We start from the raw sequence: 225,254 nt of genomic DNA on the forward strand, positions 1-225,254 counted from the left end.
TCCTTAATTGTATCACCATTTGTACAAGAAATCTTGGTTTATTAGAACTTTCTTTTAGTAAATGTTCTTTAAGATAACCCTTCTTCCAGCATGTTATCAATCTTTGTACAAAGTTCAAACACACTTGTTACTTACACGTGAATCGATACACATATATATTCTATCTACATATTAACCATCACTTGTCACAGACACTTTCCTGATATAGGGAAACTAATAGCAGGATTATTTTAGTAATTGTAACTTTTTTGTTCATAATATGTGGGAATTAAGGAAGACAGCATGTCTTAGGATAGGATGAGCATGGTAGAAGTAGATCTCGAATTGACACGATATATGGGCGGATATGACCTCACAAAGGGCAGAGTGAGGGCACTTAAGGACAACCTTCTTTTGTTCTAGGAGCCATTTTTTTTTTTTTTTAGGGCATTTCAGCTTAGCTACACTAAGTTATAGCCTAATAAAATAAATCAGAGAAGCAACATTCTGTTAGGCAAAATGAAATACTAAACTATGGACAGACTTGACGGATTAAATAAGACAAATGAAAACATTATACATTTAACAGCCCGTGAAGCTTTGAAATAACATGGTACAAAAATAAACTCACGGGATGCAACTAACCTCCCCCATCATTCACCAGCTATTAATCACCCAACACGTCCAAATACATATACAACGCCACGGAACCTGCTGGCGTCCCACAAATGGCAACAACAACAACAACACACAAACCCTAGAAACCACCTATACGACACATCACTCCTATGTAAGTAGCAAAATACACAATTAGAATATTTTCTAGCAAAAATTCCATTGCTAAGTCTTATCAGCAGTTTCTGAATAACTCTACGGAAGAGACAAATCTGAATTTGCAAGCACGCAACCCCCCCTCCCTCCTCCCCGCGTCTCACAGAAGGCAAGAGAGAGAGAGGCGGGGGGGAAGGCGGGGGAAGTGGGAGAGAGATCGCAAGCAGAATCTCTTTAACCATGTCAATGCTGTACAGTAACAAGACAGAAGGATAGCCACGTTACAGTTATTGCAAAAGCAAAGAGACACAAAAACACAACATTTAGTAATACTCTCAGTGAAACTCAATACAAAACCCCCACCCTCTAACAGGGTACTGGCTAACACAAAATACAAAAACAATTATTATGATATACATACATTCTTAACCCTTTGTGATCTAGTTCTTCCTCAACCCAACCTTCCTGCTGAATAGCCTTCGCTACTCTGTACCATGCTTCAGCAGTCCGCAATAGCAATCTTTATCTGCAAGCTTGCCCTCTTCCCTGTCAGCAATCCACGCCAGCTTTCTGGCTGCAATCTACCACATGAAGGCACAGCAATTTTACACACTTTTGCAATCTTTTCAACACCTTTAACCATCTCCTCGCCCTCTCTGTCTTCAACTAAATCACATGCGAGCCAGCCCCTACTTGGCTTACTCAATTCCTGTCCCATATCCCCCCTATACAGGCGTCCCAGATATAGGGAAAGAAAAATGAAACAGAACGTCTACAATGCTCGACTGCCACTCAAGAAGGGTGGGTCCCCCTTAAGTGCGTCTTCCCAAAACGTAGACCAGTCACTAAATCCGCCTACCCGAGGTGGTAGTCACGGATTGGAGCGGGGTGAGAAGTGTGTGACCAATCACTTCTCTATCAAGAGAAATAGGAGTGGATAGAGTAATAATACAGGAAGTATAGGAAAAGTACAAAGAAAGGTGAAATTTTAGAGACAGACACAGGAGTTTGAATGACCTCTAATTAAACAAAAAACACAACAATTCAATTGAAATACAGTGCATGCATCACAGTTCAAATAAAATCAACAGTATCCCTTTCCTTTACTCGTGTGACCAAAGTCACCTCCCTCAACCTCGTAGTGTCCCCGCTCGGAGAATGACTTCCTCAAGTCTCACTACCAGCGGCCACGGAAAACAACTGACACCGGTCCGAGATCCGTAAGCCTCCCTCGTTACAGCAGTCCACTAAGTGTGGCCACCTCTATCCTCACCCTCGTAGTGCCCCTATGAACCCACTCATAAGTCTCACTACCCCGTGGTGATGGAGACAGCAATGCCTGCCCGAATCCACACACCACAAATAACTATTGGAATGACTCCAGCTCAGCGCTCAAAGCTGGAGGGTACCACCTCTCTGCAAGCAGAGCTATGTGCACAATGAGGCTAGCTAGGCTATCAAAGTGACACCAGAAGGATCCCCAGGAAACTATGAGTCTACACAATCTCCACAGATCCAACACCCCTCTTTTTCCTTACAGCCACAGCCACGAGGCTCCTAAAAGAGGTAAACAGGCAAAGAAGACCCCCAGGAAAACTTCCACAGGTCCACCCCCCTTTTTCCCTACAGCCACAGCCACGTGGCTCCTAAAAGGAGTAAACAGGCAACAGAGGATCCCAGCCAAACCCCCCGGGTCCACCCCCCTTTATCCCAAAAGGGGTAAACAGACAAACAGACAAACAGAGGACCCCAGGCAAAACCCCCACAGGTCCACCCCCCTTTATCCCAAAAGGGGTAAACAAACAAACACTCTACCCGGGCACTTAAGCTAAAATAGGCCAATACAAACACACCCAGGCAACAGATAGACTAAATGCAGGTAAACAAGTGAGTAACAAGACACCGGGCAAGATATTACCTGTCTTTGATGTCCTCCCGGGAAGCAGTCACAGACACGTGGACGGGTCAATCAAAGGGGCCGGAACATACCGGTGGCTCTGCAGAAGTCTCTACCGTGTAATCGGAGGTGATCAGTCTCCCTTTCCTTCCCCCCGGATTCCCCCGTCCAACAGCGTCTTCCTTAGGACGGCTTACCGGCCAGAGGCCATAGCCCGATGCCCCACGTTCTGGGCGCCAAATTGATGTAGATTAATTTAGAAATAAACAAATATGTTTAAATGTCTATCTGTTCCTGTCCAAATCTGAGATGATTAAATTGCGTATACGCAGAAGTAAGTTCACACTGACACATGGAGTTCAGGTTAAAAGCACTTCAGAAAATTTAATGGCATCTGGTTAGAAAACGGGTATGCAGACCCTTTTAAAGGCAAAATGACATCATCATTGAATATCAGATAATAACAAATAAACATAATTAATTGGATTAAATGTTAAGTGGCTTATGTCAGTGTCCACCCATCAATATTATTAATTGGCTCAGGGATTTGAGTGACTAGTGGGGCACCCTCCCATCATGGGATGTCGTCTTTACTCGATGGGAGGGGGAATCTGGCGGCTAGCCATTTTGGGTAGTTAGTGATGTCAGACTCGTGATCAGGCTCAGGGTTCTTTTATGAATAGCACATTTCATTCGGCCTGCTTCTCATGGCCTTGGCTCTGGCCTTGGTTATACTTTGTTGCATGTTACAGGAGATTCAATAATTCCGGAGTCAGCTATGTCTTTATAGAAAATACAGTCTCTGTTCATTGGACTAAATGTTGCTGGGAAATTCTGTCATGTAATGTAGACAAAATGGAGGGTCTGTCATAATGTGAGGTTATGTGAGATTAAAATGGAGTTAGTACAATAATTCAATACAGGTGCAATAAAGATTTTTAAATAATTCTACATCAACTACACCTATATGGATTATACTGTATGCTGATTGGTGCTACTGTTACCAGGCTATTGTTATGGTTTTCTTTTTTCTATGATTCTCTCATACTTCCCTTTTCTTGCTGCTGAGAGTATAATAAAGAAAGAGAATGCATAATAGGAGCCTCCATGTCTTTAATAAAATTAGATCTATCCTAACAGGAAGTGTGTATGGAGGCTGTGTGAGTGTCAGGAAGAGAAGGTGTGGCTAGGTGTATAGACAAACTGATTCAACTCAACTAAATCGAAGAGAATTTAGCAGGGAAATCATGTATACACTAAAAAAAACTGCTTCATTAAGTGCAAAGTTATTTTGGTGCTTAGAGTGCACCTTTAAGTGTTAGTAAAAGAGCACTGGCATTATTGGCATAAAATGAACCCAGTCTATAGTATGTTGTTCTGATGTGTAGTTAGCTCTAACAAAATAATCATGTTTATTCAGTTTTACTAAATTCCATTGCATAATCAGAAAATAGGACTGTTGCACTGAAAGAAAAAATAGATTATATTTTGGTCGATTACTAACCAACAATACAAAGATCTAATGCGTGATGTGATTGTGATTATTTAATTTAAAACTATTTGAAATTAAACTAGCATTGCATTGGAGACAAGGAAGTCCTAGGAGACAGTCGACAAAAGCATCTTGGGATTCTGTGCAAAAATTTCAGAATGAAGGAGCAGCTCAGGAACATGTGTGAAAAAATTATCAAGCGTTGAGTTACATTTGGCCCAGGATCTGATACAGTATAAAGCGAATAATGATAAAGATAATCAGGATTATTTTTTGAGAGAGCAACCAGTAGGCATGCAGTTAAATATGGTTTTGTAAATTGGATGAATGACTTACCTCTTACCTCTTGCAACTGAAAATTACAAATGTTCTAGATGATCAACTTTGTTTCATTCTTCTATTTCCTGTGTGCCCTTTTTCTTTTTCCCTATGCTGACTGTTAGATGCAAAAAAACAGAGTTTACAACAATGATTAACTGAGGGTTAAAGGGACACTACAGTCACCAAAACAAATTTAGCTTAATAAAGCAGTTTTTGTGTATACATCTTACCGATGAAGTCTCGTTGCTCAATTCTCTGCCACTTACTTAGTTAAATTACTTTTGTTTCTGTTTATACAGCCCTAGCCACACCTCCTCTGCCTTTGATTGACACAGCCTGTATTAAAAAAAGCATTTAATTTTCAATGAGATGTTACTTACTTTAAAAGTTTTTATCTCGTGCTCTGTAAATTGAAATTTAATCACACACACGTAAGACTTTTGCAGGGTCTGGGAATCTATTAACAGAGCAAGATATATATATATATATATATATATATATATATATTAGTTTTTTTATTAACCCCTTAAGGACACATGACATGTGTGACATGTCATGATTCCCTTTTATTCCAGAAGTTTGGTCCTTAAGGGGTTAAACTGAATTTGCAACATAGGAAGTGTAAACAGTAGATGACTCTTTACAGGAAGTGTTTAGGCAAACTGTGTAGATCACATGCAGGGGAGTGTGACTAGGGCTCCATATTAACTCCTAAATGGCAGTGAATTGAGCAGTAAGACTGCAGGGGAATGATCTATTCACCAACTCTGCTTCATTAAGCTAAGTTTGTTTTAGTGACTATAGTGTCCCTTTTTAAGAATTAGAGTTGTGGAGTTCTAGACTTAATTTAATTTTTTACACCTTCAAAGTATATATTTGTTAAATACAGGGATAAGTAAACATAATAGTATAGGATAAAATCTGCGAAGTGATAGTGCCCCTTTAAAGGACCACTCAACTCCCCAAAAGATTGCTTAAGTGCTTTATAGGTGAGGAATATCCCAGTTTATAAAAGTGCAGATTTATATGTGAAATCTGCACTTTTATAAATTAACTATGGAACATCCCCCAGCTGTCAGTCAAACAGCCAGGGAAGTTTACAGCCATCAGCTCCACTTTGCTAACAAAAGTGGACGGCACACTCTACCCAGGGCCGGCCTTAGGGGTGTGCGAGCTGTGCGGCCGCACAGGGCGCCATGGCAACAGGGGCGCCGGGCGGCCGACACAGCTCACACTCAGTCACTCACAGGCCGGCCTAAGTCATGTGCAGAGCAAGTCAAGTGCGTTGTGCTGTGCACTTGACTTGCAAATTATGAAGAGAGCAGCGGCTGGGAGAGAGAGGAGGTCAGGAGCACAGAGGAAGAGCATGCTCAGCCTCCACAGTCATTCGCGGAAGGATCCGCACAGTGAGTGTGAGGGAGGAGGTCAGTGCTGGTATCAAGGTCGGCAGACTGGGACACTGTCAGGAGGGTCCAGGGAGCAGCAAGATTTAATGTGAGTCTGCTTATTCTTGTTGTAACTATTGTTTTTTTTATTAAATAGATTGTTGTTTTTGTGTGTGGGGGGTTTGCAGAACGGGAGCAGAGGTTTTCTGGCTGGGATTTTGGGGAAGGGGTTTTGTAGAAGGGGAGGGGTTTTGGTTTAGGGAGGAGCAGAGGTTTTATCGAAGGGGTTAGGGTTTTGGTGTAGGGAAGGGGTTTTGTAGAAGAGGGGGCAGGCATTTCTGGTGAAGTGGCAGGGGAAAGGATTTTGTGGAGGGGGCATGGGTTTTGTTGAGGGGGGAGTAGGGGGTTTGTAGAGGGAACAGGGGCTTAGTATAAGGGGGCAGGAGTTTAGTATAAGGGGGCAGGGGTTTAGTATAAGGGGGGCAGGAGTTTAGTATAAGGGGGCAGGGGTTTAGTATAAGGGGGGCAGGAGTTTAGTATAAGGGGGCAGGGGTTTAGTATAAGGGGGGCAGGGGTTTAGTATAAGGTGGGCAGGGGTTTAGTATAAGGGGGAAGGGGTTTAGTATAAGGGGGCAGGGGTTTAGTATAAGGTGGGCAGGGGTTTAGTATAAGGGGGGCAGGAGTTTAGTATAAGGGGGCAGGGGTTTAGTATAAGGGGGGCAGGGGTTTAGTATAAGGTGGGCAGGGGTTTAGTATAAGGGGGAAGGGGTTTAGTATAAGGGGGCAGGGGTTTAGTATAAGGTGGGCAGGGGTTTAGTATAAGGGGGGCAGGAGTTTAGTAGAAGGGGAGCAGGGGTTTAGTAGAAGGGGAGCAGAGGTTTATGTAGAATGAGTACAGGGCTTTTGTAGAGGGTGGCAGTGGTTTTGGTGGAGGGGGAAGGTTTTAGTGATATTATGTGTACATTGCTGTATAGTTGATATTTATAATGATGGCATGTGTTTTGTTAAAGGGGAGAAAAAACTTTGTAGAAGGGTGGGCAGGGGTTGTATTAAAGGGAGAGCAGGGGTTTTATAGACGGGGCAGGTGTTTTGTAAAAAGGAGGGCAGGGTTTTTGTAGAAAGGGAGGCGGGGGTTTTGTAGTAGGCGGAACAGGGCTATTGTAGAAGGGGCAGGGGTTTTGCTGAAGAGGGGCGCCATATGTTGGGCTCGCACAGGGCGTCTGATCACCTAAGGCCGGCCCTGACTCTACCTGCCTCCTTCCACACAAACCCCAGGCCAGGCTGCATTTCATAAGATCTAGACCCTAATGAACACATGCATGAAAAAATAATGCATGTATTAATTAGGGGTATGTCAACTAAACAGTTATTTTCTATTTATTTTAATTTTTTTGCACATTTGGGCAGTGGAGTGTTCCTTTACGTGACCCTGCTTTTGAGGCTACAACCCCTATTCTAACAACAACAATCTTAAATGAATCAATATGTTCACAGTCACTGACTATATGAAAATGGATATGAATTATGAATGATTAATTATTGATGCATCCTAAAGTTAATTATGTATTCCAATCGACTAATCTAGCAGTAAAATAGTATTAAAACATGTAGTATCATGGATGGCCACTAGATGTCAGAATAGTCCTTTAGTAACAGGGATTATTCTGTAGAAAAAGAAAATGGTGAAAAACTAGTATCTCAATACTATAGGTAGCCCCTACTAATTATTAAAACTTTACTTTCCCTAGCAATACAAAGGCTCTCTAATAACAATCCTAGTGGTATTCAAAACAAGACTTTATGGACTACAGATCTTAAACATAGAAACCTAGAAACATAGATTGTGATGGCAGATAAGAACCATTCGGACCATCTAGTCTGCCCAATTGTCTAAATACTTTCATTAGTCCCTGGCCTTATCTTATAGTTAGGATAGCCTTATGCCTATCCCATGCATGCTTAAACTCCTTTACTGTGTTAACCTCTACCACTTCAACTGGAAGGCTATTCCATGCATCCACTACCCTCTCAGTAAAGTAATACTTCCGGATATTATTTTTAAACCTTTGACCCTCTAATTTAAGACTGTCCTCTTGTGGTAGTTTTTCTTCTTTTAAATATAGTCTCCTCCTTTACTGTGTTGATTCCCTTTATGTATTTAAATGTTTCTTTCATATCCCCCCTGTCTCGTCTTTCCTCCAAGCTATACATGTTAAGATCCTTTAACCTTTCCTGGTAAGTTTTATCCTGCAATCTATGAACCAGTTTAGTAGCCCTTCTCTGAACTCTCTCTAAAGTATCAATATCCTTCTGTAGATACAGTCTCCAGCAGTGGCGTACATACCGGGGTCGCAGGGGGCCCCGCCGCCCCTGCGACTCGGTATGTAGCCACTGGGCCAGCCTCTTCTCCTGGGGGGCCCAAGAGTCGGCCACCTCAGGGCCCCCCGTGGCTGGCCCTGCTGTCACCCGGCTGGCCGGTCCTGCGGGCGCGCGAGGGAGCACTCTCCCCTGGGTGCTCCCTCTTCAGCTCCCTCGCGCACCGCACTGATACCGGAGCCGGAAGATGACGTCATCTTCCGGCTCCGGTATCAGTACGCGGCGCGCGAGGGAGCTGAAGAGGGAGCACCCAGGGGAGAGTGCTCCCTCGCGCGCCCGCAGGACCGGCCAGCCGGGTGACACCACTGGACCCCAGGGAGTCCCCTCAGCTCTCCCACAGGTAAGGAGGCTGGGGGGATTAAATAAATAAATAAAAAACGTGTGTGTGTGTATGTTAGTGAGTGTGAGTGTGTGTTAGTGTGAGTGTGTGTTAGTGTGAGTGTGTGTTAGTGTGAGTGTGTGTGTGTGTGTGTTAGAGTGTGTGTTAGTGTTAGAGTGTGTGTGTGTTAGTATTAGAGTGTGTGCGTGTTAGTGTTAGAGTGTGTGTCTGTGTGCGTCTGTTAGTGAGTGTGTGTCTGTCAGTTAATGTGTGTGTCTTAAGCACTTACCTTTCTCCAGCGCCGGACTCCCTTGGCGCTGGGGATCTCTCCGCCCCAATCCGCCTCTCAGCTCCGAATGTGCATGCGTGGCAAGAGCCACGCACGCATTCAAACCGCCCATAGGAAAGCATTACTCAATGCTTTCCTATGGACGTTCAGCGTCTTCTCACTGTGATTTTCACAGTGAGAATCGCAGAAAATCCTCTAGCAGCTGTCAATGAGACAGCCACTAGAGGCTGGATTAACCCTCAGTGAAACATAGCAGTTTCTCTGAAACTGCTATGTTTTCAGCTGCAGGGTTAAAACTAGAGAGACCTGGCACCCAGACCACTTCATTGAGCTGATGTGATCTGGGTGTCTGTAGTGGTCCTTTAAGTGTATGTGTTTATGCATGCACTGGCGTACATAACGTGGTCGCAGGGGTCGCAGCCCTGCGACCAGGTGCCCGCCGCATGTGTTGCGGCCCCGCCCGCGCAGAGTAAGCGCGCGCGCGGGGGGGGGGCCACGGATCAGTTTTCGCACCGGGGCCCCATGGGTTGTGTGTACGCCACTGGTCTCCAGTACTGCGTACAATACTCCAAGTGAGGTCTCACCAGTGTTCCATACAATGGCATGAGCACTTCCCTCTCTCTACTGCTAATACCTCTCCTTATTTAACTAAGCATTCTGATAGCATTTCCTGCTGCTCTAGTACATTGTCTGCCTACCTTTAAGTCGTCAGAAATAATTACCCCTAAATCCCTTTCTTTAGATGTTGAGGTTAGGACTCTATCAAATATTCTGTACTCTGCCCTTGGGTTTTTTTACGTCCAAGATGCATTTAATTGCACTTATCCATATTAAATGTCAGTTGCCACAAAGCTGACCACTTTTCTAGTTTACCTAAATCATTTGCCATTTGGCTTATCCCTCCTGGAACATCAACCCTGTTACATATCTTAGTATCATCAGCAAAAAGACACACGTTACCATCAAGACCTTCTGCAATATCACTAATAAAAATATTAAAGAGAATGGGTCCAAGTACAAATCCCTAAAGTACCCCACTGGTGACAAGCCCATGCTTTGAATATACTCCATTGACTACAACCCTCAGTTGCCTATCACTCAGCCACTGCCTAACCCATTCAACAATATTGGAATCCAAACTTAAAGATTACAGTTTATTGATAAGCCTTCTATGTGCAACAGTGTCAAAAGCCTTACTGAAATCTAGGTAAGCAATTTCTATTGCAAACCCTGATCTATTATTTTAGTTACCCAATCAAAAAAAACAATAATAATTAGTTTGGCATGAACTCCCTGAAGTAAACCTGCGTTGTCTCTGATCTTGAAATCCATGTGATTGTTCAACAATCGTATTCTTAACCATGGTTTCCATTACTTTCCCCACTACTGAAGTAAGGCTTACTGGCCTATAGTTGCCCGACTCCTCCCGACTATCTTTCTTTTGAATGGGTACAACATTCGCTAATTTCCAATCTTCAAGGGACTACTCCTGTTAACAATGATTGATTAAATAAATATGTTAATGGTTTTGCTAGTACACCACTAAGCTCTTTTAATAACTTTGGGTGTATTCCATCAGGTCCCATTGACTTATTTGTCTTTACTTTTGACAGTCGAAATATATTCTCTTCCTTTGTAAACACACATGTAACAAATGACTAATTTGTCCTTTTTCTTAACTGAGGCCCCTTTCCTTAATTTTCATCTGTAAATGCTGAACAAAAATATTAATTGAGGCAGTCAACTAGACCTTTATCCTCGTCTACATACCTTCCTTCTTTTGTTTTTAATCTAACTAATCCTTGTTTTACTTTCCTTTTCTCATTTATGTATCTAAAAATGTTTTGTTCCCCTTTTTTACTGACTGGGCAACTTTCTCTTCTGTGTGTGATTTGGAAGCTCCTGTAACTTGTAGCGGATTGCATTGGGCTGGCTGCTAAAATTGTGTGTTAAAATGTGCTTTCGTTAATTTCCTGCTATGTGTATTCATATTGTATGCAGCATTCGTCTGATTGTTCGGTAAAATCACTCCGTTCATCATACGAATGAAACTACCGAACAATCAGACCACCCTAGGGATAAGTGTGCCTCTCGTTTACCCCCTTGATTCATTGTAACTACCAGCTAACTGGCAATTGAGTAACCCTCCGTGTGGGCTTGCGGGGTGGCCGCTGTTCGGCAGCCATCTTACATACGAACGCTCAGCGGTGTTTGGTCATCGAGTGTCTGGAACCCAAATCAGACACTCGATTACCCAAACACCGCTAAGACCTCCAGAGCTCCAGAATTACCGAATGGAACCACGAATCAGGCCATCATTCGTTTAAATGAATCTCCCGAACAAGGGGATTCATCCGAACCCCAACTCAGCTCTGGATGGCAGGGATTTTTGTGCTTTTTATGTCCCGAACAAAGACTAACCGCAAGGCCAAAACACATGGAAGTGTTTTCGGCTACTGCCTCGGCTTCTTCCACCTAACTCCCGAACCCCTGGTTCGATTTGGGTGATTTTTGAATATGTTGCTCACCCAGATCAGGGCTACCAGCGGATATAAAATGTAACATTGTATCTAATATATTTGGGGTACATCTGAAAACTGGGTAAAACCATATACTGTATAAGTGGATTATGTGTCATGCTGAGGGGAGGAGGTGTATGTGAGGTAACAAGTAAAGGATTGGCTACTGTACTAATTATTGTGGGGGGTCTCTCTTGCATGGGAGAAATGCTTAAAAGGAAGGGTGCATGGAATAAAAGTTAGTTCTGCTCCTGGTGCTGTGTGTCGTCCAGTCATTGGGAAACGCGATGGGATACTTTAGAATTATTTTACTAACCGTGGATATTATACTTGTGGGTTTTACCTGAGCCTCTCTTGGATTACCAGCGGAGATAGTCTGTGAGAGACCAGCTCTCCGCTACATAACTTGCTTAGCCTCTTTATGCTTAATCTTATAGATCTGTCTATCTTCCTCACTTTATAATTACTAAATGCTAAGTTTTTGTTTTTTACTATTTTGGCCACATCTGCGGAATACCACAGTGGTTTCTTTAATTTTTGCTTTTACTGACAAGCCTAATGCAATTTTCTGTTGCCTTCAGCAGTGCAAATTTTAAATAATCCCATTTCTCTTGGATTCCATTTAAATTGCTCCAGTCTGATAATGACTCCTTTACACATACTTTAATTTTAGAAAAGTCTGTTTTTCTAAAGTCTAAAATTGTGTTTGTGTGGTGTAACTCAGTCATTGTTCTTATATTAAACCACACTGACTGGTGATCACTGGATCCTAAACGTTCACCTACAGTAATATCTGATACCAAATCTCCATTTGTTAACACTAAATCTAGTATGGCCTCTTTACAAGTTGGCTCCTCAACAACTTGTTTTAGAGACAACCCCAGTAGGGAGTTTAGAATATGTTTGCTCCTGGCACAAGCAGCTATTTTTGGATTTCCAGTTCACATCAGGAATATTAAAGTCACCCATAATGATAACTTCCTCCTTCATTGTCATTTTAGCTATTTCCTCAACTAGTATATTATCTAACTCTTCTATTTGTCCTGTGGGCCTATAAATCACGCCTTCACAAGTTACTGTGTGATTACCAAATTCTAACTAACCCAAAAAGACTCTATGTACGCCTCACTAACTTTTATTAGGCTAGATTTTATGCTATCCTTCACATACAAGGCCACCCCTCCCCCATTCTTGCCTTCCCTGTCTTTTCTATATAAAGAGTACCCTGGTACTGCTATGTCCCAGTCATTTTTCTCATTATACTATGTCTCAGTAACAGCGACTAAATCTATATTATTAGTTGCCATTATTGCCACAAGTTCATGGATCTTATTCCCTAAACTGCAAGCATTTGTAGACATGACTCTAAGCTTATCATTTTTAACACACTTGCTTCAGGCACCTTCTGTTCTTGTTTTGGGGGACAATCGGATGGATGTTTTATCATCCTTTTGCCCCCTCCTAGTTTAAATACATCCTAGCAAAACCTCTGAACTGCTCACTGAGAACATTTGTTCCCTTTTGAGAAAGATGCAAACTATCTTTTTTGTACAGTTTATTTCCATTTCAAACAGAGCTACCATGAGAAATGAAGCCAAATTCTTGCTCCCAACACCATTCACCAAGCCACAAGTTAAAGTCCCTAATACGCATCCGCCTGTTGTTCTGAGTGTTTTGCACAGGTAGAACATCAGAGAATGACAGTGGTGAAGCAACCTGCCGTATATCATTGGCAAAAACACAAAAAACTTCCTTTACCTCTGAAACCTCATTGCAAGCCAAGTCATTAGTCCCTAGATGGACAAGTACATCCAAAACCCCTTCCTACTTTGTTCGCTTAACAATATTACAGATACGTCTCCTGTCTCTGTGAGCAGTAGCTCTGGGAAGACATCTCACAAGACCACTATTTTCCAGCTCCACATCTCTTATGATAGAACCCCCCCAACAACAACTGCTTTCTATTAAGCCTCACCATAGTCTCCAAGCCTGTCTCCATAATACCACTACACTCGGTGCCTGAGAATGTCTCCACAACACCACTACACTCAGTGGGTGAGCCTGTTTCCACAACGCCACTACCCTCAGTGCCTGAGCCTGTCTCCACAACACGACTACACTCAGTGCCAGAGCCTGTCTTAACAAGACCACTACACACGGTGCCTGAGCCTGTCTCCATAACTCCACACACTTGGTCACTGAGCCTGTCTTAACAACACCACTACACATGGTGCCTGAGCCTGTCTCCATAACTCCACCACACTTGGTCACTGAGCCTGTCTCCATAACACTATCACACTCTAAAAGTGCTGAAAATGAATTATGTAGGGCAACAGACTGTGCAATATGCCTTTTATCCACAACTGTAAGTCTACCAGATCCTACAATAATCCATCTGCCATTACTATTACGTCTCTGCGGCAGTGTCTTTGCAACAGTTCCAGTCTGAGTTTGTTTACCAGATAATTTACAAATCTCAGACTTCAAAAATACAATCTCCTGCCGCAATATAGAAAACTGTCTACAGATTAGACAGCATGCAAATCTCCAAAAAGTGGAGCATGAAAAAAAATGCATAACAACTATTACACTGAACTAGGTCTGCCATTTTAATGAGGTGAATAATTTAAATCAACCAAATCTTATTTTTTTTTTATTTTTTTTTGCATCCTGTATACCTCAGATAATAGTATCTCCAGAATATCTCCAATCACACAATTTGAAGCAGCACTCTGAAGAATATCTCTAAGCACACACTTTGAAGCAGCACTCTCCAGAATATCTCCAATCCCACACTTTGAAGCAGCACTCTCTAGAATATCCCCAATCACACACTTTGAAGCAGCACTCTCCAGAATATCTCCAATCACACACTATGAAGCAGCACTCTCCAGAATATCTCCAATCACACACTTTGAAGCAGCACTTAGAAGTAGCAAACAAGCTATATTAGACAAGCTAATGACAACAACCTTTATATAACTCCTAAAAGCACAACCCACTAGGACTGTTTAACACCTGGGTAGGCCTATGCTTATTTGCAAACAATAGATAATTAACCAACAATCAATAGCAAACACCTAGCTAATCAAATGCCTTACCAATTACCAACAGGAAATCAAACCTTGTGCAATCAGTAATCTTTTCCTATAAATGACTCTTACCTGTAACAGTAAAAAGAAAAATCTTAGAAAAAAATCTTAGTTGACGATTCAGTAAAACTCTCCAGAATATCTCCAATCACACACTTTGAAGCAGCGCTTAGAAGTAGCAACCAAGCTATATCTTCAAAGGACTAATCCTCCATATGCTAAATATGCTAATAATCTTGATCAGAGAGTCCCTGGACCGGAGAACAAATAAGAGTGTACTACTATACAACACATATCTAAGTATAACACGGTGATTCACAAAAGTGAGAATTCAAAGTGAATTCAAAGTGATTTCCAAATTTAAGATCAAAATCAATGAACTGGAAAAATGCTCTAAGTAAGCTATGCTTCCAGTAGGGCTATTTTGGAGTAAAATTTGAAATTCACTTTGAAACCAGTTTATAACTTACCTATACGTCTTACACACTGTTCTAAACATTCAATGTGTGTTTTCTCAAACAATTCTGGTACGTACTCACCACTGCATACCGGGAACACTCTACCAGCCTTGTTATTTTGGAGATGCTATGACCCAGTTGTCTAGCCATTACTATTTGTCCCTTTGTCAAAGTCATGTTTTTGTATGGAGTATGTGTGAGTGAATGTATGGGTGTGTTTGCATGTATTGGCATTTGAATGTAGGTGTGCATTTTTCTGTAGTGTGGTTTTTGAATATGGTGGTGTGTTTTTATGTAGTGTTGACATTTGGATGCAGGGTTATATTTGTGTGTAGTGTAGGGTAGTGTGGTGTATGCTGAGATGTATGCTAAAATGTATGCTCATATACACACATATACTCACATATACACACACTGGCAAACATACACAGACACATAGGTACACACATGCAGTTACAAAGAAACACAGTCATACACACATATACACTGACACCCATACAGATAGACACAAAGATACAAACACACATATAGATACAAACACACACATACAGACACATAGAGAGATACACAGGAACAGACACACATACAGATAGAGTCACACACGGAGAGATACACAGTGGATACAGTGGATTGTATAAAAATAAAGGAATTTATTACAGAGTATATTAAAACAGTATAAAAATATTTTCTAGAAAATAAGAAACAAATAAGAACAGAATATTGCAAGTATTAGTGGTTTGATAAAAAATAATGAGTCCACTTTAAAGTGGACTCATTATTTATTATTATTTTTTATTATTTTTTATTTATTATTTATTATTATTTTTTATTTTTTATCAAACCACTAATACTTGCAATATTCTGTTCTTATTTGTTTTTTATTTTCTAGAAAATATTTTTATACTGTTTTAATATACTCTGTAATAAATTCCTTTATTTTTATACAATCCACTGTATCCAGCACCAGTGATTCCAGGGAAGGGGCAGTGTCACCCCACAAATCGACACTAGGCCTGCATACTTAGAGCCAGTTACCAAAAGGCTCTAAACAAGGTGAGCACTTTAACTCATTATTGAAATATACAAAAGTATCACTAAGGATGCTACACTTAGTTCGATAATTCTGTGTCTTTTATATACGCTGAGGAGAGGAAAACACACTCGACCTGGAGAGAGGGGTCATGTGATCTACCTTTAAAGACACAGACGTGCAGAAGTTTAGAGCCTAATTTACTTGAAAAGGCTCTAAAAAATGTGAGTGTAGATATATCTGTTACTCACAAAGTCTTCACTACAGTTTCCAACATACTGCACAATTATCTGTATATATTTTTGTTTTCTTTTGTATGTACACTGCACTGGAGAATACAAAGGATAATTGTCTCTGAATCACAGGTAATTCACTGTGCTTTCACATACAATACAGCGCTGCACTCTTAAAGATAGAAGACCCAAGGGGTGGTAACACCCATTGGGCCTGAAGTCTTTTCTGCATCTCAGTGTTTTTTTTGTATGGTGGGTTTTGAGGAGTACCCATAGAGTGTATACAGCAGCTACAACTTATTGTTCACATTCATTATTCAGCGCCATATATTCCACACCTATTGTAAATATATTCAATTTTATTTATTTTCTACCACATTTTGTACAAGGAATATTTTATTTAAAATTTGTGATGTGAAAGAATATATGACATTGAAAAGCTGTTTATTTTATTTTGCAGAATTTAACCTTCTTCAGACAGAGTCAAAATGTCTATATTAACGTTATTTTATAGAATACTTATAATATAGATCATTTATAACGAATTTTGACAAATTAAATTTCAAATTCGAAATTGAAAATTCCAAAAAGTGATAAAAAAAAATGTTAAACCTTGCTTACCCAACAAAATGTACTTTATAAATGTGTTTTACATTTAAAAAGGATGCAATATGAAAGTTAACTTATAACATCCTCTTTGCTACAAAACAGGTTTATTTTTATCTTGCACAGAAACACATTTATCTGCTGAGGGATTGTAATAATGTTCCTCATCTCGTACCGCTACAGTAAATCTTTGTAGGCTAAACTTCATTCTTCCTTACATGCTAATATATTAGACACTGCCTGGATAAGTATACCATATTATAATTTTTAAAAAAATAATAATAGGAGAAGTTGCTGCCTATTTTGTTAAATCTATTAATATATTTCTAAATTTCCAAATCTTGATGATTACAAATTTTACGGCTGTATCTAGGGAAATAAATCTATTGAAGGTGTGATAGGCTGAAGAAACCTAATTATGGTGCCTGCTTCTAATGAGCATTCTTAATGGTCTTCTATAACAAGCAGATTAACACCGGTACAAAACAAAGAACATACTTGTCAGAGCTTGCATTATGCAGAGAGGTGCTTGAACCTATTAATGCTTGTTAACCCCTTTTTTAGAATTTTGTACTCTTCTGGTTTTGTGTTTTTGTATTTTATTTGTAGAAAAATTGCATCCTTTCATAATAAAGTGTCTTCACTGTTTCTGTTTTAAATGTAACATAAATTAACTGTCTCAGCAATAGGTATTGCTTCTTAAGATTGGTTACTAATGTTTGTAATGGAAGAATGTTTGTCTTAGCTTTGTAGTGCTATGTGAAGGGCAAGGGGGATGGTGTCTAGGGATCTGGCCCCACAATGGAAGCGGAGTGCCCTAGTGAGTGTTCCTATGCCTTGCTTAGCAGTTATCCAGTTCCCTTAATAGGTCATGTGCATTCCATCAGAGAAGGCCTCAGCTTAATTAGTAGGGCTACGGAGGCTACCAATACGTCACTATATTCCCGCAAGCCAGTGAGGGGAAACAAAGAATAGGATAACAGGAGAAAGTAACACAAAACTCGGCTGCTTTAAACGTGTGCTTAGGGATGCTGTGGTGGAATCTCGGTAAAAATAAATTTAGTAGGCCGAGATTACCACGTGGCATGTGTACGTGCATATGCTGACGTATCGATCAGTTGGTTGCACGAGGCAAGATACGATCAGTAGTGTACGGAGCATGTGCAAGAATACAGGATGTAGTATTCCCCCTCCTCCATTGTGCTGGACAAGCCATGCGGTCAAACAGGAAGTTAATTCTTATTTGTGTTGATTGGTTAAGAGAATGTGCGGGTGGAGCTTAATATGGGAGGAGTTATGTGCCTATATAAGGAACCTGCACTATTGTCCGGGGCTCAGAACTTGCTGTATTTTGGTGACGTTAGTCCCTCTGAGTCCCGATCGGTGATCCAATAAAGAATCTCTTCCTTCCTGAAGAAACCTGTGTCCATCTCTCTGTGCTTGGCTTCCGTCAGTTTCTCCGGTATCATTTGGTGCATTGGCCGGGAAGCTCATCGTTCAACGGTAGCTGAGAGGCAGAGGCGTGAGACGGTCTATCTTTGCCCACGTTCTCTACGGCTGCACCCCTGAACTTCTGCGTGGACCTCCCTTCGTCTCGGCGCCACTGGTCTGTTGTCCAGGAGATCATCGGCCTCTACGTGAGAAGTGCTGGGGTGTCCCCGTCGATGAGTGTGAACTCAGGTTCAGGAACGAGGAGGTAAGACAACTGCTGTTTTAGACGGCAGGACCCACTAGGGGTATACCGATTGTGCGGTAGGCCCAAAGGGGTTTTGAATCTGTGTATCTGCCCCCTCTGTCGGAGGGAAGGAGCGAAGGCGCACCGCTCGCTCGAACGCTCTTTAGTCAGACCGTTTGATTTTGTTAGTCAGGCGGGGTCCTGGTGTAAATAGCCCTAGCCGGACACCGGTGTCTTGTCTAGACTAGCGTTCTAGGGTGTATATTACGTTCGCTAGGTCGGAGGGACCGGGAGACTAAGCGGCGCCTGTGTAAATTCGGTTCGCTAGCTCTCAACCTATCTGGGCTAAGTGGGAAGGCGTGTAAATTTGGAACCCACTAGACTTTTGATAGTGCGACTAAGAGGCGCCTGTGTAAATTCGGTTCTCTAGCTCGCTATATGTGGTGATTGGGCAGTGTGGCTAACCAAAACGGGTGTATATAGTTTTAGGTAGTCCATCAAGGTACTGGCCAATAGTTTAGTTGGGAATTGTAAATGTGTTAACGATTGTTTAGTAAAGTGTATATCTTGTTAGATAGCGCGAGCTCAGCCGTCTAGCGAGAGTGTTAATAGTGTGTTGCTGTATTATAGTGCACGGTACCATAACCCTGTATATTTACTGACACTGTATATAAGTACTAATCACTGTCGTCCATTGCATGTTTAACACCATAACCACTAATAATTGTATTGTGACCTTAACTTGTGCTTTGACCTATGCTAACCGTACTGTAACCGCTATTTGTAAAAGACGATGTTACTGGGGTGTGTTATAGACGGGTAATTCGTATATAGAGAATTATAGCGTGGGTGACTGTATAGTTACGCCAAAGGGCATAATATTGATTATATAGTGACTGGTGTAACAGCTGTGTGTGTACGGGAATTCCCTGAGTGTTTATTGTTATTGTGTACGTTTCACTTGGTAACCGTACCACGTGGTGCTGTTGCCAGAGGAAACGGGTGTGACTGTTGAATAGTACGCGTGTATAGTATTCGTTGTTGACGACGTTCCATTGTTAAGTATGGGTGCGTCGCAGTCAACGATTCCGGATCCCTTAGGTTGTATGGTGAAGAATTTTAAAAAGGGATTTAAAACTTGTGATTTTGGGGTTAAAATGTCTCCTGCACGTTTGGTCACTTTGTGTACTAGGGAGTGGCCTACTTTGGTTGCGGCATGGCCGCCACGTGGCAGTTTGGATCCAACTCTGGTACAGCGCTTACACGTGGCTGTATCAGGTAGGCCTGAACTTTACGGCCAGTTTCCTTATGTTGATTGTTGGAGACAGGCCGTAAATGACTCGCCAAAATGGCTCCGGACATGCCACGAGGAGCAATGTCGCCTCATGGTAGCTAGGACTTGTTCGTCCACTAGGACTGGTGTTAGGCCCATTTTGGACACGCCCCCTGAGTCCGAGATCCCTTTGCCGCCCCCTTACTTTCCGTTAAGAGGAAGTGACGCAAACGCAGGAAGTCCTGCAACCCTCCCCTCATTACCCCCATCCACTTCCGCTTCCTCCTCCAGTACAGGATCCACCCCCCCTCGTACTAAATCTCCCCTTCCGGAATCAGAACCAACCCCCATTAAAAACGAATATCCTGATTTGGCGCCACTTCAGACTTCCGGTCAAGCTTCATCTAGCTCGACTCGAAGTGTTCTATTTACAACCTTTTCCCAAAACCAAGCTCCCACATCCCCATACCCTATTTCTCCCCGACTGGAACCTATGACTGACGTCCCTCCACGTAGCCCCATACAGACCCGACAGTTGACCGGTGCTCAACAATTAAGACACTATCAGATGCCTCTTCGTCTGAATCCTGGGCCAGCCTATATCGATGCCGCAGGCCAAATGGCACATGCTGTCCCAGTCTTTGTATATGTCCCATTCACGACAACCGATCTTTTAAATTGGAAGACCCACAATTCCTCGTATACTGAGAAACCACAAGCTATGACTGATCTGTTCACCTCAATAGTACAGACACATAACCCGACATGGGCTGATTGCCAGCAGTTATTAATGACTTTATTTAACAATGAGGAAAGGACAAGAATAAATCAAGCAGCCATTAAAGCACTAGAGGATAAAGCCCGTACTTTAAACCAAGCCAATCCATCAGCATGGGCCGCAACACATTATCCCAACACCGATCCCGATTGGAACGTAAATGGTGCTGATATGGCTCAACTCAGAGCCTATAGAGACGCTATAATTGCTGGCATGAAAGCCGGAGGAAAGAAAGCTATTAACATGTCGAAGACAGTTGAGGTGATTCAGAAAAGCGATGAAGCGCCCAGTGTCTTTTATGACCGATTATTGGAGGCATACCGCTTGTATACCCCCTTTAATCCGGAAGACGCAGATAATTCCCGAATGGTGAACTCCGCCTTTGTCAGCCAAGCTTACGGAGATATTAAGCGCAAGCTACAAAAGTTAGAAGGGTTTGCAGGTATGTCAATCACCCAACTAATGGAGGTAGCGAATAAGGTTTATATGAATAGGGAAACAGAAAGCAAGAAGGAGGAAGAGCGCAAGATGCGTAAAAAGGCTGATATGCTAGCGGTAGCGATCGCAGGCGTAGATAGACGGGGCCCAGATAGAGGCGATAGTAGATGGAGTAGGGAGCCTTTGAGTAGGAATCAGTGCGCGTATTGCAAGGAAGAAGGGCATTGGAGGAACGAATGTCCGCAAAGAGAGCAGTACGAGAGAGACCTACCCAGGGCAGGCTACGGAAACTTTAGAGGCAGAGCGAGAGGTAGAGGAGGCCCCGGAGGGAGTAATGGCTATAGAGGGAGTAATGGGAACAGAGGAAGTGTTAGGGAAGACAGGTATATTCCAGCAGCGCAAAGGTCCCGCGATAGAGAAGGTAGGGACTTCGTAGGATTGGCTGACACGGTCATGGAGGACTATTGATACCGACCGGGCTCCATCCCCCTTGGTCGAGCGGAGCCTATGGTCGATGTATCAATAGGGGGGAAAAGGAGTGCGTTCATGATCGACACTGGTGCTGAACATTCAGTGGTGACTAATCTAGTTGCTCCTCCATCTGGAAGGACTATTACTGTGATAGGAGCAACTGGAAGAAGTGCTGAAAAACCGGTTCTTAAAAGTCGACTCTGTACATTGGGAGGCCACGTAATAAAACATCAATTCCTTTATATGCCTGAATGTCCAGTCCAATTGCTGGGACGTGATATGCTATCAAAATTACAAGCGCAGATTACGTTCCTACCAAATGGAACAACATCTTTAAAGTTTAATGGACCTTCAGGTATCATGACATTATCCGTACCAAAGGAAGAAGAGTGGCGACTTTATACAGCGTTGACTAGCCAAAACCCTAGGAGTGATGAGACATTATTTAACATACCAGGAGTTTGGGCAGAGAACAACCCACCAGGACTGGCCCGCAATATTCCACCTATAAAAATTGAACTAAAACTTGGGGTTTATCCAGTGAGCCTAAGACAATACCACATCCCGCAGAAGGCTAAGAAGAACATCCAATCCTATCTGGATAAGTTCATACGGTATGGTATCCTAAAATTCTGTACTTCCCCCTGGAACACCCCATTGCTGCCTGTTCAAAAGCCCGGTACAGATGAGTATCGACCTGTACAGGACTTGAGAGCAGTCAATGATGCGGTTGTTAGTATACATCCAGTTGTACCCAATCCATATAACCTGCTTGCTTTAATTCCGGGTGGGGCTACTTACTTCACAGTCTTAGATCTCAAAGATGCCTTCTTTTGCCTCCGAATTGCCGCAGAAAGTCAATGTATTTTCGCTTTCCAATGGGAGAACGCTGTAACAGGCTCAAAACGCCAGATGACTTGGACAAGACTGCCCCAAGGGTTTAAAAATTCACCTACCCTATTTGGTTCAGCCCTAAGTCAAGATCTACTGGATTTCGAGTCCATCCCAGGAGAGTGTGTATTGTTACAATATGTAGATGACTTGTTGATAGCAGCAGTTACAAAAGAAATCTGTCAGCAAGCAACGCACAATCTACTGCACATTCTCTGGAAGGCAGGATACAAGGTGTCTAGAAAGAAGGCTCAGTTGTGTTTGCCAACTGTCAAATATCTGGGATTCCATATCTCTGAAGGTCAAAGAATTATGGGGCCAGAGAGAAAAGAAGCTGTCTGCCAAATACCAATACCCAAGAATAGAAGACAAGTGCGAGAATTCTTGGGGGCAGCAGGCTTCTGTAGGATATGGATTCCCAGCTATGCGATACTGGCAAAACCTCTGTACGCAGCTATCAAAGGTACAGAGCACGACCCCTTCTTATGGACCCAAGAACAGCAAACGGCATTTGAAGATGTGAAGAAGGCTTTGATGAGTGCCCCAGCATTAGGTCTACCTGATCACACACGACCATTCTACTTATATGTACACGAGCAAAGAAGAATGGCTGTGGGAGTATTGACACAGTACTTGGGATCATGGCAAAGACCTGTTGCCTACATGTCTAAGCAATTGGATGCAGTGGCCAGCAGACTTCCACCTTGTCTAAGAGCCGTAGCTGCAGCCGCCCTGCTAGTAGCTGAAGCCGATAAACTCACTCTGGGTCAAGAACTTTATGTACGAGTCCCACATGCAGTACAGACGTTGTTGGATTACAAAGGAAATCATTGGTTTAGTAACAGCCGCATGACCAAGTATCAAGCAATGTTGTGTGAAAACCCAAGTGTGCATTTAGAGACTGTAAACACCTTAAATCCAGCTACCCTTTTGCCACAACCTACTGAAAGTCAACATGATTGTTTGGAAGTAATGGATGAAGTATTCTCAAGTAGACCAGATCTTCGTGATTTTCCCATCCAGAACCCCGATGTTCAATATTATACCGACGGCAGTAGTTATGTGAAAGAAGGGATCCGCTATGCAGGATATGCAGTAACAACAATAGACAAGGTGATAGAAGCTCGGCCACTGGCGAAAGGAACATCAGCACAAAAGGCAGAATTAATAGCACTAACACGAGCGTTACAATTGGCTGAAGGTTTAAGAGTGAATATCTATACGGACTCCAAGTATGCGTTTTTAACCACTCATGCCCACGGAGCTTTGTATAAAGAAAGAGGACTACTGAATTCAGAAGGAAAAGAAATCAAGTACGCAGCTGAAATCCTACAACTATTGGAAGCAGTGTGGGAGCCGAAAGAAGTCGGTATCATACATTGTCGAGCGCATCTGAGAGGAGATGGTGATGTAACCAAGGGAAATCGGATGGCAGATAGTGCAGCTAAGCGTGCTGCTGAATCAGGAAGACAGGAGTATGTGGGGCATATAGCTGCTCTTATACCAACTCCACTGTCCCAATGGACTCCAGTTTATACAGCTCAAGAAGAGGAGTGGTTAAAGACTGAACCAGGAAAGTATTTGGAGAACAAGTGGTATCAGCTAGAAGATGGAAGAATAGTCATACCAGCATCACTAGCGGTAGAAATTGTCCAAAATTATCACAACGGGACACATTCTGGGAGAGACAGTACTGAAGAATCTCTCAGAAAACATTTCTACATACCAAGATTGTCCAACTTGACTCAGGCCATTGTACGAAGATGTGTAACGTGTGCTAAAAATAATGCAAGACAAGGACCAGTAAAGCCACCAGGAGTCCAGTTTATGGGGGGACTCCCCATGTCCGATCTACAAATAGACTTTACAGTGATGCCTAAATCGGGTGGACATCGTTACCTGCTGGTAATTGTGTGCACCTACTCAGGCTGGGTAGAAGCATGTCCTACTCGTACAGAGAAAGCAGGAGAAGTTGTAAGATTCCTGCTACGAGAAATAATACCCCGATATGGACTACCCTGTTCTATAGGATCGGACAATGGTCCAGCTTTTGTTCATCAGTGCCTACAACAACTGACTCATATGCTTGGTATAAAGTGGAGGCTTCATACTGCATATAGACCCCAGAGTTCTGGTAAGGTAGAGAGAATGAATAGAACTATTAAGAACCAGTTGGCTAAAATGTGTCAGGAAACCCAACTTAAGTGGAACGTTCTCTTACCCATAGCTCTATTGCGAATCCGCAGTACCCCTACCAGAAGGATGGGCCTCTCTCCTTTTGAAATTATGTATGGGCGACCACCTCCCGTACTTGGTAACTTAAGGGGGGATTTGAGTCAGTTGGGAGAAGGAATTACCCGGCAGCAGGTTGTAGAGTTGGGTAAGACTATGGAGGAGGTACAGAAATGGGTACAAGATAGATTACCTGTGAATATTTATCCCCCTGTTCATAGTTATCATCCAGGAGATCAAGTGTGGATTAAAGAGTGGAATAATGTACCGTTAGGGCCCAAGTGGAGAGGTCCTTATGTTGTTCTTTTGTCTACCCCTACAGCGATAAAAGTAGCCGAAGTGACTCCGTGGATACATCACTCCAGGGTTAAACCAGCAGCAGTCGATTCTTGGCAAGTTACAGCAGATCCAGAGAATCCCTGCAAGATCCGGTTAAAACGCACTACTCAGTCGGAGTAACGAGGAACTATTGTGGATTACAAATTTTATTATTTTTGGGATTTGGTGCGTGAGTGAGAAGGCCATAATAAAGCCTGTCCGCTTACCAACACATAGTATATAAGCCAGGAAAGTCTCGAAGGGACACCTGTGAAGACGAGCAGAACTCCATTCCCTGCAGCCCTCACATCCTGGAAGCTGAGGCGCCTTCGCACGGACGAAGACTGAGGATGACGGCGAAAGATGTGCTTTTGATAGTGTTTATTTATATGTGTTTTTATATTCAGGAAGGTAGAGGTACCGACACTCCTAGCTGTGAGGTATGCATTAAGACTACGAGAACAGGTAACCATATTTCCCAAACCCTAATTTGGCATTCACAATACGAGTGTAAAGGAGATGTATCGAGATGTAGATACTTAAATATAGACTATAGTGTGTGCCATTTAGGAGTAGGAGAACCTAAGTGCTTCAGTCCGGAGTATCAACCTCGTACAATTTGGTTGACTCTCAGGAATGGAGATCCTCAGGGGACCCTAATTAATAAGACGGTGTTAGAATCCGTACATTCTTCGGGTGTTCTGCTATTTGATGCGTGTAAAGCGATATCGAGTGGTAGAAAGCCGTGGAATGTATGTGGGGATCTTAGATGGGAGAGGACGTATGGGTCTAATGATAAATATATTTGTCCCAGTAGTAAAAATAAATATGTGAGTCCTAGATGCCCAAATAAAGACTATAACTTTTGCCCATATTGGTCTTGTGTGGGGTGGGCGACTTGGGGACAGACAGTAGATAAAGACATGATAGTGACTAAGTTGCCGACTAGCCCATATTGTAGGTCTATGGAATGTAATCCCATCCATATACTTATAAATAACCCCGATAAGTTCTTAGACAAATATGGCAATTTATTTGGGTTTCAGATATACGGGACGGGTTTAGATCCTGGGACATTATTGTTTATAGGGATAGAGACTGATACGGTATCCTCCCAAACTCATCAAGTATACCATTCCTTTTATGAAGAGATGAGTATAGATAATAAGATCCCCCATAATGCTAAAAACCTGTTCATCGATTTAGCTGAAAGTATTGCCGGTAGTCTTAATGTTACCAACTGCTATGTGTGTGGAGGTACTAACATGGGAGACCAATGGCCTTGGGAAGCAAAGGAGGTAATGTCCGGTTCTGAGGCAGTTGACCAATTAATATCTACACAAGCCGATTATCATATGAGTGTTAGAGGTAAATCTGAGTGGAGATTAAAGACCTCCATCATAGGTTATGTTTGCATAGCAAGGAAAGGAATAATGTATAACACTTCTGTAGGAGAATTAACTTGTCTAGGGCAAAAAGCTTATGATGATGATACAAAGAATACAACTTGGTGGTCGGCTTCAAATGTCTCAGAACCATCTAACCCGTTTGCTAGATACGCCAATTTAAAGGATGTGTGGTTTGATTTATCCATCACATCTACCTGGAGAGCCCCAGCAAATTTGTACTGGATCTGTGGTAAGAAAGCCTATTCGGAGTTGCCACAGGACTGGGAAGGGGCATGTGTGTTGGGTATGCTCAAACCATCCTTCTTCTTGTTACCGATTGAAACAGGTGAGACTTTAGGTGTTAAAGTGTATGATGTGAATCATAGGAAGAAAAGGGGACCCATAGAGATAGGCACCTGGGAAGATAATGAATGGCCTCCCCAGCGTATTATAGATTATTATGGGCCAGCCACGTGGGCTGAGGATGGTACCTTTGGTTACAGAACCCCTATTTATATGCTCAACCGTATTATAAGATTACAGGCGGTGGTTGAGATTATCACTAACGAAACATCACAAGCGCTCAATCTTCTAGCGAAGCATAACACCAGGATGAGGACAGCAGTCTACCAAAATAGATTAGCCTTGGATTACCTTTTGGCAGTAGAGGGAGGTGTATGTGGGAAGTTTAACCTGAGCAATTGCTGTCTTCAAATAGATGACGAAGGGCAAGCAATAGCTGAGCTTACTAGCCATATGGTTAAACTAGCGCATGTGCCTACTCAGGTATGGAAAGGGTATAATCCAAGTAGTTGGTTTGGTAGCTGGTATGAGTGGTTTGGAGGGCTTAAGGCAGTGGTAGGTGGAGTCCTACTGATTTTAATGTTGTGTCTACTCCTGCCGTGTCTTATACCCCTAGTAGTCAGGTCTGTGCAAAGCCTGATAGGAAATATAGCAGAGAGGAAGGCTGCTGCACAGATAATGGTGATTTATAAGTATAAGGCTTTAGATCAGGGAGAACCAATGCAGGAAGATGAGTGTTAAAAGATTCACATCATAAGATAAGTCTGGTCTGGTTCAAGGTAACTTGCGGTGTAAGCAAACCAAGGTTAAGTGATGCCTCAAGTAATTGTAAAATATCAAGAGGCATCAAAGGGGGGAATGTGGTGGAATCTCGGTAAAAATAAATTTAGTAGGCCGAGATTACCACGTGGCATGTGTACGTGCATATGCTGACGTATCGATCAGTTGGTTGCACGAGGCAAGATACGATCAGTAGTGTACGGAGCATGTGCAAGAATACAGGATGTAGTATTCCCCCTCCTCCATTGTGCTGGACAAGCCATGCGGTCAAACAGGAAGTTAATTCTTATTTGTGTTGATTGGTTAAGAGAATGTGCGGGTGGAGCTTAATATGGGAGGAGTTATGTGCCTATATAAGGAACCTGCACTATTGTCCGGGGCTCAGAACTTGCTGTATTTTGGTGACGTTAGTCCCTCTGAGTCCCGATCGGTGATCCAATAAAGAATCTCTTCCTTCCTGAAGAAACCTGTGTCCATCTCTCTGTGCTTGGCTTCCGTCAGTTTCTCCGGTATCAATGCGGTCGGTCATGTTCGTTAAGTGCACATTTAGTACAAGCGGATTGCATTGATGTGTTAAAGGGGCTCACTATAGCAATGTTGTGTTGCCAGCAGTTGGCTATGCTAATTGCGCTGGGTTATTACCGCACATGTGCTTATAGGTCTTAACTGATGTGTGAACATAAGGAAAACTTTAAAGGAAAAATTGAGGAAGAATAGAGTATAGGCCTGTCGATGAGTTTGAAGGCAAGCTCCAGTACTATGGATGATCCCTTGTAACTGAGAGGGTTGGAGCTAATCTCACCATGCTGATTATACATCTGTCTCGGAATGCGCCTGATTTACCCTGTGGCGTTGAGGGGGGGTGAAGGGCATCAGATAATCGGACATTGTCATGGTGTGTTATGTCATTAAATTGGGAGAAGAAGCTACCAAACAGATAACGATAAAACCTGTCTCTGGGTAACATTCAGGTAAGTCCAACAGAGCTTCAAGTCGTGGCCATGGCATTAGAGTCTGAGGTGGTTGGTCTGGGCACAAATTCACAGGTGGCCGCAGGGTTGCAGCTATTCAAGCACCTGATCTTAACCTGGTCGAGCATGCATTTCACTTTCTGAAGACAAAACCTAAGGCAGAAAGACCAACGAACAAACAAACAACTGAAGACAGCTGCAGTTAAGGCCTGGCAAAGCATCACAAAGGAGGAAAACAGCATTTGGTGATGCCCATGCGGTACAGGCTTGAAGCAGTCATTGCCTGCAAAGGATTCTCAACAAAGTATTAAAAATTAACATTTTATTTATGATTGTGTTAATTTGTCCAATTTAATTTGAGCCTGTGAAATGAGGGGACTGTAAATGAAAATGGCAATTCCTATACGTGTCATACAATATTTTTGTTTAGCCCCTTGACTTAAAGCTGAAAGTCTGCACTTTAATTGCATCTCAGTTATTTCATTTTAAATCCATTGTGGTGGTGTAAAGCGCCAAAATTATATTGTGAAAATTGTGTTAGTGTCCAAATAGTTTTAGACCTAACAGTATATAATATTATGAATTATGGTTGTGTACAACTGCAGTTGCACATATCTTCTAATTATGACTCCTAACTTTTAACCCCTCTCTCTTAGAGCTTTTACATATAAAAGATCTGTGATTAGGTCAATGGTTAATGATGTAAAGTACACCTCTGAGAGGGGCTGCATTACCGGTATATATAGGTTCACTTCAGTAGTGATGAAGTTGTTGATAAAGAGTCTGTTTGAACTGTGTCCAGATTGTGTAGATAACATTTTTCTTTCAGCCGTTCACCCTTCATATGTAGTTGGTATTTATATATATTTTTATATTACAGACTTGCCATGCATATTTTTAACATTCCGATATAACTATGGATCAATTAATAAATAGATGTTTTAACCGCAACTCCTCTTACTGCTTTAACCTTTGGCGTGCTGAGTTTTGAAACCATGTTTTTAATTGTTGTTACCTGAGCTAGAACACAAACATCTACTCAGTCTTAAATGTCTTGAAAGGTTTTACTTTCAAATTACTCTGGATTTGGTTCCATCTATCTTGGCCTGTGAATATCACTCATTCTTTTTTATCTCACTATTGTGTATGCATTCGGGTTATTTTATTTGTATTTTTTTGCTTTTAAGGAAGCTTGTGTAAGTTATTTCCATCTACGTGTTAACAATATTTATACTTTAGTTTAACTTTTTATATTTTTGTGGATATCAGTAAAGCGCTGCGGAATTTGATGGCGCTATATAAATAACATAATAATAATAAAAATAATAATAATAATAATAATATTATTAATTGATGCACCACTATAGCTTTGCTCTTAAGATCTATTGTATTTTATTTTGATAAATTATGTTAATGAACTCTTAATAAAGGTGTGTACAATGATAAACTTGCATATTACCAGTAAAGATTTATGATTGTCAATCGGACATGCCATTCGGGCTCCCTACTGGGTATGACCAGAAGAGGTTCATAGATACATGATTGACAAAAAGCGTATGCTCTATTCAAAGTACTAGAGGTCTTGCACTGGTTAGCAATGAAGCATCAGCTAACCACCCCTCAAGGTTCCAATGATAGGATGGACAAATGAATAGCAGATTTCAAGATTCATTCTATGAATAAAACACCAGCATAGCATGATGTAAATAAGACCAATGGTTGTCACATACATAGTACAAATTAAAAACGTTTTATTTTGGTCTGAAATTATTTTTATTTTACAGAACCCTCTACAAGTAACCTGAATTGTGTATCACTGTTGACCCTCAGTTTTGTGTTCTCCCATTGAATATATTCACTTTATTGTGCTTTTTTGCTGTACCCCATTGTACTTTGTTTACATTCTTCCTTAGCTTAAGAAAACACAATGGGGAGCTTCATGTATATTGATATTATCATGCATGGCTCTTCCCACCATGCTTCCTGTTGATTTCAGTGTTATAGCTTGGTGTATGGTATTTGCAGGTACAACCTAACGGTGGTGATGAAGCAGTGATGATTAAAATACCAATGTAAGACACACAGCTATCAGCGATCCACTCTCACATACACAGCAATTTGAAAAGTCTGTTTATCTGCCACAAAATCAAAAATATTTTTTCTATAAGCTACAGAATTTTAAATACAAGCATTGGGGAAAACACAGACACCTATACGACAGCTTGGCACGCAGACTTAGGTCATACATTTGATAAAAGTCAATGGACCAAAGAGATTTTTGGCACACATATGTAGAACGAGGTGCTCATCAAATTTAGAACTTATGTGCAATATACAGTACCGATGGTACATGGTGCCTGATACACTGGCAAAAATCTATGCTGGAGGTGCTTTGCTGACAGAGGAATGATGCACCCTATCCCTATATGGTGGACGTATGCAAAATGTATACAATTTTGAATGATGCTAGAGCTAGTAAATATCTGGAGCCTTACATCTTATCGTTAACCTAACACAAGAATTAAAAGGAAACTATAGTGACAGGAAAACAAACTTGATTTCCTGGCACTATAGCTACCCCTTTGTCATGGCCCACCCCCATGGTGCAGAAGGGGATAATAACCCCTTCTGTTACTTACTTAGGTCCAGCGCCAATGTCCCTCAGTGCTGGCTCCACCCACTCTCCACCCACAGCAATGGCCACACTCGCATTAGGATTTCTCCATAGGAAAATATTGTACAGAGCATGAGGATGTCTAGCGTGATTTAGTAGACCAAAAATCGCCTTCAAACCCAGAAGTCCCTCTGGTGGCTGTCATCTGGGTTCCACTCTATAGAGGTTGCTGCACTGATCAGCACCACTTCCCGACCTGACCCCTGACAGGAGGCAGCCAAGTATTACGTACCAGTGCAAAGGAGAAAATATAAATGTAAAGAAGTTCGAGACAGGGTACGGTAACCTTGGTTTCCAAGAAGACTTACTGTTAGTCATCTCTAAATAATACAATGTGTCTACACATTAATTAGAGTCAATTATCATTAAGAACATAACAAGTTACAGTACAATCACCTGTCATCTTAGCATTCCTGTTTCTGAACGTTTGCAATTATACTAGTGACACTACATGCAAGCCGTATAAAATAAAATGAAGGAAAGGCAAGTCATGTTTAGATAATAAAAACATATAGATAAATAAATAATGAATGTACAGCTATGGGAGAGGAATCAAAGGATAGTTTATTTTTGATAAACAGGATGATGAAGCATAGCAGGCCACAATCATAAATGGGTAAATACAGGGCTGCCATCAGAAATTGTGGGGCCCCTAACAAAGCTCAAGGTCTGGGCCCCCGGTGCCTGCCTCCAAGCCCCGCCTCCAAATCCCGCCCACAGGAATACACACACACACAGACACAAAAGGACACAGACACACACACAGAAAGATACACAAATACTGAAACAGACATACACACGTTTAGACACATACACAGATACACACACATACTGACATAGACATACATACATACATACTGAAAAACAGATATACATACAAACTGACATACAAACATACATATATACATACAAAAACGTGCATACATATTGACATACATACATATTGACATACATACATACATATTGACATACATACATATTGACATACATACATATTGACATACATACATACTGATATACATACATACATACACACACAGATAGATATATACATACACAGATACATACAGACATACTGACATACACACACACAGACATGCATGCGTACTGACATTCATGCTAATAGATAGATATATACATAGATACTGACATACACACACACAGACATACATACATACAGACATATATACATACTGACATACACACACACATACAGACATACTGACATACACACACACACACACAGACATATATACATACTTACATACACGCACACATACAGATACACACACACACAGACATACACACAGACATACATACAGACATACATACACATACATCACACAGACATACATACAGACATGCATCACACAGACACACATACAGACATACATCACACAGACACACATACAGACATATATACATACTGACATACACACACAGACATACATGCATACTGACATACACACACAGACAAACATACATACTGACAAACAGACATACATTTAGACATATATATATACATACTGGATATATAATCCTGATATTTACAGAGTGAGTGTAGCAGGAAGTGGAAAAGAGGGAATAAGACAGAGGGACAGTATTTAAGCTCTAAAACTGGAAGAATAAGAGTTCACCAAATCCTATAAAAACTTGCAAACAGTACATAGTAAATGTGGGTATCCGGGAGCTTAAAAAGTTAAATAACAATGAATAAAAATAAATATAAATATAAAGTGCCGATATGAATTATACTTTTCCTATACCCAAGTATGCAAATCGTTAAAGACATATAGGGAACAGCAGATACATTGCTTCTCAGTCTCTCAAACCATATAAATATAAAAGTCCATAAGATAATCACTTGAGTAAATATTTCAGTCCCAACAGTGTTAAGAGTCTCTTATTATGTATCATGAACAACCTATGTCCTGCTTGCATAAACAATACAGGATTAGTTAGGTCCTTATATACAGACTGACATATACACACACAGACATACATACTGGCATACATACATACATACATGCAGACACATACATATACATATACACACACAGACATACATACATACTGACATACATACATACATGCAGACACTTACATATACATACACACATACAGACACATACATATACATACACACAGACATACATACTGACATACATACATGCAGACACATACATATACATATACACACACAGACATACATACTGACATACATACATACATGCAGACACATACATATACATATACACACACAGACATACATACTGACATACATACATACATACATGCAGACACATAGATATACATACACACAGACATACATACTGACATACATACATGCAGACACATACATATACATATACACACACCTCATTTACCAGCCACCCTCATCTTACCTTTAAGTTGCAGGAGGGTGGCTGGGGATGATGGGAGTGGATGCCTCTGGTGTCCTCTCATCTCATCTCATCTCAACTCCTCTCAACTCCTCTCCTCTCTTCTCCTCTCCTCTCTTCTCCTCTCCTCTCTTCTCCTCTGCTCTGCTCTGCCTCTCCCCCCGCGCGGAGTTAGCTGGGAGGAAGTGACCGGCCGTCACTTCCTCCCAGCAGCACTTGCGGTGTAGCCGCAAATTTTTTTAAAGGGGCCCGGTCGCGCAATTACCCGGCCGCAGCGCTGACCGGGCCCCTGAAGATATAGGGCCCATCGGGTGGCCCTAAATGCTTGGGCCACCTGATGGGCCCCAGTGCAAATGCACCTGCGGCAGTTTCGCCGCTCCACGTGGGGCCCGGGCGGCCGGGCCCCCCAGGGCCGCCGGGCCCGTGACAACTGTCACGGTTGTCACCCCCTGATGGCGGCCCTGGGTAAATACATGCCCAAGAGGTACATGCCCAATTTGGACATCTTTTATCTAGTACCTAAGTCCCCCTAGTTTTAATACTGCAGCTGAAAACATAGCAGTTTCAGAGAAACTGCAGGGTTAGTCCAGTCTCTAGTGGCTGTCTCCCTGACAGCCACTAGAGGCCGCTTTCGCTATTTACACGGAGTAAATCACACTTATTTGACGCCGGACGTCCTCACGGAGTCGAGTGTCAAAAAAGATCCCCATAAGAAAGCACTAAGTAATGTTTTCCTATGGGCAGGTTTGAATGCGCGCACGGCTCTGGCTGCGCCTGCGCATTCGGCTCCACTCGGGAGCTGACGTTGATGGAGGAGGAGAGGTCACCAATGCTGAGGGAGCCCGGCGCTGGTTTAAGGTAAGCAAATAAATGGTTAATTAACCATTTGTACACCGCAGAATGGGGCCCTAGTCACCATTTAGGTGACTAGGGCTCTATAGCGTTAGGAATACATATTTGTATTCCAAACGGTATAGTGCTCCTTTAAGCATAGGATAGAAACATAGAAACATAGAAACATAGAATGTGACGGCAGATAAGAACCATTCGGCCCATCTAGTCTGCCCAGTTTTCTAAATACTTTAATTAGTCCCTGGCCTTATCTTATAGTTAGGATAGCCTTATGCCTATCTCATGCATGCTTAAACTCCTTTACTGTGTTAACCTCTACCACTTCAGCTGGAAGGCTATTCCATGCATCCACTACCCTCTCAGTAAAGTAATACTTCCTGATATTATTTTTAAACCTTTGTCCTTCTAATTTAAGACTATGTCCTCTTGTTGTGGTAGTTTTTCTTCTTTTAAATATAGTCTCCTCCTTTACTGTGTTGATTCCCTTTATGTATTTAAATGTTTCTATCATATCCCCCCGTCTCGTCTTTCCTCCAAGCTATACATGTTAAGATCCTTTAACCTTTCCTGGTAAGTTTTATCCTGCAATCCATGAACCAGTTTAGTAGCCCTAAATAGGATAGCTACCAAATGTTCTAAATTAGTTTTAAAAAGCCAAGTAGGTCAGGATGACCATGTAGCCCAATAAAAAAGCAAGTAAAGTCTAATTAGTGCTAGATTTTATGGATTCTAGCCTAAAGATATGTTTAGGAAAGGCATTCACGTATGTGCCAGATGTCAGTATTAGAGACTTTTTATGGGCTTGTGAGGATGTATAATTAACAATGCCACCACATAACACAGACAGAGTTGTGGCCTGGCTTTGTGTTCGAAAACATTCTGAGTTGGGTGTGCCAATCAAGCTTGTCTTCTGTGCATATAGTAGAATATATCTGCCCTCACACTCTGTCACGACACTCCTTAGTCGACATGCCCTCGTGCAGTACTCGCACTCACCACCGTTTCTGTTTGGCACTGTTTCTCATTTCCTTTCGTTAGGCACTACACCTGGCCCTTGTTTAGCACCTATATATTCTGGTTTCTCCCCTCACTCCCTGTCAGATCATTATCCTCTATCCTTGACCCTGTACCTGCTGTTTCCTGTGATTCTGGCTCCGGTCTCCGGTCTCCTGTCTCCTGTCTCCTGTCTCCTGTCTCCTGTCTCCTGTCTCCTGTCTCCTGTCTCCTGTCTCCTGTCTCCTGTCTCCTGTCTCCTGTCTCCTGTCTCCTGTCTCCTGTCTCCTGTCTCCTGTCTCCTGTCTCCTGTCTCCTGTCTCCTGTCTCCTGAGTATCCTGAGTATCCTGAGTATCCTGAGTATCCTGAGTATCCTGAGTATCCTGAGTATCCTGAGTATCCTGAGTATCCTGAGTATCCTGAGTATCCTGAGTATCCTGAGTATCCTGAGTATCCTGAGTATCCTGAGTATCCTGAGTATCCTGATCTGGTGTTCCGATGTCCTTATGGTCCTGTGTCCTGTGCCTCCTGTTCCAGTGTTCGCCTGCAGTGTTCCTGTCTAGACTCCTTCTCCAGTGATTCTGACCTTGCTGCATTATTTCTGTGTGACCTGCTTAGGACTTTGCCCCTTGATGTTCATTTTGTACTTGGTGGCTGCACTAACCTGACTAAGCCTTTACCTTTGCCTAGGACTATCGTGGACTCTGCCTGCTCTATTGTATATATTGGGTTATTGTATATATTTGTGGCATTGTCATATTTTGTTTTGTATATATTATATATATCTATATCCTTTTGGTTTGCCTTAATACATTTTCTTTATTACTCCATTTATCGTGTCCTAGAATTATTTCTCTGCTAAGTTGGTTCCCACACTTAAAGGGACAGTGCTGTTGCAGGGCAGCACCCCTTCATGTCATGACAGAATGATCTGACCACTTGGAACCGGCAGAGTATAATGTCTAGGATCACAATGAAGAACCTTGTTGGTATTCACGCTGATTCACAGCAAGAGTGTGCTCTCATTGAGACTTGTTGTAATCAGTTAGGAAAAATTCAGCGGCAGATTGGAAAGGCCTCTAATTTATGCTTATCTATTATAGATGTCTCCTGTCAAATCCAGAAATCTGTATTATGTGGATTTATCTATGAACTTCAAACTTTTCACAAAAACATATGTGATTCGTTGCTTTTTCAGTTACCTAATTGCGATATATGGTTGAGAGAGCCTCCTGTGATAAGTAGGGTGTATACACTTATCCGTGTGTCTCTTAAAGAGATATCACATAAAAAATCTTTATCATATTTGCAGAGACAAGTGAGAGTAATGCACAATAATCTTGTTGCCTTGTTACCTGAAGTGCAATTTATTATTGATCTTGTACAAGAAAGAATGACTGTCTTTATGCCTGATAATAATGATGGCATTCCCTTTTCTGATGTACATAGCATAACAAATCCTCCTGACTCTGACTTGGGAAAATGGCTTGTTGGTCCGCCTGACTGCAAAACCGAAGTCCCTCTGGAAATTAAAGCTGAATGCCTTCCTGCCCAAACAAAAGACGAAGATGTTGAGGGGTTATACAGCACTGGCGATCCCCTCATGGACCAAGTCTTTGATGAACTGGGTGCTCGTTGCATAGCAGCTTTAGAGGACGAGCAGTCTGAATGGGAAGGTAGTACCAGTACGCAGTTTCCTAATGTTGTCTCAGTACCAGAGACCCATAGTACCCATATATTACCGTCTCTTTTCTGCAAGATCCACTCGCCTATTCCCAAGGTGAAGCTACCGGCTACCAAGATGAACGATCTCAACACCGTTCAAGAGGGTACAAGTCTGGTCAGAGAAAGTCTCAAGCAAACTCTGCCCAACCACGAAGCAGAAACAGACTCCCCTGAGTCTGCAACTAGAGATACGAATTCCTACCTCACCGTGCCAATTGAGGAGACCTTAACCAGGTAACGGGATCTGATCTGAAGGCCTGTCCCACAAAGGACAATGCATCCGAACTAGAAGAATCACCTATAAAATGTGCTCCGGGTGATGCAAGTGACGACAAGGTTGGACCATTGAAATTGGGGACCAATCTCGTTGAAGGTGAATCTCCTGTCAAAAAGTCACCACGTAGGAGACGTGGTAAACGACCTACTTCTTTCAAGACACTGGCTGAGAAGGCTGAAGAACCAAAGGTGAAAACTTCAGAACAACCAGTGGAAGAAGAGGCTATTGTGCCAAAAGCAGCTCATGATTTTGATGTGGGGAGGCTTGATGATTCCAATTTTAACCCTTCTACCTCTGGGGGTTTGAAGATTGGCACCCCTCTCACAACCGCAACTGTGGAAAATGAGTTGTCGCCAAGTAAAAAAGACTGTTATCTTCAAATAGAAGACAAAGACTCAGACTGGGTGCAACGTGACAAACCCGTGATGGATCAAGCCCAAGAGAAGAATCTAAATGAGACCAGGCTTGTTCTAATCCCACAGCCTGAAGAAGACTCTACAGTTCTTCAAGTTACATGCTCTGGTAGAACAATTTCTCTGCTGCAAGAGGAAACCCCAACTACCAAGCTTGTACCTGAACCAAGCGCCGAAGATTATTCTAATCAGCCGCTTAACCAAACGCCAAAAGAAGGGAGTGAAACCGAACAAGGAGGTACCTGTTCCCATGATGAAGGAAGCTCCTTCTATGACATTTCAGTTACCATGATGTCTATCACTCCACCTAAACTCCAGCAAGTATTAAATGAAGACTTGCCTTCAGTTGAAAGTCTATCTACGACAAATAAATAACTACCTCAAGCTGAGTTCACAAGGGAAGAAGAGAATGATTTCATTAACCAGGTATCTCTAGCCGCTACAGAAAAATGTCAATTTGAGAGAGAGTCGTCTCTGCTTCGGTTAGCCCCGTGCTCGGAGAAATTTGGGGAACCGTTCCTTGATGCATATCTGCGGTCTGTGGAGGAAGGCTCGCAGAATGTTCTTGATCCTGTACCTATTAATTTAGGGGATTCTCCTTGTTTGGTTCCAGTGGTACCTACCCAAGATTACGCAGAGACTGTTCTCCCTTCGACTGAAGTTGCATCGCAGTCTTTGTTCCGAGGATCCCACAAGCCAGAAACCAAGTCAGACCCAGGACTTCTGAGTGATGAACCTGTTACTAGCAATAGTCCCAGATCTAGTGGGTTAACACATTTGTCAGTCACTGGTATGGAGTGTTTCTTATCTTATGTGCCTTTACCTTCTGTTTCTGTGTCTGCCCTTCTATTGCTAAATGTCACTCTACAGTCCTTGCTTTTGTATGTTTCTATTCTGCCTCATTGGTTTCTCCCATGGGATTATCCACCTCTCATTCCTCCTAAGCCTCCTCCTTGTTTTCCTCTACCGGTTGGGTGGCCCTGATTTTCTTCTGTCACCCGTGGGGGATCTTTGGGTTTTGGAGCGCCGGGAGTCGCTCCTTAAGGGGGGGGTACTGTCACGACACTCCTTAGTCGACATGCCCTCGTGCAGTACTCGCACTCACCACCGTTTCTGTTTGGCACTGTTTCTCATTTCCTTTCGTTAGGCACTACACCTGGCCCTTGTTTAGCACCTATATATTCTGGTTTCTCCCCTCACTCCCTGTCAGATCATTATCCTCTATCCTTGACCCTGTACCTGCTGTTTCCTGGCTCCCGTGATTCTGGCTCCTGTCTCCTGTGTCTTGTATCCTGAGTATCTTGTGTTTCCTGATCTGGTGTTCCGATGTCCTTATGGTCCTGTGTCCTGTGCCTCCTGTTCCAGTGTTCGCCTGCAGTGTTCCTGTCTAGACTCCTTCTCCAGTGATTCTGACCTTGCTGCATTATTTCTGTGTGACCTGCTTAGGACTTTGCCCCTTGATGTTCATTTTGTACTTGGTGGCTGCACTAACCTGACTAAGCCTTTACCTTTGCCTAGGACTATCGTGGACTCTGCCTGCTCTATTGTCTATATTGGGTTATTGTATATATTTGTGGCATTGTCATATTTTGTTTTGTATATATTATATTATATATATCTATATCCTTTTGGTTTGCCTTAATACATTTTTCTTTATTACTCCATTTATCGTGTCCTAGAATTATTTCTCTGCTAAGTTGGTTCCCACACTTAAAGGGACAGTGCTGTTGCAGGGCAGCACCCCTTCATGTCATGACACACTCAGCCTTGTTATTTCACCCAAATCAGCTAACACAATCCCAGTTTGGGATTGATACAACCCTTTTGCATGCAATCTCCGCCCACTTGTTTGATTGCAATGCCATGTTATCTTATAATGCCAAATAAGTCTAGGATTTTTGGAAGTTATAGAACAATTGGTCTCGGCTGATGTTTGAGAACACAAGAGCTATATCACACTTTCACTCTGGGACTAGGGAGACTCTTCAGCGGATATACTCAGTCGGAATATAGGGGATCCGTTACACATGCCCGTTGCAAAAGAAGACAACTTGGACTATTTAATATGGGGCACGAGTTTTAGCATCAATTTCAGCTGTACTTTAGGGTAAATATTATTCTTTCTTTTTTTTTTTTTTAGATGCAAATAAATTGTACTGTACAAATCAGTGCTTTGTGCATCAAACTAGACCATAGATTAGCATTTTGCTTCATCTCCTGTGTACAGCAATAGCCTACTCAGGAGATGAAACAAAATTCAAGCTATACCTCTCTCAAATATGTTGGGAACTTATAGCTGACATTTCAAAATTTTGACAAGCCAATTTTCATGAGTTTCAGAAAACATATCTGTGTCACCTTACTGAGCAGTGTCAAACTCTAATACAACCTCTGCCTAACCCTATCCCAACCTAACCCCAACTAACTGTACCCCTATCTATTGTTAGCCCATCTTAAAAGGACACTGTAGACACTAAACCATTTCATTGAATTGAATTGGTTATAGGAGGTATATCCAGAAAGTATCCAGCCAAGTAATATCAAAAATTGAGACATTTATTGAAGAAGATAAAAGAAACATTGTACACAAGACAGTGACACCTCACTCCCCTACAATGTAGGCACCTTCGGACCTCAAACAGTTCTCTCAGCACCTCTTCCACTGTTCAAAACACTCTGCAAAATCCTATGTTGGAATCACTATCAGCTGCCTTGTTGTATTAAGAGCATAGGTCCATTGTGACTGGCTGTCTGGTGACAAGCCATATGGGCTATTACTGGACAGCCTCAGTGATGAGGCTTCCAACAATAGCATTGTACATTTCACAATCATGGGAATTGAACTTTGTACTGCCTTAAATGTAGAGCCCCAACTGGCTGCCAGTTGTAGCTATATGTCCGCTTTGGGCTTGCTGTCCTAGTAAACGCTTGCTGGGGGAGTATCCAAAGGACTATTTATGTGATTTCTAATTAATGAAGCTTTCAGAAATAGGCAGGCCTCGCGTCTCACTGGAACTTTTTTAATGTAATTTTTATCGGCGTTGTACCCTGTACAATACATCATTGGTCATTAAGTCCCAAAGTACATAAGTCTTTCTTAACTTTTTTTCCCCCTACTAAATACTTCTTTAAAAAAAAAAAAAAAAAAATACATGTTGCACTGGTGCACCCATAACATTGCAAGACCCAACTTACACCAGGCTGGGTGTCTACCTCTATCTCTATACCCATCAGTGGACAAGGGCAGGACAGTGACTGCAAACCCTGGGATGCCAGGTCCTGTTCTCTGATTGTCAGCACACTGGTATCAAATTGTCTAAGAGCCCCTTCCCTTCCAAACAAAGTTTTAAATTCCAATAAACTGTTATTTCCTTAGCACTGCAGTACTACAGAGATTAACTGCTGGCAACACTAGCTGTTTCTAGAAATAATCACAGAGATATGGGATATACAACACACTTTTGTTTCCTAAAGTCAATAATCTCAGCAGTCAGAGAAGTTTTGATGACAATACCTACTGTTGGCAGTAGATGGCGCTCAAGCACACACACTGTCCCTGGCCAATCTCTATGGTGCGCCTTAACTCCCACAGGGCGGCATTAGAGACCGTCTCTTAGCAACGCGTTACCCTTGGCAACGAGACGCGGCCTGGCTGCTCCCCATAGGCTCCGACTGTCCGCTTAGCAAGGTTATAACGCTGGGGAAATACCGGGACCATGTCGGAGATCATCTGCCAGTGGCTGAACGTAGAGCTTGGTCTCTCCAAGCGAGTCGGTGAGTGAAGAGCATTCATGGCAGCAGGGGGTCACAGTCCAGATGGTACAGCCGGGGCTGCTATAGAACTACAACTCCCATGATGCTCAGCGAAACATCTTGAGAGTTTTAGCTCTACAACATCTGGAAGGGAGCTTTCTATCCTTTGGGCTTCCCATCTCTGCCCCCCATAATGTAAGGGGGATTATTTTTTAACTGCTGGAACACTCAGGGTTAAAGAGGCACTCCAGACACCATAACAACTTCATGCAGATGAAGTTGTTATGGTGCCTTCAGCAGCCTAACCTATCCCTTTAAATTTGCCACCTGCATCCCCTGTGCATGTTTCATCCATAAAACTGTTACTTATCTGATCAGGTTTTTTTTTTTGTTTTTTTATTTATTCTTATTATGTGCATGGATCATATTTGAAGATCTCTTACTCACCAATTTGCTGTAGGCTGGCTGGCTGGCTGATTGTATTTGGAATGGTAGTCTTCAAAAATTGTGTCAGAGGATTTTTTTTTTTTTTTTTAGTCTTCAGAATAATAGAAGTAATAGCTGTCTACTAAAACAGGTACAAATTGAAATATGAATAATAAAAGTGAGGCAGTAATTCTGATGTGAAATAATAAATACTCCAACTCAGCTCTAGTCAAAGCTTGGCTATTGTAGCCTCAGTTTTATTTGCTATTTGTAGTTTAATATGCTACAGTTTTGAGTTTAGCAAACAAGCCCCTCAGGAATAAACACTAAACTAAAAACAGTAGCAATTTATAATCCACATGGCAAAAATTTAGGGTACATTTGCTCATTTGGAAAAAAAATATCCAACTACTCTATAGTCACAATTTAGTTATTTGAATATCATTTTTGCTTTACTTTGAAGTTAAAGGGACACTATAGTCTCCAAAATAACTTTAGCGTAACGAAGTATAGATTATGCCCCTGCAGTCTCAGTGCTAAATTCCGTGCAGTTTAGGAGTTACATCAGCCCTAGTCACGTAAGTGCACAGGGTTCCTAAATACTTCCTGTAACGTGAGAGCTAATGTATACACTTCATTTATTGTCCATTCTGTTTAGTTTGGAATGTCTTATCCCTTGCTCTGTTAATAGCTTGCTAGACCTTGCAGGAGCATCCTGTATGTGACTAAAATCCAATTTACAGAATGGGAGATAAAAACTTCTAAAGTAAGTTAACATCTGAAATTGAACCCATTTTGGTTTAATGCATTCTGTGTTAGTCACAGCCAGGGGAGGTGTGGTGGGCTGCACAGGCAGAAACAAAAGTGATTTAACTCCTTACTGGCAGACAATTTAGCAGTGAGACTTCAGAGGAATGATCTATAACAAAAATGGCTTAATTTAGGTGACTATAGTGTCCCTTTAACAGAATAAACCTGCCAAGTGTGAACTGATTTGCCAGAATAGCCAAACTAAAAACATAACTGATTTGGAGATTTTATTTATAACTATGTTTACCTAAAACCTATTTTGAATTCCCATCAAATCACATTTTAATGAAAAAGCCTGATAACTGTCTTTTGCCAAGCTGTCAAATAGCGTCTGCCAGGCTTCTGGTTTATACAAATATGCTAAGATCCAAGATAATTATGGTTTATATACAATGGCTTACATAATAAATTAAAAAAATAAACAATTTACAATAAATAATATATATATTTATTATTATTATTATTTATGTTATTATTTATAAATTCTTCAGCGCTGTACAATAGGTGGACTAACAAACAAGTAATTGCAACAATAGCAAGACTTACAGGGACAGATGATGCTGAGGGCCCAGATCAAACTGGCTTACATTCTAATTATGTTTTTCTTTTTATGAAACCCATTTTGTATTTACAGTAATTTAAATATATATAAAAGAAAAATAGATCCTTTATACCGTTATTGTTATATTTAAAGGATCTCAGTTTTTAACAAAAAATAGATAACAGCCAGCTGCAAGATCACAGATCGTGCACAGTTTGGGAATCTGTGATTTGAGTAAGCCCTCTTCATGAAGGTCATCAATAAATGACAGCTCCAAGGAGGTTGTGCAACAAGATGGAAATGGTATTAAACACCCACAGCGCCCCTATTCATTTGCGAAATCACTACATAAGGTTTAGAAGTTAGTCACATTGCAAAGTGCACCAAACAAACTCTATGTTTAGGTGATGTGCCCGACCTCCTAAACACACAAGTGCGAGTGCAGCACTATTTAAATGTTACTTAGCCCTTTTTAGCTTGTATGGGGTATATAGACATATGTAAATGAAGAATTTGGTGCAATATGTTTTAACAATATCCAAAGGAGTTCAAAAATATATATATAACCTCACTCACATGTTATAGAGCCTTTTGGATATAGGCTCTGAAATCTGAGCATGTGGGGCCCTTTAAGGTGGCTTCCAAACCTTCTTCTATAGTATTTTTCTTTCCTCAGGATTTTATGAAATACATAAATAATACAACCATCTAGGTACTAGTAGTTCTACTTAAATAGCACAATTGAAATGAAGAATTGCAAGAAAATGTGCTCACTTTTTTAGGAGCCTGTTTAATATAACTGGCTCCTAACTTTCAGCATGGTGTCAATTTTCGGGGTGACATTCCCCTATTGGAACCGTGAAAACTTGATGTAAACGAATGGAGATAAAATAAATCAATTGTAAGGAATTTATTTACCAATTAAAATGAAAACAGAGTATTAAAACTCCACAAATAAAACAAAGCAGTAATGCAGGTAAAAAGTCCTTGTAGCAGGGTTTCACCAAGACGCGTTTCGCCGTGCAGGCTTTTTCAACCGGTGTGTTTTCCATTCTTCCCTGTTCCATTTTAAACGTCTTGTGGCTCCTCCTCCTTCTTACATATTTCCTGTATTTCCGTTTTGATGCATGTGTTCTGAGTTGGACTGTTTCCGAGATAGTAGTCTCTTGTTGTAAGTCCTATACGAACTACATTACCCTCAATACCTCTCAAAACACATCCAGTTTCTCTGAGTGATGTGTTTTGAGTTGTGGGAGTATACACGTGTATAACGGCATAGAATGAAAGAAAGGATACATTGAAACAGTTAGTAAGATGGTGTTATCAAGATAAGGACATTACAATTAAAGGGACACTATAGTCACCAGAACAACTACAGCTTATTGAATTTGCTCTTGTGAGTAGAATCATTACCTTCAGGCTTTTTGTTGTAAACCCTTTTTTTCAGAGAAAATGCAGTGTTTACATTACAGCCTAGTGATAACTTCACTGGCCACTCCTTAGATGGCTGTTAGAGATCCTTCCTGGGTCATGGCTGCCTAAAATGCATCCAAACATTCAATGTCTCCTCCCTCTGCATGCAGACACTGAACTTTCCTCAAAGAGATTCATTGATTCAATTCATCTCTATGAAGAGATGCTGACTGGCCAGGGCTGTGTTTGAATCATGCTGGCTCTGCCCCTGATCTGCCTCTTTGTCAGTCTCAGCCAATCCTATGGGGAAGCACTATGATTGGATCAGGCCACCACTTCTGATGATGTCAGCAGACTGCTTGTTTTTTTTTTTTAGGCAAACTGCATGCAGATCTACAGCTTCTGGCTTGAATACAGTAAGATGTTGCTATATTTATGGAGGCATGAGGGGCCCAGGGGGCTAGATGGTGGTTTTAACACTATAGGGTCAGGAATACATGTTTGTGTTCCTGACCCTATAGTGATCCTTTAATCTACTTGATATAAAACATTAAAACTAATAATACAAAATAATAAAAATAACTAAAAGTAATAATACAAAATAATGAAAATAACAAGAGTACAATATGTATTATAATTCTTAAAAATGCAGAATTTAAATGATTGCTATAAGGCTATTGAGAACATTAATTTTACATTTTAAAACATATATTCTTAAAACATTTATTTTTAAAACTCTCTATAAGAAATGACACCATTCAAATCCTCATTTAAGCCCTGCAGGCTTAAAGTGTTCAGTTGAAAAATCCATTTCATCTCACATTTCCCTAGTGTTTTAATATTATCATCCCCTCGCCAATTATATTTTGCTTTTTGAATGTCCATAAATAGTGTTGTCGCGAACCCGAAATTTTCGGTTCGCGAACGGCGAACTTCCGCAAATGTTCGCGAACCGGCGAACCGCCATTGACTTCAATGGGCAGGCGAATTTTAAAACCAACAGGGACTCTTTCTGGCCACAATAGTGATGGAAAAGTTGTTTCAAGGGGACTAACACCTGGACTGTGGCATGCCAGAGGGGGATCCATGGCAAAACTCCCATGGAAAATTGCACAGTTGATGCAGAGTCTGCTTTTAATCCATAAAGGGCAGAAATCACCTAACATTGACACCTGTCCTCAAAGCCCAGCCCTGATACACACTGACACAGAGCAGAATAGAGACTGTTCCCCCTACATAGGGTCACTTGGCAGATATGGATTGACACCTATCCTAATGATCCCTGATACACACTGACACAGAGCAGAATAGGGACTGTTCCCCCTACATAGGGTCACTTGGCAGATATGGATTGACACCTGTCCTCAAAACCCCTGATACACACTGACACAGAGCAGAATAGGGACTGTTCCCCCTACATAGGGTCACTTGGCAGATATGGATTGACACCTATCCTAATGATCCCTGATACACACTGACACAGAGCAGAATAGGGACTGTTCCCCCTACATAGGGTCACTTGGCAGATATGGATTGACACCTATCCTAATGATCCCTGATACACACTGACACAGAGCAGAATAGGGACTGTTCCTCCTACATAGGGTCACTTGGCAGATATGGATTGACACCTGTCCTCAAAACCCCTGATACACACTGACACAGAGCAGAATAGGGACTGTTCCCCCTACATAGGGTCACTTGGCAGATATGGATTGACACCTATCCTAATGATCCCTGATACACACTGACACAGAGCAGAATAGAGACTGTTCCCTGTCCACAGAGACCATGATACACACTGACACAGAGCAGAATAGGGACTGTTCCCCCTACATAGGGTCACTTGGCAGATATGGATTGACACCTGTCCTCAAAACCCCTGATACACACTGACACAGAGCAGAATAGAGACTGTTCCCTGTCCACAGAGACCATGATACACACTGACACAGAGCAGAATAGAGACTGTTCACCGTCCACAGAGACCATGATACACACTGACACAGAGCAGAATAGAGACTGTTCCCTGTCCACAGACACCATGATACACACTGACACAGAGTGTCCGATAAATAGGGCCGTGAGTAATGACGTCACGGGTAGCCTGCCCATAGTATCGCATAGGGTGGAAGAGCTGATAGGACATCTGAAACGTATTGGGATGGAAATGCTTAATTGTTCTCCAAAATGCTTGACACCACCCCATAGTGAATCTCTGCAAACTTTAATACCATCAGAGGAGGAAGAATGTGGCAGCCCACTGGGATTATTCGAAAAATTTCAAATTGATGATTTTCCAGACCCTGGGGTTGACATTAGTCCAGATTTACATCTTGTGACCCATGAGGATGTTCCAGGCACTACTTGTGAAATAAAGACAGATAATAAAGTGAATGATCCTTCTCCTTGGGACTTGCACCCTGTCGTTGAAGGTGGAGTAGGCAATGGCAAGAGCATGCTGTGGGTAGTCAGTGCAAACACTCTCTTCCCGGTGAATAATGAGGAGACTAACTATGATGACGTTATTTGCGTTGAAAGTAATGATGCCAGAGATCTTTTGAAACCATATGGAAGGAACGAATTGGTTAAAAGAAAGGCAAGAGACCACCTGCATATAGACTAGAATACGCATAAGAGAAAGAAGAGAACAGGTGAAAGAGAAGCTGCAGACTGCCTATCTGCAAATAGTTGAGTTATGTCCTGAAGATGTCCGTGTTACCACAGTGCAGACTCTGTTTGATACACTACTGAGGAGAGTCAGAGAAACCCCAGATCTTCACGTATTGGATGAGTCGGTGCGTGGAGTTGCAGAGAACGTAGAACAAGAAATATTTAAACTTTTCCTGTGTACTGACAGCAGATATACATAGGGTCACTTGGCAGATATGGATTGACACCTGTCCTCAAAACCCCTGATACACACTGACACAGAGCAGAATAGAGACTGTTCACCGTCCACAGAGACCATGATACACACTGACACAGAGCAGAATAGAGACTGTTACCCCTACATAGGGTCACTTGGCAGATATGGATTGACAAATCCCTGACAAACAGCTACCACATGCAAGGAAGGCAGCAGGGGCGCAAATGACCCACTCCTGACGCGGGAAGGTAGTGACGACAAATAACAATACAGGACTCTTTAGAGGCCCTGTAATTGTAATCAGTCCACTTGAAATCCTTTAACTTTGATCAATTGGAGGGAAGTCTGGTGCAGAGCCACTGACCCATGCGCAGGGCCAGCCTTAGGCCTTTGGGCGCCCTGTGCAAGAAATCTTCACCCTGTCACACCCATGTGCAAGAAATCTTCACCCTGTCACACACACACAGGCAGACAGCCATACACACGCACACACACAACTGCGACTGACTAGGTTTGTCACCTCCTCAAAAGGACGCATGAGCCTACAGGCATTGCGCATGAGCGTCCAGTAACGTGGCAAAAAAATTCCCAGCTCCCCAGAGGCTGTCCTAGCACCCCGGTCATACAAATATTCATTAACAGCTTTTTCTTGTTGGAGCAGGCGGTCGAACATTAGGAGTGTTAAATTCCAACGTGTAGGGCTGTCGCAAATCAAGCGCCTCACTGGCATGTTGTTTCGCCGCTGGATATCGGCAAAGTGAGCCATGGCCGTGTAGGAACGCCTGAAATGGACACACACCTTCCTGGCCTGCTTCAGGACGTCCTGTAAGCCTGTGTACTTATGCACAAAGCGTTGTACGATCAGATTACACACATGTGCCATGCACGGCACATGTGTCAACTTGCCCAACTTCAATGCCGCTATCAAATTTTTTCCGTTGTCACACACCACTTTGCCGATATCCAGTTGCTGCGGAGTCAGCCACTTTTCCACCTGTGCGTTCAGGGCGGACAGGAGTGCTTGTCCGGTGTGACTCTCTGCTTTCAAGCAAGTCAAACCCAAGACGGCGTGACACTGCCATATCCGGGATGTGGAATAGTACCTGGGGAGCTGGGGGGGTGCCGTTGATGTGGAGCAAGAAGCAGCGGCACAAGAGGACTCAGCCGAGGAGGTTATGGAAGAGGATGGAGTAGGAGGAGTAGAGGAGGTGGCAGCAGGACTGCCTGCAATTCGTGGCGGTGTCACCAACTCCTCTGCAATGCCACGCATTCCTTGCTTGTCAGCCGTCAGCAGGTTTACCCAATGCGCAGTGTAGGTGATATACCTGCCCTGACCATGCTTTGCAGACCAGGTATCAGTGGTCAGATGGACCCTTGCCCCAACACTGTGTGCCAGACATGCCATGACTTCCTTTTGCACAATCGAGTACAAGTTGGGGATTGCCTTTTGTGAAAAGAAATTCCGGCCGGGTACCTTCCACTGCGGTGTCCCAATAGCTACAAATTTTTTGAATGCCTCAGACTCAACCAGATTGTATGGTAAAAGCTGGCGGGCTAATAGTTCGGACAAGCCAGCTGTCAGACGCTGGGCAAGGGGGTGACTTGGTGACATTGGCTTCTTACGCTCAAACATGTCCTTGACAGAAACACATGACTGTGGGCAGATGAGCGGGAACTGCTCAAGGCGGGAGACAGAGTGGCGGATGGTTGAGAGGGGGCAAGAAGGACAGCAGTGGTTGACGTGGCTGAAGATGCTGGACCAGGAGGAGGATGGCGGCTTAGAGTAGGCGTGCTGCTTGTACTCATGTGTTGATCCCATAGGCGTTTGTGATGTGAGATCATGTGCCTACGCAAAGCAGTTGTACCTAGGTGGGTGTTGGACCTCCCACGACTCAGTTTCCTTTGGCACAGGTTGCAAATGGCATCGCTGTTGTCCGAGACAGACACACAAAAAAAATGCCACACTGCTGAGCTCTGCAATGACGGCATTCTGGTGGTGGACACAGCATGCGTTGATTGGCGTGCTGTCGGGCTGACCCCGGGTGCCGATGCATGCTGTCTGACTGTGCCACTAGCTCCTTGCGACGACCCCCCCCTGCTTCAAACTCGTCTCCTCCTCCTCCTCTCTGTCTCCCCATCTGAACTTTCGCCCTGTTTTTCTTCTTGCCGAGCGGGCACCCACGTGACATCCATGGACGCATCGTCATCATCAACCGCTTCGCTTGTATCTGACAACTCAGAAAAGGAAGCAGCAGCGGGTACAACATCATCATCATCACACCGTACCTCCATGTGTTTAATGCTGCCTGCCTGAGACATATCCCTGTTATCTACATCCTCTAGCAATAATGGTTGCGCATCACTCATTTCTTCAAACGGGTGTGTGAATAACTTCTCTGATATACCAAGTAAAGCGGCTGTGGTGCTAGTTTTGGTGGTGGCGGCAGGCGGGTGAGTGCTATCTTGAGAGGTGCCTGAAGCTAAGCTGGAGGAGGATGGTGCGTCAAGGTTCCGAGCGGAGGCTGTACAAGATTGGGTGTCCTGTGTTAGCCAGTCAACTAAGTCCTCAGAACTTTTCAAGTTCAGGGTACATGGCTTCTGAAAACTGGGCATTATTCTAGGGCAAAAGGGAATCACAGCACCACGACCACGACGGCCCCTGCGGGGTGGCCTGCCTCTGCCTGTCATTTTTTGGGGGATTAGTGGTACTATGCGTGCAAGCTACTGTGAGACCAGATATGATTGGCAATGTGAACTGTAACAGTTCTGCAGAGCACACACTGTAGGCCTGAGACACCTGCTTGAAGACAAGTAACTGCTATTCAATCTATAACAGTGAAAAACAAATTTTGGTTTTAAAAGCACGCTATAGAGACACCAGATATGATTGGCAATGTGCACTGGAACAGTTCTGCAGAGCACACACTGTAGGCCTGAGACACCCGCTTGAAGACAAGTAACTGCTATTCAATCTATAACAGTGAAAAACAAATTTTGGTTTTAAAAGCACGCTATAGAGACACCAAATATGATTGGCAACTGTCAAAGCACGCTGGAACAGGTCTACAGAGCACACGCTGAAGTAGGCCAGACGCTTGCAGACAACTAACTGATCTTCTATTACAGTGAAAAAATATTTATTTTAAATCTAAAGCTTAACCAATTGTTAAAACAGATATGAGTGGTGGCACTGGGCAAACAGGCACAGTATCCAATGTGAACCTCACACAGAAGATGGCAGGCAGGCAACTGCTCTTCTATTACAGTGAAAAAAAAATATTTATTTTAAATGTAAAGCTTAACCTATTGTTAAAACAGATATGAGTGGTGGCACTGGGCAAATAGGCACAGTATCCAATGTGAACCTCACACAGAAGCTGGCAGGCAGGCAACTGCTCTTCTATTACAGTGAAAAAAAATATTTATTTTAAATGTAAAGCTTAACCTATTGTTAAAACAGATATGAGTGGTGGCACTGGGCAAATAGGCACAGTATCCAATGTGAACCTCACACAGAAGCTGGCAGGCAGGCAACTGCTCTTCTATTACAGTGGAAACAAAATTTTGGTTGTAAAAGCACGCTATAGAGACACAAGATATGAGTGGCAACTGTCAAAGCACGCTGGCACAGGTCTGCAGAGCACACGCTGAAGTAGGCCTGAAACACAGACGCTTGTAGACAACTAACTGCTCTTCTATTACAGTGAAAAAAAATATTTATTTTAAATCTAAAGCTTAACCAATTGTTAAAACAGATATGAGTGGTGGCACTGAGCTAGTGGGCACAGTATCCAATGTGAACCTCACACAGAAGCTGGCAGGCAGGCAACTGCTCTTCTATTACAGTGGAAACAAAATTTTGGTTGTAAAAGCACGCTATAGAGACACAAGATATGAGTGGCAACTGTCAAAGCACGCTGGCAGGGTTGTGCAGGGCACACGCTGAAGGAAGGCCTGACAGAGCCGCTTGAAGGACACTGACTGTCTGCTATTAGCTTACACTGGAAACCTTTTTTCTTTGTAAAAGCACGCTAAAGAGACACCAGATATGAGTGGCAACTGTCAAAGCACGCTGGCACAGGTCTGCAGAGCACACGCTGAAGTAGGCCTGACACCCAGACGCTTGCAGACAACTAACTGATCTTCTATTACAGTGAAAAAAAATTATTTATTTTAAATCTAAAGCTTAACCAATTGTTAAAACAGAAATGAGTGGTGGCACTGACTGTGCAAATGGGCAAGGCATCCAACCTCACACAGAAGCTGGCAGGCAGGCAACTGCTCTTCTATTACAGTGAAAAAAATGATTTATTTAAAATCTAAAGCTTAACCAATTGTTAAAACAGATATGAGTGGTGGCACTGACTGTGCAAATGGGCAAGGCATCCAACCTCACACAGAAGCTGGCAGGCAGGCAACTGCTCTTCTATTACAGTGAAAACAAATTATTTATTTTAAATCTATAGCTTAACCAATTGTTAAAACAGATATGAGTGGTGGCACTGACTGTGCAAATGGGCAAGGCATCCAACCTCACACAGAAGCTGGCAGGCAGGCAACTGCTCTTCTATTACAGTGAAAAAAAATTATTTCTTTTAAATCTAAAGCTTAACCAATTGTTAAAACAGATATGAGTGGTGGCACTGACTGTGCAAATGGGCAAGGCATCCAACCTCACACAGAAACTGGCAGGCAACTGCTCTTCTATTACAGTGAAAAAAAAATATTTATTTTAAATGTAAAGCTTAACCTATTGTTAAAACAGATATGAGTGGTGGCACTGGGCAAATAGGCACAGTATCCAATGTGAACCTCACACAGAAGCTGGCAGGCAGGCACCTGCAATTACATTACACAGGAAAAAAAAAAAAAAAAGCAGCCTGATGTTCTAGCCCTAAAAAGGGCTTTTTGGGATGCTGTCCTTACAGCAGAGATCAGATGAGTCCTTCAGGATTGTAGTGGACACTGAATACCCTAGCCTAGCTATCAATTTCCCTATCTAATCAGCAGCAGCTAAACTTTTCCTCCTCTCACTAAGCATGCATCTTCCGAATGAATCGAAAATGGATGCTGGGAGGGAGGTTGGAGGGTGTGGAAGGGAGGGAGTGCTGCTGATTGGCTGGAATGTGTCTGCTGACCGAGTGGCACAGGGTCAAAGTTTGCCCAATGATGACGAATAGGGGGCGGATCGAACTGCGCATGTGTCCGCCCGCCGTGGCGAACGCGAACACGCCAAGTTCGCCGGGAACTGTTCGCCGGCGGACAGTTCGGTACATCACTATCCATAAATTTTAAAAATTGTGGGTCACTATTATGTGTTTCTTTGAAATGTCTAAAAACACTATGTTTTTGATTATTGATTTATTTTTTTATGTTTCTTACATGTTTGTTCATTCTTACGTTCAAGGGGCGTTTTGTTCTTCCTACATAACATAAGTGACATGTGCAAGTTAAAAGGTATATAACATTTTTGGAGAAACATGTTATCATATCTTGAATTTTATATATTTTATTTTTATCATGTGGATCTTTAAATGTCTTTATGTGTATTTTTTCACTTTTAGTATTTCTGCACGCCAGGCAGAGACCACATTTAACGAAACCTTTTTTTCCCCAGACATTTTTCAAAGAATTCGATTTTATATGATTTTTTTTTTACTAATATTTGTTTCATGCTTTTTTCTCCTCTAAATATAATTTGTTTTTTCTTGGAGGATGTTATATAGCATGGGATCTTTCCTTAATATTGGCCAAAATGTATTCATGGTTCTTTTTATTTGTTTTTCATGTTTGTTATAATTGCATATGAAGGGGACTAAACATCTACAGTGCCCCTACTAATTTGAGAAATTACCCCATAAGGGTTAGAAGTTAGTCATATTGCAAAGTGCATTTTATGTGATTAGGCCGTCAAAGTGGTTAAAAGGACAGGATCGGCAACCAGACACTTCATCTCAGTGGACTGAGAACATGCAACTGTAAACATTGCTGTTTCGCAAGAACGCCAATGTTTTCATTTCACGGTTAACATGCAATCAGTGTGATAGCCACTAGATAGCCACCTTAATTAAAGTTAAACTCAGCTATTTCAATTAGATGGTCTCACAGAGTCCATTTGATTGGCACAGCACAGCGTTTTGCCGCACATGCCGCTAGCCTTCCATTGTTTGAATGTGGGGATTGGCTGAAAACATCTACACTGATGTCATCCAAAGAGGCGGAGCACGATTATGGGAGCCGGCATGTTGAGGGCTAAAAGATAAGTAATATTCACCTTTTAAAACCTCACATAGTAGGGGGGCACCCCAACAGGTAGAAGGACACTAGCCGTTAGGAATACATGTTTAGAATCCTAACACTGTAATGTTCCTTTAAGGGTTTTGGAAAATTGTCCAGTGTTCACAGGCTGCCCAGTCTCTGGACAAAATAAAAGGGGAGGAGATTTTAGGAATTATTGATTTTTTCCACTGATGCTAAGCATACAAGGGTTTCTAGAAGCAGAGTCGGCTCTCTAATTAGGCCATTTAGGCGGCTGCCTAAGGCCACGCGCTGGCTGGGGCTTCGCGGCTGCCTAAATCGTCTTAGGGCAGAGTGACTCTCGATCCTACCTGAGTCATGGCTGCCTAAATCCATCCAAACATTCAGTATCTCCTTCCTCTGAATGCAGACACTGAACTTTCCTCATAGAGATTCATTGATTCAATTCATCTCTATGAGGAGATGCCGATTGGCCAGGGATGTGCTTGAATTGTGCTGGCTCTGCCCCTGATCTGCCTCCTTGTCAGTCTCAGCCAATCCTATGGGGAAGCATTGTGATTGGATCAGGCTACCACTTCTGATGATGTCAGCAGGCAGTGGGCAGGTCTAAAGGAAACAGTGACAAACCCAGCAGCATCAGGCTTGAATACAAGTAAGATTTTACTATTTTTAGGGTGGCATGAGGGGCTCAGGGGGCTAGATGGTGGTTTTAACCCTATTTATTTATTTATAAAATATTTTACCAGGAAGGATACATTGAGATTTCTCTCGTTTTCAAGTATGTCCTGGGTCCACAAGTCATTGCATTGTTACAGTTAGGGAGGATGTACATGTATAGGGTCAGGAATACATGTTTGTGTTCTTGAACCTCTGTCACATCTATTCAATTGGGTTGAGGTCTCTACTTTGACTGGTCCATTGCAACACCTTGATTCTTTTCTATGTTAGCCATTCTGTTGTAGATTTGCTGGTGTGCTTGGGATCAATTTGATCCAACTTCGACCAAGCTTGAATTGTTAGACAGATGGCCTCACATTTGACATGCTTTGGTATACAGAGGAGTTGTATATTTTTATCAATTAAATCATGACACAGTGTAATATGTCATATGTGTTGTTGTACATCTGAAGTTGAATTTACTTAATTTAAAGACCAGCTAAAGAAAAGATAATTATAATCATGTCCTGATTTATAAAACCATAGAATTCAAAGAGGGTGTACTTTCTTTTTTCCCATGACTGTATTTAAAAATCCATGCTAAGCTGAATTACATAGATCAAATGTAGTTATAGTTACTAAGGATATAAAAGTTATGTAAAAGATGGGTTGGGGTATAAATGCAAACTACTCTTTCCTATTTATTTGCATTGCCCCCCCCCCCCGTGCTAAAAGTTGCCAGCCCACTACTAATCAACTACGACCAAGTAGGGTTTATACCTGAGAGGTCTCCTATTAATAATCTTAGAAAAATAATTAACATACTAGAAGAAACAGAAAAAAATAAAAATGCCCTTAATTTTAATATCGATAGACGCAGAGAAAGCGTTTGATAGGGTAGGGCTGGACTTAATGTTGGCGACTTTAAAACAATTTGGAATCACTGGTGCTATGTTACAAGCAATTTCAGCCCTCTGTACGGAGCCATCAGCAAAAGTCATAGGGTCGGGATTTACTTAAAAAAACGTCAACATAAGAAATGGGACAAGACAAGGATGTCCGCTGTCTCCATTATTGTATATAATGGTTTTAGAACCTCTGGCAATCGCAGTCAGACAAAACAAGAGAATAAAGGGATTTACTAACAAGGCTGGACAATCAAAGCTCAATATATATGCAGATGAAATCTTACTTACATTAGAAGATCCAGAAACTTTGGTTCCAGAGTTATTGGAGGAAATAACAATATACTCCAAAGTTTCAGGCTATAAGATGAATTTAGAGAAATCAAATTATATGGCAAAAAATGTGGAAAGAAGAGTAATTAATTTTCTTGTACAAAACCTTGGCCTCCCAGAGAATAAAGACAAACTATGTTATCTGGGCGTAATGATAATGCCAAATTTAAGAGATTTAATTGAAGCGAATTTCCTACCATTACAAACACTGGTCTGGCAGAATTAATATCTTAAAAACATACATCCTACCAAAATGGTTATATATATATATATAGAGAGAGAGATTCTGACTCTATATGGAGAATGATACAGTTGAACTTTCCAGAAAATTGGTTGGCATTATTACATTCATCGTTTTGCAAATTTGTGTGGGGAGGAAAAAAAGCCAGGGTAAAAATTAAAAATGTAGCTAGGTTAAAACAAAATGGAGGTCTGGGGTGTCCAGAGATAATGCAAAGCTACGCGGCAAGAAGACTCTTCCACATTGTGCTCACCCAGAATAAGATGGCCACCAAAGAAATCTGGTACAATATGGAAAAAATTAAAACAGGGGTAAGATATTTGTCATCACTATTCTGGATTTTAGACCTGAATAAAAAAGCAATCAAAGATGCACGGAGTAAATCACAGATACTCGCAGACCTAAAAAATTGGTGAGACAAAATTACATCTAACATAGGCTTGAGAAACAAAATTATAGAAGAGCTCCCAATTTCAGTGTTTCCAGATATGCTGGAAAATATAAAAATGTCTAAATGGGAAACCAGGGGGATCAAGGAAATTAAGAACATAATAGTGGAGAAAAAAATAAAACCCTTTAGGCAAATGCGAGAGGAATTCAACATCTCTGAAAATGAAAAATTCAACTACCAGAAAATTAAAGGTTTTATCTCCGAATACTTAGTTAAACACAAGGAGGAGGAAAACGTAAAACTTAGACATCTTCTGAACTTAAACAATCATACAAATTTAATGACAAAATTTGTTAAAGTTATATACGGATGGAGGCACGACAAACCAATAGGCCTGATCAAAAAATTGGAAGAAGAACTGCAAGTTCCTATAGAAGAAGAGGACTGGAAATAAAGTTTATAAATATATACATTGTTTAAATCTTACAGAAACACAATTTAAGCTAGCCAATAGATGGTATATGACAACTAAACGTCTAAACAGAATTTTTCCAGAGACATCCGATAGATGTTGGAAATGTAATGCTAACGAAGGTAATTTAATCCACATTTGGTGGAACTGTCCTCTGATAAAACAATTTTGGAAGAAAGTACTGAAGCTTATTGACCAAACAACTGGAAATAAAATTAATTTTAAACCGGAAGTATTCCTATTAAATTTAAGATGGCCCAGAATGCCAAAGAATGAACAAATGATGATTATACATATCATCACGGCCGCCAAACTCTTATTAGCACGTAATTGGAAAACACCGACAATTCCACATATCCAAGAATTATCATCCCAGGTGACTTGGCAAGTGAAAATGGAAGCGGGCATACTAACGAACCTGGGAAAAAGATATACCCAGATAGAAGACTGGGATATGTGGATTAATAAATTCGAATCTTTAACCCAAGAAGTGGTATAGTGAAGGATTTAAAGGGCCTCCGAAGATCCCAAGAAACGGGCAAATAATGTAAGAAAAAAAAAATAGGGGGTTCTCTCTCTCCAAATAGGAAGTTAAATAGACCAGCAAGGCAACAGCCATCATAGGAAGTCACAAGGGTGGGGTGGGAGGCAACAAATAGAGTTTTAGTACTTCTTTCCTCCAGTGTTTACTTTCTATCTTTTTACTTGATTCAATACTATAGTAATTAATTAGGAAAGGAATGAGATGGGGAGGAATATTAATGATGACAAGATACCGAGGCAAAAAGTAAGAAGCTTTACACGTTCCACATATGCCAGGTATATGTCTGAAATAAAAAGGAAAAAATAAAAAAAAGGCGCCAGCCCACCCCTGACCTTGACACTTGTAAAGATTTTTTGAAGCCGTGGGACTTGTAAATGATATACCCTACATTTAATAATACTCTTTAAGATACATTTCTGTTTTCTAAATAATTATCAAAACATTAGCCTTATAGTACCTTTTATATTCCCCAGAGTTTCTTCTCTGTTTATTTTACAGAGACTGTTGTGTTCACAAGTAAGAGCTACAGGTAGAATAATTCTCACAAGGATTCCAGAGAGACAGGGGTGAAAATATCTAATGAGTTTAAAGGACACTATTATTATTAATAAACTGTAAGACACTCTCCAAATATATATGTGTGTGTGTGTGTGTGTGTGTGTGTGTATTGATGTATAATAAAAAAAAAAAAAAAAAAGAATTTTAACAAAAAGTTAGTGCATTGAACTTGCCAGACGCGTCCTTGGGTAACACTGTGTTGATTAAAATTGTGGTTATTTTTAGTTAGAATAACGCACTATTGATTGACAATTGCATGGAGAATGAAACTATAACTAGTTAGAGGTGGATGATGTGTTATAATGGTATTGGAGCATTTTAAAATTCAAATTTCCATCTCTACATTTTATAAATACTTCTGATTTTTGACAAACCAGGTACGTTATATTTACTGTTTTAAAACTACAGCTTCCATGATGCTTTGCCATGCTAATTGCATGCAAAGCATCATGGGAGTTGTAGTTCTACAACATCTGGGGATCAACCTTTTGGGAACCCTTCCTTTAAGATGTTTGATTCTGTTGATTGATATATACGTTTTAACATGTTTGTCTTATCACCCTCTCGGATTTTATTTGAACCTGGCCATTTTCTTTAACAATTTCAAAGCAGCGATTGAACTAATGAACAGACAGCCCTGGTGATAGTTTTTAGGGTGGATTTTACATCACTTGTCTTTCAATACATGTCCATTAAATCCCTATACACCTGCCATTTATGTCCTGCTCAATAATCACATGCCAATGTCAACCTGCCAATTGACCCTCCTTTTATATATACAAATCTACTGTCCCTGAATATAGATTCCTTCATTTATTTTCAGTTAACGCCCCCTCCTAATATAAATCCCATCACTGCCCTTTAAATAACCCCTTCCTTATCTGTAATCTATATCTCTCCTTCAATGCTCCTTCAATGCTCCTTTAACACCAAAACAAAAAAAATCACACTTTAGTGATTAACCCCGAGCTGATTTGCAAAATTTCCCAACTTTAGCGTAAAATTTGAAATACACTTTGAATTGCAACTTTGATTACTGACAATTTAAGCTTTGTTGAAGAACCCTGTGTGCATTAAAATGTTAGCATAAACAAATCTAAGTTAAGCTAAGTTAAACTCTAGAGTCCCAGTCTTTGGCTGATGCCCAATGTATTGTTGTTACATTAGGGACAACCATGACTCAGTTTGTTGAGTGTTGTGTTCTTAGGTGAAAGATTTTGCGGCTGCGGGCTGTTTGTGTTGTAATAAACATTAAAACATTTATTCTATTCATCTATGTTAAATATGACTACATTGTATAGAATTAGTTATCCAAAGCATATCACTGTTTCTACATATTGCTTTCTGTGATGTATGGTATGGAATGGAAATTACTTTGCTGGCTGCTGATTTAATTGCTAATGACAAGGATTCAGTGTAAGCTATTATTTAAGAGTGGGTTTTGTACTGTGTGTGGGATTTCATATATCAAAACAAGTCATTTTCTTTAGAGTAAAGATTACATTTTTCTTGTTGGATTCTATGGCCTACCTTGCAAAGACTCAATTACGGCTTTGATCTCAATCCAATCTATGAACTTGGTTGCTGTAAACAAGGGGAAAAAAGGGTGCATTTTTTTTTATTCACTTGGACTTATTTACAAAATTAGAAGTGCAGCCTTGGGGAAAAAAAAATGATTTATTCACAACTCTTGCAAAAAAATTGGAAAAACAAACATGTTTTTGGAACAGATTCAATAAGCCAATTAGAACTAACAGGAGCTGTGAGGGAAAACAAACAATCTAATCCCTAAAGTATTCAACTTCAAATGTCTGCAGTAAATGTTCTGAGCGTTGGAATGGAAGATGTACCTCTGCATTCACGGGTTGGGCTGTCTCAGTTTCTGGGTAAAAAAAATACTATCTGTACTATCAATGATGCATTATTATTCTTGGCCGTACCATGCAGATTCAAGGTGAATTCAAAGTGAATTTTAAATTTAAATCCAAAATAGCTGAATGGAAAGCATAGCTGGCTTAGAGAATATTTCTAATTTGGCTACTTCGACCTTAAATTTGAGGTTCAGTTTGAATTCACATTGAATTCTCACTTTCCTGAATAACCCTGTTAATTTATTTTCTACCTGATTGTAAAATAAATAATAATAAAAAAAGTAATTTCACTAACTAATTCAAATGCTATATGAATATTTTTAATATGTATATTTTTAAATCTATTTATATATCTCTTAAATCTAAGCCTTTATAAATAAACTTACATACCCTATATTACCCCAAAATTAACATATTTTGAGTTATAATAATGTGCCATTTAAAAATATCCTAATTGGTTGAAGTTTTTTTTTTGGTCGTATTTTTTTGACTCTGTGGAAAATGGTTGTATATGATTTGCGACTCTTGCTGTGCTTGAGCTATTACTTGACCTCCCTGAAGACTTAGATGAATATAATAATTATAGGAATATAATTGTCTCATAAACAGCCTAGTTTTCATTTCCTCCTTCCTGTGTCTTTTGCCTGAGGTTCAGTATCAGCCAGCAGATTATGGCTCTCATGTATTCCGGTTCAGTAGAAAATGTCTTCTTCAGTAAAAACTGCCTGGAACCGAAATGTTGCCTCGGTTTCAACAAAAAAACAATGTGCCTCTGGATTTAAACCCTTGATTGCCTGGACAGCTTTCAATTCTATACACTCTATGTATGGGATATGTAGCCACCCAAGTCTGTGAGGCACCATTGGAATATCCCTCTGCTTAGTGTGTGCAGTCCCATTTGTTGGAAACAGTAGAAAATGTCATTGATTAGATCTATGCCTTTCCATCTGTCTGTAGATACCATATGTGATAGACCCTTGAATGCCCCTCTTATAACTTGGGAGATCCTATACAGTTGACTGTTATTGTATTTCATAAGGAGGAATAATATTAGAAGTCCAAGTACAGGGCGCTTAACAAGATTACAATACAGAGTGTATACCCCATTACCCTCATGACTGAACTTTTTGATAGATTTTCAATGGTTTTTCTTTAGCCAAACTAGATCGGCGTGCGGGGTGGGGAGGGGGGTCACTTTGGTTCATATTAAAGGACCACTATAGTGCCAGAAAAACAAACTCGTTTTCCTGGCACTATATGGTCTTTAGGTCCCCCCCACCCTCATGGCCCCCCTCCCGCCGGGTTCTAGGGGGAGGAAGGGGTTAAACGCTTACCTTTCTCCAGCGCCGGCTCCCTCGGCGCTGGGGACTCTCTTCCCTCTTCGACCGAATGTGCATGAGCGGCAAGAGCCGCGCGCGCATTCAGTCAGTCCATAGGAAAGCATTCAATGCTTTCCTATGGACGCTGGCGTATTTCACTGTGAAAATCACAGTGAGAAGCGCGGAAGCGCCTCTAGCGGCTGTCAATGAGACAGCCACTAGAAGCTGGATTAACCCATATGTTAACATAGCAGTTTCTCTGAAACTGCTATGTTTACAGCAGGCAGGGTTAACCCTAGATGGACCTGGCACCCAGACCACTTAATTGAGCTGAAGTGGTCTGAGTGCCTATAGTGGTCCTTTAAGGATGAGGACAGCATTAAATGCCTGAAGTGGAGATCATAAGTATACTGTCATCCTGGAGTTAAGCACCAAAATCCAAAAATCCTATGCTGATCGCCATCGGCCCTTACTTAACAAGTGGATCATAGAGTCTGTATTTCCTACTGTAACATCTCTGTGAATAAAGCCCCTAGATTCAATAGTCCTTATAGGGTCACCTGTAGAACCCCCCTTTCTTGTATGCATTGGAGTTGCCAAAAACTAACTTTCTATACCCAATGTTTTCCATACCTCCCATCTCAAGCCTTTTGGGATGTAAAAGATAAACTAAACCAGTTGTTGATTGTGCCTCGGTGCGGCTCCCGTGACATCAGACTGACACTGGTTTAAGGTAAGTAAACATAATTTTAAAACGCCATTTGATTCTTTTTTTGTAGTGGGGAACAATAGAATAATGCAAGTAGGGCATTATTTATCATCAGTTAATAAGGGTTGGAGAAACCTTTTAAAGGAACACTCCACTGCCCAAATACAAAATAAATTTTAAAAATCACTGTTTAGTAGATATACCCCAAATGAAAACTTGCATGCATTTAATTATGTATTTTTTTCATTGGGGATATATCTAAAATCAGATTGCAAAACCTGCAGTTCTCATGTCTGCTGCCTTTGCAAGCTCTACCATTCTAACCCCACCCAGACTTTCTGTGGCTGTCCAATCACAGACTTCCCAATGCAGCTCAATGAGAAGTCTTTGTAAGTCAGGTGCTCTAGGCAATTGCTTCCTCTTGAGGTCAGCTGCATTGAGCTAACGATACCAGGAAGTAACATTACCTGTTGTCTGCTTGAAAGCAAAGGGGGTGAAACCAGGTTAACTTATGAAAGTGTACATTTCTATTGAAATCTGCATTTTTTGCAAAATAAAAAAGAGGACACGTTCTTCACACAGTTGTTTAGGGGTCTGGAGTGACCCTTTAAGCGCAGCCACCCTTTTTAGTATAGGATACTCTAAGCTCTGGATTTGCGTGTTGGTGGTACATTTCAGCTTTTGCAAATCATAGCTGGTGTGCTACAGATTCCTAACAATTGTCTACACTATTTCAATTTGTTATCCACATTCACACCCAACATCATGTATATAGCATATGGACTCATTTTTGAAGAAAAGTAAGAATAATTTAGGCAATAAAGCTCCAAAATTGTATGTTTGCTTCCATGCTAATATTTCAGACACTGTATGACGATTAGTAAGATCGAGACAGCCATTTCACCTTTCCAAATTGTACCCTCCTTTCACTATTTCTGTAAGGGTGAACTTATAAATGAAAGTTAACATTTAAACATTTTTTTAGATAATCACTGTCATGAACGCATCCTACTTGAAGAGTGTGTGTGACGTAGTTGTGGTGGTGAAAGGGTTAAAGTTCACTATTTGTCTGCACTAGACTGGAAATAATTATAAAATCCCCCTTAACACCACCCACACCTAAGCATAATAATATAATTATTACAATTTTAACGCTGCCACCACCAAGACAATTTATAAATGGGGTGCCTTGGTCCCCCAGGTAACTTAATAATAAAAACCCACCAAGTACAACTTAGCACGATATTTAAGCAGTTGCAAAACACTAATTAGTCTCTTCAGGTAACCTGATTCTTTACCAGACAAAGGCAAATCTTAATAAAGGAACATTTATTATGAGCAAAAAATAGTCACAGTGCATACAAAAATATAGATGACATTCAAATTAGTTACACCAACAACAGATAAAACAAAAGGGATAAAATAACAGAAGTCCTAATGACTCACTTAGGTTTTCAAAGTAAAACTTCTGCTCAGGGGGTCTCTGGTAAGAAAGGTGGTGACTCACTTAGAATTAGATTTTGCCCCCAAGCAAGTGCAAAAACACATCTCAGTATCATTGGATATATACCCTGTGGATTACCAAGCCTCGCCCAGAGGTGGAGATATGGCGTACCTATAGTAACTATAAGTAGCCACACCCTTGTGCTCCAGACCAACATCAATCCAAATGGAAACATTTGGTTCTATCTCCTCTTATGTACTTGCCACAGAAATAATAATTGCATCTATAAATGTGTTACCATTTTTCTAATCCTAGATATGTCACACACCTTACTTGTGACCCAATATAGCAGACATCACAATCCCTTCCCCTATGGTTAAGCTACGCAAATCATGTTTGGCCTTGATTAGAAGATTGTGCTCATCCCATTCCAAATATAACAAAAATGAGGCTCAGTTATTATTCCGTGAGTAAGTATTTGTTTTTTTTGGATATGATACTGGAACACAAAGCGTATTTTTTTCTTTTCTTTCTTAAAGCTAATGATCATTGGCATATCAAATAAATCAACAAATCAATTAAAATGTACAGGCCATATGGCTGAAGCCAGCTAGTTTACAGTGGGACTAGACATCCAGGCATTGCAAGTGTAGAATCTCACACCCTGCTGAGCTTTTGATTAATCAAAGGATCAATCCATTTTGTAAACCATCCCCTTTCACATTCCTATGCAATTTACATTACCCCTTATTTCACCTAACCTTGCAACCAAGTGACCAAATCATATATGCACTACACAAATTACATTAAATGGCAAAATTCTATTGTGCAACAATGAAGTATGCGCCCTTGGCTTGACAATCACTAAAAATCAATCTATACAGACATGTTTCTATTTTACCCTGTGCTTATCTGCTAGCTATGCATACTACATTCCAAATAAATGTTAAAACATTTTTTAATAAAAACAAACAAACAAAAAACAGATTTTTTTTTACTAAATGGGTATAAGTCTGCAATACTGCAAATGTGATTATGGTTGGAATGCTCCTGGAGCAGCTGCTCTTTTTTAACAGAGATGCCAATAAGACAATGTGCTAATCAAATGTTAGTGTACATATTTTTGGTACTGTAATAGTCCCAAGGTTATTTGAATGCTGCTCCTCTTGCATTTATGCTGAAATTTAAAATATAATCTAGCTTGTTTTTTTAAACATAAAAGCTTGGTTTTCTATCCCTGTAATCTGTACTATTTACAGGTTGTTTGCAGATCTGTAGTACCAGTGACGTGTTTGTAATTTTCATAATTCTAATCTAATTGTATGTATTTATTTTTAATTTATTTTGATGTTTAGAACCAAAGTGTTTTGCAAAGGAATTTTCCACTGGATATTTAATTGGAGAAGTCTTACACAAGTACCAACTGCAGGATGACTTTGATCAATTTTCACAGAGCAGGTATAGTGTTTTGCATGATAAATAACAATTAAGGTCAGTGGGCTACACTTGAAGGACTCTTGCTCCTATTGCACATTCAGTAGAGCAATCAAGTCTTAATTTTACTAACTGGGGGTCACTGAGGCAGAATTTAGAAAAATGCATATCGCCTATAGTTACCAGTTCACTCATCTGTGATAATAGCAATATCTAGCTGTTTAAGAAAAAAAATATGTTATTGCAAAGACACAGTGTTGGGTGGATCTTCTGTGAAGAGTCGTTGACTGATATGCCATAGTGTTATTCTTCCATCTTCCAGTTGAGTGGTGCTTGAAGACTTCAATATGTAGAGAGGCTAATGAAGCCTTTAAAACGTTTCCAGACACTTTTCCAGATTTTGAAACCAGACTTTGTGGAAAGGTCTTCAGTCAATAGTTTCAAATAATGGAGAACATTGACAACAGTGTAAGAGTACCTTGTCTATGCAGCAATGAGCATTTTATAGTATCTGGAGTCATTGTCATGCGAGAAACCGCAGTGTATTATCGCATAGGGGAGACACTGACTTATTAGTAGAAGTGCTAAACCCGGATGTTAATGAACCTGGAAATACCATACTTGTCTATTAGTAATCTAAAAATAAAGATCAAGGATACAGTACAGAAAAAATTAGTACACCAGTAGACATTTTATCTTTAGGCAGACTAGTGAAGCTGAGCAGTTTTTAACATCTAGATTAGAAAAGTCACATAATATGATAATTATTATTAAGTTCCTTAATATTTATTCAGTCATTATAATGTCACACTCATAAACTCCCCCCCCCCCTATTTATAGAGCTGCCATCTCCAAACTAAACAACTTTACTCGGATAGAACCCACTCTCCATCTTCTGGGTATTCCTTTTGACCAAAATGTGGCCCAAGATATTATATCCGAACAACATGGGGCAGCAACCCGACTTCTGTATCAAATGTACATTGCTCTGCAAAGGAAAAAGAAGGCAGGATTAACAGGAGTAGCTATGGAGACTATGAGACCAGCGGGTCCAGCCAAGTTACAAAGCATTGGCACAGAATTATATCGAGAGGTAAGAGAGCAGCAAGTGTCATTCTCTAAGTATTTTGATGACCATATTTTCTTAGAGTTCAAATGTTTGTATTAGAGTGCGCCACAACAATAGAAAACTCTCTTTTTTTCATTGAACTGAAATTAAATGAAACCTAGATTGTGAAATGTATGCAAAAGGTGTTGATTTTGAATAACTCTAGCTTAGCAATAGTCAAAGTTTGGCTATTTCTGCCTAAATTTAGCAATACACGAAATTTGGTTTTGAAATTCGCTAGTTTAGTGTAGCTACTAGACATGTGCACCAGTGAAATTTTCGTTTCATAGGAATTAATTCATACTAACTAAAAATGTAATTCATCCATTCCGAATTTAGTCCGTAAAACATTTGTTTTTTTGGGACGAAATTTTGTAAAAAATTATTTGTTTTTGCCCATTCGCAGAAAATAAAACTGCGCATGTGAAAAAAAAAAGCAAGGAGGGAGCCGGCAGCTCCTGCCCACACGAGGCACCTGCCCAAAATAGTTCCAGGAGAAAAGTAGTGGCGGTCGGTCTCTTTCGGGAGTACAAAAACAAATAAAATACCGAACGCATGCTTCAGATGGTATGCAGATAGTGTTTACCTAATTCATGCGAACGATTTCAGGCTCTTCCAGGATGTAAAGAAACTCACCCAGGTAGGAATGGAAGTTTTGCAAGGTCGGGTGTCCGATTTTATTTCCATGAACTCGACGACCAAACATCGCTGCCTGCGTTCGAACAAAATGGCCGCCACTAAGTGTTCGTGCATACGAACAGCAGCCACCCAGCCGACCACTTAGAACACTGAGGTGTGAATCGTTATTGAGGTGTTAACAGGGGTGAACGAGGTTAATAGGCATACGGTTGGTCTGGGTATTTTGTGGTTTTGTTTAGTTACCGAATAAAACAGGGGAAAAAGTATGTGAACACGGTATTTACTGAACAAAACAGGGAATAGTAAGGAACAGAGTATTTCAGTGGCAGGGTGTTCTATCACAGGGAGTAGGGGCATGCCGCCTAATCAGCAATCAGCCACTGGCTGTCATTTAAAACTGCTAGTGACTGGACAGCTGTCGCTATTGTTCCTCACGGAATAACTATATTCATGATAGGTTACATCAAGACGTTCAAAGAAATGATATAATGCAGTGGTTACCGCTCAGTCCGCTGAAGGGAAAAATAAGTCACCACGGCATCAAACCTCCATAGTGGAGGATGGTTGCCTAAACTGTGCTCTCAAAGAGGGGGTAACCCCCAAACGTAAATTACAAAAAACATATTAGATCCCAGCGTGTTCCTTTAACAAAAAGGGAACACCCTGACGGAGAGCACAGATGAATAGGAAAAATATAGAATAAAGTAAAGACATAAAACCCTACCTTTAATATATCTATGGTTAAAATGGGAAAAGCCCAGTACGCAATATTACAGTGAATAGAACAAGGGGAGAGGACTAAACAGACTGAAACTGTGATATATATATATATATATATATATATATATAACCAGGTAAATACTTGAAGTAACTCTCCTCTTGGATAGAGGGTGATCCAGGTATATAGCTATAAAGGGCTCTAAATAGACCAATAGCAACTCAATAGAAAAAAATCTATAGCAAGTCAATGGTAAAAAATTCCCTAGCCATATTACAAGGAAAGGCGGGATAGGACCTACAGGAATGCCAAAAAAACCCCTAAAAAACTAAATTATATCAATACTACACACTGTCCCTAGGTTACCTCAGGACCGCACAAAGCTAGTGCCTACCTGAACCAACCAACCCTAGTATTATAAGTAAAAAAACTTATGAACTAAATAGTGCTCATAGTGCTACCCAAACAGTGTAAATAAAAGTGGACAAAAACAAAACGACGACAGTTTCAGTCTGTTTAGTCCTCTCCCCTTGTTCTATTCACTGTAATATTGCGTACTGGGCTTTTCCCATTTTAACCATAGATATATTAAAGGTAGGGTTTTATGTCACACCATAGTTAGTGGCAAAGTGAATGAGCTCCCCAAAGTGGTGTGTTTAAATACCTATCTTTCTAATGAGCCATATGGGTAAATACCAATCAAATCTATAGGCAGGTAAATAGGGGGGACAAGACCAATTATGTAATAAGCCAGTCAGCCAGACGGGAGGGACCAAAGCAACTAAGTGCCGTACCTGTAGTCATAGACTTATCACTCACGTTCGCATACGCCCCTTAGTGCCGCCTATTTGAGGTGAGGTAATGAATGTGTACATAGGATACTTGAATCTCCCATTAAAAGATTTTGTTACCTTAGTTGATCCGAGACCAGGTGTGACGAGAGGAGGGCATCTCGCCCTTTCCCATATGTACTCTGCAATCAATGAAAAAATGGGCGGGACTGCATTGGGACCCGCCTCTCGATCGCACTAGGTTAAAAGCGGCGGATGGGCGGTACTGGGGAAAGTCCATTTTAACCTTAGATTTACTAAAGGTAGGGTTTTTTGTCTTTACTTTATTCTACATTTTTTCCTATTCATCTGTGCTCTCCCTCAGGGTGCTCCTTTTTTGTTAGAGAACCACGCTGGGATCTATTTTGTTACATCAAAACATAATTAACCTATTAATTGCATGCAGCTATTTATGTATTTATTTTAGGTCTCACTGGTGCATATCTATTTACATTTAAAAATCCTGTATGTTCCTTCATTGTATATAACTACTCCTGCTATAACTATTTATATATTGACTTTCACTTTGATAGCGTTTAAAGATGATTGTGCCACGCCAGACAAATGTAAATTTGCAGAAAGTAACTGAACAGTTTGATATAAAAGCCAAAGAAATGAGCGAAAAGCTTGATCAAATACATAATGACGAGCTTAACAAATTACAGAAAGTCCAAGAAGAGCTGAGACTTCAGGATATTGAAAAGGTATTTTTTTTCTGCCTAATATTTTTGGCATATGAGAATATGTATAAATCGACATGAATTAAAGACTAGCTAAATTACATGTATCTAAGGGAAAAAAGTGCTTATGTTTCTGTATGCTCTATGGGTGTGTATGTGTGTATGTGTGTATGTATCTGTGTGTACGTGTGTCTGTGTATTTCAAAACAGTTGGATCGATAGGGAATACGCAGTGGCAGTCAGAAACCAGCAGGAAATCTGACGCATTTCCTATATGTAAGACTGATCTTACTCATAAATGGTCTATGAATAAGTGCTCTTAAGCACCTGATTATCTTCATGAATTAAGGGTAGATAAAACGTTGAATCATATTTACTGTAGATCTACAACTCCCGTAATTCTTTAGAGTCAACTTAGACTGATTTCAAGGACTTCTGCAGCGGTTTAATTGCTATACTTACAATGTTAGAGTTTATATGTATAAAAGTTATGCCATATTATTTAATTGTATTAGCTTCGTCGAGCTCGGAGGAGACAAACTGAAATAATGGCACGGATTCAAGCTGCAATCGTACAAATTCCTAAACCACCACCAAATCGCACATTGAAAGCCATTGAAGCACAAAAGATGCTAAAAAAGAAGAAAGAAGCAGAGGTGAGTTTCATGTTCTGAACTGTAAATGTCGTGTTAACAAAGCACAAATCATCATTATTTCAAAAACAATTGCATTACCGTGTGGAAGGATAGAAATATCATGTTCTCACGTTTTTCTTCAATTTATGAAGCATGACCGAAGTGAGCTAAAATTAAGAACTGGATATTAACCCACTCATAAGTCTCTCTGTATTTAAAGGGTGTTTACAGAGAGCTAGAAAGATTTGAAACGACAATCAAGAGAAATGGTTCATCTAGCAGTATATCACTAACTACAAGGTAAATGTGTTTTGCTCTATTGAACTTTCTGGTTTTAGCGTTACATTCCTTTTTTAACCCCTTAAGGACCAAACTTCTGGAATAAAAGGCAATCATGACATGTCACACATGTCATGTGTCTTTAAGGGGTTAATGTTATTTAGCGCTAGATTACATTAGATTGCATATTTTATGTTAAAGTTGGTTGTTTAAAGGGATAGATACATAACAATATGAATTACACATACCGTAATATTACCCATGCAAAATAATATGTGTGGCTAACCTAACATGACTACTAGATTCCTAAACTGCATATATAAATTGTTAATGCAATATTTTCCTGGCTTAGAGAGAGAGATAATCAATAATAAAATGAACGGTGCAAAGGTTTCTTCTTAGAGGTTTCTATCAAAGCACACTATGAAAGTTAGATTACCAATCTCTCAGACGATCTGGTATTTTAATTTAATTATTTGCATAATGGCAAAGGGTTCATCTGTGCACACAGATCATTCACTGAAGGGGTTAACGTTCTGCTGGAATAGAGAATGGTGGATTAAGTGCTGGGGATATAACTGAAATGTTACAGAAAGGTGATCGTTTTGTGTGTTTGTCCTGTGCTAGTGCTTTTATTGTACATATTTATGCAGACCAGGTTTATACAACTTCAATCAATGGGGAAGAGTAATAGGATACATACAATTTGTTTCTCCATTTTTTTTATTCAATGTTTTTGGTATTGATTTTTTTTAACCCTAATCCTATGCCTAACCCTATCCATAACTCTTAGTGTTAGAAGAATTCCTATGGTGATTTTAGCAGAGAGATTGCCTTGCTGGCCCTAATCCTATCCAAATTTGAACCCTAATCCAAACTCTAATCCTAAACCTAATTTTAAATGTAAATCTAATGTTTTTTCTATGCTAATATCAGTACTGATAAAGTGTGTTTCAACATGACAGGGAGATCCCTTGCATACTTACAAAAAATGCAATGCCATTACACTGTGATCGGTGCAGGTTAACTGGCAAAGCTCAGCTCCGATCAAAATAGTATGGGGGCATGCAGAGAGAAACTGTCATGGTCTGCTCCAACTCTGGGTTTCTAACACACATAAGCTACACACAGAAAATCACCGTGGCTGAGCATGAGCGATTAGTCGTGGTGTTCTCGGTCAGTCTGGGGCCACTAACTGTCTCCCTGGTGTTAGCTGGGATTTTAACCTGCTCACACGCATTGCAGCAAATGGGTATTTAAATCCACATTTAAAGAACTGAGTGTAGTGCTTACTTTGAAACAGTCCCTGCTGGTAAAATACCACATTATGGAATTATTCTGGTCTAGGAAAGACAACCATGGCAGAATAATTCTGTCATGGGTCCTTAAGGGGTTAATCCCTTAAGGACCAAACTTCTGGAATAAAAGGGAATCAATTGCATGCATATATTTGTGTTGAGATATAAATAATTTTTATTAATCAACTAATGTTCAAACTTTTTTCTAGGACTTCCACATTACAGCGAATACGTTCAACAGTTAGCATTGGCACCGCTTTATTAAAGCTAGATTCTAGTGATGACTATGTGAAGAAAATTCAGAAACGTTTGGAAGAAGATACAGTAGCACGTGAGCAGAGGGAAAAAAGACGACGCAGAATCCTAATGGAACAACTGACAGCACATGGGGCGCAGGAGGTTAGAAGAATATTGCATACCAATATATTATAGATCCACATCTTTATTGCAGCTCTAATACCAGATTTGTTTGCATTGATGTACAGATCTACTTGTAAATACCTAAAACCTCCAGAGATCCGCAAATATAGAGTACCAAAGTTATGAGGAAACATGCTAATTTTAAAGTAGATTTTAAAAAGCATGACAAAAATTCCACTAACATTAAATTATCTTTTTTTTCCACTAGATGTCACTATACTCTAACAAGATGATAAATGTATGCTCATTATGATCCTAATGTTGGATAGCTCTATAGAGGTTTATCTTGGCGCACACATTTCTGTAAATATATTTTCTTAAAAAGCTCAGTTGAAACTCATGCTGGTAGCAACCTATGACGTTCATGCATGCCAGGCACAAAGACAACTGGAGTGTAGAGATGTCGCGAACATAAAATGTTACGTTCGCAAATGGCGAACGCGAATTTCCGCAAATGTTCGCGAACCGCCATAGACTTCAATAGGCAGGCACATTTTAAAACCCACAGGAACTCTTTCTGGCCACAATAGTGATGGAAAAGTTGTTTCAAGGGGACTAACACCTGGATTGTGGCATGCCGGAGGGGGATCCATGGCAAAACTCCCATGGAAAATTACATAGTTGATGCAGATTCTGGTTTTAATCCATAAAGGGCATAAATCACCTAACATTCTTAAATTGTTTGGAATAACGTGCTTTAAAAAATCAGGTATGATGTTGTATCGATCAGGTAGTGTAAGGGTTACGCCCGCTTCACAGTGACAGACCAAACTCCCCGTTTAACGCACCGCAAACAACCGCAAACAGTCCATTTGCACAACCGCAAACTCCCCATTTGCACAAGGTTGGATACCAAGCTAGCCCCGTTCCTTGTCCTCACTGATGTCATTGAAGGTCTCTTCCTCCACCCAGCCACGTACAACACCAAGGGTCCCCGAAAGGTGACAACAAGCCCCCTGGGACACCTGCTATGTTTGGTCTTCCACCTCCTCAAAGCCACCTTCCTCCTCTGACTCCTCTTCTTCAGACTCCGCTCTCTGCATTGCCTCTCTCTGCATTATTATAAGGTGTGTTAAGTAGTACTATTCCTATCAGTTTAATCCCTGTTACGTCCCCTATCAGGGGATATGTATATGGCATCGATTTTAGGAACCGGGAGATGGAAAAAGATGCTTGGTTGGTCCTCCTACTTCAAATTTGGGGCACTGCGCGTGTAATCTAATGTGCCACCAGATAGGAGTGGTGTGTTAAGTTGTACTATTCTTATCAGTTTAATCCCTGTTACGTCCCCTATCAGGGGACGTGTATATGGCATCGATTTTAGGAACCGGGAGATGGAAAAAGATGCTTGGTCGGTTCTCCTACTTCAAATTTGGGGCACTGCGCTTGCAATCTAATGTGCCACCAGATAGGAGTAGTGTGGTAAGTAGTACTATTCTTATCAGTTTAATCCCTGTTACGTCCCCCTCATCAGGCCTTTTTTAGTCGAATGTATCGCCCACTGTCAGTCCCTTCGGGATCCATCCCTCATTCATCTTAATAAAGGTGAGGTAATCTAGACTTTTTTGACCTAGGCGACTTCTCTTCTCAGTGACAATACCTCCTGCTGCACTGAAGGTCCTTTCTGACAGGACACTTGAAGCGGGGCAGGCCAGAAGTTCTATCGCAAATTGGGATCGCTCAGGCCACAGGTCAAGCCTGCACACCCAGTAGTCAAGGGGTTCATCGCTCAGAGTGTCGATATCTGCAGTTAAGGCAAGGTAGTCTGCTACCTGTCGGTCGAGTCATTCTCTGAGGGTGGACTTAAAAAGCTCCGCATGTCCTCCATCAACAACACGTCTGTAAAGCGTCCTGTCCTTGCCGGTGTGGTCGTGGGAGGAGGAGAATTATTTTCACCTCTTCCCCTGTTAGATTCCCATTGTGCTGTGACATCACCCTTATACGCTGTGTAAAGCATACTTTTTAATTTATTTTGGAACTGCTGCATCCTTTCCGACTTGCGGTAATTTGGTAACATTTCAGGCACTTTCTGCTTATACCGGGGGTCTAGTAGCGTGGACACCCAGTACAGGTCGTTCTCCTTCAGCCTTTTTATACGAGGGTCCCTCAACAGGCACGACAGCATGAAAGACCCCATTTGCACAAGGTTGGATGCCGAGCTACTCATGTCCCGTTCCTCGTCCTCAGTGATCTCACTGAAGGTATGTTCTTCCCCCCAGCCACGTACAACACCACGGGTACCATATAGGTGACAGCAAGCACCCTGGGATGCCTGTGTGGTTGGTCTTTCTCCTCCTCCTCAAAGCCACATTCCTCCTCTGACTCCTCTTCCTCACAATCCTCTTCCAGCATTGCCGTAGGTCCAGCAAGCGATGCTGATAAGGCTGTTTCTGGTGGTGATGGTGACCACAACTCTTTCTCTTCACGCTCATCTACGGCCTGATCCAGCACTCTTCACAGGGCACGCTCCAGGAAGAAAACAAATGGTATGATGTCGCTGATGAGCATAAAGGCATTGCGCATGAGCGTCCAGTAACGTGGCAAAAAAATTCCCAGCTCCGCAGAGGCTGTCCTAGCACCCCGGTCATACAAATAGTCGTTAACGGCTTTTTCTTGTTGGAGCAGGCGGTCGAACATTAGGAGTGTTGAATTCCAACGTGTCGGGCTGTCGCAATTCAAGCGCCTCACTGGCATGTTGTTTCGCCGCTGGATATCTGAAAAGTGCGCCATGGCCGTGTAGGAACGCCTGAAATGGCCACACACCTTCCTGGCCTGCTTCAGGACGTCCTGTAAGCCTGAGTACTTATGCACAAAGCGTTGTACGATCAGATTACACAAATGTGCCATGCACGGCACATGTGTCAACTTGCCCAAATTCAATGCCGCCAACAAATTTCTTCCATTGTCACAAACTACTTTGCCGATCTCCAGTTGGTGCGGACTCAGCCACTGATCCACCTGTGCGTTCAGGGCGGACAGGAGTGCTGGTCCGGTGTGACTCTCTGCTTTCAGGCAAGTCAACCCCAAGTCGGCGTGACACTGCCGTATCCGGGATGTGGAATAGTACCTGGGGAGCTGGTGGGGTGCCGTTGATGTGGAGCAAGACGCAGCAGCAGAAGAGGACTTAGCCGAGGAGGTTATGGAAGAAGAGGATGGAGTAGGAGGAGTAGAGGAGGTGGCAGCAGGCCTGCCTGCAAGTCGTGGCGGTGTCACCAACTCCTCTGCAGAGCCACGCATTCCATGCTTGGCAGCCGTCAGAAGGTTTACCCAATGCGCAGTGTAGGTGATATACCTGCCCTGACCATGCTTTGCAGACCAGGTATCAGTGGTCAGATGGACCCTTGCCCCAACACTGTGTGCCAGACATGCCATTACTTCCTTTTGAACAATTGAGTACAGGTTGGGGATTGCCTTTTGTGCAAAGAAATTACGGCCAGGTACCTACCACTGCCGTGTCCCAATAGCTACAAATTTTTTGAACGCCTCAGACTTCACCAGCTTGTATGGTAAAAGCTGGCGGGCTAAGAGTTCAGACAAGCCAGCTGTCAGATGCCGGGCAACGGGGTGACTTTGTGACACTGGCTTCTTACGCTCAAACATGTCCTTGACAGACACCTGACTGTGGGCAGATGAGCAGGAACTGCTCAAGGCGAGAGACGGAGTGGCGGATGGTTGAGAGGGGGCAAGGAGGACAGCAGTGGTTGACGTGGTTGAAGATGCTGGACCAGGAGGAGGTTGGCGGCTTTAAGTTTGTGTGCTGCTTGTACTCATGTGTTGATCCCATAGGCGTTTGTGATGTGCGATCATGTGCCTTCACAAAGCAGTTGTACCTAGGTGGGTGTTGGACTTCCCACGACTCAGTTTCTTTTGGCACAGGTTGCAAATGGAATCGCTGTTGTCAGAGGCAGACACACAAAAAAAATGCCACACTGCTGAGCTCTGCAATGACGGCATTCTGGTGGTGGCAACAGCATGCGTTGATTGGCGTGCTGTCTGGCTGACCCCAGGTGCCGATGCATGCTGTCTGGCTGTGCCACTAGCTCCTTGCGACGACCTCCCCCTGCTTCCAACTTGTCTCCTCCTCCTCTCTGTCTTCCTCTCTGAACTTTCCCCCTGTTCTTCTTCTCTTCTAGCGGGCACCCACGTGACATCCACGGACGCATCGTCATCATCAACCGCTTCACTTGTATCTGACAACTCAGCAAAGGAAGCAGCAGCGGGTACGACATCATCATCATCACACCGTACGTCCATGTGTGTAATATTGCCTGACTGAGACATATCCCTGTGATCTACATCCTCTGGCAATAATGGTTGCGCGTCACTCATTTCTTCCAACTGATGTGTAAATAACTCCTCTGACAGATCAAGTGAAGCGGCTGTGGTGCTAGTGTTGTTGGTGGCGGCAGGCGGGGGAGTGGTAACTTGAGAGGTGCAAGAAGCTAAACTGGAGGAGGATGGTGTCAGGATCGGGACAGGGATCCAACACGCAGAGTACAAACAGGAGAAGTTACGTATACCGGACCTTAGAATGGCCGGACTAACGTAAGGAGTAAGCAAAGAATGGTCTAGAGACAAGCCGAGGTCGAGGGAACGAGAGAGCAGGTAAACGAGAGACAAGCCGGGTCAAAATGGTAATAGAGGTAAGCAGGGTAGAATAATACAAGCCGGGTCAGAACCAAAGAGACAAATAGAAATAAGAGCGCTGAGTGACTAGACTAGCTAGAACCACGACAGGGCAATGAACCAATACACAAAACCTTATTTTATACCCTGGTTCTAAATAGATGATCACGCCCCCGACGAGTCCTGATTCGTGCTCAGGACTTGATTGACAGGTCGGAACGGATAGTCGTCATGACGTCGGCTACTAGAGCCGCGTCATAAAAGGAGGCGGATCAGAGGCGTCCGGCGTGTAAACGGCCGAGAGGACTGCGAGGAACGAGTGAGTCAGCCCCTCTGAGAGGGCGGAATTCTAAGTGTCTCACCTCCTCTGAGGTAGAGACAACAGGTACCCTGACAGATGGTGCATCAAGGTTCCGAGCGGAAGCTGTAGAAGATTGGGTGTCCTGTGCTAGCCAGTCAACTATGTCCTCAGAACTTTTCGAGTTCAGGATACGTATCCTCTGAACACTGGGCATTATTCCAGGGCCAAAGGGAATCACAGTACCACGACCATGACGGTCGATTTCGATTAGTGGTACTATGCGTGCAAGCTACTGTGACAACAGATATGAGTGGCACTGTGCACTGGCAGAAGTTGGCAGAGTAGATACTGTAGGCCTGACACACACGCTTGCAGACAACTAACTGCTATTCAATCTATTACAGTCAAAATTGTATTTTTTTTTTTAAATGTACACTACTGTTACACCAGATATGAGTTGCACTGGTGTGACACTGTGCCCTGGCAGGCCCTGAAACGCACACGTGTGAAGGAAACTGACTGCTATTATTTCACAGTCAAATTTCTATTTTTGTTTTAATGTACACTACTGTTACACCAGATATGAGTTGCACTGGTGTGACACTGTGCCCTGGCAGGCCCTGAAACGCACACGTGTGAAGGAAACTGACTGCTATTATTTCACAGTCAAATTTCTATTTTTGTTTTAATGTACACTACTGTTACACCAGAAATGAGTTGCACTGGTGTGACACTGTGCCCTGAAACGCACACGTGTGAAGGAAACTGACTGCTATTATATTACAGTCAAAAAAGTTTTTTGTTTTTTTTTAAATGCAAGCTATTGTGACACCAGATATGAGTGGTGGCACTGGGCAAGTGGGCACAGTATACGCTGTGAGCCTGACACAAACGCTGGCAGGCAGGCAACTGCAATTAGATTACACAAAAAAAGAAAAGACTGATGTTCTAGCCCTAAAAAGGGCTTTTTGGGGTGCTGTCCTTACAGCAGAGATCAGATGAGTCCTTCAGGACTGTAGTGGACACTGAATACACTAGCCTAGCTATCGATTTCCCTATTAAATCAGCAGCAGCTACACTGTCCCTCCTCTCACTAAGAATGCAGCTTCCGAATGAATCTAAAATGGATGCTGTCCAGGAGGTGGGAGGATCTGGGAGGGAGGGTCTGTTGCTGATTGGCTGGAATGTGTCTGCTGACTGTGAGGTACAGTTTCAAAGTTTACTCAATGATGACGAATAGGGGGCGGACCGAACATCGCTTATGTTCGCCCCGCCGTGGCGAACGCGAACAAGCTATGTTCGCCAGGAACTATTCGCCAGCGAACTATTCGGGACATCTCTACTGGAGTGCGAAGATTATTGATGAATAAACAATTTTGTGCAGAAGATGTTTGTAAACGACATTTTCCCTGAAAGGATTTCAAAAATACCAGTTGAAGGGAGAGAATGAAAAACCTGGGATTGCAAGGCTATGTATAAAGCTATATTGATTGAAACATTATTTTAAGTTATTTATGGTAGATAGAAGAATACAGAGATTTGATGGCCCAATTGATGTTAATCTGTGCTTCAGTCTGTGGTGGATTTTAATTTAAAAGTACTTTATTAAAACAAAACTAGAGAGGGGCGGGGCTCGGACGCCATACTGGAGGGTTGAAAATTGCATGAACTCCTGACAAATACCGAAATAAAAGTGATTTTGAGGGGGAATAAACCTTTAACTGGATTCTCCTGCACTGGTGACCACATCTGCCACCACGGGAGTAACCTTGAGATGAGGTCCAGATCTCGCCATTCTCGCACAGAGTAGTGGTGGTCCTCAGCTTGAAGCAGAAGAAGCAGCCGATCTACCCGTCCAGAGCTGCCCTGGATATCTTTTCTGTAGTCCCACTCCCTTCTCTGGGCTGGTGAGGGTTAACCCGGTCCCTACCAAGCGACTACTTACCTCTGCACCGAGCCTGAGCGACTCCTGTGAAGGCAGTCTACACAAGGCTCTTCCAAGATGGCCGACGATGTGACCCCGGCAGCCCGACCGTGGGAAACACAATTCTGTCAGGGTGGCGGTCCGGTGACCCAGTATGCCTGATGATGGAAGTAGGAGTCTGTAACGAGTATATACCCCTACACGCAGGATCCAGCCAAACAGAAGACAGCACAGAGGAGAGATACGTCTACCGGACCTTAGAGTGGCCGGACTCGACGTAATAGGAGAAGTACAGAGTCAGGAACGATCGGAGGTCAAGGGCACAAAGAGACAGCGTAAACGAGAACTAGCCGGGGTCTGGTACACAGGAATCAGCAAGCCGGCAAACAGTACAGATAAGGATAAAGCGAAAAAGAAGTCAGAATACAAAGCCAAGGTCAAATACGGAGAAACACAACTGAACACAACAAGCACTAAAGGGAACTGTAGCAGAAACCACGATAGGGCAAGGAACTAAGGGAAAAGGGTGAGTATAAGTAGCCTTCAAACTAATGTGATTGGCTCCTGTCACTTCCACACCCCCAACAGGTAAGTGTATGGGGTGATTGGCATGACAGGAGCCAATGGGAGCCTTTTTGCAATTTAGGCTCCCACTGTCTCTTTAAGAGCGCGCCCGAGACTCGCGGCGCGCTCTTAGCTGCAGGCGGGACACGTGACCGCATCTCGCGGTCACTGCCCGTCTTCCTGTTAGGTGAGTCGGATGAGCCGCGCGCGGCTCGTGCAGCCGCAGGACCGCGCGCGGCTTGAAGAGAGGACCGCGGCCGGCCCCCGGATAAGGTAAGTAACGCTACAGTACCTCCCCCTGAGGACACGCCCTCCGGGCGGGCAGGACCAGGCCTGGCAGGAAAACGCGAATGGAAAGAACGTACAAGGCGGGGAGCATGAACAGCATCCGCAGAAATCCAACTGCGCTCCTCAGGCCCATAACCCTTCCAATGTACCAAGCACTGAAGCCGACCCCTAAGGAAACGAGAGTCAATAACAGCAGACACTTCGAACTCCTCATGACCCTCCACAGAGACAGGAGGGGGAGGGGGAGTATGCCGGGTATAGCGGTTGCGTACGTAAGGCTTCAACAACGAGGTGTGAAATACATTAGGTATACGCAGATTCTTAGGCAGACCCAAGGCATAAGAAACGGGATTAAACTTATGTATAATGCGATAAGGACCAATGAAGCGGGGAGCCAATTTCATAGAAGGCACCCGGAGGCGAATATTCCGTGTGGAAAGCAAAACCCAGTCCCCCACAACATAGGAAGGAGCCGCTCTGCGATGCTTGTCAGCCTGAGCCTTCTGGCGAGCAGCAGAGTCCACCAAAGAACGCTGAACCTGCTCCCAAGTATTACGCAAACCAGCCAAATGCTCATCCAGAACTGGCATGCCCTGTGAGGAGAACGCAGCCGGAAGAACCACGGGATGCTGGCCATAGACAACGTAAAAAGGGCTTTTGCCGGAAGAATCATGAGTGGCGTTATTCAGAGCAAATTCAGCCCAAGGAAGCAGGTCAGACCAATTGTCCTGATGGTGAGACACAAAACAACGGAGGTACTGCTCCAGAGACTGGTTGGCACGTTCAGCAGCTCCATTAGACTGGGGATGGTAAGCGGAAGAAAATGAGAGAGAAATACCCATTTCCGAACAAAAGGCTTTCCAGAACCTGGAAATAAATTGGCTACCCCTATCGGATACAATAGATAAGGGAATACCATGTAATCGAAACACTTCTTTAGCGAAGATAAGAGCCAGTTCCTTGGAAGTGGGCAACTTGCGAAGAGACACAAAGTGAGCCATTTTGGAAAACCGATCTACTATCATTAGGATGACTGTGTTACCGTTCGAAGGGGGTAATTCAACAATAAAATCCATTGATAGATTAGACCAAGGTCTCTTGGGAACGGGTAACGGATGCAACAGCCCACAAGGAACTCTACGAGAGGATTTCATACATGCACAAGTAGTACAAGCACTTATATAGTCAGTAACATCCTTACGTAAGGTATCCCACCAGAAATACCGAGAAACGGCTGCCACTGTTTTGGAAATACCAGGATGTCCAGCAGTCTTAGTATCATGATACAGTGACAGAATATCCCGTCTCTCGGGAACGTCAACGAACAATTTATCAATAGGCCTCTCGCTAGGTGCCATGCTTTGTTTCGCTTGTATGGCCTGCAAGAGGGACGAGGAAATAGACAATATAGTAGTTGCTATTATCTTGTCTGGGGGAATGACAGGAGTGACATCAATCTCCTGTTTGTCAATAGTCTCGAACTGTCTGGACAGAGCGTCCGCTTTAGTGTTCCGATCACCTGGCCTATAGGTGGTTATATAATTAAAATGAGACAAGAACAGTGACCACCTAGCCTGCCTGGAAGACAATCTTTTAGCTTCGCTAAGGTAGGATAGGTTCTTATGATCCGTAAATATGAGGATAGGATCCTTAGTGCCCTCTAACAAATGTCTCCATTCTTTGAGTGCTAAAATGATAGCAAGGAGTTCGCGATTACCCACATCATAATTCCTTTCTGCTTTGGACATTTGTTTAGAAAAGAAGCCACAAGGATGCAATGGCTTGTCAGGAGACTCTCTTTGGGATAAGACAGCACCTACCCCTATATCGGAAGCATCAACCTCAAGTATATATGGCAATGAGGGGACAGGATGCTGTAAAATAGGTGCAGAGGCGAACGTAGTCTTAAGAAAGTCAAAAGCCTGAAGTGCCTCGGTAGACCAGGCACGTGTATTGCCATCCTTTTTAGTCATACGAGTAATAGGTGCTACGATAGACGAAAAACCTTTGATAAAACGTCTATAATAATTAGAGAAACCCAGAAAACGCTGGATGGCTTTCAGACCTTGCGGCAGAGGCCATTCTATGACCGCAGTGAGCTTCTGGGGATCCATCCGAAAACCCTTAGCGGAAATCAAATACCCTAAAAACTGGACCTCGGATTGGTCGAATAGACATTTTTCTAGTTTGCAATAAAGACCATTAGCAAGAAGGGTCTTCAGAACTGTCGTAACATGTCTGTGATGAGTGTGTAAGTCTGTAGAATATATTAAAATGTCATCCAAGTACACAATAACAAATGAGTGAATAAAGTCCCTTAAGACATCATTAATAAATTCTTGGAATACTGCTGGGGCATTGCAAAGCCCAAATGGCATGATGGTATACTCATAATGACCTGACCTAGTGTTAAAGGCTGTCTTCCATTCGTGGTCCTTTTTTATACGTATCAAATTGTATGCTCCACTAAGATCTAATTTGGTGAATACCGTAGCATGTTTGAGCCTGTCAAACAATTCTGTTATTAATGGTATAGGGTAAGCATTTTTGATGGTGATTTTATTAAGACCTCTATAATCAATGCAAAGTCTTAAATCACCTTCTTTCTTTGATACAAAGAAGAACCCCGCTCCAGCCGGAGAAGAGGATCTCCTAATAAATCCCTTGTCTAATGATTCTTTAATGTACTCCTCCATGACACGGTTTTCTTGAACCGATAGAGGGTACACCCTGCCCTTGGGAGGTATAGTGCCAGGCAACAAGTCAATAGCACAATCGTAGGGTCTGTGAGGCGGTAATTTGTCAGCCTCTCTTTTATCAAAGACAGTCTTTAAAGATAAATACTGAGAGGGTATAGCCGTAGACAAAGGAGGAATGGTAGGAACATTAATAGAATTCACAGGCGTGACTTCAATAGTACATGACTCATGGCAGGCTTCACTCCATGATTTTATCTGCCCTGTCTCCCAGTCAAAAATGGGATTGTGGGCACGTAACCATGGATACCCTAACACCAACTGTGAAGAGGGAGAGGTGATGACCTGGAACCGAATGGTTTCATAGTGTAGAACCCCTGTGTACATGTGTAGCGGTGCAGTCTCGTGAGTAACAACTGGAGATATCAATGGTCTACCATCTATGGCCTCAACGGCCAAGGGTATCTCCTTCTCCCTGATGGGAATATTGTTTTTCTTTACAAAACCAGAGTCTATAAAATTCTCAGCTGCCCCAGAGTCAACCAGGGCGTATATATTTTCAACTATACAACTCTCTCCCATATGTAAAGAAACCGGGAGAAGCAGTCGGTTAGGAGGCAATGTAGGAGACTTAGAAATCACACCCAAGGCCAGTCCCCTATAAGGTCTTAGGTGCGAGAGTTTTCCGGGAGCAAAGGACATTCCTTTACCATATGGTCTCTCTTACCACAATATAGGCAGAGTCCCTCCCTTCTCCTATGTAATTTTTCATTATCAGAGAGTTTGGCAACCCCTAATTGCATGGGTTCCTCTTCAGATACTTTTACACTCTCCGGTGTATTAACTCTGGGGTGAATAGGTGTAACAAAACGTCTATTCCTGTTCTTGGTATAGAGCCTGTCACGAATCCTATTATCTATATCGATGAGGTAGTCAATAAGGTCCTCTAAGGCAACAGGAAGCTCCTTAGCTGCTACCTCATCCAATATAGAGTCTGATAAGCCTTCCATGAAGGCAGTAGTTAACCCATTGTTGGTCCAATCTACCTGTGAGGCAAGGGTACGAAACTGAATAGCGTAATCAGCCACAGACCTAGAACCCTGTTTAACCCTCATTAATGCTCTTGCGGCATTCTTAGACCTTTTCATAGTGTCAAAAGTTCTGCGCAAAGCTGTAAGGAAATTGTGAAAGTCATGCACCATAGGTCCATTAGCCTCCCAAACAGGGTTTGCCCATTCAAGTGCTTTGTCGGTAAGTTGGTGCATAAAGAACCCAACTTTAGACCTCTCTGTGGGAAATGAACGTGGATACATCTCAAAATGAAACTCTATTTGGTTAATGAACCCTCTGCATGTCTTAGAATCCCCTCCATACCTAGGAGGAGGCGTTAAATGGGCCGTAGCATTAGGCACAGTCGATACTTCAGGAAGCAGGGGTGTAGGAGGGTTAGGTGCGGTTGCTGGAATGGTTCTAGCTAAGAGCGTCTGGAGAGCCTGAGCTATCTGATCCATACGGTGATCCTGCTCTACAAATCTAGCCTCATGGGACGCCATCTGTTGAGCTAAATCTGCGGGGTCCATGGCCCTATCGTAATGTAACGAGTATATACCCCTACACGCAGGATCCAGCCAAACAGAAGACAGCACAGAGGAGAGATACGTCTACCGGACCTTAGAGTGGCCGGACTCGACGTAATAGGAGAAGTACAGAGTCAGGAACGATCCGAGGTCAAGGGCACAAAGAGACAGCGTAAACGAGAACTAGCCGGGGTCTGGTACACAGGAATCAGCAAGCCGGCAAACAGTACAGATAAGGATAAAGCGAAAACGAAGTCAGAATACAAAGCCAAGGTCAAATACTGAGAAACACAACTGAACACAACAAGCACTAAAGGGAACTGTAGCAGAAACCACGATAGGGCAAGGAACTAAGGGAAAAGGGTGAGTATAAGTAGCCTTCAAACTAATGTGATTGGCTCCTGTCACTTCCACACCCCCAACAGGTAAGTGTATGGGGTGATTGGCATGACAGGAGCCAATGGGAGCCTTTTTTGCAATTTAGGCTCCCACTGTCTCTTTAAGAGCGCGCCCGAGACTCGCGGCGCGCTCTTAGCTGCAGGCGGGACACGTGACCGCATCTCGCGGTCACTGCCCGTCTTCCTGTTAGGTGAGTCGGATGAGCCGCGCGCGGCTCGTGCAGCCGCAGGACCGCGCGCGGCTTGAAGAGAGGACCGCGGCCGGCCCCCGGATAAGGTAAGTAACGCTACAGAGTCACAGTGTGAAGGTGGATTAGCAGGGTATGGTGCAGGGTAATCGCATGCCCCCTGGTGTTGAGCACCAGCGTTTGTGCGGCCACATACCAGGACCCTGATGCAGCTTCACCAGATCCCAGGAACTAGGAGCATGGAAATAAGCAGATCTCCCAGGAGCTGAATAGGGAGGCTCTGCAGCAGGAATGTATCCAGTACAGAAACAAGGCAAGACTAGAACAGACACCAAACATGAGAACAAGACAGAACTAGTAGAACCCAGGACCAGAGAAGGATAGGAAGCTAAATCCAGAACATGTACACAAGACATGAGGGAAACATGAACAGGGCAGGACAGGACTGTACATGAACTGGGAATACAAAATAAAACAAGACAAGATATAATAGGCAAAACAAGAGGAGACATAACTAAGTACTAAATGTGAAAAACTATCGGTATTTAGTTACAGTATGTGATCATACATTGCATAAGCCTGCCACAGAGCCAATGTACCCCATATTTGGCAGGTCCTACTGTAACTGCCTAATGTCTGCTAAATAAACCATTATAAAGCACATACAGCACTTACCTGCAAGAAAAGGCAGAGAACTTGAGCAACTGCCTGCAGGGACAAACTGAAACAAAAGGAATAATGGAAAAGGAATGGGTGTGGCAACATAAAACAAACATTTAAAGGAATCCAAGAGACTGGGAATTCCAGGAACGGAATAAAGGAATGAACCCAGAAAACCCAGCATAAAGAAAACCAGACATAGAATAGAAAACCAGAAAAACCGAGAAAAACTAAACAAGAATTGTAAAAAGAGTACTGGATACCAGAAACCATTGCCAGAATGGTCCGCAGCTAGGAACAGAATGTGACAAAACTCTCCTCCTAAGGAGCGACCTCCGGACGCTCCCAACAGCTCCCAGGCAGAGACAAGGAAAGGCGAGCGGATCCTGCAACGAAGTCCTCTTGACTTCTCAGAGGCAAGGATCCCCCGCCGGAGAGGTCTCCTGCATAGGAACCACCAGCTACGAATGAAGATCACCACCAGAACAGGAGCACTGCCACAAAACCGGAATTGGAATTAGAACCGGAACCGGGAATCAAGCATCACAAGATGACACCTGCCGAGACCACTGAACTGCTTAGCAGGTAGACCCCCTCCAGGACAGAAATCAGACAGAGTGAACAGGCATGAGGAAGCCATCTCCAGCAGACTGGTCCAGAAACAGGAACTCTTGTATGCTGCAAAATCCACTCCATGAACTCCAAGGGCCTACAGCCATACTGTCAGGGTGGTGGTCCGGTGACCGGGACCCAGACACTGTCTGGGCGTCAGTCTGGTGACCGGGACCCAGAAACTGTCTGGGCGGCGGTTGGACGACCGGGACCCAGTATGCCTGATATTAGAAGTCGGAGTCACAGTGTGGAAGTGGATTAGCAGGGTCTGGTGCAGGGTAACCGCACGCCCCCTGGTGTTGAGCACCAGCGTTTGTGCGGCCACATACCAGGACCCTGATGCAGTTTCAGCGGATCCCAGGAGCTAGGAGCATGGAAATAAGCAGACCTCCCAGGAGCTGAATGGGGAGGCTTTGCAGCAGGAATGTATCCAGTACAGAAACAAGGCAAGACTAGAACAGACACCAAACATGAAAACAAGACAGAACTAGTAGAACCCAGAACCAGAGAAGAATAGGAAGCTAAACCCAGAACATGTACACAAGACATGAGGGAAACTGCTGGATACCAGAAACCATTGCCAGAATGGTCCGCAGCTAGGAACAGGATGTGACAAATTTTTAGCCTCAGTTCTGGAAGGACTGGGAAGCATGGAGACAGCAACCTATGATGCCCACGCGTGCCCAGGCACATGCTACCGATCAGAGCCCCCCTCCTCGGCAGGGAACTAAAGAGATTAGAGTGACCAGACATAGTCCACGCACCAGGGTGCAACGGCACCAATCGAGATCCCAAGGCTTTTTCCCAGAGATAGCAGGAGGGATCTGTGGAAAATGGGTGCTGGATCCTGATGTGGTAGAGTGCTGCAGTGACACCGCACGATGCTGCACCATGTGTGGCACGAAATTCCTGAATTGCTAGTCTGGCTGATACAGGTGTGGGTTGAGTTGACTGCATTCCGCGACCGGAGAATATACCCAGGCTCCCACTTTGGCTTGGTTGTCGCTTATCATCTCTATACTTGCCTACCGTTCACTGCATGGTAGTTATTGGTCTATACTAGGCCTTTACTATAACATTATTATATCAACATCAACATCTTGAGCTTAGTTTATACCATCCTTGGTGTTTTTCTCCTTCTGAGTTTAATTCTATTTTCATTTCTCTCCCTTTATCTTGACTCACACTTGATTCTACTCCATTTTATTTTAAAATAGTGCAATTTACTCTCATGCCATGATTTTGTTTCAATATGTATGATATTGAATACGTATCAATCCTGTTGTGGCATTACAAGCATACATGTTACTACTTGCACTGCAGAAATAAAGAATAAAAAAAAACACATTCATTGACTAAACTGTAATTTTCTAATTAATTTATTAGTAACAATTAGAATTGTACAAAAATGTGTTTTAGCTGGTTCATCTGAATCAAAATCCTTTTAATTCACACCCGTACAAATTGATCCTTCTGGAATTTACTTGTGGAGTCTTATTTAGTGAATATGACTCCACAGGTTAATCCCTGAGTAATTTGTTCAGGTATGGATTAAAAGGGTTTTTATTCGGATGAACTGGCCAAAACATAGCAATAAACATCAACATATTTTATTTGGAATGATATACTGAGATTTTCTTACATTTCCAAATAGTGTGTGTCCCGAGATACATATATTGCTTTTGCTCAATTCGTTAGTGACTTCAACTCCTTGTTGCCTGTCATTGATCATGGAAAGAGGGATTATTTGATGCTAAAGTTTAAACAAGTTATTCTAATGGTCACCCTCCTCCCCCCCCCCTAAAAAAAGAAAGAAATAATGTAGTCGGTGACAGTCATTAGTCATTAAAGGTCTGATATGGCAGTTAAGTAGTTACAGTAGATGACTTGATAAATAAGTTTTTTTTCTTTTTTTTTTTTTTAGTGGCTAGACAAGATGACCTAAAAAATAGTATCTTTGATTCACGTAATATCAGGATTTTATATATAGGACTTTACATTGCCAGGTCTTCTACTCCTTACAAAAATATATAAATTTAAATTTGGCACCTGTTAATTCAGTGACTTGTGTTGCACTAGCATATTAAGATTAGAATTCTCAAATTGTATGCAGCTGGTCAAAAATGATAATGCAGCATAACAAAGCATTATGATTTTTTAAAATATAATATGAGTCATGTATAGGCATGTTCACTGTCCATTCTAAGAAAATTAAAATAATTTCACGGCAGTCACCCACATTAAGTCTAAATGTGGTAACTTAGGGAAGGCATTTAGATAAGAAAGTACAAGTGCATTACTTGTTATGGTCTAACTTGTGGTGCTGTGAAAACTTTTACTAACCACTAAGACTTTTAATAAGGAAATCTGACACCTATTTTTATTATAGTTTTTAAAAATGTTAACATTAGTTTGTGACTTTTCTATTGTTTTTATTAAAACCAAAATATATTCTAGGCTCTTGGATTGCAATCAAACCTATGTCTAGGGCCTGTCGGATAGCACTAGGTCTATCCTGGGCTTAACCTTCAAATAAACCTATAACAGAAAATGCTCAGGAAAGTTAAAATATATATATAACTATCCTTCCCAGTGAATATGTACTAATTCATTGTAAACATAACATAGCAACATAATAAGTCATCTATTTACTTGATAGATCAAAAATAAAATGACACTTTGTTACTGTCACATGATCATCCTCACCTTGTGGTGTCTCTGGGGATAACTACTTTCCGGGCATTGGTGGAGATGCTGGTCGGCAGCCTTGTGCCGATGTGTCTGATTCCTGCAGCATATTAAAAGACGCCGGCCACTGCAGACCCATACCAATTTACAGTTGCAAGAAAAAGTATGTAAACCCTTTGGAATGATATGGATTTCTACACAAATGGGTCATAAAATGTGATCTGATCATCATCTAAGGCACAACAATAGACAATCACAGTCTGTTTAAACTAATAACACACAAAGAATGAAATGTTGCCATGTTTTTATTGAACACACCATGTAAACATTCACAGTGCAGGTGGAAAAAGTATGTGAACCCTTGGATTTAATAACTGGTTGAACCTCCTTTGGCAGCAATAACTTCAACCAAACGTTTCCTGTAGTTGCAGATCAGACGTGCACAACAGTCAGGAGTAATTCTTGACCATTCCGCTTTACAGAACTGTTTCAGTTCAGCAATATTCTTGGGATGTCTGGTGTGAATCGCTTTCTTGAGGTCATGCCACAGCATCTCAATCGGGTTGAGGTCAGGACTCTGACTGGGCCACTTCAGAAGGCATATTTTCTTCTGTTTAAGCCATTCTGTTGTTGATTTGCTTCTATGCTTTGGGTCATTGTCCTGTTGCAACACCCATCTTCTGTTGAGCTTCAGCTGGTAGACAGATGGCCTTAAGTTCTCCTGCAAAATGTCTTGATAAACTTAGGAATTCATTTTTCCTTCGATGACAGCAATCCGTCCAGGCCCTGACGCAGCAAAGCAGCCCCAAACCATGATGCCCCCACCACCATACTTCACAGTTGGGATGAGGTTTTGATGTTGGTGTGCTGTGCCTCTTTTTCGCCACACATAGTGTTGTGTGTTTCTTCCAAACAACACAACTTTGGTTTCATCTGTCCACAGAATATTTTGCCAGTACTGCTGTGGAACATCCAGGTGCTCTTGTGCAAACTGTAAACGTGCAGCAATGTTTTGTTTGGACAGCAGTGGCTTCCTTTGTGGTATCCTCCCATGAAATCCATTCTTGTTTAGTGTTTTACGTATTGTAGATTCGCTAACAGGGATGTTAGCATTTGCCAGTGACTTTTGTACGTCTTTAGCTGACACTCTAGGATTCTTCTTCACCTCATTGAGCAGTCTGTGCTCTTGCAGTCATCTTTACAGGACGGACACTCCTAGGGAGAGTAGCAGCAGTGCTGAACTTTCTCCATTTATAGACAATTTGTCTTACCGTGGACTGATGAACAGCAAGGCTTTTGGAGATACTTTTATAACCCTTTCCAGCTTTATGCAAGTCAACAATTCTTAATCGTAGGTCTTCTGAGAGCTCTTTTGTGCGTGGCATCATTCACATCAGGCAATGCTTCTTGTGAAAAGCAAACTCAGAACTGGTGTGTATTTTTTATAGGGCAGGGCAGCTGTAACCAACACCTCCAATCTCATCTCATTGATTGGACTCCAGTTGGCTGACATCTCACTCCAATTAGCTCTTGGAGATGTCATTAGTCTAGGGGTTCACCTACTTTTTCCACCTGCACTGTGAATGTTTACATGGTGTGTTCAATAAAAACATGGCAACATATCATTCTTTGTGTGTTATTAGTTTAAGCAGACTTTGATTGTCTATTGTTGTGACATAGATGATGATCAGATCACATTTTATGACCAATTTGTGCAGAATTCCATATCATTCCAAAGGGTTCACATATTTTTTCTTGCAACTGTATAACCCCATGTCTACCCATGGTATTGACGACGTTAACGTGCGTATGACGTCTGACTTAACGCAAAGGACGCGCCCGCACGTTCTGGGGTCAGAGGCCGGGTACTACTAATCGGATTTAAAGGAGACTTATTTAAACTCCTTTCTTGCCTTTCCTCATTGCCCTGTCGTGATTTCCCTTAGTGGTTGTCCGAGAGTGTGTTTCTGAGCGTTTATTACTGGTGATTGACATTGGCTTCGTTTTGACTTCCCTGTATTCTGGTATCCCTGACTTTTGGCTTTCCCTCATCATTGTGTCTCCTTCTGTGTCCCCAACCTCGGCAAGTATTCTGACTATTCTCTGGTACATTAAGTCCGGCCATTCTAAGGCCCGGTAAGACGTTGCCTTTAGTCCTAGGTGTGATACAGTTCTGCATGCTGGATCAACTAGTAATCCTGACAGTTATCTGCTCTTCTTCTCCTCACCTTCCCCATGGGCACTGCCATCAATTTGAATCCATTTGATTGGCATACTGCTTATCCAATAAAACAGAGCAAACTAAAGACTCCCACTAGATAACATCATGTACTCATGAACAATTGGATGGCAAAAACTTGTAAGGCAACAGGCGTATAAAACTATGTTTCGGTGGTATACCACACCTGCTAAATTGCACTCTATGAGACAAACACCCACTGACACTTGTTGGAGGGGTTGTGGAATAAAGGGTACTTATGTCCACATGTGGTGGGAATGCCCCCTAGCACACTCCTATTGGTTAACAATACGCCACCTAATAGAAAGGATATTCCACAGAGCGCCGGCCCTGAACCCTTGGACGTACTTACTGAACCGATCGGTTGATGGGTGGACACGGCGGGAACAAAAACTGATCCATAAGATCACTCTAGCAGCAAGGAAAGCAATGGCACAGGCCTGGCTACAAACGACACTACCACCCATACAGAGGGTTATATCCAACCTAAAAGAAATACACCTCATGGACAACTTAACCGCTCGATTGAAGGGAACATTACCTAGTTTCGACAAATTATGGGACCCATGGCACAGTAGTGACGTGGTCTGACCCACCCACCCTGACCCAATTGCGTAAAGGGGGGGGAACGACCCAGGACAGAACACAAGTAGCACCCCAGTTAAGTACCGGACATACCACCGCGGACATAGACAACGTATATGGATGCGTTGCACCGCTGCAGGACCCCTTCCCCCCCCCCACCCCCTCCCCCTCTCTCCCCCCCCTTTTTCCCTGCACTCTTCCTCTACTCAATCTTCTCTTCTGCCCCTTACTCGTATACTTAACTTCCTACTCTTCTTAATTCTTTCTCTATATACTCATGGTGACAACATAAATTTAAATATGCTAAGCAAAAGTAGGTTATAAGCCTACCTGTACACTATATTAAGCCCACGTTCGAGGTCGGCAAATGTGACACATTTATTGATTTTCATTGTTTATTATACATATTAATGATAAAGCGCTTACAAGTTATGTATGATATTATTCAGTTATTGTTTATTTAAAAAAAAAAACCTTGACACGGAGACAAGAGGACTTACAGCTACACAGCTTAAGGTTTATATTATGGAAAAGCACATGCTGGTCAGAACCGTGATTACTTGGGCTTCTGCGAAAGCCATGATCCAACTGTGTGTATCCATGTTGGCAAAAGCCATATTGCAACTGTGTTTTATCTATGTCGGTGAAAGCTGTAATGCAACTGTGTTCACCTAAGCTCTGTCAAGTGAAAAATAAAGAAATAAAAAAAAAAAAAAAAAAAAAACTTGTAAGGCGAGCACAAGATGCAAGTGTGCATGCATTTGTGTCTTGTTTTCTTAAGTCTGATTGCTGTGAACTGAACAAAGTAATTTACAATAGTATCAGTTCCTGCAATAAAGAAATATAAAAAAAAGATCAGGGTACAAATGGGTATTACATATCCATATTAAAAGTTATTTTATTTAAAATAGTAATGAAAAGTGATAGTTTACAGTTGATTATTAAATATGTATTTAATTTGTATTCATATGAATGTTGGATTGAATGAAAATGCTTCTAGCAGGTACTGGATAAATGTCTACAAAGAACAGATTAATATATGAGAGAGACAATGATGCAATTCTTCATATCTGTGTAGGCTAGATATGGTCACATTCCTAATATCTGCAAAGAGTTAAATACCTTGTTCCAAAGCTGTACTTTAACCCTTGTAGTATTGGGTTGAACGTGTCCAACATAAACCAGAATAAATTGGCCAGACTATTCTCTGGCGTTGCTAGACCTGAAGGTTGATGATGTATGCCTCGATTTAATAAGCTTTCCATATAATTCAATACTGTTACAAAAACTTTCCAAATTAGTTATCTATAAAAAATCCCGTAGACATTAATGGTGTCTTCTGTAGATAAATTATTTGTAAAGTATTTTTAACAGTATTGAAACCTTCCTCTTCCTCTCTCCTAAAGGGTTACACTCCACTCTCACCTCCAGTTCTGCTACTTTCCCATCATGTCTATTTGCTGTCTCCCTCAATACCCATCCTATTGTGTTTTTATACCCCCACCTCCTCTAGACTGTAAGCTCGTTTGAGCGCGGTCCTCAACTACCTATTGTTCATGTTACATTTTGTTATTGTCTCATTTGGTAAATTCCCCTTTTATTGTAAAGCGCTGCGGAATAAACCGGTGCTAAATAAATACCAATGATAATAAAAATCATTTAGAAAACTTCTTAATAATATATAATATATAACATGCAACAGTCACCATCTGGGGTATTTGAAAAATAGTTACTAAAATTAGAATTCAATATAAATTCACACTTAACTCCAGAGTAGGTAAACTGAAACATAGCTGACTTGGAGAATTTTTCCACTTTGTCTTTGTCTTTGTTTGACCTTGAACTTACAATTCACTTTGCTGAAAATCCCGTGTGTTGGGAAAGATCAGAAAAGTCTAAATATTTGGGGAGTTCTGAAAATGTGATTCTGTGATGGACTATATGTGGCTTATTTACTAAACATCAAAAAAGTAATACTTAGTTTATACTTTCCATTGCCAAGTTGTGATTTTAGCTATTAATTTCTAAATCATCTACTGGTGCCAATATATTTCAGTTATTTTTTTTTAAACTCCCTTTCATTGTTTAGATAATAAACCCCTTTTGTGTTTTCAGTTAAGTTTTCTAGAGACAAAGTGAAATATAGACATATTGTATGACTATAAATATATATCATGAATTAATGTCTGTTTGGCAAATCTTCAGGAAGCGCTCCGGGAGGATCAACTTATCAATCGCTTAATGAGACAATCTCAGCAAGAGCGCAGGATTGCCGTGCAATTAATGCACATTCGCCATGAAAAAGATGTTTTAAAGCAGAACAGGATTTTCCGGGAGAAGCAATATGAGGAGAAACGTGAGAAAGAATTTCAAGAAGCTCTCGACAGAGAAGCGGTACAGTACATTATAGTTATTTGATTAATATTATCACTATTATTATGAGGTATACCCGCTTAACTGAAAACTGTGGAGAATTAACAAAAGAATTGCAAATTACATGCCAAAATAACTTGAAATTTGAATTTTTTTTAATTGTTTGTGTATTTTGTTCCTAAATAAGTATATGTTTCTTAAAGCTTATAATTATTAAGATGAATAAATTTATATTAAAGGGACACTCCAAAGCCTAAAATAAAAATCACTGTTTAGTAGACATATCCCCAACAAAAAACTTGCATGTATTAATTATACATTTTCCTTTGGGGTTATATCTAAAAACAGCTTTCAATAGCTACAGATCTCTTGCCTGCTGCCCCTTCTTCCCCAACCCAGACTTTTTGTGGTTGTCCAATCACACACTTCCCAGTGCAGCTTAATGAGACACCTTTGCATACAGGTGCTCTGAGCAATTGCTGCCTCTTGAGTTTAACTCAATTGGAAGTAGCAGGACTTGCGGCTGCTTGAATGCCAATGGGTGTAACAAGGTTCATTTGTAAAAAAAAAAAAAAAAAAAAAAAAAGAGGGTCAGTTTCTAGAGATGTCCCGAATAGTTCGCTGGCGAATAGTTCCTGGCGAACATAGCTTGTTCGCGTTCACCACGGATGGCGTACATATGCGATGTTTGGTCCGCCCCCTATTCGTCATCATTGAGTAAACTTTGACCCTGCACCTCATAGTCAGCAGACACATTCTAGCCAATCAGCAGCAGACCCTTCCTCCCAGACCCTCCCACCTCCTGGACAGCATCCATTTTAGATTCATTCGGAAGCTGCTTTTTTTTTTTTTTTTTTTTTACAGAAGTGTGTTATATTTGAGCATGCTAGGCTGAACATGCGTATATCATGGCTAGTTGCACTGAGGGTATGAGTATATAGCAGTACATTGTTGTGAAAGATGGCTGTCATGTTTAGGGTGTAGCTTGCACGTTATCAACTGTGTATTTATATCAGCAGCTCCACCACTAGTTATAAATCAAGTGTGAGTCGCCCCATGAGATGAGACTAGTGAATAACATAATACATGAACGGTTAAGGTAAAGGCATGTAAGGAACTACGACAATAAACTCTTTAGGAGGTGAAATAATGACATGTTTAAACACTTGCTACTTTACGATTAGTTAATGTGCAGAGAGCAGTTCATGTGGCATCAAAGGCATGGTGTGGAGGATCGGCTATAGTGGGACATGCTTGGCAGGCTGCTGTTTACTGCTTGTGCTCATCCAATCCCTTCTGGGCACCAGGTGCAGACCCTGGGAGTCCCTGATACCTGGAACAACAAAGGCAAGTCTCTGGCTGAGTGCCGGGTTCGCTGTTTGAGGTGGTGGAAGCTTGTTTTGTTGGGTGGTCGGATCTGTCCCGGTGGTGCTTCACGTCCGGTGCGGGATTGTGGTGGCTTAAGGTGGAGGCGAGTGCTTGACGTGGGGCAGGCTCTGCATTTCTGTTTGTGCCTCCAGTCCCGTCTTCGACGCCTTTTGCGTTGGTGAATTTTAATGGGGACTGCTTCGCTTAGCTGTGGTGGAGCTTGTTGGGGCTTCCTGCTTGTTATTTGCTTCAAAAATTGATTAAATAGTCTGTCCAGCTTAGACTCAATATCCTGCCATTCTTTGCTGGCACCAGGAGGACACGCGGCTGCCGCCATATTGGGAGAGTCGCAGATGAGTATGTCAGCCTGGGCAGATAAAGGTAAGGTTAGCGCTAATAACATAGTGAACAGGCAGCAACCTTATAGAGGGTAACCCTCTAACCCTCTATATGTGAAATATGCAGTAAAAAGAAAGAATGGTTGCGCCAAAGAAGAAAATAAGTAAATTATAAAAAATAAAAATAGTAAAAAATCGTAAAAAATTAGAAAGAATGATTATGAATAAAAAATGGGTAAGTTCCAATGATAAAATGAATATAGTCATTAATTCCGCTGTGGGGGTATCTTCTCTTGTTGTAGTGGTTCACACCGTCTCGTGATATGGAAAACACAAAAAGAGAGGACCAATCGTGCAGCGTGTATAAAATGAATGTAACGGTGGGAATAATATATATGTCACACTCACATTTAGATGAGCTATAGCCAGCTCAGGATTTGTAAGCATGTAGCGGAATAATCCCCGCTTACAGGATGTATTGGTGCTTGTCCTCCAGGGGGTTTGTCCAACTCTCAGGAGAAGAAGCAGATAAAAACAGCAGATAGTGCTCTCTGATGATATTTTAAGGTGGTAAATAAAATGAGATAAAATATACTCACAAGTAAAGTGCAGGTCACACTGCACTTTGGAAATAGCGTAGGTGGTATAATCCCCACCTCAGGATATGTAGTATAAAATGCTAGGAAAAAATAAATATAGTAATAGTAATATTGTGCAAAAAATGATAGTGGTATAAATATATAACCAAAAATCTTTTATTTTATAAATAACACAATATAAATAACCATTTAACGCGTTTCACCGCTGGGGCTTTATCAAAAATGGAATAACATATAACCTGGCCCATAAAGAATATATATAGGTACACTAGTACTTTAAAAAAATGGCGCCAAAATGACATAATTACTTGGTAGCCAATCAGAATCAAACATTGTTCATGTAAAAAAATCAAATATAAAATTATAATTAAAACATTAAACAAAAGTATGTTTCTTTAATGGGCTATACATCCCAATCATTTACGATAGATTAAACTTTAAAACAAGGTTTTGAAAAAACATAAAAGACCTTAAAAGACCAATAATATTGTCATAAAAAATTGAACTTTGTCATTTTTTATTCAATTTTTTATGACAATGTTTTATGACAATATTATTGGTCTTTTAAGGTCTTCTTTTATGTTTCTTGCTGTCAATTTGGGGCTATCCTATTCATAGTTGTTACCTACGGCATTATAGTCTAGGATACCCCCAACCTGACCGCAGTTTTACAACTATGTGCAATATAAAGGGATATATACGCTAATATGTGCTTATTATATGCATTTTAGTTGTAGTTTGAACATGAAAGCCTATAATATATTTGACTTCCATTATTGTCTCCATATGTAGCTTTTTTACACTTTTAATTATATACTATATGTCTCTTTCTATTATCGTTAATTATCCCTACTAATATGTGGTTCTTAAAATGTTTTAAAATGTTTTAAAATATTTTAAATTATCTTGACAATTTTATGTACCTTATGATTAGTTTTTTTATATACAAATGCTCACTACTTATTTATATTATCATATTTAGTTTCTCCTATATGTATATTTATTATGTGACTTATCTGATACTGTATGATGCATTTACCCATAGACAAATTAATTCACTTATCCTGTCTCCTTTTTATAAAAATTATGTGTTTTAAAACTATTTACATATATGTATATATATTATGTGTTAAATCTGTCATTGTATGTTGTAATCAATTTACTTATCCTGTTCTCTTTTAACCTATTATACTAATCTACAGACGAAAGGGCGTTCTAAACTACATTTACCATACGCCCTTTAGTCGATCTGCCGATCACGTGACCCGTGCACCATCCTCCTATTGGCCGCGGGTCACGTGCTGCACTCTCATCTCGTTTTCCATGTAGTACATGCCGCCCACAAATAGGACGGCTGCACTACCTCATCTCCCATCGGCCATCCCTTCTGTCCCCTCCTCACTCATTAGACGCCGATCACGTGACTCCCGCACTACATTTCCCAAGGTGCTATGCGAGTCACGTGACGCGTCATTTTTACTAACTAATTTAAATTAAGGTTAAAAACCTTGTTTTAAAGTTTAATCTATCCTAAATGATTGGGATGTATAGCCCATTAAAGAAACATACTTTTGTTTAATGTTTTAATTATAATTTTATATTTGATTTTTTACATGAACAATGTTTGATTCTGATTGGCTACCAAGTAATGATGTCATTTTGGTGCCATTTTTTAAAGTACTAGTGTACCTATATATATTCTTTATGTGCCAGGTTATATGTAATTCCATTTTTGATTAAGCCTCAGCGGTGAAACGCGTTAAATGGTTATTTATATTGTGTTATTTATAAAATAAAAGACTTTTGGTTATATATTTATACCACTATCATTTTTTGCACAATATTACTATTACTATATTTATTTTTTCCTGGCATTTTATACTACATATCCTGAGGTGGGGATTATACTACCAACGCTATTTCCAAAGTGCAGTGTGACCTGCACTTTACTTGTGAGTATATTTTATCTCATTTTATTTACCACCTTAAAATATCATCAGAGAGCACTATCTGCTGTTTGTATCTGCTTCTTCTCCTGAGAGTTGGACAAACCCCCTGGAGGACAAGCACCAATACATCCTGTAAGCGGGGATTATTCATGCTTACAAATCCTGAGCTGGCTATAGCTCATCTAAATGTGAGTGTGACATATATATTATTCCCACCGTTACATTAATTTTATACACGCCTCACGATTGGTCCTCCCTTTTTGTGTTTTCCATATCACGAGACGGTGTGAACCACTACAACAAGAGAAGATACCCCCACAGCGGAATTAGTGACTATATTCATTTTATCATTGGAACTTACCCATTTTTTATTCATAATCATTCTTTCTAATTTTTTACGATTTTTTTACTATTTTTATTTTTTATAATTTACTTATTTTCTTCTTTGGCGCAACCTTTCTTTCTTTTTACTGCATATGTCAGCCTTGGCGGCTGTGCTCTGTGCGTCCATTAGCTCCAGACAGCTCCTGCCGGAGCTCCTGCCGGGAAATAGCTGCTCCTGGGCATCCCAGGATCGGGAGATCGTCCGCCTCTCCCGCCCAGTGAGCACCAGGCCACACTTGCCACGCGGAGGTAAGTAAGAATCTGTCGAGTTGCTGACCGCTATTAAGCATGTCGGGTCGGTCAGGTAGGAGCAACATTGCTGGGTCATCCCCTTCTGGGGTGAAATTCGCTTGTTGATAGCTGGTTAAAGTGAGATATTGGGGGCGGGGCCTGACCAGCATGGCGGAGAGACGTGTTCTCCACGAGCTCCCGCACAAACTCGACGACACGACAAAAATCTGGCCCCTACAGGCGACTCAAGCGACATCCCCAGGCACCCTCCTGCCACCCACAACGGGGGGCACAAGATGGGTCGCCTGGCAATCCGATTGGGATCCACTGGTACCGCGACAAACACTGCGGCCTAGTGCGTGACAGGCGGGGGAGGCGGCCGCTCCCTCAGCCTGGAGGCATATGGAGGCTGCTCACGGCACAAGGAAGCCCTGTACCCCCCCCCCCGGACCGGCGGGGGGTAATCCCGGTCCATCCAGGCATCCGGAGAAGCAATCTTCCACCAGTTTAGGTAGGTCTCTGCCGTCCTGTCTTGGCGCCAGAGTCAAGCGCAGAGACCCTGACAGACCCACCACGAGACATCCTCTCACGCATAAATGACCACTTTGAGGCTTTCTGGAGGAAGCTGGAGGGTAAGCTGCACTTGCGAGCCCCGCCACAGTCTCCTACCCTCACAAGACGGCCACCGCTTCCAAGCTCCCAGCAGGCGAACCGGCGAATGCACAGCCGCCCCACACGCAAATTCATCCGGGCACAGCACCAATACAGATCTACTCACCAACCTTACCGCAGCTCCGCCACACGCCAGCCCGGCTCACGCCGACTCCATGCTCCCAATACTCCCTGGCGGAGAAGGCACACGCCACAGCGCCAACTACGTTCACAAAGGCGACACAGGAGACAAGGCCCGGGAAGAGAACCCAGCTACCCGACAACAGCCAAACGGCAAAGATGTTCAGGACTCTGGGCCTGGAAGTACAAGGGCAACATAAATGTTGCGGGACTCCTGCGGCAAACTGTGACTTGGCCCCAACGGGGCATTGGCTGAACACACAGCTGTGCTGAGGACTTTACCAACCATTGGCGGATCCAGGGGGGGGGCAACGGGGCAATTGCCCCCCCCGAGAAAATATTGCTGCCTGAGGCTCTCCCCTGCCAGCCCTGCTGACTGCCTGCACGGACCGGAGATCAGTGATCTCCCTCCCCGGCCCACGCAGGCAGATTGCTGGGCGGCCGGCAGGGGAGGGAGTGAGAGAGAACCCGGGGGAGCTCTTACCTGCAGCTCCGCCGGGTTCTCCTCTCGCGAGCACGGAGCGTTACCATGGCAACGCTCCGTTCTCGCGAGAGTGAACTCTAGCCTGAGCTGCAGGTTAGAGTTCACTCCCCCACTAGAACCACCAGGGAATGGAAGAGAAAGCAATGTCTCCCCCTCCCTCAGCAAAGGTAAGAAGGGAGGAGGGACATTAGCTTTATTTATTTAATTATTATTTAATAATGAAAACAAAAAAATATATATTTTATCTGCCCCCCTATCCCCTCACACACTGCACCACACAGCCCCCCTTACATACACAGCCCCCCCTTACATACACAGCCCCCCCTTACCTACACAACCCCCCCTCTTACCTACACAGCCCCCCCTTACCTACACAGCCCCCCTTACCTACACAGCCCCCCTTACCTACACAGCCCCCCCTTACCTACACAGCCCCCCCTTACCTACACAGCCCCCCCTTACATACACAGCCCCCCTTACCTACACAGCCCCCCCTTACCTACACAGCCCCCCCTTACCTACACAGCCCCCCTTACCTACACAGCCCCCCTTACCTACACAGCCCCCCCTTACCTACACAGCCCCCCCTTACCTACACAGCCCCCCCCCTTACCTACACAGCCCCCCCTTACCTACACAGCCCCCCTCTTACATACACAGCCCCCCTCTTACATACACAGCCCCCCTCTTACATACACAGCCCCCCCTTACATAAACAGTCCCCCCTTACATAAACAGTCCCCCCCCTTACCCACACCCCCCCCTTACATACACAGCCCCCTCTTACACACACAGCCCCCCTTACACACACAGCCCCCCTTACACACACAGCCCCCCCCTTACACACACAGCCCCCCCTTACACACACAGCCCCCCTTACACACACAGCCCCCCTTACACACACAGCCCCCCTTACACACACAGCCCCCCCATACACACACAGCCCCCTCTTACACACACAGCCCCCCCTTACATACATAGCCCCCCTTACACACACAGCCCCCCTTACACACACACACAGCCCCCCTTACACATAGCCCCCAATACACTCACTGCCCCCCATACACACACACAGCACCCCTCACACAAAAACACACTGCGCCACTCACGCACAAACACACTGCTCCCAATACACACACTGCACCATTTACACACAAACACACTGCTCCCAATATACATATTGCTACCCCATACATACACTGCACCCCTCACACACATACACACTACAACCCCTATCCCGGCAGACATGGGTAAGTTATCAAACATTTTTTTAAACAGTTTGACTACTTACTCTGGGAGGGCGCCACAGCAACTCCTGGCACCAAAACCACTACAGAGAGCTGTAGTGGTTATTGTGCCTGGATTGTTTCTTAAAATAATCTGCCAGTGCCCCTCCCGAGATTAGCTTCTGGATCCGCCACTGTTACCAACCCTGGCATGCAACTCCCGGGACACCTGTAACAGTCCTGTAACGTATATTGCTAGCGCTAATGTTATTTTTACCATGTACCTCGACTTTTATAAGGGACCATGCCTGCTCCTCTACTAAAAATGTGTGACTAATCTCTAGCCGTTTCATATCTTGTATCTTGCAATGTGCTAGCTGTTATGCGACTCTTACCTACCCCTCCTAATGTTAGCACAGATAGAACAACCTTGTTTTCTAATCATATACCCACAGGCCCCCGCTTTGCGTATCACCATTGTTTTATAATATCTAAAAAGTGTGCAGATATATTACTTGCCATGTTTGTAAATGTTTGTTTGATTATGCGTGTAATTGCTGTTGTGGCAACACATGTGCGTTGCTAAAGCTTGCACAACAAAAATAAAGAATTAAAAAAAATAAAAAAAATAAAGTGAGATATAGAGGGAGCTCACATGAAGTGCGTCTTTCTTCCATGACAGCTAGCCCCCCCCCCCCCCCCCCCCGGAAGCTGCATTCTTAGTGAGAGGAGGGACAGTGTAGCTGCTGCTGATTTAATAGGGAAATCGATAGCTAGGCTAGTGTATTCAGTGTCCACTACAGTCCTGAAGGACTCATCTGATCTCTGCTGTAAGGACAGCACCCCAAAAAGCCCTTTTTTGGGCTAGAACATCAGTCTGCTTTTTTTTTTTCCCTGTGGAATCTAATTGCAGTTGCCTGCCTGCCAGCGTGTGTGTCAGGCTCACAGCGTATACTGTGCCCACTTGCCCAGTGTCACCACTCATATCTGGTGTCACAATAGCTTGCATTTAAAAAAAAACAAAAAAAACAAACTTTTTTGACTGTAATATAATAGCAGTCAGTTTCCTTCACACGTGTGTGTGTTTCAGGGCCTGCCAGGGCACAGTGTCACACCAGTGCAACTCATATCTGGTGTAACAGTAGTGTACATTTAAAAAAAAAAAAAATACAATTTTGACTGTAATAGATTGAATAGCAGTTAGTTGTCTGCAAGCGTGTTTGTCAGGCCTACAGCGTCTACTCTGCCAACTTCGGCCAGTGCACAGTGCCACTCATATCTGTTGTCACAGTAGCTTGCACGCATAGTACCACTAATCGAACAAAAAAATTACAGGCAGAGGCAGGCCACCCCGCAGGGGCCGTCGTGGTCATGGTGCTGTGATTCCCTTTGGCCCTAGAATAATGCCCAATTTTCAGAGGCCACGTACCCTGAACTTGAAAAGTTCTGAGGACATAGTTGACTGGCTAACACAGGACACCCAATCTTCTACAGCTTCCGCTCGGAACCTTGACGCACCATCCTCCTCCATCTTAGCTTCTTGCACCTCTCAAGTTACCACTCGCCCGCCTGCCGCCACCACCAACACTAGCACCACAGCCGCTTCACTTGATCTGTCAGAGGAGTTATTTACACATCAGTTGGAAGAAATGAGTGATGCGCAACCATTATTGCCAGAGGATGTAGATAACAGGGATATGTCTCAGTCAGGCAGCATTACACACATGGACGTACGGTGTGATGATGATGATGTCATCAGTGAGGACAAGGAACGGGACATGGCTAGCTTGGTATCCAACCTTGTGCAAATGGGGAGTTTGCGGTTGTGCAAATGGACTGTTTGCGGTTGTTTGCGGTGCGTTAAACGGGGAGTTTGGTCTGTCACTGTGAAGCGGGTGTAACCCTTCCACTACCTGATCGATACAACATCATACCTGATGTTTTAAAGCACGTTATTCCAAACAATTTAGGAATGTTAGGTGATTTATGCCCTTTATGGATTAAAACCAGACTTTGCATCAACTATGTAATTTTCCATGGGAGTTTTGCCATGGATCCCCCTCCATCATGCCACAGTCCAGGTGTTAGTCCCCTTGAAACAACTTTTCCATCACTATTGTGGCCAGAAAGAGTCCCTGTGGGTTTTAAAATTTGCCTGCCTATTGAAGTCTATGGCGGTTCGCCCGGTTCGCCCGTTCGCGAACATTTGCGGAAATTCACGTTCCCCATTTGCGAACGGAAAATTTTATGTTCGCGATATCTCTATCAGTTTCTATTGAAATATGCACTTTTTGTAAAATTAAAAAAGCTAAAGTGCTTTAGAAGTTTGGAATCTTCCTTTATGAACATCTTTAAGCATATTAGGAGAGATTGTTGAAGCTAGGACATCTGTCTGTAAGTTTTAACAACAGCTTACAGCAGATACTTAGCAGCCACACTTCGTTTTCAGTTCAGCTTTAGTGAATGTTTTGTGAATAATCCTCACAGTTTCTCATTCTCAAGTATTCTGAGCACTGGACATTGTGGCTGCTGATTAGCTGATTGCCCTGAGTTATGTTTTCTGTAACCAAGAAGACTAGTTTAGATGCTTTAGTTTTCAGCAGTGATTCCTTCCTATAAAGGGAACATGTACTGTGTATTCTTATTTAGTTATTTTCATTTTGAGTTTACAATGTATCCACTAACTGGTGTTAACATTGTTCATGTAATATGAAGGCCTGTTGCTAACATAACATTGTATATTTCTTTACTGGATTTTATGCCTTGCTAAATAAAGTTAAAGGGAATCTCCAGTGCAAGGAAAACAATCCGTTTTTCTGGCACTGGATGTACCCTCTCCCTCCTACCCCCCAATCCCCGGTTACTGAAGGGGTGAAAACCCCTTCAGTCACTTACCTGAGGCAGCAGCGATGTCCCTCGTCGCTGTCTCCTCCTCCGTGCCGCTCCTCCTACTGGCTCCGTCGGCCGGTTGGCGAGACTGATCCCGCCCACCGGCCGTGGAGACCTAATGCGCATGCGCATTAGGTCTCCCCATAGGAAAGCATTGAAAACAAATTGCAATGCTTTCCTATGGGGATTTGAGCAACGCTGGAGGTCCAGCGACGCTCTAGCACAGATAATCTGTGCTATAGAGCAGGAAGTTCCCTCTTGTGGCTGTCTCGTAGACAGCCACTAGAGGTGGAGTTAACCCTGCAAGATAATTATTGCAGTTTATAAAAAAAAAATGCAATAATTACACTTGCAGGGTTAAGAGTAGTGGGAGTTGGCACCCAGACCACTCCAATGGGCAGAAGTGGTCTGGGTGCCTGGAGTGTTACTTTAAAACGTAACGGCATCTTCATTGTCGTTTACCATCCCTTAATTACCTTGTAGCTAATATGTAAACTGCTGGCCACTTATTTACTAAATATTTGATCAGACTAAGAAAATTCATTTGTAATAGAAACAATAATAATGTTTTATTGTTATAGTGATGTAATGTACACTATTATTATTTTTTTCTTTAACGAACAGGCCATACAAAGGCAAGCAAAACTTGACTGTGAAGAACAGGTCCGTAAAGTGCAGGAGCTACATGACATGATAGCTGCAGAACGTGCAGAGGCTCGCTATAAGAAGCACTTTTTAATCTGCCAAGAAGTGATGAACGAGATTGTAGATCTTGCCACCAAAACAGGGGAATACAGAGAGCTCACTAACAGGTAGCCATATTTCTAACCATGCCCAGTTAAATAATGCATATAATTCAATTTTGATCGTTATTTTATTTCAATTGTACTGTATCACTCAGGGGCTCTAAACCTCCTGTATTCACTGAAATCTCTCCTAGCTTAATATATTTTCTGTAAATACAGCTGTGCCATGAAATGTGTTGGTCCATAATAAATACAATTTACAATTTAGGAACAATTTAGATTCATGTGCATTCAATGCAACCAATTTAACTAATTTAATGTGTAATATAATAATGTAATGTCATGTCGTGTTTAAATTTGTAGTGATGGCCAAAAAAAACCATGGCCATCAAACGTGGAAAAGTACTCCTTGAAGTAACAGCCTGTTTGCATACATATTAGTTATATATATATATATATATATATATATATATATATATATATATATATATATATATATATATATATTTTAAACGCATACCCCCTCACTATCATCCCATGTTACTTCATATAACTTCCCTCACATGTCACGCCTTTTCTTTCATATATCTCTACATTTTTATACAATTCTATAGTATTCAGAATTACTATCTGGAGAGCTGCCTTCCCAAATGCCCCTATGGATAAGCCTTCTCTCTGCCTCGGATTGAATATGTGTTGACAGGATGGGGCATGGTACTATTCCATGCTGCTTGAACTCCGAACTAGGCCTCTTGTTGGTCTCCCAAATGCTCTAGACATGGTTCTACACTTTTGAAGAGTTTATGGTTTTTCCCACTTATTGTAAGTTTGCAGTAACAAGTTACTAATTGTTTTGCTAATTTTTTTTTTTTTGTCAGATTAATTCCTGCCAAGTTAATGCGTGAATGGAAGGAGCTATTTTTCACTGGATATTCCCTCTATGAGGAAGCATCTGTAGACCCACTGCCCTCAGAGCCAACACCAGAACAGCTCCTGGAATTGGAGAAGGAGGGGATACTGGATGAAAAAGACTATGACGAATACAAGGTACACCTGGAAAATGTCATATTGAACAGCCCCCAGTAGCTGTCATTGTTTGTTTATTGCCTGTATTTAGCGAAGTACCTTAATAAACATGAACCTTTAGAAGATTTGAGTTCTGCGATTTTGTTGTCCTCTTTTTACATGTCTATATGCCTATGGATTCTAACCAAATCACAGGTTCTGCATAGTAGAAAAGTAGTAAAGTGTAAGATCTAAATAAAGTATTCTTTTTTTATGTAAACACCCGGGTGCTGTTTAATTAAGCACAGTTCCAATCCTTCAAGTTATTGATGAAGAATGCATGTCTTTTATTATTATTTTTTTTATTTTATGTAATACAGTTATATGCATCTATATTACCAATGCAATTGACTTGTTATATGTGAAATGTAATTTTGCTTTTCTGTTTTACACTTGGAACTGATGACCTGTCTTAACTCTGACCACAGAATTCTTCCCTCCATAATGTTAGTCTAGACAATTGCTGCCCAGATGTGCCCACAAAGATTACTGTTAGCTTCAATTGTTTTACTCGTAGTTAAGTAAGAGTCAATAGTAACTAAATGGAATTTTTAAAGAAGTAAATTGTGAGTAGCATGTGACTTTGAGCAGTGGTTGAAGTTTTTCTTGGTACCTAAATTGTACATTGATTCTGGAACTACACCTGTGATGGAGGTGGCACTTTATAAACCTCTGGTGCTGAATCCAAAATGTGACTTTGCAACGCCAATATCGTAGTAACCCTCATTGCTGTACTTGGCTCGTTCACTTCTTTTTCGTTGAGGAAAAAAGTTTCACCCAAATTTATTCTACAGGCTATCTATCTTTTCTCCTACTGGTGTGATCTGACCGTTTCAGATGTTGTGGGTCTTGTTTACATAATTTTTTTTTCCTATAGTTGTTATAAAAAGGAATTAAAACAGTATTGTAATAAGTGCACTTCTCAGACACAAGCGAAGGTTTGAATGACAGTAGATAAAGGAGGGGAAAGGGGCCCCACAAATATTTATTTCTCATATGCTCCATGGGCTTTTAATGTCTGTTTCCCATGTTTAAACTACCGTTATATAGATCAGGGATAGTCAACTCCCATGATGCTTTGCCAGAATTATAGCTGTAAGATGTCCTCCACAACATCTGGAGTGATGGAAGTTGCCTACTCCTGATTTAGTCAAGCTAGATATACCAAGAACAACCTAAAACAAGGCTCAATTGTCCACACCATCTTCATTTTAGTTCCTATTATTATTATTATGATTATGATTGATTATTGGTATTTATATAGCGCCAACTAATTCCGCAGCGCTTTACAATATTATGAAAGGGTTATATTTACAATAAGTTAAACACTTGCACGGTGACACAGGAACAATAGGTAGATGAGGGCCCTGCTCAAACGAGCTTACAGTCTAGATCTATTCCTCTAGTCCATAGGATCTAGTCCACACGATGTCACTGCATGCACATTACCAGGGCAACCCGGTATGTTGTGCCCAAATATAGATTAAATAAGATCTTACATAGCAAGATAATGCTTAAAACATATAGCAGATATGTTTGTTAAAAGAGCAAACTATTTAATCACTGAAGTGAGCCTGGAGCTAGCCTCAATATGCACTTTATGTCAGTTTGAAATAGGTCATTATTCTGTCAAAGAGGAGATTATCTTTTGTTCTTGCAAATTATCTTTATCACCAGATCAAGATGTTTTGTGTTAATTTCAAGTTATGTATTATACGTTTTAGAAATAATTTAGCTACATTTGTACTTAGTTCATGAATGAAAACCATCCCTCGACCCACCCAACCCCTCTAACTATCGTCCCATATCCCTGCTCCCTTTTTCCTAAAGGCTTCTGGAAAGTCTTGTCTCACTTTCTCAATTCCAACTCTCTCCTTGACCCTCGTCAGTCTGGCTTCCGCTCCCTCCACTCTACTGAGACTGCTCTTATTAAAGACGCTAAAGACCTATTTACAGCTAAATCCAAAGGCCACTACTCCATACTAATACTTATTGACCTCTCTGCTGCCTTTGACACCGTTGATCATGCTCTCCTTCTTCAAACTCTTCAATCACTCGGTCTCTGTGACACTGTCCTCTCTTGGTTTTCCTCCTGTCTCTCCCAACACTCATTCAGTGTCTCCTTTTCTAATGATACCTCCTCCATTCATCATGTCTTTGTTGGAGTCCCCCAAGTTTCTGTCCTTGGTCCCCTTCTATTTTCTGTTTATACTGCCTCTCTTGGCAAACTTATTGCCTCATTTGGATTACACTACCACCTGTACGCTGATGACACCCAACTATATCCCTCCTCTCCGGATCTCTCCCGTGCTGTCCTGCAACGTGTCACTGCTTGCCTTTCCTCCATCTCTGACTGGATGTCCTCCCACTTTCTAAAACTAAATCTCTCTAAAACTGAACTCCTTGTCTTTCCTCCTCCTAATACTGATACTCTTCTTTCGCTCTCCCTTCAAGCCAGTGGTATCCACATTAACCCATCCCAGCAAGTGCGCTGTCTTGGTGTCATATTTGATTCTATCCTCCCCTTTGAGCCTCACATCCGGCATGTTGCCAAATCCTGTAGTTTCTATCTTAAAAACATAGCCCGCATCCGCCCCTTTCTTACGCAAGATTGTACCAAAGAGCTTGTCCATGCTCTAGTAATTTCCTGCATGGATTACTGTAAACCTCTCCTCATTGGTCTTCCCAAAAACTGTATTGCCCCTGCTACAGTCTGTAATCAATGCTGCCGCCAGACTGATTTTACTCTCTAGTCTGTCTTATCACACCTCACCCCTCTGTCAGTCTTATGTCCTGTATCCTATAGGAGACAATTCAAAGTGCTAACCCATACCTATAAAGCACTGAACAATTCTAGCCCCTCTTATATCTCTTCACAGATCCATAGGTATGCCCCTTCTCAGTCTCTCCACTTTGCCCGTGACCATTTCCTGTCCACTACTCGCACCCGTACAGCCAACTCACGCTTGCAGGACCTCTCGCGGGCGGCTCCTCTCCTATGGAATAGCCTGCCTTCTGCCATCAGACTCTCCCCTAGTCTTCAATCATTTAAGAAGTGCCTTAAAACCCATCTTTTTAGGAAAGCTTATGGACTCCCAGAGTAACCTTTACCTCACATACCTGACTTTTGCTCTCTACTGAAGGGCAGCACTCTATTCTCTCCTTCAGCTCTGCTTCACTCCCACCTATTTATATTGCTATTCCCTGTCCTATTGAGGTTTACTACCCACCACCTATAGACTGTAAGCTCGTTTGAGCATGGTCCTCTTCAACCTATCGTTCCTGTAAGTTTTCTTGTAATTGTTTAGCTATAATGTTGTAAAGCGCTACGGAATCTGTTGGCGCTATATAAATGGCAATAATATTAATAGAAAAGACCCTTGGGAAGGTTCAGTTTTCAGTACATTCTCCTTATAAAAAAATATATAAATCACGATGCACATCCTAAACAAAATTGCTTTGTGTGCCTCTACTATGGGCAAGTATGTGACCATCAAGGCAGTCAGTGCTATCAAACCTTTAAATATATAATCATATAGATTTATTTCTGTTATTACTTTTAAAACACAAATTTACTGGCAGGTATTTGGTTTTGGTTATGTTTTGTTTTTTGTGTGTTTTTTTTATTTTTGACTTGTTTGGAAAATATTTACCACAACAGTCATGCATGTTTTACCCGCTTCCTGAAACTGCAAGTCTGTTTTTGTTCTCTCCGGAAGTTATAAAGCAATCTAATGTAGGCTGGAGTTAGCGGATTACTGTCACCTGAGCTTCTTTTCATCTCCCTTCCTTCCTTAGGTTGTTTTGTTTCAAGTGTATATATATGTAATGTGCTGTCAAATTCAAACGAGCAGGCATTCTTTAAAAAACACAACCCAAAACAAAATATGTAGAAAAAAAACTACACTGAATTTAAATATGTTAAATTCTATTTTTCAATGAGACTAATCTTCAGTCAACCAGTTTCTTGTGACTGTAGTTAGTTTAAAATGTACTCACTTTGTACTTAAGCGAATCTATATGTGCAAGTTTGGTATCTGTACAAATGTCTCATTTTTGGAGGCCACTGGAATTTAATTTAGAAAAAAAAAGACAGTTGGTATGCAATGTATTACTAAAGTGAGAATTCAAAGTGAATTCAACGTGAATTTCAAATTTAAAGGGACACTATAGGCACCCAGACTACTTTAGGTCATTTAAGTAGTCTGGGTGCAGTGTCCCAGTCCCCTTAACCCTGCAATTGTAATCATTGCAGTTTTTAATAACCTTACACTGCCGGGTTAACTTGTATTTAAATAATTTAATCATTTTTGTTAATTTGATTGTAGGATTAAAAATAAGCATTAAAACAAAAATCCCAGGTATGGGTGATTATGAAGCTTTCCTAAGGAGGCTGACCAGGGTTGGAGTCCCAGCTGCCATTCTTACAATCCTCCGCTCTGATGTTAGCACCTTTTCATTTGTGTTTCATAAAAGTCTCAGTTGGAGGTATTATTTAATTCTCAATATTTGTAATAAGATACATAAATAGCAATTCCAATTGCAATTTTTTCCAATAACCTCTTCCAGTCATCCTCTCAGTCATGAAATTAGGAATTAGTCAATTAACAAAAAAAAATCTATCCTTTGTCCATTTAATCTTCCAGTTATCTTTATATGCCTCTAAGTGTCATAGATTATATACCACATATGTATTTGGAGCATATATACGGTGAAGTGGTGTTGAAACCTACAGATATAGTTCTAAAGGATTTACCAAAGATAGAAAGGGTATACATTGTGGAGTCCAAGAAAGACTAAGTATATTGTTGTTTAGTTTAGTTTAGATAGGTTATGTGGAGTCTGTTGGATTGTTAATTGGTTAAACTCGTTACTATGTCCCTATAATGGGAGAACCAGGCAGACTAAGATCAAGAGACACCAACATATTCTCTAAGAGCTCCCTGGAGTTAAAGAGGAACTCCACGATATAGCTTTGGTTTAGTGGATAAACAAAGGAAACTCATCATGAGGGAATTCCTACATCCGAGCTCAAGGTATTGGTGCAAACTTCATATCCCCAAACACCTGCATCTGCATGAATACAAGCTGTTCATTAATCTGTACATACAAACAAATTGTTCATTATTTTTAAAGTGGTTCTATAACTTTTCTGGTTTTGGCATTGCTCAGTAGCTAACTGTACATTAGAAAGGGGTCATGTTTAATGAGTAAACTGAAACGTTTTCATTTTCTAGTTATTTAATTGCTAGGCTGCCATGGGACAGTAAGACTATGATACGGATTTATCTAACCCCTACCATGGCAATGTATCTTTCCAATCAAAAGCCTTTATATACATGAGTGGGCCCACAGGAACATGGGGTGATGAAGTCACCCACAAGTAAAAATGTTAAGTCAAAATGGTTCATACGTACCTCCTTTTCGCTCCATACTCCGTTAAACACTTCAATATTGCATACTGGCATGAATGATTGAGAAACATTAGCTTTCAAAGGGGTGACATTTCCTCTTTTACCTATTAAGGCCCACTACCCAATTTATATCACTGTAGATAATTCACTGCAAGTAACTTGGCAATTTTTCTACACTATCAAAAGTGAACCTAGCAGTGTTTCAATTTGTGCCTTATTTGTCTTGCTTGTTAAAGTCACGCAGGTAAAGTAACCTACAGGTAAATAAACTGTTGTTGCAGAGTTACTTATATTATCTACATTGTGTGGGGCCTGGTTAATTACTCTGCCAAATATGCAACTCCATAAAGACCACTTTATATAATCGGTGAAAAAGTTATCCCATGTTATTGTGGCTCAAGTGGCGTGCGATCAGCATACCCAACCACAGAAACACAGTGGGGGGCAGCAGAGAAAGTTACCTGTGGGCAAAGCTTGCACAAATAGAAGAGAATATTCTGTTATGTGTTTAAAAACATGTATTGAGCTGGGTGGATTTCACAATTAAATGTCATGACCTAAATGTGTTCTGTTTTTTTTTTTTTTTTTTTTTAGTCAGGTATATGTGTAATACTTAATGTCACTTAGTAGCAAGTCACAGGCTCTATAATGTGACCTATTTTAAAGTTGTCGAGGCACAGGTTTCCAAACATATGTGCAAAGCAAAGGTACCTCGCTATCTTACCCTTTTAGAAATAAGCTTAGATATTATTATTTTTTTTTAATTTTTTTTTAAAGATATCATATTCTTCAAAATTTGTTCATGGTCAAGTTATATTTGTTGTAGACAAAATAAAACTATCAGACATGTATATTGCTTTGTACACCACTACAATACATTTGTAGTGGTTATAATCCTGAAGAGCCCTGAGCCATTACCATTTTAGAATAGTTGAACTTCTTACGTGATGTCCGCCGCCTCAACTACTAGTGATGGAGATCTAGAAGCTCTCTGTCTAAGCATGCGCTCAGACTCAGTCAATTAGCTGGCCCTGCACTGAGGGCTTAGCACATTAGCCTTAACGGATGTAGCTTAGGAGCTTACTGCTTGCCATAGTCAGCAGGTGGGGAGCGGTGCCCAGTGGACACCAGGTAAGAAATCAAACCGTTTTCAATGGTTTGACTACTTACAATGGAAGTGCATCAGGGCGCCATAACCAATACAGTTCTCTTAAGTGGACTGACAGGTGGACTTCTTCAGTCTACTGGAATACATCATCAGGAGTTAAAATTTGTAGTCCCTATGCTACTAGTCAGGTCTTAAAAGTAATGCACCAATGGTTAGTGGTAAGTGGAATTTTTGAGCCCTGGATATATGTTCACTTATTAAACAAATATAAAATTGCTATGTGAATTGACATGAATGAGTACTGATGTGTAATAGAGGAGCTACATCCACACTTCGGACTAAGCAACATTTTGTTTCATTTTACTTAAATTATTTTAACAAGAGGCAAACTTTATACTGACCGAATCTCATGTGAGCTAAAAGAGGTAGAAGAGAGAGAGAAGAAAGGAGACAGTGTTAAATTACGAATGTATTCAACGAGGCATGATTACCAGACATGCTGAAATGTAACTGAGATTGTTTCCGGCTGGAACAATAAGACTGCAATATCTACCATAGCAGATTCTACACTCACAAATGTTTCAGAGAATGCTGGACTCTCTTCTTAAATCGATGAAAAAAAAATCTATCTGCAAATTCTTAGAAGCGTTTCAAAGAGACATTAGAAAATTCTGTGAATGCACTGACCATAGAGAATAAACTGAGGAGGTAAATACAGCTCATAACAACCTGACTGATGGGCAGGCAAACTTAGAATCCACAGTCTATAATGTAATATCCATACTTAATTAATATGAAGGACACCCACAGCACAATAGCGTTAGGATTTGAGACATGTAAATAATCTATATTTACAGGTGAAATACTCATATTTGTAATGGCTTAATTAAAGTGTTACATCTAAGAATGGACAACGATATGTTGTCAGAACACATTGATCCATTGCCATGCTCTAAACCCTTACTAATGACTTAATTTTCCATATATAAGGGGCTTGGGGTGGACTCATTCTTATGTCACCATATACAGCTCCAGATTATCTTCAAGAAAGAACAAGTGCATCTAGAAGATGAAGTGAGATGTTTTCTTTAAGGGAACACATTATCCTGAAACCTAAATTTTATTTTTAACGTTGCCAGACTGTTCACTATCCTTGTCATTTATCAAAGAAAATATACATTTCCAAAATAATAAATAATTACTCAAAGCTTTTCTAATTTAATGAAAAAACTATTACCGGTATGCTTATGAACCTTCCGAAGAGTATCTTCGATTTTGGATTATCTGTTAGGTAGGTTGGAAAAAGCCAGTTTTGGTCCTTTGATGTTCAGATGTTACTGCAGTTTTTATTAGATTCTTCCTTAGCTTTACCTTAAGTACTATCAAAGAGAACCACCTACAAAATAACTTAACAAAATGTTATACTCTGCTACTCCTTATTATACGTGGCCAATATTTTATCCTTCTGCAAAGTATTTATCCTTCTAGTCACATGTATATACTATATAAACTAGAACTGATCTATTCTTTGAAAAGAATGGTACCTTAGATACAATTATCAGATCACACTACTATCAGATTACACAGCTCTTCCCTTCTAAGAAGTTGTGTTAATGGAGACTTTCAGCTGACCTACATATGCTTAATGACAGAGTTGCAATCTTTTTTGATAAATATACAATACGCCAGATAACTCTCTGAGAATCCATCTGGTTAGCTCAAAAACCATCTTTATAAAAATGTTTCATGACTTAAAATTTTTTTTTTTTTATTAATGATCTCCTAATTAAACTCCAAAACCTCTAAATAAATTACATCTGTCACCATCTTTATTACTAACTATTAAAGATATTCAAAGGCAACTAGATTCATGTCACATTCATGATATTTTATTATTTTTATAGCACCAGCTAATTCCGTAGCGCTATACAATGGGTGGACTAACAGAGTCGTAATTGTAACCAGTCAAATGGACGCACAGGAACAGAGGGGTTGAGGGCCCTGCTCAATGAGCTTACTTGCTAGAGGGAGTGGGGTAAAGTGACACAAAAGGTATAAGTAGGGGTAATGAAATAGGCTGCTAGAAAAGTATTCACTGAGAACTTTGGTTATTTTTGACAGTTGCAGGAGAGAAGTCATTTGGGGGGGGATGAAAACCCGCTAACAGTTTAAATTATACGCTTTCCTGAAGAAGTGAGTTTTCAAAGAAAAGAAGGAGCGGAGACTGGGTGAAAGTCTAACGGAGAAGGAAGTTCCACAGAAAAGGTGCAGCCCTGGAGAAGTCTTGAAGGCGAGCATCAGATGTGGGAGTACAGACAGAGGATAGACGTAGGTCTTCGGCAGAGCGCAGGGGCCTCAACGGGACATATTTGTGTATTAAGCAGGATAGATAGGTTCGAGCAGCATTATGTAGGGACTTGTAAACAAGCACCATAATAGTAAATTGAGCCCTATATCTAACTGGAAGCCAATGTAGGGACTGACAGAGGGGGAGGTGTGGGAGGTGCGGGGGACAGGAAAATGAGCCTCGTCGCCGCATTCATTAGAGATTGCAGTGGTGCAATCTGGGAACCACTGAGAAGGGGGTTGCAGTAGTCAAGGGGAGAAAGAACAATGGCATGGACCAGCACCTTAGTCACAACTGGTGTTAAATAGGGGCAGATGCAAGCTATGTTTTTGAGATAGAAGCGACGGGATTTGGCGATCGACTGGACATGAGGGATGAAGGAGGTCTGCGTCAAAGAGAACACCTAGGCAGCGAGTCTGTGAGGTAGAGGTGATGGTGGCGCCGTTGACTTGAAGGGAGACAGACACTGGAGTAGCAACATTTGAGGGAGGAAAGGCCAGAAGTTCTGTTTTGGACAGGCTGAGTTTAAGGAAGTGAGCAGCCATCCAGTTGGGAATCGTAGAGAAGCAGTCAAAGTCAAGATGGGTGGAGAGAGATAAGGAGAGGACAGGTAGATTTGCATGTCATCTGCATATAAATGATAATGAAAGCCAAAGGAGCTGATAAGTTTACCAAGGGAAGTAGTATAGATGGAGAACAGTAGGGGACCAAGGACAGAACCTTGATACTGAGGTTAAATGTAAACACTATACTCAGATAAATCATGCAGGAGCACTTTTAGCAAAACAACTTAAAGGGATACTCCACTGCTCATATACAAAATAAATCACTGTTTAGTAGATATAACCAAATTAAAACATGCATGCATTTAACTAAGCACGATGTCCTTGGGATATATCTAAAAACAACCTGCAAGAGCTGCAGATCTTTTGTCTGAAGCCATTGCAAGCCCTTCTAACCCTGCCCAGACATTATGTGGATGTCAAATCACAGACTTCCAATGCAGGTCAATGAGAAATGTTTGCAAGGCTCTGGGCAATTACCTGTCTCTTGAGTTTAGCTCCACTGAGCTAAGCAACCAGGAAGTAACAGGGCCAGTTGTCCGATTGACAGCCAGGGTGGTATGACAAGGTTAATTTATAAAAGTGTAAATTTCTACTGAAATATGCACTTTATAAAAAATAGAAAAAAAAGAGGACACACTCTCAGCAAGCTAAAGTGCTTTAGATGTTGAAACTGTAAAAAAAAAAAAAAAAACATACTGCTCATTCCAAAATAGCATATCTACTCAATAAAAATGATGATTAAAATCCTTATTCCTGAAGTCATTGTAAACATTTTTGCTTCTACACTCATGTTATATAAGCTTAAATTATTTTTATCTTTGTGCTACATCTGAGACTCTCTATAAATACTCACTGCCATTATCAAAACCAATTAAGAAAGCTTAATTTCTATAAAATGCACAGCTAATATCACTATAAAATTATAATATCTAGTATTTATATAGCACCTTTCTGCCAGTGGGACTCAACCCACTTTTCAGCACATGCTCTAGGAATTAAGCAAATCTGCAGCTGAATAATAATAGATGTTATTATTGCCCAATTGATGGTACTCATTTTATTGACCTCGGAACGATGAGGTTAAGTTGCCCCTAATGGGATCTGTGACATACCATTTTTTTAACATGGATTTTGCCAAGGTATTTGATACAGCTCCTCACAATAGGTTAGTCTTCAAACTAAAAGAAATTGGTCTAGATGAATATTCTTGTTCTTGGGTAGAACATTGGCTTAAGGATATAGTACAACGAGTTGTCATTAATGGTACATTTTCAGGCTGGACAAAAGTGGTAAGTGGTGTCCCTCAGGATTCTGTTTTGGGACCGCTTCTATTCAACATATTTATAAATGATCTTGAAATAGGCATTGAAAGCCATGTATCAGTGTTTGCAGATGACACAAAACTTTGCAAAGTAATACAATGTGAGCAGGATATTGCTTTGCTGCAGAGGGATTTGGATAGATTGGGGGACTGAGCACTAAAATGGCAGATGGAAATGCAAAGTTATGCACTTCGGGGTCAAGAATGCACAAGCAATTTACACCCTAAATCAAGCATGTCAAACTCGAGGCCCATAAGGACCGTCTTTGCGGCTGCCGAGCTGCGAGTACATGTGTTATAGCAGAGTAGGCACCTGCTTTCCCCATATTGCAGGTGCCTACTCTGATAACACTTACCTGGCCGGGGAGGAAGCAGGACGCTGGCGGCCAGCGAGGGAGCTCAGTGTTACTGCTCCCTCGCGCACTCCGTCTGAAGTGAAGCCGGGCGCCAGAATATAACGTCATATTCCGGCACCCTGCATCACTAAACCGCGTGAGGGAGCAGTGAGGAACAGGAAGGATCCCAGGGAGATGCCCCACATTAGCTTCAAAAGGTAAGGAGCAATAAAAAAAGTATGTGTGTGCAAGAAAGTGTAAGTGTGTGTGTGTCTGTCTGTGTCAGTGTTTCTGTCTGTGAGTATGTATGTGTGTATGTCTGTCTGTATGTGTGTATGTCTGTCTGTGTGTGTCTGTCTGTCTGTCAGTGAGTGTGTGTCTGCCAGCAAGTATGTGTGTCTGTCAGTGAGTATGTGTGTTTGTGTGTCTGTCTGTCAGTGAGTGTGTGTGTGTGTGTGTCTGTCTGTCTGTGAGTATGTGTGTGCATGTGTGTCTCTGTCAGTGAGTATGTGTGTGTGTCTGTATGTCTGTATGTGTGTGTATGTGTGCGTGTGTCTCTGTCAGTGAGTATGTGTGTGTCTGTCTGTCTGTCAGTGAGTGTGTATGTCTGTCAGTGTGTGTGTCTGTCTGTCAGTGTGTGTGTCTGTCAGCAAGTATGTGTGTGTGTGTGTCAGTGAGCGTGTGTCTGTGTGTGTGTGTGTGTGTGTGTCTGTGAGTATGTGTGTGTGTTTGTCAGTGAGTATGTGTGTCAGTGAGTGTGTGTGTTAGTGTGTCTGTATGTGTCTGTCTGTCAGTGAATATGTGTGTGTGTTAGCAGGAGAGTCAGATTTGGCAGAGGGGGGGCTGGGATTTAGTACAGGGGGTGCAGTGGTTTAGTAGAGGGGAATGCTGGGGGGGGGGGGGTTATACTTTACTTTTTAAAATTAACCTATGTTTCTATGAAAATGTATAGTATTTTTTTTTTTTTTTGCGGCCCACATAAACTTAAACCTTGTTTATGTGGCCCGATCCAGACTTTGAGTTTGACATGCTTGTCCTAAATGGTAGTGAACTATGGATAACCACACAGGAGAAGGATTTGGGATTTGTTATTGACAACCAATTAGGCAGCAATATGCAATGTCAATCTGCAGTTGCTAAGGCCAGTAAGGTTTTGTCCTGTATAAATAGGGGCATAAATTCTCGGGACGAAAATATAATTTTGCCTCTTTATAAATCACTGGTAAGACCAAACCTTGAATATGCTGTGCAATTTTGGGCACCTGTTCTAAAGAAAAATATCATGGCACTAGAAAAAGTGCAGAGACGAGCTACAAAATTGATAAAAGGAATGGAGCATTTTAGTTGCGAAGAAAGGTTAAAAAGTTTAAATCTCTTTAGTTTGGAAAAACGGCACCTGAGAGGGGATATGATAACATTATACAAATATATTCTGGGCCAGTACAAACCATTTTTTCGAAATCTATTCATGAACAGGGCTATACATAGGACACAAGGTCACACATTTAGGCTAGAAGAAAGGAGATTTCATCTAAGACAAAGAAAAGGTTTTTTTTACACTAAGAGCAATAAGGATATGGAATTCTCTGCCTGAAGAGGTGGTTTTCTCAGAGTCCATACAGATGTTTAAACTGCAATTGGATAAATACTTGCAAAAACATAACATACAGGGATATAATTTCTAATTAGTGGGGTAATAGCTGCTTGATCTATGGAGACATCTGAGTGCTATTTTCAAATCAAGAAGGAATTTTTTTCCTATTTTTTTGCGAAATTGGAAGCTCTTCAGACTAGGTTGTTTGCCTTCTTTTGGATCAAGAGCAAAAAACATATGCGAGGAAGGCTGAACTTGATGGACACAAGTCTCTTTTCAGCTATGTAACTATGTAACTATGAACAGGATCTGTAGTCAGGGAATTTACCAACTGAGCTACCTCACCAGACCAAAAATTGATATTCAAATGCTCACTTTAAAATTAGTACAATAAGATTGACTGGTATTTTATCTTACAATTATTCACAACAGCCAAGTTGTTTTTATCAAGTCTAGGGAGGGCATATGTTACATATGGACCATATCATATATTATATTAACGAAAATAAAAACTTGGGCAGGCAGTGGTCTCTTGATGCAGAAAAATCCCTTGATTGCTTAAAGTGTCTTTGTCTCCATCTGGGCTCTTTGCATATTTTGCAAAAACATCCAATGGGAATATCACTACTTGGAGTACATTGAAGGTGAGTTATATTTATTTCATGCTTTCCCCCATGAGTGCCGCCATCTTCTTTCTTCAGCTCTTGGCATATCATCCATCAGGAGCCAGCGTTAGTGCTGCACTTTCGTGAATGCTCGAGAGTTCAATACTAATATCTATAGAGGAGCCTGCGAGCCTCCGTGGATATTATCTTATGATGATCAAGATAATGCCTTATTTCCACAATTGTTGCTGGCGACAGCTGGGGTAAATGACAAAATGGTAGTAGTAGCCTTTTATCAAGTTTTGTTAACTTGAAGATTTACCATAAAACAAAGTAATCCCTTTGCCTTGCGATATATTTTGACTTCATTCACAACACACCTATTACCTTTGTGAAATGCTAATTTTTATTTTCTGTTGACAGAGCTGCTTTAATCGCGACTTATGTGGTTGCTACACTTTCAAAATTTGGATTTGTTGAACCAACTATTGCCTCAATTGTGGCCCTGTACAACTTCTGTCCAAATCTATAACTTGCATTTTCTTTCCTTTTCAAATCGTGAGTGGGATACACCAGAGGTGCCCCCTATCCCCCTTTAATGTGTGATTTTGTTATAACCCCATTGCAGCAAAGTTTGGATTTAGCATGGCTATTAAAGGCATCCTTATTATTAATACCTCCATACCTCCATAACTCCTGCAAATTGTTTGCAGATGATATTGATAATATCTAAACCACAAATTTCATTACCCAACCTTCAAGCACTGTTGCAAAATTATAGAAAATGAATCACTATAAATTGAATTAAATGCAAACTCATATTGACCTTTCCACTTAGTACAGTTTTTAGTATTATCTAACAGTTACATAATGGCTAAGCAGGTATTAGGGGGGAAAAAATAATCTCAGGGTTCTGAGGCATTAATAAACCTCTTGACCTTTAGTTTCATGATTTATTATGTTATTTCCAGAATCCCTCCGTGGCATTAGTAAACCCAAAAATACAGTACAATCTATGTATTTATATGTAAATTCTTACTAACTTTTGCAAGCCACAAGTGCACAAACACTATGATCACCCTGCTCAGGTGATCACAGGTGAAGTGAGCTTGCACCGATTAACCCTTTTATAGTGTTTTAATGCAGTTGCTATGGCAATGAACCGGCTATTTCTTGACCTAGTCCAAGTCGTAAACCAGTAAACATTATGAGCATGCAGGAATCCTTGCAAATGAACTTGACGTAAAATGCACCATGTAAATTAAAATGCATCCATTATCTCTTTGTGCCTGATGGTACTTTTAGCTGGTAATGGCTGCATTAACAAAGTTGTTTTAAGATTATTATACATTTAAACTCGGAAGGAAATTGCATAAAGATAGACTCTTTTCAGGGGGATTGACCAAAAATAGTGTATTAATTGAGTTGCATCTGTTCCAGTGTAAAGTCACACGAAGATAGATCCCTAAGTTTGAAGAGAATCTTTCAGATGTACTAATGTGTTATATGTCCCCTTTGCAGACTTGTCTTCTAGAAGAACTCATGCTTGCATGTTCGTTCACATCCCTTTTACTACACACCCACAACCATCATAAATACGGTAGCTCCTTACCATATAGGTAATTGTTATAATGCAGAGGACACTGATTCAGTAAATAATTTGTCATTAAAAAACATAACACTCTAATACCTGTACAAGTATTGCAATTGGCAAATTGCATTGGCCATGGCTGATGTAGAGAAATATAGTAGCTAATCTGTTTCTGGGAATTCAGTTTATGATTAAGAATTAATAGTGTTTTACTTTTTTCTGCTAATACTTGTAATTTTTGTTGTGTTGATGCAGACAATGTCAGGAGAGTGGGTTCCACCAGATGAACTTGGTTTGAAAGCACCGGCACCCAATAACAACATACTGGGGCATGTGGTTGGCAGACTGTTGGAAATTGTCCATCCTCCAGAGGCACCGACACCACCACCTGTTTTTCCACAATTCCCCATTAAAGGCTGTGTTCTCGGAAAACTGTACTCTAGAAAAAGCACATGTTTGAAACGTTTAGCACAAGGTATGATATTACTATATGATTAGTTTCACTGAAATAAAACACACAGTGACATATGTCTCCGTAATGATGACCACCTTTGGCAGAAGATCCATTCTTTTTTTTCTCTTTACAAAAAAGTAATTCACCCCTAACTTCTTTAATGGGTATCTATGAAGTATGTGGTACAGATAATTGATAGGAGATCCTAACCATACTCATTCAAATCACATTCTTTCTCCCCTTTAAGGAGTCCAAACATTTGTTTGAAGTTTAATAATCATTGACTACATCTGGAAGTTGACATAAAGGGTGGATTTTCACAGCATGTATGGTGATAAATATGGGTCGACTCTGTATGTAAGCAGAAGTTCCATATTTTCCACTAAACAAGCAAAATGTTTTATGTGTAGATTTGGATTAGCCATGCGAAAGGCTAAGTAGACTCTCTTCTCCTTACTCATTGGATATCCTCTTGAGATTTTAAAGGGACACTATGGTCACCAAAACAACTCTAGCTTATTGAAGCAGTTTTGGTGTATAGATCATTTCCCTGCATTGTCACTGCTCAATTCTCTGCAATTTAGGAGTTAAATCACTTTATGTATGCACCCTAGTCACACCTCCCTGTATGTGACTTGCACAGCCTTCCATAAACACTTCCTGTAAAGAGTCAGCTAATGTTTAAACTTCCTTCATTACAAACTATATTTAATTTAAAATGTGTTATCCCCTGCGCTGTTGATAGCTTGCTAGACCCCACAGAAGCATTCTGTGTATGATTAAAGTTCACTTTAGAGAGCAATCAATAAGAACTTTTAAAGTAAGTTACATCTAATTGAAAGTGAAACCATTTTTTTCTCATGCATGGTGTGTGAGTCAGAGCTAGGGGAGGTGTGACTAGGGCTGCATGGACAGAAACAAAAGGGATTTAACTCCTAAATTGTAGAGATTTGAGCAGTGAGATGGCAGGACCATGATCTATACACTAAAACTGGTTCCTTGAGCTAAAGTTGTTTTGGTGACGATAGTGTCCCTTTAAAGATGTAATGGATTAATATACCGTACAAAATGCAGAATAAATAATATTAATGTTTAAGACACTGTTGGGAAAATTAAAATTTACTTTTTTTTTTAAATGAAGTTATAATAAAATTGTATGAATAGTGCACTCAGCTATTCTATTTATAATAGGGCAGATGGATGGATAATTAATTTTTAAGAACAAACTCATACAGGTGTTTTTTCCCCAGCTTACAGCATTCAGGTGCTCAATGTGGATGATCTTGTCAATGAAGCAATTCAAGCTTATCATGACAAAGAAATGGAAAGTGTCACAGGTTTGTCTGAATCATTGGCAGTGGAAGAGGCTACGGCTGATAAAGAGGCTACGGTAATTAAATGTTTCAAGGCATGGAATGGCTGGGATGCAGGTGCTCTATGGGACCTCATGTGAAAGGAATGAGCAGATCTCCTCTACAGCACATAGGTGTCAGATTTCTGAGCTTGAACACTGACATTTTAGTCATACTAAGATATTCCCCAAATATATCAACTTCAAATGTGTCCTGTCTTATGAGTGATCTATTGTCCTTAATAAATTGCTAGCTTCTTCAGGTCAACACCAGCGTTTGTAACTGGCTGTTATATAATATATAAACAAGTGGAATGTCCCAGAAACCAAATTATTCTCTAGGTAACAACCTACTAAATCCATTACTGAGCATATGGAAACTCTTTTAAGGAAATTGTTAAAAGAACACACTGAGCGGCATAACCACTACAACATACTGGTGTGTGGAGTTCCCTGGCACATTCCCAACATAAGATCAAGAATGGTTTGACAAATTACCTGTGTCAAGCTGGGCAGGCGCCACTGTCTCCCCTGCTGCTAAAAGCTCTTGCAATGAATTTTAAATTAGCTCCACTAAGCTAAACCTTGCCATGCTGGGCTGCGCTTATTTGGTGAGAACGTCTGCTGTACTCCCAACTAATGATCATGGCCTTGCTTTTGCCGGGCTTAACTAAGTGACTATAGTTTCTGGCAGCAGGAGAGGTGGCTACAGGCTTTTGGCAAGACCCACGTAAGTCGTCAAACAGTTCTTAAACAGTGTGATTACTTACCCTGGGAGGGCTTTAGTGGTAATGGTGCATGTAGTGTTCATTTAAGGAAAATATGTTAAAGCAAACTTGCAAAGTATTAAAAGCGATCTTTTCAGTGGCATACTGAATGTTGGTAGAGTAGTGTTCAATGGTGGAGCATTCATTAAATATTTTATGAGCTTGTTAAAGTTGCTTAGATAATATCATTTTGCATTGCCTAATTCTTTTTTATAGCCAGCAATTTCCGTTTGTTTTTGTATATTTTATTCAGCTCAAAGACAGTTCTAATTATATTGCCAATGAACCCAAAGAATCAGCTGATGAAAGTATTACTAAGAGTAAGTTGTTCATAATCCGAAATGTTATTCCATCTTATACCATGTTGTCATATCCTACACGCATACATGATGACAAGATAAAATACTAAGGGCTGGATTCTCTTAAAATTGTTTATTGAATAGCCTTTTCTTTCAATGTCTTCATTAGAGCAACTGCTATTGTGTAAACAAAGTAAAAGCCTCAGCTAAAAACCTCACATGTTTTTGTGGGTTGAGTGACTTATTTAAGTTATTGTATATTCTGTATTTATAGTGAATTATAAAAACTACCTAATGTTTTGTTTAAGAAGCACTCTTAATTCTGATGTAGTTGGAATATTATGTTAGGTATTATGTTAGTGGTCAGATTTTTTTCTAAATGAACACTCTTCCTTTTTAAGGGCTGTTTAGATTTGTGCTCCCAATATAGTTAAATAAAGCATTATTACTTACCTGTACTGGTACTGGTCATACGGGTCTTGCTATGGCCACTGCTTCCCCCCCCCCACCCCACCCCCTGGCTGAGATCATCATTACTGATGATCTCATCCAATCCAATGCTTACCTATAGGGGGGCATTGGAGAATAGTACACATGCACGAGGCTGCCACTTTGCACCAGTCAGCAACTCTTTATAGAGATTAATTATTCAACGTATCTTTATGAGGAGCATTTGGCGTCTTAATGCTGAGCCTGAAGATAACATACGTCACTCCTGCAAAGATTGCAAGACCACTCCAGGAAGAGCCACTAGTTGCTGTCTGAATGATAGCTAGTAGAGGTGACCTCATGAATCATGTTGACACCAACGTTTGTCAAATCATTGCATCATTTGTATTGCTGAGAATGCAGGGACAATCTCTTTGCCACAGAGCCACAACATGAGTGCAGTGTGTGTGTATGAATGCAGTGTGTGTGTATGAATGCAGTGTGTGTGTATGAGTGCAGTGTGTGTGTATGAGTGCAGTGTGTCTATGAATGCAGTGTGTGTGTATGAGTGCAGTGTGTGTGTATGAGTGCAGTGTGTGTGTGTATGAGCGCAGTGTGTGTATGAATGCAGTGTGTGTATGAGTGCAATGTGTGTATGAGCGCAGTGTGTGATGGAGAGCCTTGTTGTGGGGTGGGCATTTTTGTTATTTTTTTTAAAATTATTATTTTAATATCATTTTTTTTGTCAATCTTTGTTTTTATTGAGGCATAGATTAAGATAGTACAGAATGCAAAACTTGGGGTTAGAGCATATCAACGCATGGTATACAAGACATATTCAGCGCATAAACTCCCACTTGGGTCAGCCTCTTTTTATATTTTAAGGTAACTATGCAGGTTAAACTACTAGCCAACAGTGATGCGTCTAATTGTAAGGGATTTATAGGCTATTCAGGCATCATTCTGTGCTTAAACTGTATGCTATAATGCAGGCTGTGAACATACATTTCTAGTAGCATGAACACATATAAGGCTAGCAAGTTAGATAAGCGTTTATGATTATATTAAGTATATTAATAAACAGGCTAGTCATGCTTGTCTTTTTGTTTTATTAGTAATTTTTTTTTATTATTATTTTTTTTTATTATTAATATTTTATTACATTTGTATTTATTTTTTCGTCCCCCCTCCCTGCTTGATATATGGCAGGGAGGGGGGCTCTCACTCCCTGGTGGTCCAGTGGCATTGGCAGTTCAGTGGAGGGGGGCTGGCAGAGAGCGCTTACTTACCTCTCCTGTAGCTCCTGTCAGCTCCCTTCTCCTCCACGCCGGTCCGGTCGGCTCCCCTGTCAGCTCCCAGTGTAAGTCTCGCGAGAGCCGCGGGGTCATAGCGCGGCTCTTGCAAGACTTACACTGGGACTTGCAGAGGGAGCTGACCGGACCGGCGCGGAGGAGAAGGGAGCTGACAGGAGCTGCAGGAAAGGTAAGTAAATGCTCTCTGCAGCCCCCACAGCCCCTTGTCTGTATTATGGCAATGTAAATTGCCATAATACAGACAATTGACTCGAGTATATACGGTATCATATTGTGCCCACCACTATGCCACAGTATCACAATATTGGTGGGTCTTGCACTAAGTTTAACATGGGAGACAAATTAAATAGTGACAGTGCTAAATGAACCAAGGTGTATTTAATGAATCTGTTGTAAGAGCATTGTGATATATATATATATATATATATATATATATATATATATATATATATATATATATATATAATGCAAAATGAATGTGATAAAAACCACAATTCAAAAAAGTACTGTGTCAAAACTAAACAAAGTGATTTTGCTTTAATGTATATGCATGCTCACAATGCATATCATATATCTGTTCTATATCAAATCAAACAACAGATTAATTAAATACACTTTAGTTCACTTAACACTAGCACTATTTAATGTGTCTCCCACGCTAAAATTAGTGTAGAACCCACCAATATTGCGGTACTGTGGCTTAGTGGTGGGCTTAACACGATATGACCATACAGTGGAACTGATTCCCCATATTATATAGGTGATTTTAAGTAACCTTGTAAAAGTAATAACTGTATTTCTGTGTGTGTTGTTCCTTAATCTATAATCACCTGAAACGTTTGTACCATATCACTTTGCTACACTATGCTTCCTTTTATAATGAGGACTGGTTAGGAAAATGTATTTATTAAAAGAAGAGGACATAATTTGCAAGCATGCATGAATATGGTAACTCATTCAGATGTTTCTGCAATTTACTAAATGAAAATAAGTATGCCCTTAAGATATGTCTCTCATTGCTATTTTAGAAGAGGATCCACCTGAAAATGAAATCTCTCCACGTCACATCGTGACCTCATCTAAGGATAAACATGCTATACAGAAGGTAAACGCTGGCATTGTTTGGTTGCTTAAACATCTATTTGTTACATAATTCCTTGACTCAAATATTATTGTGAAGTATAATTACACAAGAGGAACGGTAACTTTTGACAACAGTTCAACAGGTGAATGTGCAGGAAACAAGTAGAATTAGAAGTTAGGAAAGTGAAGGTGACTATGGAGCCACTATTTACAGACAGCTTTAAAGAAACACTATAGTCACCTAAACAACTTTAGCTTAATGAATCAGTTTTTGTGTGTAGATCATGCCTCTCAGGTTTTACTGCTCAATTCACTGCCATTTAGGAGTTTAGGAAGTGTTTAGGAAGGCTGTGCAAGTCACATGCAGGGAGGTGTGACTTGGGTTCATAAACAAAGTGATTTAACTCTTAAATGGCAGGGATTTGAGCAGTGGGACTGCAGGGACATGATCTATACACCAAAACTACTTAATTACGCTAAAGTTGTTTTGGTGACTGTAGTTTCCCTTTAAGAAATGAAATTACCAAAGGAGGCTATAGGTTTGCCGGAAGCTTAACTAGACTTCTTAAAGGACTGAAAACTAGGGTACCATGTGACAGGGAAGCAGACTCATCTATAGGAAGAGAACTGCCCTTAAGAAATCCTAAGGACAAGACCTATCTGTACAGGTATGACAGGGGAAAGTGGCCACTGGCAGGAAATTGGCTAGGTACAAACTAGTCATTCAAGAAACTATGAGGTAAAGGAGAGTAGGAATACGGATGGTCAAATGACGGCATTTGTAGGATTGGAGTGATGGCAGCATGTTAAAGGGAAGTGGGGACTAAATCAGGTGAAAGAGAGCAGCTGAAGATGTTTGTTAATATCTTATGTGATGCAAGTGGTGGGGCAAGAGAAGAAGCGCAAATGCCTACTGTTCAGTAACTGAAGTGAATACCTGAAGGATAAGCATAGCAGATATCAGGTTGAGAGAAACAGGAATGAAATGTAGTCTAAGTTGCAGGTACAAAAGTGCCACAGTATCGCCAGCACCCAAAATTTTAGAGAAAGAAACAAAACTCCAATTGAGCGATTTGTATGGCAAGAATCTTGGAGTGTTTTCAACGACATCATTAAGCTTTGCTAATGCGACTATCACTACAGATAATTACATGGCCACTCTTCTATCTATCCCTGATGAATAAGTTGCAAACACTGTCCATCTTGGGAGAGCACTATGATTGGTTTCATCCACTTCCTGGTCTGGTGAGACATCAATCTAGGAAGCACTGACTATGGACACAGCCCAGTGAGAGTAAAACAATACATCTATTATAGTTAGAAATGAAATTTGATTATTTTAATAAATTTTAATTGTCTTAATCATTTCATTTGCATCTGTTATTGTTGATTATTTACTTAATTATTTTCTGTGATGTTTACATGTTTTGTGAAAACGAAACCTTAATTCTCCATAACAGTATTGGAAAAGAGCACCTATGTCTAAACTGCTGCAAATCTGGATAGAGAATAAAGACTATTCTTCTATGATCTACCATCACTATTGTGTGTGTAACATAAAAACAAACACAATCTCAATTATATTTTTTTGTGCAAATAAACATTGGACAAGATGACTGTTGGATATAAACATATTCTCAAATAATTAATATTTCAAGCATTTCTTTAGTATGAATACGTTCTGTGTTTGAGTATTTTAAAAACTTTTACATTTAATCCTTTTTTTAAATAATCCTATGGCTATGTGCACCTATGGCCATATTCATATATCTTCAAATTATAGACAGTTGTACATATAGATTAAGAATCAGTGGAACTGTAATCAAAGCAAGTTTTTTTTTTCAAAAAAATGACTGACTATTAAAGTTACTGGCAATAAAGTAAAGTACTTTGCTGTCAGGCGTTCTCTATCACCCACATACAGATAATCTGAAGGTAATCTGAAACACGGATACATATGATTATGTTTTCTATCCTACCTTAAAGGAACATTATAGGGTCAGGGACACAAATGTGTTTTCCTAACCCTATAGTGTTAAAAGCCCTGTCTAGCCCCCCTGTTCCCCTAAATAGCTGTAAAACTCACCTTATTTCCAGCGCCATGAAGGACAGCTGGCACTGGCTCCTCTAAGATCCGCCTCCATGGCTGACATCTTCAGAAGTGATGATCTCAGCAAATAATAGTGTTTTCCCATAGGAACTCAGCCAAGGAGGTAAGGCAGAGCCAAATGTTTTAATGCAGAGTGTGGAGATGCTGAATGTCAGCAAGCACCTCTAGTGGCCATCTGAGGAGTGGTCACTAGAGGTGTTCTTAGGCTGCTATGAAAAGGCAGTGTTTACAGCAAAAAGCCTGCAAGGACTAACTATACTCACCAGAACAACTATATTAAACTGTAGTTGTTTTGTTGACTATAGTTTCCCTTTAAATTATCTTTTTTTGCACTTTTTTAATTTCATTTCTGATAAAATGTTATTAATCATGAATTATTGTATGCAGTTTTCAGAACGTGCCCAACTAGGAGAGATGCTGGACAAGCAACTTAGGAAAGGAAAAAGTGCATCTGATGATTTGCTTACCAAGATAATCATTAACACAATCAAGTAAGGAGAATGGATAATACACATTATTTACAATTTCAGATCCTGGGGTTCGGGATAATATATCAATCAGCTACTTGGTGGGTTAGATATAGCTATATGCATGTGGTCTGTTTAGAACTGTAAATAGTTATACTTAACACCAATGGTACTTTAAATGAGGATGGGAATCAAACAAAAACTGCAACTTCCTGGAACAAGTTGAAATACATGCATAAAGTACATACTATGATTGATATCTCACAATAATTGTAATCTTGTATTCTTCATTGTGCTAAAAAGTGTTTGATGTTGATGTCATAGATATGGTAATATTTAAGTGACTGTTTAAATACAACAAAACAGCAAAACATTGTTAACATAGTATTGAACGTTCTAAACAATTAAATACATACACAGTGCAAAATGTAACTTTGAGTGGGGCCAAGTGTAACAGAAAGGCAGTAATGTTCAACATTATTTAGCTAACTTTGTCCAGAGTCATGTTACCAAAAACTGTCCAAAGATTCTCTCATCATTACCTTCAATTCAATTGGTACTGCATATTCCTTCCATAGCTCTGCCTTTAATTCATTTTAATTAGTCCTCTGTCTTCTTGAGTTTCTGAGGTGTGAACGATCTTGGCTAATGCTGGAGACATTGAATGAATTTTTGAAAAATGAGTTTTACAACCAATCTTACTTTACATAAAGTAAAAGTGAACTAAGTTTTAGCAACGCTAACATCTGGATTTAGTTCCCTGACTCCTGAACACTGCAGGTTGTTAACACTGCAAGTTGTTAATTTATGGCACAAGAGAACACAGCCTAAGGCAGGGAATAAAACTTGTATTCTACTACAAACAGTTGTAAACACTTTATAAACAGTACCAAGTTTTCTTTTTATATGTATCATATTTTGTCAAAGGAAAAGAATTGGACACCGTGAGATTTGTTAATACGCAAACAGGTATAAAAAAACAAACGCTTAGAGAACACAGCACCTACCTATAATGGCAAACAGACAGTATATTTAACTATTAGCTATGCGCATTAGAACTCAATGGCAGGGAAAATTAATGTTTATTTTTTATTATTTATCTATATTTTTTTTTTCTTCATGTCACTAGAATTAAAAGTAGATTTTTTTTTTTTATTTTTTTTTTTTTTCGTTTGTTGTTTTAAAAACCAAAACATTGAATTTGTAAGAAACACTGTACATCAAATGTTTGCTTTGGTATGTTGTTGCAGAAAAACTAGCTCTCACAAATCTAATTTGAAATGTGAAAATCGAGCGCCAGCACAAAATATAAAACACACCAACACTGGTATAGGAGCAATCAAATATTTATGTTTAGTAGACAACTGTGGTGCAGTTTTCTGACAAACAAAATTACATTTCTGTGGTCATCTAAACATGTGCTCAGAATTATATCATCATTTTAGAGTTGGAAAACAATAATAACAATATTTACAGGCCCACAACCTCCTTCCTGTCCTGGTTGACTGTCTGCACACAACAAATGCAGTAGTAACCATACAAAAACATTTGCATTGCTTCGCTTTGTAAATAGAGTGGAAGTACCATATTGTTTAGTTCAAATAAAAGTTACAAATCAAGTTTTTTCTTTCTGAAAATTTGTTACCCCACTTTACATGAATATGGGTGCCTGTGTGTGCGGAAATATATAAATATCTTGCTTTCATTTCAGAAGCATGAGAGACCAAATCTTCTTTTTTTTTTTTTTTTGTAAATCTCTTTTTTATTGAGGCATAAAGTATGTGGGTACAGAATGTAAGAAGGGAGACAATAAAGTTTCATACAAGTCGGGTGTTATACAATGCAGTGCATATCAACTCGAAATATTTACCAGCCTCATTTTATGTTAAGAATAGCAAGGATACGTCAGGCGGTTATTCAATTGCAGAATATTTTTTTTTTATCATATTACAATGTTTGTATTCTAGTCGAATCCCTGAAAACACAGGCTGGATCATGGATGGGTTTCCAGCAACAATTGATCAGGCCAAATTGTTTGAGAAAGCCCTCACAGGAGATGACATTGAAAAGGCAAAAGAAAAGAATAAGAAGGCCAAGTCGTTTTCTTTAGTGAAAATCCCATCAGGACGTAATGACGCACCACCACACTCCCCTGCTCTTGATTGTGCGGTATTGATAGACATTTCAGACACTGTAGTATTACAACGAGCTGCTGAACAACTTGGTAAGGCAAATAATTCTTTTTTTAGTAATAGTTATCCCGGTTTTTAGATATTGGACATGCTGTTTTAAACCTGTTCATCACTTACTGGACAGACAGACAGATATGGACAAAATAAAGGCAAAATAAATATTTTTTTGTTAGTTGTGTCCTATAATAAAATTAATTTAATTTAAAACCTAAATGTAACCTAAAATGCCTTTGGTTGTATTTTCTTAATAATTAATTTTTCAAATAATTCAATATATATAGCATGTTACGTTAGCATTCTTAATGTATTATTAACCTATACCATCCATTTAACACATACTCTCCATTTAACACATACACCCCCCCCCCCCCATACCTACAGTGTACAGCAATGTTTTACTGATGCATTCCAGGGATTATTTGCAGGCAGCAAAAGCAGCCTGCAATGTGCTGTACTATAGGGATATTATGTATATACTTATTATACGTGCACACTATGCCAACATAAACATTTTTAGAGTAAAATAAACACATTTTACTTGATTTGGACAACTTCTATGTGGAAAATAATCTAGTAGAGTTAAAGACACACTTCAATCAATATATCAACATATATAAATGTATCAACATTTCAACTCAAACTAAAGGGGTTATGGTGCAAAGACTGGTTATTTTGTCTGACGTAATCTAAGCACTACCTGCTTAGTAAATCCAACGGAGTGAGCTAATTGCTTTTTTTAAATTGTTTTAGCTACCTATTAATAGTTACATTATATGATATTTTCCCAACATAGAACTGCCAGTATTTCCTCACTTTCTAGTTTCTTTATGCGTTTTCATATATGGCAGTTGATGCGTTATTATTTAGATCTTTCTTTTACTATTACAGGTTAATTCGTGAGAATTAGTGAGGTTAAAGTGGGAATTTGTAGGAATAATTTAAAATTCACTTTTAAATGACATTACTGTGAATTCCCATTTTGTCAATAACCCTGTAAGGATAATGGTTTTTTTCAACTGGAATTTAGATTATATTCCCTTAAGTGTTACTGTAATACACTTAAACGTATACAGTATAGAGAAAATAAATACTATGGGATATGTGTTTTGTGTTTTTTTTTTTTTTGTTTTTTTTTACAAATGTACAACATTTTAAAACATGCTACACAAAACATTGTTGAAATACTAGAGCAGGCATAGGAAACCTTCGGCACTCCAGATTTTTGGACTACACCTCCCATGATGTTTTGCCAGCATTGTGAGTGTAAGAGCATTATGGGGGATATAGTCCACATCATTTGGAGTGCTGAAGTGAAGGTTGCTTACCCCTGTACTAGAGCATCAATAATCATCCTAATTAATTGCGATGTTCTATGCACCACAAATCTACATCATTTTGTATTGATACCAGCTCAGCAACAGTTGTTTGAGGAAGATTTACTATTACAATTTCAGAGAAAGGCTAAATGATATGTGAGAGAACTGGAGTCACGTAACAACTATAATAAGCTGAGAGTCCCTTTAAACGTTTTATAGCTTATTCTGTTACTTAAAAAGTACATCCCTGGTGAGTTTGATTTGATTACTTTTCAAACAGAGAATGAAACAATAGGAGAATAGCATACCCGTATATACTCGAGTATAAGTCGACCCGAATATAAGTCGAGACCCCTAATTTTACCCCCAAAAACTGGGAAAACTTATTGACTCGAGTATAAGACCAGGGTGGGAAATGCAGCAGCTACTGGTAAATTTCCAAATAAAATTATATCCCCCCAAAATTATATTAATTGAATATGTATTTATTGTGTATATAATGAATGCAGTGTGTGTGTGTTTGTATGAATGTGGTGTGTGTGTGTGTGTGTGTGTGTGTGTATGAATATGAATGCAGTGTGCGTAGTGTGTGTGTATATAATGCAGTGTGTGTATGAATGCAGTGTGTGTAGTGTGTATATGAATGCAGTGTGTGTGTGTGTGTGAATGCAGAGTGTGTGTGTGTGTGTGTGTGTGTGATGGAGAGTGTGTTTGTGTGTCTGATGCAGAGCCTTGGTGGGGGGTGGGCATTTTTATTATTTTTTTTAATTATTATTATTATTATTAAAATGTAATTTTTTATAATATTATATTTTATTTCTATATTATTATTATTTTTACTATTATTATTATTATTATATAATTATTTTAAATTATTATTATTTAATTAAATTGTTTATTTATATTTTATTCGTCCCCCCTCCCCGCTTGTTAGCTGGCCAGGGAGGGGGGCTCTTATTCCCTGGTGGTCCAGTGGATGGGCTGTAGGAAGGGGTCTGGCAGGAAGCTGTAATTTACCTTCACAGTTGCTCCTGTCAGCTCCCTTCTCTCTCCTCCGGTCAGATCCCTCTGTAAGTCTCGCGGCCGCGCGCTAACCCGTGGCAACGCTCTGACCCCGCGGCTCTCGCGAGACTTGCAAGGGAGCTGACTGGAGGAGAGAGAAGGGAGCTGACAGGAGCTGCTGTGAAGGTAAGTTACAGCTTCCTGCCAGCCCCCAACAGGACCGCCGGGCTTGTAATGAGCCCGGCGGTCCTGTCTAAGTTGCCATAATACAGACATTGACTCGAGTATAAGACAAGTGGGGGGTTTTCAGCACAAAAAATGTGCTGAAAAACTCGTCTTATACTCGAGTACATACGGTAAATACAATTGCCATCACTTATAGTAGGCTTTATAAAAAGAGATAAAATTGTCACACACTCTGCTCATGGGTATTTCTACAGAATCTTACGGCATTTAGTAGTATTCCGCTCTCCAAAAATGCCCTCCAAATAGAAATATTACCGTATTTACAATTAAACCAAGTGGGTTATTGCATTGTGCCATTGCAAATTGCAGCCGTAGTTCATGCATATTTACTATTTACATGTCACTTGGATTATTTTTATGATATTTTTTTTTTAGATATTATCATTCTATAATCTCATTTTCACAGGGGCAATAGAACAACCAGTTTCACAAGAAAGCAACTCACCAAATGCAGACCATCCTACAGGGCAGGATCAGACACAACCAAGGGATCAAATACAACACAGGTTGGTAAGAGTATTAATATAGTACATTACATTGTCCATATAAAAGCAGAGAACATAATACATAAATGATGTAATAGGATATGTTTACAGAAATATAACAACATGCATATAGTTGTGTTTTCTTTTTTTTTAATTCTTTATTTTTGACTCGGGTCATAGCCTCAATAGACATGAAATAAGCATATGTATGACATCAGAAACCTTCGGTAAAGCATAACAAAAAGGATTTCAATGGGCCACGAGCTGAGGGAATTTGGTTTTAGATTGTAGGTGCTAACACTTTGTCTTCTGCCTTTTGTGCCTATGGATATAGCAATATAGCTGAAGGGATCAATAATTTGCTATAGGCAGTAAGGTCGGAGATGCTTATAGTAGAATAGTGCTATAGTGATATGGTCTTCCGACCAGAATCAGATGGGATGCATTTCACCTGTAGTAGTGGCATATAGACGTTGTTCTAATGCATTGTAAAATTACCCTGTAACCCCGGGGTGGGGGATCTTATACATGAGACAATTAACAGGGACAATACTAAAATGCTGTGAAGTAATTTGTTGAATGGAGGAACACGGTGTAGCATATAGTTCTGCTCGCAGTAGAAGGCTGGCCCGCACAACAGGAGGGCTGGTAAAAGGTAAGTTTAAGCAACGTGCATATAGGTTTTAATTCTAAAAAAAAAGCACCTGCCTACTCTGCTGATATTTCCTGGGAAGTGGGGGGGGGGGTGTTCTGGTGGCAAGGAAGAGCTGATCTTGCAGTTCCTCACTTTTCCCTCGCTCACCCTCTGTGAAGCTAGGATACGGAATATGATGAAATTCCTGCCCCCAGCATATTAAACAGCGTGCACGGGAGGTGTGAACAACTGCTAGACTACAGCACAGCCCCACACTGGACCCCAGAAAGAGGTTGAGAGTGTGCAAGAATGTGTGTTTGTGTCTGTCAGTAAGTGTGTGTGTGTCTGTCTGTGAGTGTGTGAGATAATATCACATCAAATAATTGAATCCAGCACTTTATAGTCTTTGAGTCGGCAAGTTGGCTATATTTTTACTTAACTGACATGTCTGTCTTTAGATTCACCCAACGTATATGAATAGAATGTTGTAGAAATATCCATATTTACACACTAGACACTTTTAATTATAAGTTATATACGTGAAAAAGAGAGTCTCAATGTATCCTTCCTGGTAAAATATTTTATAAATAAATAAATATAAGATGGGTATGTCCAACATTATTTAATGTTTTCTCATCTATGTCTGGGTTTTAGTTACACTGTGACTGTATTGTTTTAGAATATAGATATATATGTCTTATTAGTATACGTTTATCATTTTTACTATGCGTAGGGTTAGTATAATAAAACATAAAATAAAAATATATTATTAATGGAGACTGTCTTTTAATAAAAAAAAAATGACTAAAGAGGAGTAATGTCCTATATATATAATCAAGCTTATAATTATATATCCATAAGTATGGGCTATTCTTATCACCCCTTTTCCAACACTTATGTTTGCACCATGTAGTGTAAGGCTAGAGTGTTTACCTAGCCACATTTCTCATTGTACGACTTGGTCTTGTAAATACAATGATAGTGTGTGACTGTCAGTTACTGGTGGGGCGTATAGATAGAAAGGTGGAACTGTTGCCATAGAAACATGCATATCTGGACATTTGCAAAGGGGATGAGTTATTAAGATGATCCCTTTCTGTCTCATTAGAGATATTTTTGCCAGAAGCTCAAGGAATCAAGGCAAATGGTTAGTGTTAGGACCCACCTAAGAGGTCTGCCTTGACGTGGCAGGTGGGCTTACCCTCTCATGGCCATTGGAGGTAACTAAAAACCTCCATTTGTTTAAAAATACATAGGGATGTGGAAAGAGCGCAGGTAACTTTTTTTCTTTGCTTTTTACTATATGCATTTTGGCTGATGTGTACTATAGTCATTGCTACCGCCCAGGAGTAATGGGAGTTTGAGCGCAGGACTAGTTTCTTTGTATTTGTATTAAGATGAACATGCCCATATAAAAAAAATTCTGCACCCAGGTGTTGTGAAAGAAAGGTTCTCCTGTATGCTTGTCATTCCAAAATTATGTTAGTCCAATAAAAAAGGTACGCATTTCATGTATATACACACATTATATAACATATATGTGTGTGTATGTTATATGGTACTGAGTCTGTGATGATGGATCCCTTACAATTTCATTTCTGTTACAGAATTGTTGGCTTCCTTGACAACTGGGAACAATTAGAGATGTGGTTTTCAGCACAACAAAATATTCTCATCAAAGTGAATGGGGAAGTGGAAGAAGATGCCCTGTGTAAGAAAATTGAAGAAGTATTTCTGACTGCTATATTCAACAAGAAAAATAAAGGTATGATTAAAGCACAGTTCAGGCATGTTGTTTTCTTCACTTTTAAACCTTTATTGCTGAATGGTGTTTAACCCCTTAAGGACACAACTTCTGGAATAAAAGGGAACCATGACGGAATATTTCCGTCATGTGTCCTTAAGGGGTTAAGGCTACCAAAAACGTAGAAACCTTTTTATTTTTGCTGTGTCTGCTCTGCTTCAGTGCAGTTACATTTCTGATTATGCTATGGACACTGTTCTACCAGCTAGGGTCAAATTTAAGAACCCTTCATTTTTAATTCTTTGTAAGTTTTAGAAAGATCAATTACCCTGTTATTCTAATCACAAAGGTAAATCGATGGACCTTTGATACTGCGCTTGCAGATTTCACTAGGCTGTATGACAAAGTGTTATGGATGTTTGTAGAACAGGGCAAAGGGGTATGTAGCATATAGAATTTCAATGATGGTGTTTATGCTATTTTACCTACTAGTATTTTGATGCTATGATAGGACAGGGGGTTCCTCAAGCACATGTACAAATGTTCTGCATCCCATATCCAAGTGATGCCTAGTACCTTGGTACCAAATATCAGTTCAGCCTAACGTCTGGAACATAATTATAGTTATGACATTATTACAAATAATCAAATCATATGTTTTTTGCACTTCTAATAACAGTTTGGTCAGGGATCTGTAAATAAATGTCAAATAATAGGTGGGTGATAGCCTTTACCGGGACATTGGGCATGCCATTGTGCTGGTGGAGCATAGTGCTTGTACCAAGTGTTCCGGGGATCATAGTATCTGATCTGTAACTGCTCATTCTATCAGGGCTTGCTAAGTAGGGCAGGTTAATAGGAGAAAATAACTATTTTCAATTCTTACTGATTACACTGATTGTTTAGATTTTCCTCATCTTAATCTCACCTGTTGGAGTGGTTTAAGAAACAGGAGCTGTACAGATCCAAGCTGGTTCACAATTGGTCCTGAAGGATCACCTATGCTTGTTGTATTTGGTCCCCAAGTACTCATATAGTGGAGGATGAAAATATATTATATTTGTATCACTTTTATTTTGAACACTAACTCCAATGAGATCCCAAAATTATGGTTTATTTATTTAGTCATTGGTGTGTTTCTTTATAAATTTGTTTTAGTTGTTTTTGTATTTGCATACTGTGAGTTCCACAGTTTGGAAAGTCACTACACTACAAGAGTAGGGAAGGTTAGTTATGTAAAGAAGGTCACTAGGAGGTTTCCTAGTTAATCTATGAAAGACGCCCACACATCAGGATAGATTACCAGTCAAGTACTACCCTATTGGTGGTGTGTGTGATATCACATTTTTATAAATACAAATTTTAAGGTATTTTTTTTTTATGTAGTTTGTACAATAAAAGTGTTTCTATCCCCAGATAAGTGCTGCTCATCAGTAGTAATTTGAGGAGGTATAAGCAGGCGACATGCAGTAAGGTTTCAAAGATTTACAGATGTTGCATGCATTGTTTGGGAAGGCTTTAGGCTCTCATCCTTCACACTTTGACCAAACTGTGGATATTATAGTAAACGTTACAAGACAATGAGTTTAGTGTTCTGCTGAACTGTTGGGGTTCGGAGGCCATCTAATTTTTGAGGATTTCTGTTTTATCTTTAAATCTGCTGCATATATTTGTAAATTGCCTTATTTACAGAATATAACGGCTCATTTATTGAACCTCTGTGCTAACAATATATGTATTATAAATGTTGTCATACTAAACATTTCTTGAGATTTACTATTATCAATAAAAATTGCTCTTTTGCTATAATATACGTTGGTGAACTATGAATATTTTCTACAATGACTTGAAAACTAAAGAGTGCTAAACATTACAAACTATTAGGTAGTTGTTCGTGCATTTCATGCACAAAGATTTATATCGCCTAGGTGATAAGTCCATGTTATTGTTTGATATGCACAGATATATCCCTAAAGATCTTCTTCCCCATGTAGACATGCAAGGTTATTCTCCCAACACATTTTGGCAAATTCAATCCAAATAATAAACATCAGGCTATAATTGGTGTGGCGGACCGCCTGGTACTCCGACTGGGTGCCTCCGCCAATCACGCTTCCTAGTGCTCACTGAGTACTAAAGAAAACGTACCGGACACCAAAACCACTGTAGCCCCCTTAGCCGCCACAGCTTGTCTGGGTTTTCGCCATCCCTTCCCAACCTGGACCAATACCTAGATCCAGCTCCCAGTGGGAAGACCTCTCTTCCAAGAGAGTATAGCAGGTAAAGTAATCCAAAGAGCAGTGTAGCAATCCCTCGACACATGAGCCAAGGCTTAATGCTGGGAAGTAGTCTGTTTAATGGAAGTACAGTCACAGAATTTATACAAGCTACAAACTCCTCCTCTGTGCCTGACAGATAATTGAGTCAGGAACTGTACTAACGCAATTATCTCCAGGTACAGAAAAACACACATTTTTCAGACACCCCAAAAGTACCCCCAAAACACATGAAAACCCCACAAAAGTTACAGCCCCTGATAGCCCCAATCTGGGTGACCAATATATCCAAAAATCACCCATATCGATTCAGGGGTTCAGGATTTCTATGGACGTCATTATTTGACCGATCGTGCACATGGTCCTATGCCCAAAACAGTTCCATCAAATCAGTGATAACGGTCTGTCAAGTTCGGTAGTTTACAAAGGAACAAACTACCGAACGTAGTCAATAGTCATACCATGGAAATTGTTCCCCTCATCCAGACGAACGATTCCACCGAACAGTGCCCTTCTAGGTGGTGTAGAATCCGAACGCAGATGATGATGGAAGTCCAGCGGTGTTCGGGAGTTTCCGTGTCTGATTTGAGTTCCATGAACTCGACGACCAAACACCGCTGCCTGCATTCATGCGAACAAGATGGCCGCCACCTCGTGCTCGTTCATACGAATTGCGGACACCCTGACGAACAAATAGAACCCTGCGGTTAGAATCGTTAAGAGGTGATGATAGAGCTTAACAAGCTCCTGGGTGGTCCATGGTTCGTGCGCCAGTTCGGTTCCCGAACAGCATAGGAAAATGGCACGAACTAAGTATTTTAACAGGCTTTTTGCAGGGCCCATAGTCTTTGGGCAGGAGGCTAGCCAGCAGGCCCCTTTCAGGAACACGTGACAGAGGTATTTCTGCCACAATTGGCAATTTAAAAAAAAAAAAAACCTCCAAACTCGTAGCCACAGCATGGATATATAATGACAGCTGATCTAAAGAACTAAACAGTTATTTTCAAATAATGAAAGTGTACAGAAGTATACAAACAAATACTCAGCAATATAGAGAGGCAGTTTAAAAATCAAGCCAATTAAATTAATTAATATTAAAATCTTTACGACTAAATCCACAACACCTTAACTACCCTCAAATTCTGCATATTTGGTTCAGTGTTTGACAGTTATCAGTGTTTTTAACATTCAGATACAGAGGCAGAAAATAAGAAAAAAGAAGTTTCACCCCCAGCGCCTGTCATACCACCTCCTCCAGAAACCTCTGTTGATGATCAACCTCCATTGGTTCCAAAGCAAGCATCAGAAAAGAAAGAAAAAGAAGAGGGATCAAAGTCACCAAAAGGTTTTATTCAGATATGTTTTTCTTTTATAATTGTATCTATTTATTATGATCAGGTGCTCCAAAATATTTTACATATTAAATGAATTGTTACATTTTTTAAATATGTTGACTAAATATAGTATAGGCATGAGTATACTATCAGTTAGATACAAGCCAGTTCAGAAAGAATCACACTAATGAGTATGCGAACCAGAGATATACTGGAAAGGGCTTACTCAATAGAAAGTGCTCAGCTCTTGCTTCTGCCAAAAAAGTAAATAGCAAATAAAGAATGGATTGTCCAGCACAGGCTCAGTTCAAAGTTGTTTCTTTATTTGGAACAAGTTATTTTTTAACCTAATACAGGGAGATTTCGTGAAGATCTCGCTTTGTGCTATTAGGTTAGGTTTGGTATAAACATTGTGTTAGGTCAACATGTTATATGTTTCTGTGGGCACAAAATAAAGGAACTCCTTTGATCTGATCTTGAGCCACGATAGGAAATAGGCTGCACCAATTTATAGGGATTCATAGGAAAATGGCTGAATACTTATGCAGTCAACATATTTTGGGGTGGATTTAATTAATCATATTTTTATCACAGTTCTCCGGCTCCTGATAAGCCATTAATTGGTTGAGATTGATTAAATTACCAAAGTATAATGCTCATTAGAAGACGATAAATATCGGTTTGAATATCGAAACTGATATCTATCTTTTACATTGAAAATCTAAGACAAGGTGATTTAATTCTATTTATCTGGCACGTAAATAACAATAAAAGGCCTCGCCGGCCCCCCCACCCCCCTTTATTGTGTTAATAGCCATCACCCGCCTTGTATGAGTGGAGCCTTGTATGAGTGGAGGGTGGGGGCTGGTGGGGATCTAGGACCCAAAACTGTTTGTTATACGATAGCCCCACCCATCACTCATGCATGGGGGCAGAAAGGTGTCCTTCATTATTAAATTTTAAGACACCCAATGCCAATGGGTGGAGATACTGAGGGATCTGTTCTCCTTATATATTGTGAGCAACTGGAGCATTAGGAGCTAATTTGCTATTTTTCATTTATCATTGCTTTTATTTCAAGCAGCTGACCTGTGGTTAAATTTAGGGCCAGCATTAAGTCCAGCTGCAGATTGTAAAAATGCCTTAAAAATGACCATCTCCTTTCGGAAGGTACAATTAAATCAAGGTCTTTGTGTCACAAAAAAAAAAAAAAATTACTTTTTTTTCTGCTCTGTGGAATATGTTGGCGTAATATAAATAATTGTAATTGAATCTTTAATAAAGGAAGAATGGTGTTCAAATTAAACATGAATAATCTCAATAGAACCAATGGAGTCAAGGTTTTAAAACAACAAGTAGAATTGTCCAAGGGGAATGTGTGCTTTTACAAGGCACTGTATGATATTCAATGAAGATGCAAAAACAACGGAAACAGCGCTAAAATAAACCAACACTATAAGTGAAGGGTATAAGAAGCAGCAAACCTAAAACTAGGGCTCCCTCCAAGCCCTACTAACAAAGATAGTACAAAAGACAAGACAAGAAAAGGTTGCTCCAAAACAGACTATAGTAAATATGATAGTAAACAAATAAAAAGTCCAAAGTACAATGGCAAATCCAAAGATAAACCTTAAAAAAGAGAGATACCAAAACAGAGTCCTTAATTATGCCAGATGGACAGCCAACGGCCTATATGGGGAGATATTCTCTGTGTTGGCCGAATCGGGACGACTTCTTTGGATCCGTATGTGGAGAGAGGAGGAAATAATGGTGCAATACGTCTAGTACAGAAGGTAAATATTTGGACAATAGGGTCTATTGTAATCCTACTCACATGTAGTAGAGCTTGAACTAGCTCTAGTATGTATGGCATATAGCGGTATAATTCCCACTTATAGGATACATGGAGAGGTATAGATATCTTTGGATCCGTATGTGGAGAGAGGAGAAAATAATGTTGCAATACGTCTAGAGAGAAACACAGCACTGGTTAGGAATGGAACAAGTCCATCCGCCAGGTTGTGATGGTTGAGAGATACAATGGGGCCTAACCCCTAGAAATGCAAAGAAAAAGTAGGACTAATGGGTTGCAGATTAAAGACAATCTGCCTCCCAAAAAGAGTTTTCATTAAAGGTGCAATTTCAAACTGGACAAAAGAGGTAAGTGGTGTCCCTTAGGATTCTGTTCTGGGACTGCTTCTATTTAACAGATTTATAAATGATCTTGCAGCAGGCATTTAAAGTCATGTTTCAGTGTTTGCAGATGACACCAAACTCTATAATGTAATACAATGTGAGCAGTGTATTACTTGCAGAGGGATTTAGATAGATTGATTAACTGAGTACTCAAATGGTAGATGACATTTATTGAAGATAAATTCAAAGTTATGCACTTCGGGGTAAAGAATGTACAAGCAACTTACACCCTAAACGGTAGTGAATTAAGGATAACAACACATGATATGGATTTGGGAAATATTATAGACAACAAACTATAATAGTTATATTAGTTGTCTCTCTTCTTTCTAACCCTTTCTATGGTCTACATATTGATACGATATCTACACCTCTCCACGTATCCTATAAGCGGGGATTGTACCGCTGTATGCCATTCAAACCAGAGCTAGTTCAAGCTCTACTACACGTGAGTAGGACTATAATAGACCCTGTTGTCCAATTATTTATCCATCTGTACTAGACGTATTGCAAAGAAAAAGTAGGACTAATGGGTTGCAGATTAAAGACAATCTGCCTCCCAAAAAGACCTTGTATCCTTATGTGAAAAAAGCTACAGTGCAATAATAAATATAAAAGTGGAGCGCAGAGAGCAAAGAACAAAAAACTCTTTATTAATCCCTCTTGGGGGAGAAACACACAGATACTAGACAAACAAGTAATAAAATTAGGATCTAATAGGATAGAATTGACTAGTCCAAAAATAATAGTAATATGGTCAGAAGAAATGCTATAAGTATGTGTGTGGCAGAATTGCCATAAATAGTAGCAAATAACTATGACCAAAAGGGGGGAGATACACTAAATGTAGCAAACTGAAGATCTCTAAGTACAAAAGTAAATACACTCTATAATTAGAACAAAGAGTATATCAAGTGCATAACAAATATATATGTGCAAACATCTACCAGAATGCGTATGCAACATTGCAGGAAAGAGGCATGCAGTCTAAATAGCCAGCAATATAAATGTTAAACGAACTGTCTAAGCAGCTGTAGGAGATTTGGGGGAAGGAGTCCCTGGTATCATGCTGGTATTAGACTAGTATCTGATCCCACCATGTGTGTGGCAAAATTGCCATAAGTAGTAGCAAATAACTAGGACCGAAAAGGGGGGAGGTACATTAAATGTAGCTAACTGAAGATATCTAAATACAAAAGTAAATAAACTCTATTAGAACAAAGAGTATATCAAGTGCACACAAAATATATGTGGAAATATCTACCAGAATACGTTTGTAACATTGCAGGAAAAAAGCCTGCAGTCTAAATAGCCAGCAATACGAACTGCCTAAACAGCTGTAGGAGATTTGGGGGAAGGAGTCCCTAATATCATGCTGGTAATAGACTAGTATCTAATCCCACCATAAATAAATAATAGGACAGTCTGAAAACAAAGTAGAATCCTAAATTAAAATCATCATCCGCTTCAGTAAAATACTCAACGCGCGTTTCGGCAAAACAAGTCGCCTTTATCAAGAGCAATTTGCGGACTGAAGGGAGCCTCTTTTTAAATGTGTTTAGAGCTCCGCCCATAAGTATGACATCATCATTATTGTCCAATCAGGAAATAGAGGGCGGAGAAAAGTACCAAGCTCAACAGGAGTGAAGCTAATTAGAAATTTAACCCTCACGTAGCCAGAATATGAGTGGAAGCTAGCACATATCTTCTGTCTTCATAGAGTGAAGGCACAAAATGTAAAATGTAAATGTAGCTGAGCAGAAGAGCTGGCAAAGGTAGTGTATAAATGGACATAACGCTACAGGTTAAACAATTGAAGCCAATGTAGGGAGCAATTCCCTAGTAATCATGATAAATATCATAACAGTGGCACTACATGTATGAACGAATCACTACATGTAAAACGAATCACTTAAAGTAAAGATGTAATAATTAAGCACAATGTGTGACTTTGTATGTCTTAATAAACTCTATCATGTAGTGAGTATATAATAAGCCCAGAGAAAACAACATTAAAGGGGTATTCAAAATTATATAACTAGAATAATAAATTAGGGCATAGAAACATGAGCCCCACAGTGTGGTTAAAATAGAGAATAGAGTGAACTCCAAATATAAAGAGGGAGAATACATATTGATTCAAAGAGAATTTGTTAGAGTAGAAATCCTGTATTGACTTAGATAGCAAATTGAAAAATACTCCATTAATGGTAAAATGAAAGGAGAGATGGAAAAATGAATGAATGAATGAATGAATGAAAAGTGGAGTAATATAATATATCCATATTCACATATCATGTAATATTGGTGCAAATAACTAATAAATCGCAAAACTGAAAAGTAGTAAGTAATGGTGGAAATAGATGATATTAATGGAAGTCTTTCAGGTGACGACCTATGGGAGTATCAACAGGTAGTTTTGGAGATCTAACATGCTCCTTAATGCGCTCCTTAAACGGTCTAAAAGTTTTTCCTACATATTGTAGCTTACAGGTGCATGTAAGGAGATAGACTATACCAGCGGTGTTGCAATTGAAAAAGGATTTAATCCCAAAAGCCTTTTTCCCATCGCTATCCATAATAGAGTCACGTTTGATGTATTTACACGCGACACAATGGCCACATTGATATGATCCCACTATAGGGGTGTGTAGCCAGGTGCGTGTGGGTGAACGATGGAAAAAACACTGCAATGTCTTGATAAATTGTCCATTATCATTAATATCATCTATTTCCACCATTACTTACTACTTTTCAGTTTTGCGATTTATTAGTTATTTGCACCAATATTACATGATATGTGAATATGGATATATTATATTACTTCACTTTTCATTCATTCATTCATTCATTTTTCCATCTCTCCTTTCATTTTACCATTAATGGAGTATTTTTCAATTTGCTATCTAAGTCAATACAGGATTTCTACTCTAACGAATTCTCTTTGAATCAATATGTATTCTCCCTCTTTATATTTGGAGTTCACTCTATTCTCTATTTTAACCACACTGTGGGGCTCATGTTTCTATGCCCTAATTTATTATTCTAGTTATATAATTTTGAATACCCCTCTAATGTTGTTTTCTCTGGGCTCATTATATACTCACTACATGATAGAGTTCATACAAAGTCACACATTGTGCTTAATTATTACATCTTTACTTTAAGTGATTCGTTTTACACTGTGTGTCATACTCATACATGTAGTGCCACTGTTATGATATTTATCATGATTACTAGGGAATTGCTCCCTACATTGGCTTCAATTGTTTAACCTGTAGCGTTATGTCCATTTATACACTACCTTTGCCAGCTCTTCTGCTCAGCTACATTTACATTTTACATTTTGTGCCTTCACTCTATGAAGACAGAAGATATGTGCTAGCTTCCACTCATATTCTGGCTACGTGAGGGTTAAATTTCTCATTAGCTTCACTCCTGTTGAGCTTGGTACTTTTCTCCGCCCTCTATTTCCTGATTGGACAATAATGATGACGTCATACTTATGGGCGGAGCTCTAAACACATTTAAAAAGAGGCTCCCTTCAGTCCGCAAGTTGCTCTTGATAAAGGCGACTTGTTTTGCCGAAACGCGCGTTGAGTATTTTACTGAAGCGGATTATGATTTTAATTTAGGATTCTACTTTGTTTTCAGACTTTCCTATTATTTATTTATGGTGGGATTAGATACTAGTCTATTACCAGCATGATATTAGGGACTCCTTCCCCCAAATCTCCTACAGCTGTTTAGGCAGTTCGTATTGCTGGCTATTTAGACTGCAGGCTTTTTTCCTGCAATGTTACAAACGTATTCTGGTAGATATTTGCACATATATTTTTTGTGCACTTGATATACTCTTTGTTCTAATAGAGTTTATTTACTTTTGTATTTAGATATCTTCAGTTAGCTACATTTAATGTACCTCTCCCCCCTTTTCGGTCCTAGTTATTTGCTACTACTTATGGCAATTTTGCCACACACATGGTGGGATCAGATACTAGTCTAATACCAGCATGATACCAGGGACTCCTTCCCCCAAATCTCCTACAGCTGCTTAGACAGTTCGTTTAACATTTATATTGCTGGCTATTTAGACTGCAGGCCTCTTTCCTGCAATGTTGCATACGCATTCTGGTAGATGTTTGCACATATATATTTGTTATGCACTTGATATACTCTTTGTTCTAATTATAGAGTGTATTTACTTTTGTACTTAGAGATCTTCAGTTTGCTACATTTAGTGTATCTCCCCCCTTTTGGTCATAGTTATTTGCTACTATTTATGGCAATTCTGCCACACACATACTTATAGCATTTCTTCTGACCATATTACTATTATTTTTGGACTAGTCGATTCTATCCTATTAGATCCTAATTTTATTACTTGTTTGTCTAGTATCTGTGTGTTTCTCCCCCAAGAGGGATTAATAAAGAGTTTTTTGTTCTTTGCTCTCTGCGCTCCACTTTTATATTTATTATTGCACTGTAGCTTTTTTCACATAAGGATACAAGGTCTTTTTGGGAGGCAGATTGTCTTTAATCTGCAACCCATTAGTCCTACTTTTTCTTTGCAATACGTCTAGTACAGATGGATAAATAATTGGACAACAGGGTCTATTATAGTCCTACTCACGTGTAGTAGAGCTTGAACTAGCTCTGGTTTGAATGGCATACAGCGGTACAATCCCCGCTTATAGGATACGTGGAGAGGTGTAGATATCGTATCAATGTGTAGACCATAGAAAGGGTTAGAAAGAAGAGAGACAACTAATATAACTATTATAGTTTGTTGTCTATAATATTTCCCAAATCCATATCATGTGTTGTCATCCTTAATTCACTACCGTTTAGGGTGTAAGTTGCTTGTACATTCTTTACCCCGAAGTGCATAACTTTGAATTTATCTTCAATAAATGTCATCTACCATTTGAGTACTCAGTTAATCAATCTATCTAAATCCCTCTGCAAGTAATACACTGCTCACATTGTATTACATTATAGAGTTTGGTGTCATCTGCAAACACTGAAACATGACTTTAAATGCCTGCTGCAAGATCATTTATAAATCTGTTAAATAGAAGCAGTCCCAGAACAGAATCCTAAGGGACACCACTTACCTCTTTTGTCCAGTTTGAAATTGCACCTTTAATGAAAACTCTCTGTACTCTATCTTTAAGACAGTGTTCTATCCAAGAACAATAATTTTCAGGGAGATCAATTTCTTTTAGTTTAAACATTAACCAATTGTGTGGAACCATATCAAATGCATGGCAAAATCCAAGTAGATCACATCAACTGCAACACCCTGATCTATACTTCTACTTACTTTGTAGAATGCAATTAAGTTAGTTTGACATGGCCTATGTTTCATAAATCCATGCTGATTTTTGCTAATAATAATAATAATGTTCTTCGCAAATGAATACCTTAATATTATCCCTTCAACCCTTCAGATACTTTCCCATCCACAGAAGTTAAGCTCGCAGGTCAATAATTTCTACGCAAAAATGTTGAGCCTTTTTGAACATTGGAACCATATCTGCCTTCCTCCAGTCCTCAAGTACGATTCCTAAAAGAAAAGAATCTTGAAAGATGAAATCCACCTTAAGCTCCTTAAGTACTTGTGGCTGAACACTGAAAAGCAGCAATTACTTCCTCAATATATATATAGAAATATATGTAGACAGACAGACAGATAGATATTATGCACGTAGGACACCAAAATGAAGAGTTTCTGAATCCAAATCATTGCCAGCAAGTGGTCTATATTTTTTGTAACTAAAATACTAAATCTGTCCTATAACGGGAGCACCTTTGTGTGTCATGCTGAACCATTATTAAGTGAAATTAAAACAGAGAAATCCCTTTTTCATTTTAATTACATTTTTAAAATGTTAAGTATTAATGAATTTGCTTTTGAAAGTTAGTCCACAATTTTTTTCATGTAACACATCTACAACTTGGTAATAGTTATAAAATGATTTTATATTGTTTTGTATTGTTTTTTTCTATAAAGGCTCTGCAAGACGTAAAGATAAATCAATAGAGAAGAAAGAAAAAAAAGCTGATACAGGAAAAGAGCTAGGACAGAAATCTGCAAAATCTGGTTGAGTAACATTTTTAAATTTTATGTTTAATGAAGACTGAATTCACTACTAACCGATGTCCAACAATCTGTTAAGGCAATATCATTTTCAAGCACAAACTGGTAGTGATGGATTAAAGGACACATGACATGTGTGACATGTCATGATTCCATTTTATTCCAGAAGTTTGGTCCTTAAGGGGTTAAAAGGAAATATAGCTATTAACTGTTAGTTGCTAATAGAACAATTTCCCATATACAGCAATTTGTGTGCCTCGAAAGCATGGTTAAAGTCCTTGCACCATGTAGTAATAGCATTTTCCTATACCTAGATGCCACTAAACTCTACTGGAAGGGACTATAGGTGTTCCTAATTAAGTAATTAGCTAATTTTATCCAGCTATATAATAGGAATCAAATATTAATGTTTTAACACTTTCGATTTGTATAAAGCTTGATAAATACTCTGTACAGGTAAACAGATTGCAATTTTCTTACCCATGCCTTTAATGTCCCCTCATTCAGATTAGATGCATATCCCTTGTCAATTTTGTTACATAGAGTAGTTGAGACAATACAACTATAAATAAAAGTATTTAAATTCCCAGCTATTCGTAAAGAATTTGACAGTATTTTTTGGTATTCAGATTCCCAAAATTTTAGAACATTGTAAATATGTGTCTGCATTGCCACAATGCAAGCATAGGTAAATATAGCTGCCTGTCTACCACTAGGCATTACAGCCTGCAAATATGCCCTTGTAGGTGACACAAGTCCTCCCTAACTCTACTCAGCAGTATCTACAGATTAAGCAATGAACACTCATACATAGTGCAGTAGTAGCTCTCATATTTCATTGATCTTCTATGTGGGAAGAGGTCATCAATGAGCTGGTGAAATTAATTTCTTTGTTAGTCAAGGACCAGTACTGGAGCAAAATCAGAAGATAAAAATGTTTTTGTATTATTTTGCATTGCAAAGAAATAGAGCATGAAACAACCCCTGTTGATTTAGTAAGTATGTCAGTACATTTTTAACCAGTCATTTTATTTTTGTATATTTTCAGTATAACATTTCTTATATGAGTGTGTTCATATATAAGCATTCTTTCTTCCGCTTTTCACACAGTGGCTTGCTGGCAACTTAAAGTCTGTGGTACGTACCCCTCTAAGGGGCCCCGGAACATGGCAGCTAAAAAACACATTTGACATAACTGACTGCCATGCAATACAATGCCCCTATGCTAGTCCTCTTAACACATAAACTTGCATGTATTGAAGGGGGTGAATATAAATCTGGTAGAAGAACCACTGAAATAATACAGACAGAAGACACTGCTGCATTGGTTTTCTATATTATCATCCGTACCTAATTGTGTAACATTACTTTTGAACTTCCATACCTGTAAGAGTGCAGATGACCGGTAAATGTCTCACATTCACCACAAGGAATATTCTACATTTTGTCTGCAACCTATGCCTCCGTTTCCAACTACCAACTTCACTATTTTCCTGAATATTTTCTGTTTTTGCTCAATATTTATGGAACTCTTTGCAGTGCTTTTCAACTTTCCTTCTTATCTCAACGCTCTGACTTCTTGGAAATGCATCTATGCAAGGAAACCTAAGTGCTTTTTTACTTGCAGTAACAAAGACCTACCAGCAATCACAGACATTGTGTCCCCTACTTTTTGTTTTTTTCCCCAATATCAATTTTAGTTCTCTTTTATATGTAAGGTCACATTAACAGAACCCCAAGTGCTTTTCATATCATGTAATGTTGATTGTCTTTCAATTTATTCATTTAACTTTTTATTTTTTTTACACAAAAAACACTGTTTACTCACAAAGTTCTGTACAGTGACACAATATATATTTACACTAAGTGGACTTTTGAAGTTTCTACCCTAAAATCGTGTGTGGGTGGATAATATTTAAAATAAAATCCCTCTATTCCCTTTATTCATTTTGTTGATACCGACTTAGATGAAGATTTGTACATGTTTTTATCATTGTTGAATTTTGAATAATTGCTACCATTTTAATTATCTCCTTCTCATTTATTAAACGTGTTGAGCATTGAAAAGATGATTACATATTTTGGTCAAAATAACCAATTCTAAAAAAATATCGACATTTAAAAATCATTTACAGTTTCTCTGTTGCTTCTCGAAGTCTGCAATTCCATTTTCAATTTTCTGCAATTACTGCTTTAGTGATTATACAACAAAGGTTATACTTTGATGAGTTGATGATTATCTTCCAAACTAAACACCACGATAGCCAAATTATAAAAATAATCTTTTTTTTTCTTAGTTTACTACCAGTGGGAACCAGTTTTATTTTAGTTTTTTAAAAAATCCTTAAATAATGTTTCTGGAATGTTTAAAAAAAATGTTGGTAAATAAATAAATACATTTTCAAAATGAATAGGCACGCAGTTGACCTAGACAGAATTCCCTCTTATTACAAGTAGAATACATATTTGCATTATTCTCTAAGCGCCAATTTGTAGTGAATTGTGATACAAATTGCTAAATTTGGGCTAAAATAGCCAGCCTGTGACTATAGTTGAAATGGAGAGTTTTTGGAATCAGCTACATTTACCATTTGGATTTCAGCTTGCTATACTTTGTGAATAAAACATGATTTATTCATAAATCAGGGGCAGTGTGGTATTGGACTAACATTATGAGCCATTTTTCAGACTTGCTATTATCACCAAGGCAACGTGTCTAGTGCCTAAGCACTGACTTCTTACCAATTTGCCTAACTAATCTTGGTCAGTTAGAGATTTCAGCTTAGATGTCTTGACATAATGAAGACAGTAAACACAAACAGTTAACCAATTCACTAACATCACTAAATTATAGTAATACTTAAGCAATCCTTTGAAACACAAGATGTATTAACAGCACATAATTGCTCTTCAATGATACCTTAAAAGAACACATTTATGTAAATTTGCAGTTAGGGCAAAATATATATAAACAATACAAAAATAATCAAAGGTCCTTGCACTCAAGCTAAATATTGTATATAGCAAATAGCTTTTACTTGCCGGGTGCCAGTCTTCTGGGGAAGTTGATATTCACATGAATAAAGCTTGGACTGCACTCATGGTCTTCCAATACAAAATACTCTTTATTTCATCAAATCAGCAAATCCACGTTTCGGTCCGCACAGGGACCTTCCTCAGACACTTTGTCCTGAGGAAGGTCCCAGTGCGGACCGAAACGTTGATTTGCTGATTTGATTAAATAAAGAGTATTTTGTATTGGAAGACCGTGAGTGCAGTCCAAGCTTTATTCATGTGTATAAAAAATACAAAATAGACAAACTGGAAAATTTCTACAAGTCATCTATGCTTCCAGTTCAGTTAATCTTGCCATAAATTTAAATTCCAGACAATTCTCACTTTGGTGAATAACCCTGTGCATTTGGGGAATATATTTTTTTTGGGGGGGGGGGGGGAGATTAATTTGTTTTGGACTACTAAGTAATGATGTTGCTAGAATTTTGCACATTATTCACTAAAAAGTGCTTTTGCCACAGATTTGTCATTTGTTGATTATCATCTAATATCCATCCAGTGTTGATTCAGCTATATAAGCAATAAGCATAAATGAACCTTGTTACACCCTGCTGACTGTCAATCAGACAACCGGTGCAGTTACTTCCTGGTTTGGTTAGCTCAGTGGAGTTAAACTCAAGAGACAGGCAATTGCTCAGAGCAGCTGCCTTGCAAAGACTTCTCATTGAGCTGTACTGTGAAGTCTGTGATTGGACAGTCACAGAAAGTCTGAGCGGGGTTAGAAGAGGAGGGCTTGCAAAGGATTCAAACAAGAGATCTGCATGCTGTTTTAGATCGTTAAAACCAAGCATGTTTTCTGTGTGCTAAACAGGGATTTGTAATATTTATTTTCTTCAATTAGGGTAGTGGAGTGCCATTTAATTGAATTTCTGTGTGAAAACTATACAGGGCACAGCTAATAATAGTATTTATAGATCGGTGTTTAAAAACTCCTAAATACAAGGCCAATGAATGTAGATGCCTGTATTTAGTAACAAGACCAAAAAATAACATGGGTGCACTGTTTAAGAGTCCACTCACTCGCCTGTACACCCAATTAAGATGCATCACATCTAATAAAACTTTATTAGATCAGAAATACTATACTCTATTCCATGCTACAAGTAACCAGCTGTGTTTCAACCTTGCAGTCTTTGCCATACCTAGTGTTAAATATGGAAAACCCACATTTAACTACAACAGCACACCAAGTAATGCAATTACTAACAAGGCCATTACTGCCACAGTAATATTAGGGCTCAAAATGTTCACTTGCCAGTAGCAATTAACCTAGAAGAAATTTACCCCCAGGTGAGTGTGCCAACTACTTTCGAGGCTTGCAGCACAAAGCGGCAATATCACTGTCCTGTAATCTTTTGAGTTTTTTAGAAATGAAAATGATCAAAAAATATTAACATTAGCTATGTTGGAATTTCACTGAAAATGTAACACAATGAGAATATATTGTAGCACAAAGTAGGTACAAAACTGGCTTCTGGTCAAGGCCTACATTGACAAAACTTGGCAAAAGACTGAGCTTTTGCCATCAAGTCTTGTCAATTCCTACAGCTGTTGCAAGCATCATCTCAAGTTGGTATACAGTCTTGTTATCGCAATATCTACGAAAAACTGGTCCCATCTCATAAGGAAAGTATAGTAAACCTGGCTGAATTATGGCAAATTAAACCCATACTAAAATCTCATCACCTTTTTATTGTTAATTTTCTTAAATTGTTCTTATTAAAGCATTTTGAAGTCTGTGTCAAGTGCCCTAGATAAATATAGCTCAGAGCTAAATCTTTGCAGAAGCCTAATTCATACAGTGGTATCGCAAGACACTCACTTTCATTGGAACAGGTTGTACTATTGCACAGCAAATATGTTGCAGTAGTGATATCACTCAGTCACAAGTATATAAAATGCACATGGGATACCTATCTAACTACAAATGCAATGCACATATGACATTTTTAGCACGTTTTGGGGTGTTACGGTACATCACGAAGCATGGTATTTAGCTTTAATTAACTATGAAATTGTACTTTGAAATTCTAACTCTGTGCCCACTAGCTTCAAGTATGGCAGCTGGACAGCTGTGTCATTTAACTTTTATAGTACGCTAACCAAATTAATGACATATATATAGATATAGAGCTGGATTTTCTTCACGGAGTAAGGATTGGCACTGCGTGTTGATTAGTAACTGTCCCTTAGGCTTCAGTGGAGGGATTTCCATTCAGGAAACATATTAGACCTTTATTCTGGTAGGAGAACCCATAGTGTGTCTTTTACTTTATTGCCTATTCTTCTGTTATAACAGTATGAATTATAATCCTGGTGTTTGCACTTCTGCCCATTTCCACAATGCTAAGTGTGTTATCTTATAGTATGTAATTGTGATTGTGGGTAACATTGCCAGAAACCAGAAACGTAAGTAAAGTCCAAAGACAGACCCAGGTTCAAACATTAGGTACACATCCACTGTAAATAATTCCTTAAATAAGTCAATGTCCCCAACATATTGCATAGATGTGTTCTGCATTTCAGAATGGTTTGTATGCAGTTATTTTACTTTTGATAAACATGGATAACACTCACTATGTTTGATGGTATATATATATATATATATATATATATATATATATATATACATTTATATGTTTTAATTTTGTGTGTATACATTAGGCTCTTCACGAGGACGATCACCAGGCAAGAAGTCTTTGACAGCACCTGCCACCCCAGAACCACCAGAACCCATCCCTGCTGGACCTCCACCTATTCAGCCAGGATCTGCTGAATGGGTATATGTGGATGAACCACTTGCACAAGTATGTAGGATAAGATACAATTTATTTAAATACTAAGTATGTTCTCCTCGATATATTATTTTTGCATAAGCTTTTCAAATGACTTAATATTTTTGGAAAAACTTTTAAAAATAATGTAATATTTTAATATTGTGTATATATATATATATATATATATATATATATATATATATATATATAGTGATATATTTTTATATATGATGTATTTTTGATATTTTAATATATGATAAAAATATTTGAAAAGTTTATCTAAAATTTGAAATCATCCAAAACGAATGCAAAAATATAAAATTGAGGCCATCGTTTGTAAATTCTGTATTTATGTTGGTTTTATATATTTTCTTCCAATATTTTTAAAAAATCTTCAAAATTACACATCAAGAGTTTACAATAGAGTCAAGATGGAAGAGGGGTGGTCCACCCTGGATAACAGGCATGAGGGGGTTGCACAGAGCCTGCTTTGACAAAAGATTCCAAGCAGAAGTGGATGGAGATATTAAATATACTATCCCTGTCTCTGGTCAACTCATAGAGGAATATAAAGATCATGTACCATGGTCCTGTGCAGCAACACTACAAAAATTGAATTTTTTTTAGTAGCCACTTAGTCACAAACACTGGGCAAAATTGGCGTTCAAATTCGTTTTTTGCATTTTTCACACACGAACAAATATTAACGCTAACTTTGTCCAGTGTTTGTGACTAAGTGGCTACTAAAAAAGACTGGACATACCCCATTTGCAATATCTTGGGTTGTCTACTATTGCAAACGGTATGCCATCATGGGGGTCATTCTTATTCCTGGGCTACCATACCGTCTCAAAGGCAATGTAACCAATCTGACAAATTTCAATGTGAAAAAAATGAAAAATGTAACATGGTATATTTGACCCTGTAACTTCCCAAAACATCATAAAACCTGTATATAGGCGGTACTGTTTTACACCTAAATACAAATATGTGTATTTTATTGCAGTAAAAGCAAACAGTATTATGACATTCACAGTTGTAGAACTAAAAAAAAAATACCAACATGTCTTAATTTCTCACATTTTTTTATATTTTATTTATATTAAATTATTTTTCATAGCGAAATATTTGATGATAAATGGAAGCCCTGTTTCCCCTGAATAAAATCATATATAATAAGTGTGGGTGCACTTAATATGAAAGAGGTGAATTACGGTTGAAGAGACATATAGTCAAATTCCAAGTTTTGTTTACGTTTTATTTTGATAAAAACGTGTATATTTGTCTCAGTCCTTAGGGGGTTAAAGTCTATGGATTTTTTTGTATATAAATATTTTGAACAGTTTTTTAACAGATTTTTCTAATTCGAAAAGCTCATCCAAAATAATGAAATCGAGGCCATAGTCATTGTAGGGCATTTTAACATTGTGTTAATAATCATTTCACAGGAAATTCCTGAAATTCTGGTACCCTACTGGGAAAATATAGAAAATACATATGGACTTACGATTAAAACTGCGCTGAGAAGCATGCGAAAAGAACGACTTATTATTATTAACTATTTTTATGATAGCAGGTAAATATACTATTTCACACTTCTTTATTTACATCTATTTTAATTAAAAATCACAATTGAGGGTTTAACTTTCAGAAATGTATTCCACCTAATGCAATTTCCTACATGTTATTCAATATATATTTTATAAAACCTCTCTAGACTAAGAATAATTGTAATCTTTTGTAGGGAAGTCAAACAAATCTTAAACTTTGAATAAAACTATTTTTGATCAGCCAAGATAGCTGAATAGACAAGGCATCCTATTTCCAAAGCAATGAGGGCACTGGTTTTATTTCCAATCATTTTTAATATCTTGCATCATCTAAGCACCTGGTATGTTTCCCTTGGAGGCCACAGGATAGCATTTATTTTGTTGGCATGGAAAGTGGTATTTAGCAATTTCACAAAACCTTATTTTTTTTGCCCAGAGAGCATTCTCATTTATATAAATATAACAAGGGATAACCTTCATCCACTAAACCCCAATACTACCACCAATCTACTCAAGGCTTGTTTCATTGTGGTTTGGTATCACAAATGTAACTCAAGTACTGTTAATGACTGTCCACATCCTGCATGTATGTAAATGCAAATTAAGTTAGTGACGGTATTTCCCACAATTCTTAGTCATGGCAGATAAAATTAGTGCCAGTCGTCATCCTGATTCGATCACTACTTTCAGTTAAGCTGGTGACAGGAACGAACAACTTGTACTAACATTTCAACTGTCACCTACTTGCATATTTTTGGGACAGTTCTGTTAAACATAGTAGATGATATTGAGACAGTTACTGTGTTGAGGTATGCAGCAAACATACATGTACACACAAGCATACATCCACTTGCTTCTTAATGGCAGATGCTGCTATCCTTCCATGATGACATGTATAGGTATATGGACTTGGCATCTCCTTCCCAGGATTCCTTGCACAGATATGCGTCTCCACAAGCTGTGCACATAGCATTATGGAATTCTATAGATTTTCATTATGCTAGAACAGCCTTGCCTGGGTAAAAAGCAGAACCGGGAGTAAAGTAATAGGTTTAGAATATCTCTTAAGTCTTAACCTGCTTTTATTTACATCTATTTATCCATTCATCATTACATGCATTTAAGGATTGATTTTTCCTTTGCAGAAACAGATTTAGAGATTATCTAAAGCGTCCAGACCACAAGCAGGAGTTTGTGTCACAGTGGCAATCTGACTTCAGCTCTGTGGCAGATGACTTGAGGGGAGATGAGGAAACAAAAGCCGAGCTTCACCAACGGGTTGATGTAAGTATATATCATACTCACAGATATGTTGTATAGCATAGAATAAATACAACATCCAAAAATATATCCATCAATTAATGTATTATTTACTCAGATAATGCAAGGATTACTACATTTTACTCTGTATTTATCATACGTGGGTACCAAGTTATTTTAAAGAGCCATAAACTTTTTTTATTCACTTTTTTTTTTTCTATAGAAGAAAACTTTAACAAATGCACAGAGTTTGGCAATTTTATTTAGCAAAAAAAACAGCAAATTGAAATGATTTACGGTTAGTGATGCATACCATTTTACCTTCTGTCATTGAGCCTCCATACTTAAAAATAGCTGAGGTTCCTAGTGAAAAGTTTATTTTGACTAAGATACAAATCTCCTATTCTGATTTCTTCTGAAAATAAAGGAGCACATTACAAGAAATGACTGCCAGCTTTGCAGTATTTGATCAGCAGTAAGTAACCTAAAGCATAAAGCAGCACTATTCTGCAAATATGTGCTTTTATACTTTTGATTTGAATCTTAATGGACACCTTAGCACCGAAACAACTTTAGACAAATGAAGTGATTTTGGTGTATATATCATGACACTGCAGCCTAACAGCTCAATTCTCTGCCACATAGGAGTTAAATCATTTTTGTTCATGCATAGAGAATTGATAGAGAATTGAGCAGTGATTGCAGGGGATGGCCTACGTGCTAAAACTGCTTCTTAAAGCTAAAGGTCCATCCATAGAGTATCCCTTCAACAACACTGCAACTGTATGTACTGCACTCTTCTGGACAGCGATGTCAGATGTCCAACCTGGAATTTGCTGAAGTCACTACCCCAACCTGTGGGTCACAGCCCTGAGTGCTCCTATCACAACTGGGACTACTACGGCCTTCACTTTTCACATCCTTTCCAGCCCCTCTTTCTGTCTTTGATATTTGTCCACCTTCTCATGTTCCTTCTCCCTGATGTTATAGTCACTAAGTAGTGTCACATCCACCATCACTTCAGTCTTCCATTCCTTGTCTACCACAACGATGTCAGTTTGGTTGGCCACTGCATGCTTGTCTGTTTGGATCTGAAAGTCCCACAATAGTCCTGACATTCTTAACTACCCTTTGTGGTATCTTTCTTCTGGACTTATTTTTATTCCAGTCCATATTCTGTGCAGATATTTTGGTACAAAATTTCAGCAACTTGGTTGTGCCTCTCAGTGTACACTGCCCCTGCTAACATCTTGCACTCAGCTACTGTGTGATGGATTGTCTCAGATGCCTCTGTGCACAGTCTGCACCTTGGGTCTTGCCTGTTGTGGTAGACCCCTGCTTCTATTGATATAGTCCTAAGCTGCTGGGATTAGTGTCTCATACTGCCTTTTAGTGCTGCATTTTCCAACCACTGTTAGGGTTTCCACTATCCACATCCACTATCTGCCAGTGGTACACCCCATTTCTGCATTCTCTATGTGCTGTTGTCTCACTCATTCCTTTAGCAGTTCATCATTAGGAGCCAGCTTCATGATCTTGTGGGTGCTCTGTGTTTCATCAAGGACTGTGGCCTTGATACTCATCAGGGCCCGACCTCCTTCCTTCTGACTGGAGTACAGTCTCTGGGTGCTGGATTACAGGTGGAATCCTCCATTAATAGTGAGTAGTTTCTAGGTTTTGACGTCCATGGTGGCCAGCTCTTCTCTTGGCTAGGTTATTATTACATATGGATACCTGATGACTGGTACAGCATATGTGTTGATGGCTTGGATCTTGTTTTGAGCTGGGACTTCAGGACCTATATGACTCTCTTAAGGTACTTGGATGTTGTTATCCTCCTTACTTCTTCCTCATGGTTGCCATGTGTGTGTAGTACCTCCAGATACTTAGAGTTGTTTTCTACATCTCCAATTTGACCTTCTGGCACTTGAACTCCTACTGTCCTGATTATATTCCCTCTGTGATCCGCCCACAGTTATCTACTTCGAACAACATTCCAATTTCCTTTCTGTATATCCTGATTGGGTAGATCCATTAGTCAAAGTCCCGCTCACTTCTGGCATTTAGCTTGATGTCGAACATGTAGAGCAGGGCCGGACTGGGAAAAATTTAGGGCCGGCCATTTTTCAATCAGAGCGGCCCCCTAATGAGGGGGCGGGGCCAGAGAGGGTGTGTTTTGTCATCACTAATGACAAGCACGCCCCCTCTCAAAGTGAGCATGTTGGTTCAATGCGCAGAGCCCCACTGAAGAGCTCTAGCATTAGAAAAAGTCCTGTATTTGTTCTGCGCAGCGCAAGCAAATTTAATAACATGCTTGCGCTGTGTTTGCTTTTAAATTGTCTCTGGTGTCTCCACAAGTGGGATACCAGAGGACAAATGGGCCAGGAAAGTGTATGGTGCATGTGTTTGGAGCCTGCTTGTGGGATTACGTGTGTGTAGAGTGTGGTGTGGTATTGTGTAAATACGTCAATTTCATTTATGTTTGTGGTGTAATATGTGTGGCTAGGGGCAGTGTGTGTGTGTGTGTAGGAGATCTAGTGTGTAAAGGACTCAGAGTGTGTATAGGATATTGATTGTGTGTGTGTGTGTAGAGGATTAAGAGTGCATATAGGGTAAGGGATCTAGCGGGTCTTCTCCTGCCTCCCTCCCTCCTCAGCTGGCGGCCGCTTATAATTGCCTGTGGACCGGTGAGGGAGATCTTTGATCTCCCCACCGGCCCATGAAGGCACACAGCAGGGCCGGCGCTCGGGTAGCGCTGGCCCTGCAGGGGCTGACAGGGGAGATCCTGTGATCTCCCCTGCCGGCCTCAACCCGCGGCCATCGCGGCCCACCAAGCATTTGCCCGATGGCCAGTCCGGGCCTGATGTAGAGTGTGTGTGTGTGTGTGTGTATATATATATATATATATATATCGCATCAGGTGGCTGATGGTAGCTCCACACTCTTTAACTAGTATCCATATCCATCTTTATGATGATCTGGTTAAGTGGGTTGAGGCGTATGCAGAACAGCATTTGATATAGAGCATCACCTTGGTATATGACACATTTGATGTTCACTTGTGTTTTTGTATGGGAATTGGCTTCTAGAGTTATTTTCCACTTGCCCATCAAGTTCTTGATGAAGGCTCTTATTGTTTAGTTAACCTTGTATAGAGCCTATAATTGCAGTATCCATATGTGTGGCATTGTGTCATAGGCTTTCTTATAGTCAATCCAGGTTTGTGCACAGATTGGTCTCTCTGGTCTTAGAACCCCATGTGACTGCTTGGTCTACCAGCAGCTGGAGTTTTGATCCACTGGTGGTGTTTACAATCCCCCTTTTGAGTATTGCACATGTACTGACTCATATGCCCATAGATCTTGGAGGCTATAGTGCCAGCAGGATCAGCAGCACCCTTATAATGAATACATGTTTAGCTGAGTGCATTCTTCTTGGATTCATGTATATATATAAACAGGAGAGTATTAATCCATCTCAACTTCTGTTTTCAAACCATGAAGTAATTAAATGTATGTATTGTAAAAGATATAAAAGTGTACCAGTTCCTAAATACATGTATCATAAACCTAGAGCACAAAATTATCAACTCACTGTTCTTTTTGTATATGTATATGTTGATAAAATTGTAATAAAGCCTTCAGTGCTTTCAACATTTTGCCCTTATCTATATAGTGCTTGTATGCTGATGGGAAGTGTTTCTGTTTTTTTGGGTTTTTTTCGATTCTATGATAGGACCTCAGAGATCGTCTTTGGGATATCTGTGACAACAGAAAGGAGGAAGCAGAGCAAGAACGACATGATATAATGAATGAAGAATGGCTGCCAGATCACATGGGAATTCTAGTGAACCATTTGTTTTCCATAATGCAGGTATGCCAGCCATATGAGTTTTAATGCTGTTATACCAACATTTGCACCAATACTGCAAGCTTATCAGTCTTATCTCCTTAACACGTGAATTAAGTTCTTAACAGTTTATTATAGACATACCAGCCTATCAATATTTTGCAAGTTAGCAAAAAATGTTTCCAAAAATTAATGAAGATATGGCACTTTAGTACCATTATTATAGGTCAGGCTAAAGTGGGGGAATCAAAGTCATTTTACCTGGGGACCACTGGTCCATTCATTGTCTCTCGGAGGCCGATTGTTACTGCCAGAAATTCATGCGACAAAAAAACACAAATCTGTACTTCTATACTTACACACAGACATACAAATTCTTCCTGCCTGAGACACAGACACACAGCTAAAACAAAAATACAAAATTAACAAATCTGCTTGTTTAACCTATGCATAAATAAAAGAAAGAATTTTAAAATAAATTAAAAAAATTAAGCGCTCAAACTCCCACTACTCTTGGGCGGCAGCAATGATTATAGCACACATCAGCCCCAATACATACAATAAAAACCAAATTAAAAAAAGTTACTCGCGCTCAATCCCAATTTTTAAGTATCACTCCAATTTCTATTCAAGTGATACTAAAAAGACCTCAAGTTATTTAAATGTGCATAGGAATTTGGGATGTGCATTAGCGTAAGCTGACATACTAGGTTGTATTGTGTAATTGACACCAATTATTCTCTTTATAACATAAGCACTTCACATCTCTGTAGTTGGCACTTTATCCATGAGCAAGATGATTATCAGACCTTTAAAATGCAGGTGCAATTCTTCCCAAGTACAAAGTGAACACATGTATTTACAGTTCTGTGCCACACACTGCCTCCTAGTTAATGGTCTGTGGTGCCTGTGACTGTGGTTTTGCTAATGTTCCCAGGGATTGGCATCACCGTTTTTGTCAGTTGTTAATTTTTACTTATTATGCATAATTAATATTACTCACTGACAGGTGCACTAGCTAAAATTATATATCTAAGCATCAGGAGAGACAAACCCTGAACCACATTTGTGTGTGAGCAGCTATAAACCCCACCAGGACCCTATTAACCTATATAGTGAAAATAGAAATAAGAAACAATGTGTAAAGTGCTTTGTTATTGCAACCCAAGCAAAGACAATCTAGTGCTTCAACAAAAGAATCTGTATGTTCTCCAACATCCTCAGTATTCATTTAAAAGCTATACTTTGTACTGTAGAAAAATAAATAAAAATGTCCTTATTAAATCAGGGAATATTCAGAGACGATCTCCACAGAAATGCTGTGTACACGATTTTAAATAATAACTGACTTATATGTTGTCTTACCTGAGTTTATAGAAGGTTTGTCACCATTGTTGGAAGTTACAGATCAAAGCCAAGTCTACGTCCGTTTGCTACACTGCTTTGATGATAAAAATGGTTGAAACTAAATTCAGTTTCATACAATATTTGGAAGAGATCATATGGTGACTTGAAGTGTGAAGGGTGACTTGAAATGTAAGTTTATTAGGATGCTCAAAGGCTTGTGGTGTGGCACATGGTATTACCACCACAAAGAAGGTCACCAGAAATTCTTATATTGCTGGTATTTAATACCAGAGTGGTTGCACAAAATGTGTGCATCAGTTAGCCCTCAGTGTTGTAGATGTCACCATCATTAAGGTAACACAAAATATGTATGGTGTGACTGTCCTACCATATACATTTTTTGGACTCCTTTTCCTTCTGCAATCTGAACCTACCTATGTCTCCAGCAATGTGTCTTTTCTTTGTATCTATCCATCAACACACCTTTGCTTCTCATGTACCCCTAGCAGCCAAGATCCTTGGTGCCCTTTGTTGGAAAAGAAAATCCTGTCAAGAATTACTTAATAAGCGTAAAACTAATTTTATGCATGAATCAATATCTGCTTTTAATTTACCTCAAAAGGTTAAATATGGCACCCTTGGCAAGCTTTCCAAAGATCCCTTAAGTGACCCGTCCTGTTCATCCCCCCTACACATAACTGGGTTGATGGGTGATTCCTTTGCACATTTAAATAACTGGAGTTCTTTTTAGTTTCACTTGAATAGAAATTGGAGTGATACTTAAAAATTGGGATAGTGTGCAAGTAACTTATTGTATGTATTGGGGCTGATGTGTACTATAATCATTGCTGCCGCCCAAGAGCAGTGGTAGTTTAAGTGCTTAATTTTTTTTTTTTTTTATTCTTTATTTTATTGGGTGACTCTCTCACTATCATTCCCATGGCCCCATCCACTAGGGATACTTAGAGCCTTTTTGGCATATCACTAATAATCATTATGTTTACTAAGAAGCCAAGCATACAATGGTGTGGTACCTTGCTTTCAATCTGTTTATGCCTTTTTTGTCTATGCTTTGCATACTATCACTTACTGTATAAATTGTTGCACTCAATTGGATACCTTAAAAGCAATCATTAAAAAAAGGACCCCAGAGGCCTCAAATTGTAATGTTATGAACCCAAGTTACAAAAAAAGAGACAGATAGTGAGCATATTTGTCAGGGTACCTCTCCTAAGTTGCCAGGCTGGGGACTTCATCCATGTGGAGGACGACCGTCCTCAAGGTCCTCTCTCAGCAGTTCCGACGCCAGCCTCTGTACCCCCGCATTATTATAATGCGGAGTGTGCGTGTCTACGTCAATGATGTCACGGACCACCAAAATGTCCGACTGTTTTGGGGGCATGGCTTCTCAATTAAAAAGCCACAATATAAAAAGGCGCAGAGGGCTTAGAGCATTGTCCTGTTGTGGTTCAAATGTATTTGTTCCCTATAGTGCATTATACTGTTGATTGATTTCTGGTTCTGACCTTGGCTGTGATCGACTATTCTCCTTTCACCTTCCCCGTGGTTAGGCTTTTGTGTTGGGTCTACTAGTACTACTGACATTATTAAATTCATCAACAGATGTTAGATGCAGTAGATCTACAGATTACAATGTCTCCTCCCTAAGGATTTACATTTTGATACTGAATAAAATATATTTTAGAAAGAGTCACACTTAGCAATTCTCCTTGACTAACGAATGTGAGCCATTGAAATCAGTATTAATGTATCACTCTAAAGGGACACTAAAGTCACTCATGCCACTTCATCTCATTGTCGTGGTCTGGGTACACTGGCCCTATCCTATTAACTTTGCAGTGTAAAACATTGTAGGTTTTTAGAATCTCCAATGTTTGCAAGGATAATTCTACCTCTAATGGCTGTCAGTATGAGAGCCACTAGAGGCATTTTTGCTTCACTGACCGAGTAAAACCCAGTCACGTGACACGGAAGCCCAAGGGAAACCATTGAATACAGTGCTTTCCTATGGGGAAGATTGAATGAATACGCAGGGCTCCCCATGCAAGCACATCAGGTCCCCAATGTTTCTCTATCAGGAACATTTGATGGACCATCGTGGAGTAGGCTCTGCCTCCTCTGTGACACCCCAAGTGGTGGAGAGGTGAGCAGCGCTGAGGGAGGGACTATTAATTAACATAACCTCTGTTCCAGACAGACACTTATACGTTACATATATTTTACCAGGACATTTGTTTTTTATTCTTTGACTTGATTTGTGCTTCCTTGCCATTTATTCCCTGGGTAAGAAGTGTTCTAAAATGGTTTGACTCCTTACATTTTGGGTGTGCTAGGGCATTCATGGCAGCATAACCATTGGATGTGATATGACTTCAGTCTTATTTCCTAAAATGTATTTGGCCAGTTGCTACATTATAGTGTAAGACAGAAGCCACATTTATTATATTATTTTCTTACCTATTGTAAGTTTATGATTTGTTTGTTTTTTTCCATATAAAGGCAGAGGTGGACCGATTTCAAGACACTGCGAGACTTCTGCGCGATTATTATCAAGGAATGGAGAGAAAGATACCTTCAGAGTCCACCACTGAGTTTACTCGCATACCCCTAATTGACATTTTCTCCTTGGATTTGGATGGGGAATCAGAAAAACCTACAAGGTACAATGCAGCTTTTTAACTTTGCAACATATTTAAAAAGGAATGTATTTTGTATCCAAAAATGTAAAGAAAAATGAACACTTAATCACTAAAGTTTAAGGTCAAAATAGCCAATCTGAGAATATTATCTAAATTCAGGTACTCTAGTCTTAATTGTGAAATTTACTTTGAATTCTCAGTTTAGTGAGCAGCCCTATTTATATATTTGTTACAATATACCAGAGTATTGCAGTATTTAATGATACTTTCTTTATTGGACTAACATAATATGTCAAAGACAATCTTTCGGGAGTTTCCCTCTTTTCCCCAGTTTTGAAGCAATATTGATCTATCTGATAGAGTTTAACACATTTAAAACAACTGATGTTAGAGAAGGGGAGGGGGTGGGTTAGTGGGGTGTCATAAATAGCAGAAGATGTGCCTGAAATATCCAATCTATACTATATTTGTTACTAAACAGGGTACTATAGCTAACCTGGAATATAGTCAGCACTGGGCACAGAATCTAATGAATACCATCTGTTTAACTGTCTATATGTATTCACCATATAGCCAAACCACCATTCACTTATGTTTAATCTGTTTGATTTGCAATGTTAATTTGCCACACATGGAATGTGAATAAAACTATTTATTTAATGTTTTGTCATCTTGCGGCTTGGCCCTTACAGAGGTTAAAACTTGGGACGTCTTCCAATATATTACCATATCCCTATATTTTGAGACCAAAAAACAGAGCTTTATTCCAGTATTTCTAAACAAGTATATAAATTCCTGCCAACTTTTATTAGAAACATGCCAGCACCTCACCCATGTATATAGTGCCAACATATTCCATAAGAAATTACATTTGTAGAATTGAGAAATTTGACATTTGAAGTAATTGACAAACAGAACATATCAGAGACAAGAGGTGAAGAAGGTCCTGCTCAAACGTGTCTACAATCTATGATCTTTTGAGTTATTTTAACAAATTCAAAAATGTCTTCAAGAAAACCTCTTTAGAAAAAAAAAATATTGTAATTGCAGCAATTGAAAATTGTCAAATTAAAGTTGATCTAAGAAACATGTGGACATGGATTATTTTAGCAGAATGTAAGCATCGGAGGGCTGGCAATTCTTACAGGAGGGCAACTGCCTTCCCTCACTGGCCACTACAATGGAAGGGTTGGCAAGGTGGTTGTGGACTGCAGCCTCAAACAATTATACTGAAAATAGTGTGTTGGAATGTTTGTTTGCACAGTTCTGAAGTAAGACAGCAGCAGGAATTGTGCAGGGCCTTTGTTAGCCTTGCACTGTGTGGGTTAGTGCATGGGCTGGTGACCTGCACAATTAGTGCTATCCAGCTCGAGAATGGCTCATTCAGGACAGTTCTGGGCAGTCTTTGATATCTAAGGTTGACCAGGCTGCCAGACTGATTTCCCTGGAGGTTTTGACAGTAAGACCTTGATTTTGACATTCATTATGCACTTTAATTGCCATTGCCTGCATGCACAGATTTCTGGCAATGCTACTTCATTCTTTGCAGGGCACCCTGATGAAGGTTACAGGGATATAATGTATGATGGCACACCTTGAATTTACAATAGCCTTCATCTGTTAAATGCCTATATATTATATGTTCTCCATGAGTAGGACAACACTGAGATCTGTAAGTTTTGTGTGCAAAAAATGCAAGAAAAGCCAATGTTAATACTAACACCCCAGGTCAAATGTTGCCAGTCCCTCCCAAGTCTAAGGGTTCGCTCTGCTTACTGAAATTTTACTTTAGACTTCAACGAATAAGTTCCTATTCAATAAGCAGCATAAAAAATGTTCCTAAGAGGACCCAGCTCATAATTATTGTTCTGTATTGATTTTTTTAATTACTTAAGGATCACTTGATGATCTATGCTATGCCATCATGCAGTGCAGGGTTTTAACAATTATTGTTGACACAGACTGCCATGCAGTAAAAGTACCAACAGGATTAAATCCCTGCTGCTACCAAGGGACCCTAGGTATCTTTCAGTATCTGAGGGTCCTTTCTGTCAGCTGGGGCTAAAGTTAGTGGTCCCAGACTGACAGATGAGCTATGTGAAGCACTCTAAGTGAACATTTGATATAGCTCTTTAAACCCATTTAAATACAGAGACTGAGCGCAAATGCCCTCAGCTTGCCAGCATTTAAATACAGGGAGTCCCAGGTATCTTTCTATAACTGAGAGGACCCTGTGTAAGCAGGGGACACAATTAGTGGGTCCTGGCTGACAAATGTGCAGCGGACTAATTGAGCATGGCACTTTAAATTATTTAGCATCAGGTAGACCTCCCAGGTCTGAAAAGACCATGGTGATGTCTCCCTTCTTGTCCCCTGCTCAGTGATCAGTGGTGAGCTTTGCCATCTGCCCAGCTCTGATTTCCATTCCTGGAGCTGTACCATGAGAGAAAGATCTCGCTTTCATGTTGCAATCACACAATGTGAGGGTTCACAAAGTTGCGGAATCCCTCTGCTGATATCAGTACTGACGTCAGCAGAGAGAAACTCTTTGAGGTGGGATAAAGGGATGTATTAGGGGCAGGATTGGGAGTAGGATTATGGGTAGGATTAGAGGTTGGACTCTGTGACAAGACCAATCTCGCCACTGTGCATTGGAGGAGCCTGGTTGCCCGCCTGCTGCCTTTAGACTCTGGCCCCATGTTGAAACGCTAGATTTTCCCCTGCAAAGACACGAAAACCAGAATGTAAGCATGGGAGGGCTTGTCCTATTTGAACAGTGATACCCCAGATAGCTATGCCATGGAGCCCATTCGTATAACAAAAGACTATGTAAAAGACTTTGGCTCCATTGCAATTGAACTGTATGTATGTGATCTGAGCGCCATTCAGTAATAATGTGCGCTCAGATCTAAGCTATCTGGGGATATGTTGAATGTACCTGTTTTATGCAATAGCTGCACGGTTATATATTTTTATGTATTTTATTGTCTTTTGCTACCATGTGTTCAATGGAGTTTTGCCTCTGTCCTTGGAGATAATTGGATTACTTCCTAATTATCTCCAGGATAGAAGACTCTGTGGAACTGGTTTTGGGCAGAAAAGCCATGTTTCATTTGGTCACAAAGGACTTCGATTTATCTTTTGAACCACTGGAACAATTTGGATGATTTTGACATATGTGTGTATTTGGAGTATGCTGATTCTGAAAATGTAAGTTTTATGTGAATGGTATGTATACTTTTAAAGTTATGAATAATGTGGAAAAACTGTATTTCTCTGCCTGTGATAATTACATTAACCCATTGTTTAAGGTAATTGTATCACAGGCAGAGGGGAGGATTTTGTGTGGGAGTGTCTGAGTGTATTGTACGTGTTTATTGGTTGTTTTACAAAACCCTGCGGGTGGTACTAATGTGTATATAAGAACAATAAACCCACAGATCTGTCTATTCCTGCTTGACCCTCAAAATGGAGCCTTGTCTCGTTCTTGGGGGGATTTATTGTATGCTGTTCCAGTTTGACTGCTAGGAGTGTAAACCTATTCGTATGGTTTTTCCTATTCGGCTGTTTACAGCATTCGTTTGGTTCCGGTTCAGCTGTTTACGGCATTCATATGGTTTCCTGTTCGGCAGATTGGTGTCTTTGGTAGCTGCCTGTGTATCTGGAAGGGGAATATCCTCTAAACGGCGGTTTAACCCCTTTTATGCCTGGGGGTGCTGTTACAGACTCTACATAGGATTATGGGTTGGACTATAGGTTGTATTATGGCTGGATTGAAGGTTTGGTTAAGGGTTGGTTTAAGTGTTGGATTAAGGGATACATTAGGAGGAGAAGGTATACATATGAAGTATCATTCTAATCGAGAACAGTAGCAGATTACACATTTGGGGTGTTTGCAAAATGTGGTACTGTGGGGAAAAAATACAAATAAACCCAAGTTTTATTGAGCAGTGCTTCCTGCCTGTGGTCAGGGTAGGGGGAATAATACACAATCCACTTTACAATTGGTGACTTTACATAGAAGGCATTAGAAAAAATTTAAACAAACCTGTTTTATAAAATACATTAAAATATAGTGATGATTTCACTTTAACTGTAACTGTGCTTTTACAGCAACCTTGGTTACTAAAAGTATTAGTAACTGATGACAAACCGAAGCCCTACTATACTGAGCTGACAATGGAAAGCACCACTGGTCAGATCTAAGAAATGGTGAGATTGGTTTTAAGCCCACAGAACTTTGTATTTTATACCTACGCATTCTAAATAGTGTTTGAGGGACAGATTTTTCTGAATCAAGTGGCTTGGGACGTGGCCAGGGAAGAAGACTTTCCATTGGGTTTTAGGTGACTTTAATACTTAGTTATATATCTAATGTATATAATGAATTGTGCAATGGTACTCTATGATTTAAATATATTTGTCAAATATTCCATCTTCCAATAAATCATCATACATTATTATAAAATTCATTAATATACATTTTTTTTGCTGTATTTTGAAGAATTCCTCTTGTGAGCAGAAGACCTCAGTCACCTGAGCAAAGCCCAGGGAAGCAGAAGAGCAAAACATCACTGACGAAAGGCAAAGAAGATCAGATAGTGGAGATATCCAAACAGATCCTCGAAACTGATGAGAAGCTAATTGTGGAAACATGGCAAACTGCACTGACTGCCATTGCTGATATGGTAACTTTGTTGGGTTTTTATATACATTTAACCAGATTTTGCTTTTGTGTAATGGTATATTTAGCAGCATAATAAGATCATTTGCAAGGGCAGGGATCCTGGTTAATATGCAATGTAATGACCTATATTACCTAAATATTAGCTGTGCCTACTCCATTTATAGACTGTACATCCGTATGGTTTTAGAACCTGACTTTTTCTTCGATTTAACATTGATATGAGCATTTCCGACAAGCTAAATTTCTGCAAGTAAAGTCCTTTATGTTGTGACGTACCAATTCAAAGTTACATGCAAAAGAGTTTGAATGCATTCTTAGCAGCTGAGCATTGGGTAAAATTGTAGCATCAAAGTCAATTGCTTGTTTACAAGTAAAAAAGGGTGAAGAGTAAATGCTGAAACTAGTTAATGTTTGAAAACCTTTAAGGTACGGGTTTGGGGGGAATGTAGATTCTAAGTAAAATGTTACATTTTTAGAGGAACACTTCTAGCACCTAAGAGATGACATCTATGAAAAACATGCAAAAGATTTTTCTGATAAGGGTGAGATATTACTTAACTAGAAGAAAACCTGTACAGATCTTCGGTAGTTTTCTGTAGAAAAGGGGTACTTTCTGGGGCATAGTTACAAAATACGTTACAAATTTTAAAAGTTAAGTAAAAAAAAAAAAAGATTTTGTTTATTTTTTACTGTGGTGGCTGGCTACAAAGCACTGACTAGCCGCTACTTGATTAAGGCTTATGCAGATGAATATTTGCAGATTTTAAACTATTTGTCAGCGGGCAAGTAGTACTGATAATTATCGACCGTTTGCAAAAAGCAAGCAATTTGCAAATGTGCATCCTATTAGATGCATTGGTCCCAATCTTCTTTGGAATCAGTCATTTGTAAATTCTGGACTAACCGTGGTGTTTAGCAAATAGACCCATCAGAGAGAGTTTTATGGGTAACACAGACATATCTGCCCACACTTGGAATGACCCCACTAAGGCATGTTTAAATGTGTAAGTGTGTATACTCTATTTACTAAACTAAGAATTATAGATAACATTTTTTTTTTTTAAAGTAGAATCTTTTTAATCACAACATGTATATATGCATGTGATTGCAAAAGCATTCTGGGTATAACTGATTGTTCCATATCATTTTCCCTGAAAAAGTGAAACACAGGTGAAATTATTATTTTATTTTATTTTTACACCTGTGACTATGTTGCAAATAAACTAACATTTTACTCTCAGGTAACTCGTGAAAAACAGATGAAAGAAGCAGAAGAAGAAAAGGAGAGGCTGGCAATAGAAGCAAAAGAAAAAGAGCGCTTAAAAGCATCCCAACCCGCTTTCCAAAGCAGTGGAAAGGGCTCAAAGAAGAAGCCCCCAAAATCACCAAAAGGAAAACCAGGTATTACCATTGTTTTGCGATTAAACTGGTTATACTGCCATCAATAAACTTCTGATCACCAATAAATATATGCAATGTCTCTTATAGAATACCATGCCATGGTCCTTTTCATTTTAAAAACATGTTTATAGTGTTCAATTGATTTGGTAGATGTAAAAGATTACGGCATTAACTTTAAAAGGAACTATGATTATTACAATGTTTAATTTTCCTACCATCCCAAAGCTAAATAATTTGGTGGAGGTTTATGAAAGAGTTATGTTCTGGAAAGTGTTACAAATTTGTAAAAGTTGTACAGAGGCACACCCAACGTTTGATGGCTCCACCTTTACAGCTTTGCACCACTTTTCAGAACACAACACTTTCATAAAGTTTCTATCTTGGCTTAAAAGTGTTTATTCTGGTAAAAGTGATGATCATTTGCTGCAATTTTCTTTTTGGTGGTCATTGGCAGGTATGATTTAATAACAAAGCATTGGTCGTATCTGAGTATAATCCAGAGATCCTAACAATATGTTATTCCAAATTGCTATCCTGGATCAAATTGTCCAAAGCTAAATATTGAAAATTGCCAAGTCCCTCGCCGACTTTGGTTTCCAAGAAGGTCAATGCAACATGCTGTCCTTGAGTGGCTGAACTTAGGAATCTCAGTATCATCTGGAGCTAAGTAGTTTGCCCCACACAAACTACTTTGGTGAGACTCCGTTGACTATTGCAGTCAAAAGAGTTCAGCTCGGATAAGTCAGAGCAGCTTTTCTTTTCAAAATCTCTAATTGATTCAATGTGATCTCTATTACAGTAGCAGAGGTAATTTTTCCCTCAGTTTTTACTGAGTAACCAGGAGAATGAATAAATCAAATCATATTTATGGTGTTTTCAATCATGAGTATAATTTATAGTGAAGTACTAAATGGTGTGTTCTTCAATCATTTCCATTAAATTTAAGAGTGAACTTTATTAACATTGCAAATATTGTAAGCAAATTGCTCACTCAGTAAATAAAAACATCAGGTAAACATTAAGCATTTTATGTAGGAGGAAAATCTCCTGGTCCAGTGGAACCGGCAGCTTCACTGCAGACCTCGGAAGAAAAAGCAGAACTGCAAAAAATACAAGATCTAAAGCTTAAAAGCAAGCAAGAATATTTTTTTGCTCTTGAATCTGAAGGTCAGTGAAAGTTAAATTACGCTAAAATGTGTTACAATGACAGCGGTGTTCATTTAGAATTTAAAGGGGGTGATTCAATACTATGTTTAAAGTGAACATGTCATGGCATACACAACTTCAGATGTATAGATTTTATAATAAATCAATCCAAGGATAAGGTACTTCGCTCTCCTTTAAATCATCTTTCAATATGGAGGGCAAGACATTCACTGACCCTTCACAAAAATACATCACTCTACACATCCAATGGCTCGTCAGGGAAATAAATCCTTGCATTCACACATGCACTGATTCTCCACCCTGCGCTCATACATGCATTAACACTCCACTCAAGTACACCCCTACACTGACATGGAGTGCTTGTTCTAGCACATTTTTTTGGGGTGGCAAGTAGCTTTTAGGTTCTAGTTCAGGAGTTGGCAACTTTTGGCACCCCAGATGTTGTGGAATACATCTCCCATATAAGCCATTAGAGCCATAATGCTGGCAAAGCATCAATGAGATGTGGTCCATAATATCTGGACTAGGTTGAAAGTTGCCTACTTCTCTTTTAATTATTGGGTTAGGATGTAAAATTTTGACTGCTCTGTATTTCTGTTGGTCTCTTTTCCAGAAAGTGCTGTGAAGACCAAGCTTGATTTGATAAAATCTAAAGCCTTAGATGTTTGCCAGGATCTAATATCAAAAGCTGAACATGCTTACAAAGACATGGACATGTGGCTAGGAGCTAGATTTTTAGCAGAAATGTCAAGGTAAATCTGAGCAAAATGTTATGGACATACGTCACTTTTTTCTTGTTCTGGAGCAAGTCTTTACTTTTATAAACATGATCTGTTATGACCTGGAGTTCATTTTATTTGTTTAACACACACGCACACACATACACACGTACACACACATGTACACACACACGTCCTTCCCCCAGTATTTTCTCATGGCATGAGGGTGTCTCTACGGCACAATGTACTGTAGGCGTCCTGGACAAACCGCACCCTCCTCACCCTTTAACTCTATTATCTTACTCATCCTGTAAGCCCTCTTTATTTACATGTGAAAGAAAACAGTAGTATACCAACTAAATTAAATAAATGAATCTACCTAATTGAAGGGGTTCCAGGTGAACCTCACAGACACCCAAAGTGATAAAACAGAGAAAAAAAGTGGAAAACACCTTCAAATAAGCATATAATTAATACAACCTGGAGAAAATATCCAGAGTAAGAATATTCAGTTAAGGAATATGATATAATCTGAAATAATAAAAATATATATCATAGCGTAATTTTGTTAGAATTAAGTGTGAGAGTGTAAAGTTTAGGTATTAAACTCACAAACGAAAATGCAAATCAGGCCTCTCACCCCCCTGGGGTATATCAGTATAGATCTTGATAGTAGATCAAATGACGAAGTATGTCTTAAAGGAATGAATAAAAAAAGCCATACATAGTGAAGTATGTATAAAAAAGTACAAAAGATATTTATTGGGAGCACTTACAGACGTAAAATAGTTGTGGGCATATCTCCACTCTTAGTGGAACTGGAAGGCAGTGTAGAAATCAGCAGCACAAATCCAATTCAAGTGGAGAGCAGGAACAATAAATCAGCATACATAAAATAATAAAATATAAATAAAATAAGCAGACAATAAAGTCCAATATCCAACGCGTTTCGTCCAGATAGGTAGGGGACTTCGTCAGGGATATATAGAAAATCAGCTGTAGAGGAGCTTCTTATACCCATCGCAATCTTCTGTTATGCCGTTCACCGGCGCGTGCGTTCCAGGTTGGAACGCAAGGGAAACTTCCTGTTTCGTCCGTCATTCCAAAAGCGCATGCGAAAAAACCAAAGTTCTATGCGCTCGAGAATCGAGCATGATAATGCACATGCGTACAATCTGTATTAAGAGAAAAGTGTACACAACAGGCGAACATGTCGCCATATATATGAATATCGAGAACTACATAAAAAATGGATCTATTAGAACAAAAAACAACTAGAATAGTGAACAAAGAGATGTATACAAAGCCTATTAGAAATAGTAATGGCTCTAAATGACCGAAATAGTCAAATGTTGTGAGCAGAGCAAAGACATAATATCAAACATGGATACAAATTAAGCTATTGAACAGAACCTATCCAAAAAGATATTTTACAGGCTTTTACAGGCTTAACCTGACAGTGGATTCCAGCACACTTCAACTTATTTTGCCTTAGGTACAAACACGGCCTTGGTTCCCTACCACGATAGTTTGGCTAAAAATTCTAATCAAACATAAAGATAACCCACAAATAAACCAATATTGCATGCATATGATTCAATTCTTAGTATTTACTATAACCCATGTGGCAAATATAAAGATTTGTTTAATTGTGATATGTATATATAAGTGTGAGTGAGTTCTGTAAATTGTTAGCCTCCTATCTTTCTTGTTAATATAATTTTATTTCTTATAATGTTACAGTATCGAAAAACTAATTCAAGTTGCACGTCATTACATTGAAACAAGCACAAAGATACCAAATGAACTTGTTCTGGAGCAAGCAGACTTCTACATCAGTTGTGATGTTAAAGTAATTCCTGATCCGCCTCCTCCCCTTCGATCTCTTCCAGTGGAAATGTCAATTAATGGAACATTAACTATTTTACAACTGAACAACCTGTATGAGCAATGCATGCTGGTGGCTCCTGAAGGTATAGTATAGTTGTTATAGTCAGAGTAATAAAACACTGTATTTTGGAGAAAATATTTAATTCCTTTTTTTCTACCAGCAGTAAAAAAAAAAACCTAATATCATGTTGTAAACCTAGGAAGGGCTGCCCAAATTATTGCCCCTGTAGAGTGTGCAATTGTAAGTACAGTTCACCATTGTTTAAATCCTATGATAACCAAAGAGCTGAGAAGCAGTGGGGAGAACTTGAAAACAGATTAAAGGAACACTATAGTCACCTAAATTACTTTAGCTAAATAAAGCAGTTTTAGTGTTTAGATCATTCCCCTGCAATTTCACTGCTCAATTCACTGTCATTTAGGAGTTAAATCACTTTGTTTCTGTTTATGCAGCCCTAGCCACACCTCCCCTGGCTATGATTGACAGAGCCTGCATGAAAAAAAAAACTGGTTTCACTTTCAAACAGATGTAATTTACCTTAAATAATTGTATCTCAATCTCTAAATTGAACTTTAATCACATACAGGAGGCTCTTGCAGAGTCTAGCAAGCTATTAACATAGCAGGGGATAAGAAAATCTTAATTGGGGGGCGTGGCTTGCCGGCGCATGGAGTGAGACGTGCTTTTCGGAGCTCCGCGATCTCGACCCACATAGCCCCTATTATTAGCGAAACCACGCAGGTGAAATGGGGAAAACTAGGCGCCAGGGCACCCCAGGACCATCGGGCACTAGCCCATCGAGAAAACAGGCCGGCCCAATGGATGATTTTCTCTCCACACCCGACGCTTACCGTGCCACGAGGCAGGCAGACAAAATGGCGGCGGCATCCCCTGGTGCTGAGAGCGGAGCAGGCTCGGAGCCCAGCCCAGCAAGAGGGGAAACATTAACACAAATCACGGCAGAACTGACAGCCATATCGGCTAATATGCTCACCAAGCAAGATAAAACTGCCATGGTAGCGGAACTGAGAGCGGCGATCCGTGAGGAGATTCTGGAGGTGCGCAGGGACCTCACGGCCTTGGAGGAGCGTGTCACTGAGCTGGAGCATGAAAACTTGCAGGCTATTCAACACTCCCAGGCAGCTGACCATGCCACTGCCAGACAGGGCTCAGTGCTCCTAGAGCTCCGCAGACAGGTGGAGGATCTGGACAACAGGGGCAGGCGGAATAATATCAGGATCAGAGGTATGCCCGAAGCTGAAACTGAAGACCTGGGTACTGCCCTCGCACAGCTTTTCACTCGTATACTGGGCGACAGAGCTCAGGATGACTACCACATCGAACGTGCACACAGGGCCCTGCGGCCCCCGAGAAGGGATGGCCTGCCCCGAGATGTGATCTGCTGCCTCCTCTCCTTTCAGCTCAAAGAAGCCATTATGAGGGCAGCTCGCACGCAGACAGTCACCTATCTGGACGCCCCGATTTCCTTATACCAAGACCTCTCAGCCCTCACTTTAGATGCGCGGAGAGCCCTGCGACCCTTGACAGGCATCCTTCAGGAAAAGCGCATCCCATACAAATGGGGCTTCCCTTTTAGCCTTCAGGCTAAGAAGGGCAACACGTGGTGCTCCCTGCGATGGCCTAACGATATACCCGGCTTTCTGAGAGCCCTCGATCTACCGCCAGTCACTGTCCGCAATTGGATCCTGGACCAGCCTCCACCGCGACCATCCCACCCCGAGGTCCCTGAGGCTCTCCGTAATCAACCTAGGAGAGATGCGCAACCCGCCCGCTGGGGGGGCCCAGCAGGCCCAGAAGAATAACAACTGGTCACCAGTTAAGCATCACGTCGTCTTGGTCCCGCAGCAGCAGGAGCCGACCTGAGGAGGCCTCCCCAGGCGACGTCGATAACAGATAAGTTGCCACGATTATATTTACACTAGAACACTTAGCTTATAACATGGGTGGGAACCGGGACAGTCCGCCGGCAGGGCCTCCCTACATACTTGTTGCGGTGTGAACAGTAGCGGCTTTTCCAAAGCTACATCTAGGCCCTTGCCGATTTTGGGTGGGGAACGGGTAAATGCCAACACCTTCTTTCTTGGGACATTTGAGACTCCATACCCCCTACCACCCCATGCAGGCAGGCTCAGTTTGATCGATAGTACTCCTCCGCCTGGGGAGCGGCCAACTTAACTTACGGCAGCAGTTTAAGGACCAGTTTAGGAACCACCCTCACACGCTGCCTACGAAGGCCTGCCAGCCTGAACTTTTGGCACACACTTTGCAAGGGGGCATCCACGGGGCAGAAGAGACGTTCTGTAATTGTGTTTGGGCAGTTTATGAATATTGCTAGAGGGCGGGGGCTAGTACTATACCATGGTGTGTCACCCTATCCGACTTAGATGCTCATGCCGCCCCACGGCAGGCGGTGGGCCACTAGGCCGACGCCTGCGGTCTGGCGGCACTAAATGACGACCTGGTCTGGCTATCTGTCTATTACGGCGGGTGCGGCCCGGGGGCCGCGCTGAATCGCTCGCGCCACGTGCTGTCCCCCCAACTATACTTTGTGCGGTGTCTCTACAATGCCGTGGCGGGCGGTTTGGACTGCGGCCCCGGGGTCACTCCTCCCCAACTCACGAGGCTCTTAAAGGTTAATGTATGTCAACAGTTATGATGTATGACAACAGTTATGTTTGGTCCTTTGTTGTTTTATTCCGTTATGGATAACTTTGATAACTGAATTATAGATCTGCACTGGTGGGGCGGGAATGGCGGGGTTCAACCTGACCTCTTACGACGGCCTCGGGGTCTCCTCGCGGCCTACGCAGTTAAGTACCTCTTGCACATTGGCCCCCCCACGTCAAATTATCAACTCCCCCGACCCTCGGGTGCGAGTCGGGCACCAGTAGATCCTCACACTAGGAGGAGATATCGCCCCTTCTCAGGCCTCACGGGGCATGGCACCAACAGTATGGAGCCACTATATGGCCCCCCCCCATCGATCAAACTAGCAGATTTCTAGGCCTTGACGCTGCACGGGGCTCCAGGCCTCAAACGCCACCCTTGAAGGGAATTTTATGGTGGGTGGGGTATGGCTCAGTGGAGGGACCCCGGGGCCGTGCACCTTAATAAGCACTGTTGAGATGTAAGCAAACTGTCTAAGGTTAACGGGGTATGCTGATGACGCGAGGTGGCAACACTATCACAGCCAGTACCCAGACGCCCCAACCCGGACGGTACCCCCCCTCCCCCTCTGCCCTGTTTACATGTTGGCTCTGGCGCTCCGCCACGTGAATTTCCACTACCCGGACGACTAATAGTCGAGACGTACGCCCCACAACGTGGGTCGAGGGAGAGCGGGCACCGTTCTCTTTGGACGAACCTCTCCTACCGGACTTTCTCATCCCCCCGCAACCGACCCACCTGTAGATCAGGTCACCCTCTCACGACCTAGGGTCTTAGTTGCCTAACCCCCCGAAGCCCCTGACGGGCCTGGACCCACATACAGGGATAGTACCCGTACCTCTCCCTCCACAGCTCCCCTCCTTCACCCCCCCTCCGCCCCGAACAGCCATGGCGACCACTTTCACCCCCGCTTCCCTGACCCTGTTCTCGCATAATATTCGAGGTCTTAATGCCCCCGAAAAACGGCGACAATTATTGAGAACCTTGTGGTCACACAGAGCCTCGATAGCGTTTCTGCAGGAAACGCACCTTAAAGGCGACGAGGCCCCCCAGATACGGGATAGACGGTACCCGCTGGGATTTTACGCCAACAACCCGGAGTCCAAACGCTCAGGCGTGGCCATTATTTTCGCTAATACGGTCCCAATCGAGAACACTACCTCGCAAGCAGACCCACAGGGGAGGTTTTTATTTGTAAAGGGCGTAATTGCAGCACATAAGTACACATTTGCCACGATCTATTGCCCCAACAAGGGACAACATCGATTCCTGACGAAAACCTTGACACAACTGGAGAAGTTCCGAGAGGGAACTTTGATACTAGCCGGCGATCTTAATATCCCGCTGGATCCCCGGATGGACACATCCGTGGGCACCAGTACCATCCCCGCACATTGCTTAAGGCAAGCCAAACAAGCTTTGGGAAAATCAGGTCTGGTCGACTGTTGGAGGGTGGCGCATCCCGACGCTAAAGACTACACATGCTATTCCGCAGTACACAATAGATATAGCCGGATAGACTATGTCTTCCTTGCCCAAGAATACCTCCCCTTCCTCCTCACATCCAACATTGGGATACAACATGACTCGGACCATGCCCCAGTACTCATCACACTTAAGTCCCCACTCTTCAAACCCCGGGAACGTTGTTGGAAACTCAATGAAAGTGTATTGGGAGACACTACCTTCACCACCCAAATAGCACAGACCTTGACGCATTATTTTGCTGACAACGTCGGCACCGACGTGGCCCCCCTCACGGTGTGGGAGGCACATAAATGTGTGATCAGGGGACATTTTATCAAACTTTGCACCCAACGCAAAAAAGACCACGCCACACAGATCCAGACACTGACACGAACAATAGCGGACTTGGAGACGCAACATAAACAAGACCATACAGACGATACCTACCGCCTTCTCACCGACCAACGTAGACAGCTCAGGGATTTGCTTTCACAGAATCTGTTACACACTATCCGGAAGTCTAATAGACATTTTTACGAATTCTCCAACAAATGCAGGAAAATGTTGGCCCGCTCCCTGACACAGAGGCATAGACAGCAACATGTACATCTGATAAGGGGCAGGGATGGGACGGTGAAACGGGCACCTCCGGACATCTTACAAGCTTTTAGGCATTTTTACGCAGATCTGTACAATATTGACGCTACCTCACACCGTACGGACACCTCCCTACACCAGCATAAGATAGAGGCGTTCCTCTCTGAGTACGTGGGGCGCAAGGTCCCAGTGGACGTAGCCGAGGACTTGGACCGCCCGATTACTGAGGAGGAACTTGCCGCAGCCCTTAAACAATCTAAGTCCAACAAAGCCCCAGGCCCCGATGGCCTGCCGACCACGTACCTGCGCAAATTCAAAAATATACTGCTGCCTCATTTGCTGCAGGGTCTCAACTCCCTGTTGGAAGGTGGCAGGTTCCCTGTAGACACTTTACACGCGACGGTGACGGTAATACCCAAGGATGGTAAGGACCCCTCTGACTGCGGGAGTTATAGACCAATATCGCTACTCAATGCAGATTTAAAATTATTTGCCAAGACCATGGCCCTGAGACTCTCCCGCATACTCCCCGCGCTGATCCACCCGGACCAGGTGGGCTTTGTCCCTGGTAGAGAGGCACGGGACAATACTATCCGAGCCCTCAATCTGATCCACTCCGCCCGGTCGACCAACAAAAATTTGGTGCTGGTCTCCACGGACGCAGAAAAGGCCTTTGACCGGGTGGATTGGAAGTACCTAGAAGCTACCCTGCGTCATATGCAGTTCGGGCCCAACATCCGCTCATGGATCTTAGCTTTGTATACTAACCCCACGGCACGTATCCGGATCAACGGAGCGCTCTCGGCCCCGTTCAACATACGCAACGGCACCAGGCAAGGCTGTCCCCTGTCCCCCCTTCTGTTCGCCCTCACCCTGGAGCCCTTCCTGGAGGCGGTCAGACGGGACGGGGGTATTACGGGGTACAACGTACACCGAGTGGAGCATAAGGTGGCGGCTTACGCCGACGACATGCTGTTTTTCATAGACAACCCCATAGTGTCGTTCCCCAACCTGCTTCGGGCCTTCAGGGAGTTTGGAGACATCTCCAATCTCAAGCTGAACATGACCAAATCGGAGGCCCTACCAATTTCACTCACAGCGGAGGGGATCGCACACCTACACTCACAATTCCGCTTTTCATGGTGCACCGATAAGCTCAAATACCTCGGGATCTGGCTACCTACTAATTTGACCCTACTGTACCAGTTAAACTTCCTCCCCATCCTTTCGGCCTTACAGAATGACCTCCGGCGCTGGAGGGGCCTTTATGTCTCCTGGTTCGGCCGGATAAACGTTGTTAAAATGAATGTGCTACCCCGCCTGCTATTTTTGTTCCAAGCGGTCCCCGTTACACTGCCAAGAACCTTTTTCCAAACGATCTCCGCGGCGGTGAGAGACTTCGTTTGGAACGGGAGAAAGAGTAGGGTAAGCAAGGCGATACTAGAACGCCCAAAAACAAGAGGGGGCGCAGGGCTCCCGTCATTCCTGAGATATTATCAAGCAGCCCACCTACTCAGGCTAGTGGACTGGCACGCCCGCCCAACCAACAAGCTGTGGGTCCCCATGGAACTCGCGCAGGCGGGTGGCGTTCTTCCCTCACGCCTCTGGTTAAGCACTCTAACGCTGGGAGCCCTGCGAACTGGCAACCCGCTGATCGACGCCACACTGCAAATCTGGTGCACACTGCGATACTCACACCAACTTACGACCACGGACAGTCCTCTCACGCCCATAACGCACAACCCGGGGGTGGGTGGGGGACTAACACCTGCAGACCTCAGCACATACACCGACACCGACTGGCTCAGCTTTCATCATCTCACACAAGGGAACCGACTTAAACCCCTGGCGGACATCTTAGGGGACAAGGTACCCACGGGACTAGACACCTTCCATTACCTGCAAATGCAAGCATACTACAAGACTTTCCCAGCCAAACAATGCCTACACAGAGCCGTCACACAGTTTGAAACTCTCTGCACAGCCAGGTCACACCCGGATAAGGCGGTCTCTAGGCTATATGCACATCTTCTAGCTAGCGAACACCTGTCACACCCGAGATATGTTTCCAGGTGGGAAAGGGACACGGGGACCACACTCACAGACCAGGAGTGGGAAAAGATTTTCATTCTGTCACATAAATGCTCCATCAGCTCCAAATTCCAAAAGACGAACTTTAAGATCCTTACGCACTGGTACAGGACACCGGACACTCTGCACCGTATGGACGCGGAGATACCTGGAGATTGTTGGAGGTGTGGAGCCTCAGACGGCTCCTACCTGCACATTTGGTGGAGCTGCCCCAGAGACTCCATTCAACAGATCACGGATGTTACACTACCGCTCCAACCCCTCTCCATGCTCCTACACCACACAGACATGTCGCTTGCTGCCTATAAAAAATCCCTGATAAAACACTTGCTGACGGCAGCCACATCACTGATCCCCACGATGTGGAAGCAGCGGGATGTGCCTACACTCCGGCAGTGGATGGACAGGGTGGGGGATATATATACTATGGAATCCCTTACGGCGGCCCTGCAGGATAGACAAGAAAAATGTACCCATGTCTGGACGCCATGGCTGTGGCACATATCGGCCGCCGGGGCGGGGGGCGGGAGACAGGCAACCCGACCCTCTCCACCCTCACCCTCCCTCTTTCCCTCCTCCCCTCCCCTTAGCCCCGACAGTCAGACTCCTTAACTCCTCCGTAGAGACACCCCCCTGATTTCCACACTGTAATGTACCGTATTGGGTACGGCCTATAGCCGCTCTCGACCGTCCCGAGTGACGAACTCACAGACCCGTCAGAGGGTAGACACTCTCCCCTCCACCGACATGACTTTCTAACACCTAGTGTCCTATTCTAGATCACATGGACCAGCCATGGATACCCCACTGACGATCAACTTAGCGGTGGCCCTGTATCCCTGCGAAGATGGCATGTAGTTTGACTACAGACACACGGAAAGTCCCACATGTTACTGGGGGGAACTAAAGGGGTGAGATGAGAAATCGACTCGGAGTGAAATAGGTTGAGAGCTGCATGTAGCTTCGTAACAGTATAACTTTGTAACACTAAACATTGCACAGAAATCCAGATAGCCTGATATGTCTTACAGTGATCTCAAACGAGAGTTGTACAAAGTCCTACCACCTCGACTGTACTAGGGGTTAACAAAATATGTATAGCAGTTGTGAATATATCGCGCATTCAATATCTTATGCAGTATCCTATTAACTAAAATTCTCTACCCTGGAATATCTGATGTACACCTGTTATAAGCTTGGTGAATTGTACTCATGGCATGTTTTTGCTTGTTATTGTTATAATACCTCTTGCTATGCTATCCAAAATAAAGATTGTCAAAAAAAAAAAAGAAAATCTTAATTAAACAGAACTTGCAATAAAGAAAGCCTAAATAGGGCTCTCTTTACAGGAAGTGTTTATGGAAGGCTGTGCAAGTCACATGCAGGGAGGTGGGACTAGGGTTCATAAACAAAGGGATTTAACTCCTAAATGGCAGAGGATTGAGCAGTGAGGCTGCAGGGGCATGTTCTATACACCAAAACTGCTTCAAGCTAAAGTTGTTCAGGTGACTATAGTGTCCCTTTAACTTTTGAGATGTGCATGCATTCTACTGGCTTTCCATTACTACAACATCTCTGAAAAAGTCTGCGCTACGTATAGTAAGAAATATAATAAGAAGTATATGGTCATTGTCAAATATTTGCACACCCATCTTTCAGAAAATCTAGTGGTTACGTTATAATCACCAGTATTTGATCATTTCTCTTTATGTGGGGACATAAGGGGGAGAGAATTCTAAAATTCTAGCACACACCAAGAAAACCACTGTGTGCTCTAACTCATTGTTCCATGTTTAGAATGCTGTTCGAGAATTGCTCAATGACACCCTAATGCGATTTTAAGATGGACAGGCAGAATTGCTGCTCAATTAAATAATATACGCTAATTATGGCCTCCCTGCATGAAAATTCAGTTCAGCTACTTTGGCCTAAAATTTGAAATTTACTTTGAATTCCTGACAAAATAAGCAGGTTTGAAAATATCAGGGAAGAAACACCAGTAATTAAAATAATGAGAGTAGTTAGGAAAGTTGATAGGATTGCTCATAAAATTATAAAAACAATCCAATATGTAGTGCAGAATTTAATGTGTGACGAGTAACGAAAAGGTGGAAGTTTAACTGAATGGATATATTCTGGTACATGTCGTTTGCTTTTTTTCTGGTTTCATTGCATTTTTTGTTGTCAATACTCTGATATTCAGAAAATGAATTATGCATTCTCATGCATGATATTTGAAACTAAACTGAAGAACCAAACAAGGCATTTAATATGAGAAAAAAAAAGACAAAACAAGATATAAAAAAAACTCAGTGTAGCTAAAAGATACCACAAACACTCATGTGATCGTAACTATGAAACTGAGTACAAAGCCATATGAAGTTGTTCTCAATTCACTACAAAATACTTAGAACTTATATCTTAAGCAAAACTAAGCAAAATTGAATGAACTGCTAGAATTCTGCAAACTGCACTGACTACTAAAAGTAATGCAAAGTTCATGGTCATATTAGATATGTATTAGGGAGTTTGAAAATAATTATGTAAAAGGAGACAGAGACAAGATTTAGGGATCTAATCATTACGATCAGTTACAATGAGTTACATAGTTACATAGCTGAAAAGAGACTTGCGTCCATCAAGTTCAGCCTTCCTCACATATGTTTTTGCTGTCAATTCAAAAGGCAAAAAGCAATTTTGCAACAAACTAGGAAAAAATTCCTTCTTGACCACAAAATAGCAGTCAGATATCTCCTTGGATCAAACCGCTATTACCCCACTAATTAGAAATTATATCCCTGTATGTTGTGTTTTTGCAAGTATTTATCCAATTGCAGTTTAAACATCTGTAGTGACTCTGACAAAACCACCTCTTCAGGCAGAGAATTCCATATCCTTTTTGCTCTCACTGTAAAAAAACATTTTCTTTGCCCTAGATAAAATCTCCTTTCTTCCAGCCTAAAGAGTTGACAACCAATCTGCAAAATCTTACCAACTATAATGGACTTGAATATTTTTCCAATGAAATTTTGCCTACATGATTATTCTGTAATAGCACAATGCATGAAATGCTGTAGTGTAGAGAACCCACTTATATATTGTGGAGTGGAAATGTAATCACAACAGCCAATGAAACAGTCACAAGCTTTTGTTTTTCAATGGATGATCATTTAAAACCTGCTGCCTCTTCCCAATGCATATGGACATATTTATGTTGATAAAAATACAATATAAGAAATATTAAAACATATAAAACAAAGAAACACAAGTAGACTTACATGAAAAACAAATATTTAAAAATATTTTAGCAATTTGCATTCTGCGGAGATTTATACTATGTATGCTTGTCAAGGTTCTAAAGCTAAAGAACGATAAAGACGACAGACATTGTTATTAAAGGCATTTTTTTCACTTCCTAGGCCTAATGTCAATTAAATTATTTACTGAGATTCTTATGGACCTCACATCAATGACCATCGGCAATGATGTCCTCCCAGATTTATGGATGAATCTCTCAGTCTCAGAGGTTGGTGAACATTCTGTGTGATTTACAGTCTTTTAAGGAAATGTATAAAAGCCAGTGGTAGAAATTATCTCAAAAGAATATGCTTTACTTGATAGGTAAACCATTTTCTTCTCAAGTGATTCCTTTAAAAAAAACACTTGCTGGGTGTGAGAGGGGGAGACAACGTCTGCTGGGTGTGAGGGGGAGACAACGTCTGCTGGGTGTGAGGGGGAGACAACGTCTGCTGGGTGTGAGGGGGAGACAACGTCTGCTGGGTGTGAGGGGGAGACAGGGTCTGCTGGGTGTGAGAAGGGGAGACAGGGTCTGCTGGGTGGGTGGGACAGAGGGAGACAGGGTCTGCTAGGTGGGTGGGACAGAGGCAGACAGGGTCTGCTGGGTGGAAGAGAGGGAGACAGGCTGCTAGGTGAGAGGGGGGGATGTGGGCCTGCTGGGTGAGAGGGGGAGAAAGTGTCTGCTGGGTGTAAGAGGGAGAGACATGGGCTGCTGGGTGTGAGAGGGGGAGACAGGGGCTGCTGGGTGTGAGAGGGAGAGACAGGGGGAGACAGGGGCTGCTGGGTGTGAGAGGGAGAGACAGGGGCTGCTGGTGTGAGAGGGGGAGACAGGGGCTACTGGGTGTAAGGCAGAGACAGGGTCTGCTGGGTGGGAGAGGGGGGGACAGGGTCTGCTGGGTGGGTGGAAGAGAGGGAGACGGGCTGCTAGGTCAGAGGGGGGGGATGTGGGCCTGCTGGGTGAGAGAAGGTGACTTGGGGCTGCTGGGTGAGAGGGGGAGACAGTGTCTGCTGTGTGTAAGAGGGAGAGACAGGGGCTGCTGGGTGTGAGAGGGGGAGACAGGGGCTGCAGGGTGTGAGAGTGGGAAACGGGCTGCTGGGTATGAGAGGGAGATACAGTGGCTGCTGTGTGTGAGAGGGGGAGACAGTGTCTGCTGGGTGTGAGAGGGGGAGACAGTGTCTGTTGGGTGTGAGAGGGGGGAACAGTGTCTGCTGGGTGTAAGAGGTAGAGACAGGGTCTGCTGGGTGGAAGAGAGGGAGACGGGCTGCTTGGTGGAAGAGAGGGAGACGGGCTGCTTGGTGAGAGGGGGGATGTGGGGCTGCTGGGTTGGAGGGGGGACATGGGGCTGCTGTGTTGGAGGGGATGGGGGCAGCGGGGTGAGAGGAAGTGTCGGGGCAGCGGGGTGAGAGGAGGGCACGGGGTTGCTGGGTGTAGAAGGGGAGGCAGGGGCTGCAGGGTGTATGAGGGGGGCACAAAGGCTGCAGTGTGAAAGGTGGAGACAGGGTCTGCTGGGCGTGAAACGGAGAGGCAGGGCCTGCTGGATGAGGAGGACATGGGGCTGCTGGGTGAGAGGGGGAGACAGAGGTTGTTGTGTGAGAGGGGGAGACAAGGGTAGCTGTGTGAGAGGTGAAGACAGGGACTTGTGGATGGGGGGTACTCCTGGGTGAAAAAAGGGGGCAGGAGCTGCTAGAAATTTAATTTGTATATCTCATAGGAAATCCAGCACTGTATATGTAGGTTTATTTTCTAGAGCTTCTGATGTTGTTCTTTACCTGGTTTCTTAATTCTAGAACCAAAGGCAGTTTTCCAGGATCAACTTCTTGAGTGAGATCACAAACAATGTATTGCAACCACTGGGGTTAACTGCTCCTTCATGTTTCCCTGGAAACATACTTCTGCACTGTAGAATATAGCATTCATATGCTGCCAGAATTAATGCAATTCATTAACTATGGTTGAACAATAAATAGGCTACTTTGATTAGTGTTTCGATTCCCACAACCGTCTGACAACCCTATCATCAAAGTTTAGTAAGATCTGAGTGAGAACTGAAACTTCAGTGCAATACCACATTTGGTGTCCTGTAAGTCCTCATTCTATGGTACATGATATATTGAGCCTTGTTTTACAAACAAGGAAACATTGCTGGACCCCAATAAATATGCACTAAAAATTTGAGAATGTAATTTTCCTCCTCAACAGCCAATATCACTAAAACTATTGCAATCTAAAAACGGAATGGTATGAGTAGTTAGAACATTGGCAATCTTTCAAACCATACCACAGTAAGAATTACTTTACAGGCTATCATATATCAACTTCTTAACCTCACACTTTTATTTTAACCTGTTTTACACTTTCAGATTCAAGAAATAACGTCTGCATTATCTCTGAACTCGGATGTAGTCAACTGGCGCACATTTCTATTATCAGCCTCTTTGCCATGGCCATACCCTTCATCCAGACAGCTTCTTAACACACTGCACAGGTTTCAAAATATAGATAAGGACAGAAGCGGTACTATTAATGAAGAAAGCTACAACCAGGTGAGTAATTGCTAATATCTAACTAATATAGCCACACTAAATAATACATACGTGATGACAAATGGAGGATGGATAGATGTATGGATAGACAGAAAGGTATTCAAATATTGTGGCAAGTTATATAATATTAGTTTTGTCTTTTCTCCTTTCTTTAAAAAAAAAATACAAAATGTACCAGTTCAACAGAGTAGTAATATCAAAATAAATAGGTGATACTAAAGTAAAAATAAATTGAAAAAAAAGATAAAATGGATGAAGGAAAAGAGGGCAGTTCATCTTAACTAGAATTTATCATTCATGTCTCCTTATTTGTTTTTGTTTTTTGTTTTTTTTTGTCTTTTTGACAATTTCATTTTATTGAGGTAAATGCTTGCCAGACAGAATAGACAACACACACAATGTCAGAGAGATTATGAGCAGTATGTATTATGCAGAGAAGTAATACCTAATTTTACAATAGAAATAGGAAAAGAGAGTAACCCTATTCTAAACTTTGTATCTCCTTTTTATTTATTGGTTTTTATTCTTAATAGTTTGTTTTTCTGCATTTCATTTAAAGAACATTTGGAAATTCAGTAAATCACTTGAACAAAAAAAAACAACAACACTGGTTCTCATCAAAACAGATCAAGAAATAAAAATAACAGAGAGATATCCAGTATTGATTATTAAAACATGTGATTTGATTATTCCTTTAATTAGTACAATAATTTGAACAGATTAAGTCTATTCTTTTTTTCTTTTTTGACAGCCTACCTAGGAGCAGTAGTGGATTTCCGGGAATAATAGTTATTTTGAAATGTTTACTAACTAACTTAAAAAAAAATATGTCTCGTGTGATGTCAGCAACCAGTCAGAATAGAATAGATATACGGTTGCAAGAAAAATTATGTAAACCCTTTGGAATGATATGGATTTCTGCACAAATTGGTCATAAAATGTGATCTGATCATCATCTAACAGAATGGCTTAAACAGAAGAAAATACGCCTTCTGAAGTGGCCCAGTCAGAGTCCTGACCTCAACCCGATTGAGATGCTGTGGCATGACCTCAAGAAAGCGATTCACACCAGACATCCCAAGAATATTGCTGAACTGAAACAGTTCTGTAAAGAGGAATGGTCAAGAATTACTCCTGACCGTTGTGCACATCTGATCTGCAACCAGGACCGGTGCTAGGATTTTTAGTTACACAGGCGAAGATGCATTTTGGTGCCCCCCACCCTTGTTTAAAATAAGGTTCATACAAACACAGAAATAATCATACAGAGACATACAGACACAGACAGAGACATACATGCACACAGAGACATGCAGGCATATAAAGACATACATACAGAGGCATACCGTCATACAGACACATACATACATACATAGACATACAGAAACATACATACAGAGACATCCAGGCATACAGACACATACACGCATACAGAGACATACCGTCATACAGACACATACATATATACAGGTATACAGAGACATACAGGCATACAGACACATACGTACAAAGACATACAGGCATACAGACACATAGATTTGTACATACAGAGACATACAGGCATACGGACACATACATTTGTACATACAGAGACATACAGGCATACGGACACATACATTTGTACATACAGAGACATACAGGCATACAGAAACATACAGACAAAGACATACAGGCATACAGAGACCTACATACATACATACAGAGACATACATACATACATACATACATACATAATTACATACTTACATCAGTTCAATCTTGTCCCCTGGATGCATGCTGTCTGGCTCCTTGGAGTCCTGTCCTGCAGCCCAGCCCCATCACAGGGCGCCAGCCGCGCTGTGTGGTACACAGGGAGCAGGGATATGATGTCATTCATATCCTCGCCCCCTCCACACAGCCTGCGGCAGACACCAGGGTAGGTGTAGTGGCATACACATGACCCATGGGGCCCCAGTGCGCAAATTGATCCGTGCTCCCCCCTCTCGCGCTTACTCTGCGCGGGCCGGGGCCGCAACACATGGCGGCGGGCACCTGGTCGCAGGGGTTGCAGGGCTGTGACCCCTGCGACCGCAGTATGTACGCCAGTGCATGCAGATGCACACACACTTAAAGGACCACTACAGACACCCAGATCACATCAGTTCAATGAAGTGGTCTGGGTGTCAGGTCTCTCTAGTTTTAACCCTGCAGCTGAAAACATAGCAGTTTCAGAGAACTGCTATGTTTCACCGAGGGTTAATCCAGCCTCTAGTGGATGTCTCACTGACAGCCGCTAGAGGAGCTTCCGCTATTCTAAAACACTGAACGTCCATAGGAAAGCATTGAGTAATGCTTTCCTATGGGCGGTTTGAATGCGTGCGCGGCAAGAGCATTCGGAGCTGAGAGGCGGAGGGATCCCCAGCGCCAAGGGAGTCCGGCGCTAGAGAAAGGTAAGTGCTGAAGACACACACACACTCTCACGAACAGATGCATACACACCAGCTAACAGACACACATTTACTGACAGACACACTCACTTACAAAACATACACTCTCACTGACAAACACACACTCACTAACAGACATCAAACAGACTCACTAATACACACACAAACACACTCAGTAAGAGACACACAGTAACACACTCACTGACACACTAGCAGACACACACTGACACTCACTAGCAGACACACACTGACACTCACAAGCAGACACACACACTGACACTAGCAGACACACTCACTGACACTAGCAGACACACTCACCGACACTAGCAGACACACTCACCAACACTAGCAGACACACTCACCGACACTAGCAGACACACTCACCGACACTAGCAGACACACTCACTGACACTAGCAGACACACTCACTGACACTCACTAGCACTCACTAGCAGACACACACACTGACACTCACTAGCAGACACACTCACTGACACTCACTAGCAGACACACACTGACACTCACTAGCAGACACACTCACTGACACTCACTAGCACTCACTAGCAGACACACACACTGACACTCACTAGCAGACACACTCACTGACACTCACTAGCAGACACACTCACTGACACTCACTAGTAGACACACTCACTAGCAGACACACTCACTGACACTCACTAGCAGACACTAACACTCACACTAACACTTTTCTTTTCTGTCATGTTGTTTCTTTGCTATTTAATGCAAAATAAATCCATGTTCAGTATATACATAAATCCAACTCACAGTACCTAAATTACATTTTATATACATTAAAAAAAAACACTCACACTAACACGTTTGTTTTTTTTAATTTAAACCCCAGCCTCCTTACCTTGTTGGAGTGCTGAAGGGATTCCATGGGGTGGGTACTCCTGGGTGGGCGGGCGGGTAGGCAGGCTGGCAGGCGGGCACGCGCGCGCAAGGGAGCACTCTCCCATGTGTGCTTCCTCTTCAGCTCCCTCGTGCACCGCGTAGGGATGCCGGCGCCGGAAGATGACATCGCTACAATAGGTCGTCGGTTGGAGGGGAGCGCAGTGCGCTTCCCTCCTTCCGGTCAGCCTGATTTTGCGCCCCCAGGGCCGGTGCGCCCTAAGGCGGCCGCCTGGGCCGCCTTACGGTAGCGCCGGCCCTGTCTGCAACTACAGGAAACGTTTGGTTGAAGTTATTGCTGCCAAAGGAGGTTCAACCAGTTATTAACCAGTTATTAAATCCAAGGGTTCACATACTTTTTCCACCTGCACTGTGAATGTTTACATGGTGTGTTCAATAAAAACATGGCAACATTTCATTCTTTGTGTGTTATTAGTTTAAGCAGACTGTGATTGCCTATTGTTGTGACTTAGATGATGATCAGATCACATTTTATGACCAATTTGTGCAGAAATCCATATCATTCCAAAGGGTTCACATACTTTTTCTTGCAACTGTACATCTTTTATTCAGTTTTAAGTAAAAACTGCAGAATATTTAAAAAAAAAAAAAAAAAAAAAACTTGGCTATTCATTAAACCTATAATTTGCAGAGAAGAGCAATGACATTGCAGGTTTTATGCCAACATAGCTAAATTGATCATATTGTTTGCATATTTTTACTTAAAACTTACACTTCTAATTATTTGCTACAAATTCCCAGTTTAGTGAATAATCCTGAAAGTGTAGTCTGTTTTTAAGTTCTACTGTTGTGGCTATTCAGTAAACTGAATTGACCAGGGAATTACAAATTGTATGACAAAATAATTATCTTACTATTGTTTGAGCTATACTGTCCTGTCCTAAAATGTACATTTATTTTGCCAATTCTGGGCTATTTCAAGTTCAGTGGAAACCTTGGTAAGTAAATGATGAAACATATTTTAATTCTATAACAAATATTTTTTGAATTTTTGCCAATGCTGTCTTTTTCCTGTTAGGGTGAGCTTTGGTTCACTGCAAAAACAGAGGAACATATACCTGAAAATCCAACAGAACCTCTGCCATTTAATAGGCTGGAATATCTCATAAAGGTAATATATCTTCAGCAATGCTAGCGTCATTTTCATGACTCTGTTTAGGCAATAATTACCTTGCAGGGTTAACTCCTCCTCTAGTGGCTGTCTACTAGACAATCACTAAAGGGCACTTCCTGGTTTCTAGCACAGGTTTTCTGTGCTAGAGCGTCGCTGGACATCCTCACGCTGTGTGAGGACCTCCAGCGTCGCTCAATTCCCCACAGGAAAGCATTGAAAAGCATTTTCAATGCTTTCCTATTGAGAGGTCTAATGTGCACGCGCGGCATTTCCGCGCATGCGCATTTGGACTCCCCTGCCGGACCCGAAACCACCGCCGAGGGACATCGGCGCTGGATACAGGTAAGTCACTGAAGGGGTTTTCTCCCCTTCAGCAACATGGGATGGGTGGTGGGAGGGAGAGGGTACCTGCAGTGCCAGGAAAATGCTTTGTTTTCCTGGCACTGAAGTGTCCCTTTAATGTATAGAACTGTGCACTCAAAAATTGTATATTACCACTTACAACGATCCAATGATCCAAGCATTTTATTCTCAAACCACTAAACATCAGCTCTCCCATTACCAAGTCTTTCATTCCACTGGCCGCCACAGTAAAATCCTTTCTTCATGATTTTAATATCCTTAATCTCCACACACTGTCTTAGTTAATCAATTTTACCTTGTTTATTTTACATACCAATCTAGGTTGAAAAAAATGTTACCCATTCTTTTGTGTTGTTGATCCAAAAAAAGGACGAACATATTGTGAGAAAAATGTTTTTAATAGTTTTCATATTTTTTTTTTATCTCCCAGTTTTTCTTTAAGCTGTTTGCCAATTGGAAAAGAGATCCTGCCCTTCTTGATTATACAGAGATGCTGCTGTATTTTTCCTGCCATCCTGATCCTAAAGATGGGTTCTATAGAGCATTAAGTGTTGCTACTGGGAAACCTCTCCTGAAGAAACCAGAAGATAATGTACTACTTAAGGTAGTCATTTTCAAACTACATTAAAAAATATGAACCTGTATGCTGCTTCTAGTTTAGTCATTGCATCCTGCTTAGTCTACCACAGGAAGGTAATTATGAATAAATGTGGGACCTATGGCAATGTATAATGCATTGTGGATTCCGCAGGAGTTGACCACATTTTTAAAGCGGCAGTGTCATGCCCAACTTACCTTTCCCAAATCACTACCTCTTCTCTCCCTCTCTCAGGATCTGTTCTTCCTTTCTTTCTATCTGCTCTAGTTTTCTTTAAAACATAAGACAAAGTAGGGACTATTTTGTCTTATGTATTTTTCCTATGCTTGACCCACTTCCTGTGAGTCAGAGACATTTTCCCTTAATACTTACCCTTTCCTTCGTGGTCTTACGATGCCTGCTTTCACTATTCCCGAACATCCTGTCATTTAGACAGAACTTTGGCGAAACTACCGAATTTCGTCCTAACAGAATGAGAACAGCTTGTTCATTCATGTTAGGACGACATTCGGTACTTTTAGGTCGGTTCGAAATTTGATTCGAATGAATGAAATTCCTATCCGGCTGCGACTGCATCTTGCAGCCGCTTAGTAGTTAGCTCTCTAATTCCCACGGTAAAAGGCTGAAAGGCCAAGATTGGTGTATCAGACAACTTTACTAATACTAAGTAAAAATGACTTATTATTAGTAATTAATCTGTCCCCTACTCGCTATGCCGCAAGTAGGGGCATGTCTACTAAACAGTGAGCAGCCTGTGGCTGCTCGCTGTTGTAAAAAATAAATAAAGCCCCCCTCCCCCCAATAAATGACTCTATGGTGGGGCATCTAAAACTAGCGGGATGGACTTAGTGCCCCCAACCGTGCCCCGCAAGTGGGGGCTATTCAACTAAACGTGGGAAAGAGGTTCCGCCTTGGCCCCCACCCATGACTGGCGGGTGAGGGCCCTAAATGAAAATGGGGGTGGGAACCTATTGTCCTTCCCCCAGCCCCCACCCATGAGCTGCGGGTGGGGGCCCTAAATGACAATGGAGGGGACCTATTGTCCTTCCCCCGGTCTGCACTCATGGGCGACGGGTGGGGGCTAAATGTAAAAACACCCACCCAGGTGACTAGGGGTCCCCAAGCCCTTAGTCACCCCCACCCTAAAAATAGTGAGGGGGGAGACAATAAAACTGAATACTTGTAAATTTATTTTAAAAAATACTTACCATTTGATACCTTCTTTTTTCAGTCTCAAAAAAGGGCAAATAAAAATCCATAATACTCTTCGAACTTATAAAATGTAAAAAAACCTGAGCACAAAAAAAAATATGCCAAAAAATTTCCAACGCTAAAATAATTAGCCATCTTCACCCAGTGAGGGCACTGCGTTGACTGAGTTCCACAGGGCGAAGAAAGGCTTATAAAGCCTTCTCACACCCTGCAGCTTGCGCTTTAAGCCACACCCTGCGCTTTAAGCCAACCAATAAGAGTGCTCTGATAGGTAAATAGTGAGCCTTACAGGTAACCAATCAGCCTTTTTTTTTTTTTTGCACTCTGGTTTTTTAAAATTTGATTTATTTAGAGGTATTTAGTTAGTTAATAGATGCCCCACCATGGGGCCATTTGTTGGAGGGGGATGTGCTTTTTTATATAAATTATTTTTTTCACATCTGTCACTGTTTAGTAGACATACCTCTACTCGAGGGGTGCTCCCTCCTTGTAATTAACTGAACGAATGAACAAACAAACACTGATATTCGGTGTTTGTTCGTCTAAAATTTCTATTCATTCCTTCGTCTTTCGGACAATAGCAAATGTCCAAGTGTTTAACTGGGCATGCGCAAGAATTTCACAGCGCTATCTAGTGTTGGCAGATGACGTGTCCCACAGGGACCTAGGCTTAGGGGCATAAGGAAGTGACTAGGGGGACAATTAGATGTAGTGGAGTTGGGAGGGGGGGGGCTTAAAAAAAAACTGGATTCGGCCATGACAGTGCCTCTTTAATGAATTATAGGTAGTGTATAAAACCTAGTCCCGACAATGTTTTTAGTGAGTGTACTGAGAATATTTGATAAACCATTGAGCATATCCCTAAAGCCCCTGTTTTAAATGTGCAGAGTTCATTACACCAGACACAAACAAAGCCAAGTGCATATAGCCAGCAGTAATTGCAGAAGCGATGTAAAAACACTTCACCAATCCCCTCGGACCAGCCAGCATCCTTAGCTTCCTGCATGTCCTGCTATTGTTTAGCTGAGAAATGGAATATGATGCTTTGCACCTGCATTCACCTGCCGTCCTTCTTCTTTTTTACAATTTGCTTTAGCAAATTAAAGGCCAGTGTAGCCCAGCTGAAAGTTAACTTTTTAAAGCTGGGCTAATTTGATCCTAAACTTGAAATTCAATTTGTATTCATCCCACTCGCACTTACCTACAAGAGAGCAGGGAGACAGACTGGTCTTTGCAGTGGGGAAACCACACACAACTAGATATTTACATCATTTACATTTTTACGTTTGTCTGCAAAGTAATCTCTAAACAAAATTGCTGTTTTCAAATATGTTTATATGCCGGCTATGCATTCCTTGCTTCACATAAATGTTATGCTAATATTTTTTCAATCAAAACGTGCTGGTAGTAAAGAAATTAATGTTGTCTTTTGCATTGAAGCCAAATGACTATTAGGTGGTCTTCCACATCCATTACAATACAGTAAGCAAAATCATACAATTATCTTTTTCTCTTTTCTCTTTACACCAAGTCTGTTCCCACTATGGACTCCATTCAGGAGAGCGGACACATGACTAAAAAGGAAATAGAATTAGCAGAGACCACAGAAGAAGTAACTATTACACTACAAGAAGTCCTGCGTGTTCTCCAGCATGGTGCTATCAAAGACGGAGATAACCATAGATTTGGCCCTCTTAAAAACCAGACAAATGATTATAGCAAGGTATGTTTATTGCAATGCTATGACCATCATGTTCTTTATTTCCATTTAAATTGTTTTGTAAATTGTATTATCACATGAGATGACACATACAAAATTCAGAGTCTAATATATGAATTAGATGTATTTCTGCTTCACTGAACAATATTGTGCAAAATGTATTATAGGACTCACATTAAGTAATTTCATAGAAAATTGCAGACTGTGTGACAAATCTACACCTGGGGACATGCAGTGGGTGTGAGATTAATAGTTGAAGAGGGTAGGCACTTGCTATGTCCTACCTAATCCTGCCCCCTGGGCTTTGAGATAAGGAATATCCAATGCGGCACTTTACAACAACACAAACGTGATAATTAAAAAGTGCTATAATACAAAAAATATGTAATGAAAACAATATGTGCAGCAAAAACACTCCAAAAATTCCATGAGTGAAAAATACATAGAAACACATAGACTTAATACTTCTCAAAATAGGTGTCCAGATCTCGAAAAAAAATGGCATACATGTAAAAGAAAAAAGAAACCAAAAATAGGGTAATATCCCCATGCTATTGATGGACACCATCTCACTATAATGCTATACCATTCCGCCATAACCAACCTGTGTCCCAGCGGTTTATTAATTAACCAGTGAGCACTAAGCAAATGTCTACTAACCTTCCAACACACATCTCGCAGACTGCCACCTTATCGCTAAGACACCTCAACCCTTACACACCCGTGGCTTTCCCTGTGACACTACCATATAAGAGTTGCACGTGCTGTCAGCCATACTTATAGCACACGTGTATAGTTAACCTCTAAGAAGGTTATTCTCTAACATATAAGAGAAGCACTAGTTGCCACCCATACTAATAGATGTATACATACATGTATTGTTAATCTCTAAAAATGTTATTCTCTCATTTTCCATCTGCTACCACACACGGTGCTATACCGATCTAGCCTTCACCTCAGTTATATGCAAACATCATAGTCGTTAGCTAGGATGTGTCGTTAAACGAAGTCTGCTATGTATGATCAACCATAAAATGAGCTAAGCAATAAACACGCACCTCACAATTTTAAGCCATACATGTTTAACCTGATTACCTAATCTAAAAAAATGTGCAATGCCTTTAATGCCATAATGTTGTTTTTCTATGTGTACCAACCTAGTTTGCTTCAGCTATTGTGGCAGAGCAAACATGCTTGTTATCTACTTGCACAAACAAAATAAAGAATTTAAAAAGCAAAAAAATAGGGTAATATAAAAAATGCCGAAAGGGTAATAAATATATAAAATGTATAACTGAAATATATAAATCATCACACTAAAGAGAATGTGATGCGAATTAGTAGTGTAAAAATAGAATGTGTAATATGAAAATCAATACACATAAAAGTATGTGAGAGCTGTGTAACAAATAAAGAAAGAAAATGTATGTAGAAAATATGTATTTGTTGGAATAATCTCTTGCCAGCCTCTATAGTGCAGATCACTTACTGAATTGAGAGCCCTAACTTGCAGCGTTCATTACATGGGCCAGCATATAAATATTGAAGATGTCCCACCGCTGTACACAGCTTATGGAAGGTGAAAAGCAAAGGGGCTGTAGTATCAAAAACTGGAAAACCCAATATCATAGAGAGAAGAAATAAATAAAACAGTAAACTCAATAGGAACCTGGAGGGTCAGTGACAGGGATATTAATTGTAGTGTGTCCAATAGTAGTGTGTCCATTTGTAGCTAATTAGTATAAATACTGCAGCTCAAGATGCGTTTTGTACTAGGTGTACATCCTCAAATCAAAAACATTCCAATCCACATCACACTTCAGATACAGTGGTAATCAAAATTATTCAAGCCCCCTTGAAAATTAGGTTTATAGTCAAACTTTACAGACTTTCAGCTGTTTGCAATGAACAAATTAAGCAAAAGCCATTGGACTAGCTCAACGCAACAAATGCTTCAAGTGATTTCCCCAAATTCAACTGAAAATGCAACTTATGACTTCTGACAACTGTATGTAGGTCAGGAAGACCTTCCGCTATGCCATTTATTTAAGATCTTGACACGGGGTTTAATAAGAATTCACAAGCGCACCTGATTTTTGTGTATTCCAATGGGGAACTTGTTCAGGCAAGAGGTTAAAGGGACTGTCTAAGCACCAGAACCATCACAGCTCAATGTAGTGATTCTGGTGCAAAGAGACTGTCAATGAGAAAATTCAGTGTTTACATAACTCTCTATCACCACTTCTAGTAGTCAGTCTAACAGTCTTCTTGGTACGATCCAGCAAACTTTGCAGGAATGTCATTCAGTGTCTCCACGCTCAGCATGGAGACGTTGAACACTTCCTATAGAGTTGATACTACTCTATGAGGAGATGCTGATTGGTGCCGCACAAGGCTTCCAATGCTTCCCTATGAAAAAGCTTTGGATTGGCTAAAATCATCAGTATTGATGATCTCCGCCAATGGAGGAGTGGCAGTCACATCAAGAAAGGCACACCGAGCAAATAAGCTGAGTAAAAAAGCACATTTGAACTATTTATCTAAAGTTATAGTACTCCTGTAATGGTTAGGTAATTTAATACCTTGTGCCCCAGTTTGGAAAAAAAATAGGTTAATAACCCACATAAGAGGAATCCAACCCCTTATGTCACAGCAAGAGGGCAGCGATCAGCCTGGCCTAATCATTATGAAAGGTTTCTGCTAACTCTTCTGTGATTGTGACATTTGTTGATACAAGGATCCAAAAAAGAAACATTTCAAGGTTGACCATTACACAGATATAAAAGGCAGTTATGTATGTTCTCAAATGCGTAATAATAATATTTAACACGCTGTGTATGTTCTTTAAATATATTTTGTTCTAATTTCCTTTTCCTCTTTTTCCTTTACAGAACATCGAAAACATATTTAGAGAACTTAATCCAGAAAATCTGGATCCTGTCACTTTTACTTCTCTTATGAAGCACAGAGGGTTCCAAGACCTAGTAGAGAATTGTCAGCTTTTTAAACTCCCAGTACGTTCCTCTGTGTTTAAGTATAAAACAGACAATGTATCACCCAAAAAATTATTAAAACTCTTCAGCAGCTCATAGCCTGCCTCGATAAGCATGATTGAGCTGCTCAAGGAACAATCCAGCTGGTGGAATACAAACTATATGCAAAACCAAAAAAATCCAGCCTAATAGCGTTTTAAAATATAACCTTTATTATCTATTTGATAAAAGACTACCGTAAAGTACAAACTTAAAGGGATTCTCCAGTGCCAGAAAAACAATCAGTTTTCCTGGCACTGCAGGTCCCCTCTCCCTCCCACCCCCCAATCCCCAGTTACTGAAGGGGTGAAAACCCCTTCAGTGACTTACCAGAGGCAGCGACGATGTCCCTCGTTGCTGCTTCTTCCTCCACCCACGCTCCTCTTCATCACGGCAGCCGGCAGGGGAGACCTAATGCGCATGCGCGGCAATGCCAAGCACGCGCATTAGACCTCCCCATAGGAAAGCATTGAAAATGCTTTTCAATGCTTTCCTATGGGGATTTTAGTCATGCTGGAGGTCCTCACGCCGCGTGAGGACGTCCAGCGATGCTATAGCACAGAAAACCTGTGCTATGAATCAGGAAGTGCCCTCTAGTGGCTGTCTAGTAGACAGCCACTAGAGGAGGAGTTAACCCTGAAAGGTAATTATTGCAGTTTATAAAAACTGCAATAATTACACCTGCAGGGTTAAGGTAGTGGGAGTTGGCACCCAGACCACTCCAATGGGCAGAAGTTATCTGGGTGCCTGGAGTGTCCCTTTAAATCTAAACACAATATCATAATATTAGCCTCAGGATCAGACTCTGACTCCGACATCGGTAATCCCACAGTTGATCACTAAATAGTGTCCATACCTGTTACTAAACTTGAGGAAAAAAAAAAAAATATATATATATATATATATATATATATATATATATATCCTCTAATTTTTAACGGTTATAAGTACCGTATATACCAAATATCGAAATGTATCTTTAACCCCTAAAAGTGGAGGTAAACTGATGCAAGTTTGAACAGGTAGGAGACTGTATAATAAAAAGGGAGAGAGATAAAACGGGGGTGGGGAAGAGAAATAGAGAAAGCACGATACAGAGCAAACCCAGGTGGTGGAATTAGCCTTCTGCTTCTCTAATACATGCTAGCTGAGGATATCACCCATAACAGATGCCATGTTATTTTGCCAGTCATTATATATGGGGGAGAGAGAAGTACTGTTATAGATGCATGAACCATGTATGAAGTGAAACCCAAAACACAAGACATGCTATGTACATTTTAAATTCTTTTTTTGTGTTATGGTTAGGGCTACAATACATTTAATCTTAATCTATCTGGTAATTGTATTTTCTAGAATTATAGCAGATGTAGTAAGAATATATATAAAATGGATTTAATACCCCCACCTAAGTGAATGGTGGGGTATTAGCTGTATTGCATATACATTATTTCTATATCTGTAACATTTATAGGAGATTTGTAACAAATTACCAGACTGGACTAACTGCTGAGTTTTGGTGATTGTGAGCCTCTCTTTTTTTTGTTTTTTCTTGAGAAATATATCAGATTGGTATAAAGTAAACTTTTTCATAATTTATTTCTCAGTTGCTTGGTTCGCCATTACAAATTTACCAAAACAAATATATTTTCTATCTCTTTCTAATAATTTTTTCCTTTAATATATTGCAAAATATCCATTAAAGTAGTAACAACAAACACTCAACTAAACATGCATACACCATTTATTCTGACTCGGCGGGAGGGTAGGGTTGTACCATTGTCTATTAATCAGTCTGGTATTCTTTAATAATTAGGCGTTCCTCAATGGTTAAACAGTTAAGAGTGCCTAACTTGTGTATGGGCATATCTTCTCCATTTATCCCAGATGTTGGCATATAGGTTAAACTGATTATTCTTTAAATAAAATCCCTTCTCCATTACGCACTGATAATTTATTTGGTTCAATATGTCGCACCAGTTCGGGCGCTCTTGCTTTTTCCAATATCTTGCAATACAGATTTTCACTTCTTTTTTTTTAGTTTATAATAAGTTTGGTTAAGCCCTTCTGGAATTGTTACATTGGCATAGACACCAAATTGTACTTGTGGATATGTACTCAGTGGTGTATCCTGGTTTTGTGCTGACGTCATATTCCGGCTCCAGGTGACCGGCATCACTCTGCGGCGCGCGAAGGAGCTGAGCAGAGCGCTCAGGGGAAAGTGCTCCCTCACCAGCTCCGCCCGCCTGACCTACCACCTGGCTGGCTTGTCAGTTAGCCACAAGGCTAACAAGACATTTGCCCTGGGCATTTGGGGACGCCTTTTTTTTTGCAGCCCCTTGGAAAATGTCACCCAAGGCAAATGCCTTGTTTGCCTTGTGGCTAATACGTCCCTGTATGTACTTAATGGTAAAGGGTCACTCCACTGTCCAAATAAAGAAAAAAATAAAAATTAATATTAGATATACCCCAAATAAAAACATGAATGCATTTACTAGGCATTTTTTCATAGGGAGCATACCTGAAAACAGCTTGCAAAAACTGCAGTTCCGGTACCTACCTTCTTCCCCAGGCCAGACTTTCCATGACTGTCCAATCACAGACTTCTCAATGCAGCTGAGTTGAGAAGTTTTTGCAAGGAAGGAGCTCTGAGAAATTGCCTGCCTCTTGAGTTTAGCTCTTAGCACAGAGATAAGCAAACCCGGAAGTAGTAGGACCAATTTTCTGCTTGAAAGCAGGGGGCTGTAACAGGGCTGCCATCAGGAATTTTGGGGCCTCTTACACAGCTTAAGGTCTGGGCCCTTGGAGGCCCACAACTGAGTCTACCCATAGGGCCCGACCCTGAATCTGCCCACAGTGCCCACTCCAGGCTGCCCACAAACATGCAGTGTGTGTGTGTAGAGTGGATGCAGAGTGTGTGTGTGTAGTGAATGTACTGTGTCTGTGTAGTGGATATAGTTTATGTGTTTGTGTAGAGGATGCAGTGTGTGTAAAGTGGATGTGGTGGTATGTAGTTAATGGAGTGCATGTGTGTAGTGGATGCAGAGTGTATGTATACATGTTGGGAAGGATAGGGGCTGCATTGTGTGGGAAAGAGTTTTTTTTTTTTTTCCAAAATGTTTATCATTAATGTATTAACTGTATTCTCCCCTCCATACCTCTTATATATGACCAAGGAGGGTGGACATTACACTCCCTGGTGGTCCAGTGGCATTGTGCTGCCAGGTGTTGTGCAGTGAAGAAGAAGCCCTGCCAACATGATATTCAGCTTCCATCAGCTCCTCTCTCCAGACACATACACCTACATACATGTAAATACACAGACACACAGATACACACACTGGCACATACACACAGCTTGATACACAGATATACATACACACAGATACAGCTTGACACACAGTTAAACATACATACACAGATACACACATACATATTGTTTATATTTGCAGTCACCCCCTCTTAGCTTAGCTTTTGTCTGCAGATGGGTGGCTTGCTTGGGGTGCTGCTGGCTGAGCCTGATGTGTGTGGGCCCTGCAGCAGCAGCTCACTCCACCTGTCTTTCTCTCCCCACTGCTACGTGTGCAGTGCCTCCTCCTCCCTCCTGCTCTGTGCTCTCTTTCTTTTTGGGAGGAAGTGATGGGCCACTCCAGCATGCGGGCACTGGCGCGGTTGCACCGGCGGTAGTTCCACATAAAACATAAAACAATTCAGCAAGCTAAAGTCCTTTAGGGGTTCAAAGTGTCCCTTTAAAAAAATTAGTTGTATTGACCGGAAACACAGACATGACTGATAAATGTATGAGACATACCTATTAAGGAAGCAGAAAATAATAAATAATAAATAATGTAGCGTATAACTATACTATTTTGTATAGATATTGTACATGAACTATTTTGCATAGATATTGTATATTGACTATTTTGTATAGACAACGTGTATATGTAAATATATTTTGAAGACTTTGGACAATTTTTGTAGTTCATTTCGTGTGTCTTATCTTAGTTGTCCTACTTTTACAGAGAACATTGGTTTCAATGGTTGACAAGTTTACTTGTTGATTTACCTCGCCGTTTTACCTTTCGCAGGATGACACACATGTCTCTCAGACCTCAAATGTCATCTGTGATGCTTACAAACTATTGCATGCATTAAACCACTCAATGTTTAATACCGCAGAGCATGTATCAATTTGAAATTAGATATATAGTCATGAAACAACATCTGAAAACTACTCCTTCATTAAATTGCTCTACAATGTGCCCTAATAACAATACAAGACTATTATTAAACAAATAAATGAAAAAAACATGTTGCACATTCACGCTCTTTGTTAGAAAAGAGCTCCCCCCACAGGCTGGCAATCATTCCTAGAGTGTAAATGATGGTGAGTAAGGCTTTATGGACTAAAACTTAAGATTGGGGTCTGTGCTGGGGAAAGAGGGAAGGTCTTGCTGTAGCTGCATATTCTAGATCTGTAAGTAAATGTGTAATATACCACCAAAGAAAACATGCAAAATAAGTTACATGCATTTTATTTCCCCAAGGGGTTGGGGGGGGGGGGGGGGGAGTATAGCTACTGAATTGTTCCTTTAACCATATATCCATACTAATCAAAACACACATTGGCATATTTCTATGGATTAACCCTTATACCCTTGCCTGATTTCACTACAAATGTATGCATTTACAAAGGGAACGTGTACCATTTGCATATCAAATTGATCTGCAAGAGCAATCCAGAACCAAAATAGTAACCCACCTCTTCGAATTATTAAATATTTAGTTCTATATCGGTGTCTAATTTGTTGTATTTTTTGTTCCGTTATTTCAGTTGCTAGACTTACTATTTAAATTCAGCATCTACTAAAATAATTGTTCACAATGCAATGTGCATTATATAATGATATATCATATAGTAATGTATAATGGGACCATGCACATCACTACTACAGAAGCATGTGCTATCAGAAAGCATGATAGGCTGACAGAGGCAATTGGATGTGCTGTGAAGTATGTGTTTCTCATACTGGACTCCCATGTACTCTTCACCCAAGTAAACACTTCAGTAGCATGTATTTCTTGTGTAATGAGGAACTTTCACTAACAAAAACTGACCGTCCCTCCTTAATTTGAGTCATTTGTTTTTTTCCTTCTACTTCTACTAAATCTGTTGAATCTGTTTGGTTTAGTTCGCATTTGGTTGAATTTGGTTTGGTTTAGTTTGTTACTGTTATTATTATTTATTAAGTGCCAACAAATTGTGCAGCGCTGTACAATAGGTGGACTAACAGACACGTATTTGCAACAAGACGATTTGGACGGACAGGAACGGGTGCCTGCTCAAACGAGCTAAAATTCTAGAGGGAGTGGGGTAAAGGTATGATGTATAACATGGACAGGAGAAAATACTGTAAACGTTTACAATGAAGGCTTAGTTTTTTGGATGACACAGTTGCAGAGTGGGTTTCCAAGGTGTGGGTGGGGAAAGCATTTAATAGTCATTACCTCCTCTGAACTTTACCTTGTGTTAAAATGCTTTTCCATTCTCCCCATGTGTCTAGGATATTCATGGAATACTTCATAAACTGAGGCACATGCAACAAATTGAAAGGAAAGGCTCAGCATCCAGTCCTAGATAAGCCCACCACAATCCAAAATGTCAAAATCCGCATTAAAAACAAGGACTATTACTTGACCCGCGTGGCCTGTATTTACTGTGTGTTTTCTTTTTGTTCATATATTTGTCATTTTTCTGAATAGACTTTAAGATCAACTATGTATTTTTCTAAATGCATAACGTTAAAAATTATATTAAAAATATATATTCAAGTTTCCTGTTTTGATCATATTAACCTGTATATAAAATTCATTTTGTAAAGATTTAATTTCACCAGTTTTAAGAGATACAGATATTTCCTTTTTGAGCACACACACAAGATGTATATACACTTGATGACACAAACATGACACAAATATGTTAATTAATTAAAATCATAGCAAATTATGTTATAAAATACTTTGGAAAATATACACTGTTATATATAGGTTTTAAATGAGACATGTCTTCCAGAAAACTTTTAATTTGACTTTAAATGTACTGCATCCAGCATATTAACTAACAGAGTGATGGGTCAGGCAGAGCCTGCTGTTTAAATCACCCAATGTTCTAAATTGCTACTTTCCAGGTTCCCAAAAGCAAAGTACTGCCTTAAACCCTGACTGCTCCCTAGAATTAGGACTTGCTCGCTCTCGCTCTCTCGCTCTCTCTCTCTATATATTTATATCACAGTTAGAATGCAATGGTTTTATGCATTTTTTTTTTTTTTTATTCTTTATTTTTGTTGTGCATAGGAGATTACAACATTGCTTGTATAGCCACAACAGCTCTAACAAGCGTGGTGTTCATAGAGTGATAAACATATTTGTGGCATAAAAATAACTTGCACATTTTTTGGTTAATTAGACGTTTCATAGTATTGCTAACAAGTTTAGCGTGAGAATAGTGAAAGTAGAGAAACATAAGCTTAATTTCGAGTAGAATTTTAGCAAGTATGTGCCATGAGGAACAGTGCACTTTTTGCGTAATTTTTACATACATCAGTGAAGGCAAATATGTGCATCAAGGATAATATGTAGCTTTACAGTTTCATGGTATAGCGTATCATTTAAATATGTAGCAGAAAATAACATAAGCCTACAGCACACAGTTTAGTCAAATTATGTCACCATGTATGTCTCAAAACGTCACCTAGTAAATTATGGAATATGTATGCAATAAAGATGGGCACATAAAATATAAAAACGATGACAATAAGGGAGTAATGCTGGACTTAGAAGAAGTCTAATGAGGGCTTCTCCCGGCACAGCTGCAGTACGTCTCTTAGGTCGCCAAGCCTCCAGATGTCTTCCCCAGACCGACTCCCGCCCACTGTCCGAGGCCCCCGTGGCGCTGTGGGCACTCAGGAGCAGAAACTGTCCACTTGACCCCACACCTTGAGTCCGCGGGCCATCCACTCCCTGCACCTCCCCATCACCACCCAAGACCCAGTGAAACTCGTGCCCCAATGTCTCTCCCGGTGCTGGCCACATACTTGGGGCCGGCGCACACCTCTCCCGGCCACCGGTCTGCCGGAAGGACTGTGCAGACCCGCCCCACAGGGCTCTCAGCATCAGGGACAAGGCTTTCCGGGGACCCCCGACCCAGAAGCCGGGGCACTCAGTTCTCCAGCGGGCGGGTAATCAGAGCGGAGGGTCCATCTGGCGTTCAGCATTGCAGAAGTCTGCACGAGCCATCCTGATCCGCTCCTCATGGTGATTTCTCATTGTTACTCCATCTCCAGCCGTTCAAAGGTGCATTTTAGCCGATCCTAAAAGAAGAGGCGAGGGTAAGACTGAAAATCTGCTGCCTCCTTGATCATGCTTGCTGGTGTCAGCGGGGAGGTAGGTCCGTGGTGAATGCTGGGCCAGTAATGTAAGCGGTGGATATCCCCCTGCTCCATAGTAAGCTCCTCCGCTTCTGACTCCATCTCCATCTGCTCAGGTCTTCTGGCGGGCTGTTCTTCAGACAGCCTGTGCCAGTATAGGCGAACGGGTATGTTCCAGCACGGGGCTCCCATCGTCTGGAGGGCCGTCGCCATGCGGCCGGGATAACCCCCGCCGGCCAAAGGGGGGAGAGCGGGGCCGCACCGCCGGTAAGCACTGTTCGTGCAGTCTCAGTCTCTCGCTGTGGGCATCCACGATAGGGTAACCCCACTTCATCGGTCCATCTCTCATGCTGCTTGCATCAAGGCTCCCAGCCGCGTGTAGGCCGGGGATGTCGGCATCCCCCTTCCCGGATTGCCTTTGGTGGCCCGCGGGTATCCTATGGAAGCTGGGGTAATGCTCACCACCATGATTGTGAGTATGTCGGCTTTGGGGCGCTCTGCACCCGCTTTTTTGGCCACTTTAAAGTGCTCGGGTCTGGAGCTGAATCTCGTGGCTGCCTGTCAGCCCGGTGGCCCGACCCGGCCCCGCCCATTCTGTGAAGCCCTGGTGGTCCTCGTGGATAATCCCTGGCAGTTCTAGTGGGGGAGTGAACTCTAGCCTGCATCTCGTGGGCTGATGCATTTGTTTTTTAACTGTGTTATTTTAATACATTTATATTTTTCTCTAAGTATATTGGATTTTTTCGAATCCTTTTTTTTTTTTTTATTCTTTATTTTCCACTCGATAGGCACTGCAAGTAGACAGCAACTTTTGGCTTGCGCAGAAGCCTTAACATAAGTATTTTCTTTACAACATAATGCAATTCAAGTAAATATAAACAAGCCAACACATTTGCCTTTGAGACTTGCCGCCCACCGAGGGTTTTTACGGTTTATATCCAGGCCGTTAAGCGACTTGATGGAGCCCTTACTTACCAAAGACTACATTTGCCCGTAGGCTTCCCTGTTCCTCCAGCGGTTGAATCATGCCTGGTAGAGAATAAAAACATAATTCCCTGGAAAACCAAGGTAAGAGAGAGAAAAAACGAGAAAAAAAATTGAAGATATTGAGAGAAAGTAAAGAGAAAGACATATCGCCCGAAAAGGAGAGAAGAAGAAGAAGGGGGGGAGGAGTGGGGGGCCGCAATGGTCATTTTCTAATCCTTTTTTTATTCATTTGGTTATTTCAATTTTTTCATTATTAGTGCCTTTCAAATTCACATATATTTGTTTTTTCTATAATTAAAATAAATTGTTTTAAATATGTTTACTAAATTAAATATCACTTGTTAACAAATTGTACAAATACCAATAAAATCCATTTTAATTGCAGGTTCTAATGCTAAAAGTCATAGGGTGATTACGTATCCATGGTTCTGTTTATTGGGCAGTTTATCAGTAGTGTATGCCGATATTTGTGACAATATGTCTTGTTTCACATATGCATTGCATTTTACAATACATGTCAAACATTATGTAAGTATAATGCATGCTTCTGCATTAACTAAATATTCAGCTTCATCTCTGAGCTAAGCAATGCATAGATTTCTCAAGGTTTTGTGAAGTTACTGGCCAATTAATTTCTCTTTTTAAACTTGGAATTTTGAAGGACCAACGCTTCATTGGAGGGATTTTAGCAGCTCACCAGTAATGGGTTTTACATAAGTGGACAAGTCATTCTGTTTCAAATGGATTACTTTGAACCATTTTTGTGGCAATTGCATTTACAATTTCTGCAAGGTTTGTTATACAGAGGGCTTTGTCTATAAAGACTAAGATTTCTATTTGAATACGATAAATTATGTAAATCCAGAGTAAGGATTAACAGACTGATGAGGTACGGGAAGAGTGGGAGGTCAAGTAGATGCATCTGGCAGTCTTATTCATTTTTCTTGTAAAGGGGTAGTGTGTGCTTGAGTGAGATTTTGTTGTGGTAGTCAAGGGGGAAGGTAATTAATAATAACAGTGTGTAAAACACACTCATAATCACAAAGACCACACAGGCGCCCTTGCCGTGTATGTTAATATTTAAGAGGCTCCAGACAGTGCTAAGAAGCAGAGACATTAATTTCACTCTCTCCATTACGTAATATGGGAAAACAGATTTGTACAATTATTAGGAGCTTTAGGCTCATATCATAGTGGCATACAGTTACAGCACACTGGAGTGATGACAGTCATCCTGAATGGCAAGTGCCTCTGGCAACTATGGCGAAGGCTCTGGATCATCACCTCCTCTCAGTATTCAACTTGTACCATTGAACAACTCACACAACCTAAGGCTGCCCTTGGTAGTAGAGTATATATGCTATAGTGTCAGGAATCGCCGCCTCCCCCCTCCCGATCGCATAGAAAGGTGTTTTAGTCACTTTTGTTCCCACGCCACACCGGTCTATGCCGCGGCTGGCCCTGCCTTGCTCTGCCTCCTAGGCTGAGATCATTATTTGAATGATTTCAGCCAATCCATAGAAAAGCATCGGGAGGCTATACCACATGGGCGATAAAACACTGCGCTGCTCAAATCAGCATCTCCACATAGAGATGCATTGAATCAATACATCTGTAACGGAATGCAATGTATCAGCATACGATATCCGTTGGTACATCTAGGAAATCCACAGTCAGAGTAGAAAGCAAGGCAATATTCCCAATCCTCCCAATAACCGGACGAAACACAGTTTGGGAGTCAACTAACTCGGTTTATTCACAGGCAGCATATTTATACAGTTCCCCATGCAAGGGGTTTCCAGACAGTAATTCCAGGGGATTTCTCCCACCATGCACTGTGACTTTCCCAACAGGCCTTGCTGCACGAGAAAGATACTCCCACTATAATGGACGACTAAGTGGATTATCTCCTCGTGCAGCAAAACCGACAATTGACATTAAAATACAGAAATTACACAATATTCGGTACTTTGCAATAGTTGAACGTTCGGTAGATAGCTGAGGTCGGAGCGCACACTTTGTGAGAATACCGCTCCGATCCCAGCTGAATTGACCGAACGCCGCACATAATACAATAAAACATTAAAGTGAGTTTAAAAGTACCGAATAAGTACGGGACATACAATGTACCGAACGCGGGACTCCCGAACGCTCTGGAAGTCCAGCGGCGTTCAAATCATCGAGTAGCCGTTTTCAGTTCCAGGCTCTCGACGACCGAACACCGCTGCAGGGACAAAGGATCCAAGATGGCCGACCGCCGCATGGTCGGTAGTGGATCGACGGCCACCTCGGAGAGCCCTTAATTACCGATTGCAACAATGTTGCAATCGGTGAATTGGTACCACACGACTTGGGAATGTGTGGTCGACCTGGGGAGCCCGTATTCGTACGGCGAACGGCCCGGATAGCCGTGTTTCGTCGTATGAATGCTTGGTGTGCTGGCAGCATACGGCTGCCAGCATGCGAACGGCCACAATACGGTACATACACAGGTTAAAATACACAGTACATATTCAGCCTACGGACAACCTTTAATAACTACAGTCCAGAAGTGGCTAGTTTTGCCACAACATCTCTATGCAGAGCATTGAAAAACTGAACTTAGATGCTGTGTACTGTGCAGCACTGAGATAGGAAGCACCTTTAGTGGCCACCTGAGTGACTTCCACTAGAGTAGAGGTGTGACTAGGTAGCAATGAAAAGGCAGTGTTTACAGTGCTAAGACTGCAGGGACAGGCTATAGACACCAGAACCACTACATTAAGCTGTAGCAATTCTCGTGACTATAGTGTTCCTTCAAGTCTCTGTTACTAGTGGCATGTTTACTAACTATTAAAGAGGTTATGGTTTTCTAATCGTCATTCACCACTTTTGTTCATCACATGCTCAATTTAACCTCATCTTACTTTACTTGGGTGAAAAAAGGTGTATATTAGCATGGCCTCCTGCTTCTCTAGCACATCTGCTTCAATGCTTCAAGGTTCAATGTGTTTTGAATTCAGATATGCTATTCTGCCCACCAAACTTCAAAGGGTAGTTATTTATGGACTTTCTGACAGCTAACACATATGTCACATTCTTTCCTGTCCTCTCTCATTATTAAGGTGTTTTCATCTCATAACTGCTGCTCAATCCATGGTTTTTGGTTATCATATCTTGCTATGTAAACTCTACAGACTACTGCTTACAAATCCTACAAAGTCTGCTGTTAAAGAGTTGCCTGAACCATCGCATGTGCCAAAGTTGCACATAGCTTCCATATTCTAATGTTTGGCCGAGGAGCTGCCATTAGCGACTGATCGTGGGTTAATACATTAACATGTAGACATACAGATTAAAGTCAGCATATCAGAAACATAAAATAAGTATAACATTATTTACAATATTTTTCTCAAAAACTGAATGCATCAATGTTGAAATATATTTTGTTTTCCTGCAGAGAACGTTAGGTGAACATCTACATTAATAAACACACTTTCATATCTGTGTTCGTTGCAAGCTCTATTGCACACTGAAGAGTTAAACTAACCCTGCAAAACATCATGTCAAGTAAACATGATCTCAGGAACAGCTGAAACCTGACTTTGCCCTAATGAGCCACTGTCAAACCACAATATCCTTTAGAGTTAAGAAACTTGCAAACACAATCTCTTTTTGTCTGATACCATTTTACATTTCATCTACATGCTGCATCTCATTGTTCCTGCTTCACTCTTCCATGTGACACATTATGCCTTGGTCTGCGGATACTTGTACACAGCCAAAAATGAACAGCTTGCCATGTTTGAATATCAGACAGCTTGCATTAGGCAGCTTTGAAATGCCTGCACGCCACTTTGATGTCAAAATGATGCTCAGTTTTACACTGTGTTATGAAACCTCAGGTTTGTATCTTGTAAAAAGACCACAAACCATTGAATGCTGTGAATGTATGTCTTCGCTGCAATATCAAGATTTACTTTGTTGTTATTTGTACAATAGAATGCTATAATCTGAGCTCTAACTTTCGAGCTATTATTTTAATTCCCATCATCTCCTGTGCTCCAGCATCACCAAAATCAGGTGCAGTTGCAATGGTTGCCACACAATGCAACCAACACACGCGGCTGACCTGGGCTTTTCTTTGCCATATCAGAATGGCTCAGACTTTCCTTCGAATGTATAAATAAATGAATAACATACACAATTATAGGGTACACTCACTAACCAATGAAATGTTAGAAATGTTACTATAAGATATTAACTTGAACGCAAACATTCTAAATATTATTATTTAGAAATATTCCTGTAACTCGTTGACATTTTGCAACATTCTAAAAGAGTATTAGTCTAATAAAGCATTCCATTGGTTTCCATGGTGACTACTCCCTCCACCTTTACTACTTTGTAACACAATGATTTGGACTCATGATAGTGCATATGTACCACTCTAGATCAATGTTTCTATTTACAATAGAGAGAAATGTTCTTACATGATTCATATATTTCCTGAGCAGTTCATTTCGGCAGGAGCTTGAACCATGACTTATGAACTTATTAAAACTCCAGTGCTAGGTTTTACAAACCACACTGAAAAACAAATCTCTTGCTGGAAATTAGCCAGTGTAACCACTATGTGATGATATGCTTGTGTAGAGCATTCAGCAACGTAGCTATTCATGAACAATCATTGGATCTATTTCAAGGTAACTCACGGGTTACAGCAGCATGGTCATCTTTATGCAATACTTATTTTGACTGTTTTGGAATGTCACTGAAATTCCAACCAAGTCAAGAGATATACAAAGAAGGGACTATTTTGTCTCTGTATATTTCCTATGCCTAACACTTCTAGACACTGGGCAGAGTTACTGTCTTCTAGAAGTGTCAATCACCCCCAGCCGTAATCAGTGATGGCTGCAGGGAATTGGCTCTGCCTTGCAGGATCCTCCATAGACCTCAATGCTTTAGAGTAAGCATTGACATCGGCTGAAGAGGACCCACAGGAGGAAGATTTCCGCTCCCGCATGGAACAGGTTCATGTAAGTAGAACTCACCTTTACCAGCCCACTCTTGCCACCTACCTACAGCGGCAATATCAAATTCTGCAAAGTCTCCAGACGGTCACAATGACATTTCTGAATGAGGATAAAGTAAACCAATTAAATAAACTTGTGCTATTACACCTTCAGAATTGGTGGAATCCAAAATTAACACAGCCCTCCTCTTCTATCTTAATATGTGCTTAGACCAGTGTGGTGCTACCTCAGTAGACAATCTCTGATATTAATCTAAAACATAAAAGAAAAATAAAGAACTTATAAAGAATAGGTTTATGAAACACACGTTATTCTCCTTGGTGTAATATAATAATGTGTCCTCCTTACACAAAAGTGATTAATTCACGATATATACCAGTAAACCCATCACATTCCAAGTAACTTATTATGAGACTCAGAGTGACTAGATTATCAATGTTTGCAAAAATCGAATTTTTAGATCATTGAATGGTTACAGGAATTGTAAATAAAGTAATTTCCAAAGAAAAAGTTACCTGCGCTCTCTCTCCTAAATCCCTATGTATATTTAAACAAATGGGGAGAGCGCAGGTAACTTTTTCTTTGGTTTTTACTGTATCTATTGGGGCTGATGTGTACTGTGGTTGTTGCTGCTGCCCAGGAGTGATGGGAGTGAGTGCAGGACTTGTTTTTATTTTTTATTTGTATTCACTTAAAGTAATTTCCTTCACTAACATAACTGCACGGAGCAACTAGTCATGTCCTGACATAAGTAAAACTTAGTAAGTTTCGAACGTTCTCAGCAGCTTGGCAAATAGCAAGATTATTACGTTAAAACATGACAAATATGGAAGAAGTGAGCATGGATGGTAATCACACATGAAAAATGCCTGAGACATGGAAGTGGAAAGGTTGTCTGAGCTTTAAACACAAATTGCAGAAACCCTGTTACCATGCTGATCATTGGAAGTTATCAACAAGTCAGGAAGTGTCGAAATGGCTGTCGCTGTTGTTTTAAAGGCAACACTGCAAGCACCATAACCACTACAGTCAGCTGTAGTAGTTATGGTGTCAGGAGTACCCTGGTGCCATCCCACGGTAGGATGACAAACCATCTTATTACAGTCTGACAACTTACCAAAAGTTAATGACTGCAAACTCTTAATCATCATATTTAAAAATAGACTTCTTAAACATTTAGGTGCATGTTAATTTTGGCAAATAAGGAAATAGTAGTGGCTACTAGCTCCGAAGATCACAAGTGAAACATGCCTGCTCTGAGCAAACCTATTGTATCCTGTAGAGTTCTATTGCAATGAATTGAAAAACACATTTTTTGTCTTGATATACTTCCAATATGCAAAAAAAATGGTAAACTGTAAGTGGTGGTCGCTATCAGTAAAGGCAGAAATGTGTCCCATGTAGACATAGCATGTGGGGTGGATCATGGAAGTCTGTCTGTATTTTTTTAACCACAAATACATAACAGGTGTTTTTATGTACAAATAATAAATAAACATTCTGAGCACCATAACAACTTTTTTTTTATTTAAGTTGTTATGTTACCAGGAGGCTCTGGGCACCATCTTTCCTTGATGGCTTAGTTTAAGGCCAATTTTAGAATGGGCCTAGCAATGGTTTAACCCCGAAGTTGCAAAGACAGTGTTTGTGAACTCTCTCAGCATTAGACTGGGCATCGCTGACTGGCCTTTCACTAACTCCCCATACATACCTATGTTGTTATGGTGCTTGGAGTGGCTGATTTTTACCAGCGAGAATGGAAACAATTCCAAAAAAAGTTGAAATCTTTGTTTAAAAACATTATTCTCATCTCCTCCTCTATCCTACTCTTGTAAATTTAATACAGTGGTTAACAATTATGGAGATATAGTTATGAAACCTTATAAAATGCATTATTTTATTGCGCTGGCTCATCTTGATTGTAGTGAGAAACAAACCAATTTCCTGTATATCTTATATTCGTATCCTTTTCCCCTTTGGGTGGGGTTGAGAAACGTGTACTCGTTTACAATAACAGCAAAAAAAAAAAATCTAAAAGCGAACAGAAAAGAACAAAATAGCAGTAGTAATCCCCCCATTGTTCATGCAGAGTGTAATTCAGAAATATTCCAGTCTGACAATTTTATTCATTTCAAAGTGAAAATCCTATCATTTTACAATTGTTTTTAATTGATTATTTGTTAATTCATAGATAATTCATAAAAAAAAAAAAAAAATTTGCCAATGGTCAATGGTTTGACTCCAATGCAATTCATACTAAGTTATTCACTAAAGCCAGATTTGTCAGGAATTCAAAGTGAATTTCAAACTTAAGGAGATAGTATAGGCACCAAAAACAACTTTAGCTTAAAAAAGCCGTTTTGGTGTATAGATCATTGCCCCTGCAGTCTCTTCAATTTAGGATTTAAATAACTGTGTTTATGCATCCCTGGTCACCCCTCCCTGCATGTGACTTTCACAGTCCTCCTTACCACGTCCTCTATTGAGAGATCTGAAGTTTACACTTCCTTTATTGCACATTCTGTTTTATTTAGAATGTTGTATCCCCCTGCTCTGTCAATAGCATTCTAGGCCCTGAAATAGCCTCCTGTATTTGATTAAAGTTAAACTGACTGAGAAGGAGATAAAAACTTCTAAAGCATCACATTTAAATAAACCATTTCTTCTTGCAGGCTGTGTGAGTCAGAGCCAGGGGAGGTGTTGGTAGCCACATAAACAGAAACTCCTAAAAACGTAACTCCACAAAAACTGCTTCATTAAGTTGTTAAAGTTGTTTATATGCTTATAATATCCTTCTAAAGGCAAAATACTCAGACTAGAAGTATAGCTGACTCAGAGATTTTTTTCCAGTACATCTACTTTGACTTTAAATGTAAATTGAAGCATAAAGCAGGCTGATAGTTAAAACTGACATTTTGTGCTAAGAGCGAGTCAGACTTGGTAAATTACCTTCATGTAAACAAGGAAACAAACAGACCTATTCAAATGTGTTTCCAAGGCACGGACTGCTGAAAGGCAGGGCCTCGGTAACAGGGATCTAAGCAGTATTTATCACCATGGGCAGCAAATAACTGGCTTTACGAAGCACAAGAGGCACACCTTGCTTTGAAATCCTTACTTTTATGAACGAATTCCGCTAATAGAATACCAGTACTCTGTCCAGATATTTGGGACTAAAATCTTCAATATTTTGTTCGATGGAATCGTTTCCCAGGCTTCGACCTATCGTCCCCGCTGTCTGTGAAACTCCCTGTCCTACCCCGGCTCACAAAGGCGAATCATTAAAGGATTTGCTTCCAGTTGTCTGCACCTCTGTTGTGCTGTCTACCACTTACCCTCAGTTCACAGGACGAGAACTGGAATCGAAAATCAGAAGTGGAGAAATTCAGAGATGGACTAATCGCTATCATGGGAACAAGCATCCAGTCCAAGCAGATAAACATAGAGATAACAGGAAAAAGTCAGAGATTGTAAAGTTTGGAACTGTTACTGATTTGAGGAAACATAGAGTTTTGGGCAATACAACGCCTGGATTCTTTACAGATTTAGCTCATTTACAGATGCAACTTATCTCAGGTAAATTTGATTCAGTGTGAAATTTACAAAAGGATAACTAGATTATTAGACAGACAGACAGACAGACAGACAGATAGCCTGATAAATAGTGTAATGCAACTTCCACCATGCTCAGTCATTCAAATACTGACAGACTATCATGCACACATTGACAGACATACATACATACATACACTCAGTCTGTCATGCTGGTGCAATTATGCAGACATGCACAGACTGCAGGCATATACAGCTAAACACATACACGTCAAAACACAGACTGGCAGGTTGGTACAAAAACACAAACAGACCAACATATAGATTGGCAGATTGATACACACAGACTAAGCAACTAACTACATGTATTCTGTTGACGTGGGGGAGATAGCTTTGTAATTATTTCTGTGTGGTATAATCTGAAAATATCTTCTGTTAATGAGTATCACAAAACTGTGTGTGTGTGTGTACACAATTATATTTATTTACATTTTTTAATTTTTAATTTTATCTTATCCTGCTATTAAATTATTTTGTTATTAAGTTGTTATTTATTTCTATGAAGGATATCCCAGAGGCAAACCGCTATTTCAAGACGACACTTCACTTGTATCATCCATGAGATCCTCTCAAATTGAGAAAAAAAAATCCACTCGAAGAATGGCAGTAAAAACGAGGTTTCAGTTGCTCCCCCCTATCCTAGATGTCTGGACTCAAAATGATGCAATGGAGAGATCAATCAGATTAGGAATTTAAAGCATTCTCTAACTGACAAAAAAAAAAAAAAAACAGAAAAAACTAACATACACCAACAAAATAAAACTGGACTGCTATGGAAAAAGTGAACAATATTCGTTTTGGAATTTCCGAGGCAGCTCTAGAATGATGAATTAGGTTCTACTTTGGAAACCAACATGTTTTTTTATTATATATGTCTTTCCATGATTATTAGGAAACATCATCACATCACCATGGAAACTAGTGGAACCAGCAGGTATTTTCCACTGATAACTCCTCCCCTTTACATATATGAAAAACCTTTCAGAATATGTAACTTTAATAAATGTCTCCAACATGTTAATAGTATCAGTGCCTTTCTTGTCTCTGCACATGTTTTGATATATATCTGTATTCTGATTCATCGGCAGCTTTCTTTAAAATCCAGCACCTCATGCAGCAGTATAGGAAACACCGTGAAGACCAGGGCCAGACTGGGGAAACAATTTGGGCATTTTTTAATCACAGCGGCCCTCTGAGAAGGGGACAGGGCCAGATAGGGTGTGTTTTGTCATCAATAATGACAAGCACACCCATGGTAAAGCGCTATGGAATTTGTTGGCACAATATATATATATATATATACACATATATCTGCTGAAGAGCTCTAGCATGAGAAAAAGACCATGTATTTGTTATGCACAGCACAAGCAAATTTAATAACATGCATTGTGTTTGCTTGAAACTTGTCTCTGATGTCTCCATAAATGGGATAACAGGAGACAAAAATGCCAGGAAAGAGTATTGTACATGTGTTTGGAGCCTGCTTGTGGCATTGCATGTGTGTAGAGTGAGCTGATTGTGGTGTGGTATTGTGTTAATAGGTTGGTTTCAGTCGTGTTGTGTTTGTGGTGTAATGTATGTGTGTCTAGGTGCAGTAGAGAGTGTGTGTGTATAGGGGGCATAGTGTGTATGTAGCGAGTGTGTGCATACTGGCTGTAGTGTGTGTGTGTGTGTGTGTGTGTGTGTATAGGTGATTTAGTGTGAGTAGGGGTTGTAGCAAATGTGTTTTTAGGGAATGTAGTATGTGTTTGCTTACAAGCAATCTAGTGTAAGCATAGGGGATCCAGAGTGTGTAGGTCAGAAATGTAGTGTGTGTGTAGATGATGCAGTGTTTGTGTAGGGGATCTAGTGTGCGTTTAAAAGACCTAGAGTGTGTATAGGAGATCTAGTGAGAGTGTGTGTGTATAGAGAATTCAGAGTGTATAGGGATCTAGTGTGTATGTATGTATGTATGTAGATGATCCAAAGTGTGTGTGTGAAAGGGGTGAAGTGTGTGTGAAAGGGGTGCAGTGTGTATGAGGGTGTGGTTGTGTGAGGGGTGCAGTGTGTTAGTGAGGGGTGCAGTGTGTAAGGGGTGCAGTGTGTGTGAGGTTGTGTGTGTGTGAGACAGGAGCTGTCAGGGCTGGATTAACATAGGGGCTGATGAAACTGCAGCTCCAGGCCCATGCCTGTGGAATAGACCCATTGATTTGAAATAAATACAAATAAACTTTTTTTTGTGACTAACTTTTTCTTTTTAAACTTTTTTTTTTACCCACTGTAGGGTTGCCACCTGGCCGGTATTTTACCGGCACACCCAGTATTTGAGGCTCCTGGCCATGCCGTATTGCAGTAATACAAATGCAGGTATTTTCCTCAGTATAGACGGAGATTACTCTGCAATACCAGCACTGGCCAGTAGGGGTTGATGTGTTAGGAGAGAGGCAGGAATAGGAAGTTACAGCAAATGCCTACCTCTCTACTCACTGATCCGCAGGGGAGCAGCCACACAGGACAGAGTCCAGACAGCAGCTCCCAGCTTGTAGACCTCCATACCTACAGTTTAGGTAAGTGAGGGATGGGAGGGAAAGGCTGCAAGGAGACATAGGGACACAGAAACATTAGGGGACACTGGGAGATACTAGGGGACGCTGGGAGACATGGGGACACTGAGGCCCTTGGGGACACTGAGACACTGGGAGACTTGGGGACACTGAGACATTAAGGGACATGGGTAGACACTGAGACAGGTGGGGAAACTGGGAGTCATAGGGACACTGAGACTTGGTGACACTGAGACATGGGAACACTGAGACACTAGAGGACACTGGGAGACTTGGGAATGCTGAGAGACTTGGGGACACTGGGAGACTTGGGGATGCTTGGAGACACTGGGAGACATGGGGACACTGAGACACTAAAGACATAGTGTCCCCTAGCCTCTCAGTGTCCCCATGTCTCCCAGCCAGTGTCCCCATGTCTCTTGTGTCCCTAGTGTCTCAGTGTCCCCAAATGTATTAGTGTCCCCATGCCTCCCAGTGTCTCTGTGTCCCCATTTCTCTCAGTGTCCCCTAGTCTCCCAGTTCCTGTGTCCCCATGTCTCTCAGAGTCCCTAGTGTCATTGTCCCCATGTCTCCCAGTGTCCCCATGTCTGTATCCACAAGTGCCCCCTGTCCCCAAATGTCTCAGTGTCCCCTAGTGTCTCTGTGTCCTAATGTCTCTGTCTCCCCTAGTATCCTAGTGGCATGGGGACATTGGGAGATATGGGGACACAGACACTAGGAGGCATGGTGACCCATACACTAGGAGACATATGGGGATACTGGGAGACACATCAGGACACTGTGAGACATGGGGACACTGTGATACATGTGCACACTGTGAGACACGAGGGGACAATGTGAGACATGGGGACATTGTGAGACTTGGGGACTTGTCCCCCTGTCTCCCAGTGTCACCTAGTCTCTCAGTGTCCACATGTCTCCCCATGTCTCTCAGTGTCCCCTAGTGTCACAGCCAGTGTCCCCTATTCTCCCAGTGTCATATGTGTCCCCATGTTTCTGTGTCCCTAGTGTCTCTGTGTCCCTAGTATCTCTGTGTCCCCAAATGTCTCATTGTCCCCATGTCTCCCAATGTCCCCATGTCTCCCATGTTCCCTAAGTCCCCCCTGCCAGTGTCACTAATGTCTGTGTCCCCATGTCTCCCAATGTCCCCATGTCTCTTAGTGTCCCTAGTGTTTCAGTGTCCCCATGTCTCCCAGTTTCCCCAAATGTCTGAGTGTCCCCATGTCTCCTAGTGTCCCCTAGTCTCCCAGTGTCTGTATCCCCATGTCTCTCAGTGTCCCCATGTCTCTTAGTGTCCCCAAATATCTAAGTGTCCACAAATGTCTCAGTGTCCCCATGTCTCCCAGTGTCCCTATGTCTGTATCTACAGATACAGACATGGTCCTCTCCTGTCTCCCTCCCCAGCCGGCGGCCGTGTTTTACTGTCTGTTGGCCAGTGAGGAAGATCTTTGATCTCCCCACCGGCCTGTCATGGAACACAGGCCCTGCATGGGCCGACAGGGGAGATCTTGTGACCTCCCCTGCCGGCCTCGGCCCATGACTATCACGGCCCACTGGGCATCTGCCCGGTGTGCCTGATGGCCAATCCGGGCCTGGTGAAGACTAATATGATATATTTAAATTTGATTTAAAGGTTTTTATTGTCTAAACAATGAATTACAGTAAATTGTAAACTGTAGTCATAAATAGGCTAAAACAGATATTTGGAAAAATTAGCTTACATTGTAAGTCAAGCCTAAAAAAGGAACCATATATTATCTTACCAAACTTTTCATAATTTTTATAATGAATTTATTACAAAAGGTATTACGATTTTTGTATAATATATCAAGATGCGATTTTCACACTGAGAATCGCGGAAGTGGCCTCTAGTGGCTGTCAGGGAGACAGCCATTAGAGGCTGGATTAACCCTGCAATTACTGCTATGTTTTCAGCTGCAGGGTTAAAACTAGGGGAACCTGGCACTCAGACCACTTCATTGAGCTGAAGTGGTCTGGGTGACTATAGTGGTCCTTTCTACTTAGAAGCAGTATTTGGAGCAATAATTCTTCTTCAAAAAAAAAAAAGCTCTTTCATGCAATAAAATCTTACTTTTATTATTGTTTTCTTTGTATTCTGTATTGATTATAGTGTTTCTATTGAACATTTTCTATAATTGTGTTTAATAATCCTAGATTATTCTTCATAATCTGACATCTTTGAGCAGTTTCTCCTGATCCAGATTAACTGACTCCGTAAAATCCCATCTAGCCTTGGTTTGTAATAGCAGTTTTTATAATAGACAAACCCGTTCATTCTGTAGGTTTGAAAAAGCATTAAATTCCAGAGAAGTGACAGTTCCCCATTAATGAAGTGATTCTGGGGGATAGGTGTTGTCCCTGCAGCCTTGCTGTTGTAAATAGTATAATTTCTAAGAAATGTTACTTCTTTGCAATTTCCTCACCTCTAGTGTCTGTCAAAAAGACAGCCGCTAAGGGTTTTGGACTTAAATAGAACCAGTTATTGAATCTATTTGGTGTTCAGCGTCAACATGCAAAGTGTCCTGATTTCAGACTCTGTGGGAATCCAATGCTTCTCTATAAAGATTGCTGTACATGCACCATCGGTTTTGAAGACTTAACCAGAGAATGATTGTGCCGCAGTGAGGAGATAGATATGGGCTAGATTACAGGTAGGATCTGATTATCTGATTGAAGCCTTTAGACTAAAATGGAAGTTTGGGGGCAGTGCTGACCGCCACCATACTGAAGACATTGTGGGTTGAACTGTTAACAGTTTAACTTTGGAAGGTAAGCCAGTGCCAGGGATCTCCTAGCATTGTAACAACTTTGTTCCGATGAAGTTGTTATGATGCTGGTGTCTCTTTAATATCCTTTTATGTAGGACTAAAGCATTTTATTTGCTGCTACACCACAATTTTTTTTAAAAATAAAGTTTTTTACTACTGCATAGTAAACAAAACTTTTTTTGAAAACCGCTTCCTGGTTTTTACATTTATTGATGAAGAGGAATGAAGAGAAATATTTTATACACTGCAAACCTCAAAATATCTTTATAAATAAGGAAAAACTTCTAACATTTCAGGTACACATGAATGGGCTGACACAATGAGAATAATCCTAATGCCATGTGCTCACTATCCATATAAATAAATAATAACATAATAATATCCAGCCCATTATATGTGGTTCCTTTAGGTGCCATTTCTAGTGTGGCTGAACACTGTTTCTGCTCCAACTTTCCTTTAGAATATTTACATCAACATTGTGACAGAACACTTAGTCACTTGTGTCCATACCAGGAACAGTTCACACTGCAACCCAATTATCCCCTGTTTTATCCCCCATCTTTTCACCAAGAGACCTGATCACTACCCCGGCTCTCACTACCTAAAGAAATATGATCAATCCTTCCCTCTCCTTTGAGTGATGCAAGAGCTGACCGCATCATTCAAATGGATGGACGAAAGGAACAGAGAACGAAGCATGGAAGAATGTAGTTTTGCCGTTCGTCCATCCATTCTACTATTCTTCCATTATATCGTTTTAAAGATATAAAGATATTTTAAAGTTAAATACAACATAATATACATTAATATATATATATATATATATATATATATATATATATATATAATATACATTAATATATATATATATATATTAATGTATATTATGTTGTATTTAACTTTAAAATTAACATAGAACGACAATCCACATAGAATGACAAAGCCACCACTTTGTAGTAACTAGTTTTATATTTATTTGGTGTATTGCCAAACAAATAAGGTGAGCGCCTGTCTTTAGGGTGTTACACATTTCCTGTCTGGGTTTAAACATGCAACATGAGAACGTGACCTCCAGTAAATAACATGTAAAGTAGGGCAGAATGGTGGTGTGTTTTTTTTTTCCTTTGGGGTTTCTTTAATAACCTTGTCGAAACTACAACATGTTTAAGACAAAACTATGAACAAACAGAAGGAGGAATACGCACTCTTATCTGGTCCTGGTGGATCCAGACCTGGGGCTGGCTAACCCCTCTCCAGTGGTAAAACAATAAATGTAGTCCAGGCACTGAGGGTCACTTATGCAGCCGATTTTTTTGGAAAATCAGGAAAAACACGCAACGTTTCAATTTCACCTGAGATCTTTTTCAGCCTTGAAGAAGACCTCAGTTGAGATCGAAACTTTGCGTGTTTTTTCTGATTTTCCAATAAAACCTCTGCCTAAGACAAAACTATAACATGTCTATGTCAAAGTGTTACATTTGGAACAATATGAGAACCTGTAAAGGCTTTGTCTATCCTTACCTGGGATTACCTTACTGTCTGTATATCGTGTAGTAAAATAAGAGGTTGGTAGATTTGCAGTCTTATGCAGAGTAAGTTCATAGCTGGACATTGCCGGAATACGTATTACAGCAGTGGCCACAACTAGAGAGGAAGTCATTTCTTGGCTAATTGTCTGAAATTACATTTGCATTTACGTGTGTATAAACATTTGATGGAAATTTGCTGAAAAATTAAGTAATGTTCTAGGTATATGAGGATTTTGACAATCATTTGTATGAATTTATTTTGAGTCACACAGTTGTCTAGATTGAAAAAAGACTAAAGTCTATCCATTTCAAACAGGAAGCCTATTCGTTTATGCTGTTGATCCAAAATAAGGCAAAAAACAAAACAAAAAAAAAACTAACCAACAATTGTTGCTTTTTCCAATTATGGGAATATAAATCCTTTTTTTACTTCATAATGGCAATCTGATTTCTCGTTGGATCAACAACGTGTTTACAAGCACATCACTTGTTTTCTTTAATATGCTGTTTATGCAATACAGCATCCAAGCCTTTTTAAAATGTATCTATAGAATCTGGTGACACCACCTCTTTCCACATCTTTATTGTTCTTAATGTGGAGAACCCTTTCCACTGCTATAAGCAAAACACTTTTATTCCAGTCTCAATGGGTGACCTCTTGTCTGTTATATATTCCTGCTAATGAACAGGTTAACACACAGCGCTATGTACTGACCCTGTCTATATTTGTATAGAGCTATCATATCCTCTCTGAGGCACCTTTTTTCTTTAGAAAAAAACTATTCCAGTTTTTCTAGCCTATCATCATAATTAATGTTTTACTAGTTTTATAGCTCACCTCTGAACTTTCTCTAGTTCTGCAATATCCTTCTTTAAAACTGGTGCCCGAAATTGCACTGTATATTCAAGGGGGGGTCCATTGATTTGCAAAGAGGAAAAATATTATATTTGGATCATGTGGATCTAAATCCCTTTTTATACACGAAAGCACCTTACTTTTGCCTAGTTTGTGACCTATACCTGTTACAAACTCCTTTTCATTTAATGTAATCCCTAACTCTAACTAAAGATATATATATATATATATATATTTATATATATATATATATATGAACAGATTGTATTTTCTTACCTAGTTTTGTGTCAATTACTGACATATTACTATCAATGCCCACTTCAAGATCATTTATAAATATATTAAAAAGAAGTGGACCCCCACCCCCATGAACCCCCAACACTACTCTCCCTCCCTGCCCAAACAATTCACAGGACCCTACGAAGGAAAACCACAGACAAATGAACCCACACACAGGGGACAAGAAATCACACAGAAAGGCACACACCTTAATAGAAAACACATTGCATACACACACTAACCCCAAACCTTATACGAGATACAAGTTACAAGTTATATGTATGTTCCATGTTCTACCCCACGTAACCCCTCCTGGTTCATATGGCGGACTGCCGATCAAGCACAACAACCTGAGCGCATAGAATGCAACAGTCCCTAATTACACTAAAAACGCAAAACAGGTACAGACGAGTTAACAGCTGTAACCTAAGAGAGCCACTATATCAGGGCAAAGCGAGGGATAACTAAACAAACCCACAGACTTCATTGCTACAAATGTACTATGTGTACCTCATTGATGCAATGTAAAACGAAAATGTACCGGATGACATCACCTTTTTCCTTTCTGTACCCCTACTCCAGTTCTAACGAAAAAAAATAATAATAAATAAATAAAGAATTAAAAAAAAAAAGAAGTGGACCCAGAACAGAACCCTACCCCACTTACCACTTTTGTCCAATTTGAAAATTTTCCATTTACAACTACTCTCTGCAGTCTATTCATAAGCCAGTGAATGCAACTTTCTAAAGCAACTGATTTCAGTTTTACTAGTAACCTAAGGGTGGAACTGTATCAAATGCCTTCGCAAAATCCAAGTAGATCACATCTACTGGATCATCCTGATCTATACTTCTACGAACTTCTTCATAGAATGCAATTATGCAATTAAGTTAGTTTGAAATTTGTCTTTCATAAAACCCTGATGAATATAATCCTTTAAGAACCCTTAAATCCTTTAAATAATTTCCCAACCACAGATGTTAAGCTCATGGGTCTGTAGCTAGTTGCTAGATCTCCCCCAGTTGGTCTCAAAGGCAGACCCATCTGCCAACACCTCCTCCTTCCATATAGGAATTAGCCCCTCTTTCCAATTTGCCTTCTTTCACCTTCTACCTGCATGTGTCATAATATGCAAATTAATGAGCGTTGCTATTAAGTTCATTCACGTAACTTTTGCAAGCTTTTTCACAATCAACAGGTGGTGCTGCACATCACTGTTGCAGACTCATTTACAACCAAAATGTGGTGCTGGTGCATTACAGTATGCATACACTGATCAGCCATATTAAAAACATTAGAAGCAGTGACAACTGAACTCAATAATATTGATTATGTTGTTACAATGACATCTTTAAAGAGTGGGATATATTTGGCAGCATCTGAACTGTCAGTTCTTAAATTTCGTGTGTTGAAAGCAGGAACAATGGGCAAGCAAAATTTACTTTTCCAGGGTCAAATAGTGATGGCTAGACAACTGGGTCAGAGAATCTAAAAAACGGCAAGTCATGTGTTCTGTTACCTTTATGCAGTGGTTAGTAAAGTGGTGCAAAGAAGACAACAGGTGACCATGCATCAGGATTATGGGTGCCTATTTAATGCACCCTGCCACAGTGAAAAATCATTCAGGAATGGTTTGAGGAACATGACTAAAAGTTCAAGGTGTTCCCTTGGCCTCCAGATTCCCCAGAACTCAATCCGATTGAACATCTGTAGAATGTCCTGTCACAACACATCCGATCCATGGAGGCCCACCTAGCAACTTGCAGGACTTAAAGGATCTACTGCTTGTGGAGTCCATGCTTTGATGCATCAGAACTGTTTTGGTAGCACGAGGGGAACATACAAAATATTAGACAGGTGGTTTTAATCTTGTGGTTGATCATTGTATAGGGCATGGGTCGTCAACCTGGTCCCTACCGCCCACTAGTGGGCGTTTCAGGATTCCAGGTGGGCGGTAGGGATTTCCAGGTTGATAGTGCGGGCTGGCGGGTGCGAGCCGGCGGTACCCGTGCGACTGGGTACCGCTGTGACCATTTGCGGCTCCGGCCCGTGCGGCCGCCTTCCAAAGTGTCCAGCGCTGACCGGGCCCCCTTACAA

General features: G+C 40.7%; 1 protein-coding gene across 2 annotated transcripts; it reads left to right on the forward strand.

The window, feature by feature from the left end:
- The first annotated feature begins 41,268 nt into the window (after positions 1 to 41,268).
- On the forward strand, positions 41,269 to 203,939 carry SPEF2 (sperm flagellar 2). Of its 2 annotated transcripts, XM_063453972.1 has the most exons (37): positions 41,269 to 41,396; positions 64,492 to 64,594; positions 65,411 to 65,663; positions 68,399 to 68,569; positions 69,061 to 69,201; positions 69,401 to 69,480; positions 70,967 to 71,156; positions 92,729 to 92,917; positions 103,781 to 103,968; positions 104,781 to 104,949; positions 120,104 to 120,323; positions 121,553 to 121,692; positions 122,674 to 122,740; positions 125,490 to 125,566; positions 128,042 to 128,145; positions 130,089 to 130,345; positions 133,284 to 133,383; positions 135,604 to 135,761; positions 139,209 to 139,361; positions 147,563 to 147,652; positions 153,389 to 153,531; positions 154,950 to 155,077; positions 156,197 to 156,335; positions 160,047 to 160,184; positions 164,028 to 164,188; positions 168,672 to 168,855; positions 170,096 to 170,255; positions 171,291 to 171,422; positions 172,036 to 172,174; positions 173,885 to 174,114; positions 184,295 to 184,401; positions 186,534 to 186,716; positions 191,096 to 191,188; positions 191,985 to 192,158; positions 194,896 to 195,087; positions 197,976 to 198,098; positions 203,681 to 203,939. In XM_063453972.1, exons 1-37 carry the CDS (start codon positions 41,339 to 41,341, stop codon positions 203,756 to 203,758), a joined length of 5,412 nt encoding a protein of 1,803 aa, XP_063310042.1. In that variant the 5' UTR covers positions 41,269 to 41,338; the 3' UTR covers positions 203,759 to 203,939. The 2 variants fall into 2 exon arrangements, with proteins under 2 accessions (XP_063310042.1, XP_063310043.1); XM_063453973.1 differs by lacking the exons at positions 153,389 to 153,531; positions 154,950 to 155,077; positions 156,197 to 156,335; ... (12 more) ...; positions 197,976 to 198,098; positions 203,681 to 203,939 and adding an exon at positions 148,760 to 148,936.
- Positions 203,940 to 225,254: the final 21,315 nt, after the last annotated feature.

Source organism: Pelobates fuscus, chromosome 5 (assembly GCF_036172605.1).
Source record: "Pelobates fuscus isolate aPelFus1 chromosome 5, aPelFus1.pri, whole genome shotgun sequence".
Taxonomy (NCBI): Eukaryota; Metazoa; Chordata; class Amphibia; order Anura; family Pelobatidae; genus Pelobates; species Pelobates fuscus.

Bases quoted from the DNA above. Each gene is read 5' to 3' on its own strand.
- SPEF2 (XM_063453972.1), top strand. From the start codon at position 41,339: ATGTCGGAGATCATCTGCCAGTGGCTGAACGTAGAGCTTGGTCTCTCC. The intron at 147,653-153,388 runs GTTGAGTAACAT...TGTATACATTAG, and splicing joins ACAGAAATCTGCAAAATCTG to GCTCTTCACGAGGACGATCA. The intron at 168,856-170,095 runs GTAACTTTGTTG...TTTTACTCTCAG, and splicing joins TGACTGCCATTGCTGATATG to GTAACTCGTGAAAAACAGAT.